The sequence below is a fragment of the Vulpes lagopus genome, chromosome 11 (genome assembly GCF_018345385.1).
Source record: "Vulpes lagopus strain Blue_001 chromosome 11, ASM1834538v1, whole genome shotgun sequence".
Classification (NCBI taxonomy): domain Eukaryota; kingdom Metazoa; phylum Chordata; class Mammalia; order Carnivora; family Canidae; genus Vulpes; species Vulpes lagopus.
The window spans coordinates 58,668,934-58,957,291 of NC_054834.1; the positions used below are offsets into that span (position 1 = coordinate 58,668,934).

The window sequence follows — 288,358 nt, forward strand, 5'->3', positions numbered from 1 at the left end:
CACTGGGTGTTGTATGTAAGTGATGAATCGCTGAATTCTACTCTAGAAACCAATATCACATTGTATGTTAACTAAAATTTAAATTAAAAAATAAAAGGTTTACAATGATTTTTTTTTAAGATTTTATTTATTTGAGATAGTGAGCACAGAAGTAGGGGCAGAGGGAGAGGGAGAAGCAGACTCTCTGCTCAGCAGGGAGCCTGATGCAGGGCTCCATCCCAGGACCCTAGGATCATGACCTGAGCTGAAGGCAGACGCTTAACCGCCTGAGCCACCCAAGCACCCCTACAGTGATCTTTTCTTTTTTTCTCCTACAATGATCTTAAGACCAAAAAGTCTAACATCCTTTGCTACAGAGAAACTGTAGACTTCCTTCATTAGTGTGGTTGATGGTAGCAATATTGTTATTAATATTTGGAAATATTCTCCTTATCTATCTCAAAGATTTTAGCTCCTGGCTCTTGCCTTCTTCCATTTGTACTACTCTTCATTCCTGTTAATTTTAATTTACACCTAGACAAATCGTCCAGCACCCACACTGTTCAATTCCTTGAATTCGCCTCCACTGATCTTATTCTCCAACTTACCTCAGCCTCTCACTTCTTTGGTCATAACCTTGATTTGTCATTATCAGTAAGTACAGATCCTCTGTGATCTCACTTTTCTGCATTCCATTCTCTGATCTCTACCTCCTATCTTTTCAGCTTATTCTAGAGATCCTTTAATGCCATCCATAGGTCCTCAAATCTGGTGATACCCTTTGGTGTCATTTCCCCTCCTTACCCAGTTTTAATTCCATGGTCAGTCATTATAAACACTCCCCTCCATAAAAGTTTGACACTTGTTTCTCCCTTTTGTTTCTTCACATTCATTTGACAAAACCAGACCTCTGGTTAAATGTAGATGTCTTCTCCTAACCCATATATTTATTTGATTTTTTTATGACTGAACTGAAGCTGGAGCAAAACACAACAGCAGACCAGTCTGTTTTATATTCTTGGCCAGACACCTCAACTGGACCCTCTAGATTACTAGACAATCTTATTATACGTCCCTAGTCGTCTCACCCTTCTCACATTATCTTTTCATACCTTCTCCTTTCTTCTGAACCTCCAAATTCTCACTTCTAAAACCTATTCTCAGCCAGTGATCATGCTTCCTACTTCACCAGAAAATGGAAGTAATTACAAGGGAACTTCCAAAGACTCTCACCAACACACCTAACCATGTCTCAGCAACTGCACTCACCTACTCAACTTTTCTATATGTTGAATTATTTATGCTTCTTCTATCTCAAGACAGTCCTTCCTCCATTTATGCACAACATTCAAATTTCCTTCATCTATCCTATTCCGGCAACTCTCCCTTTTATCTCTAATGTTTTACTTGCTACTCTATCGTTCCCACCAGTACACAGTTTTGTTGTTAACTCTCCCACTCTAACAACAGCCACATATTACTCTTGGTATAAACTTTGAGTTGTAAGATAAATCCCGGGGAAGTAATGTACGGCATGGTGACTATAGTTAACAATACTATATTGTTTATTTGAAAGTTGCTAAGAGAGCTGATTTTAAAAGTTCTCATTGCAAGAAAAAAATTGTAATTGTGGGTGGTGATGGATGTTAACTAGACTTGTTGTACTGATCATTTCACAATATATACATGCAGCAATCATTATGTTGTATGCCTAAAATTAATACAATGTAATATGTGAATTATATCTCAGTATATTAAAGAAAAGCATCTGGAAGAAATACACTTGTTGGCAGGACTTTAAAAGAAGAAGAAATGTTTATTAATAGAATGGCAGTGAGAATAAAGAAAATAAGGTAGTCTGGAGGGGGGCAGCCTGATGAGATTGCTGATGGAAATTGATTTTTTTTTTTAAATTCTTATGGGCTCTTGTTCTTCACAAGGCGGACTGTATGAATAAAGCAAGTACAGAGGATGGACCTTTTTTACCTCAGTGAATTATTTTTTAAAAATATTTTATTTATTTATTCATGAGAGACACAGAAAGAGAGAGAGGCAGAGACATAGGCAAGGAAGAAGCAGGCTCATGTGGGGAGCCCGATGTGGGACTCGACCCCAGGACTCCGGGATCATGACCTGAGCCAAAGGCAGATGCTCAACCGCTGAGCCACCCAAGTATCCCTCCCTTGGCAAATTCTGTCTACTTTCTAAAAGCTATCTATAGTAAACAAACAAAACAGAAATTTCTCTCAACTTACTGTTCTAGTAGTTATTGTTTTCCACTCCCTTTTCTTGCTTTATTTTGCAGGAAAATCCCTTCAGAGACTGCTCTCTAATTCCTCTCTTCTCTTTTTTAAACCCACTTCACCAGGTACTTGCCCCCATAACTCCTTCAAAACTGTGGTGGTTAAAGTCATCAATAACTTCTATATTGCTAAGTCCTATGGAGGATTCCCAATTTTCATCTTACTTGACCTAGCAGTTGCCTCATGGTTTCACGGTTGATCACTTCCCTCTTGGCAAACTTTCTTCATGCGGCTTCTAGGACAACCTACTCTCTTGGTTGCAGTTTATAGAAACACAATGAATTTATGAAAGTCTGAATTCCAAAATTATACCCAAAAGAGAAAAGTGCAGGAAAAGTTTATTTGTTCCCATTTGAATCACATATTATTAATTCACTCCCTTACTTAAACTTTGACATTTAGAGAAGAATTAAGTCCTTAGGGATGCCTGGGTGGCTCAGTGGTTGAATGTCTGCCTTTGGCTCAGGTCATGATCCCAGAGTCCTGGGATCGAGTCCTACATTGGTCTCCCTGTGGGGAGCCTGCTTCTCACTCTACCTATGTCTCTGCCTCTCTCTGTCTCTCCTGAATAAATAAATAATTTTTTTAAATTAAGTCTTTAACTTGCTTTCTAATAAACTAACTAGGGCTCAGTTCATAAGGGAAAAATTTTTTTTTAATTTTATTTATTTATAAATAAACGCTATTTATTTATTTATTTATTTATTTATTTATTTATTTATTTATAAACAAAGCGCTAAACTGCTGAGCCACCCAGGCTGCCCCATAAGGGAAAATTCTTCAGAAGAATGCTAGTAAATTAATGTAAAGTCAATCATATAATTAGAAAATGATAATAAAATAACCTCTAACGTAGCAAGTCAAAAATTATCAGTTGGTGTAAGAACTAAGAGGTGAATAATCGATGAAAAACCTAACATGTTTGTGGTTCCAAAGAATTATTTTCTAGTTGCAAGAAAAAATATAGCAGAATTAGACTGTCTCCACCCTAATCCCATATTAAGTTTTATGTTATTTTTTTTAAAGATTTTATTTATTCATTCATGAGAGACACACAGAGAGAGGCAGAGACACAGGCAGAGGGAGAAGCAGGCTCCATGCAGGGAGCCAGACGTGGGGCTCGATCCTGGATCCCCAGGATCACACCCCGGGCCCAAGGCGGCGCTAAACCGCTGAGCCAGCTGGGCTACCCAGTTTTATGTTATTTAATGGAGTGTAACCACACCTACAACAAGAAACTCATGGGAGGACATCATGAGGAAGCAATGAGACAAATCCATAGGTGGAACATGCATTCTAAAACACAACAGACTGGGCATCTGGGTGGCTCAGTCAGTTGAGCATCTAGCTCTTGGTTTCAGCTCAGATCATGATCATAGGGTCCTGGGATCCAGCCTTCCGTGGGGCTCCACACTCAGTGGGGAGTTTGCTTGAAGATTCTTTCTCTTCCTCTCCCTCTGCCCCTCCCCTGGCTCATGCATGCATTCTCTCTCTCTCTCAAATAAATAAATAGATCTTAAACAACAACAACTGGCTTAGTCTCTTCAACAATCAGGGTTGTGGAAAAACGAATTTAGATTAAAAGAAATGTAAGAAACAGAAAAACCGAACACAATGTGTTATCCTGGATTGGCTCTCATTTTAAGTAAACCAAATATGAAGAACATTTTGGGACAACTGGAAAATCTAAGTATGTATTAGGTATTAGATGACATTAAGGAATTATTTAATTAGATGTAATATTATGTTGGCTAGGTAGGAAAATGTTCATAATTCTTGAAAGATGCAAAGCACAGCATTCAGGGGCAAAATGTCACATTGTCACTAATTTATTTAAGACTACTTCATTAAAAATTACTTTTTGAAAATGGAATTTGGGGACGCCTGGGTGGGTCAGCGGTTAAGCATCTGCCTTTGGCTCAGGGCGTGATCCTGGATTCCCTGGGATTGAGTCCTGCATCAGGCTCCTTGCATGGAGCCTGCTCTCCTCCCTCTGCCTGTGTCTCTGCCTTTCTTTCTGTGTCTCTCATGAATAAATAAATAAAATCTTTATTTAAAAAAAGGAAATTGAATTTGTATTTGGGAGAAGATAAAATTGGACTCATGTTGCCTAACATGCATCAGAATAAACTAACGTGATCATAAATCTGAATGTAGTGTTGCCAGTTAAAATGTAGAGTTGTCTACATTTGCTCCTTGGTACATACTTTACAAAAAATTATTTGTTACTTAAGTGAAATCAAAATTTAACTGATTGTGCTGTATTTTTATTTGCCAATTCTAGCAATACTATCTAAATGGAAAAAATGAAACCATAGAAGTACTAAAACCATGAATGAATTTATTACCTGGGAACAGAGAAAGGCCTTCTACCTTAGTCCCCAAATCCAGAGCAACAGGATTGATAAATTCTACTACATAACAATTAAAAAATTGTTTTTACATGAGCAAAAAAACCTCCCATCCAACCTCCTGCCACCCTCACAAAAAAAAAAAAAAATTTTTTTTCAATAAAAGCACAGTTAAAAGAAAAATGAGAAATAAGGGGGAAATATTTGTAACCGATATAACATTCAAAGAGTTAATCTCTATAATACAGAGAGCATTTTTAAAAACCAAGGTAATGGAGACCAAAAATAGAAAAATGGGCAAAAAACATGAATGGGCAGTTCAGAGTAAAAGGAAATGATCCTTATACATATGAAAAGATTATAGTTTCACCTGTAAAAAGAGGAATGTGAATTAAGCAGTACTGAGATACCACCTCTTACCTATCAGATTAGCAAAAGTCCAAATTTGACAACACTGAAGGAGCTACAGACTTGGGGAGTGCAAAATGGCACAATTTCCCTGAAAGGGGGATTGGTGAGATCTAATAAAATTACATGTCTATTTACCCTTTAATTCAGCAATCTCAGTTTAGAAATGAGCCCCAAAGATACATATACATAAATATAAAACAATATATGCTGAAGATTATTTGCTGAAGCCTTATTTGTAGAGCAAAAGATTGGAAACAACATAGATATCCCACAGTAAGGTTGGGTAAAACTTATGGTGTATCCACACAGTGGAGTACTACTCAAATATTAAATAAACAAACGAACAAAAAAAGATGAAAATCTTTACTGATAAAGTAGGGAGTGACCTCCACAATATATTAAGTGAAAAAAGCAAGTGTAGACTAATGGAACTTTTGTGTAAGAAAAAAGGCAAAATATATGCTTGCTTATCTTTGCAAAAAGAAACACTGGAAGGATTTAGCTGGAAACTAATCAAAATGATTACCTATAGAGGATGGGAATGGGGTTGGGTGGGTGGAGAGTCTAGATACTGAAGTGAAATTCCTCTGAGAATAACTATAGAGTTTTGATTCTTGAGCTATGTAATGAGGTTTTTATATTTAAAAATAAAATTACAGCTAAAAAGAGCAAACATTAAAATTGAAACCAAATGGAAACAGTTGAATCCAACTATATATCAAATTGCTCACATAAAAAAAACAAAAACAGAAACAAAAAAAAAAACACACAAATTGCTCAGGTAAACTCAAAGATACAAGAATTACTTCAAGTGACTTTTGTAGAAGGACCTTGACTGAACAATCTTAATATGACACCATCTAAAGACAAAAAGAATTTTATTTTATTTATGATAGTCACAGAGAGAGAGAGAGGCAAAGACACAGGCAGAGGGAGGAGAAGCAGGCTCCATGCACCGGGAGCCTGACGTGGGATTCGATTCCGGGTCTCCAGGATCGCGCCCTGGGCCAAAGGAAGGCGCCAAACCGCTGTGCCACCCAGGGATCCTGACAGAAAGAATTTTAAAGAATTCTTAAGCATCAGTCAGAAAATATATTGATATTGACATTTTAATATTGGTATTTTAATCTAAAAACTTTGTTTTTTAGTGATCAACAATTTTATATATTACTCAGTGCTCATCAAGATAAATGTACTCTTAATCACCTTCACCTATTTTTATCCATCCCACCACCTATCTCCCCTCCTATAACCATATTTTTGTTCTCTATAGTTAAGAATCTGTTTTTTGGGTTGTTCCCTTTTTTCCTCTGTTTTCTTTCTTAAATTCCACATGAGTGAAATCATATGATACTTGTCTTTCTCTACTGGTTTATTTTGCTTAGCATTATATTCTCTAGATCCATCTGTGTTGTTGCAAATGGCCAGATTTTATTCTTTTTTATGGTCGAATACTATTCCAGTGTGTGCGCGCGCGCATGCATGCTTGTGCGCCACATTTTATTCATTCATCTATCAATGAACACTTGGGCTGCTCCCATAATTGGGCTATTGTAAATAATGTTGCAATAAACACAGGGGCGCATATATCCTTTAGAATTAATGTTTTCATAAACAATACCCAATAGTGGAATTACTGGATCATATGGTAATTGTATTTTGAATTTTTTGAGGAACCTTCATACTGTTTTCACAAGTGGCTGCAATAGTTTGGATTCCCACCAACAGTGCATGAGGGTTCCTTTTCTTTCTTTCTTTTTTTTTTTCTTTTTTAAGATTTTATTTATTTATTCACGAGAGACACAGAGAGAGGTAGAGACACAGGCAGAGGGAGAAGCAGGCTCCATGTGGGTAGCCTGATGCAGGACTTGATCCTGGGCCCAGGGGATCACACCCTGAGCCTAAGGCAGGTGGTCAACCGAAGAGCCACCCAGGCATCCTGGTTCCTTTTTCTCTACATTCTCATCAACACTTGTTTCCTGGGTTCTTGAGTTTAGCCATTCTGACAGGTGTGAGGTGATACCTCATTGTGGCTTTGATTTGCATTTCCTTGATGATGAGGGATATTGAGCATCTTTTTACGTGTCTATTGGCCATCTGTCTGTCTTCTTTGGAGAATTGTCTGTTTATGTCTTCTGCCTTTTTTAAAATTGGATTGTTTTTTGGTGTTGAGCTATATAAATTCTGTATGTATTTTGGATATTAACCCTTTATCAGATATGTCATTTGCAAATATCTTTTCCTATTCAGTAGATTGTCTTTCAGTTTTGTTGATAGTTTCCTTTGCTGTGCAAAACCTTTTTATTTAATAACAATGTATTTTGTAAGGACCAAGATTTCTAGAATAAGAGAAATGAGATACAAATGTAGAAATGCTAAAGAAAAAAGACAGTCTGTTAAATTTGAATTGGAAATCAATATATGAACTTGTAATTTAAAAAATACATTTCCTATCTCTGAACACTGAAAAGGCCTAGAAACAATGGTACCCAGTGGCAAAGAGAACATCTATCATCCACATTTTGTTTCTTTTTTTTTTTTTAATTAGTTTTTATTGGTGTTCAATTTACCAACATACAGAAAAACACCCAGTGCTCATCCCGTCAAGTGTCCGCCTCAGTGCCCGTCACCCATTCCCCTCCAACTATTACTATTTCCAAACTGAAGGAAACAAGGTACCTTGGAGAAATGACTGAGTCTAGGTCTGTGACAGAGAGGGTGCAGTTCTGTAAGAGGGAAGATACATAAGTGAGTCTAAGACATTTTGTGCCAGTAAGTTAGGAAGTTTCCCAAAACTAATGGCCTCATGTCAAAAAGATAGGGGACTCAGTATAAAGTGACTTGTACTGGCTCCCAAAGAATAAGGATTACAATTGATTGAAACAACTTGAGTCTTAAAAAAACTCATGAATCTACAATGATACTCAAAAAGAGAAAGCCAGAAAAAAATTCATTTTCTACTACTTCAAGAAGGTATTAAATCAAATCCTTTACTTTAAAAACTTATCATTAAAGGGAAAAAAATTAAAGTTACCCTGCTTTTATAGTATTATTGAAGAAGAGTTCTTTTTCACAGATCTTTCTATTAATGTAGAAAGAATAATAGAATTGAAACATTTTATTTAGAGACCAAGGATTTCACTATTAATTCAGGAAAGATTTATTAATAGACCATGAAATCATGGTGAAAATTTGTTGGAAATTGGCACTGTGCCAAGGCCTCACTCTAATTACCTGCTTGTTAACTACAAAGGGTGAAATATACCTAAAGGAGAGATCTGATAGTCACCATCAAAACAAGTGATCAAATTTAACATCAAATTAGTAGTTTGATGTATCTCTTGAAGTAATGCAAAATGAAGTAAGTACATAGCTATACTCTGACATATTCCTGCCAAAATGTTTAACCTGAATTTTATCACTCCTTTAGAGCACACTCTTGGATATATCCAGATTATGGGGCATTCTTAGAGAAAACCAGTCAGGTCTCTTAAAAAATAAAAAGATGAGAGGACTATTTTTAGAATAAAAGCAACTGAAGAGATATAACTACTAACTGCAATACCTGAAACTTTATTGGATCCTCATTTGTAAAAAACAAAAACAAAACAAAACTCCTATAAAGATATTTTTGGGATACCTGGGAAAATTTGAATATAAACTGAATAGTAAATAATGTTAGGAAATAAGTATTAATTTTCTTAGGTGTGATGATGGTACTATAGTTATGAAGGAGAATGTCCTCATTCTCATAAAACATAAACCAATATATTTTTGGATGAGGCATCATGATGTTTGTTTTTGCTTTCAAATTATTTTGTAAATAGCAAACAGCACATATAAATACATACCTATAAAGGAAACATGCTAAAATATTAGTCACTGGATCAGTGTAATGAGGATATAGACATTCATTGTATTATTCTTCGAACTTTGATCTCTTTGAAGTTTTTCATAAAAATATTAGGAAAAAACAGCATTTGAGTCAAACTTTGGAGAACAGAATGTGAAAGCTATTCTTTTATATGTGTATGAATACTATTCTTAAAGATTTATTTTTGTTTTGTTTTTTTTTAAGATTTTTATTTATTTATTCATGAGATACACAGAGAGAGGCAGAGACACAGGCCGAGGGAGAAGCAGGCTCCATGCGAGGAGCCCAATGTGGGACTCGATCCTGAGATCCCAGGATCATGCCCTGGGCAGAAGGCAGGCACTGAACCACTGAGCCATCCAGGCATCCCCTTAAAGACTTATTCTTACATTAGTCATAGACAAACTCAGAAAACAGATTTAAAAAGTATATGACACACAACCTAGAGACAACTACTTATAATATTTTGATGTAATGTGTGTGTATACACATCTCCTGTATGATGTGCACTATTTTTGTATTCTTTTTCAGCTAACAATATCGTGGATATCTGTCAGTCATTGTACATTAACATGTTTCCTGGCCTCACGACATTCCATTGTAGAGATGTTTCGTAACCTATTTAACGAGGCCTCCATTGTCGGATGGTGCAATAAACATTGACATCTTTGTGTTAATAAACATCTTTCGTTCAAGCGTCTGATTACTTGGAAGGGTAAGAATTCAGGCTGTGGAAAGGGTGGTGTGGAAATAGGAGCAGAGGCACGGAGAGACAAGAATAAGGCGTGCATGATGAAAGCGAAGTTTACTTTCGCATACGTGGGCCTCCATCAGCGAGGAGAAGGAGAGGAGACATCGTAGGATGATCTTTTTTTTTTTTTTTTTTAAGGTTTTATTTATTTATAGACAGAGAGAGAGAAAAAAGAGAGAGAGAGAGAGAGAGGCAAAGACACAGGCAGAGGGAGAAGCATGCCCCATGCAGGGAGCCGGATGCAGGACTCGACCCCAGGTCTCCAGGATCACGCCCTGGGCTGAAGGCAGGTGCTAAACCGCTGAGCCTCCCAGGGATCCCCAGGATGATCTCTAATTGGAAATTAGTTTGAGAAGAGACCTGTTCTCCCCTAATCTTGGGCTACGCCAGAGCGGCTCTGAGCACTTTCACGGGTCCACCTTATTTAAATTGCAGATACTACTGTTGTTACTCGTATCTATAGGCAAGGAAACTGAGGCACAAGTTGCCCAAGGTTACCAATCCAATGAGAGAGGAAGCCTGGGTTTGAAGGAACGGGAGTCTGGCTGTGGGGCCTGAGCGCTATTATCTCCACTTTGCATACGAGGAATCACCACCGTAAGATGCTGAGCTTAATTCCCGGGGCCTTACAGACGTCAAAACTTTAGACAATTGCACATATGTTTGCATATTTGCATGTGTGCAAATATACATATCGAGTAGTGAAGTTTCTTATAATAAACTGTGCTTGGAACTTTGAAATAAATATGAATGAATCCATAAAAAAACAGAACTTTAGACAAAATAGGAGATAGTGACCGTATAAGATGGATGAGAGCATCCCTAACAAGCACAGAAAGCATTAGTTCAGATGGTAGGAAAACCTCGATATGTCCCTTACGTTCAAAATATAGAAGGCAAAAACAAAAACAAACAAAATTGAGAAGGCTTCTAAACTTAGCATCGCTCCCTAAGATGGCCAGTTGGCCTGAACTACACTGATTGGCAGTCAGGCTTCAACAGTGAAAAAAACCCAGGTTCCACAGCGTGGTAATTAAATTCCAAAAGGCGCGCGAGCCTGCAGGGTAAACAGTTTCCCGCCTCCCAGCCGGTTGCAGCCAGCTCAGCAACAGCGCCCGGAGCCCGGCGTCGTGACGTCAGCGCAGGCGCTGCGCCCACCTCGGCGTTCCTCCCCGCATCCGCGCGGCCGAGCAAACCGGCGCGTCGGGATCTTAGCTCCGCCCATCGCCCCGGAAGTTAATGCCGAAGCCACACCCCTCTCCTCGTCCGGCAGGGGCGCAGCCATTTTAATTCATATCTGAGTGGGCGGTGGCGATTCGCGTTGGCTGTCTGGCTCCGCCGGGCCGGGGGTAACTTTACTGGTTTGGGGTGGTTTTTAGTTTAATTTTTCCTTTCTAGCTTCGCATCGCGGGCCAGCTCTCCCTTTCTAGTCAGCTGAGGCCATGTCAGGAGACGGAGCCCCGGAGCAGGTGAGGAAAGAGAGTGGTGGGGCCTCGTGGCGACCTCTTCTCTCCACGTCTGTGTCGGTCCGGGTGCTCCAGCCATGTTCGCCTGAGGAGGGAATTGGGGTCTGAGGAACCCGGAGGACGGGGTTCAGCGGAAATGGTGGGAACGGGGGAGCGAGAGCTGACGGAGACGTGAAATTCTTGTTTTGGCTTCTCTGAGGCGTTAACGCGAACACTTGCTTTAGACAATAGGAAGCTGCTTCGTCCTGTTGAGGTTTATGGGACTACTCCTGGGGGATTCCTTCTTTTAATAACCATTTTTGTTTTGGCATTAGGGTGGTTGAGGATCAACCACTTTGAACGTGTGGCCTCCGTTTTCGAAAAAAACTTGACGGTGTTTCCTCTGCCCCCCCCCCCCTTCCGATATGCCCCCAGAGAGGTGACCAGTTTTGCGAAATAATGTGAGGTGAAACTCGTCTGGAGAAATGGTCTCTTCGCCAGAGCGAATGAAGCCGGAAGCAGTGTAGGAAAAAAAAAGAGCCGTGGTTAATGCTGAGATTTGGGGATTGTGTAGCTTTCTCCTGATACCTTTTTTTTTTCCCTCCCCCTGTCCGCATTTTCATTTTCGTTTTTCAAGCGATCCAAATTGCAGCATTTGATAAATCGGAAAACGAGAGGTCTTTTTTTTTTTTTTTTTTTGGCCCCTTCAAATAAAAACGTCTCCTTTAGTACTGGACGTAAATGATCTACAAGCATTTTTAAAATTCAGGTACTTAGCGAAACGATTGAGGGTGTTTGGCTCTTTATTCAGAATTTTGTAGAGTAGTATTTTTGCCTCTTAGTTTGAAGGAGGAAACTGATACTTCATGAAAGATGTCAGTCAGTTTGCTTTTCGATTTAAGTCCTGGAATGTTTAGGTAAATAGTTTTTTAAAATGGAGGCCCGCTAGCCTGCAGAGTCTCAATTTCCTGAAATTCCCTGTTGCCACGGTAACGAACTACACTTAGGTTTTTGTTTTTTAAGTCCCCAGCTTAGAAGGTAGAGGCTGTTCTTGGAGGTTGACAGAGGCCAAAGTTGCAGTTCCTCTTGAGTAGTCTGGAGACTGTAAATGTCACGTCGGGAGAGCTTGCTAAATTGAATTTTGTGTTTGCTCGTTGACCGAAACCTTGTTAACATTTTACATGGTGTCTAGATGCCCAGGAAAGCAAAATCTCCAGTCTCAAAATCATTATATCACATCTGCTTATGTATGTATACCTATGGTTATTCTGAGATGAAGTCCTATTTTGTCACTTGAAACTTTAGGAGTAACGTCCTAAGGTTTCATTGAAAGTTTCCAGAACTTTTTGTTAGTTCCAAAATTTTTCTGAAATTATAAGGACACTGAAATGAAATGTCATGACTTTGAATATTTCAGAACTCTCGTGTTTTGAATGGAAGGGGATGGTGGTGAAAATTTACATGAAAAAAAAAAAGTTTTACCGTGCAAAGGAAACTTAGTACGTAGAGAAAAGTTAAAAGTGAAATGAATGCCTGCAATACAGTTCTTAACCTATAATCAATAACTGTTAACTGTTTTTCCAAACTTGTTTTATCTCTGCATGCAGATTTATTTGAAAGTAAGTCGAGACATATTTCAGGCCCTTATATTTCATCATTCTTTTATTTAAGGACATTGATGCAGTTATATAACCATACCATTTTCTCACCTAAAAAAATTAATAGTTTAACCTATCATTTCTAAAGCTTGGTTCCTGTTCACATTTCCCCAGTTGTCCCAAGAATATGATTCATAGGGTTTTTCTCTTTTTCTTTTCTCTTATCAGAATCTAATCTGGGTTTACATGCCTCATTAGTTTTGTCTCTTGAATAGTTCTCCTTCCCCCCTTTTCCCAGGGACTTGTCTGCAGAATCCCAAGACAATTTTCTAATAAAACTTCTCATTTTCTGAGTTGATTTGATTTTTGTGTATGTGGTATCATTTAACTCGTCCCTCCATCTTTTGTTATTTCCTGAAAACTTTGTGGTTGGTTAGGTCTAAACTGAGAGAGCTTTGATAATATTTGAGTTCAATATTTTTGGGTGGAATGGTATGATGTTACATGGAAAGGCACTTCATGCTAGGTTGTTCCACTATTAATGATGGTTAAGTTCGATTATTTGGGTAGGGAGATGATTGCTGGGTTTCTTCATTGTGAAGGATTATTTTCTCTGCAGTTAGTAATCTGTGGCTTTGTATTCCTCAATAGCTTTTTTAAACTAGTTATGTGTCAGTTGAATCAGTTATTACTTTGGAGGTGGCAAATGGTGATGTTAAAAATTCTATTCTGTTTTTACTGACTTGCTCATGTTTTTCTGTAAAGAATTTTTTTTCCTTTCTCCATTTTTTTTTCAAATATTCTTTTTGTAAAGATTTTATTTATTCATGAGAGACACAGAGAGGGAGAGAGGCAGAGACACAGGCAGAGGGAGGGAAAAAGGCTCCTTGCAGGGAGCTTGATCGGGGACTCCAGGATCACCCCCTGAGCCGAAGGCGGCGCTAAACCGCTGAGCCACCCAGGGATCCCTCCTTTCTCCTTTTAAAAAATTATTTATTTTCAAACATTTTATTTATTTGAGAGAGAGCACAAGCAGGGAGGAGAGGGAGAAGCAGACTCTGCTAAGCAGGGAAGGTTGACATGAGGCTTGATCTAGGATTCTGAAATCATGACCTGAGTGAAAGGCAGACCATTATTAACTGACGGAGCCACCAGGCACCCCCTTAACCCCCCTATTTTTTTTAAAGATTTTTTTAAATTTAGAGAGCCCATGCAAGTGGGCGGGGTGGGGGGAGCAAAGGGAGGAGGAAAGAATCTCAAGCTGACTCCAGCAGAGTTGGAAGTGAATCTCAGGACCCTGAGATCGTGACCTGAGCAGAAACCAAGAGTCAGATGCTTAACTGAGCCACCCAGGTGCCCCATTTTCCTTTCTCTTTTAAAAGGAGATCACTGTGGATTCATGGGTTTCTCTGTATCTAGTGTTTAAAAAGTAAGCAAGTAAGCGATGGTTATTTTTCTTTTGGATGCTTAACTTGTCTTAACCTTTATGGTGTCTCCTGTATCTTTCCTCCATCAACCTAAAAGACAGTTTTTGATGTCTGATTATCAACAGTGTCATTATCATATAATCTTTTCTTTAATTTTGTAATGATTTCAAACATGTAAAAAACGAAGAAATAGTATAATGTATGTTCTTTTTTTTTTAATGTATGATGTTCTTATCATAGAGCTTTAACTGATAGCTGACCTTGTTTTTTCCCCATACTTTTCACTTGCTCTCCCCATCCTCATTATTTCCCAGCAAATCCCAGATATTGGTTTATTCAACTTTAACTGATAGTAATAGATACACCTTCAATAGTAATTAGATTACACCTTCAAGAGTGACATGGTTAAAAAAATGAATCCACTAGTTTGCCTTGGGGTGGGGTGATGACTGCTAGGTTTCTTCATCATGAAGGATTATTTTTCCTTTTGCAGTTAGTATTCTGTGGGTTGATGGTGGATCCCTCAGTAACCTTTTAGTCATTGAATATTTAGAGGAACAGGGTACCTAAAATGAGCTGAAATGATAGACAAGAAAAAGACTAAATGATACTAAAGAATAGTAAAAGCAAACAAAGAAACCAAAGCCACTCTGAATGGTGGTGCATTCGCTTTGGAAAGATACCAAAGGATGTGATGGACAAAGAATCTGGCAAGATAGGAAGTGTGGATTTCTTTTAGCCTTTTAGCAGTTGAAGCTCAAAGTTTGTTGAATAAACCTGGTTATATCTTAAATTTGTTATTAAAATATATATATGGCTATTGCTTTCTTGGTATTGAAATTTAGATTTGTGCCTTCTAGAAGGGGGAAATGATTTTGAACAAGTAGGATCACTATCTAAGGTTTATTGTTGTGCCCCCCCCCCCCCCCCCCGCCGTTTTAAGCTTTTGTGAGGAAGTTCCATTTTCAATAGAGAGCTATTTAAATTACCTTGCCAGTTTTCAAGGGTATTCTTGATTACTGTTTTTGCCAGTTCAGTGGTGACAAAACTGTGCTTGTAAGTTCCCCTTCACTTCCCTAATGAAAACACATTTAGTTCCTGTGTGGAATTATGGCTATATTTTTGTCATATTTGTGTTTTACTGCTTGGTTCAACTTTTGATCTCATTCTTTTTAAGCTCCATTTTACCTTGTGCAGTACCCCTACAGCATTTAGCTCTTTGGAGTTGCTTCACTAGGGTTTAGACCTGAATTGAAGGGACTGCTGTTTTCCTTGCATCTAGGAATCTTGGAAATTCTGTTTTGACATTTAAAGATGTACAGTAAATGAATGGATGAATTTTGCATTTAGGCTCTATGCCATACATTACAAATTCCCATAGAATTTAATTTTGGAGGACAAAATAAAATATTCTGGGCGTAAGAGTGGAGGGTTTCTAAAGCTTTATTAGATATGAAGAGAGAGAAAAATGTGTTCAGCCAGGCCTGTTCTTAGGAACCTTTAAATCCCTAAAATTCTGTTTCTGCACTCTTTTTTTAAAGGATTTTATTTATTTATGAGAGGCACAGAGAGAGAGGCAGAGACGTAGGCAGAGGGAGAAGCAGGCTCCCCACAAGGAGCCTGATAATGGGATTCGATCCCAGATCCCGGGATCATGCCCTGAGCGGAAGGCAGATGCTCAACCGCTGAGCCACCTAGGCATCCCTCTGCACTCATTAATAAAACAATATAACTTCCCCTAGGATTAGGAAGACCTATAATACAAACAAAATGATCCTCACTTTGGAAAATTCGCATGACTTGAAGAAGCTTAATTACCCGTAGTTCTTAAAGAGAGGAACTTGCAGCCATAAATCATCATTGTCTTTTGGTCAAAAATAAGTTTGGGACGTTATGGAAAATAATGAAAAATGTTCTCTGCTATGTACTTCTTAAGATGAAAGATGAATGAAAGATGAAACACATATGGTGTTGAAACCTGAAACTTGATTTAGGATTTTGTTGGGTAACCATTAGTGCTTACTAGCAGTTAAAAGGTAATGGTAGTGCCAAAAAAATTTTAAAGCCAATATGGATTTTGGGGAGGGGAAGGACCAAGTATTAGACGATGTGTTCTTTGGGCCCAGTTATTTTTTCTGTTTTTAACAATTTTTTTGTAATATTCTTTCCTACTTTTTCTCCTTCTGTTGTGATACTTGGTGTAACAATTTGGGGCAGCCAAAATTGAGTTCATTTTTATCGTTATTTTTTCGACCATGTAGAATACACTAGTTGGCAATAACTGTTCCTAAGAGATTGATCTGTATTTATATGAGTATTGATTTTCTTTAGAAGTACAATAGAAAGGTGCTGTGTTAAGAGAGATTGCATTCCTTTAGTGATAATATAGGAGTTTCAGAGAATACAGTTTACATCCCATGTAGACTTTCCAGAATTGCAAAATACATGTTAAGATGTTTGTACCTATTGGGGATCCCTGGGTGGCTCTGCTGTTTGGCACCTGCCTTTGGCCCAGGGCATGATCCTGGAGTTCTGGGATGAGTCCCGCGTTGGGCTCCCGGCATGGAGCCTGCTTCTCCCTCCTCCTGTGTTTCTGCCTCTCTCTCTCTCTCTTTCTCTCTCTCTCACCCACCACACACACACACACACACACACACAAATAAATAAATAAGTAAATAAATAAATCAATCTTTTAAAAAAGGGGGATGTTTGTACCTATTAAGTGGATAATTGCCAAAAACAGTTCATAGCTTTAAGCTTTTCTGCCATTATCTCTAAATCTTTTCTGTTTAGGCCAGACCTAGGTGTGAATTTGAGTTTTTTTGTTTTACTGAATAGTTGGTAATGCTGTGAGAATTGATGAAAAAAGGATTTAAGTTAGCAAATTTTTAGATTAATGGATAATTCATAATCCATAAATACCGAACGAATAAAGCTAAGGAGGACAACACTGTGTCCAAATTGATGTTTTTCCAGTGTTTTACTTAGTTTATCTAGTGAATTAATACGTTGGCTACTTTTGGTCTAAAGCCACATTTTTTTGAATTCTAAAAGACTTTGGTCTTTATTTGTAGTTTGCATCTATTTGTTTCCTAGCGAATGAATAAACATTTAATAAGCAAATATGATAAGTACCATTATTTGGACCAACAATCTTTAACCTGTTTTTTCTTAAGTTTTGATTGTTTACATGTTTAATAGATTTTTTAGTTTCTAGAAGGGTTGAAGAGATTATATGCAGGATACATACTCAGATTCATTTACAAAAAAAAAAATCTGGTAGAGTTCTTTTGCACTCTAAAGGAATACAGAACTAAGCTGGCATTCAGTCCTAATGTCACCTGTCACATAAACTAAAGGGTTTATTCTCTAGGCATATGAATCGTCTCAGTTACTACTTGCAGATAATCTTGCAAAGTGCTACTCTAGTCTATTTTTAATTTTGAATAAAGGTTATCTACCAAGGGAGACTTAAGACTTCACATAGATAGTATAGTTTATGCAGCTTTATTAATGTTTTAGGGAGGGAAACCTGGGTGGCTCAGCGGTTTAGTGCCTGCCTTCAGCCCAGGGTGTGGTCCTGGAGTACCAGGATCGAGTCCCACATTGAACTCCCTGCATGGAGCCTGCTTCTCTCTCTGCCTATGTCTGCCTCTCTCTGTCTCTCATAAATAAATAAACAAAATCTTAAAAAAAAAAATGTTTTAGGGAAAAAAATGGAATGACTTAGGTCTGTTGCCACTTTATTTTTCATTTTGAAAAATACATTTACAGAACAGTTCGATTAAGTAGTGTTTCTCCAAATGGAGTCCATGGTCTATTGAATCATAATCACTGAGGTGATTTATACAAGTATGTGTGTGTACAACTTAATGTCAGACTCTGAGACTGAGATCTTCATTTGAAACAAGTACCATACGTGATTTTTATGTAAATGAAGCTTGCAAACCATGTAAGAGTTGAAGATACCTGAACCTTAAAAGTTGTTTTTAGGGATCCCTGGGTGGCGCAGCGGTTTGGCGCCTGCCTTTGGCCCAGGGCGCGATCCTGGAGACCCGGGATCGAATCCCACATCAGGCTCCCAGCGCATGGAGCCTGCTTCTCCCTCCGCCTGCGTCTCTGCCTCTCTCTTTCTCTCTGTATGACTATCATAAATAAATTAAAAAAGCTCCCGGCATGGAGCCTGCTTCTCCCTCCTCCTGTGTTTCTGCCTCTCTCTCTTTCTCTCTGTATGACTATCATAAATAAATAAACAAAATCTTAAAAAAAAAATGTTTTAGGGAAAAAAAATGGAATGACTTAGGTCTGTTGCCACTTTATTTTTCATTTTGAAAATACATTTACAGAACAGTTCGATTAAGTAGTGTTTCTCCAAATGGAGTCCATGGTCTATTGAATCATAATCACTGAGGTGATTTATACAAGTATGTGTGTGTACAACTTAATGTCAGACTCTGAGACTGAGATCTTCATTTGAAACAAGTACCATACGTGATTTTTATGTAAATGAAGCTTGCAAACCATGTAAGAGTTGAAGATACCTGAACCTTAAAAGTTGTTTTTAGGGATCCCTGGGTGGCTCTGCTGTTTGGCACCTGCCTTTGGCCCAGGGCGCGATCCTGGAGACCCGGGATCGAATCCCACATCAGGCTCCCAGCGCATGGAGCCTGCTTCTCTCTCTGCCTATGTCTGCCTCTCTCTGTCTCTCATAAATAAATAAACAAAATCTTAAAAAAAAAATGTTTTAGGGAAAAAAAATGGAATGACTTAGGTCTGTTGCCACTTTATTTTTCATTTTGAAAATACATTTACAGAACAGTTCGATTAAGTAGTGTTTCTCCAAATGGAGTCCATGTCTATTGAATCATAATCACTGAGGTGATTTATACAAGTATGTGTGTGTACAACTTAATGTCAGACTCTGAGACTGAGATCTTCATTTGAAACAAGTACCATACGTGATTTTTATGTAAATGAAGCTTGCAAACCATGTAAGAGTTGAAGATACCTGAACCTTAAAAGTTGTTTTTAGGGATCCCTGGGTGGCTCTGCTGTTTGGCACCTGCCTTTGGCCCAGGGCGCGATCCTGGAGACCCGGGATCGAATCCCACATCAGGCTCCCAGCGCATGGAGCCTGCTTCTCTCTCTGCCTATGTCTGCCTCTCTCTCATCAAAACACAAGTGTTAGCAAGGATGTGGAGAAATTGGAACCCTCCTAAAATACCGTTGGTCGGAATATAAAATGGTTCAGTCACTTTAGAAAACAGTCTGACAGTTCTTCAAAACGTTAAAAATAGAATTCCCTTGTGACCTAGCAGTTTACCTGAGGTGTATACATGTATGAAAACACAAAATGATCTCCACTGAGAAACTGGAAACAATCCAAATATCCATCAGTGGATAAACAAAATGTGGGATTATCTATCCATACAATGGAATATTATTTGGCATTGAAGAGAAAAGTACCGAAACATGATGAAACTTGAACCTTGGAAACATGCAAAGTAAAAGCCAGAAACAGCACATATTGTGTGATACAACTGACATTAAATACCTGCACACCCTGGAGACTGAAAGTTTTGGTGGTTCCTCGGGGGTAGGGGATTGGGAAATGGTGATGACTATTAGTATGGTTCTTGTTGGGTGATTACATGTTTTTTAAAAATTTATTGTGAATTGTATACTTGAGATGAGTGATTTGTATATGGTATTTAAAGGCATAAACAAAATCTTAAAAAAAAAATGTTTTAGGGAAAAAAAATGGAATGACTTAGGTCTGTTGCCACTTTATTTTTCATTTTGAAAATACATTTACAGAACAGTTCGATTAAGTAGTGTTTCTCCAAATGGAGTCCATGTCTATTGAATCATAATCACTGAGGTGATTTATACAAGTATGTGTGTGTACAACTTAATGTCAGACTCTGAGACTGAGATCTTCATTTGAAACAAGTACCATACGTGATTTTTATGTAAATGAAGCTTGCAAACCATGTAAGAGTTGAAGATACCTGAACCTTAAAAGTTGTTTTTAGGGATCCCTGGGTGGCTCTGCTGTTTGGCACCTGCCTTTGGCCCAGGGCGCGATCCTGGAGACCCGGGATCGAATCCCACATCAGGCTCCCAGCGCATGGAGCCTGCTTCTCCCTCCGCCTGTGTCTCTGCCTCTCTCTCTTTCTCTGTGTCTCTCATGAATATAAAATAAATAAATAAAAATAAAAATTATTTTTTTAATAAAAAATAAAGTATTTTTTAAAAAATTCCCTAAAGAATGGTAATGGGGAGGCCTCTGCCTTTGGCTCAGGTCATGATGTTCAGGTCCACAGCATCAGGCTTCCTGCTCAGTGGGGAGTCTGCTTCTCTCTCTCCCTCTGCACCCCTTTTTCTGTCTCTTTCTCTCAAATAAAATCTTAAAAAGAATGATAATGGGATTAAAGTTTATTCCAAAGGCAAAAGCTGGATTTTTGATATAATTTCTTCTTGTAATAAGTTTTGGGGATTTATAACCATAGGATAGTTGTTCTTTTGCGATACTAAGCACAGTTTCGACCTCATTCCATTTCAAATGAGCACTGGAAACTTGTCCTAAATTTTCTTAAAGTAACCTATTCCTCTGATCTGGAATAAATTTAGGAAATAGTAATACAGTGCCATTCCTTATGGAGGTCCAGTGTCTTGTGGAATACTAGTAAACTTCAAATTTCCTTTGCCCTATAGAAATATGCCCAGGCAAGAGAACAGAAGTATGCTGTTGGCTACCCGCCTGGTTCATCATGATGAATGACTTTTTATTGTAGGAGTTAAATGTGGCCAATAACTACCAGAGTGTATTCTTGGCCATTCTGGTTAGTTTCCTTGTTAATTAATGCACTCGATTGAGAATTATCTATGTAGATTGTTTCACGAACTTACATCCTTGACAAGAGGAAAATATGTAGGGGTATAACAGATTCTGAAAAGAGCTGAGCCGTGGTTCTGTCAGATTTCTAACTGGACATTGAGAAGATTCATATAATTTAATTATATTTCTTATTATGAAATGGAGTTATTACTTAACAAGGAGTGATTAATGCCTGATCTAGGAGATGCTCAATAGCTGGGTTTTTGTTTTTGTTTTTTTACATCTGTTCTCCATCCTTTGCATGGGTTCTTAGGTGCATTGTAACCCCATCCCTGTGGTGTCTGGTTAGAATTTTAGGGGTTCTATGAAGTTTGATGGGGAAAATAAATTGTGTGTGTGTGTTTTTTTTTTTTTTTTTTTTTTTTTTTTACTAATCTCTAAAATTGAGCTTTTCCTTCTATTATGAATGTAGGCAAGAAACCACACTAGCAGCATTAGCAACAGCTGTAACTGGTTATAAATATTACTACAAATATTGTCCTTATCATTAGACTCATTACTAGATCCTGTTATTTAATGTGTTATGTATTATTGTGTAAAACTTTGTTTAAAAATATTTTAGTGATTACATTTCAATATAATTGGTTTCCTTTGAAGTCTCTCATAGTTTGTGTATTTTGTACACTATCTCATAGTTTGTGTATATTGTGTACAATACATAGTTTGTAATGTATTTAAGAACATTATTCTGGAAAAAAAAAAAAAAGAACATTATTCTGAGAGGGGCTCCAGGCTGGCCCAGTCAATAGAGCATGTGATCTCTTGATCTCGGGGTTGTGAGTTCAGGCTCTACATATGACGTAGAACTTACTTTAAAAAAAAAAATGAAGGGTAAATAAAAACATTATTATTCTGAGAAAGAGCCCATAGGCTTTAGTAGACTTGGTGGGGCACCAAAAAGGGTTAGGAAACCCTTGGAGAGCTAAAGTTTTTGACTGAGGCTGACATTAGAACCATCTGGGGAGTTTTTAAAGCAAATAATGATTAAAAAAAATAAAAGTGGTGATGATTCAGGTCTGTTACTAGAGGTTCTGATTTAATTGATCTATGACTTGGGGCTTGAGCATCTTTTTTAAATCTCTTTTCTCCCAGGTGATTCTAAAGTGCTGTCAGGGTTGAGAATCACTAAAGGAATGCCTTATTTTATGTAGCAAGGAGACATTTATTTATACTTTTTGCTGTGATTTTGTGGTTGAATATTAGATGCTATCTTTTGAGTCTTCTCTGTTCTTTTAGATTATGGTATCTGTTATCTGATGTGGTAGGCTAATACTCAGCAATTGGCTCTTGAGTGAATAGACCTCCCATCCGACTGCTTTGAAACACAACACTAGTTAGCATTGATTAAAGCAATTCAGGTATAGGTTAGCTGTTTTTTAGTTCCTGATTTGAAGTTCCTATATCATTTCTTATCATTAAGATTTCATAGTTGGTATCTTATAAGATCCTAGTTTCATTCAAAAAATTGTTTTTTCAAGAAGTAAACTCTTTGAAAGGAGAAGTCTTTATTTTGTTGTATCCCAAGTGTCCCGTCAGCAATGTGTGGCACTATTAGGCACCGAGCAAATATTTTCTCAGGTGAATAGTAAAAATTCAAACAGTAGAAGAGTTTATATTATAAAGTAAGTGTGTGTTTCTGGGAGTCTCTCTCTGTCTCCCCCAGCTCATGTACAATTTTTTTTACGCCCAAAATTATGGAGATAGTTCCATGTTGCTATCTATAGACTTGCCCTGCTGGTTTTTTTTTTAAGTGACTAAAAATTCCTTTATTTAGTTTTTAGGTGTCATTACTTATTTATTTTTAAAGATTTTATTTATTTCTCATGAGAGACAGAGAGAGACAGAGACACAGGCAGAGCGAAGCAGGCTCCATGCAGGGAGCCAGATGTGGGACTCCATTTCAGGATTCCAGGATCAGGCCCTGGGCCAAAGGCGGTGCTAAACCACTGAGCCACCTGGGCGCCCATGGTGTCATTATTTAAATACTGTTCTTCAGTGCACATCTCTGTGCATGTATGCAGTAGGAGAAGTTGCCAGAAGTGGAATTTACAATCAGACATTCGTATTAAATTTTGATCAAATTACTACTTGCCCCCATAACAATGTGAGAATGTTTTTATTTATCCTCGCTAGTGCAGTGTTGGTTATGAAACAGTTTGAGGGGATCCCTGGGTGGCTCAGTGGTTTGGCGCCTGCTTTTGACTCAGGGCATGGTCCTGGGGTCCCGGGATGGAGTCCCACATCTGGCTCCCTGCATGGAGCCTGCTTCTCCCTCTGCCTGTGTCTCTGCCTCTCTCTCTGTGTCTCTCATGAATAAATAAAATCTTAAAAAAAAAAAAAAACCACTTTGGATCTCTGTTTTATGGTTTACATTTGTATTTCCTTTGAATATATAAAGGTAATTGTTAACTTCCTTTTCTATGAACTCCAGTACTTAGCCCATTTTCTTTTTGAGTTTCTGGTCTTTTATTTACTGTACATTAATAAATTTAGTACTCTGCCAAATATGTTGGATATTTTTTAGGTTTGTCTTCTGATTTTGATTATAATACTTTCATGCACAATTAAAACTGAATTAAGTGTATTTTTTTCAGAGGTTTCTGACAATTTTCTATGCAAAGATCCATTTCAATGTATTTCCCTCTAGATCTTTTTTGTTTGTTTTAGGCCTTTATCCGAAATTTACTTTGCTAGAAAGGGTAAAATAGGAATTCAATTTTATCTTAGCAAAGTTGACTGCAGTTATTCTAACACCATACGTCGAATAAGCCACCATTCTGATTTGAAATAACACCTTCCTTTGTTCATTTTCCGTAGATCATTCTCTTTCTGAACCATCATGAACCATTGATTCATGAACCATTATCAAACCATTTTGCCATGTCATTTTGGGTTTTAATATATGGTTGGGGCCAGCAGTCCTCCTTTAATAAATTTCCCTAGTTTTAGTTTCTTGAGCTAACCTACTTGTAGAGCTCTTAGATTTTAGAGCTTGTGTTTTAGAAAAGTTTCGTACAAAATTACAAAACATACTTTTACCTGTGGTAGATAACAATTTATTCCAAAGAAGAATAGATTTCTCCCGGGTATATTTGTTTTCCTAAACCTATGTCTAAAATATTTTTCCCAGTTGGATTTTTGACATTTTTCTGTGAGATGTTAATTGCCACTGGGGAGGGGGGAGCTGTTAGGGGCAGTGTTTCCTTCTCTTATCTCCTCTTGAATATTGTGTATTGTCAGATTATAGATTTTAAGAAGTCCTGTAAAAAGACGAAACACTTTTATCTGACTTCTTTGAACATTGCTTTCTTTTTGTGGCACACAGTGGTATTCTGAACAATGATTTGAGAAGTAGTACTTGTATTTTTGCCTCAGGTGCTAGCTATTTTAGGCATCACTTTTTTTAAGATTGTATCTTTAATAAAAATAAAACTATCACCCACACATGACCACTAAACATTTTAGTACAGTCTTAGAAATCTCTTACTGTAAATTTGTATTAGTTTTAATGATACTATATATACAATTTGTGATTCATATTTTTAAAACTTTTACATCAAAAAAAACTTTACATATCATTTCATGCTTTTTCTTTTGTGGCTCAGGATGAATGCTCTATAGCAGTGTTTCTCAAAATTGGTCCAGGGACCCGGGAGGTTCCCTAAGACTTTCAGAGGATCTGTGAGTTCATACTGTTTCATAATAAATTTAAGATACTTTTTTTTACCCTTTCATTCTTAATCTCTCAGAGTAGTACAGTGGAATTTTTACATGATATGATATCACAGCAGATTGAATACAGAAGCAGATACAAAAATCCAGCTACATTTTTTGAAAACCAGACACTAAGCAGATTGGCAAATATACAAAATAAGGATCTTCTTCTCACTGAATTTGTAAATTTATTTCTTATAAAAGTTATGTTAACGTGTAAATTTATTTTTATTGTACCTGAAAAATAACATTTTTGTCAGTTTTAATTTGTAATATAGTAAATACTGAAATAATTGCTTAAGCAAAAGCTCTTTGGCATACTCAGTAATTTTTAAGAATATAAAAGAGGTCCTGAGACCACAGAGTTTGAGAATGGCTGCTCTATAATATTTAATATAAAAAGTGGGTTTGTTTAATAATGGCTTTTAAAAGTATGTGATCACTAAATTCTGTTTTTATGCAAGTGACTTAAATGATAACATATACATAGATTGTAGAAAGTGCAGGCCTCTTTTGTAAGAGTACATTTTTATGCTTTGTACTGGGGACTGATAACTTGTGCTTGGATTAAATTAGGCATGAAACTTTTAAAACCGTAACATCAGTTCCTTATTTTTCTTTCCTACAGGCAGCTGAGTATGTCCCAGAGAAGGTGAAGAAAGCCGAAAAGAAATTAGAAGAGAATCCATATGACCTTGACGCTTGGAGCATTCTCATTCGAGAGGCACAGGTTTAGTGATATAGGATTACATTTCCTTCTCTATGGGTCCAATCACACTACTTGGTTCTGCAGTAAATAATATTTCATAATCCTAACATTGTAAATGCTGTTTATTGGTTTTCAATTTTAGAATCAACCTATAGACAAAGCACGGAAGACTTATGAACGCCTTGTTGCCCAGTTCCCCAGTTCTGGCAGATTCTGGAAACTATACATTGAAGCAGAGGTTAATATTTTATTTTATTTTTTCTTATATAGCATCTGATGGGAATTGCAGCATACACTAGAGTGATAGAAAACAAGTTAGGAACATTAGATAGCACAACCAGGACAAGGAGGATTTAAATGTCTCTTGCCTTTATTTTGTAATATAGGTTTGAAGGAGTAATTAAAATGAATTTTTGAAATTTGGGTCTTTACAAGCTGATGATTGTTGCATTTTGGAGTTGCAACAACATTAAAACAGTTTCAATGGTATTGGAGTGCTTTAGCCTTTTATTTACTTGTCATGTGTCAATTTATTGCCTCCTGTGTCATTTATTTAGAACTCATTTTCTTTTTATTCCTACTTACAAACTAATATGGTATTATAAGAAAATACAGAAATGTTAGTTTCATAGGGTATATTGAGTGGTGGAATGAAACATGTTAGATAAAAAATTATTTCAAGTTTTAATTTTGTGAAAATGCATGGTTTGTCAATAAATGTAAGCATTTTGATAATTTAAAGATAAGGTTTTTTAATAGGATAAAGTTTACATTATTCAGGAATAAGCTAACGTGATTCAAATCTGTGTAATCATAATTTACCCAATGATACTTTGATATTTTTTTTTTCTTGCTTTCTAACTTGAAATTTTAAGTTAGGCATGTTTATTTTAAAGAGTAAGGGCCTCATTCTTGTTATGATTAGAAAAAAGGGAAACGTTCATTTTTGACAACTGGAACTAGCAGTCAAGATGATAATAAAGCATTAATGTGTTGATACCAGTGGCACCAGGTAATCATCTTTCAGGTTATGAATTAATGGAAGGGATGAGGTGGGAATAATATCCACATTACAGTGAAAATTCTATCCATTTCTTTTTAACTTATACTACGAAGTATTCTTATTTTGAATGTTAATTTTGTAATATAAATTCTCAACATAAATACACTGCAGCCTCATCATAACATTATCCATAATGACTGGAATTCGATAATATATAGGTCTGTTTTGGACCTCTTCAGAGGGCTTTAGTCATTAGTAGTACTAAACAGACTTCAGCACAACACAGTGTCACCTGTGATGTGTTCCTCATAATGGACCCAACTAACAGCCAGTTTAAATTGAGGCTACAGTGTACTTAACTATATTTGTGCTAGAGTTTACAGTATATTACTTTGGGGGTAGGTGGGAATTACTGGATAATAGCAGGAACATTGTGTGTGTGTGTTAAATCTTTTGTGTGGTTGTGTATGTGGTATGTATGTGTGTATGTGTGAGAGACTGTACCTTACATGGAGTTTGGTTGTGCTTTTGACCCAAGACCATATCCTTAGGGTTTCATCAGTTATCCTTTGGGACCATTTCTTTCCTTAATATATTTAATCATCAGAGTAGACTGGCGTGGAATTCACCAGGTGAGTGAGTAGGCCTGTCTGAAGTATGCTGAACCCAGTGCTGCTTTGTAATACTCATTAAAGCAAGGAACCTGGATCACCTGTACTTGTTCTGCATTCCAGTTTGATTTTGCAAAAACACATTAGCTTATATGCAAACTCATCAGAAATGAACATAATTAATACATAATAGTTTTTGTATAATGAAGTAGTGCTTTAGTTTTAGAAATTTCTCATATTCGGGTATTTATTCATGCATTTTATTAAGCTTAAGTTAAACTGAAATTGGCTTTTAGATACTCCATTCTGTGAGTGTGAACACAATAAGTCTGTTTCTTCCATTTCCTAGCTAAAAATACCAACTGCATTCTAAAAAAGATTTCTAAGACTAGATGTTATTTCAAGGGGCTGAAAATTGTCTAAATAACAGGCTCATTTAATACTTCAGAGCTATTAGCCAGTTGCCTGATATATTTAATTCATAATATTTGCAATTCTTTCTCATGCACACACAAATATGAATGTATGTATAAAACATCTTTTGAGAAGAAATGGTAAAGAATTATTATATGTGTGTTTTGTAAAATTGACATTTTTGGTTTAGGAATTAAAATGTTAAATTGCTGATTCAGAAATGCATATCCTGAACTGTGTTTTTCTCTTTCTTGATTTGCTCTTTATTTTTTTTATTTTCACATTTTGTACTTTGTTTAGCCTGTACAAGGCTAAAGTTTTCTTTGGTCATATCACCCAGTGTGGCCTTTAATATTTCTGGAGGAGACACATAACCTATTTATAATACATTAAAACTGAAGTAATAATAACAATGTCTTTACATGAAAGATAATACTAACAGTGTTTACATAACATTTTGTATGCACTCTCAAGAAAATAAAGTTTTTTTTAATACATTTGTTGTAACTCAGTACTTCATGGTGGGAAAAATATGTTTCATTTGTTTATGGTCACCTAAACCAATGCGTATGAGTCCAAATACATTTAGTTCTTTTCAAGTGAAAATACATACATCATTAATAACATAATTTTGCTTCCCCAGAGAAATTTGTAAATCCTTCTTAAGAACAAAGTAGCAAAAGGTGGGGTTTTTTTGTGGGGTTTTTTTTTTTTGCCTTCAAACTTGAAACATCAACATCAATTGCAAATGAGCATAATAAAATTTTTATTAGATACTAGTCTAATATTTTTATATTTGTCAGTATATCAGCCTATTAGTGGCATTTGCAGTACCTAGTTACTTGTGTAAAATTAAAAGAATAGCTTTATTAAACTTTATTAAACTAGTTCAGAACTAGGTCAGATTACTTTAGTGTTGCATATGTTAATTATATAGATACATCAGAGTTAAGTGGAATACCCAGTCAGAGCCTCAATGCTAATTTTTAAAGAACCACTTTTTAGCGTGGTCAGAAGGGTTGCTAACTATCACAAAATTGAGAACATTTTTATAGTTTTGCCATACTCTTTTTTATGTTCTTTTTTCCCCTTGTGGTTTCTGTAGCTTTTCATGTAGCTAGATAATCAGTGTGACAGCACATAAGCTACAATATCTTACTGTTAGAAGGAATTTGTTTTGAATTGGGCCAAATTCATAAATTTTCCCATGAAAGAATGATTTTTTTATGGGTAGCTGAAGGAGAAAATCATGAAGGTAATGCTGCTGATAATAGCAACAATGTATCTTGCTATCTGTGAAAGCTGTAATTCTTTAATAAAAGTGTGTAGAGAATTGATTGCTTTTTATTTAAAAAAATTTAAAAACATGAATCCTTATAAAAATGAGTTGTAAAGTATACATTTCAGTTTTTCAAAATAACCTTTCTACTTGGGAAAAATGACTCTTAAAAAATACCTTTCTTCTTGGAAAATGGAAGTGAACTCAGGATGGAACATGAGTGACCTAAATTGAAATAAACTTCTCCACTGTTAATACTGTTTTAATTCCTCTTAGTAGCAGTTCAAACTACTGTTGTTATAATGCTTTGTGTATACTGAGCAATGTGATTTTTTAAATGCAGATAAAATTATTGCATTCAGATTATAATTTCTTTCCTATACTTCAGCTTGCAATCTTTTTAAAAAAATCTGTACTCTTTTCTTATAGATCTGCTCTTTTCCTGTTTGTAATAAATGTTGGTCCATGTCTGTGTGATTATTCAGATTGTACTCTAAAACACAACATGATCTTTAACTGTAGTTTCTTAAATGCTTGTATACATGTAGTGTAGGGGTGTAAAAGAACACAGGAATGATTTACAAACACAGAACTGAGTAATCAAATATCCAAAAGTGCTTTGAATGATTACATACTATTTTTAAAACAAAGGAAATATTTGTGTTTACTATTAAAACTAGCAAACTTCTATTTCAATTTTTATTGAAATATCCTGTCCACATATTCCTTTCCATTATTGTAGCATAGGTGGTTAGGTTTTGTCACTAATACTAACTTGATCTATACATTTTTCTCCTTTGAGGCCTTTTCACTCAGGCATTATATAATAAAACTATTTTGCAAAATGACATGGTTAATTTAGATAACCTTTTTTTTTTTTTAGAATCTTATTTTCTATTCTTTGTCTTCCAGATAATTTAGTATTTTATGTGAAATGCAGTGGTGTATTTTCTAGCAAACCTTGTACTGATCAATCTAATAGCTTGTATATTTATAATCTTTGCAAACACTGATAAACATACTGAAAAGGCAATGCTCATCTTTTCCCCTCTGCAAAAGACTCCCAATTTTTAACTCAAATTCTTTATATTCTACTTTACTATGTGTAATAAGATTTATGGTATATTCTGAAAAGGTAGAAAAGGCATTGCTAACCAGATTTTAATAAGTACACATCTAAAATTTGTTATGGAACAAAAAGGGCTATTTGAGCATGCAGTTGAAAGGTTCCCTATGAAAAATGCTCTAGCTTAAGTTTCTTGGGCATTTGTGGAATAACAATACTTACTATATAATACCTAATAGTGTTTTTTGTTTTTAAATTGTGGGGCATTGTAATCAACAAGCTCTTAGGGGACTATTTTGGTATATGACCCACTTCCCCTATTCTAAGAGGTATTAAAGTTATGCTGCAGCATGGCATCCATGAATAAACACACAAGCCCTTCTTAATATTATGGAGTAAAACTTTCATAATTAGAAATACAACTAATCCTAACAGAAAAAGCCTTTTGAGGGTGCTTTGCGGTTTTGGTTCTAGCTTAAGCATAAGGGAACCAGGTGGCAATTGACTTTATCTTAAAAAGAAAGCAATAAGACCTCTTAAAGGCTCAAATATTTTCTAATGGGTTCATTGCTTTTGTTTGGTGTGTACTACCAACTTGCAAACAGCTGTTCATTTTGAATGAGTCTGGTTCGAGGCACTTCCAAGAAATGAAGATGTCTAAAATATACTGCTGATGTCTATTAAAAGCTGTATTTTAAAATGTGGACAAGAATGCACTTATCTGCTTGTAAATAATTTACTTTTTAGACTATAATTTATATAAACAGTTCTCTTAGCAACTTTGGAACAGAAAATGGTTAATATAAAGGTGTAATAAATTGAAGTCTGTATAAATTTTTTCCCCCACATATTCAGAATCCTCAGAAATTTCAACAAAATTGTGAATATTTGGTTTGAATACAACTTGTTGAGAAACAAAACGGCTTTTCTAAGTCTCAGGGAAGCATAACCTGGGGTAAGTTTGCCATTTTGTATGCCAGGAGACCCACCCATGTCCCCAAACCCCACCCACTCACCCAAGGAAAAAATTTCAATTTGGTAATATTAAGTGATAGTTCTAAAAACAAAAATCTAATGTCAAAGACAGGTTTGAAGTATAATTTGGAATAATACTTTGGAATGTAATAAGGCCAATAGATAGTCCCATAGCTCTTTTTAAGCTTTCTAATAGTTTTATTTATGTGATAGAACATGTTCAGTTATGGCCTTTTTTAATGCAAAATTTTAGTTCTAGCATATACCGATACATTATTGTAAGTCTTTACTTATTTCTATATGGGAAGTAGTCTTATTTCTCTTCTAGTTGTGTGGAGATATAACTGACATATACCATTGCATAAGTTCAGGTGTACAACCTAATGATTCAATACATATGTATATTGTAAAACAATACCCACGATGTTTAACCTCTATCACCTCACATAATGATAAAGGAAAAGGTCTGTTATGGTGACATTTTCTGTATTTTTCATGTTGAATTTTAAGAAAAATGGGAGTGTTTACCAGATTGATTTTGATTTTCTCAATTTTTTTTTTTTAATTAAACTGACTATACAGGCATTGTATATTTAAACCAGAAGAGGACATTAATTTAAAACCCAAAATTCAGAGCTGGAAGATAAGATGAATTAGTTTAGTTAACTCCTATGTGAATGAAATAAATCAAGATACTACCCCTTAGAATCAAGGATTACAATCTACAGTGTTACAGGAGTACCTGGGAAGCTTTTAAAACCTGTAAGCTTGCAATTAGTATACCATTGCTGACTTGATCTCCACAGGATGAGCACACAGAAATGTACTATTAGCTATTTCTAGCAACTGGTTTTGAGAATCGAGGCTTAAAAACTCAATAATTCAATCTCATTTTTGTGAGCATATGTCATATCTCACAAACCTGTATTTGGACTATAGAGTGATTAGTCTGGCTTGCTCTTTTGACTACACTGTGATAAATCACTTGATACAGAATCAGTCTAGAAGTAATTGTAGAAGCATCTATTGTGTGCTTGGTGTAGTATTCCTGACAGTGTTAGATCTGAAATCAGGGTTGTGGTTGCGTTATTGAACTTTGACAGTTTTTTAGTTGCTGACTTTATTCCTGGATTTGAAACCCAACTTTCTAGCTCTGTAAACTTGTTTTCTTAATAATATTGATCATTTAAGTGACAAAGTCTAAGAGTCCCATGTGTTTAGGGAGGACCATGTAAGCTTGAGTATGGCTTAAAATTACTGCAGCTTTTTTTTTTAAACCTTAATCCTTGAGAGAGTCTTTAAACATGAATACCACCATATCTTCATATTTTCAGATTATTAGCCAACATCCATTCAGTTAATTAGTACTTGAGTCTTTATAAGTACTAATTCTTTTGGGGGATGGGAAATGGAATGTTCTAACAAAGAACTGGTCATTTCTAGCTATTTATGTAGTCAGGTTTCTGAATTTTTCATGACAGGAGTGCATTGTTTTCCAGGCATTTTTAATGAATATTTTCTTACTTAAAACTTTTTTTCCTCTTAGTGACTTTTGGTAGCTTTTAAATCAAATAGGACTTTTAAAAAATGGTAATTTTATTATTTCTAGTCCCTATCTGACCTTAGGAGAGTTGGCTCTTTCCATCTTCTAATTAAGAGTTGTGGCATCAGTGATATTTATAGAAGAACTGGAATAATATCTAAATTTCATAAAACTTAAATGTCCGCCTCATTATTTTAAGGAAGTATCTCATGAAAGTGTAGACTGTATTGTAGGAGAGAGCTTAAAAGTATTTGGGGAAAGATTGCCAAGAAGAATGTTTCCTGCACGGTCTGTACATTTAATTAATTCTCTACTGTTTTTTTTAAATGAATTTGTCTAACTTGTTTAATAAGTGAATTCTTGGTTTTGTGGTTCTCTTAATTAGGTTATGTTACTAGATGAGAAAATGGGTAAAACATCACGATTTATTGGGAGTGGAAGATTTAAATTGTATGGCAGTTACTGAGGAATTACATGGTTTAAATCTACTTTGTTATGGGTTGAACAGTAAGAGCTTTGCTTTTATCGGTTACAAACCGACATTTTTGCTTTTTAAAGTTTTTTGAAGATATTTTAAACCTACAGTAGAGTTGCAAGAACAGTGCAAGGAACTCTTTTGTATGTTTTGTCTTGATTCGCGAGCTTTTAACATCTGACATATGCTTTGTCAGTTCTGTTTTTCCCTGAACCTTAGGAGATTGGGTTGCATATACATTACAGCCTTTAATACTTTGGTGTATTTTCTTTTCTTTTTCTTTTTTTTTTCTTTTTTGGAGGCAGGGTGGGCAGAGGAAGAGAGAGAATCTCAAGCAGGCCAGGTTCCACGCGGGGCCCATCATAGGCCAGACGTGGGGCTCAATCTCAGGCCCATAAAATCATGACCTGAGCTGAAATCGAGTCTGATTAGTCGATGATTAACTCACTGAGCCACCCAGGTGCCCTATTTCAGTGTTTTTGTTTTTGTTTTTGTTTTTTTAAGATTTTATTTGAGACAGCATAAGCAGGGGGAGTGGCAGGCAGTAAGAGAGTGAGAAGCAGGCTCCCCATCCCCATGAAGCAGGGAGGCTGATGTTGAGACTCCATCCCAGGACCCTGGAATCGTGACCTGAGCCAAAAGCAGACGCTCAACTCACCAAGCCATCCAGGCGCCCTCCAACATCTAATAACACATCTTCTCATAAACACTTAGGAAACTTCACATTAATAAAATTTTAATCTATAGTCCATGTTCTTTTATTGTTCTAGTCATGCCCTTTATAGCAATTTTCTAATAAAATTAGCGTCTATATGTCATTCCTCTTTCGTTTCTTCTGAGGTTGAACTGTTTCAGTGTTAGGTTTGGTATTGCCTCATTAGATTCAAGTGCTATACATTTTAACTGAGAAGCTGCAAGTGATTTTGTGTCCTCACTATTTCATCCAGAGATACATCATTTACACCTTATTGGTAATGTCCATGATGACCATTTTCTCAATGTGTAGTTACTATTTCTCCTTTTGTAATTAATAAAATAATGGTGAGATGCTTTATGATTGTAAAAATCGAATTTCTAACTCAGCAACCACCCACTTCATTTTGAAATTGTTAATTTTGTCAGGAATCATTGATGTTTTTCTTCTGATAAATTAATAATTTTTTGGTATGTTTGAGTGTAAATATGTATTCTATTCATGACTCAAACTTTGAGCTTATTTATATTTGGAAACTATCGGAAAGTATTAGCTTTTCTTGCATCTACATTTTTTCTTTTTAAGTAAAAATTTTTTTGAAGATTTTATTTATTATTTGTGTGAGAGAGAGAACAAGTGGGCAGAGGGAGAAACAGGCTCAGAACCCTGGGATATTGACCTGAGCTGAAGGCAGATCCTTAACTGAGTCACCCAGACACCCCTCCAGATTTTTTCATTTAAACAGCTTAGTGGGGGCAGCCTGGGTGGCTCAGCGCTTTAGCACCGCCTTGAGCCCAGGGCCTGACCCTGGAGACCTGGGATCCAGGCCTTTGTTGTGCTCCCTGCCTGGAGCCTGCTTCTCCTTCTGCCTGTGTCTGCCTCTCTCTCTGTGTGTCTCTCATGAATGAATAAATAAAATCTTTATAAAAATTAAACAGCTTAGTGGTTAGTGTAGTTAGATGATTTACAAGATTTCAATGGTTTGTGATGATAGCAAGTTTTGCAAATCATACACTTTATCATTTATCAGTAATACCTTTAAATTCAGTCATAAATCACTTAGGAAGATCACAATTGCTCTTCAGCTCATTAGGTTTATAGAACCTTAACTAGTTTTATATTTTTATGAGAACCATTGTAAGCCACAGAAAATTATCTTGAGTGATTTGTTAGTTGGCCAAATGGCAAGTTATTTCAAATAAGAATGTATATGTTTTTTAACAACCTTGAGGTCTTTGGCTTTAAAAAAAAGTTACTGTGTTTGCAAATGCTGTATATTTTAAGTATTTAGTTTTTTTGCTGCTTGAGGTACAGATTAGAAAGCTAACACTTTAAAGAAAACCATTTTTCTGTTAGCAATTAAAGATTGCTTAAACCATGGAAGTGGTATTTTCCTAGAACCAGTATGTTTGATTGTAAATTTGAATTTCCTGAGTTCCTAGAATAGTAAGATTTACATTTAAAGGACAGACATTCCAAGTCAAAACTTATTTATATTTAGGTGCCTGATACAATCCTTTAATAGCTGGGGTGGTTATTTGCCATGGATCTCAATTGCAGCAGCAGAATTACCTCTCATCTGTTACTGCAACAATGGCATCAGTTTTTGTTAGTGCAGAAAAGATGTTTAAAGAATTGGTAGTTTCTTGAATTGCAAGAAATTTGCAGATTAAAAAGGGTAGTGTGGAAGAATAGAAATGGTACAGAATTTGAAACTTTGTGACCTAGGATTTTGTACTTTAAGCTCTTCTACTGAATTCCTGTTCTTTTAGGTAAGCCATTTATGTGTGTATATATATATATATTTTAATTTTCTTTATTTTTTTTTTAAATTTTATTTACTTATGATAGACTTACAGAGAGAGAGGCAGAGACACAGGCAGAGGGAGAAGCAGGCTCCATGCACCAGGAGCCCGATGTGGGATTTGATCCTGGGTCTTGAGGATTGCGCCCTGGGCCAAAGGCAGGCTCCAAACCGCTGTGCCACCCAGGGATTCCCTATATATATATATATATATATATATATATATATATATATATTAAGATTTTATTTATCTTTTCATGAGAAACAGAGACAGAGGCAGAGACACAGGCAGAGGGAGAAGCAGGCTCCATGCAGGGAGCCTGATGTGGGACTCAATCCTGGGTCCCCAGGATCACCCCCTGGGCTGAAGGTGGCGCTAAACTGCTGAGCCACCGGGGCTACCCTATTTATTTTTTTAAAGTAGGTTCCATGCCCAATGTGGGACTGGACTTCATGGCACCAAGATCAAAAGAGTTGACTGAACCAGCCAGGCACCTTCCTCCTCTTTCAAATTTGTATTATGAGAATTTTAAAACAAAAGTTGAGAGAATAGCACGAATATTAAATACCTATATACTTTCTACCTTGATGTGTTGTGCCCATACATTATCTTTCTCTGTATAAAGAATATTTTCCTACATAACCACTATACTATCACACTGAACAGGAATACTGGTGTTCTATAATGTAATATGTAGATCATGTTTACATTTTTCACCTGTTCTTGATTCACTTTTTCTAGAATTCCCTGTTTCTATAAAGGATAAGATTATTTGTATATTATGCCTTTAAATGTTCCAATTCTTTTTTTTTTTTTTTTTAAAGGGAGAGTGCTCACAAGCAGGGAGTAGCAGGGACAGAGGGAGAGGGACAGAGTATCTCAAGAAGGCTCCATGCTCATCACAGAGCTCGGGCTCAATCTCATGACATCTCTGAAGGCATGAACTGAGCTGAAATCAAGAGGTGGTGGCTTAACCAACTGAGCCACTCAGGCTCCTCCATAATGGTCCGTTTTCTGCTGTCCCTAGTGTTTAAGTAAAATTTACCACACAGATTTTGTTTCTCACTCTGAACCCTTCCCCATCTGAATAGGAGAAACATTTAATGTGAATTCAAGTATTGTTTCCAGTAATTTGTATAAAAATGAAAAGTCCTATTTATTCTAGACAAGAGTTGTCTATAGAACTGTGGTAATGTTAGGAGTTTCAGTGAGATTTTTTTTTTTAAGGTTTTATTTATTTATTCTTGAGAAAGAGAGAGGCAGAGACACAGGCAGAGGGAGAAGCAGGCTTCATGCAGGGAGCCCGAGGTGGGACTTGATCCCAGGTCCCCAGGATTACACCCTGGGCCGAAGACAGGCACCAAACCGCTGAGCCACCTGGGCTGCCCAGGAATTTTTTATATTTTTACTAAGGCAACTTACTCTAAATATAAATACATTTGCAATAAACTAAAGTTTTTATAGGTCTTAACCTAAAATATGCTTGGAATTGAACTGGAGTTCTTAAACATAGGCATATGTTTTTCGATAATATTTTCATTGTAAATCTCAAAACTTAAACTTTATGGAAACCTATGTGGACATCACATAAAGGAAAAAAGTATATGAGGAAGATATTTTTGAAGGTGAATGATTTTTCTACAGTAGATTCTTAGAAGAGTTCAGGTTACATTTTAAAAATACATTGTTGATTTTCAGTTGTATCTTGCTGACAGTGATTTTACCTTTATTTTCATTACTGGCCTCAACAGTAATAGCTCAAATTTATTAGTCCTTTAATATATTCTGGCACTGTTTAGTACTCTGTATGGGATATGTGATTAATCACAGTTGGCCTTTTGAGGTAGGTATGTATTATACCTCATTTTTTCCAGATGATCAGCTTTTCTGAGATTTAGGTTATTATTATTTTTTATGATAGTCACAGAGAGAGAGAGAGGCAGAGACATAGGCAGAGGGAGAAGCAGGCTCCATGCACCGGGAGCCCGACGTGGGACTCTATCCCGGGTCGCCAGGATCACTCCCCGGGCCAAAGGCAGGCACTAAACCACTGCGCCACCCAGGGATCCCAGATTTAGATTAAACAACTTTGTTAGCATCAAAGTGTTTAAGAAAGTGGGAGGAGCTTATAGACAAGTGTTCTAAATTCTGGGTCTGGGCATGTAGTCCTTTGAAAAAGTAGATTATGTATAACTACTCAAAACCACATACGGTTAAAAATGTTTTAGAAATTGGCATGGTTTAGGAACTTCCATACAGCTTCATATTACAATTTGTAAAATCTTACTTCAAAAATTCTATGTAATTTTACCCTTCACAATTTTAAAGCTACTCAAAACCACATATAGTTCTTACAAGTGTTTTAGAAGTTGGCATGGTATAGGAACTTCCATACAGCCTCATCTTATAGTTTGTAAAATCTTCAAAAATTCTATGTATTTTTACCCTTCACAGTTTCAAAAAAAATTTTAGCTGTGTATATTTTGGTCTAATTTCAAATAACAGGAGTTCTAAACACAAACACAGCAAATCTTACTAATTCTGGACTTTTTAGTTGGTAAGATCTCATTCTTCAAAATTATATTCAACATTAATGTGAGAACAATCCATTTACCTTCTGTTCTTAATAAGCACTCATGAGTTTTATTAGGATGAAATATTCTTAAATCAAGGCCAGATTTTAAGATTTAGTGCCTTTGAGTATCTTATTTAACAGTTACCTTTTCTTTCTATGGAAGTGTGGAAGCCTTGCAAAAATAAGTTTTCTGATAGGATAGACTTATTTATTGTGTGTGTGGGTGTGTGTGTGTGTTTGGGTTTTTTTGGAGGGGAAATCTTTAAAATATTTGAAATTATGAAAAACTTCATGAAAATAAAAATGAAAAATTGTAAAAGGGGCACACAATATTTAGTACTCCTTTTAAAAAGTTGTGAAAGAGGATCTTGGCTCCTATATTTAATAGGAAAGTCTTAGTTATTGAAGCTGGACCAACATTTCAAGTTATTTATAATTTATGGTTTATCAGACTCAGAAGGTTAAGATATTTTTGATACATCTCCAGTCTATGTCACTGAATACTAAAATATCTTTTTATTCAACTTCCTGATACTGCTCAATTGATCCTAAATAAACCATTATGATGAAATGTAAAAATTCAGATTATTTGCCTATAAAATAATTTTGCAATTCTAAATTTCATAATTGAACTGTAGAAACTCACTTCAGTGTATTCAGTGATAATCATTTTTTAATAGGGAGAAAAGTATAATTTAACTTTTATCAGATTCTATGCAGATTAAAATATGCAAAATTTTATTAGCAAATCCTTTTGGCAAGTAATTTTATATATGGAGTCTTTAAAAGTACCTTAAAATAGTGGATGTTTACTAGAATGAAGACTTAATAGATATGTATTGATGTATTTGCCTGCATTGTATTAATTTCCCAAAGTGTTAAACTATTTTTTCTGTACTACAGTTGACTGTTGATAGGTTCTCAAAAAAGTCATCAGATACATTGCTTCAGGTTCTTGCTTTCACTTCATGTGTCAGGAGAAAATAGGGGAATTAACTTTCAAGTATCTACTGAATAAATGCATGCTAGACACCAAGGTGCTATGAACATCTCAGTGAACAAGTTTACATTTCGGTACAGAAAAATTATAAGATGCCTGTTGGGTGCTAGGATAGAGAAAACAATATGTGAGGATTGGTCCAGGAAATCTATGGCAGCAAGACTTATCAACAGGCCTGAAATTTGTGAATCCCTGGCAAAGGGAACCACTAGTTCAGCCTCAATAGAGGCAAGAAAAAAAGAACATTGCTTTATTTGAGCAGTTGAAACTACTTAATAGTTGATAAGCTGAATTTTGCTTCTAGTCCTTCCCACTATTTCAAACAGATGACTTGTGACTATTACATGAAGTATTTCTTAGTTACAAAAACATATGAGCTTGATAGTTAATAATTGCACCCAAACTGTTAGGAAATAGAGCTGGAGAAAAAGCTTGAATATCTGAAACTTTATAATGGGTAAAATAATGTGAATACAATTTTGCTCTAGGAAAATAGCAAGTTGAAAGAACATAATACTGGGCTATTGTTTTAAGTCCATGCCTACATAAATTTAGATGTTAACTGGAAGTTTGTTTTTCACTTTTCAAAGAAAAATACATGTTGGTTAGAAACGGTCTTTTGGTTTCATTTTTACTTGGCATTTCAGTCTTAAGAAACTAATAGAATTAAGAGGCTATAAGACCCTTTATTCCCTGAAATTGCCTTCAGATTGAGGAAAATGTAACAATTGGCCAGACTTCTTTTGGGGAAAAGAAAAACCTTTTCAAAGGTAGAAACTAGTTATTTTTTTATAGGTAGATAAAACCTAAGTGGTTGCTTTAAACAGTTTGATTCCTAGAAAAGTTTTCACCATAAGTAAAACCTGTTTTTATTAAATGCCTCTCCTAGGACACCACATAGCGGTGTCTAGTTTACTCAGTAACATGATTTCCAGATTGGTTAAACAGAGGTTAATGTGCAAGTGTGCACTAAAAGGGACAGTTGTACCAAAAGGACAATTAACCAAGATTTTAAAATGTCCCTTATACTTTTGTTTATTATCAAAGATTGAAACTTCGTTTTGAGGAGAACCCTGGAACTAATAGCCTGATGTCTTATAAATATTTTTGGAATACATAAAGACTGGATAAAAATAAAGCACAAGAGCTGGTTTCCAAACATCTTTTTTTGGTAAATATCTATTCCAGTTTCTAAATTTTCAAATTTTTGTAAAGTATAAAAATCTCTTAAGGGTGGAAATATTGTCTACCCACAGAAACATGTAAATGAGGAAGGAAGTATTAATAAGAATTATTGATGTAATGATAAGTTATATTAGAAAGGTATTACATGAAATAGTGTTTTTATAGCTATAAGAGTAATTGAGAATTATACTGGAACTTTGATCACTGAATTAGTGAATTCTGGTTCTTGACTGGTTTTGGCTACTTTCTGGAATCTTTAACAATCAGGGTTCTCTTCCAAGTGGAAATTGATATACTAATAAAAATTGATACATTTTAACTGAGTTCATATCTGTAAATTTTATGTTTAAGAATTAGTTATTTCTTAGTCAAAATCTGATAGATTGATTAGTTTTTCATTAGGAATAAATACTGGGATGCCAGATTAAGTATAAAATTTTGTATTTGGTAGCTTTATAGTATCTTTACTATTCACATAGTAACATTTCTTCAGTCTCCCTGGCCTCCTTAAATGTTCTGGACATATTCCCACCTCCAAGGTTTTCTTTACAAATTAACTCTTGTCTGCTTTACAAGTATTTATTATCCAGATAGCTGCTTAACTAAGTTCTTCAGTCTTCAAGACCAAAGTGTTGTCTTCTCTGTGAGATCTGCTGTGGCTACTGAATTAAAAATTGCTGCTCAATTCCCATCTTGTCAAAACTTCATCTTTCCTCTATTATTTTCACCTGAAATACTTAATCATCTCCTAATATACTGAACAGTTTACGTATTATGCTTATAATTTGTCTTTTGTACTCTGGTATATTTCAGAAACTGAGAACAAGGCTTGACACATAGTGGCACTCTATATTAATTTGTTGGATGAGGGCAGCCCGGGTGGCTCAGTGGTTTAGCGCTGCCTTCAGCCCAGGGTGTGATCCTGTAGACCTGGCTGGTATTGAGTCCCATGTTGGGCTCCCTGCATGGAGCCTGCTTCTCCCTCTGCCTGTGTTTCTGCCTCTCTGTGTGTCTCTCTCTGTCTCTCATGAATAAATCAATAAAATCTTAAAAAAATATATATATTTGTTGGATGAAATATTGCAGTGGGAAGTAAAATTGAAATTATCAGTTTATAATACCAGAATACAAATTTTTTTAAAAGATTTTATTTGAGAGCACAAGTTGGGGTAGGGACAGAAAGAGGGAGAAGCAGACTACTGAGCAGAGAGCCCAATGCACTCCTGATCCCAGGATTCTGGGATTATGACTTGAGCCTAAGGTAGCTGTTTAACTCACTGAGCCACCCACATACCCCTTGAATTTTAATTTGTAAGGATTAGAATATGGTACCAACTTATGACAATGTATTATTTTTTATAAAATTAAAAGTCCATAGCTTTCCTGTTAACAGGTTAAAAAATATACCTACGAAAAAAATGTACTTACGGTTTTTCTAAAAATACAAAGGTAGTGTTTTTGTTTGATACCCCCAGATATTTAGGTATTGTATAATAAGCTTCAATGACATTTAGAGTTATCTTGATGTATAACACAAAGTGTTCTTTAAAAATTACTCAAAGGGCATTACTAATTTACCTGCCATTTTGAAGTAACTTTAAGAAAAATTGGTTGTGATTTAGTTTCAGATAAAATTTTAAAACTGGTGTAAGATAAGTGCCCCACTAGTTATAATAAAGTTTTAGCAGTATTATGTTGAAGTGAAATTTCTGAGACATTTATATGAAGTTAAAACTTTTATTTTCACATGTTGATTTATCGATTTCAGATAGTTTTGTTGTATTAGTAAAGTGTAGACAATCTATTTCTTTCCCTCCCCCTTTCACAGCTTTCACTAACATTGACAACATTGACACAATCCCAACATCTGATTGATGAGTGGGAATTTTTTGCAAATATTAAAAATATATTAATATTAAAGTATTAAATATTACTAACATATACAAATACTTATTTTAATCCATAAACCTAGCTTTAAATAGATTTGTTTTTAAAAACAAATATAAAAGATGAATTACTCTAGCTTTTGTCTATAAAATATATAAATTCTGCGTTAAATATTATTTATCAAAAAATATTATCATTTTACTTTTTGTTCTTTAATTTTCACCCAAACCTCACTTACTTAGGCATAGCAGACATTAAAGGTAAACTTAAATTGCTGGATTCGTAAAGTGAGGATGAGTGACACTTAACTTGGGAATTGTGTAATAATAGGAAATATATTTTGGTTAGTTTAATTCTGTATTTTTTTTTAACCTTTGGGATTTAGTGTCTCAATGAACATTGGATTTTAAAGTTAAGTTACTTTTCAAGATAGTTTGCTACAAAATTTTTTCCCAAGTTTTTTGAATGCTAGATGTTTAAGAAAAATACGTTGAAGACTTGGATAGTATGGTGAGCTTGGTTACTCTCCATTAGCAACTAAAACTACTGGACTGAATTTGAAAATCATCTTAAAAGCCTTATTGAAGAACTGATAGTATAGTAAGGAATTGCCAGGCCAAAAACATTGGGAAACAAATACAGAAAAACAAAAATAGGAACACTGGGAGATAAGCAAAGTAACTCAGTTGTTTTTACCCTGAGAATCTTTGCACACCAGAAGAATGCAAGCTGCAATTTTGAATGCTTCTAAGCTCCGGCAACAAAAGTCAAAGCCTTGAGCTTTGTGATCCTGAGCAGAGTGGAATGGAGAAGCCCTGATAAGTTATAACACTGAGTTGTTCCTTGCATGGATTTGTGGTTCAAATAAATAAGCACTTGGTGTTTCGTTTTTTTTTTTTTTTCCTTTTTCTTTTTTCTTTCTTTTCTTTTTTTTTTTTTTTTGGATGTTTCAACAACAACAAAAAACCCCGCAAAAATCCATAAAGGTGGACTCAACCTGAATTTAGGCTCTTAAGAAACTGATAAGCTTACTCATACCCTTTCTGGAAGAATGTACCTTCATCATAAGCTGCAAAAGAATCTCCACAAATATTTTTCCAAGGAGAAGGATTTCAGTTGTTAAAAACAGCATGTAAGGAAATCACACATAGCAGAAACAGATCTGCAAAGACTTCGTTTAAGGTTGAATTGAGTTAAAACAGATTAGACACACTAAAGAGAATAGAAGAAATCCAGATTAGAGTTTAAAGAGACCGTGAGATAGAAAATATGAAAGAGGATTAAGAGCCACAAAGCATAGAGTGAAAATGTGTTTAATTGGAAGTTTCAGAAGCACAATTTGAAGATACACATACTAATTTTCCAGAATTAAAGAATTCAACAGATTCAGTATGCTCAATGGATCCCAAGTAGTTAAAAAAGAAAAAAACTTCCCACCTAGTCATATGAAAATGCAGCCATAGAAAACAAGACAAAATTGCAGAAGCCACAATATACAAAAAGTCAAAGGACCAGATGAATGCAGATTGATTGGCAACTTCCCAACAATGGAAGCCAGAAGACATTGGAATTGCCTCGTTAATATTCTGAAAGAAAATAGCTGTCAAAGTTCTACATACAGAAAAATCTTTATGGGGATAAAAAGAATTCTAGACAAGGTTAATAAAACAATGGTATTGTCAAAGATAATAATTTTGGACATTTCCAGTTATATACATTTCCTCAAGCTTAAAAAAAATAGTATCCATCCGGTTACCATAAATATTTGTTTTCTTAAGTTTTCTCCCCTAAATTCACTCCGTTCTAATGAAAGTTCTCATAAGTGAGTGGGCCTTTATTAGAATTGTAATTAATAGTATATTTTTAGTTTCACTTTTTTAAGAAGAAAGCAATTAGGAATTTTATATTTATAAAAGAAATTTGGTAGATCTTATTTCATCACTCTAGTGCTTGAAGTTTATGAAGTTTGTGTTCAACAGTTTAAGTGTTGACTCCTATTTTTACCCATATATAATCATTCCAATAATAAAGTGTTACTCATACCTTATAAAACACTTTAATCTTGAGTTATACCAATGTCTTATTTCTTTAGTTGATACTCATTTTTAGGTTTGAAAATTATCTGAGTTAAATTTGTATGGTAGTACTTTATCAGTTTGAGATAGATTTCTTTTTAAAATGCTTAAATTCTTTTGAGTGTTTTGAAGTTGCAAAAGTCCTGCTTTGAATATATTGTTAATTTAACAGTATTATACATCTGATTTCTCCCTGGCTGCTCAGTTGGTAGAACATCCGACTCTTGTTCTCAGGGTCACGAGTTCACATCTCATGCTGGATATAGAGCTTACTTATTATTTAATTTTAAAAAATCAAAAGTAAATAGGAAGATTGTAATTTCTGTGTGCATAATACACATTCCATGTCTTTTTAGAGTATTTGGAGGGTTGGTTTAGAGTTTTAAAATACATATATATTATTTAAAAATATGGTTCAGAAATCCAAGATACTAAAGGGACCTACAGTGAAATGTTTTTCACCTACCTGTCCGTGATTCATCCGTCCTCTCCTCAGTGACAAATGCTCAGCCTGTATTTTTGTCTTCTGCTTTTTCATGAATAATGGCCTTTTATTGTGCACCTTGCTTTTCTTTCTTTGTTGCTTAACAAAGTGAATTTTTAAAGTTATTATGTTTTACAGAGGGGTGTTTGGCTCTTCCCAGACTTGTTTTAATATGAACATTACTGCATTGAATGTCTTTCTACATGTCATTTCCTATGTGTGAGTATGTTGTAGAGTGTTTCTAGATGAGGAATTGCTGGATCAGAGAGTATGTTGGATTTTTTTGAATTCTCTATATCCACATTCCTTCCCTACAGAATTTGTAAAAATTTAAAATACAATTGATATTCCTTGAAAAAACTCAACTTCCTCAGATCTTAATACAATCTTATTACAGTTTAAAACTTTTGTCAGTAGTAAATAAGCTCTATGGTTTTCATTTGCATTTCTCTTATGAATGAGATTGAGCATGTTTGCATGTTGAAAGACTGGATTTCTTTTTAAGCTCTGATATTTTTACCACATTTTTCTGTTTTGCTTTTTCTTATTTGCAGAAACCTATATATTAGAGAAGTTAAGGGATACCTCACAATTTGCTATTAAAAGTTGAAGTAATTTTGTCATAATCTTTAAATAGTATGCTCTCCTTATTTATGTTCTTCTCGGTGTCAGATTCCAAGAAAAGATAAATATGCCCTATGATGAAAAACCAATATTTCTCTCTCTCTTTTTTTTTTCTTTTTTTAAAAAAAGATTTTATTTATTCACAAGAGACATAGACAGAAAGAGAGGCAGAGACACAGGCAGAGGGAGAAGCAGGCTCCATGCAGGGAGCCGGACATAGGACTTGATCCCGAGTCTCTAGGATCACATCCTGGGCCAAAGGCAGCGGCACTAAACCGCTGAGCCACCTGGGCTTTCCCAAAAACCAATATTTCTCTTTGTTATTTTGGTGTTCTTGACTTACTCTCAATACTTTGCTTTAAAATACATGTTCTGTGCTTAGATTTTCATTTAGTTGATCAAACTTAACGATTTGCCATTTAAATCTTGTGTTCACAAGTTATTTTTCTCACATGTCTTGAGCTTTCTATATTCTTGCAACTCAACGTTAGGAAGACATGAGAAGAAAATGTAATCATAATAGTTTAAGTAGTACTTCAAGTACGTCTTTTGCTAAGTACTTTTTTCCCCTTAAATTGACTTACTATAAAATATTTGTGAAGAAAATCTTGATTCACAGTATAAATTTTCTTGAGCTATTATTATTTTTTAAAAGATTTTATTTATTTATTCATGAGAGATACACAGAGAGAGGCATAGGCAGAGAAAGAAGAAGCAGACTCCATGCAGGAAGCCTGATGTGGGACTCGATCCCGGGACTCCAGGATCACCTCCTGGGCCGGAGGCAGGCGCTCAACTGCTGAGCCACCCAGGTGTCCCTTGAGATATTAACAACAGGCTTCAAAATTATGAGGGCACTTTAAAAAATTACAGAAATCGCTTTGAAGTGAATTTTATATATGGATTAATTTGTTCTACCTAACATGAAACATTTTGTTTATTAACAGTAAACGTTTTTAAACTAGTTTTCCCAATAGTGAGGTAGTTAAACACTTGTAAAATCTGGATTTCCAACATGCATACCCTCCTATCCAACAATGAATCTCAAATGTAGCATTTTGGAAGTCCATCCCTACATTATTTTAGGCCTTGTTTGTGTGGATATTGCTTGATGAGAGGAATGGCGGGGACGGGAGGCAATGGTCTTGTCTCTAGCATCTTTCCTCAGGTTTAGGTAGTGGTTAGAAAAGGGCTGTCAGCTCAGCTTCTTAGAGAAACTGGGCAGTAGGAAACTTATTTTCCTATTACTTTTTACATGTCACAGATTTTGATAATCTGACAGCTACACTAACTTGTAACATAAAGTCTGGACAAAATTAGACCTGTGTATGTTAGAATCCGCTAGAAAGCATGGCCATCTGTTTATTAGATGAGAGAAACCTTCCTCTAGATTTCATATATAAGCTAAAATATTACCTTGATCCAGAGCTTGCTATTCAGCTTTTTTTATATATATATAAACAAACATAAAAATAAATAACAGCATTGTGAGGGTCTGGTTTTTTATAGCAGAAATGTCAGTATAATCCTTCATTCTTGTCTACTGAAACCTAATGGCAGTATTCCATATAGAACTTGAGCTTCATTCTTTATTTTTGGCGATATCACTTTAGAAAATGTCCCCATAAACATATCTTTAGAGGACCTAAAATGTAAAACATAAGCCAAACATTTCAAACTCTATATATCAAATTGCTTACAAAATAGGGCATGCTTTTGTTAAGCCTTATAGGCCTGCTTGGAGAAAGGCACTTAGGAACTTAGGTAGTAAGGAAAAAAGTTTTAAAATTTAAGTACCTGTTAGGTTATTTTATAAATATTCTGGAGATAATAAATAGTTAAAATTTTAAAGTAGGTCTTATTAAAATAGAATCAGAATTTGAATTTTGGAATTGTCCATCACAGAGAAGTTTTAGGTCTTAATATTATTCCTTGATTCTTTATAGAATTTAATATTGTTTTTACCTGAACTATTCCTTTGATTTTCATAAAGATAATTTGTTAGTTATGTCTACTGTTAAAATCTCACTTTCAGAGTCCCAATTTCTCATCTTTCCGGTGGTTATTTGAAGCAGTGCTACATGGGAAATAAAAACTTCATTTAAGAGAATTAAAAAATTAATTTGGGTGTTTGCATGGAATTTAAACCATGTGAAAATCTACTTTCAAAATCCATAATATCATTTTAATCAGTCTTCATTTTATAAAATTGTTATTCTAAATTGACTGACAGTATAATCTTTCTAAGCCATTTTATTGAGGTGGGATTTTTCAGTTAATGTTTCAACAAGAGTTATAGAACTCATAGCTTTTTATAAAAGTTATTCATTTATATTTTTACATTTTCATAGGTATTTGAGTTAGTATAATATTAATTCCACAAGCTAACTTTGAATATGCAATCAATGATAAATATACCCACATTGATAGGGCAACTGTTTATTGACTGTTCTATGTAGGCACTCTGTAGGTGCTGTGAAATAAACTGATGAAAGTCAGTGCCTTTGTGGGATTTTTTTTATGATGTTGACTCATTTGTTTTCAGATAAGCCAATGGAATATTGAAAAATAGTTACAGCAGGCTTTCTTTACACAGTTGTCACTAAAGCTAAATATGTGGGTGAATAAAAGTGTTGATTAAATGGCTGAATTTTAAAAGACAAGCATAATGAAGTGGCATCAAAGGAATGGAAGTTAAGAGAAATGAGAGGAAAAGTGAATTTGTCATTATTTAAAAGGGAAAATAAAACTCCTATTTTTCTTTTATAAAGGAGTAATACAATACAATACCTGTTTATTGCAGAAGAATTTAAGTACAAAGGGGGAAAATCGTATTCCCACTACCTGACACTACTGTTAGCTTCTCAAGATGTAGCTATCTATAAAATCTTAAGAATTTTTGCAACTTAGGTTTTCCACATGGTAGCATATTTTTGTCTGTCTTATACCAAATTGCTTTTAAATAATCAAAGTAATCCATTCTAGATAATGTGCTATTTAACCTGTCCTTTGTTGTTGTACATTATATTGTTTCCAGTTTTTTGCCTTATAAGAAACTTACACATAAAAAAAAAGAAACTTAACAAATAGGATTTTATTTAAATACTTTTACTTGTATAATTTTTTCAGATTAACTCTTTAGAATTGGCATTTCACTATCAAAGGTTGTTGGCATGATCTTTCAAATAAGCCAGGTAAATTGCTTCTGAATTTTAATGAGAATGGCCACTGTATTGTTTGCCCAAGAATAGAGAGGAAAAAGATTAAATAAATGTGGAAATTTGGTGGAAAAGATGATTAAGAGATTATTTGGTGAGCATATTCTTAAATACAACTTGGAATTAGGTCATTTTAATAACAAACTATGTAGGATTGAGAAAACTAAAATTGGGTCATAATACAAATGTTGGTTCTGGTGTTTTGGATAAACACCAAATGTCTGGATATGAAGGGCAGAGTTGCAGAATTTAATTATTTCTGATCTAAAATTAGAATATTTGAATAGAAGCATTGATTAGAAATGTAATATTTTAGTCTGAGGAATACACTAAATTTTGTATAATGAGGAAATGGATTTTTTTTCCACATTCTTGAATTTTGTGTTGATAAGGAAATTGAAAAGTAGGCAAGTTGCTCAAAAAGTAGAGAAATGAAATCTACTAAATTTGTATCCACTTCATTATGGAAGCTTAATCTTGCTTTTCCAGAAGTGATTTTAAGAAAATCCAGATGAAGTATTACCCATGATACTACATACCTTTATCAATGTTATACTCGATTTAGCAATGTAAAAGCATATAATCAATGCCAAGGAAATGAAAAGTTTATGATGCCATTGAAAATTGCAAGCGGAAAAAAAAAAAGAAAAGAAAATTGCAAGCAGAAGCAATTTCTTGGTATTCTCATGAATCTATCAAAATGGGAAAGAAATTGATTAGTGAAACTAGAATGATTCACAGTAGAGGAGTGACTAAAATATGGCTTTTGTCCAATGATAATTCAATTATTAATTTTTTAAAATAGCAATTCTCAATTCATAAAATTGCAAATGTAGTGGAAAATATAGTAAGAAAGAATTGTAAAAAGTTTTCAGTAAATGGTCTTCCACTTCAAAAATTTTCCCCTCCAGGGATGCCTGACTCAGTCGGAAGAGCATGTGAGTTAGTCTTGGGGTCCTGAGTTTGAGCCCCATGTTGAGTGTAGAAATTACTGAATAGAAAAATCCTACTCCATACATTAAAAAATAAAGTTGTATGACTATACCCATGGAAGAGTAACTCAGCAAATGAGAATGGAGTGAGATACTTTCTAAGGTGATACATAAAGTTCTTGTGAAATTACGTTACTGAATAGTATTTTAAGTATGCCTGGAAAGGTTTTCATTTTATTAAGAGGACAATTCGTAAAAGCTGAAAATTAAGGTAGCATAGAAAACAGTATATATATGGATTGAAAAGAAACTGTTAGACCTTTGAGGGAAGTGAATCAATACATCTGCTGAAGCATTACACAGTTGCACAGCATTTTGGATTTGATGCTATTTTTGAGATCAGTAGCTTATAAACTTGGTTTTCTGACATTCCTACTAGCTCAAAGATCTCAAATTATTGTACATATTTCCATATTTCTCATTCTCAATTTTAATGTACTGGATTTTTTGTTTGAGTTTTTTTGCTTTCTTTTAAAACAAGTATGAGTGGGGAGGGGTCCAGGGAGAGGGAGAGAAAATCTTAAGCAGGTGCCACAGCCAGCATGGAGCTTGATACAGGGTTTGCTCAGCCTCACAACTGTGAGATCATGACCTGAACAGAAATCAAGAGTCAGATGCTTAACTGACTGAGCCACCCAGGTGCCCCTACTATACTGTTGAACCACAAAGTAATTTTGAAGGAGTGATGGAGGTGGCAAAATGGAGCTAGAGTAGCAAACCAATTAGCCCATTGATAATTAGTAATTTTTTTTTAAGATTTTATTTATTTATTCATAGAAATGCAGAGAGAGAGAGGCAGAGACACAGGCAGAGGGAGAAGCAGGCTCCATGCAGAGAGCCTGACATGGGACTCGATCCAGGGTCTCCAGGATCATGCCCCAGGCTGCAGGCGGCGCTAAACCGCTGCGCCACCAGGGCTGCCCGATAATTAGTAATTTTTGATACTTAAGACCAAACTACTTTTCTAAAAAACTAAAATATCCTGCTTTTTTTCCTTAGTCAAAATTTAAAGGATATTTTTGAAAAATGTTTGCCATAAGGTTGACAAAATATTTTTACTGGGAGCAAAGAATTTAGACATTAAGTAAAATAGGCTATGCCTATAGATGTCAAGTGGTGGTTTTGGCAGATACCCTGTAAATTGGGGCAAAATCAAAGTTAGGTGAAAATTTTACCTTTGATGGTTTTGATTGAAATCTGTTTTGCATATTTACCTATCAATTATTTAACTTTTTTAACTTTGTGGCCCTGAGAATTTCAGAGCATGTAAAAATGAATCTGAAATGGAGATATTTATAACTAGTGAAAAGATACCAATAAACTACTCAGAACAATTTACTGCCCCAAATCAACTATGATTTTTTTTCTTAAAAAAAAAAAACCCAACTCTTTATTGCAGTAAAATTGTGTTATAGAAAATGTGCTAGGGAAATACGTAACTGAGACAAACCTCAATTTTCCCATTGATAACAGTTTTGGTAACAATTTTGTGTACATTTCTCCTTAATTTATGTCTCTTGCACTCTAGATTGCAGTTGAGGAGGATAGATGGATGGGTAAACATACAAAATGTGTATATATTTTTAAAATTCCACCTATAGTATATTGTAGGTATTTCTATTTAGTATTAAATAAATCTACATCATTATTTTATGTATGTATATCCTATCCCACTGGTTTAGACAAAGCATAATTTAGTCATTCTGCCTTTGGTCATTTACGTTTCCAAATTTCTGTATTAGAAGCAATCTTTCAGTGAACATCCTCATACATATATCTTGCTAAAGAGCAGTATACAGTGTAGTCACTAAGAGCTCAGTTGTGCAATCATGTGCAAGTTACCAAACCTTCCTATGCCTCAGTTTTCTCATCTTTAAGTAACAATACAATAATATTTACTTGACTAGTGTTCTAGGATTAAATGAATTAATATATATATATATATACACACTTTTATTAGAGTAGTGCTTAATTAAGCAATTAAGTAGTGCTTAATTTATTAAGTAAAGATGATGCTAGTATAAGCAGCATTTTGTCATTGATTTCAACTTCTAAGAAATTGAATCCAACTTTTAAACTTAAATTTGTAATAGATAAGCAATAACCTTTTTTTTAAAGATTTTATTTATTTATTCATGAGAGACATAGAGAGGCAGAGGGCCTGATGTGGGACTTGATGCCAGGACCCCAAGGCAGGTGCTAAACCACTGAGCCACCCAGGTGCCCCGTTAAGCAGTAACTTTTACTACCAGTTCTACTGATCTTTTTTACTCCATTCCATCGACCTGTGGCATATCCTTCTGTTCACCAGTTCTCTTATAATGTCCTTTGACTTTGATGTGATTTTGTCCTTTTTTTCTCATCTTATGTATTCTTCAGAGTTCTGTTCTTTTTCTCTGCCAGGTAATGCGTATTTTTTAGAAATTACTCTTTGCTTATGTATATTCTTTGCTTTTAGGGAATATACCTAATGTCTTAGGCATTATATATCCTGGTATGTATATATTCCTTTAAAACAAATGACTAGAATACAGATTCCTTAATCCTCAGTCTGATTTAAAAACAAATACCTTGTCTCTTAATCTTAAATTGTTTGTACTCAGGTACCATTTTATTGTCATCTCATTTTAATCTAATAAAAAGTAAATTTTACAGCAACTTATCAATATTTTTTGTTCTCATGAAAAAAAAAAAACTGGTTTTCTCCTCCTATTTCCCCTCCTTCAAGTTCAGGCTACTGTTACCCCACTTAAGGATGACAGCAACAGCCTCTTAGCAATTATTCTGTCAGCTAGTGCCTGCTTGCTTCATTCCGTAGCACGAAAGCCACCTCAGTCTTCCTCAGCCTGCACCTCCCACCCTACTACCGATGAGCCGTAGTTTCTGTACATTCCTTATTGGGTGACATCCATTTTTTTGTGTGCATCAGATTTAAACTCTACTTAGTTTTTTAGGCCCTTTGTAAAGTGCACCTCTACTACAATTAGCCAAACTGCTTTCCCAGTACATGTTCATTCTTATGTGGATGTATGTCTTGGCAATTCCACAGAAAATTCCAGAAACTCCTGTCACTGATTTACACAAACGTTTTTTTCCTCATTAATGCCCTAGATTCTACCTGCTTAGTGAAACTTCCCTTGGTAACTCCAGTTTGCATGGAACTCATTTTCCACTGAATTTTATAGGAGATGGGACAGATACAAAATAATTGAAAGTTAGTCTTGTGTTCTTTCCAATAATTACTTTTATTTGTCCAAGTAGATTACAAGCTCTTTAATGGAGTTCAGTTTCTTATTCTTGTATCCACTTGGTAAATCCTGTGCACACAGTAAAGATGACTTTAGTTGGTTCAGAAAAGTGGAAGGTCAATTAATACTTAGTCTGGTTAGTATGAAGTATTAACATGAACATAAACTTTTTTTTTTTATTTTTTTTTTTAATTTTTATTTATTTATGATAGTCACAGGGAGATAGAGAGAGAGGCAGAGACACAGGCAGAGGGAGAAGCAGGCTCCATGCACTGGGAGCCCGACGTGGGATTCGATCCCAGGTCTCCAGGATCGCGCCCTGGGCCAAAGGCAGGCGCCAAACCGCTGCGCCACCCAGGGATCCCAACATGAACATAAACTTAATCTAGAACTGAAGATAATCCAATTTTTGCTTAGCACATTTTAATTTCAGTCATAATAAGACTGTAACAGTGGCCTATACCTTCCACTCATTTAATAATATATTATTTCTGTGACACATTTTAGGTGCTTGGAGAACTGAAATTTGTGGGACATGAACAGGTGTATCTAAATCTGTATATGTATATGTAGGCATACATTTATAACTACATGTAGTAGAAAGTTGTAAGTTCTAGATAAAATACCGTGTTGTAGGAAAAATAAGTACAGATGAACAAAAAGTTAAAACTTCCTAGTTTCTTTAGTGACTTACTAAAATAGAACTCCATGAGTTACAAAACTTAGTTTAATTCACCACTCTATCTCCAGTGCTGGAAAAGGACCTACCACACAAGGCACACATTTATTTGTGAAATAAAAATGAATTTATTGCAGACAGTCCCTTGCTGATACTGGGACTGGGTGGTGGAAAGGAGAATGTTCTGCAGCTACTCCAGCAACTTAAAACTTGGTTTATCTTAAAGTGTTTCTTATCTTAAAAGTGTATCTTCAGTGTTTCCCAAATTCCTTAAAAACTACTTATATTCTTTAATCTTAAACATGTATTTTTCAGGATCTGAGATTGGAGAGCAGTGGGGAAAAGTAGATGAATAAAAAATAAATGATGTTTGCTTACAGCTTTTAGGATTGGGGCCAAACTTTTTGGATAATTAAGACAAGCAGAATGAGACCACTTCTGTAGCTCAAACTCAGTTTAAATGGTCTTAAATTCCACAAAAAGTGTGTCTACTTTGCTTTGGTAAAGATGTAGGGAACAAATTAGGAAAGCAGGTTTACAGTTAATTTATTGAGTCATCACATTTATTATAAGCAATTACCATGTAAATTCACTTAAGATGAGGCCTAGCTCTGCCTCTGCTGGGTAGCCCAGTAGTGTCTTAACACACAAGCACTGGGGCACCTCACTGTCTCAGTCAGTGGAGCATGCGACTTCTGGTCTCAGGGTTGTAAGTTTGAGCCTCACGTTGGGTATAGAGACTACTTAAAAATAAAAATCTTAAAAAACAAAACCATAAGCACTGACTTTTCTTAATTGGTTACTATATAAAAAACCTAAACAAAGTATATAGGGATCGTTTTGCATGTTCATAGTTACCGTGTCATTTGGGTTTATTTGTCAAATGCTTTTGAGCTGCTTAAAATTAATTACACAGTTACTAATTATTATAATTGAAAATATTGTAAATAATGTTCTTTTTAAAATTCTGATGTTATGAGATTTGTTTTCTTGTCCCAAAGTTTAAGAAAAAAATTGAATTTGAGGAAATAAGCCAAAATGCTATTGACGTATATAAGTTTATTTGATAAGAAAAATGTTTTATAGGCATTTACACCAAACTTTTAAAGTATTCAGTGAACTATGAAAAATGTTCCAACATTAGCCAGGAAAAACTAATTTAACTTTTAACAGGTAAATATTGGGGCTCCTTTAAATTTCCATATAAAAATGTTCCAGGTAAGGGCATAGTTAAACTGTTAAAAATGGACATTACCACAGTTGGTCAAAGCTTTATTAAACTTTTTTCCTCATCTGACCCAGCTTATATTTTACAAAATTAAATAATCTGCTGTAAGTCATCATTACTTCCAGGACTTACCGGAGGATACTTATAGTTCCAAAAGACAATGTTCAATGAATGTTTGGGAAATAACTGGAAATTAAGAAAGGACTGGAAAAAAAAAAAAAAAAAAAAAAAAAAAAAAAAAAAAGAAAGGACTGGAAATAGGAATTGTTCAAAAGTGTTAGTGATGATTTATGTTTATTCAATGTTATACTTGTTTTACTCTGCCCCAAATAACCAGTAACCCCAATAACCCCCAATAATTTTTATTCTTTTCCCTCCACAACAACTTTTCATGTCATGGTAAAATTCAAATGATTCATTAAAAAAGTAGTGTCGTAATTGTATGACATTCTTAAGGTAAACAGTAGATATATCAGAAAAATACTAAAAAGTATCCTTAATTTTTTCTTATAATTTTTTAGTTATAAAAATAACCACATTAGAAATTTTGAAAGAACAATCATAACATCTCAGTAATACATACATTATTTATATTTTGGCATGTTTCTAACCAGTTTTAAAAGTCTGAATTAAGATAAGTTGGGATTCCTGTTAAAAAACAGGAGTCCAGGGCAGCCTGGGTGGCTCAACGGTTTAGCGGCACCTCCTTCAGGGTGTGATCCTGGAGACCAGGGATTGAGTCCCACGTGGGGCTCCCTGCATGGAGCCTGCTTCTTCCTCAGCCTGTGTCTCTGCCTCTCTCTCTCTCTCTCTCTCTCTCTGTGTCTGTCATGAATAAATAAACAAAATCTTAAAAAAAAAAAACAGGAGTCCACACTTCTAAGGTGATTATTTGTACATTAAAGTTTGAGAGCTGAAGGCGAAAGATAATTTTTTAAAGAGCCCCTGTTATTTTCATTTCAAAATTAAATAACATTGCTTTTATTTATTTTTAAGTAAACTGCCCCCAACATGGGGCTCAAACTCATGATCCCAAGATCAAGAGTCACTCTATCAATTGAGTCAGCCAGGTGCCCCCATAACATTTAATAGGTAAGATACAAGCAAGTTCTAGTAAGCTTTGTTAAAAAGCATGTGTATGTATATAATGGTCTTATTAAATGGAGACACTTTTCATTGGTTAATGGCAGATCCAATAATCTCTAATGTCAAAGTTCAAGGCAGTATCTAGAATTTTACATTAATTTTTAAAGATTTTTTTCATTAATTTATCAAGTAGATTCCTGTACAAGCCTATATTAACTATGATAAATATTAAGAATATTTAACTTCTAAATAAGATGTTTTCAGGTAAATTAGTAAATAACATAGCATAATGTTTAATATTTTTATTTATTTATGATAGAGAGAGAGAGAGAGGCAGAGACACAGGCGGAGGGAGAAGCAGGCTCCATGCACCGGGAGCCCGATGTGGGATTCGATCCCGGGTCTCCAGGATCGCGCCCTGGGCCAAAGGCAGGCGCCAAACCGCTGCGCCACCCAGGGATCCCTAGCATAATGTTTAAAAGAAGAAAAATGGACTAGTAGCGTGACAAAGGGCAGGGTATTCACATGTTCTTATGCTGGTTTTTCACCAAAATGGAATTTGAATATGACCTGCAGCATAACCTTTGCTTTTCTATCAAATTAGGGCCAATTATAATAACAAACCTTGCTCTTTTTGGTTATTTGGTTTATATAGCTCTGTTTAGAGAATATGTAATGAAAAGTTTATACTCCTTGAGTTCATAATTTTATTAATTGGTATGATTTATGCATCTGGAATGCCTAGATGCTTTCTTTTCAATCCTTGGAAACTTTATAGTACATGTCCTTATCATCCCTGTTTTATAAGTGGGAACATGGATTCTGGGAAAAATTCAGTATTTGATACAAGGTGATCAAATTCTTTTTATTTTTATCACACTGCTTTACCAAAGCAGGTTGATATTTTAAAATTTGAATATTTAAAAAGAAATTAGATTACAGCTGCTATATTAATGCCCTCAGTGTAGGCTCTAGTGAGGGGCTATCAAATATTTATTGGTTGAATTAGTGAATGACAATCAGTGACCAGGTATTCAAGACCAGAGAATTCTATAGTTTTTCTACATACATGTATTGGATGTAATACCAATTGAAGCAATAAATAATCCAAGATAGAGGACCAATTCATGTAGAGAAAAAAAGCCAGATTTTTGGTTTACATTTCTTACACAAAAATAGATTTTTTCTATTTAAATACATAAATGAAATCGTATATGTGCAGTCGCTGAAGTATTGTCTCTCTTTTTTTGTCTGTTTTTCCTTTTACCCATAGTAGAACTCTGCTGTAACATTATCAACTTTGTGTGTATACCATATTTTCTCCAGGCTCCTAAAATTGTCTACAAATATAGATATGTACAAACAAGATTTATTTTTTATCATTGTTATATAAAAGTGAATTCTACACATTTTAATATTTTTTCATTCAATAAAATCTTACAGAAATTCTCCCAAGTTATCTGTTATAGCTTTAATTCATTTTATGGGTATATAATATTCTATCATTTTGATGCATCATATTTTATTAAACCATTTCCCTATTGATAGACCTTTACTTTGTTAACTATTTTTGTTGCTGCAAAGTTAGCAGTCAATAACTTTGTACAACACTTTGTATTCTGATGTTTTTGTTTCTGTGGGGTAGATCTGAGAATGGAATTGTTAAGTCAAAAGGTATATATATATATTTTATTGAACAGTTTTTGCCAATGGCTTTCCATAAACGCCATAACAATTCATATTTCCATAAGCAGTGTATGAACTCCCTTTTCCTCAAACCACTTCAGTTAGTGTTAATACCCGTTTTAAACTTTTACCATACTAATTGGTATAAAGTGATATCTATTATTTTGTTTCTCCCGTTTTGGAAGTTTGTATTTGTTTGACACATTATTTTTTAACCATTTGCATCTTCTGGGAATTGCCTATTCATATTCTTGGCCAGTTTCCTCTATGAATATTGGTTTTCTTGGCCAATTGTGAGAACTGTATATAATTTGTCATCTGCATTTGGGAAGCTGGTGACTTGAACTAATTTACTTCACTCCCACTTTCAACTCAACTGTTTACCTCTTCTGAGACAAGAAGGGGAATGCAAGGAAACCTTGGATTTTATGACTGCCTCAAAAGGAGGGCTCGTGGAGAACTTAAGGGAAAGAGTAAGAAACTGACCCATAAAAACACTTGGAACCCCTCAACTGCCTTTCTACTCCCAGAGGAATGTTGACATCAGCGTGGCCTGCAATAAATCAAAAAGCAGAACCAGCAGGCTGAATCCTCCCTACTCCTGAGCAAAGATTTCTTTCTGATTCTATGTCCAAGGACTACTAACCACATATTTGCTGTCTACACCCGCTACATAGCTGTCATAGTAGATCAAGGGTCCGCTACCCTGGTCTGCCAACACTGAGCTTCAGTGAATAGACAGAAAAAACAGCTGCACATAAGGATTCAGCAACAAGAAAGGAGTGCTAACTAAAACTGGACAGGCCCTAACAAAATAGAGGAGAGAGACAATAACTTCAACAAAATAATATGAACACAGTGATGCAGTATTTTTGAAAAATGGGCCAAAATGGTAACATGGAGACCTAAATTATTGGCTTGGAAAATCTAGTGGAAGAAATAGTTTTAAACCTAGAGCAAAAATTCAAACAGTGTAAAAATAACAGATTTTGAGGATAGAACAAGGAGATCTAATGGGTATAATAGTTCTAAAAGAAAAGAAGTGGAACAGATGGAAGAGGAAATGATTTTTTAAAAAGCTCCTGAGCTGAAAAATATCTGTAACTTCAAAGGGCATGCTGAATTCCAGGCAGATAATAGAATAATCGATGGCAATTACTATGTCCTCAGTTTGCCAGGCAGTGTTCAAATGGCTTCACATCAACTCATGGAGTCCTTGTAACAGCCTTACAAAATAGGTACAATAATCCCAATTATTCAGATAAGGAGAAAAGAGGTTAAGTGGATAGTCTGTAAATCCAAGAGGTCTGGTTCCAGAGCCTTGATTTAGCTGCCTGGAAGTGCAAAATTTAGGCATATCGTCTGAAAATGTATGAACTCTGAAGATCAAGAGGAAATCTAACAAGTTCCAGAGAGAGCAAGTTATCAGCAGAAGAAAAAAGTCTGTCAAAATTTTCATCTGTGTCACCTGAAGCCACAAAACAGAAAATTTACATATACTACTGAGAGAAAAGGACCACAAGCCAGGATTTCTCTAACCAATCAAATAATCCACCTACCATCTGATGAAACTACTCCGAGAAAGGGAAGTCTGATAATATTTAGCCTTGGTCTTTGCACATGTTATTCCTCCTGCTTGGAATAACTCCTCCCTTTCTTTACCAGCCTACCACCTCATCCTTAACATCTTCACTTTTTCCAGGAAAGTTTTTGCAAGTCCCCAAGTCTCAGTTGTATGCTCCCCTTAAACGCATGCATAGCACCCTATATTTTCCCCAACTTGGCACTGCTTTTCCCCATAAAATTCTAAGTCCTTTGAGGACCCAGACCCTATACACGTTTTGTTCACCATGGTAGCTGCATTTCGTACTGCAGTGCCTAGAATATAGTAGGTTGACTATATTGTGACTAAAATTTAATTGTAGTCAAAATTAACAAATCATTTTGCTACCATACTCAGATTGTTCAGTGACTAAAATTTAATTGTAGTCAAAATTAACAAATCATTTTGCTACCATACTCAGATTGTTCTAGTAGTAGCTACTCAGGGAAAATAAAGTGTTAAGTCTCCAGTAGATAAAGCTTTATTCAAGTATGCCTTGTATAGATTTCTGTATCTACATTGTGACTATTTTACAAAATTTAAAATTTATAAAATCTCAATCTAAATAATTGTATGAAAGCTACATGTGTTGAATCAGTTTATATAAGGCATATTTACAATGCATAATTATGCATGTCATGCTCAAAATTCTATTTATTTTTGTAAGGCAGAAATAGTCAAAAGTGTAGGGAGGAATTTGTAAGATTAGTCAAACTCTGGCATGGTGTTTCAATACTCTAAAAACAACAATATTAATTCTATATTTTTTCTCTATTTTTCTTCAGATAAAAGCTAAAAATTATGACAAGGTTGAAAAGGTGAGTCTTCAGAAACATACTTTGAATTTTATGCTGAAGTTTAACTTGGGACTTAACACATATAGACTAATTTAGTAAAATGGTAACAATTGTTGAATCTGGGTAGTGATTATATAGGGATTCATTGTACTTATTCAACTTTTTTGTATGCTTGAAGATGTTCATTAAAAAATTTTGGAAAAGGAGATATTTATACTCTACTGACCAAAATCATCAGAATGATTATCTAAACTGAAAATAGGAAGGATTTGTTAAATTGCCATTTATCTATATGAAGATAAATTCTTGAAAAGAGCGGATTTGTTTTTTTAATGTTCCATTTCTCCCATGTCTGTGAAATTTATTTAACTGGATTCTGATAGTAATTTCTTGTATTTATAGCTATTTCAGAGATGCCTTATGAAGGTTTTGCACATTGATTTATGGAAGTGTTACCTTTCATATGTTCGAGAAACCAAGGGTAAACTGCCAAGTTACAAGTAAGTTAAAACAAGATCTTAAGAATGCAAGTCATCTCCAGGCATAGTCAATCCCACATAAACTCACACCTTCTCTTAACTCTGGGGAGAAGAGGTTTAAGAATTCAGAAAGTAGGGTTCTCTGAGACGTCCGTAAAACTTGTAACAAGTGCTTCAAAGAAAGTCCTATTCTGGAGAATTGAATCACCTAAGCCTTTCTATGTTTGAAACACTGTACATTTGGTTTTTTTGTTTGTTTTGTTTTGTTTTTAAAGATTTTATTTATTTATCATGAGAGACACACAGAGAGAGAAACAGGCAGAGACACAGGCAGAGGCAGAAGCAGGCTCCATGGGATCCCTGGGTGGCGTAGCGGTTTGGCGCCTGCCTTTGGCCCAGGGCGCGATCCTGGAGACCCGGGATCGAATCCCACGTCGGGCTCCCAGTGCATGGAGCCTGCTTCTCCCTCTGCCTGTGTCTCTGCCTCTCTCTATCTCTCTGTGACTATCATAAATAAATAAAAATTAAAAAAAAAAAAAGAAAAAAAAGAAGCAGGCTCCATGCAGGGAGCCTGATGTGGGACTCGATCCTGAGACTCCAGGATCACACCCTGGGCCAAAGGCAGGCGCTAAACCGCTGAGCCACCCAGGGATCCCAACACTGTACATTTGTAACACCAAATCATTTTGTTGGCAGGCTTGTTGTGAAACTTAATTAAAAAAAAGTATCTTATTACTTGTCAGAGCACCACTCTTACTTTTGGCAGGTTACAATGCAATGTGCTGCCTACGTACTCAAAGCCATCTTTGATAGTTCTCTTATGTAATGTAACTCCCCACTATGACTTAACACCCACCTATCCTTCTTCATGGAAACTCAGTAATGGACTCTCAAATGCTATTTTTGCATATAACAAACAGGCCAAGTTATTTCTATAACTAGAATTCTATCTTTGTTTTCTTTTCCTCATCTTTTGTTATCTTGTATTGAAGAGGAAGTTCTTCCTGCCTAAATTTTACTTAGGAGCTAATACATCTTCAGACATAACTTACCTCCTTAGTCAAAGAACCAGATATTTCCACATTTGAATCTGCTACATGTAAGATTAAGGCAGTTTAAAGGATATAAGAATAAGTGAAACGGGCTTTATCTTTGATAAGCTCACAAACAGTAGGTAAAAGAAAGTATGTAAATTAACGACATTGACAAACACATGAGAACTACTTTCCTTATGTAATTGCAAATATCTTTACATTTTTGTTTATACAAAGTTTCAAATGCCATTTTGATCATATGATCAGAAGTTATGTTTTTATTTTTTAAAGATTTCATTTTTAAGTGATCTCTACATCCAGCATGGAGCTTAAACAACTCCAAGACCAAGAGTTGCATGCTCTACTGACTGAGCCAGCCAGGCACCCCATATGTTTTAGTTGTAGATATGTTTTAATAACAAATACGTGTTTTAAAAACACATGTCTTTTGGGTCTCTTGGCTGGTTCAGTCAATAGAGCACATGACTCTTGATCTTGGGGTTATAAGTTCGAACCCCACAATGGGTGTAGTTATTACTTAAAAATAAAATTTTAAAGAGGATGGCTGGCTGGTTCATTTGGTAGACCATGTGATTTTTGATCTTGGAGTTGTGAGTTCAAGCCCCACGTTGGGTGTATAGATTTCTTAAAAATAAAATCTTAAAAAAATAATAAAATCTTAAAAATAAATAAACAAAGATGTCTTTCACGTTTATTTCAGAGAAAAAATGGCTCAAGCATATGACTTTGCACTAGATAAAATTGGAATGGAAATTATGTCTTATCAGGTAGAGTTAAATTTTTTCCATATACACACTTAATAAACTTGAAATTATCAAGAAAGATACTGACATTTTATTTTATTTCTTAGATTTGGGTGGATTACATCAATTTCTTAAAAGGCGTGTAAGTATTTTTATAGTTTTTTTTTCCCATGTGAATAGTTGCTTTAGCTATAATATAATCGATGGCATTTTTTTTTTTATCAAATGCCAGGGAAGCTGTTGGATCTTATGCAGAAAATCAGAGAATAACAGCTGTCCGAAGAGTTTATCAACGAGGTTGTGTTAATCCAATGATCAACATTGAACAGCTCTGGAGAGACTATAACAAGTATGAAGAGGTAAATTAGGCCATAGTAGTTCATTATTATTATAAGTAAGCCATTTTAAATTTTGTTTTAATTTTTATGCATTGTGGATTTGTGGATTGTAGCCTCTCTCATATAAGATACCTGGATATTAGCGCTACGTAGGTCTGTTTTTACATTGATTGTAATCAAAGAACCACTCCTAATGTGTTTGTAAGGTTTTGAGAGTCTCCTACTATTATTGAGTTATTTTTTAGAGAATACCCTGGGAGATACTATAATTCTTACACAACTGCTTATATCAATGATACACCATACCCATGCAGTCATACATACATACATACACATTACCATTCATCTCTTATGAAATGGGACCTTGTTAGATCTAATTGTTTCCAGTAATAATGATCAGTTGCGTTGCATATTTTTCACATAGTTAGAGTGCTGTGATTTATTGGCTTGCAGTGGGGCTGTAGTCCAAGCTTTTTGTTTCACTGGTGTATTTTTTTTTTAAAGATTTATTTATTGATTGATTTATGATACACATAGAGAGAAAGAGAGGCAGAGATACAGGAGGAGGGAGAAGCAGGCTCCATGCCAGGAGCCTGAAGCGGGACTCGATCCCGGAACTCCAGGTCGCGCCCTGGGCCAAAGGCAGGCGCCAAACCGCTGAGCCACCCAGGGATCCCAACACTGGTGTATTTTTTAACCAACTGAGCTAATTGGCTCATAAATGTAAACATACATGCCAAATAAGCTGTATTGTTAAAAGAAAGTTTCTCGTATGTCCATTGTGATGGGGAAGAACTATGTAGGATGTTGAAACTGTTCCCTCGTAGGCATGAGAAATGGTTCTCAAGTTTTTGGCCTTTAGATTTTAAGAACTGTTAAAATCTACAAAGAACTTTTAATGTGTGTGTGTTTTTTTAAGAACTTTTAATGTTAATATGGCTTTTATCTATCAGTATTTAGCATATTGAGATTAAAACTGAGAAAATTTCAAGATTTTTTTTTTAAAGATTTTATTTATTTATTCATGAGAGACACAGAGAAAGAGAGAGGCAGAGACACAGGCAGAGGAAGAAGCAGGCTCCATGCGGGGAGCCTGACGTGAGACTTGATCCTGGGTCTCCAGGATCACACCCTGGGCTGCAGGCGGCGCTAAACCACTCCACCACCAGGGTTGCCCAAGATATTTATTAATTCACTTGAATTTCACAATAATAAACTCCTTACATTTTAACATAATAACATTAAAACAAACTGTATTTTCTAAAACAAGAAAAACTTTAGTGGGAAGAGTGACCTTGTTTTATATTTTTGCAAATCTCAACGTAGTCTAATAGATTTTTATATCTGCTTCTAAATTCAACATGTTATGATACTAAACATCACGTAGCCTCTGAGAAACTCCTTTGGGCCCTGTGAAGGGGTCCTGGTTAGCAGGAATCCTTGGACTACTGTTTGAGAACTGCTAAATGTGAAAGACAATGTTTATATCTCCATGCTACTTCTGCATTTGTTTTTAAAGTTACATGGAACTAGTTAGAAAATGGCTTTTAAGGCAAAGTGCTGGCTATTCACCCTGATGAATCTGTATAGCATTTTTTATTAATAGAATTTTACATGAAATAATTGACCCTTTCCAAATCATTCCTTATCTTTAGAAATTCCTGATACCTGGAGATTTACTACCAGCTCCTAACAGATATAAGCAGATTCTCCTTGATCCCTGAAGCATGTAATGTGATTGACCTTGATTTTATTTAAAAAATCTTTTAAAATATAGAATTTAAAATGATTTAGTAAATGAACAAATTAACTGTGTTGTGCTAATATAGTATGCTTAATTTTAAAATAGTACACATTTCCCTTTGTTTTTCCTAGGGTATCAATATTCATTTAGCTAAAAAAATGATTGAGGATCGGAGTCGAGATTACATGAATGCTAGGCGTGTAGCAAAGGTATGGAATTCAACAGGTCACTTATTTTAATGATGAGTATGTTGTTTATACAAGAGTTTTCTTTGTTTGGTGTTCCTCTTGGCATTTTCAATTACTAGCAGTCTTTTTTTTTTAAGATTTTATTTATTTGAGAGAGAGCGAGAAAGAGAGCATGAACAGGGGAGGGGCAGAGAGAGAGGAAGAAGCAGACTCCTCGCTGAGTAGGAAGCCCAATGTGGGACTCAATCCCTGAGCCCTGGGATCATGACCTGAGCTGAAGGCAGACTCTGAACCAGCTGAGCCATCTATGTGCCCCAGTTATTAGCAGTCTTAGCCAATGACAATTAATTTCATTGTCTGAGCAGATATATTTGAAATGAAACACCTCTTTATACACATGTTAAAGGACAAAAATAAAATAAATCAAGTTTGGAAGAAATGTTTTTAAGACACATGAATAGGACATGGAGACAAAGTTCTACCTACAAAAGATGGAGTAGTTCTTATGTTTCCCTTCTATCTGTTCATATATATTTGAATACTGTACTGCTTTGTGGTCTCATAGCTGTCAGGGGCAGATTTTTGTCTTATGTGCATACCTTTCCATTCATTGATACTGTTAGAAGTAGGAAAGATAGCTTAGTAATACAAGCTATTGAAATTTTAAAAGACAGACAGTTTCTCCAAAGCTAGCAGTAATGATGCCAGCAGATCATCAGTCATGTTGATCTGTCAACACCTGTGTCCTGGAGAGTGACCTCCTAGATCACCTGCAGAGAGGGCCCAGGGGTGTTCTATTCACTCAGGCCTGGGGACCTGTTCTTGGGTAAGTAATCCTCTGTTATCTTTCTCCCTGCTCGTCAATAGTTTTTAGATTGTATTAACAAAGTGGTATTTGGGAAAAATAGGTATTTTGAACAACATATTCCAACCTGATCGACTCCATTTATCTGAATTGTTACTAGGCTCACCACAGAATTCTCAATGCTTGTTGTCTAGGAATATGAGACAGTAATGAAAGGTTTGGACCGCAATGCTCCATCAGTGCCTCCTCAGAATACTCCCCAAGAAGCCCAGCAGGTGGATATGTGGAAGAAATACATACAGTGGGAAAAGAGCAACCCTCTTCGTACAGAAGATCAGACTCTTATCACAAAAAGAGGTAACACAATTAACCCTCCTGGGACTCCAATTATATATATGTTCAATCACTTGATATTATCCCATAGGCTATTTTTTACCTCCAGTCTTTCTTTCCTCTTATGTTCTTCAAATTCAATAAATTCTATATAGATCTGTCTCCATCCATGTTCACTGACCTTTGTTTTATCATATCTGCTGTTAAACCCATCCAGTGAATTCTTCATATCAGATATTGTACTTTTCAGTTGCCTAAATTTCCATTCTAGATATTTTAGGGAGCACCTGGGTGGCTCAGTAGGTTGAATGTCCATCTTGATCTCAGCTGAGGTCTTGATCTCAGGGTGGTAAGTTCAAGCCCCGCATTGGGCTCCACACTGGGCATGGAGCCTACTTAGAAAAATGGTGGGGCAAGGGCGGGACGTGTGTGTGCATCTGGGTGTTCAGTTGGTTAAAAGCATCCAGGTATTGATCTCAGGATGGAGCCTACTTTAAAAAAATGTATTTTTTATAGTTCCTCTTTTATAGTTTCCATTTCTCTGTTAATATTCTGTGTGTCTATTACCATCTTTTCCTTTATATCCTTGTAACAGTAGTTCCAAATCCTCATCTGCTAATTCCAGCATGTGGGCCATCATGGAGTTGGTTCCTTTTTTTCTTGAGTGTGGGTTGCATTTTCCTGTTTGGACATAGTCTAGACATTTAAAACTTTATTTTGAACATGATACAGATGTACAAATGATACATTGTAAAGACTGGATTCTGTCATCTTCCTCTGAAAAATGCGGAATTTTATTTTGGCAGGGAGTTAAATTACTGACAGATCACCTGGACCTTGTTAGAACGGATGTCTTTTAGTTTTGTCCTTAATCTCACGGTAAATCTCTTTGTCCTGGAACAAAATCTCCTAAAACAGAATGGAAAGTTCAGGGTGTTTATCCAGACCCTCTAACTTGATGAGACTCAAATTCTAAACTTGGTCTCCATTCCAGTGGGCCGCTGCTGGGAAACCTCTTCAGCATTTTCAGCCTTCCAGCTTTGCTTTCCACTTGAGCTCTTTGTATTCTTCCCTGGGTATGTATATTTTAGAGGCCAGGTAAAGATTTGAGGGCATTTATGCTTAAGTATTCAGGCTCCACCCTCTGTGGCTCTCTCTGCAAGGGGGATTTTCTCCCTTAATTTTCTAGCTATTCTTGCGCCCAGGATGCCATGTTACTTACCTCAAGCCAGTAAGCTTCAGGATTTGACTTGAGAGTTAGCTATCCCAGAAGTGTACACAAAAGGATGTGTCCCTGAGGGGAAAAGCCATATTAAATATGGATCTTACCCTGTGTGGTTCTGATTTTTTAAGGACTCAATTTTCTATGGTTTCTGTTTTAGCCATTGGTTTCTTTTGATCCGTCTTCAGTGCCTTTAAATAGTTGTTTTTTGTATTTTTTGGTTTATGATTTTTATTTTCAGGAGAGTTAGTTTAATAGAAACAACTCTGCTACTGTCAGAACTAGAATTTGGAACTTTAAACAATTTCTCAATCTTTTCTTACTCTTACCTATAAGCCTTTGCAGATAGTTTCCTTTGCCTACACCATGTTCCCTATTCCTTGCTGAGCTCTATTTACTCTCTCATCTAACCAGATTCTGTCCCTTCTTCAGGTTTTGCTTTAGAAATCAGTTCCTTAGTGAAGCCTTTCTTGAGTCCCTAAACTATGCTAAGTCCTGCTGCTGCAAGTTCAGGAGTACACTGTATTTTCCTCATCATAATAGTTATTATTTTATAATTGCCTTCGTAATATCAATCTTCCCAACACAGTGCAGACTCCTTGAATATAGGAAGTCTTAGTCACTGATAGAATCAGTGTCTCTTACATTCTCTAGCATATAGTTTGTTTTCAATAAATGCTAATTTGATAAATGATGGATGGATGGATGGATGGATGGATGGATGGGGCGTGGTGGATAATGGTGCCAGAAATCACTACCGCTTTTATTTCTAATTATCATTCATTATCAAGGGGCCTGTTTTAGCTTACAGAGTTAGTTGTGTTGCTTGTACTGATAGTTTCATAAATAATGTTTCTTTTAATTGAATGTGGTGACTGTCTTCCCTAGTTATGTTTGCTTATGAACAGTGCCTGCTTGTATTGGGCCATCACCCTGATATTTGGTATGAAGCTGCCCAGTATCTTGAGCAGTCAAGTAAACTGCTTGCGGAAAAAGGGGTAAGTATTCCTCTCTTCTCCTTTGGCCTTTTCATGGTTTTAATAGAGCAATAGTTTGCTAAAAATATAACATTGAATTTTGGTAATGAAGTATGAGTGTTGAAAATTTTAATCTCATGTCAATATAAAGCTTAGTGACACTCTGACTCCCTTAGTCATAATTAAAATATAGGGGCTGCTTTTTAATGTATTAAAATGATGGACCATTTAGATTACTTGTATGTTACTTAACATACAGAAGAAGTCTTTGGAATTTTTTTAGAATCCAGAAATGCATATGTGTCCATATGTATACATGTGAGTGTCTATTCATTCATTCTCTTTCAATTGTATGAAAATTATTAAAGAGTGAATTTTTTTCTCCTAGGATATGAATAATGCCAAACTATTTAGTGATGAAGCTGCTAATATATATGAAAGAGCCATAAGCACTTTATTAAAGAAGAATATGCTTCTTTATTTTGCATATGCAGATTATGAAGAGGTCAGTAACAATATTTAAAACTTTGTTATAATTGGATTTTTTTTCCTGCAGGACTAAATTTTTTTTTTTCTGATTGCTTCTTTGCCAAGCATGTTGCTTTTAGTAGAGATGATGCAAGATGAACAGTTACTAGTCCTCATCTCATTATATATTTATGCTCAAAGCAGGTGCCATTGTGGGGTGCAGCCTCTGGATTCCTCAGAGCTCAAATCCTGCTTGTTTATGAATGTATATTTATATCCACTTCTTCTCTACCACCTTAGAGTCGCATGAAGTATGAGAAAGTTCACAGTATATATAACAGACTTCTGGCAATTGAGGATATTGACCCTACCTTGGTGAGTAACATTATAAATCCCTTTACCACCTTTGCAGTCAGCTTTAACAAAAATTTTTAATTTACATATGTTAAAATTCACTGATTTTTTTTGGGGGGGGGGGGTATAATTCAGTGAATCTTGACCAATAACACTGAGTCCTGGGGCCACCGTCACAATTAAAATACACTTCAGTCACCTCGCAAAAATTCCCTTATGTGACCCCTTCATAGCCAATTACTGATCTGTTCTTTCTTTCTTTTCTCTCATTCCTTTCTTTTCTTACTATTTTATTTATTTTACGTAGTCTGCACACCTGATGTGGGGCTTGAACTCATGACCCTGAGATCAAGAGTTGCATGCTCTACCAACTGATCTAGCCCCTCAATTTTTTTTTTCTTTTTTTTTTAAAAACGCACCAGTATGAAGCAGTGGTGCTTTCTCTAAAACCTTCCTCATGATCATGGTTTAAAGCTATTCATGCTGAGGCACCTGAGTGGCTCAGTCAGTTATGCATCTGCTTTTGGCAGGGGTTCTGGGATCAAGCCTTGCATTGGGCTCACTACTCATCAGGGAGCCTGCTTCTCCCTCTCCTCCCCGCTTGTGCTCTTTCTTAATATCTCTGTCGCTATCTTTTGTCTCTCTCTCCCAACTCTATTATAACTCTATAAATAAAACCATTTATGCCATGTAATTGTGCCTAATATTTCTTTTTAAATAAATCAAAACAATAGAAACCAATATTCTGGGATGACTTTTGACTCCTCTCGCTCTATGAACAGGAACTCACTTTATCTTGAATTCTCCACAGTAGTGGTTATCAAAGCCCCAAGTTTCTGTAAAAATGCAATGAAGCTCTTTCATCCAGCGGGGGAAGGGATAGGCCAACGCATGTGGCTCTAGACATTCTGCCTCAAGTCAAATCTCTACTGCTTTTTTGTTTGTATTAGGATTCCACTGTTCTAATTGCTTGCATTTATTTATGATTTTAAAATTCACTTAGCAAATTGTTCTGTGCACCAGAAGTATGCTAGATTCCAGAAGTATGATGACAAATTAGAGAAAATCTCATTCCTCAAGGAACTCATTTCATTCATGCATTCATCCATCTATCCATCAAAACTGGGTAACATAATTTGACATCATCAAAACTGGGCAAATCAGGACTCTACTCTTAGTCCAAAAACATTTGTTCATTGAACAAATATTATTTATTTATATATTGGGCACCCTGTGGTGCTGAGTATAAAATGGCTCATAATTGTTTATCAGTAAAGTTATATTATATGGTCTTTGGAAAAATAGAGTAGGGGGCTTTTAAAGCAGTAAACCAAGAAAAAGTAATGTTAAGTATATATTACTAAACATGCTTGTAGTAGATTAAATCTCAAGTTTTCTAGGTGTTGGCATTTATTAATGGAGTGTTTTCTAGTAGTTTTACTTCTGTTCCCTCCTTAAAATTTAATTGCATATTCTGGAATTAGATAGTAGTGATGATTGTACAACCATGTGCATATACTAAAAACTATTGAATTGTATACTTTAAAGGGTGAGTTTTGTGATATGTGAATTATTTATCAATTTTTAAAAATTTATTTGCATTAAAAATTAATTGGCATGCATCTTTAATACCAGAAAAAAATTTGCTTGTGGGCTTCAATAGAGCAGTATCTATAAGCTTACTTTCTGATATCTTGGGTATTCAAGATTGCTGTCTTCTACAGGAAACATACTAGTATAGGAATAAGGTGAGACTGTTTTGGATGCTGCAGGGATCACATTTTACCTAATCTGTAGAAAAGAAATGCTTTTTTTTTTTTTTGCATAGGTATATATCCAATATATGAAATTTGCAAGAAGAGCAGAAGGTATCAAATCTGGAAGAATGATATTTAAAAAAGCGAGAGAAGATACCAGAACCCGCCACCATGTCTATGTTACTGCAGCACTCATGGAGTATTATTGTAGTAAGGTAAGTGCTGAAATAAAATATAAAGATAAAATAATTTCTTTTATCTGAGATAAATTGATTAAAAGAAAGTCCTACTTTCTATCATTAAGTTTTAATTGCTCCATATCATAAAGGAAGTCTAAGTGTATCTGTATAAAATTATTTGGAGGGGATCCCTGGGTGGCTCAGCGGTTTAGCGCCTGCCTTCGGCCCAGGGCACGATCCTGGAGTCCCGGGATCGAGTCCTGCGTCGGGCTCCTGGCATGGAGCCTGCTTCTCCCTCTGCCTGTGTCTCTGCCTCTCTCTCTATGTCTATCATGAATAAATAAATAAAATCTTTAAAAAAAATTATTTTGGAGCATCACCCAAGTTCCCACTGCCTGCTAATTTATGCCTTATTAAATCCTTTGGTTTTTAACTCAGCAGTTTTTACTTAATATGATTTTAATTAACATTTTAATACTTAATGTAACTTGTTTAGGTGTTGTAGTTTTAATATTCTTTTGAGTATCTTGTCTGACATTTCATGGAGATCAGTATATTCTTCTTTACTTATAGGACAAATCGGTTGCCTTTAAGATTTTTGAGCTGGGTCTAAAGAAATATGGAGACATTCCAGAATATGTCCTGGCCTATATTGACTATCTTTCTCACCTCAATGGTAAGCCAATTCTAGATCTATAATGGTTATGTAATTATTACTAAACCATCAATATCATTCTCGGAAAATATGTTGCTGAGTTTCTTTTTTTCTCAACTGTATTATGATTCTGTCATCACACCAGAACCAGGTACTTAAATAGGCACTCAAGAAGTATTTGGCCTATCAACCATGAATTTTTATTTGAATATTGGTAGATGACTTTTGACTCTGAAGAATGGTCTTTAATGCCTCATCAGTGAAGTCTAATCAGTAGTAAGATAAAACTACAAATTCAGACTTGGGAAACACAGTTGTTTATGCTCATCTGTGACAACTCCGGGCAAATCATCTCTTGTTTCCTGGGTTGGGGTGGAGAAACAGACAACAAATATCTAGCTACCAAAAGTCAAAGATGCCCAAGTAGTAAAGTGAAATGCTTGGAGGCTGCTGGGGAAGAGATTTCAAAAAGAAACATTATGTTTATTACCACCTTTATTTCTCTATCCTGTTTTTTTTTTTTTTTTTTTTTTTAAGATTTTATTTATTTATTTATGAGAGACACAGAGAGAGAAAGAGAGAGAGAGGCAGAGACACAGGCAGAAGGGGAAGCAGGCTCCATGCAGGGAGCCCGATGTGGGACTTGATCCCGGGACTTCAGGATCACGCCCTGGGCCGAAGGCAGGCGCGAAACCACTGAGCCACCCAGGCATCCCCTCTATTCTGTTTTAATAATAATGTCCATCCTTTGCTAAGGTCTGAGTTAGGACCTTATACCAGGCACTGAGCTAGGGGATTTATATATATGTATATATATGTCTACATATATTTATATATGTAGACATATATATGTCTCATTTAGTCTAGTTACCCACAGTCCAGTACGTGTAATTTCTTGACTAGAAATGATCTAGTATAAAAATTGGTTTAAGAAAGAAATATACAATTACGTGCCATGTAAATGAGTTAGATATCACAGGTATATATCAATGCTTTGAATGATATTTTAGAAAAATAAGGTATTCTTTATACCTATATAGTAGAAAATAATAAAACTTAAATATGGGGATGCCTGGGTGGCTCAGTGGTTGAGCATCTGCCTTCAGCTCAGGTCGTGATCCTGGGTCAGGGGATTGAGTCCCATATTGGGCTCCCTGAGAGGAGCCTGCTTCTCCCTCTGCCTATGTCTCTGCCTCTCTCTGTCATCAATCAATAAATAAAATCTTCAAAAAAAAAAAAACAAACCCAAATATAATTTGGTATTTTAGCTTAGTGATTCTATACTCTGGAAGAGGACTTAACTCCAAAAAAATGAGACAGTGGAGCATTTAATTAAAAAGAAATTTTCTGGGCAGCCCAGGTAGCTCAGCGGTTTAACGCCGCCTTCAGTCCAGGGCCTGATCCTGGGGACCGAGGATCGAGTCCTGCATCAGGCTCCCTGCATGGACCCTGCTTCTCCCTCTGCCTGTGTCTCTGCATCTGTGTGTGTGTCTCATGAATAAATGAATGAAATCCTAAAAAATTTTTACAGAATTAATGTTTCTCAAAAAAAAAAAAAAGTAATGTTCCTCACCAATTGCAAATTATTTTGCTTTGTTATTTTTAAAATGCAGATGATATCTGATATCAGCATTATTGTCTTCCAAAATCAGTGTTTTACATAGTTCGTTCATTTGTTCATCTATCTATCCATCTATTCATCATTTATTCAGTACCTTCTGATTACTTGCCTGGGAATATGAAGGTGAATAGGACTCCATTCCTATTCTCAGAGCATTCTCATGGGGAATCATGTGTAAACATAACTGCATCATCATTTGGTTCTCAGTTGTAGCATGACTTCTGGGGTTAGGTGTATAATCTTGTTTCCAGTTTCTCATCTGTAGAACAGTCATAATAAAAGTGCCTCTCATGGGATTGTTGAGAAGATTAGAATGAGTTTTTACATGTGTCTCACTTATATAGAATGTGGTATGCATATTGTAAATGTTAACTACTTATGATGATGGTGGCAATCATGAAAAAAATGTCCTACTATAATAGAGCCCTGAATGAAGTACTCTGAAAGCACAGAGAAGAGAGTACAATTTAAGTTCTAGAGTTGTGCTGTGCAGTTATGGTAGCCACTAGACCACTAAGTACTGGGTACTTGAAATGTGGCTAGGCCAAAATGAGATGTGGTATAAGTGTAAAATATATACCAGATATCAAAGAGTCACTACCCAAAAATATATATATATAAATCATTTTCATATTAATTACATGTCAAAATAATTTAGACATATTGCATAAAAGAATATATATCAAAATTAGGGGGATCCCTGGGTGGCTCAGTGGCTTAGCGCCTGCCTTTGGCCCAGGATGCGATCCTGGAGTCCCGGGATCGAGTCCCACGTCGGGCTCCTGGCATGGAGCCTGCTTCTCCCTCCTCCTGTGTCTCTGCCTCTCTCTCTGTCTATCATGAATAAATAAATAAATCTTTAAAAAAAATAAATTTCACCTGTTTTTACCCTTTTCAACATGGCTCGCCGAAAATTTAAATTATAAATATATAACTTGCATTGTATTTCTGTTGGGCAGTGTGGTTTTAGAGGAAACATGAGATGGGTCTTAAAGGATGAAGAGTAGTTAGCCAGGAAAAGATATAGAAAAATGTATTATTCCAGGTAGAGAACACAGCATATAAAGCAATGGGAAAGTTATGTGGAATGGTAGAAAGTGTGTCTGGATTAAAGCAAAAATAATAAAATACAAGATTTACTTATTTCTTGAAGTACAGTATATTAAGTTTTAGATGAACGTCATGAATATGGTGCCATCTTCTTTGGTTCAATACATTTAATCTCTTGGTTTTACTTTGCACATGGACATGTAGTAGTAAATACAATAACTATCCTGAGGCAATAAAACCCAACACTGCTGGATTTTTTAACACAACTTTATTGAGATATGATTTACATACCATAAATGTATCCATTTTAAATATACAGTTCAGTGATTGTTAGTAATTGCTAAATTTTAATAGTTCCCTTAAGAAGAAGTGTTATTTCCCACTTCCAGCTATAGAGGACCTACCAAGATTTCAACTTTAATTGTACCTATATGAGAATTTATTTATTTATTTATTTTTAAGATTTTATTTATTTTTATTCATAGACACACACACACACACACACACACACAGAGGCAGAGACACAGGCAGAGGGAGAAGAGGCTCCATGCAGGGAGCCCGACGTGGGACTCGATCCCGGGTCTCCAGGATCACACCCCAGGCTGCAGGCGGCGCCAAACTGCTGAGCCACCGGGGCTGCCCCCCTATATGAGAATTTAAAGTAGTTATTTAGAGAGTAGTTCTGGTGCTGCAAAGTAAGAAAATCAGTTATATATAAATCTGAGCTTGCTATCCATCACATTCCATATATTTAAAATATATCGATCATCTGACCCAATGTCAGCAGATATATTATTTTTTAAAGGCCAGTGGGGTGCCTTGCTCAGGTATCACACTGTTGGAAATGGTCTGACATTATAACTGCAGTACACAGAAGGCAGGCTGAACTACAGGTAAGAAGACCTGGCTTCTAGTTCCAGCTGTTAATAACAGTGAGCCAGATCATCTCAATTGTTTTGAACCTGTTGTTTTATAGGTTAACTCCTCTATAAAAATTGGGGAAATAGTGACCTTTTTGCATAGGATTTTTGTCAGAATTAGAGATGCCTGTGTAAATACACTGTTGATAGTAAAACCTAATTTTTCAATATTTAAAATCTTTTTAATATCCTAGAGGACAATAATACCCGAGTTTTGTTTGAACGAGTCTTAACCTCTGGAAGCCTTCCTCCTGAGAAGTCTGGGTAAGCTGTTGAGAAAACTTGTTGGCTGGGTTCTGATAGCAGCTTTAATACTTGAATTGTGATCTGTAGATGAACATTTGAGTAGAAGTTTCAGGAGAAATTTCCCTTTTCTCTTGAAGTTTAATTTAACAAATGCCTGCCTGTAACATTTTTATACTTGTTTTAAGATTTTTTAAAAAATATTTGTATACTGGTTAGAATTGTTTTGAGATGTGTTGGCAATTTATTATTAAATATTTTAATATATCTTCCTAGGTTACTATGCCCTAGAAATTGCTGTGAACAATTAAAAATTTTGAAAATTTTACCTTAACTCCAGGCAAAGACTCTTAGATATTGAAAGTTTGTTTGACATATTACATCCCTGGTTTATGCTTCTGGCTGTCAGTTTTACCAAACAGAGGAACATAGCATAGTGGTACAGTGGGAATAAGGTGGCTTTGGAGTCTTGGCTTCAAATTGCAGCTCAGCCAGTTATCCCTTGGGTACCTTTCATGACCTTTCCAAGCCTGGTCTCATCCAGTGATAGAAGGTCTGCCAATATAGGCTTTTTGTGATAGTGCCATGCCTGGTATGTAGTGGGCATTCAGTGTGTCATTTTAGTACAAAGGTGTTTACTGACATTTAAGTAGAGTCTCAGAGAATTAATTTTGGCAGTTACAACAGCACTGAGGTACAAATATGTCCCAAATAATCCATGTTAATGAGAAAAAAAACAGCAATCATATAACATATTTTAGAATATATTTTTATTCATACATTGAATGAAGAAGGTATTCCACCTACCTCATGCCACTAGACAAAATGGGGAAGCCACATTATTCAGGACAAACTGGAAGTCTGTATATTCCTTTTTCAGCTCTTCTACTTAGAGTTTACCCCTCTTTAAGGTAAATGTGTCTGTTGCCACAATCTGATAGGAAGATGTGCTAACTAAAATATCAAAAATGGCTTAAATACACAAGTGTGCAGGGTGAAGGATTATATCTATAATGTTTTCAAATCTTAAGCAAAAGCAAGATGAGGCAAATATGGCAAAATACATGGACGATGATTACATCTAGGTAATGATGACGATGATCTCTAAATATTTGTTATACTGTCCTGCAATTTGGAAATCTTCATTTCTAAAAAAAAAGAGAGAGAGCTTTTTATAATTAAATAAAGGGAGGAGGGAACTTGAGGTTTTTGGAAATGGACTTCCTGTTCCAAACCTAGAATAATTAAGTACTGATTATATTTATTACAGAGAAATCTGGGCTCGATTTCTAGCTTTCGAAAGTAATATTGGTGATCTAGCTAGCATACTCAAAGTGGAAAAAAGACGGTTTACAGCATTCAAAGAAGAGTATGAAGGCAAAGAAACAGCTTTACTGGTGGACAGATACAAGTTCATGGACTTATATCCTTGCTCTGCAAGTGAACTAAAAGCGCTTGGTTATAAGGTATGTACTTAGGATCAAGATGTGTGTAGTGTTCCTCCTCTTATGTTTTAGAATAGTTCAAGGATACACATCCCTCTAAAGCAAATTCTGAAATAGAAATTAGTTTTAGAATAGATTTTCAGAAAACAGGAAAAGTTCAGGAATTTTTTGAGTTCATGAAACATTGCATATCAAAAGTACTGAACAAAATGAGAATTAGAGTGAGAGTTAAACACTTTCAGCCTTTCCCTGAAATCGTTGGTGTCCTGTATCTTCTATCTGGTGGGCATGTGAAGGTATTGTGGAAGGAAGAAAAATTGTCATTTTAGGTATTTTGTTTTTGCTAATAGTTCTTAAAACTATTAAACGTGTTTTGATAGGTCTTAAGCCAAATGTAGCTCCTGGAGAGGTTTGTATCTTAAAGCAGTACTGCGGGGGCTCTTGAGGAAATTAGCTTATCTAGCAACAGAACTCCTTTATATAGACAACTGAGTCTTAAGAAATCTGAGCCCTGAACCTGTTCAGGCTAGGGGTAAATTATTCTTTTGTTTTGTTTTCCTGTGTCATGAAAACAATGAAAATCTGAAGGGAAGCTATATCCACAAAATCCCAGATTGGTCCCTTTAAGCCAATCAACATTAGGATGCTTTGGCCATCATTCTCTTCACCAGCCTCTTCTGGCCTGGGTCTCCCTTGTCTGGCATGTGAACTAGATTTAAATGTTTGAGGAAAATTCCCATAATTGAGCTTCAGACCTATTCATTAATGGAAGTCCCAGTCTGTAACTAGGGGTAACTGCTCAGGGTTCATTAAGTTCAGCTTGTAGTTTACTTCTCAATGAAAAGCAAAAGACCTTTAAGTGAAGTTACTAGCAAGGACTATTTCAACCTCACCAAGATGAAATGGAAATTAATAGAGCTCTTACTATTTCCAAGTAGAACTGTTTTTAAATATTCATATTTCATCTATTTTTGAGAAAGAATTATATATACTCCTGTGTGTATATAATGTGAGAGGGGAAGAGAAAAAAGGCCATTCTCCATGGGCCTGCTCATTTAGATCTGCCACCCACTGCATACGAGCAAATTTTGAGGACGTGAAATGCACTTGTACCTCTCAATGATGGCAAAAGGGGCTCTTTTGGTTCTGGGCAGGTAGACTGACACCAGCGCCTGTAGCAGAGGAACTTTTCTGGGATAGGGGCTCTGTTTATCAACATAGGTGGCCACACTGTCTCTTTCGACCTGTCCTGGAGAACTGTTCTCAGCCCTGGTGGGGCACTGCTGATAAACTAAAAAGAGGATGGTGAATGGGTTTGTGGTCAGAGGCCCGTGCTCCCAGTCCTCTCTGCCTTTTAGTTCTGTGACCTTGGAAATATCAGAACTCTGAGCTTCAGTCCCTCCTAGAAAATGGAGAGGTTACTATTTGCCTCATCGAAGAAGGAATAAATGGCTAAAAAATGTCTGGACAAACAGTGGCTGCTCATTCTATATCCCTATTTCCTGTAACAATATGTTGGGAATAATTTAGTTAACAGAATCATATTAACTAGTATAAGTGATTAGTTTAGCTTTCATGAAGAGGGACTTCACCTAACTCGGCTTCACTTAAACCGATATTGTTCACTTCTAGTGGAAGGGAAGTGTCAGAAAAAAATGTCTACAATTATAAAGTTTTTCAAATGGCCCCAGTGTCTATCAGGTGCCCAATCTTAGATATTTACTCAAAAAAGCTGGTCTCTATCCTACAACTGTCCTACCTACCCGGTAGCACGGGGTCTGACCATTCTTGAGCAGGGCTAGGGTAAGGGTTTGGGATTCCACATCTCTAGAGCCTTGCAGCTTTCCTTGTCGAATGGTTAACGGTCTGTACCATCACGTTCTTACTTACCCTCTCGGTTCTCTTTCTGTGGTTTTAACCCAGTTATTCACAGTGTATCCTCAAGATTATAGAACTGCACAATTATATTCAAGCCCCTTTTTCAGGTTTAGGATTCTTCTGTTCTGCATTTTCAGGATGTCTCCCGTGCTAAGCTAGCAGCTATAATTCCAGACCCAGTTGTAGCTCCTTCTATAGTGCCTGTTCTGAAAGATGAAGTGGATAGAAAACCAGAATACCCTAAACCAGACACTCAGCAGATGATTCCATTTCAGCCACGACATTTAGCACGTAAGCCATGACTTTAGATCCAGTACTGAGACCTCTGTTTGTTGATTTAAATCCAGAGGTGGGGGGGGAGTGATGTGACCTTTCCATTGCAGGTTAATTATTAGACTCTGGGTCACTACAAGTGACTTAGCTGTAATCTATGAAGCAAGATGAGTTAAGAATGTCTTTAAAAAAATGAAAAAACCCTCAGTGATGCGGATTCCAGTAACGCGCTTTGGCAGTGACACTAGGCAGTCTTCAGAAATGCTGCTACATACAAATTACCTGTACGACTGGCAACATACCTTGGTGATGCTGTTTGGTATTATTTACACTTACTAACGGGTAGTAGCCCCTCCAGATCCTATTTGAACGAGGCCCTTATGGTTAAACATGCTGTTGAATAACCGACCTTAAAACAGGATTGCTGAACACATGATTTAGGCGGCTTAGAAATGGTCTCTGACAGAAACGGACTGAAGTTCAGCCCCTGGCTGTCTTCCCCAAAGGCCCTTGTTTACTTTCTGCTTCCCAGGGGCCACAGGGGTGAGATGGCTCTGTCTCATCTACTTTAGTTGGTCAAACATGCAAAGCACTAAGAGCAATTTAAAATGTCAAGAAAGCAACAGATCTGGAACTCTAGACAGAAATTACTTCTGACTTATTTTACCTCTGTAGAGAGTCTTCCATCCTGATTCCTCCCCTCCTTGTGTCACAGCGCCAGGCCTACACCCGGTTCCCGGGGGCGTGTTCCCAGTGCCACCTGCAGCCGTCGTCTTAATGAAACTTCTCCCGCCTCCCATCTGTTTCCAGGTTTGTTCACTGTTATATACTTGCTCTGTGGCTTATAGTAATTATGTGCTTTTTCTCATCTCATGGAAAATGTCAAGTAGTGTGGTTTTAACTCGTCAGATTATTAGGGATTTTTATTTGTCTCAAAATAGGGTCCTTTTGTGCAAGTGGATGAACTGATGGAAATTTTCCGAAGATGCAAGATACCAAATAGTAAGTCACGAAAGCTCTGCTTCAGGGCCAAATTCACATGGTCTGTTATTCTTTGCCACTGAAGTTTCGAGATCCAGCTATCTTGCAGGAGTACAGTGAGGCCACAGGGCAATCAAACCCTCCTTAGTCCAGAGAGGCTTGTTCACATTCTAATGCCACTGAGTAACCACCACAAAAGCCCATCATTTCTATGCGTGTGAAGGCTCCTAGGGACTTGGCTTCTGAGAGTAGTAAGAGCAGCTTGCATCTTTTCCTTTAATTCTGTAGCATCACTACTGCCCTCCCTTGCTCTGCCAGTCGTAGGCTCTGAAAGCAAGTGTCCCCGATAGTGCGTGCAGCCAGCCTCCCCCAGCAGTCCTTTCTGTGTGGTTTGCACAGCTGTGGAGGAGGCTGTGAGGATCATTACGGGCGGCGCCCCGGAGCTGGCCGTGGAGGGGAACGGCCCGGTGGAGAGCAACGCGGTACTCACCAAGGCGGTCAAGAGGCCCAATGAGGACTCAGATGAAGATGAAGAAAAGGGAGCTGTCGTCCCCCCTGTTCACGACATCTACAGAGCGCGGCAGCAGAAGCGGATTCGGTGAGGCGGGCTCCCCGGCTGCCTCCGGAAGAGAACTTCTCCAGGGTTCCCCTTTTGCCTCTTAAGTCGTATGTTTAAAAGAGACAATGCTTTGTTACAAGGTTCTTGGAAACAAAGTTGTATTGTCATTGGTGCCTCTATCATATGGTTCTTGAGAAAAAACAAACCAACCTGTGTGAATTTTAGAAAATGGAACAGACCTATGCTCTAAGCAAAACTAGGTTTTCAAAAATGTGAGAACAGCACAAAATGGCAGAACCACCTTTGTTCCCTCTTCAAGGGTGTCTTGTATGTGCCGCTTGAAGATTTGTGAGTTTTCAACAGTTTTATTTTAAAAACTGGATGGCTTATGATTGTAAAGCATTTTATCACATTTTCTGAAAACAGTTCTCAGTTTGCCTATGTAGAGTCCTGCCTTATTGTTTGTTTTTATTTATGGCAGAATGTATGGAATCGGTTTTGTAGTTTAAAATTTTAAAACAGTCCTTTAAAAAAAATAAAAGGATCTCAAAAATGTCACGCCTCCTGCTGCTGCTTCCATTCAGAATTTATTTAAAATAGCTACTTACTTATTTTAGGTCATTTAGCCAATACCATTTTAAAAAATAAATGCCAATACAAAGAAAAGTCCTCTTGTATTTACTGTACGTACACTTACCTGCATGTCCCCTCCTGGGCTCAGAACCTACTGAAAACATGAGGGATCTAATTTAAGAGTCAAATTAAACATTTTAGAAATCTTCAAATATGAATGTACTTTCCCCCAATTAATCTGAGGCAGATCTATTACCTTTCATGTCTCTTAAAAGCCATGTGTGGGAATTCCTTTTACCACCCACTGTCTTGTTCTCACAAACATTTCAGAGGGTGCTCAGTGCTCAAGAACATGTCCCTCAGGAGCTATGCACACATGGCATTAACTTCTAAGTCCAAAGAATTAGGTTTGTTGTTTAATCTAATTCTTTGTTAGCAACGAATATTCTAACCTAAACTTTGTTAGCAACATTACCTCCTCTTTAGCCATTTTTCTAGAAATGAGTTGCCAGAAAACAGGTTGAACGTAAGGGTTGTGATTCAGAATAAAAGCTAAAGGGAAGGGGGAAAAAAAGTATTACAGTAACATATGGGTACACATTTAGAATTTGAATTCAAAAGGATGAAATACATTTTTAAGCTGGCTTCAAATATTTCTATAAAACTCTTGCTTATAACGGAAAAAAGGTTATCTTGAATCCTTTTCTTACATAAGCTTATATTGCCTTAGCCAGGTAATATTTACTAAGGTATTCACAAGCCTGTGTCTCTTGTTTCTTCTCATTAATGCTAAAACAGCCTCAAAACAAGGTCAGCTGCTTCTAATTCAGATTTTGTAATCCTCTCAAGTATCATCTTTAAGCTGTGTAGTTGTCTTCCTTTATAATGTTTCAAAGCAGTGTGAAAGGCACAAGTAGTACCAAATAGCATCACAGGCTTTAATATACAAGGTACAGAATCTCTCTCGAAGTGCTGCCATCTTTGGGAAGGGCTTTTTTTTGGGGGGGGGGGGGTTAAAGACAAAAAAGGGCTTCCATCTGTGAGGATGTCTGCATGAACGACAACACAAAGCTAATGAATGCATGAAAAATGATTTTTTTTTTTTTAGCATTGTAATAAAGAGAAAACCCACACATGCCTAACTTGATGAAAAGTGCCACTAAGCAGCCATTGGTGTGTTATAGCTGTTCTTGCTGCATTTATTTCTAGGCTGTTTCTCCCCTATTATTTGATCTAAACACAAAAAGGATTATCTGTTAGAAGAAACTATTTTCTGATGCTCTGGTATAAATATATATGAATTTTTAGATTTTAACATGTTTGTGAGTATTTGATCATTCCTTTCGTAGACAGAGTTGATCAAGTAGCATGATGTTAGAAATTTGAACTTACTTTTAGAACCGTAATGTGGAAAAAAAAAAAAATAACCGTAATGTGAAGGTGCTCATACAGCCAGTCCCACATGTCCAGGAACCATCCTCTATCCATAAGTACTAGATCCAGAAGAAAGTTCCAAAAGATATCCATGTTTCCCTTATTATAAGAGCAATGACATTTTCTAGAGAATCCTAGGACCAGGTAAGATAGAAGGACTCTAAGTCCTTAAAAATCAAACTCTAGGCTTTAGCACTGAATTTCAATATGCTGCCGCACCTCGTAAAGTAAGAGGCTGTAGCTCCCTAGTAAATGTAAAACTGAACCAAATTTGTACCATTAGGAAAGAACAAAAAAATATACTTTTGTCAGTATATTAACCTTGGTCAGTAATTATGAATTCTTCTGGTAATTTTATAAACCCTCTACTGGCCTGTGCTTAGCATGTAAAACCAAGAGTTCACTTACACGACAGTAAAGGCATAAATAGCATGTTCATAAATTTTTTTTTACATTTCAGTTCCCAAAGCAAACTTCATTAATGTCAGCAGTCCTCTTACCTGCCATTCAGCAAGTGAAGTTCTATATTTTTTTTTTAAGATTTTATTTATTCATAGAGAGAGAGAGAGAGAGAGAGAGAGAGATTGGCAGAGACACAGGCAGAGGGAGAAGCAGGCTCCATGCAGGGAGCCCGACACGGGACCCGATCCAGGGTCTCCAGGATCAAGCCCCGGGCTGCAGGCGGTGCTAAACCGCGACGCCACCGGGGCTGCCCATATTTTTTCTTTTTTTTTTCTTTTTTTTTTTTTTTAAATTTTTTTTTAATTTTTCATTTATTTAATGATAGTCACAGAGAGAGAGAGAGGCAGAGACACAGGCGGAGGGAGAAGCAGGCTCCATGCACCGGGAGCCCGACGTGGGATTCGATCCCGGGTCTCCAGGATCGCGCCCTGGGCCAAAGGCAGGCGCCAAACCGCTGCGCCACCCAGGGATCCCCTCTTTTTTTTTTTAAGTGAAGTTCTATTTGAGATTTCAGTCCTGACATCATTTAGACGAAGTAACAATACTCAGGTACCATGTTCCTGATCTAAGTAAAATCTTACATATTCAACAAAAGGTCAGCTTACTAAGCTTTGGGAATAAAAGACAAGAAAAACAATTCCTCCATTTTCTAAATTTTCTTCCCTAGGCCCTATCCAGAGTTATGCTTTGAGCACGAGAAAGACGGCACTTGGGAAAGCAGAGGTGGAATGAATGAAAATGAAGTGAGGGAGCTTCTTCAGTTCTAGGGTTGCCTTTTTTTTTTTTTTTTTTAAGATTTTATTTATTCATTCATGAGAGACACACAGAGACACAGGCAGAGGGAGAAGCAGGCTCTATACAGCAGGGACAGCAGGGAGCCTGATGTGGGACTCGATCCCAGGTCTCCAGGATCACACCCTGGGCTGAAGGCAGCGCTAAACCTCTAAGCCACCCAGGGATCCCCCTCTAGGGTTGCTTTTAAGTCAGAACCATTTCAGAGTAAATCCATCCATCCACCCAGCCATTTACTCTTAAAATGGTTCTGTTTAGTTCAGATACAATGTAAAAGTGGTGAAAAATGTGACTCGTGCTACTGACTCTAGACACATCTGATTTCAAACCTAAACCAAGCCTACACATCAGTCCTGGTTCTTTGGTTCTGCAGGCAATATAAACAAGCCCACACTAGGGCCAGGTGTAACTCAGTTCTGCCCTTTCAGGTTTCTGACACTTTCTATTCTAGGGCTCTAGCTATTTCAGACAGGATCAGTGAGCATTTGACAGATTAATAGAGCTTATTGAGCTTACAGTGCTCCTCCATCCCACAAAGTTGTTTTGAGCACTATGAACAAAACAGTTAAAGAATTCAAAATCCAATATAAATACGCAATTGCAAACATCAATGTGGTTCTTTATTTAGATTACGTTTTCAATTTAAATAGGAATTTCATAGCCCATCATCTGCCATCCTTCATTTGTTCACTCACATTCATTTAGTTCAAATACTGAGGCGAGGGTGGGGAGGAGTTGGTGGGTGGCGGTGGAAGTAGGGAGAGGAGGAAAAGGAGGAGTGCAGCTTTTATACAGAAGAAAGTACAAGTCGTGGGACAGGGGAACCTTCCCTCCGGCCTGTAGAACGCGCCGACTGAAGGGAGGCTGGGCACAGACACGTGTACAGACGCATGTACACCTACAGGTAGAGGGTTACATGCTCTCCTTGGTGGTTCACCAGGCGATTTATAGTCCTTTCCCATATACAGAGCATTCTAATACCCAGTATCCAATTTAATCCTCACAAGACGTATGAGTTAGTCATTTTCCCATTTTACAGATGAAAATGCTGAAGCCCGAGGGACAATGACTGGCTCAGTATCACATAACCAGTAAGAAGGCAACAGAGAGAAGACTCCAACCCACACCGTCCTCTCAATCAGGAGCTCTGTGCACAATCCTACCGCAGGATGCTTAGCTCACTCAAATGAGACACATCACAGAATGTGAGGACTTGAACGCAATTTCAAGATCAAGTCTAGTCCTTTGACTTTAAACGTGCTGGAGGTCGGTCCTGATTTGCCCCAGTTAGTACGTAACAGAAATGGGGTCGTAACTCCAGTTTCCAGACAGCTCCTAGCCTTTTCCACTCTACCACCCTGCCTCAAAAATGAAAAGAAATACAGTGTTCTCCATAAAAACCAGAGCGTGCCAGAAGCCACTGGAAATCAAGAAGCAAACACCTATTCCCTTCATAACTCATCAGGAAAGGTGGTGGCAGCAAGCCCTTTATTCCCAGGAACCCTAAGGTTTTGGAGAAATGAACATAAGCACCTCCACAAAAACAGAACTGCTAAGTAATCCATTAGTCGTCAGCCTGCACGTGCACAGTATACGCCTGCTGTGTCAGGCTTCTTAATAACTTCGAGAAAAAAAGCTTTTATGTACCTGCCTACTGCACTCAATCAGCAAGACATCCTTACTGGAAGTGTATTTACAGTCGGGTTATACGGTCACATAAACAGTCCCACTGTACAGCTTGCTTTAAATGTAATGAGACTTTGAAAAAACATCTATGCTGAAAATCCATCCATCCATCCCCCCACCCAGGAGCTGACAAAGTAGCAGTTCCTGCCTAGACATTCATCCATGAGACCATCAGATAAATCGAACAAACTAGCTATGATGGACCGAGCTCAAGGCGTTCAGTTCTATTCACAGTAAAGTACTACCGCTAAATAAACCTCGCACTTTCCTAAAAGATGCTTGTTTCCACAAACCTGTTAGGAAATCCTGTCGAATCCAACCAGAATGCATGACACAGAACCAGTTCAATTCTGAAGGATCGTTGATACGTATCTTGGAGGGAGCACTGTAAGAGGGGGCGAGGGGAGATGTTCAACAAACATTTCCTGAGTGGCTAAATGAACTAAATGAATTTTCCTGGCCCTTAGTGATAATCCTATGAGATTCCAGGAAGAAAGTAGCTCCCCTACTCCAGAGAACAACAACACAATTCAATATGAATATTGTGATTCCGAACTTTGCCTTCTTCATTCTTGGCTTTGCCACTTGGAGAACTCCACCAGTGGACACTGAGGTAGTGGGGGCGCATGAGGGTCTGTGCAGGTCCGCTGTAATATATACATCAAGATTTCCAATGGTCCAAACTTAATGTTGTCGATTTAGGAATTCATGAGGGGGGAATAAAACAAACCTTGTAAAAAGTCAATCCTTATAAAAGAAGGCAAAAAGAAGGCTTTTTAAGATTTAGAAAGAATGACTACAGAAGCCCTAACTCCCCCACCCCCCACCCAGCTACGTACTTGGAGGTAAAGCTCCTCTCCTTCATTGTTGGCAGAGGAAGGCCAAAACCACAAACACCGAGGTGGAGGCGGGCAAGTGTGCAGGATGGGGGGGGGTGGGGAGGCCCTGGCGGTTCAGTCGGCAGAGCATGCGACTTGTGACCTCAGGGTCATGAGTTCAAGCCCCACAGAGGGCACAGAGCCTCTCTGCCTGGGAGGACACCATATGACCAACAAGCACAGCTGCCACAGAGCAATGAACTCCGGAAACACTTCCAAAAGCGACCTCACTTGAAGACGCTATTAAAGATGTGATTTTGTTCTTTAAAAGCTCTACTTACTGAACTTTTATTCCCTTCCAATGAAACCAGGGAAGATTTGTCCTTGAGTAAAAACTTTAACAATAGGATTTCTGACCACATAACACAGCACGTATTTCTGACTGCAAGTAAAAAACACCATTAGAACACAGTTTGTAGCACGTATTTGGAACAATCACATCCCCCCGCCATAACCGTTCCTGCTCCTGAAGCTTGGTACCCCTCGCCGTGAGTCTACTCAGTGAATGTTCCTCTCGCGGAGGCTGCCAAGCTGACCTGCCCCTCCGCAACCCCTCACCAGCTTTAAGGGATTCCTTGCATTATCTTGCCTTTTGCTGTTCCAGCACTTGGAGTTCATGCTCGACTTCATGGCTCTGCTTCTAATATAATGTCCCTGTCTAAAACACACATCCACGCACACACACACACACCCATGCACACACACGCACACCTTTTACTTATATTTTTTACCATAGAGGGTCATCCATCTGACCTCGACTACCCTTTCAGTCACAGGATATGTCAGGAATTCCTATCACTGAAGTTTCTCAAAAAATAGTGCTTCACAACCGGGGATTTTCTATGACTTCCTTATCCAAGTGAGCTTACACTCTTACTGTTATATCTGAAAACACTGAAATCTATTTCTCAAATTCAAATCCAATCAATACATCTGTGTATTGTATCAGAGCGAATTTCTCAGTAAAAACTTCAGACATCTGTCTTTTAAATTACACCAACATATATATAGTTTAAAAAAATATTTCCTCCTTAACTTTCAAAGCTTAAAAGTCAAAGAATCTCCTTTCTTCTAGATCCCAGAAGTCATAACTGCTGTCATCCAGGCTCAGGAATAATTCTGTATAAAAGAATAAGCTTTTTAAAATCAATTAAATCTCCTCTAGAGCAAAAGGGCTCCAGAGCTCTGGCTAGGCCAGGCAGGGGGATAAAGCCCTATATGGGGGCAGCCTGGGGGGCGGGGGACAGTAAGACTATGCATAGCCCTTCTAACACAAAATAGCTGGAGGGGACAGTGGGGGGTGTGCCAGAGAGGGGCAAGAGTCTCAACACCGTCATGGCTCGGTCTCTCATTCTCGGGTGTCCTAAAGAGAAAGGACCCAGGGGGCAGGAGAGAGGAGGCCCCAGCCCCCTGGGAAAGACAAGACAGCTAGAATCAGGACAGCGTCGGGCGCAGACCACGGCGGTAGCAGAGCTACCTCAAACTCAGGATAACAGGAAGCTTCTTGATTTGTAAACTTGCACTCATCAATACAAACCTTCGAAACAGAATTCAGTGCGCTTTTCAACAACTCTTTTCAACAGTTATACATGATAATCTTCCTTTTGGAATCAGGGCTGTTACACAGAGATGTACTAAATAGCCATTTTCCAAAGCAACATTATGGTGGAGAACAGGTACTGGACCAGGAGGCTAGTACTGCGGCGGCGGCTACGGAGCGCGGATGCGCTAGGGTGGGACGAGGACCTTACTGAGGATGACATCGTAGTAGGGACTGAAGACCAGCTTGTTGTAGTTGACCAGGCGCACAAATTTAATAGCAACCTCCTCCAGCTCTCTCTGAACCGGGCCCAATCCCCCGGGTACCGTGGGCAATGGCTTCTGATGACCTGTGGCAAGGTAGCTCTCTAAGAAGATCAGGATTCGGGAATCTGTGATCCAAAAGAAAGCAGTCAGTTGTTGCTTGTTCAGGATGACTCTGCAAACCTCTGATGCTGCTTGGTTTTTAGCTTCGACATCCCCTTTCCATCACCCTTCTGGGAGAGTTCTTCCCTGCCCACCCCCTAGCCCGCGGACCCACAGCACTGAGTGCTTCTGAGCATTCACCCTGTTTATGACGTTTCCTCTCGCACTCACGAGGCCTGGCCCCAGTAAGAGCTCAGAATACATTTGTGAAGGAAGGACAAATGCGTTAATCAATAAAAGGAGACTAGAGGGGCACCTAGGTGGTGCAGTCAGTTAAGCCCTCAGCTCAGATCACCATCTCTGGGTCCTGGGATCGAGCCCCACATCGGACTCCCTGCTTCATCTCCCTCTGCCCCTACCCCCTGCTTGTGCACGGTCTCTCTCTCAAATAAATTAAATCTTTAAAAAAATTATTTTAAAAAAAGGAGACTGCAGTTTCAGTAGATTCTGCTGAGGAGAAAGACATACGGAGACCACCATGAGCCACTGCCGAAGAGCACATAAAAAATGGGGGGGTGGGGGGTGGAAGTAAAGCAGGAATTATAAATTCAAAAATGAGAAGAGAAAAAAGAAGATTCCAGCATTGTCGGTTTGTGAGCCTTTCCCACCAAACTGACATGTAAGAAGCATGAACTTCCTTCTTTCATGCCCACAGCAGGAAGCCATGGAGCTGTGGCCATTTGCAAGCTTATACTTCTTGGGAATAACTTCAGTTGGTGCTTTTTAAGTCATTGCTCTCTCTGATGCTTTTGCACTGTCCTCGTCAACCAAAAAGAGTATGCAAGCCACGCTTCTCACAAATTTTATTAGAAAAGCAATAGGGGCATTTATATAATTGGGTTCTTTCAAACTGCACCTGCCCTGTGGGACCCTCTCAGGTGCAAATGACCTATGCCCTTCGGACCCCAAGATATACTGACAGAGCAACTGCTGACCCAATGGGTCCATCACCTGTTTCAAAGTTACTTTGGTTTTCTGAGGTTCTCAGAGCTGGAAGCCTCACCTAGAACTAGAGATCCTCCTATCATTCCTACCCCAGGGCTGGTTTTTATCCCCAGGACAGTAACCAGTGGTCACTAAGCACCCAACATGGTGGGACACGGAGCAGCTTTTAGCCATCCGTCTGTTTACCGCATTTTTCTGCATCTCTACCAAGGTCAGTCATATTAATTTTGATGATCCTTATGTCGAGCAACAGGCTCCCCCTGAGTGACCCACAGATGACATTGTGACCGAGCCAGGGATGGGATGAAGTAATTTAATTTTTAAAAAGTCTTCAATCTGGGATCCCTGGGTGGCGCAGCGGTTTAGCGCCTGCCTTTGGCCCAGGGCGCGATCCTGGAGACCCGGGATCGAATCCCACGTCGGGCTCCCGGTGCATGGAGCCTGCTTCTCCCTCTGCCTATGTCTCTGCCTCTCTCTCTCTCTCTGTGTGACTATCATAAATAAATTAAAAAAAAAATTAAAAAAAAAATAAAAATAAAAAAAATAAAAAGTTTAAGTAGGGATCCCTGGGTGGTGCAGCGGTTTGGCGCCTGCCTTTGGCCCAGGGCGCGATCGTGGAGACCCGGGATCGAATCCCACGTCGGGCTCCTGGTGCATGGAGCCTGCTTCCCCCTCTGCCTGTGTCTCTGCCTCTCTCTCTCTCTCTCTATCATAAATAAATAAAAATTTAAAAAAAATTTTTTTTAAAGTTTTTTTATTTTATTTTATTTTATTTATGATAGTCATACAGAGAGAAAGAGAGAGAGGCAGAGACACAGGCAGAGGGAGAAGCAGGCTCCATGCACCGGGAGCCTGATGTGGGATTCGATCCCAGGTCTCCAGGATCGCGCCCTGGGCCAAAGGCAGGCGCCAAACCGCTGCGCCACCCAGGGATCCCCCAAAATTAAAAAAAATTTTTAAAAAAAGTTTAAGTAATCTCTATACCCAACGTAGGGCTCAAACTCATAACCTGAGATCAAGAGTCACGTGCTCTACCGACTGAGCCAGCCGGGCACCACAAAATTAGATGATCACTGTATTCCTCGATCAACCAATGAACAGAATTTTCCATAGTGCTACAGCTGTGACGATGAAGAGTAACAGCTAACACAGTAATCTTTTTAATAATGGCTCCTCTCCAGTGAGTACCTGCGATGCGCTGCGGGCACTCTGATAAGCACTCTATACATCTCCCGCCTTGTGGTCCTCCAGCAACCGTGCAGGATTGTCCCTATTATTCCCCGTAGAGATGAGGAACCTCAAGCATCTGGTCACCTGCTCAAGCCACGCAGCAGGTGCTTGTGGAGAAAACCCCTGCTCCTCCTTCACTCTCACCCCACATCCCAAACACTCCAGCCCCAGATGTGGGCGAGGGCAGGGGCTCCCCACACCCAGTGATTCTCTGCTACACCAGTGGGGTGTCCTACAATTGTACCACATCCCACACGTCGGGCTCAGTCCCGCGAGGCTGACCCCCTGCAACCTTCAGATGCCAACTGCGAGTAGCAGGTCCCCAGGACACACACAGCTCCTGCTGATTTGGCTACAAAGTGGAGGTTCCCATGATCCTCTCCCTTGGATTTTGATTATTGGCTAGAACAGCTCACAGAACTCAGGGAAACACGTATGTTTACTAGCTTATTAGATAATAAAGAATTTGGATACAAATGAAAACCAGAACAAGATAGGGTGAGGTCTGGGAAAGTCGAGGGCAGGAGCTTTTGTGCAGTTGGATACATCACCCTCCCATTACATGGATATGTTCCCCAAACCCCGTACTCCTGGGTTATTTATAGAGGTTTCATCATAGGCATTTCCAGCCCCTATCCCCCCTCTTGGAGCACAGAGGGAGTGCGACTGAAAAAGCGGAGCTTCTAATCATGGCTTGGTCTTTCAGAGCCCACCCAGAGTCCTCTCATTAAAACAAAAGGCACTCTTATCACCCAGGAAATTCCAAAGGATCCCCTGTGTCAGGATCCAGGTCAAAGACCAATCTTAGAACAAAAGATACTTCTAGTGCTCTTATCACTTAGGAAATTACAAGAATTTTAGGAGCTCTGTGCTAGGAACGGGGGCGGGGGTGGGGTGGGGGGGTGGGGGGGGAGTGACCACTACATATATTTTCTATTACGTCATAGTGCTGAAGCAGGGTTGTGAACAAAGCCTGTGATTCCTAAGTCAGAGCTCCCAGAACAATGACAGCTTCCTGGTCACTTGTCCAAACCTCTGGGTCGCTCTCATTGCTGGGAATTACTCATTCTCCTCACTCATCAGCACTCACAACCTATCAAAACCTTCCAAATTTCTTCAGAGGGGCCAGTCTGCCAGCCCCTCCAAGGGCACATCCCTGCCGCCCATCTTCCCCCCAGTCATACCCATGATCCTGCGGATGGGGTCGTCGGGATTGGCCACAGCCTGGATCTGGCCCTTGAGCACGGCCTCCTTTTCCGCGGTGAAGGGAGTGAGCCCACACAGGGCAAGGCAGCTGCTCACCTCCAGGCAGACCTTCTCCCCGATGGTAGTCAGGGCATCCTTCAGATGGAAGGAGCTTGAGAAGGGAGAGGAGAAGGCAGGGAAGAAAGAGCCAATAAACAAAGTGCACGTCTCCCCCCACTCAAGCCAAATAAGAGCCCAAGCCCTGAGAAGAGTCACCATCACCCATTTCATTTACAGAATGACATGTTCAAAGACAAAATCTGGGGCTCTCTTCTCTGCCCCCGCCCTTTCAGGCTGTGCACACTGGACTCAGGGGACTCCTGCTCTCTCTGCTGGAAAGGACACCGGGAAGGGGAGGACTCAGGCTCTCCCAGCACTAACAACCCCAAACCCAACTGCTGGCTAGCATCTGCGTGCTGCAAGAAGCCTGAACCCAGAATTTGGGAGCTGTGGGACAGGAGCAGGAGAGGAAGTTTTCATTGGAAACCCTTCTGTCCCTTTTTGATTTTTGAAACACGGGAATGTATGAACTAGTTTAAAAGAATAAATAAAATTGAAATCCCAAAGTTAAGAAAATTAGCACCTTGATTTCCCAGAGTCCTAGGGCTCTCCTAGGGTATCTATGGGGAGCCCTCCTGCTGGTGGGTTTTCTCTAAGGCCTTTGTCCTGGACCTGGACCCTTTGTACAGTAGAAGCAGTGAGAGCAAATGTGAGAGCCCTGGGACTCACTGCTGGTACCAACTCTGCCGACCCAAGTGCCAGGGTGGACCCAACAGTGCAGGCCTGGACTCGTAAGGAAGTGCCAGACAGGCCCCCTTATCAGTAGCTTTAGGCAGTGGACAACCAGGTCTGCTGGGGGTAGGGGGACCTCGGTGACAGCCCAGGGATGCCCCGTGCAAGGGCCTCAGATCAGCAGCCCCCTCCTAGCCTAACACCACATGTGCACACACACCTCATCACACTGGGCATGTGCATGTCTTGTGCGAACTTGGCAAGAAAATTCCTGTTTGGGGGACGCCCGGGTGGCTCAGTGGTTGAGCGTCTGCTTTGGCTCAGGGCATGATCCTGAGGTCCTGGGATCGAGCCCTGCATCAGGCTCCCTGCAGGGACCCTGCTTCTCCCTCTGCCTGTGTCTCTGCCTCTCTGGGTCTCTCATGAATAAATAAATAAAATCTTAAAAAAAGAGAAAGAAAAGAAAGAAAAGAAAGAAAAGAAAGAAAGGAAAGAAAGGAAAGAAAGGAAGAAAGGAAGAAAGAAAGAAAAGAAAGGAAAGAAAGAAAGAAAGAAAGAAAGAAAGAGAGAAAAGAAAAAAAAGAAAAGAAAAGAAAAGAAAGAAAGAAAGGAAAGAAAAGAAAGAAAGAAAGAAAGAAAAGAATTCCCGTTTGGTGACAATGAGAGTGTCTGGGGACATTCTCGAGGAATCTTCTGATCTGGACCTTGGCAGATATGGTGTTTACTTATAACCATTAAAAAACATTCTAGGGATCCCTGGGTGGCGCAGTGGTTTGGCGCCTGCCTTTGGCCCAGGGCGCGATCCTGGAGACCCGGGATCGAATCCCACATCGGGCTCCCGGTGCATGGAGCCTGCTTCTCCCTCCGCCTGTGTCTCTGCCTCTCTCTCTCTCTCTCTCTGTGACTATCATAAATAAATAAAAAATTAAAAAAAAAAAAAAAAACATTCTACATGCTGTGAACCCATGAACCACCTGACCAGATGTCTCTGCAGGAGCAGACCAGCAGCTGCCCCTGCACAGGTGTGGGTCCATGCTGCTGGATCAATCTGATCTACTTCTACACAACACAGAATGGTCACAAGGAATGTGCAGAGGGCAGGAAACTGTCCACAGCTTGGGGACTGAGGGGGAAGGCCACCTGCTTCTTATAGGACCTTTCCCTAGGGCTGTGTGGTCCAAGCTGTTAGCAGGTTGTGAGAACAATTCAGTGAGTAGCAACTGGTATTTTTTTTTTTAAAGTTCTAAGAATCTGTACTAAGCATAGAGTAAGTTTCACTTTGTGAAGTTTCTATTTCAGGCATGTGTGTCTTTGAAGTGTGTAGCAGGTCACAACGGAAAAGGAATTTCCTCCTGTGAGTCCTGGTCCTAAACACGTGAAAGCCACTCTCCTAGAGCCTTGCCAATCCTAGCATCGACTGTAACGCCATTCGTATGAAACTGAATAAATTCTGCTGGGACGAGAAAACCAGGGAGCAAAGGCTTCTCTCAGTTCCTGGAGAGCAGCCCCGGAGTCTCCCCACATCGGGAGACCTCATCCTAGTCTGCGTTCTGCTACTGCTGCCTCCCACCTCCCCCCATCCCTCCCAGCCCCACCCCACCCCCGCAGCTTGCGGCCACTTACGGCAGATGCATATCTGTTAGCAGAATCTTCACGATCATCTTGAGTTTCTCAGCAAAGTCAGCCTGGCTGGAAATTCCTGGGGCTGCCATGCTGAAAGAGACCAGCAACACGGCCCCCAGGATGGTCAGCTGCTCCAGTTGGAGCTGGAGTTCTTGGAAGCGAGCCTGGTCCATCAACACGGTCTGTAATGGATACACAGAAATGGTCCTTGAGCTGGAGGCACAGGCTGGCCAACAGAGGGCGGTGAGGCCACAGCTCCCACACGTGCCTCCTCAGAATCCCTCAGCATTTTCTAGTCATTTCAGCTTAAGGGAGTCTGCGTGAACCACCCTTCCACCTCAGAGCCCCTTTTTCCTTCAGACTTCCATAGAGCACATTAAGGACAGGAGGCCCACCCTCACTGAAGTCTCTGCTTGTGCAAATTTCTTCAACCCTCTGAGCCCTCTACGAAGTGAGGACTCCTGCTTCACAGGGCGCTGTCCTTGGGATGGAAGACCAGGGATAGAAAGTGGGCTAGCAGAGCCAATACTCGATAACTAGGAGTTGTATTATTAGACAGGAAAGAGTAATGAGGTAGGAAGGGAGCCGAGAGACCAACTCATCCCAGTTGGTCCAGGGCTGTGCTGGCTTTAAAACTGGAACTCCCGAGTCCTGCAACACTTCCACCAAGGCCTGGGCAAAGCAGCCAGCCAGTCACCCCAGCCAGAGCACCCGGAGGGAAGGAGGGGAGAAGCTGCTTGAAGGGAGAGCCTAAGTTATTCACCTTGGTGTCCCCCTCAGTATCTAGCACAAAGGAGGCCCTAAGAAGCGGTAAGTAAATAAAGAACATGAAAAAGAAATGGTAAGTAGGAAAAGGAGGAATGACAGATAACAAGCCAAAGCCTCCCAGAAAGCAGGGAGTGAACTTCCACGACTGCATCCCCGGTGCTAGACACCTGTGGGTCCCACCAGGCCAAAGCACCCCCATAGGTGGCGGGTGGAGGGGCGGTGGGGTGGGATTAGGGAAAGAGCACTAGAAAAGCTGAGGAGTTATGCCTTCTGATCAGAATTTTTACAGGTGAACCAAATAAATGTTAAGGACCAGTCTTGCTCTAAGAGACTGACACACCAAAGCAAGACATTAACAATTCAGGGTCTTAGCCCAGAATTCTTCTCCAGGAGTAAAAACTACCTTTGAAGATTCAGGATCCTCTATTGTTCAACAGAGATGCTGCGGCAGACTGAGCCTCTCCCTTGACTCCGCTCTGTTACCCAGCAGCATCCCAGCTTTGCTCAAGACTGGAGTTTAGGATACACAAGATTTCCAACGATCAATCCTGAGGGTAGATGTCCGTGTCCAAGGAAAACACCATCTCCCCCACAGCTGTATTTTAAGAGACGTCAGTCTGCAAACTGCCCTCCAGGAGAGAACATGCCACTCTTCAAAAAGGAATCCTCCCTCCCCCACCAACCCTCAACACAACACCCTCTTTAAAGCCTCCTTTGGCACAAAACGGGGAATTCAGGGGCAAGAGGGAAGCCTTAGGCTTATAGTGTCTTGAAAGGAAAAATCAGGAACTTAGATGAGAAAGATTCAGAGAAGTAGCAGGTTCTGAGGCTAGAGATAAAAAGCCTGAGTGCCCTCAAAACTGAGGCGATGGTTTACACACCAAGCCAGCACGCTGCAGACAAGATGACCGCAATCCCTTGTTAGTCATCTGCTTAACGGACCACTGCAGTCAGAGGTACTTATTGTGAAGAAGTTTTACTTTTTTTTTTTAATGCTCTATGCGGAATGGGAAACTATTATTTAGATAAAACTGAAAAGCAACATCACTGTCATGGTTTTAATCGAGATGTGTAAAACAGGCCAGCAGCTCAGCAGCACAAACCGGAAGCCCCACACGCTGCTGGGGGATGGGAATGGGATGGGGCCACTGGGGGAGACCGCCTGGCAGCCCTTCCAGGTATTACACTTAGAGCCACCACATGACCCCGTAATTCTCATCCTCGGGATTTACCCAGGAGAACTGAAGACACATGCCCCCACAAACACCTGCACACATATGCTCAGAGCAGCACAATTCACAACAGCCACAACGTGGAAACCAAAACGTCCATCAACTGAAGAATGAATCAACAAGATGTGGTACAGCCATACTCTGGAATATCGCTCGGCCTTAAAATGAAAACGCTGACACACACAACATGGATGAGCCTTGAAGACAATCTGCTGAGTGATGTAACCCAGACACAAAAGGACAAATGCTGTAGGATTCCAGCCTCTGAGGCACCCAGAGCAGTGAGATCCAGAGACACAAAGTAGAATGCTGGTTGCGAGGGGCTGTGGGGGAAGGAGGAATGAGGTGTGTTTAAAGGCGTTAAGTATTTAAAGATTTTGAATTTGTGAAGATGGAAAAGTTCTGGAGAAGGATAGTGGTGATGGTGGCACAATCATGAGAACATCCTTAATGCCACTGAACTGTACATTTAAAGATGGTAAATTTGGGGTCACCCGGCTGGCTCAGCTGGTGGAGCATGTGACTCTTGATCTCGGGGTTGTGAGTATGAGCCCCTCGCTAGGTGTAGAGCCTACTTTTAAAAAATTAAAAAAAAAAAAAAAAAAGGATGGTAAATTTTGTATTATGTGTATTTCACGGTAAAAAAAAAAAAAAAAAAAAAACAACTAAAAAAATGAAGTCGAGCAGCCCAGGTGGCTCAGCGGTTTAGCGCCACCTTCAGGCCAGGGTGTGATCCTGGAGACTCAGGATTGAGTCCCACATCGGGCTCCCAGCATGGAGCCTGCTTCTCCCTCTGCCTGTGTCTCTGCCTCCCTCTCTCTTTCTTTTTAAAAATTTTTTTTTTTATTTTGATTTATTTATGATAGTCACAGAGAGAGAGAGAGAGAGGCAGAGACACAGGCAGAGGGAGAAGCAGGCTCCATGCACCGGGAGCCCGACGTGGGATTCGATCCCGGGTCTCCAGGATCGCACCCTGGGCCAAAGGCAGGCGCTAAACCGCTGCGCCACCCAGGGATCCCAAATTTTTTTTTTTTATTTTTATTTATTTATGATAGTCACAGAGAGATAGAGAGAGAGGCAGAGACACAGACAGAGGGAGAAGCAGGCTCCATGCACCGGGAGCCCGACGTGGGATTCGATCCCGGGTCTCCAGGATTGCGCCCTGGGCCAAAGGCAGGCGCCAAACTGCTGCGCCACCCAGGGATCCCTTCCCTCTCTCTTTCTCTCTCTGTGTGTCTCTCATGAGTAAATAAAATCTTTTAATAAAAAAAAAATAAAAATGAAAATAAATGAAGTATTGATACATACTACAACATGGATGAACATGATGCTTAGTCAAAGAAGCCAGACACAAAAGGTCAATATTGTAGGCTCCCATTTATAGGAAACATCCAGAGTAGGCAAATCCACGGAGACAGGAAGCAGATTAGTGGTTGCCAAGGGGGAAGGGAGGGAGGAAAGAGTAGTGACTGCTAATGGGCACAGGGTTTCTTTTTGGTGTGATGAAAATGTTTTGAAATTAAATTGTGGTAATGGCTCTGTAACTGTAAATAGACTAAAACCCACTGAATTGTTCAATTTAAAAGGGGAGATTTTCTGGTAAGAGAGCTGTATAGTAACAAAAGTATTATTTTTTTAAAGTTCTGCAGCACAAAAAGAAATGAGTGGTTAGACTGCTCTGGAGCACCTACTTCGGGGAAAGGTTTCTGCAGGTGGTCCCATTTCAGAAGCTTCAGGTAGGCATAATTCTGGACAGCCACAGGATTTGGCATGGGACTGTCCTCAGAGCTAGTGGCCCCTCCCCCAGCTGGCAGAGCATTTTTATACTTCTGATTCATAAGGTCATCTGCGGCTTCTTCCAGCCATTGGGTGACAAAGTCCAGGGAATCTGTGAAAAACAAGGCTGTGAACATTACTATGACACTCTGGAGGGAGGTTTCTCGGAATGACTTTAAGGAAGATCATCCTGAAGGTGTGGTATATATAAATATATATTTATATATATATATATATATATATATAGCGTATGGACTTTGGAATCAAATAAAACTCAGTTTAAATCACAGTATTGCCAATTACTAGCTAAGGATTATCAGATTCCTAACAAAGAGGTGTACAATACCACCTCACTGGCAGTTCTGGGGATTAAACAAGATAGTGAATACAAAGCACGTAGCCAGGCCTTGCCCTCTCCTGATGGTTCAACAGACCACCCTCTTCACTCCCACCCGGACCACCGCAGGAGACAAAGCTGGGAGCTCTGAGGACTCCAGCTCAGTGAGACGCAGAAATTCTTGCCCAGAGACAGATGGGATGAGACACTGGTGACAGTTTCCCAGTGTAAAATATCCTCCACACTGAAAAGGAGGCCCTTCCCTTGTCTGGATCTTAGCCTCCCAGCAAGCTGGTTTGCTTTCAGCCTCATGGGGGTGAGCTCTGGCACCCATACGACGTGTCTTCGGAGGCATCTGGAGCACTGTCAATGGGAGCTCAAGTGTCTTTCATCTGCCCTCATGCTCTCCCTCCTTTTCTAAGCTGAGAAACACACCATGGATTCTGAGGAGCATAAGAGAAAGATGAGGTTTTTTATCCACATTATGGGAGGTCTCAGAACTGGTCCCTCTGACAGGTCCCAGAATGTGCTGCAGCTCTGCTGGCGAAGGCCACCTTCCAACCAAGTGGGCAGCCAATGGCATGGCGGGTGTCCACTTTTCACCGCTGCAGGACGCACCTCCGCCTGCACACTGCACACTGGTGGCACAGACGTCCTGCTGGGCAGCTGTACCGGCCCTTTAGCCTTCTGTACGCAGCACACTCCGCAGTCCACCTGCTTTTACACATGAGGAGGAAGTCTGAGAGCAACCGGCTTGGGGAGTGCAGCAGTCCTCTGCTGCACCCGGGCTGCTGGCACCTGATTCTCCCATTGAGGCTCTTCCATCGCAAGCCTGAAGGCCTCCTCAGAGGCAGGACAACACCGGTTGAGAAAGTGCACGCAGTGGTCAATCAGTTCTGGTCAAAATTTTCTCAAGATCAATTTCCACATCTGTAAAATGGGGTTAAAATGATAGGGTCTCCCTCGTAGGCTTCCAGTGAGAGGTTACATATGATAATGCACATGTAGCCCTGGCACATGCCTCGTGTGCAGCATCAGCCCGTCTTCTCCTGGTACTGTTTCTTCTATTCCGCTCTTTCCTGACCCCTCCTGGACCACTTTGGCTTTCTCTGTCTGCGGCTGCATGAACACCTGCTCTGGGTGCAGCATTAACAGCTATTCTGGTCAGGCAACAGGATCTAAAAAGAGATTGCCATTTTCATCTTGGAGTTGCCAAAGTTAGAGTCTAAGTGGAACTCGTAATAAATTGTAATCAGAGACTGTAATTTACCCAGAACATCAGCTGTCAATGCAGAACCCCCCTAAAAACACCCTAGAAATGCAACCCAGGTTTGGATTCTATGATTCTGTTTTCCTGAAGCTGAGAGGCTTACAAAAATGAGACTTCTGGGTATAAAACCAGAAGGATTTTCTGCAATATAAAATGGAGGCAAAGTAAAATTCCTCATTTACCTCAGAGAGAGGGGCAAGTGAATTAAACAGTCACAAGAAGTCTGTCATGTTTTTTTTTTTTTTTTGAAGTCTGTCATGTTTTAAAAAATCAAGGTCAAGCATACAATTTACCCCAAACTGGGGTTTTCATCAAAAACCCATTTAAGACCTCTTTGTTCTTTTAAATTTCTATTCTTATATTCTACTTGTTTCTCTTGCTTGTCCATTGTCAAGTCCAAAGTCTTGTGCTTTTTGGTCTTGAAATTAGAACACTCTCAAACAGAATTTTAGCTTTGTTTTGAGAACGGTATAGTTGTGCAACAAACTACAGCCCTGAAATGGAAAAACAGAGTGCAGGACACCACAAAGCATTAGACGTACTTGGCTGCTTCTCCAAAAGCTGCTGAAACTTCTTCCTTTCATATTCAACTGATTGCTGCATGAGATGCGGCCTAATGCTAGTGACAGCAAAGTTGGCCATGTCCACTTTCATTAGGTCCAACACAGAAAAAATTGCCCTGCGAGAAAGGGGAGAAAAGCATTTAGAACTGGGCACTTGTAAAGGAAGTGCTGTTTTGAGGAATGAGGGGAACAGATTTAGAAAGGCTTTCCATCTCAGAGAGGGCAGCAAATTGGAAAATTCTAAGAAAAACAAATTTAGAGGGGTAGCTGGCTGGATCAGCCGGTAGAGCATGCAACTCTTGACCCTGGGGTCATTGATTATGAGCCCCACACTGGGCATAAAGATTACCTAACAAAAAATAAATACCAAATAACTTTTTTTTAAAAAAAGAAAAATTTAGAAAACACAAAAATTTAAATAATGGATTAAAAAGACTGCAAATTTTTAAGCTGCCTTCTGTCCCCACTCCTCCACACCATACCTCCAAGAAAACACAGCTCCCTCACTGCCTGTCTAGGCTGGAACTCATTCCTCGGCACTGGGTCAGCGCTCCTGGAAGCCACAAAGAAGGACAACCAGGACCCTGGGCCGAGGACAGAGAGCTGGCCACCCAGTCTCTACTCTCATACAGCTTAATTCACTCTCCTAGGAAAGAAAGAATATGAACTCTCTTTTCTCATCTCCTCCTCTCCCAGGCTCTGTTTCAGGGCATGTTTTCTGTTCTAGTTATGTGGCAGTGAACTACAAGTCCACACTCTGAATGTACCCAATGGGCAGACCTGACTCGATACTAAGGATCCCTTCAGTCCTGCCCATCACGTACCATAACCACTCTCTCCAGGGGCTGGGAGCTGCTAAGTGACCTACTTGCAGGAGGTGATTGAGAACCCAAGGTACAGGCTTGGGTGTGGCCCCACACTGAAGGAAGAACAGGGTCAAATGTCCTCTGAGTCTCCTGACACCCTCTGGGACTGACCAAACAACGTATGATGCAATGACCATACGTGTGAGTGAGTTTATTACGGAAAAGATACACAGTCTGAGGAACAATTCATGGCCTCTCCCCTGCCATCCTGTCCACGTCACCAATACATGGGACAGCCCACTTCTCCAGGGGACATTCTGCATCTTCTCTCTGAACGTTCCTTAGCAGTTCCCCAAATCCACCTACTGCAGACCAGAGACTGTTGGACACTGCCAACTGGCAGCCGAGGACTGGAGTAGCCCACAAACACATTTGTGCTCACAAAGTGTTTTTAAAAACCTCCATTTTCAGCCTTTCCTGAAAAATCAAAAGATCTGACAACAGGGGCCCACATTCCATCATGACCACAATCAGCTGCATCCCTTTCAACAGTGGGTGGACTCCCACTTTGCCAGGCTCCCAATCCTTTCTCTTCCTAGTAGGAATTTGATTTAGGTTGAGTTTGTGGCAAGTCATCTCCCTAGGGGACTCACTTCCTAGGAACTCCTCACGTGTCCTTATTAGAAGCTCTTACTATTTCTAACATCCAGCACCATGCCTAGCACATAACAGATGCTCGGTAAGAGTTTGTTGAATAAATAAATCAATTTTTAGGAGTTGTTTGCTTTGTGTTTTTTTTTTTTTAAGATTTTATTTTTAAGTAATCTTCATACTCGACAGGGGGCTTGAACTCCTGACTCTGAGATTAAGAGTCACACACTATGGACTGAGCCAGCCAGGTGCCCCTTTTTGGGAGATCTTTTCAAAGCTTTCTAAACCCTGAGGTAACTTCACAATGCAGAGCATTTTTGATGTACCAAATCCTTATATAATATCAAGAAAGCTGAACCTGAAAGGAACTTTTGGGAAAGCAATTTGGCAACATGCAAGGAGAGTCTTAAAACTGTTCCTATCCTCTGACACAGTAATACTATTTAAGAACTTATAGTTATGAAACAACCTAAAATATAGAAAAAAGTTGGGGATCCCTGGGTGGCTCAGCGGTTTCGCGCCTGCCTTTGGCCCAGGGCATGATCCTGGAGTCCCGGGATCGAGTCCTGCATCAGGCTCCTGGCATGGAGCCTATTTCTCCCTCTGCCTGTGTCTCTGCCTTTCTGTCTATCATAAATAAATAAAAATAAATCTTTCAAAAAAAAAAAGAAAAAAGAAAAAAGTTTTGTGCACAAAGATGTTCATGGCAGGATTAAATGGAAAATAATTATAAGTCCTCTATCCATCTTTTTTTTTTTTTTTAATTTTTATTTATTTATGTATGATAGTCACAGAGAGAGAAAGAGGCAGAGAGACACAGGCAGAGGGAGAAGCAGGCTCCATGCACTGGGAGCCTGATGTGGGACTCGATCCCAGGTCTCCAGGATTGCACCCTGGGCCAAAGGCAGGCGCTAAACCGCTGCGCCACCCAGGGATCCCTTTTTTTTTTTTTTTTTTTTAATTTTTATTATCCATCTTAATAGAGTAATAGTCAACTATATCTATGCAAATTTATATTTTGCAGCCATTGCAAATGCTTATGGGGAGTTTTAAAAAATAAGTTGGGGGCAGCCCCAGTGGCTCAGCGGTTTAGCGCCGCCTGCAGCCCAGGGCGTGATCCTGGAGACCCTGGATCGAGTCCCACGTCAGGCTCCCTGCATGGAGCCTGCTTCTCTCTCTGCCTGTGTCTCCGCCTCTCTCTGTCTCTGAATAAACAAATAAAATCTTTAAAAATAAATAAATAAATAAATAAATAAATAAATAAATAAATAAATAAATAAATAGTTGGTTATAAAAAGGATCCTGTGGTGCTGGAACTGTCCACTATCTTGAATACAGTAATGAATACACAAACTTACACAAGGGATGAAGTTATATAAAAATTCATATACATGCACACAAATGCATACAAGTGAAACTGGAAATCTAAGTGAGATCACTGGATTGTATCAAGGTCAATATTCTAGTTGTGATACACTATAGTTTTGCAAAATGTTAGTTTTAGGGGATACTGGATAAAGTGTACTGTATTATTTCTCAAAACTTCACATGAATGTACAATTATCTCAATGACACTTTCAATTAGAAAAAAAGTGAAATGATTAGGGTATAATGTTTATAGAAAAAGGCCTATCATGCCCACCAGGAGGTCTTCTTAGATTCAACTGAACATTTGGGCTCTCGAGACTACCATAAGCCACAGTCTGGCATCATCTATTCACACAGATGGCCAACAAGGCAGCATCAAGCATACCTCTTCAGCATGTTACAATATCAGCCAAGAGCAGACAGATATGTGGGAGACACCTGGCTTACAAGCCTCATATGCTAATAGGTTTTGTAATAATTCTATGGCATGGCTTCTAGTATCTCCACTAGGGCCATGACCGGTTATAAAAGCTACTACCCTAAAGGATATCCAAGTATGGTGTCTTATCCAGTATTTATAGTTCATTATCATTTCTTTTAGACCAGATGCAATTTATCAATCAGAGATCACTTTCCCAATAAGCAATGTTGTATGGTAGCATTTTGATACATAACACCTTTATCTGTTTATAGAAAAACAGAGCTAAGCAGTTATCCAAAAGTCAAATTCTTAGACAGTGTTGTGTCAATCCTTCGTCAATAATACTAACATAAAAATTATACAAATTTGGGGCACCTGGCTGGCTCAGTCTGTAAAGCACACAACTCTTTTTTTTTAAGATTTTATTTATTTGAGTGGGTGGGGGATGGGGTAACTGGGTAACAGGCATTAAGGAGGGCACTTGATGGGATGAACACTAGGTGTTACACCATATGTTGGCAAACTGAATTTAAATTAAAAAAAAAAAAAAAGATGTGAGGGAAGCCCAGGTGGCTCAGCGGTTTAGTGCCACCTTCAGCCCAGGGCGTGATCCTGGACACCTGGGATTGAGCCACGTCGGGCTCCCTGCATGGAGCCTGCTTCTCCCTCTGCCTGTATCTCTGCCTCTCAGTGTCTTTCATGAATAAAAAAAAAAATTAAAAAAAAAAAAAAAAGGTGGGATGCTTGGGTGGCTCAGCAGTTGGGCATCTGCCTTCAGCTCAGGGCCTAATCCTGGAGTCCCAGGATCGAGTCCCACATCAGGCTCCCTGCATGGAGCCTCCTTCTCCCTAGCCTGGGTCTCTGTCTCTCTCTGTCTCTCATGAATAAATAAATTAAAAATCTTTAATTAAATAAATAAAAATAAATTTTTAAAAAGGCAAAAAAAAAAAGATTCATTTGACAGAGAGAGAGAGAGCACACACAAGCAAGGAGAGCAGGAGAAGGAGAAGCAGGTTCCCCACTAAGCAGAGAGCCAGATGCGGGTCTCAATCCCAGGACCTGGGCTGAAGGCAGATGCCCAACCAACTGAGCCACCCAGATGCAGAACATGCAACTCTTGATCTCAGGGTCCCATGTTAAGTGTGGAGCCTACTTTTTAAAAAATCATATAAGTTTGATCATGATTATTTATGTTTAAAAATAAACAGCTAAAAGACAGAAGGAAGTTAATATGAATTATACATTAATAGGATTATATTCATGTTAAATTTCTTCAATGTCTTGATTTTTTTGTTTTTGTTTTGTTTCACTTACAATTTTATTTTTAAGTGATCTTTACATACAATGTGGGCCTGGAACTCACCACCAAGATCAAGAATCACACACTCTAGGGGGATCCCTGGGTGGCTCAGTGGTTTAGCATCTGCCTTCAGCCCAGGACATGATCCTGGAGTCCCGGGATCGAATCCCACATCGGGCTCCCTGCATGGAGCCTGCTTCTCCCTCTGCCTGTGTCTCTGCCTCTCTCTCCCTCTCTCTGTGTATCTCATGAATAAATAAAATCTTAAAAAAAAAAAAAAAGGATCACACACTCTAGTAACTGAATCAGTCAGGTGCCCCCGTTTTTTGATTACATGGAAGAATGTCACATTCTTGAGAGATACCTGCTCATGTAAGGTTAAAATGTCACAATGTCTGGAGGCATTAGTTGGTTGGCATCTGGGTGGCATTGCTGGTTGGGCATCCGACTCTTAATTTTAGCTTAGGTCACGATCTCAGGGTCATGAGATTGAGTCCTGTGTTGGGCTCTGCGCTAAGTGTGGAGCCTGCTTGAGATTGTCTCGCTCCCCCTCTTATCCCTCCTCCACCATGCTCTCTCTCTCTCTCAAATAAATAAAGCCTTAAAACAAAGAATATATGAGTGTAAAGGATACATATCTGTGTAAAGGATATATGAGTATTAACTGCACTGTTTTTTACAACTTTTCTGTAAGTTTGGTATTTTTCTAAATAAGTTGCTGAGGGGGGCCTTTCTGCCCCTGGATGCCACCGAGTAAGCATCATTAAAATCTCCCCTCCCATCACCATCATGTCTAAGTCAGAGTCTCCCAAAGAGCCTGAGCAGTTGCGGAAGCTCTTCACCGGAGGTTTGAGCTTTGAAACAACTGATGAAAGTCTGAGGAGCCATTCTGAGCAATGGGGGATGCTTAGGGACTATGTGGTAATGAGAGATCCAAACACCAAGCGCTCCAGAGGCTCTGGGTTTGTCATGAATGCCACCGTGAAGGAGGTGGAAACAGCCATGAATACAAGGCCACACAATGTGGATGGAGAGTGTGGAACCAAAGAGGGCTGTCTCAATAGAAGATTCTCAAAGACCTGGTGCCCACTTAACTGTGAAAAAGATTTTTGTTGGTGGCATTAAAGAAGACACTGAAGAACATCATCTAAGAGATTATTTTGAACAGTATGGGAAAACTGAAGTGATTGAGATCATGACTGACCAAGGCAGCGGCAAAAAGAGAGGTTTTGCTTTTGTGACATTTGATGACCATGACTCAGTAGACAAGATTGTCATTCAAAAATACCATACTGTGAATGGCCACAGCTGTGAAGTAAGGAAAGCCCTATCAGGGGGATCCCTGGGTGGCTCAGCGGTTTGGCTCCTGCCTTTGGTCCAGGGTGTGAACCTGGAGACTGTGGGATTGAGTCTCACATTGGGCTCCTTGCATGGAGCCTGCTTCTCCCTCTGCCTGTGTCTCTGCCTCTCTCTCTCTCTCTGTCTTTCATGAATAAATAAATAAAATATTTTTTTTAAAAAAAGGAAAGCTCTATCAAAGCAAGAGATGGCTAGTGCATCATCCAGCCAAAGAGGCTGAAGTGGTTCTGGAAACTTTGGTAGTGGTCGTGGAGGTGGTTTTGGTGGGAATGATAACTTTGGTCGTGGAGGGAACTTCAGTGGTTGAGGTGGTTTCGGTGGCAGTCGAGGTGGTGGTGGATACGGTGGCAGTGGGGATGGCTATAACAGATTTGGTAATGATGGAAGCAACTTTGGAGGTGGCGGAAGCTATAACGATTTTGGCAATTCTAACAATCAATCCTCAAATTTTGGACCCATGAGATAAGAAAATTTTGGAGGCAGAAGCTCTAGCCTCTATGGTGGTGGAGGCCAATGCTTTGTCAAACTACGAAACCAAGGTGGCTATGGTGGTTCCAGCAGCAGCAGCAGCTATGGCAGTGGCAGAAGGTTTTAATTACTGCCAAGAAGCAAAGTTTAGCAGGAGAGGAGAACCAGAGAAGTGACAGGGAAGCTACAGGTTACAACAGAGTTGTGAACTCAGCCAAGCACAGTGGTGGCAAGGCCTAGCTGCTACAAAGAAGGCATGTTTTAGACAATACTCATGTGTATGGGCAAAAAACTCGAGGACTGTATTTGTGACTAATTGTATAACAGGTCATTTTAGTTTCTGCTTTGTGGAAAGTGTAAAGCATTCCAACAAGGGTTTTAATATAGGTTTTTTTTTTTTTTTTTGCACCCATGCTGTTGATTGCTAAATGCAATAGTCTGATCATGACGCTGAATAAATGTGTCTTAAAAAAAAAAAAGTTAAAAAAAAAAAAGTTGAGGGGGGAAAGCATAACAAAATCAACATGATTAACAGTGATTTTGCCTTTAGATGGTAAACTTATGGGTGATTTTTTTCCTTCTTTTGACTTTTCTATATTTTACAAAGTGTTTGCTTTTTTATTTTTTTAATTCATGTATATCTATACTTGAAGAAGTCTAAATTTGAAAACAGGCTCTGATTGAGCCCTGCATACGTGCTCAGTGGGGAGTCTGCTTGAGATTCTCTCTCTCTCTCTCTCTCTCTCTCCCCCCCTCTACTAAGATGAATAAGTAAATCTAAAAAAAAAAAAAAAAAAGAAAAGAGGCTCTGTATTTTAAGCACACTAAAGGTGATTAACACAATTCCCATACCTGAAAAGGGGCACAATTTCCTTAATGTCCTTTAGTTTCTTGACTTCCTCATCTCGAGCAGGTGCACACAGGGTCCCCATCATGCCAATAATGAATTCTGCCAGCTTTGAAATGTCTAAGGCCCCATTCTCTGCTTCTTGCTTTATCAGATCCAGATCCAAGACCTCTGTTATCTGGTTTCTTAGTCTAGTGTGACCAGGCAGCAAGAAAGATAAGAGTGTCTACAAGAGAGCATAATCAAGTTTAATCAAAGTTTCTTAGACATCACTTTTGATTATATGCAAAGAAATTGACAATTACCCAAATAAGAGCTTATCAATTGTTACTGTAACACAATTGTTACTGTGATACATATTTTAACTTCTAACTTAACAAATCTACAGAAAATATGTTCACAAATCATTTCTTTATTTTTAAAGTAGACTCTACACCCAACATGGGGCTCGAACTCACAACTCTGAGATGAAGAATCACATGCTCTATTGACTGAGCCATGGACACATTTCTTCTTTGATACTACTGCTAAAGATATTTGCAAAAAGAATCTTAACTTCCACTTAATGCCTTCTCTGTCCCACAGACCGAAATCACTTTTTGGCCATTATATACTGAATATATCCACACCTATTAAAATTTAAAAAATCACCAATACTGTAAAGTAATTTTTTTTCTTTAAATAATTCTGTCTTAAAAAATACAAGCCTCCAGCAGTGCCTGGATGGCATCTGACTCTTGGTTTTTGGCTGGTCATGAATTCAGGGTCATGAGACTAAGCCCCATGTTCGGCTCCATGCTCAGTACAGAGTCTACTTGAGATTCTCCTCCCCGTCTCCTTCTGACCCTGCCCCTGTGCATGTGTGTGCACACTCTCTCTCAAAATAAATAAATTTTTTTAAAGATAAATTTTATTAGAGAGAGAGAAAGAGAGCATGCACATAAAAGCAAGCATGAACAGGGAGAGGGGCAGAGGGAAAAGCAGACTCTACACTGAGCATGGAGCCAGACGTGGGGTTTGATCCCAGGACTGACTGAGTCACCAAGGCACCTCTAAATAAATCTATATAAATACACACACATGTACATACATACCTTCATTTACAAAGTAAAGCCTTCACATTATCATAGGTTATTTCAAATTTTAATAAGGGCATAGAGGCAAAAATAGTTATTAATCCACATTTCAGGAAGAACTTTAACTTCTCAATCCTTCGATTTCTTTCAAGTCTTTGGCACGATAACACAGAGAGTTTGAATACTCATAACACACTAGAAAAGCACCACAATTTGCTCTTTGCCTCACCTCTTTGATTTCTCCAACAAGTTTGATGGCATGGTCATATGTTGGGGGGTCTTCACTTAGCTGGACACTCAAGCAATCCCAAAAAGCTTTATGTACAATCTCCTTTACTCTCTTCTCCAAGCTGGAAACAAATGAAAAAAGAAAAAACAAAATATTTAAGCCTCAAATCACCTTTAAAAGCACAAATTCTATGGGTTTAGGGTGAGAAATTTTTAAAATAATTTGGATGAACATCAGAAAGATTTCCCAAATATACTTGTCAATCACATATCTTATTTGTAGTTTAGTGCTTTATTTCAATAAATACTTCACAATTTAAGTGAGGTATTTAAAATAAAAAACAATTTATTTCAAAAAAAAAACAAATTAATTTTCAACTAATTTGACATAAGACATTGGGCCAATTAATAGTATATAACAGTGCCATATGATAAAAAGCATATCGAATAGTTCAGAACTATTTTCTTAATTTTCCGTGATACCAGCAGGTTTAACATATTTATGATTAGGTAGTTTAAGATAACAATTCAGCACAAAAACCAAAGGACTTGAAATAAAAGAAAATATAGAAATACAGAAAATATCCTATTCCTATGTGATACATGAGGGAATTGTTCAATTAGGTACCAAACTGTAATAGCTAATATATAGCATCTCATTAAAACCAATCTTTAAGGGTGCTTGGCTGGCTCAGGTGGTAGAGCATGATGTCAAACTTAAGAGTTTGAGCCCCATGTTGGATATAGTGATTACTTAAAAATAAAATCTTAAAAAAAAAACCCTTTTATAAAAACCTATAAAAGTCTTTATATTGTAAAAGCAAAACAAGGAATTCTTCATTATTAAGGTGAAAAAGTACTATCTTTACAGAACATATAAAAATTGTCTGTAGGGCAGCCTGGGTGGCTCAGCGGTTTAGCGCCACCTTCAGTCCAGAGCGTGATCTTGGAGACCCAGGATAGAGTCCCACGTTGGGTTCCCTGCAGGGAGCCTCCTTCTCCCTCTGCCTGTGTCTCTGCCTCTCTCTCTGTCTCTCATGTATAAATAAAATCTTTCAAAAAATATTTGTAAAGTTATAGAAGATTCATGTTGGCAACACTACAGCTTGGCAACCTAGCAGCCATTCCTCCTCCTTGGTTAACAGACTCCCAATATTTATATGGGACTTTTACAATTATAACAGGCAATGACTTTTCTTTCTTATGACAATACATTTTAAAAGATACACCTTACAATCAAGAGTTTTAGATTCAATATGATATGTGCTAGGTGCTATGGACCTAGAGAATAATGCATAGTCCTTGTCTTTGTAAAGTTTACAATCTGGTGAAGAACACTAGTAAACCAACACTTATAGTACGATGTGATAGTTACAAGCAATGAATGAAACAATACAATGAAAACACAAGATAGGACAGCTAAGTCTTAAGCAGTAGGGAGAAGCTGACATGAAAGCTGTCCACAGATTTCCTAGACCTTTTACTTATGATCAGTGGTCCTGAGATCCATTTCCAAAAACTAGTAATTCCAAGTACAGATGTATTGTTGGGTGGGGTTTTCTTGGTTGTTTTGTTTTAGCAACATACAAAAGGAAAAAATACACCTAAATATACTGACACCAAGTGAGGAAGACCTTTCCATAACTGGAAAATGGTAGAGTTCCACTAAACAAGGTAACTCAGTAACCGCCTTACCTGTCTTCTGGTAATTCAACCGGTTTAATCCGAAAGTCTCCATTTACTACAATTTCATGGGCTAAAGCCATGTTAGTGACTCCTTTCGCTGTCTCTAGTAGTTCTTCTACTGTCACAAATCGAGGAGGACTAGCTGTAACAAAACCCAGTGTAAGAGATTTGCTTCTCTAGATTAAAATTTCTATTAAAGTAAGGAGTAGGCAGTGGTTCTAGTACCAGCTAATAATTTTGGTTATGCCTCTATTTATGAAAATACTCTGGCCATTTCAAACAACAGAATTTCACCTATTTCATTATTTTTTTTAACCTAGAATCCTAAAAACGGAGACCACTTCCAACATTCAAATTATCTGTTTTTTAAATTAAGATTGGTCAGTGGAGGGCAGCCCCGGTGGCGCAGCGGGTTTAGCGCCGCCTGCAGCCCGGGGGGTGATCCTGGAGACCCGGGATCGAGTCCCACATCAGGCTTGCTGCATGGAGCCTGCTTCTCCCTCTGCCTGTGTCTCTGCCTCTCTCTCTCTCTCTCTCTCTCTCTCTGTGTGTGTGTGTCTCTATGAATAAATAAATAAAATTTTTAAAAATAAAAAAAATAAAAAAATAAAAAAAGACTGGTCAGTGGAAAATGATTAAAGGAAACAGAGACTTAAGCAAACTTTTTAAGGCACAGACTATTACATTTTCCAATATGTGGAGGGTTGTTTTCCAATCTCTTTCCTACATGTCTATCTTAAATTTAGGAAAGGAAAGCCAGATTTAGGACTTCCTCAATTGCTCCCATCAGCAGTTTACATTTTGCACCACCACTAATACCATGCCAGGAACGAATCTCCCCAAATTAAAATTTTGTCAAGTAATTTAGGGTGCCAGGTACTATTCAAAAAATGCTAAAGCCACTCACTACCCTGTATAGGATGTTAAGAATGTTTTGAAACAATAATTTGAGAGGCACTGACCTGGAGGATAACTGTATTACTTTTAAGTGAGGATGATAAGATCTAGGCTTAAAATGAGATAAATAATGTCACTGGTTTGTATGGGGTTTAATAGTTTTAAAGACCAAAAATGGGATCCGTGGGTGGCTCAGCGGTTTAGCATCTGCCTTCAGCCAGGGCGTGATCCTGGAGTCCCCGGGATCGAGTCCCACATAGGGCTCCCTTGCTTCTCCCTCTGCCTGTGCCTCTGCCTCTCTCTCTCTCTCTCTCTCAGGAATAAATAAAATACATTTTAAAAAAAAAATCTTTATTCAGGAACGTAAGGAGAAGCTGGGAATACTTGACAAAAATTCTTCCCAGTGTTTCTACAATTAGTAAAAACACTATATAAATAAATAAATAAAATTTGCTTCATGGATATTGGTAAATTAAAATGAATATCCAAAAGTCAAAGCCCAGATAGAAATTCTCATTAAGATGTCAATTTCTGCCAAATGATCTGCTGATAAAATGTAATCCCAGTAAAAATCCCAGCAAGATTTTTGTTGAAAATGCCAAAATCATCCTAAAATTTACATGGAAATGCACAGGACCTAGGGAAATGAAAACTATTATGATAAAGATAAAGTTAGAGGACTTACACTAATTTTAAGAGTTACTATAAAGCTACAACAATCAAAACAGTGTTTTTGGCATGAAGATAGATCTATATAGAGATCAAGTGAACAGAACAGAGGACCCAGAAATAGACTGATACACATACATACATATACATGTGGTCAATGAGGCAAGATTAGTTTAACTAAACAATGCTTGAACAATTGGCTATCTGTACATAAAAGAATGATCCACAATCTTTCCCTCACATGTTAAGTGCAAAGGAACTCAAAATAGACCACAGGTCTAAATATAAGAACTAAAACTAGAAAACTCCTAGGAGAAAAAGATGAAATCTTTATCTTGAGTTAGGCAAAATTTCTTAGAGTAAGACACAAAAAACTCAACATATAAGAGAAAAAAAATTGTGCTTTACCAAAATTCCTATCATGAAAATGAAAAAGCATGACAGACAGGAGAAAAGATATGTAAGACACACGTGATAAAGGACTTGTATCCAGAACACAGAAAGAACTCTTATAACGCAAAAATAGACGACCACCAGTAAAATATGGGCAAAAGATCTGAACAGACCTTTCTCCAAAGTAAATATACAAGTGGCCAGTAGGCCATGAACAGCTACTGAATATCATTAATCATCAGTGTGAGATAATAGAAAAATATATATATTGGTCTCTGCCCCTGGTTGCTGGCACAGAACTCCTAAAACCCCTCTAATTTCCTAAGTGATAAGAACGCTGGGAGCATCTTGTTTTAATATTTGGTTTTTGATCCCTTCCTTGACATCGGGCTCCTAAAATCCATGTTAAATCCTAGGTGATAAGCACAAGCAGCATGTTTTGTTCTGTTGAGGTAACTCTGAATGAGAGCTCCTGGGTGGCTTCTGGATGGGGACCAATAAAGACCAACCCATGATTAGAAATCTGGAATTTTCAGCCCTATCCTCTAGAGAGGGTAGCAGGGCTGAACATGGAATTAATAATTGATCATGCCTACACGAGGAAGCCTCCATAAAGTCTCAATAGCAGGGGGTTCAGAGAACTTCCAGGTTGCCAACACATCCATACTGGGAGGGTGATACACCCCAACTTCATAGTGACAGAAGCTCCTACACTTAGGACCCTCCCAAACCTCACCCTATGTAGCTCTTCATCTAGCTGTTCATCTGTATTTATCTTTAATAAACTAGGAACCCTGAGTTCAGTGAGCCACTCTAGCAAATTAATAGAATCCATGGAGGGGCTGTTGGAATCTACAATCTATAGTTAATTGGTCTTCTGACCTAGATTTGTGACTACTGTCCAAAGCAGAAGGATGAGGAAGGGGTATTCTTATAGGACTAAAGCCTTTACCTGAGAGATCCAATGTTATCTCTGGGTAAATAGTGTCAGAATTTAGTTGAAGTGTAGGCCACCTAGCCGTGTCACAGAAAATTGCTTGGTGGGAGGGAAAACAACCCACACATTTGGTACTAGAAGTTATACATTTTGCATGAGTAGTAAAAGATACCCAGGAGGAAGCACTGGGTTTTGCTCCACACAGGTGGAAAACCATAGGTTTTTCCTTTTAGAATCAGGGAAATGCAAATTAAGACCACAATGAGATACCACTGCACACCTACTAGAATGGCCAAAATTAAAGAGGCTAATCATACCAAGTCCTGACATAGAATGGAGCATCTGGAACTCTCATCCCTAAATAATGGCCATGAAAAATGGGTACCACCACTTTGGAAAACTGGTTCTTGGTTTCTTATAAAGTAAAACATACACTTACCACATGACCTAGCAACCCCACTCCTAGGTCTTTACCCAAGGAAACTGAAAACATATGGCCACATGAAGAACTGTACTCAAGTGTTAATAGCAGCATCCTTAATAACAGTCAAAACCTAGAACTAATCCAAATGTTAATCAACTGCAGAATAAACAAATTGTAGTATAACCACACGACAGAATGCTACCCAGCAATAACAAAGGAATAAACTGGTACATGCAAAGACATAGGTGAATCTTAAAAGCACTATCCCAAGTTAAAGAGTCAGATACAAAAGACTACATACAGTATGATTCTATTTATTTGAAATCCTAAGGAGGGCAAAATTAGAGGACAGAAAGCAAGGAAGTGGTTGCGAAAGGCCAGAACTCATTATAGGAGGTCAGCATTAGGGCAGCCCTGGTGGCGCAGCGGTTTAGCGCCACCTGCAACCCAGGGTGTGATCCTGGAGACCTGGGATCGAGTCCCACATCAGGCCCCTTGCATGGAGCCTGCTTCTCCCTCTGCCTGTCTCTCTCTCGCATGAGCTCTCTCTCTCTCACTCTCCTCATAAATAAAATCTTTTTTTTTTTTTTAAAGAGAGATTCAGGATAGTCACCAGGGCTTCCAAGCTTTGTTTTAACCCTGGTTTTGCAAAAATCTTCAAATGTCTAATCATCTTAAATGTATGAAATTAACAGAAACACACCAAGTTTTCACAGTAAATTTACCATTTTTCAATAATTTGGGGCATCTGGGTAATGACAAACATTGTTTGCATGTCACTTAGTCATGAAACAATGGACAGAGCAAGTCAGGAAGAAGTCCAGCTCCTTCTAGACTCTTCATGTGACCTTGAACGAGAATCATTTAAATCTTCCAGGGCCAGGGGCACCTGGGTAGCTCAGAAAGTTAAGTGTCTGTCTCTCGGTTTTGGGTCCGGTTGTGATCTCAGGGCTATGGCATCAAAACCTGCTCTCAGCATTGAGTCAGCTTGGGATTCTCTCTCCATCTCCCTTTGCCCCTAAGTCTTTAAATCTTCCAGAGCCATTATTTCCTAATATGCAAAAAGAAGACAACTGAAGAAACATTCTATGAAAGAGGAGAATCTTCCAAATTATACACAAGTGTGTTCTCAGGGTTTTGTGCATACTTGAGACAAAACAGTTTGTAACAAGTGCTGAGAACTGGACAGAACATCAGACACCAGTTTACAGGAGCTGTCCAACTTAGCGACTACTTAAAATCAAACTCATTAATGAAGGATACCTGATCCAAAAAGATAAAAGCTACAATTCTAAAATATGATCAAGATATGTTACAAATCTACACACACAGGAACTGTTCACTGCATACTAATTACAGGGTTGTAAGTGGGATTATTTTGTGTTTGAGAATTCTCAAATGGCAAATGTCATCCCAAACTACTATAGAGTGAGTATAGTGCAGCAAGGGTAAAGTTTATCCACAGAACTTACTGCACTGTGTAGCAACTGCTTGTTATTTTGTCTTCCTCACTAGACCACAAGCTCCAGAAGCAAAGAGATCACTGTGGGCCTGGCTCCCTGTTAGATTCCTGACACACAATATGCACTTAATAAATACTGACTGATTGAATTATGGTGTCTCTGTTCAGTCAAAGTTTAGTCATGACCTTTACAAATGTAAGAACTTGGGGGGCGCCTGGCTGGCTTAGTCATAACAGTGTTATGACTCTTGTTCTCGGGGTTGTGAGTTCCCATGATAGATTTGGAGATTACTTAAATAAATAAATAAGCTTAAAAAAATGTAAGAATTTAGTGTTACCATTTATCTAAGGATGTCTGGGATCTACTAATTAAATTCACAGGGGCGCCTGGCTGGCTAAGTCAGTACAGCATGCAATGCTTATCTTAGGGTTAAATTTGAGCCCCATGTTGGATGTAGGGATTACTTAAAAATAAAGGGGCACCTGGGTGGCACAGTCGGTTGAGCACCTGACTCTTGGTTTTGGCTCAGGTTGTGATCTCTGGGTCGTGAGACTGAGTCCCGAGCTGGGCTCTGTGCTGAGCATGGAGTCTGCTTGATACCCTCTCTCCCTCTGCCTCTGCTCCCATCTCTCCTGCCACACATGGGTATACTCTTTCTAAAATAAGCAAATTAAAAAAATAAAATAAAATCTTTAAAAAAAATGTAAGAACTCAGTGTCATCCATTTATCTAAGGATGACCAAGATCTACTAATTAAACTCACAAAGACCTGATTTAATAAACCAAAATGCTAAATGGAAGATATTAACTGGAAAACAGTCGATTTTTTTCATCAAAATACAGCATCCTTTACTGGTCAACAGGTGATTAGACACCAGAACAGAAGGTGCTTTGTGAGCAGAGAAGCATATAGAAGTAGAGAATCTCAGAGGAGACAATTAAGTTACAGTTGATTGATCCTTACCCTGAGGATCTCAATGTTTAAAGAACAGATCATCTTTTGGAATTAAATCACCACCACAGATTAGTGTCAACCAGTTCTCACAAGGCAGCCATTTTTTTCTTTTTCAATATTTTGTATCACTTACTAAAGGTTCTGCCCCCAAATTGCAATGTGTATTTGGTGGGGGGCAAGGTGAGGTGTTTTTCGTCTCACACCACCACGCAGTTGTCAGACAGCAGTTGAGTCTAATTCCATTTTGACACTATCTACCTGCAGGCAATGTCAGATTCCATAGGTTAGGAGATAGTGGGGTACTTGCCCCCACTGCAAGTCCACATGGTCACCTGTGTTATAGATCTGAGGTTGCAATGACTCCCTCCTCAGGTTCTGTTAATTTACTATAGCAGCTCACAGAACTCAGAGATCTAACACTGACTTAACCACATTCATGGTTCAGTATAAAAGGAAATAAACTCAGGAGCAGCCAGATTAAGAGATGTGTAGGGCAAGGTATGGGGAAAGGGCATGTAGCTTTCATGTTCTGAGCATGCCACCCTCCCAGCACCACCACGTGTTCAACAACCCAGAAGCTCTCCCAACACAGTCCTTTTGGGTTTTTATGGAGGCTTCATTATATAGGCACGATTGATTAAATCACTGGCCATTGGCTGTCTCAGTTGGTTAAGCAGCCAAATCTTGATTTCAGCTCAGGTCATGATCTCAGGGTCTTGGGATCAAGTTCCATGGTTCCTGGGGAGTCTGCTTAAGGATTCTCTCTTTGCCTCTCCCCACTGTGTGCCTCTGCATGTGCTTGTGTTCATGTGCTTGCATGTACGTGCTCCCATGCTCTCATTCTCTCTCTGGCTCTCAAATTAATCTTAAAAAAAAAAAAGTCACTGGCCACGGGCAATTGATTCATCTTCCAGCCCCCTCTCACCACTCTGGAGGTTGGAGGATGAGAGTCTGATCACATGACTTGGTCCCCAGGCAACCAGTCCCCCCTCCTTAGGTTACCTGGGTGCTCTCCAAAAGTCACTCGTTAACATAACAAAAGACTCCTTTCTAGAGCTCATCATTTAGGAGATTCCAAAGGAGCTCTTCGCCAGAAACTGGACAAACACTAAATATATTTATTTTATAAATCCCATTATCATAGTTGCCAATAGCAATTCTATCCTTAAAATATTACTCTATTATAATTTTCAAGACTAAAGTTATCTTTTTGCTCATTACATTTTAATTCATAGAATTCCAGAAGTGATTTTAGAGTTACTATAAACTCAAATGTCCACAGTTTCATATTTTATAAATTCTTAATTTATGCTCTATGTGATCAGTGATGCTTCCTGATGTGGTCTCCAGACTATGGGGTCTGAGCTTTACCACAGAGGCCCAAGCCCTATGCCTACCTATTATGATAAGGAGAAAGATCAGGAAGCCAGAGGAATATTTTAGGGCACTGATTTTATATCTTGTTTTGGTATAGGCTTCTGTGAGAATTTAATGACATCCTCCATGATCTTTTTCCTAAAAAATGCATATGCACACAAATTTTGATATACTTTTCTGGCTGTTCCTATGACCCCCTATCAACTCGATCACGGTCCCAGGATAAGTACTCTTGCTTAAAGGCATAACTGTATACAATCTCAGATAATGTAGCCTAGTGTTGGCTTGACATTAATTTGGAGTCATGCCATTAGACGGACAGGATGCCAAAGGCAAAGCCATCAATCAAAGAATGACTAAAGATCTAAACCAAAGGTCCTCCTTTATCAGAAACTGTAAAGGATAAACCCATTACTATACATCCAAATTACAGCAATCAGTCCTGGTATCTTTAAATGCAACAGATGACAAGCCAGTAGTACTAACAACTAATATTTATCAAGCATTTATTAGGTGCCAAGCACTATTCTAAATGCTTCACATGAATTCATTTAATCTTTATAATCATCCTAAGAGATAAGTATATTTTCCTCATTTAAAAAATAAGAAAACAGGGCACCTGGCTGGCTCAATCATTAGAATATGTGACTCTTAATCTCATAGTTGTAAGTTCGAGTCCCATGTTGGGTATAGCGATGAGGTAAAAATAAAATCTTAAGAAATAAAAAGTAAAAAATAAATAAATAAAAATGAGACAGCAGAAGCTTTCTAGCTATACATATTGGAGACCAATATGACCAAGGTCATATTTGCTTACAGTGAGGTCTTTGTACACTTTGCTTGCTGGGAGAGCCTGCCTTTTTTCTCCAAAAATAATTTTTTTCTGTAAGGCCTAACACATGCATGATAGACTGTTATTAACAGCATGTTTCCCTGAACCTACTGGTATATCTATCAAAATCTATGTGATACTAAACCATTATAAGATGGGGTCCATGTTTGCTGTAAGAGTACTATGTTGAGGGGCGCCTGGGTGGCTCAGTCAGTTCAGTGTCTGCCTTTGGCTCAGGTCATGATCTTATGGTCCTGGGATTGAGCCCTATGTTGGGCTCCCTGCTCAGTGGGCAGTCTGCTTCTCCCTCTCCTTCTACCCATCCCCCAGCTCATGCTCTCTCTCTTTCTCTCTCAAATAAATAAAATCTTTTTTTTAAAGATTTTATCTGTTTATTCATGAGAGACGCAGAGAGAGAGACAGAGACAGAGAGAAGCAGAGACACAGGCAGAGGGAGAAGCAGGCTCCATGCAGGGAGTCCGACGTGGGACTCGACCCCGAGTCTCCAGGACCATACCCTGGGCTGAAGGTGGCGCTAAACCGCTGAGCCACCAGGGCTGCCCTCAAATAAATAAAATCTTAAACAAACAATCAAAAAAGAATACTATGTTGAGGGGTGCCTGGCTGGCTCAGTCAGTAAAGCATGCAACTCTTGCTCTCAGAGTCGTGAGTTCAAGCCCCACATTGGGTGTAAAACTTCCTTCATTGAAAAAAGAAAAGAATACTGTGCGGACTAATAAGTTACCTGGGAAGGGCTTTAATCATTTTAAAAGAAACATACCTCAAACCCAAAAATGTTCATGCTTCTTTCAAATATGAAGAACTACTGATCATCTACACTTTAAAGAGATAACATCAGCACTGACATTCTTAGACTATGACACTTCCTCTTAAAAACTTTCATTTTTGGACTCACTTCAAAAAGCTTAAGTATTGTTTTGTTTTTTTTTTTTTAAAAGCTTAAGTATTCTTAATAAAAGACATGAGTTGGGGCGACTGCTGGGAATACTTGCGGAAATTACCACCCTTTCATCCGCGAGCCTGCTCCCTGCCAGGGATCTGAAATGACTTCACCACACACTCAGCAAGCTGAATCCCCTCAACCTCGTGGGAACTAAGCCCCCAGGCACTGAAGTTAGGGTGTGGTGACCTCACTCACATTCAAAACCTATTTCTTTTTTAACCTGCACAAGCACAGTCCTGGCTGGAACCTGCCTCAGACTTTTCAGATGCTTTTTAAATTAAAGCTACAATTTGCACTCCACCCTCTTTCTCAGAGCACCTCAGAGAAAGTGGAATATTATGGAGACTGCAGGAAGACAGGAATATTCTGGACATTATCCTGAAATTTTAATTTCTCAAGCAATTGAAAACCCACAAATGACTAGGCTGCCAGCGGAGAAACTTGCTATTCTTAAATGCCAGTTATTGGCAATGCTATCACAGTATTAGAACCCAGCTCAGGGCCACAAGGAAGCCTAATCAAAACATCATCTGAAAACAGTAATATTGCTTCTTCTTCTTCTTTTTTTTTTTTTTTTTTAGTAATATTGCTTCTAACCAAAGTCAAATCTGCTTACAGTGAGGTCTTTGCACTCTTCGGGTGCTGGGAGAGCCCGACTTTGTTTTCTGTAAAGCTTCATCAGAACCTTCCACAGCATCTTCAAGTTCTTGCTCAGAACCATTCGATTTTGATTTTCCTGCTTCATTTATATTGGGCTTGTCAGGGTTTTCAGACATTCTCAATTAAGTTTATTCACTTTCCTAGGAAAGAAAGACAAAGTGAACCACACGTTCTAGCTCTGTTACTAACTAGCAGTGTGACTCTAGGCAAATAAGAAACTCTTTGGGTTTCAATTTTCTCACCTGTAAAAATGAATCCGCTTGCAGAGACCTTATCCAGCTATCATACTCTACCTCAGTGATTTAACAGATTATTTGTAAAATGATGCTTGTAATGTATCAAATCTATGGACCTGTACTTCAGATACAGAGTAACAAGTTTGAGTATTTTTGTCTCACTTCTAAGTACCACGTCAAAAGAAAACAGGACCTTACATTGTTGGAAGATAATACTATCAACTGCCTGCTTCTATTTTAATCAAAGAGTGATTCTTCAATTTTTTACTTTCATTCCTGAGAGCTGATAGGCAAAGTCTCTGAAAATCATGCTTTTAACTTGGGCTTCCAATTGAATACACTGGGCTGAGGAGCTAGTTCTCTGATTCTGTTGTGCGGATAAGAAATCGAGGGATGACACAAGGCGGAATCTTACAAAGCACGTAAGAATGTGTGGGGCAAATATTTTTATTAACTTCTTGCCAGTCAGCAGGAAAAGATGGTAAGGAGGAAGCTGCAGACAACCACAATGTACGGGTTAGGGTGGGGTTTTAATTTTTTTAAGTTGCTGGTTAGAACAAGAATAATACTTAATACATCCGTTTGGGCCAGTTAAAAAAGGCCTGAAATAGTATCCTCTTTTTACTGTAAAAGTTTTTGTCAAGTTTTCCTCACCCTCCCCCCCAGTTCTTTCCTAGAGTTCTCTCTTCCTAAGGTATTTCTAATTAAGAGAGAAGCTAGACACGTTTCTGCATTCATAATTCTGCAAATAATTAGCATTTGTACCATCAGCACTTGGAGATCACAAACCATTTTCATAAACACTAATTAGCCTTTATTATACACCTGGAGGGCAATGCAGGGATCAAAAGAAATGTTGACTGCTTTCAAAAGGTCTGGCAGGCTCTCCTGCACATTAGAGAAGAATCACTTGATTTAATTATCTGAAATTTCAGATCCCTCCATTAAATAGAATGAAGTTACTGGAATTGACATTTTCAGGCCTGTATTTTTTTTTCCAGGCCTGTATTATTAATATGAGGGTTGCTTTATTGCAGTTCCCCCTTACCTTCCAATATCCCACTCCAGACACCCATCTCCTCTGTCCTAAATCCTATTAGGCTCTGGATATGCTCCAAGATCCAAAAGATAACACTGCCAGCATATTCTATGAGAAAGGACAAACACACACACACACACACACACACACACACAGACACACACTTCTAATTTTATCTTCTTCACATGCTGAGAATGAGCTCAGAAAGGATGAAGTAACTCTTATTGCACAGTGAGGAGGAAGGCATGCTTTCCTGGTCTCTAACACTCAGTTTAGTAAACTAACCCCATCCTTTTAAGGTGCAGCTCAGGTCCTATTCCTCCCAGGACACCTTCCCCACAGGGTATGCACCTTTCTCTGAACTCTCGTAGGTCCAGTTACTGCACATCTGGCATGCATCATTGCCTTAGATCTGATTCAATATATATGCTTATTTAAGTAGGTTTGGAGAGGGATGCTTGGGTGGCTCAGTCAGTTAAGTGTCTGTCTTGGGTTCAGGTCATGATCTCAGGGTCGTGGGACCCAGCCACACCCAGGGCTCCCTGCTCAGTGGGGAGTCTGCTTCTCCCTCTGCCCTTCCCCCTGCTCATGGTCTCTCTCGCGCGTGCGCGCTCTCTCTCTCTCTCTCTCTCTCTCTCTCATAAATAAATAACCTTTAAAAAAAATAGGTGAACAGTGAAACTTAAGCCTTGGTGACATGATAAAACCAGTAAGGGAGCACAGCACAGGGAGAAGTGAATGAATGTGGAAGGAGGTTGGGATAAGCTTTCCAGAAAAGGTGACATTTGAGCAGTTCTTTTAAAATGAGCAGGATTTATGGGACACCTGGGTGGCTCAGCGGTTGAGCATCTGCTTTGGGCTCAGGGCGTGATCCGGGGACCCGGGATCCAGTCCCACGTCAAGCTCCCTGAATGCAGCCTGCTTCTCCCCCTGCCTACGTCTCTCACAAATAAATCTTTAAAAACAAAAAAATAAAAATAGCAGGATTTCACCCAATTAAAAAGTGTCTAGAGTGAAAGAGGAGGTGAGAAGGGGGACATTGGGACGCCTGGGTGGCTCAGCGGCTTGGTGCCTGCCTTCGGCCCAGGGTGTGATCCTGGAGACCCCGGATTGAGTCCCACGTTGGGCTCCCTGCACGGGGCCTGCTTCTCCCTCTGCCTGTGTCTCCCATTAATAAATAAAATCTTAAAAACAAAGAAAAGAAAAGGGGAGCATTTTACTCAGAGGGCACACATGAAGGCACAGGAAGATGAGAACAAGTGGCCCACGCTGAAGAGGGAAAGATGGGTTGGGGCGAGCCTGTGAAACGGCTAGTTTTATTTAAAAAACAAAAACCGAAAAAAGGAAAACTGTGTGGAGGTTCCTCAAAGAGTTAAAAATAGACCTGCCCTACGACCCAGCAATTGCACTGCTGGGGATTTACCCCAAAGATACAGATGTAGTGAAACGCCGGGACACCTGCACCCCGATGTTTCTAGCAGCAATGTCCACAATAGCCAAACTGTGGAAGGAGCCTCGGTGTCCATCGAAAGATGAATGGATAAAGAAGCTGTGGTCTATATATACAATGCAATATTCCTCAGCCATTAGAAACGACAAATACCCACCATTTGCTTTGACGTGGATGGAACTGGAGGGTATTATGCTGAGTGAAATAAGTCAATTGGAGAAGGGCAACATTATACGTTCTCATTCATTTGGGGAATATAAATAATAGTGAAAGGGAATAAAGGGGAAAGGAGAAAAAAATGAGTGGGAAATATCAGAAAGGGAGACAGAACATGAGAGACTCCTAACTCTGGGAAAGGAACAAGGGGAGGTGGGCGGTGGGCGGTGGGCGGGGGAGGGGTGGGGGTGACTGGGTGACGGGCACGGAGCGGGGCGCTTGATGGGATGAGCACTGGGTGTTATGCTACATGTTGGCAAATTGAACTCCAATAAAAAAAGAAGAAGAAAACGAAAAAAAACCCACACAACTCTTCACCTAGATTTTTGACTGCTCCGTTCCCACCAACCGTATTTCCCACACATGCTGCGTCCGTGGTAAGCGCGCCTTCCAGACGCCCACTGAGCATCTGTTGACAGCTGTGTCCTCCCCGCGAGGTCGGCGCGTGTGGAGGGAAGCATGGGCGTTGGCCTCAGGCGGACCCGGGTTCCAATTCGGACCCTTCCCTCGCTGTGGAACTTCAGTTTCCTCATCTGCCAAACGCAGCGACCTACTCCTTGGATGGGGGGGGGGGGGGGGTCGGGACGACGGGCGCGCACCGCGGCGGCCGGCCCTCTACGGGCTTTCCGCGCACCGCAGCTGCCGGGACAGGGCTGCCGGGGGCGCGGCTCTCAGCTGCTCCTTCATTCCAGCAGCTCCTGCTCCGCCGGACAAGGGGCCCGAGGGGAGGAGGTCGTCGCGCGCGCCGCCGCCACAGACTCCTCACAGGAAACGTCTGTCAGCAAAGGCAAGGCGCTCGGTCCGCCGACGCCGGGCCCGCTCCCTCCCGCAGCCCGCGCCCCTCGCCCCCGGGCTCCGATGTAAACAACCGTGCGGGCGGCGGCGAGGCGGCCCCGAGGGGAGGGACAAAGGCCGCCCTACGCCGCCACCCGCCGCGGCCCCTGCCTCTCCCTCCTCCACCCGACCGCGCGGGACCCGACCTGCCCGGAGGAGCCGAAGAAATGCCTGTGACTTGCACCTGGCGCCTCCCGTGCGGGCCCCGCGGGGCTGCCGGCCTCCGTGCGCGTCCCTCACCTGCCGCGGAGTCGGCGTTCTCCCTCCTGCCGCTCGGGCCGGGAACGCGGCAGGCGCCGGCGGAGCGCGGAGCGCGGAGCGACGCGCGGCGAGCACGGGATGCTTCAGCCTCTACCCTGCCGAGGCCGCATCCCCCGGCGCGCTGCGGGCCGTCCTCCCAGCCCGGCTCCGGTGGGCAGCGGCCAGCGCGGCCGCCCCTCCAGCGTCGGCGAGGAGGAGGCAGCCCTTTAGCCCGGAGGCCCCCGCCCCTCGTAGGGCGGCGCCATGTTTCCGTACGGAAAGGCGGGGGGTTGGGGGGGCGCGGCTCCGTGCGGGCCGAGGGCGCTCAGCGGGCGGGGGCTCGAGCCGGGAGACGCCATGTTTCCGTACGGAGACTCCGAGTCGGCCGGCGGGGCTCAGGGGGCGGGTGGCTCCGAGCCGGGAGGCGCCCGCCCCGCGCTGGGCGGCGCCATGTTTCCGTACGGAAGCGTGGGCGCCGCTGGAGTGTGAGGCGGGAGCGGAGCACGTGGTAGAGGCTGCGCGGACTCCGTCAAGGGAAAGAAGACCGGCCGCGAATCCGTGAGCTCGTTCGGAGCCTCCCCCGCCCGGGTCTTCAGGCTTCGGTAGTACCGTCGTCGGGTTTCCGTAGCTGCACGTTGTTTACTATTCCCTCAGTTTGGAAAAAAAACAGGTAGCCGAGCCTCCCTTCAGTGGCACAGAGTCACTGTCGGGGGGCGGGGCGGGGGGGTCATCGCTTCTAAGTGGCTGCCACACTTTGTCGACAGAAAGAGCGAGACTTCAGCCCCGCAGAGACGCGGGGCGAGGGGACGAAGGGCTCCGGTGACGGTCCAGCCTGGTGTCGGTAAGGCGTGCGCGCTTGCAGGCATTTTAGGACCTGGGAGCTCTGGAAGGGAAGCCGCCGTGCCGAGCCAGGCCTGTTCCGGAGCCTCGTCTCCCTCCGTCACAGGCACTGGGGGGCCGCGATTATCTCGGCGCTGGACTGGAGGCTGCTCCAAAAAAACAAAAAACAAAAAAAAGGGCTTTTCTCACCTTTTTTTAGCAGTTCGATCGCGAACTGCGTGAATAGGAATAGTTTTTGTACCTAAGCTTTTTTTTTTTTTTTAAGATTTTATTTATTTATTCATGAAAGACACAGGCAGAGGGAGAAGCAGGCCCCATGCAGGGAGCCCGACGTGGGACTCAATCCCGGGACTCCAGGATCACACCCTGGGCCAAATGCAGGCACTAAACCACTGAGCCACCCAGGGATCCCTATAGCTAAACTTAAAAAAAAAAGTTATGTGGGTTTTTTTTTTTTTTGTCATTTGTAAAAATTCTTACTTTTATATGATTTTTAGTGGTTTGATATGCCAACATATAGTATAACCCCCAGTGCTCATCTCAAGTGCCCCCCCCCCGTCACCCCAACCCCCCCCCCACCTTCCTTCCACTACCCCTTGTTCGCTTCCCAGAGTTAGGAGTCTCTCATGTTCTGTCACCCTCACTGATCTTTTCTTTTCTTTTTAAGATTTTTTTTTTTTAATTTGAGCTTTATTTAATTTTTTTTTTTTAATTTATTTATGATAGTCACAGAGAGAGAGAGAGAGAGAGGCAGAGACACAGGCGGAGGGAGAAGCAGGCTCCATGCACCGGGAGCCCGACGTGGGACTCGATCTCGGGTCTCCAGGATCGCGCCCTGAGCCAAAGGCAAGGCGCCAAACCGCTGCGCCACCCAGGGATCCCCCTTTTTAAGATTTTCTTTATTCATGAGAGACACAGAAGAGAGGCAGAGACACAGGCAGAGGGAGAAGCGGGCTCCATGCAGGAATCCGACGTGGGACTCGATCTGGGGTCTCCAGGATCAAGCCCTGGGCCGAATGTGGCGCTAAACCGCTCAGCCACCCGGCCTGCCCCTCACTGATGTTTTCCACTCATTTTCTCTCCTTTCCCCTTTATTCCCTTTCACAATTTCTTATACTCCCCGAATTAATGAACATGTAATGTTTGTCCTTCTCCAATTGACTGACTTCACTCAGCATAACACCCTCCAGTTCCATCCACCTCGAAGCAAATGGTGGGTATCTGTCGTTTCTAATGGTTGAAAGCTTGTGATTCTTAACTGTTCAATTGTAAAAATGCTGCAAGACTGAGCATAAGTCACGTATGCCTTAATTAAGCAAAATGATGGTAATAAGTCTCCTACCCGTAGCCTATAAAACTTGTTAAATTTAAATAACTAGAAAAGCAAGATGAAGTGAAATTAGTGCTCTCAGAACACTGCTGAATAGATCACACGTGGACAGGTACTCCTGGAGTCTTGAAAGCTGAGTGCAATACTACGCCCTCCAACCTTTCATCAACTGCCACATGAGGTTGTTTTTTTTTTTTTTTTTCTTACACACGCACATGAAAGTCCTCAGATGAGGATTCACTTTAGGAGAAGGGGAAAAAAAAAAGCCAAAAGCCTTAAGATACTCAACTGGAATAAAGATTCACCAAAGAAAATACTCAGTTTTCACTTCTGAGTCTGGACTCTGACTATACCCTAAAATCATCTGGGGGTAGGGGAGCATTCTAAAACGATTATCTGAAACTCTGGGGGTGATGCCAGGGAAAAACTAAGCTTTCTAGGTGATTCCAACGTGCAGCCAGTTAAGAACCACGTCCCTAGAGAGATCCACTCTTCCCCCTCACCCCATCCCTACTGAGAGTCCACTACCTTCTTGTAGGGAATAATATAAAGTTTTCACTTCTGGAGGTGACATTGCTACACTATCAAAACCACTGGTTTCACTTATAATGGTTTCTTATCTTCTGATAGATCTGGAACTGTTTCCTTTAAATATTAAGAACATATTTACACAATTTTTTTGGCTGCAAGTACCGGAAACTCAAATTACCTCAAAATAGAGTTCACTGCGAGGCTAGGTAGGGTTGGGAAGGAGAAAGCTGGCAGCTAGCTGTTCTAGAGATCAGTACTGTTGTCATCTCCCCAAGACACACAGGATGGTTCTCATCACATCTCTGCTCCTTGCTGCGATCTCCTGCACTCCTCTGAATCACAGGCTGGTTTCTCTATTTTCTTAGTTGTTGCTCCCTTCTATTTTGGATTTTTTCTATATAGAATTTCCTTGGCAAAGCTGACTTTGGTGCAAAATCAGTCCTATGCCTATAGAGCAGTTGTCCTTGGATCAGTGCTCAGCCCTGGTCTACTCAGCTAAGGTGGTGGCAAGGCTCACGGTCACCGAGGCACGAGGTGTATAAGTGGGGATGGGTTCCCAGGGGATATGGATGAGTGAATGAGGGCACACAGCAAGCAGCTGACAGTCGAGGGATACGGGATGGTTGCCCCCAGCATTCAGGGTAGCACACGACCTACACCTTAAAACTCTGACCATGCTCACAGTAAATAGAGCCAATTTTTCTTAAAACTTTATTCTTGTAGGACGCCTGGGTGGCTTGGTCAGTTGGGTGTCTGCCTTCGGCTCAGGTCATGATCTTAGGGTCTTGGAATCAAGCCCTGTATTGGGCTCACTGCTTAGCAGGAAGTTTGCTTCTCCCTTTTCCTCTGCCCCCTCCCTTGCTTGTTTTCACTCAAAAACAAAAACTATTCTTTATTAGGAAGTTTGAGGTAAACTGGTCTTGCTAGGTTTTCTGTGAAATTATAATTCTATTAGAATGATACTGCTTCTAGGGACATGAATGTAATAACTAGGCGGTTAGTTCTGGCTTCCCCTGAAGAAGTGGTGTTAGTTTTGTTTGCCAAATAATCATTCAATTATGTGCAAAGTAAAGGTTGCAAGTCAGATAGTACACACAGTTGCTCTGCACTCATGTACAGTTGCTAGATCGATTAGTCATTCTCAACCCTGATTACACCTGAGAATCTCCTAGGGGGCAGGAGTTCTAAAATGATCATCTGAGACTCCAGGGGTGATGTGAGGGAAGAACTGTTAAATTTCACAGGTGATCTGAGTGTTCAGCCAGGCAAGAACCACCTCCACACCCCGAATGTGGTCTCATCACATTTTCAGTAGTTTCTGAAAACTTCCTAAACACTTAAGTCACGAACCATCTTCTCTTTTTCACATAGTAAAGACAACTGCCTTCCCTTACCAATGAAAACCAAAACCAAGAAACCTGACAAAGTTATTCCCTGCTTTATTAGGAGAACAGGAGTCACAGATATTGAGTCCTCAACCTATTCAAAGACTAGTTGGTATCAGATGTTAGAAAATAAGATTGACATACTAGCATATTGGCGCATGATTTGAATTCTCCCTGCCGCTCTTTTAAGATTTTTTCTTTTTAAGTAATCTCTATTCCCAGCGTAGGGTTCAAAAGCACAACCCAGAGGTCAAGTCACACACATCAAATGACTAAACCAGCCTAGTGCCCTTCCTGCCTCTCTTTAAAAGTCAAAGTAGGGATGCCTGGATGGCTCAGTGGTTGTGTGTGCCTTCAGCTCAGGTACTAATCCAGGATCAAGTCCCACATTGGGCTCCTTGCAGGAAGCCTGCTTCTTCCTCTGCCTATATCTCTGCCTCTCTCTTGCTCTGTATCTCTCATGGATAAATAAATAAAATCTTTAAAAAAAAGGTCGAAGTAGAAAAATTGTTTCCTTTTAATCTTTTAATTATTGAATGGATGAAGTTTCAAATTGTAATTGTAGTATATTGCTGGTCTATTTACCAAATATATCTTGATAGTGCAGTTCCAAAATAATCATAACCTTGGATGAAAAGTTGAAGATCTTAGTGCAAATGACTAGTTCAAAGAAATACAGGATACGAGAGGAACATAAGAGATTGTGCTTGCAATCAGCACAATCCATATTGTGGGAAACTAAAGAACTGACTGGGTTAGGTTTATTTGATGACAGAGAGGGAAGGAGGACCAGTGAAAAGAACATCCTATAGGTTAAGAGACTTACAAAGTGCGTTAACCAACTGCAATTTATGAGCCTTAATGGGACCCTATTTGAATAAACTGTCATGGGGATCCCTAGGGTGGCGCAGCGGTTTGGCGCCTGCCTTTGGCCCAGGGCGCGATCCTGGAGACCTGGGATCGAGTCCCACATCGGGCTCCCGGTGCATGAAGCCTGCTTCTCCCTCTGCCTGTGTCTCTGCCCCTCTCTCTCTCTCTCTCTCTCTCTCTCTGTGACTATCATAAATAAATAATAAAAAAAAAATTTTTTTAAAAATGAATAAACTGTCAAAGTCATTTGAGAGCAGAAAATGTGATTATTGACTGCATATTTGATGGTATTAAAGAATTGTGGGTTTCTGTGGATGTAATGATGATATTGTGGGGGTTTTTTTTAATGTCATTTTTTTAGCCATGCATTCTGAAATTTCATAGATGAAGTGATAGGATGTCTGAAGTTTGTTGGGGTGGGAGCAAGGAACACATGGGGGTATAGGTAATGAGATTGTCCATAAGTTGCCAATTGCTGAAACTGGATAGCGAGTACATGGAAGTTACTCTATTATTCTATTCTTTCCCATTTTTACATATGTTTGAATAAATAATAAGCTTTAAAGGACGTTGAAGTTTTCAAAATCAATAAGACAGTTCAATTTCTGACTTGTCTACTGTTTATGGTAATTAGCAAATTCACTTTATCATAGCCTGAGTTTCTATCTTGTATCTTTAAGGAGTACCTCTCAAGGTAAAAACCACACTCCTGTTAACTTGTAATTACAGACTTTCTTACTATTTAATACCTTGTTATGTAAATACTGCCATGTCATAACATTAAATTTCTATGATGTTCTATAAAGTATTGGGCACAGGAATTCTAAATCAGCTCACCCTAAAGAGGTCAATACTTAACCGCAGTACACCATCTAATACTCAGTTTCAGACACGGAACTTTATACAAAAAAACTTTTATTAAGTACAATTTCATATTTAGAATTCTAAGGTTACAAATGTGATTAGATACTTAGGATACATAATTTATTCTTAAAATACATAAATTATATACAGACAGTAAAAAAATTAGTCTCCAAAATACTCAATAAAGATGTCTGGATGACACTTATAGAACTGACCTAGCAATTTTTTCTTCTCTTTGGCAGACAGTTTTGAATCTTCATCAATAGTCTTTAGTAAATTCATTAGTTCATCCTTGGTTGTCTTCTGTGTATGGTCAGAATAATCACTTTGATCAATTCTCTGGCAATATATATATCCTTTAAGTTTAAAAGTAAAAAGTTAATAATAAATAAATAAATAAATAAATAAATAAATAAATAAATAAATAAATAAAAGTAAAAAGTTCGGTTAATGAATCTATTCCTCAGATTTAACTTAAAAAAAAAAAGCAATTATTTTTATTTTTTCAATTTGTAAAATGCATTGAAGATGCTAAGCACTGCTGACTTTCTAACCTTGGTCAGGTTACTTTTTGACAGAAGGAGGCTCTCTACTAAGTCTGGATAACTCTCAGTTTAAAGTTTAGTTGAAATTAAAGGGCAACTACTTAAAGCAAAACACTTTCAAATAAACACTAGGAATTTATCTTTGGTAGATCATGAAAATAGTATTTCTCTGATTACCTGTGTCTCTATTTGGATCTCTTCCTTTCTGAATGGCCATGAGCTTAACACTAACAATTTTATGCAGAGTTCCTGGAATCTTTAAAAAAAGAAGGAAAAAAAAAAAAGAGAGACAGGACATTATTCAAGTGCATTTTAATCTAATGATCTATTACATAAGCTCAACTTAACTACCTTCAGAATTTTACCTTAAAAACATCTTTTTGATGATCCATTAAAAAGAGTACCAGAAGATCAGTTTTGCCTTTGGATAAATTTTTATTGTCAACAATAGCTTTTGAGAATATCCTTTTCACAACCATTCGGTTGTCACTCTATAAAAACAAAACAAAACACACCCAATAGTGTATATTTAAAAGAATGAGTTTTAAAAAAAGGCAATATTGAATATTAATAGCCATTATTCATTTCAGCATACCTTTGCCCATGTAAGATAATCTGACATGTGGGTCCTGTAAGTATTAAGGCTACTGAATACAATTAACATTTAGACAAAAGACTTACTTCTTTCTGTAATTTAAATTCAGAAGGATGTGCTGCAACAGCCATGAAATACAGTAGTCTTCTAAACTCTTCTCTATTTTGGGAATCCAAAAGCTTTAAAAAGAGCTGAGTGGCTTCTAATGCTATTTCAGTCTTCCCGTTCACTTCAGCCAAAAGAAAAAACTGCTTTTAATTTTGACCAAATACGACTCTCAAAAGGAACAAAATTCAAGGTAAAACCTAAGCTAAACACTCAACTTACTCAAAACTATTATCTATTTATTTATTTGAGAGAGAGAACACGAGCGGTGAAGAGGGCCAGAGAGAAGCAGACTTCCCACTGAGCAGAGAGCTGAACATGGGCCTCGATCCCAGGACCCCGAGACCACGACCTAAGCTAAAAATAGAGACTTAACCAACTGAGCCACCCAGGTGCCCCTCAAAACCATTTTCAAAAGCAAAATAGAACAAAAAGACTAGTAATTACAATAAATGATCGATAGCAACCATCAAGGCAGCCTATTCTCAAATTGGCAACTAATACCCTAAATCTTTGTCATAATTAACTTAGGATTTTTTTTTTTTTCTATTTCTAACTTAGGATGTTAAATCAAACTCTTGGCTTCGTAAATGAATTCCCAGCCTGCTTTTCATTAATTCAACACATTTCGGTGGTACAATATGTGTAAAGTACTGATGTATCCACCTCTACCTGAGAGAAGTAGAAAGAATTCTCTGAAACCCCCAATTTGTTTTCAACAAACCATGTGGAACAGTCTGGCTCATTGGTAGAGGGACAGAGTGTCTACCATTTTGAAGACAATGAAGGGGGAAGAATGGTAGTGCTTTCTAAAAAAGAGAACTGCCACACTATACTTATTGAACTTCCAGTGAATGAGGGCAGCATTTTCCTGTGCCAACCAGAAGTCCCTGCATAACTTTAGAGGTTACTAAAGCCTCTTTTCAAATGAGCCCTAGAAGTTTTGAAGTAAACATACTTTCCAGGGATTAATCCAGATCCATTTCAAGCTTGAAGCAGTGCCATTTGGTTAATTCTGAGGATAATTAACTTTTTCCTGTTTCCTCCAAAAGACAAATTCCAGTATTTAGTAAGATCTTACTTACCTAAGAGTTCTGCAATGCCATTATGAACATCAGATAAATGATTTAACAGAGGTTCTCTGCTACTGTAATATTTGCCAATGGCATCAAACAGAAGTTCTTTCACTAAGTCTATCCTATCTGGTTGCTCAGGAAAGTTTCTGCTTATGTCCACCACCATCTGGTCTGGAAGGTATTCTAAGCAGTCAGTTGCTGCAGAGAGCCATTCATCTTCCCTATGGGGGAAAAAAGAACTATTTTTTAAAAGATATTTTAATTATTTTATAAAGCAAAGAATAGCATATATACACACAGTACCTAATTTACTACCTATTTCAAGTTTGCCATGAGGGTAAATTTTTATACTTAGAGATAGATATATGTAATTCTTTTTAACATATAGCTAGATCGTGTATCTATCACAGATAAAAAGTTTGGCTTCATATGTCTTTTTTTTTTTTTTTTGAAGTGAAAACAGAAGCTATCCACTACAACAGAAACTGAAAAAAACAATCAAAATCCAGTCTATACTCTTAAATTTACAACAGAGGCCCAGAAACTCTTAAATTAAGTTCCTTGCTCAAGGTCCCAGGCAGGACTAGATCCCAGATCTGACCCCTAGGCCAGTAATTTTCTAACATGATGTTGTATACTTCAGAGCTTTATGTATGATAGATCTATCATCTCTCACTTTGGCTAGGAGAGAAAAGAGAACCATAAGGTAGGGTTTCAAACATAACATATTAATTTCCAACATAATGCAACCCGGTAACTTCAGAAAAAATGCTACATTTCAATAAACAGAATGAATAACTTTATTTATTTATTTTTAAGATTTTATTTATTTATTCATGAGAGACACAAAGAGAGAGGCAGAGGCAGAGGCAGAGGGAGAAGCAGGCTCCATGCAGGGAGTCTGTTGCGGAACTCAATCCCAGGTCTCCAGGATCACGCCTTGGGCTGAAAGTGGCGCTAAACTGCTGAGCCACCCCGGTTGCCCAGAATGAGTAACTTTTAATTTTCAACTTGTTAATATATGCATTTTATATAAAGTTTTAAAAAAACAATCAGGGCAGCCCCAGTGGCGCAGCGGTTTGGCACCGCCTGCAGCCTGGGGTGTGATCCTGGAGACCTGGGATCAAGTCCCGCATCGGGCTCCCTGCATGGAGCCTGCTTCTCCCTCTGCCTCTCTCTCTCTCTCTCTCTCTCTCTCTCTCTCTCTCTCTCTCTCTCTGTCTCTATGAATAAATAAATAAAATCTTTTGGAAAAAATAAATAAATAAAAATTAAAAAACAATCATGTTGCTCTACTGCTATGAACCCAGGCGAACTAACTCTGCTGCCACCCAGATGCATTATATCAGGCAGGTCATGTCACCTTTCTGCACATCAGTTTTATCAAGTTCATAGGAAGATGCAGCTAGATGATATTTTAAGGTCACTTCTAGCACAGTTTCTCACTCTGTATTTAAAATGTAAGGTAAACTGTGGAAATATGGGGCGCCAGGCTGGCTCAGTCGGTGAAGAATACAATTCTTGATCTTGGGGTTGTAAGTTTCAGCCTTGTGATAGGTATAGAGATTATTTAAAAATAAACTCTTAGAAGGGCATCTGGCTGGCTCAGCTGGTTAAGCATCTGCCTTTGGCTTGGGTCATGGTCCTAGAGTCCTGAGGCCCTGGGATTGAGCCCCACGTCAGGCTCCCCGCTCAGTGCGGAGTCTGCTTCTCCCTCTCCCTGCTCTTGTGCTCTCTCTCTCAAATAAATAAAATAAGTCTTAAAAAAATAAACTTAGAAAAAAAACTAGATGACAGAAATATGCTTTAAATTCTTAAAATATATATATAGAGAGATGTGTAGAGCACCTGGGAGACTCAGGTAAGCATCCTGATTTTAGCTCAGGTCACAATCTCAGGGTCATGAGATCTAGCCCTACCTTGGGCTGTGTGCTGGGGGTGGAACCTGCTTAAGATTCTCTCTAGCCCTCTGCCACTTCCCCCTCTTCAATAAAAAAAAAAAGGAGATTATAGGTGTGATTTATTCAATTTTATTTTTTTATAAACTCAGTGCTCATCATAATGATTTAAATTCTTGTTGAATAATAAGCTGAAAAATTTAAGTTCCATTCCTTTTAAACATTCCCATCTCCCTAACTACTGAACACTATCTGCTGAGGCGAAATAATTAAAAATTAAATAAGCTAGAAAATACAAGATTTTAACCTTTAATAATTCTACTTAGAAGAGTTTCAAAGTTGCAAGGAATATAGAACACTTCCTCTTAACGGAAAAAAATCATACTTCCCTTAGCACCTGAAATTAAGCCTTTACACCTTAAGATTTATTTTCCTCCCCATCTTAAGATTTATATTCAGAAAAATTATAGTCAAATATGAGAGCAAGAGTTACTTTCATTTCCTTAATAAAACTAGTTAAATAAAAAATACATATTCAAGATATTCTGCAGAAGCATAAAAGTATAGGTAATCAAATGAGTCTAAGAATTTGACAAATTGGTGGGATGCCTTGGGTGGCTCAGCAGTTGAGTGTCTGCCTTTGGCTCAGGGCGTGATTCCAGGATCTGGGATTGAGTCCCACATTAGGGTCCTTGCAGAGCCTGCTTCTTCCTCTGCCTGTGTCTCTACCTCTCTGTGTCTCTTATAAATAAATAAAATCTTAAAAAAAAAAAAAATTGCCAAATCTCTTCATTTTGTAGCAGGTCCTTTTGAAGACCAGAGAGCCCTACATTTTAACAAAGATAAGAAGATGGACTATAAACCATTTTCTTCACTTGATGTATAAATTATGATAATTACCAAAACCTGGTAATTATCAACCAACTAACGCGTATCTGATCCTGTGGACAGAAGAATTCAAAAGATTATCTTAAAACCATGACCTATGATCTTCCTACAAACACACTCAAATTATTAGATAAATGTATTTCCACATACTGGGAGTCACTGTAAGCCTTGAGAATCCCTCGATCCAGATAGTTACTGCTGTTGACCAAGTCAGGTTGCCTCTTAGGCTGAGGAACTGTGGATACCTCTCGTTGTTGGAGCAAGGAGTCAAGAAGCGGAAGGTCTACCAGCTGCAGGAGACGTCTAATTGTTTCCTCTTGCCATATGTCATTAATAACTACACAGGAAAAATGACAAGGTAAAAAGTAACAGTATTTACTAAAAGCTCACCACAATACTTGTCTAGGCAAGTCTTAGGTACAAATTTGTGGCCAAAAAAAGGAAAGAAAAAGAAAAGAAGGAGGGGGAAAAAGGCAACCTTATGAAGTGGGTTCTTATGACAAAGTAAAACAATTCAAGATTTGTTTAAAGTGTAGGAGAACAGACTTTGGACGACAGGAATTCTTGTCATTCTTTTTACTGTAAAAGCAATATGGCAGAGATAAGAGATCAAGTCATATAACATGTTAATAAGGACTTTGGAAGAAAGAATGATTCATTATTCAATCTGAAAACTGGTTTGAAACTATTGGCTGCAGATTATTCCACTCCGGGTTTCCATAACTGGGGTGGGGGAGGGAAGGTAGAAATTGGTCATTAATCCACATTCCATTGCCACAAAGAAGAACATAAGTTTTGTAATGTCTGAATATAATTTTCAAAAATTTCCTTAACCTAATAAAATGTTAGAGAAAGTATCTGAGGGCATATTTTAAATAAATAAAAATCTACAAGCAAAAAACACTGCAGATTTGAACCTCCGCCAGCTGATAGGACAAAAGTCAGTGTTCAAGAATTCCAACACTGATCTATTTGTTAAAGATAATAGACCTCTGTTAAAACTTAATATAAACAGCTTTAATACACAGTGTGCTCTTTCTTTGTGCTTTGAATATTTAAATTCTAATAAAGGTTAAGATTGAAAAGTTTTAAATAATTTTATCTGAAATTAGTCTTCTATTTCTCACTTGTATCTTTACTTACCTTGTGGAGACAAGGTTGCAGAGATATTTACATGAGGGGAGTTAGTGGGCTTTAAACTCAGATTTTCCCACAGGTCCTCTAAACTTGCTGATTTGATATCAGAGGACTTAAATAATGCATCTGAATACCTAAAATGAATTTAATTTTTAAATTAATGTTTATTAATAAGCCCAGAGAAATACTTTACTATCAGAGAGCTAAGAGTTTCTACAAAGTTTATGTATTTCAGAGCAAAAACACAACAAATGCAAATTATAAGAGTAGAATACAAAAACATCCACCTTCTTTCTCAAGCCTAAATATACTCTAAATTTTCCCTTGAATATTTAGATTTAAGTAATTCAATGACTAAAATTTTGATCTCTAATTTTAAAACATAATCAAACTTCATTATGCTTACTGTCTTTATCAGTTATCTCTATTGCTGGGGCATTCTTTGGTGGATAGTGCTCATCATTTTCCAAATATAGACCTATAATCCTTTATCCACAATTCTGTAACCCAAAAAGCTGTGAGAAATCTAAAATTCATTCAAAACTCATACGGTGGGACGCCTGGATGGCTCAGTGGCTGAGCATCTGCCTTTGGCTCTGGGCATGATCCTGGGATCCAGGATCAAGTCCTGCATCGTGCTCCCTGAGAGGAGCCTACTTCCCCCTCTATGTCTCTGCCTCTCTGTGTCTCTAATTAATAAATAAAATCTTAAAAAAAAAACTCATATTGTGACAAAATTGGTCCCGAGACTTAGTCTTTACTTATCCCAGTTGGTAGAAGTATTTTGTTTAAAATACTAATGTAGAAATACTAATGCATTTGGTTCCCAGATGCTCTCCCAGGCTCCTCTAGGAGTGTTATCTAATAGATGGTCTAGGTACAAAATTATCTTTTTAAAAACCCCAACATTCCAAATTTCTAAATGCATGTGGCCCCAAAGTTTCAGATAAAGCATGTAGACCTGCATCTGGAAAGCACTGATTTGGCCCTGCCTTACCCTCATATTTCCTCCCTATATAGAAAGGTAAATTTTATCATCTTTTTGAAAGTTACTACATTAAAAAAAGAAAGTTATTACATTAAGATAATTGATACATTAAAAATACACAATATTTGATATACAATACATTAAAAATAACTGAAAGTAACACTAAAACTCTTTGGGTTAATCTGAATTATAAGAGCTTCAGTTACATGGTCACTGCTACAACAGTTTAGCTGAAGAAAATAAAAGGGAAACGTTTTATTGCATGACAAATAACCAATTATGCACTTATCACATACATCCATTTCAAGCACTGGGTTCTACAATTTTTTTTTTAAGATTTTATTTATTTATTCACGAGACACACAGAGAGTGGCAGAAACATAGGCAGAGGGAGAAGAAGCAGTCTCCATGCAGGGAGCCCGAAGTGGGACTTGATCCTAGAACTCCGGGATCACACCCTGAGCCAAAGGCAGATGTTCAACCGCTGAGCCACCCAGGCACCCCAGAGTTCTACAATTCTGTCCCCCAGTCTCCCTTTAAATGATTCCTTCTTCATTACAGTTGCTTAATTCACCCTCATCTGTAGAATGCACTATTGCAAGAGATTCCTACCTAGCTCTCCCTGTTAGGCTGTCTGCATGGCTGCCAGGATGACCTTTCTAAGAAACAAGGTCATTTTCTGTGGCCTCCCCAACATCTATATGTCGGATTGCAAACTCTTATGTCATAGGAAACCCTCTGCGTTCTGGGCCCCATATGTCTTTCATACTTCACATCCACTATTTCCTGGATTCTAGTGATAACCTACCTGCCTACCTCTACCTTTTCTGTTTTCATACCACTTTATGTATAAATATTTTACACTGTAATTGTAAATTGAAGTAGAAAAATCAGTTTGTTGAATATTTCTGTCAAATATAAAATATGACTAAGAATTCCAGGAGACACCAAATAAACAGAAGTTCACTGTGTTTTATCAAATTTACCCATGGACCCAGAATTTAGCCTAATTGACAATTTCTAAAACAACATAAAGCCAGTCAGTCTCTCACTGAAAGGTAGATGAAATCCTGCCAATATCCTCAGGATAATCTTTTTTTCTTTTAGATATTTATTTATTTATTCATGAGAGACACAGAGAAAGAGAGAAAGGCAGAGACATAGGCAGAGGGAGAAGCAGGCTCTTCGCAGGAGCCCGAAGTGGGACTTGATCCCGGATCCCGGGATCACCACCTAAGCCAAAATGCAGGCGCTCAACCGCTGAGCCACGTAGGAGTCCCAACCCCAAGATAATCTAACATTATATACTGACCTGGAAGATGAATATAGGTTATTCTCTTTGCCTAATTGACTGTCTTGGTTAGGGATGGTTGTGAATCTATAAAGGCTGCAACTACTATCTTCAAATGTAGGTTTCTTGTCTTTTCCAAAGACTTTGGTTGGAACTGCTTCAAATACTTTGTAGTCCATAAGTGCTTGACACACTCTCACCACTTTGGCCCGAGGAATATCTATATCCCCAAAATATTTATTCTGAATTAGGTGAGAAAAAATGACATCCACAGCTTCTGAACCAACAAAGCAGTCATTGTGTCTTTTTAAGTGGTGTCTTCGCTTTTTCACCTCCACCTGCGTTTGAAGAGTGTTTATAATGCTGCTCCACACGTATGTGGCTCCAAATGGTTTCTGGGCCACACTGAAACCTGGAATGGAAAAAACGCAGAGTAACCTTGTTCATTTATAATCAGGTCTAAGCAATCCTTAAGCAAAAAGCGGCAATTTCTAAAGTTATTAATAAGGAACTATTATGAAGTCAGCTTGCTATTGAACTTTTAATTAGTAGCAACTCATTTAAAATGTAGTACCTACTATATGCTGAACATTGTTCTATGTGCTAAGATACAACTGTGAGCAAAATACAGTCCCTGTTCTCATGGACTTATACTTTATGGGAAGATACGGGCAATATGTATGTGTTAGATGAATGTCAAGAAAAAAAATAAAGCCTGATGAGGAGGAGAATGCTATTCAGATGAGATGTCAGGAAAGGTCTGACAAGGTGATATCTAAGCAGAAGCCTGAGTAAAACTGGGAAGCAAGCTGTGCAGATATTTGAGGAAAGGGCAGAGAGAACAGAAAGAGCAAAGGCCCGAGAAGTAACAGTGCTTGGCCAGGAGAGGAGGAACAAAGCCAGCATGGCCTGAGTGGGTGACCAGGGAAAGAACATTAGGAAGTGAGATGAAAAGGGAGTGGGAAATGGTCTTCGGGATGGGAGAGTACAGATCAAGCAGGACCTTGTGGCAGTTGCAAATTATGTGCTAGAACTCTAAGTGCCTTACAGAAAGAGTATTGGGTCATTAGCAACCCTATGAGATAGACATAATCTCTATTTGAGAGATGGAAAATAGATTCACAGGGGTTAAGTGTAATTTCCAGACATTCTATTATAAGAGGTGGTACTGGCCTTTGGCTCATGGTCTATATGATTTTAAAGCATTTATCAGTAAATAGATAGATGTATAGTTATACACACACACAATTCGTTGGAATAAACTAGTATTTTTAAAGCTTCCTATTCTGCAGGCTTCTGAGTTAAGTATTTTGTAACAGGGAAAACTGGTTCCTGCCCAATAGGAGCTTACAGGCTACCACAGAGATAGGAAAAGCACAGAAATTGGGCAAGATTTTAGCAAAACAGAAAAGAAAGAAAACATGCTTTCAAACATTTATCACATTTTCCCTCGTTATGATAAACTGGTATTTGGCAAAACTACAAAGAAAAGGAGAAACAAAAGGAAAAAAAATGGACCTTAGGTTTTAATAAACTGATGGAACAGAGTCTAGCTAATCATCAGCTTGTTGGCTGGCTGGCTCCCTTTTTACATAAATACAAAGTATGTCTTTTTAGGTGTTACACTTTTCAACGATCCTCTGAATATTCAGTGGTTCTAATTTTTTTTTCCCCAGTGGTTCTAATTTTTAAGCCCCCATTTTTGTTAAGTGTATTACTTTAATTTTAGGATACTCTGTAGAGAAGTTGAAAACCTTACTTCCTTAAGGTCATGTAAAAAGGAAAACTATGTATCAGTACAACTGTAAGGAATAAGAAGAGCTATCATTAAAGAAACTGCTACCTGAAATTATCTTCCTGCCTTTTTAGATAAAACAGAAAGTACAAGATGAAAGCAAAGATAAGTTCCTGAAGGACATTAAAATTCCACTTAATGTACTTGGGTCATAAATTTTAAGTGGGTCATTTGGAATTCATCTTTTGTATTATAATAAATAAATCATAGTGAACCATTACACGTATTCACTTACAGTGTCATTTTGTAGTTACTAGAAATTTTAACATCTTCACCATGAAAATTACTAACACACACAAGCCCTTTGTTTATTTGTATACTTCCCATACCAAACGTAGATGGGTAACTTAACTATCAATTATAATGTTAGTTTAGAATAATAAGCAAGACGGTCTTTATATTTTAAAATTCAAGATACTTCATAATCCAGTACTAAACAGAGAAGGTAGTAATTGATGCCAGCTATCCACATATCATGTGAGCAGTTTTAAGGACTGAATTATGGAGAATCAACTAGATAAACCAAGCTGGAACTAGATTTACTACTGGCTTAGTACTTAATATCTACTGAATAGAGCTGGAATGGAGCATTTAATGAAATCTCAAAATATGTCCAGGTCATTCCTGATGTCTAGAACTCTGTATTATTTCCTGCCATAATAACTAAAAAAAAGAAGTATTCACAGTTAATATTAACTTAAAATACTAGATATTATAGCTGAAATTTAAATGAATTTAATGTCTGCTCTCTAGTTTCTTTTCAAATCTTCATCATATTGTTATTAATAAGAGCTAATATTTGAGTACTTAAATAGGACAAGCTCTGCCTTCTGTTGTTTAATCCTGATAAACTTCTTTGAAATACTTACTAATAATCTTATTTTGAAGAAATCGAGGCTCATGAGTTAAACAAACTTGCTCCCAGTTTCACAGGTAGTAAATTATACTTTCTCTAGTACTCAAATGTAAATATATTAAAAAGTAAGTCACCAGTTTCGGCATCAACCTTTCCTGGAAGATTTGGATTAAGTGAAAGAGCTTTAAGCGAGCCAATAAGATTAGAAGAAACAAAACAACTTTAAGATTTGTGAGCCCTGGGCAGCCCGGGTGGCTCAGCAGTCTAGCGCCGCCTTCCACCCAGGGCATGATCCTAGAGACCAGGGATCAAGTCCCACATCAGGCTCCCTGCATGGAGCCTGCTTCTCCCTCTGCCTGTGTCTCTGCCTCTGTGTGTGTGTGTGTGTGTGTGTGTGTGTCTCTCATGAATAAATAAATAAAAATCTTAAAAAAAAAAAAAAAAAGATTTGTGAGCCCTAAAAAAAAAAAAAAAAAAGAAGAAGAAAAGGAAAAAATATTTGTCAACCCTTAACAAAGCTATTTAAAAAACAGCAGTCATTAAATAAACAAAAAGTCATTATTCCTAAAATATAGTAAGATATCATAAATTCTATACTATATACTAGCCATAGTACACAGGATTAGGACAGGAGAGGAAAATAAGATCCAAACTTGTAGAGATCAGAGAGCCTTTTAAGTAGGAGTGAAACAGACTTCTGGGCTGGTAATGATATTAAATTTGAAACAAACACATCAGTCATAACAGTTAAACTACAAGTAGGTAAGTATAGAAATCCTAAAAATCAAGGCTGAGTCACTTCCTAGTTGGAGATCAATAAGACAACAGAAGGGAGTGGGAGGGAAAGCATACACAGCTTCAGTGACATGGAAAAGGCTAATGTTCAGAGGGGAAGTAAGAAGAATAAATTTCCCTGTATTAACTTGCTACTTAAATATGGGAAATCAGGAAGTTTTGCAGGTTGGATAACACAGTATAAAAGATTAAAGAACAGGTTAGAGCAGGATAGTAGGCACCTGTGAGCCACACAGTGTTTCCAAAGTCCTCCAGGCATGATACAATTCAGCCCTTTCAGGTCCCCTCTGTTCTCACTGACCATTAATTCCCAACATTGCATCCTGGGATATTTCCCCTCAAGCATCACCACCCACAGACCCAAACTAGCTCATGTTCATACAGATACTTTACTACATAATATACCCTGCACTTGACAAGTACATGTGCCAAAACCCACGCCAGGATAACCTGTTTTTTTTAATGCTGACTTCACCAGCTGAACACAGATCCCACATGCTGGTTTGAAACTTATTTATCATCATCTAAGAGCTGAGATGAATATGAATATAGCAGACCATGGCCCAGTAAGACAAATTACTGTGACTTCTAAACAGGATTCAAGAACCAGTAGTAGACAATGAGTGCTTTGTAAGTCCAGCATCAGAATTTCAGCTTCGGCTTGTCCCCAACCCTCACTTGCATATGAGCTAGACATTTCTTACAATTCATCACTATCTGGGGTGCCTGGGTAGCTCACTGGGTTAAGTATCCCACTCTTGATTTTATTTCATTTTTGAAGATTTTATTTATTTATTCATGAGACACACAGAGAGGCAGAGACACAGGCAGAGGGAGAAGCAGGTTCCCTTCAGGGAGCCCGATGTGGGACTCGATCCCGGGACCCTGGGATCACCCCCTGAGCCCAAGGCAGACACTGAGCCACCCAGGTATCTGCCCACCCCACCTCCCTCTTGATTTTAGCTCAGGTCATGATCTCAGGATTGTGAGATCAAGCCACATGTTGGGCTCTGTGCTGGGCCTCTGGAGCCTGCTTGAGATTCACTCTCCCCCTCTCCCTCTGCTCCTGCCCCTACCCCCTCTCTCCATTCTCTAAAATAAATAAAGAGGGGTGCCTGGGTCTCTCGGTCGGTTAAGCATCTGCCTTCCATTTGGGTTATGGTCCCACGGTCCTGGGATTGAGCCTCAACTTAGCAGGGAGCCTGCTTCTCCCTCTCCATCTGTTATTCCCCCCTGCTTGTGCTCTCTCTCCATGTGTCAAATAAATGAATAAAACCTTTTTAGAAATACATATAATAAGAGACGCCTAGATGGCTCAGCAGTTAAGCATCTCCCTTTGGCTCAGCGTGTGATCCTGGAGTCCCGGGACTGAGTCCCACATCAGGCTCCCTGCATGGAGCCTGTTTCTCCCTCTGCCTGTATCTCTGCCTCTCTCTGTGTGTCTCTCATGAATTAATAAATAAATAAAATCTTGAAAGAAAGAAAGGAAGGAAATAAAGGGAAGGAAAGGAAGGAAGGAAGGAAGGAAGGAAGGAAGGAAGGAAGGAAGGAAGGAAGGAAAGGAAAGAAAAGAAAAAAGAAAAGAAAAGAAAAGAAAGAAAAGAAAAAAGAAAGAAAAGAAAGAAAATTCATTACTATCTGTATCCTGATGCTTCCTTATTTACTTTTGGTCAAGAATGTTCTAAAAGCATGACGGAAGGATCAAAGAGTCTAGAGATCAGCTGTGATAACCCTGGATAAGAGAATTAATCTCTACAGGTTGGTTTCTTCACTTACTGATACAAGAGCTGAACACTGTGTTTAAGGTTGGTTTCAGGTCTAAACTGCTGATTATAGGATTTTAGAGACTGAAATTCTACCCATGTCCACTTAGATATGGACATTGAACACCACATAAAATATAGTAAGAAATGAGGCTTAGGAACAAATATGACCTTATCAGATAAAACGATTTTTGGAAGATGGCCTAGAAAATTGTTTTAAACTAGATCTATAACATACTATACATGCTTGTAAGCACTATATAAATTTAGGCTGGTTAACATTCATTTTTCTTTTCTTTTTTTAAGTTTTTATTTACTCATGAGAGACAGGGAGAGAGAGAGAGGCAGGCAGAGACACAGGCAGAGAGAGAAGCAGGCTCCATGCTGGGAGACTGATGTGGGACCTGATCCCAGGACTCCAGGATCATGCCCTGGGCCAAAGGCAGATGCTAAACCGCTGAGCCACCCAGGCATCCCAACATTCATTTTTCAAGCAGACTCATCTTTTTTTGTTTTCCAGTAGCATGTACTTGAAATTTACCCAAAAGAGTTTACCAACAATAAAAAAAAGGTAAATTTCTAAAAATTGAACTCTGATACATGTGTAATACTAAGTTATCTTTCCTTCTATAAATACCCATTAAATAATCGAGTTATTACAATAATTCCCTAAAAATCAAGTCATAAGGCAGACATGCCAACAAATTACACTTATTCAAAGTTACAAATAAAAAACAAAGTTACAAAGGGATAATCAGCTTGAACCATGATCTGCATAACACATCAACTGTGGCCCTGCTGGTGAAACTTATTTAGGGTCAAAAACAATTCTAGAATTACTTCAAATTAGGATTATTCACCTCCTTAGATCAATATACACATTATAAAAGTGGATCCCAATGCAAGGTAAACACACACAGAACTATGAAAAAAAAAAGCTACTTCTAAATGAACATGTAACAATCTCCTTTTCATTCTTGAGCATTAGATTGCCCCCTCCCCAGCAGAAAAAAAAAGAATTCAGATAGCTCATTAGGCAATTTTCCACAAAACTTGAACAGTTAGCTAGTACCTTCCTTTTTCCAAATATCTTTACAGTTTTCAAAAGTTCAACTTATTTAACTGCCTTATAGACTGCCTCACATAATATATTTGGTTATTTAATACTTGTTAGTTGTAGATGAAAATTTACATTACTTTAAAATTTTTTTACAGGAGGGCTAATGCCGGGGTTCTTAGTGGATGATTTTACTCCCAACTAAATATCTGGCAATGTCTGGAGATGTTCTTGGCTGTCACAAGCTGAGAAGGGGGAAGTGCTGCTGGCATTTAGTGAGTAGAGGGGCTAGGGTCGCTGCTAAATACAGGCCAGTCCCCACAACAAAGAATTTGTGAGCAGTGCCCGAAGTTCAAAAACTGGGTTGACTGAATACTATTTAGACACAAAAACTTGTGTTAGTGCAGCAAGGTACCGTGCTGGTTTCTATGGATACACACAGACAGAAGCACGAGATACCTGGGTTCTATTCTCAGTTCTATCGTTTACTAATGATGCAATCTTGGGCAAGCAGCATAACTTTTGTGCTGAAAATAGAGCTAATTCCAGGTCTCTCGGTCACTGTGAGGATCACAGGAGATCATATATGTCAGGAGGCCAGCATCAGTACTCTGCAACGATCAGATGTGTAACTCAAAACAAAGTGGGAAACTGTCACAATCTAGAAGAGCCTAAGGACTCGATTTAATATAATATCCTGCATGGGATCCTGGAACAGAAAAAGAACATTAGGCAAAAATTAAGGAAATCTGGAATAAAGTATGGGCTTCAGTTAATAATTATGTGCTAAGATTGGTTCATTAATTGTGACAAAGGTACTATACTAACGTAAGATGTTAATGGTAAGGGAAAATCAGTGAAAGGCATATAGGACTCTACCAACTTCATGACTTTTTTGTAAATCTAAATCTATTCTAAAAGTCTAAAAATGTATTTAAAAAGTAAAAAGAACTAAACCATTCATAAAAGACCCTTCTTCTGGGTCTGGATTTGGTACATAGCAGGGCAGCTCTCTCGCTGTGACCTATTGAAAGTCAGCCCTTGACACAAGTGTCTGAAAAAGAATAAAAAAGAAACTTTTAATAAAAATGGTTTAAAAAAGTAAAACGAGAAGGTATCTTTCTTCTTCTTCCTTCTTCTGAACTAAGGGGATAGAGTCCCTACCCTCAAAGAGTTTATCCTTTAACTATTCATACCACCTGATGATGTCAAACTTTAAACAGTATTCAATAAAGACTGCTAGCAGATAAGACAGATGTGTCACATACCAGAGGATTTTTTAAAATTAATTTTTTTTTAAGATTTTATTTGAGAGAGAGAGCACAAGCAGGAGGGAGGAGTAGAGGGAGAAGCAGACTCCCCGCTGAGCAGAGAGCCCAACTCAGGACTCTTGATCCTAGGACCCTGGGATCATGACCTGAGCCAAAGGTCATGATCTTAACCGAATGAACCACCCAGGTGCCCCATACCAGACGATAAAACTCTTCATCAGAAAATCATATGTAAAGCCTAAGTCATTTAGGATTAAAGAAAGTTTCAGGAATTTTTTTTTTCTAAGAGGTTTTAAAACATTACTCACAGAATTGTCAAGACAAATGAAAAGAACATCTATTGGACATTAACCAAAACCTTATGAAAATAGATATAGAGAATTGAGTTTTGGGTATTCACATAAACAGCTGTGATTGAGTGGGGAAAACTTGCTATACACTGATACCAAGATGCAATGCTTTTATTGCAGACTGGTTTTGATAGTCCAAAGTTTGTTTTCCCCTTACATTTATTAGAGATGTCAGGCTAAAGACAGACTGCCTCTAAAAAGAAGGCCGCAAGTAGGTAAAGTATGTAAAAGAAATATCTTCTAATAACATTTTTAAAATAGGTTCAGAGAACTACCCACCTAAGTAGGCACTGGCCCCTACTTTAATTCATAGAGATTAATGAGATAGCATATGGGAAGTACTTTGAGCTCCTTGGAAAAGTGATACCAGGTGAATTCAAAGAATTAGGTTACAGTATAAAGGGATAGCAGGAGAACGTACCACTTTCTTGTTTGTATTAAAAGGCAAATATCTTCAAAATAACATGCTGAAGGTTAGCTTACAGCATTCATTTCTTCTACATAAATGAGGTCCCTGGTTGTTACAGGTGTAGAAGAGTAACTAATAGGCAGAAAAGGAAGAAGACAAAGCTGCTCGCCAGAGCACACAGAGAGCGAATAGCAAGGGACCAAGAAGCAGCACAGGCTCCTATTACTGTGCTCCATGGGACTGTGACAGAGCCACTAAAGGGTGGAAGAGGGATTAACAAATGCAAACAGGTAGGGTTCCAACTCTTAACAAGCAAAACAGATGAAAAAAGGCAGTGGGCCCTCCTCTGCCTCCTGCACCTGCAGTGCAGGAAACTGGTCTTTTCCTTGGGTTCAAATCTGCTAAACCAGCATTTTGGCTCTTCCCTCTGAGAGTCGTCTATTTAATTTTGAATACATATTCCCTTATGCTGTCTCAGAACTTGTTCACAAATGCCCAAAGCTCAGAACTGGTATCTCAGCTGTCAGAGAAGACAGGGTGCTATGTTTCTAATCATGGAAAAGCTGGCAATTTCTTTCACTCAGAAAGTAAGCCTAAAGATTTCCCAAGCCTGTTTCCAATTTTGAATTCTCAAGTGATGACTGAATCCCTTCTCTTCAGCATGTAAAACAAAAAGAAATTCTGAATGTAGTCCTCATATGCTTATCTGAATTCTTTAAATTGGAGCAGAATAAGATCAATATTACAAACCTTCCTAGGCACGTAGTTCTCCATCACCATTTATCATTAGTATTCTGAAGATTAAAAGGAGCATTAGTAATTATAAATCAAACACAAGACTGGAGCCATTGAGATGCACCCAACTGGCCTAAGTCAATTCACTGACTACTGTCATCTTGAGGAAGGAGTCAGTTTCACTGGTTGGTATTTTCCAAAGGAAAAGATTTTGTCAGGGAACCTGTTAACACCCCCACACAGCAGATACAGAAAGGAAGAAAGGTTGTAACTTCTCTAGAAAGGTGGGGGGGGGGGGGCGGAGAGACAAGTGTTATCTGAATATCTTTATTTACTGAGTTGTACATGTGCTAGGATCAGAATTTTAGAACCGTTCATTTGCTTGGACGTTCAAAGAAGGATGCAAAAAAAAAAAAAAAAAAAAAAAAAGGCCAAGCAAACTGTCCCCAAAGAGAGGGTCAGGCTGGCGGCAGAGTTCACCCAGACCTCTCCCCGAATGTCACAGGACCATTTTTTAAAAGTTCAAACTTCTATTCACTGAAATGCTGCTCGTCCAGAAAATTATAACGAATTTTTTTTTTTTTTTTAATGCCAAGTCGAACAGAAACAGCCCGTCACTCCCAGGGAGTCTGGAGGGCAGAGCGGGCGAGAGGGGCGCGCGGTGGAGCGCAGCCTGGAGTGACCCGGGCGGGGGCAGCGGAGGCGGGGAGCCGGCCACGGCCAGGGCGGCTGGCTCCGGGGACCGGGCAGCCGGCAAAGGGCGGCGACGTTCGAGCTGGGGAACGAAGCAAGAGCTGGGCGGGCGGGGGTGGCGCCCCGCGGGAGGAGGACCCAGCTCGCCGACAGACGGGCCCCGCGCGAGCGGCTGCGGGGCGCGGGGCGCGGGGCGCGGGGCGCAGCCTGAGCCCGCCCCCCACCCCGCCCGGCCCGGGGTCCTCAGCACCTACCGGGAGGCCTCTGCGCCGGGCTGCGGAGAGCCGACAGGTTCAGCGCCGCCGCCTTCTCCCGCACCGTCGCCATCGCCCCGGCGCCCGACCGCCGCTCCGCCGAGTGGGCGCCCGCGCCTCCGCCGCCCGGTAACTGGCCCGGGACGGGGCGGGGCCTGCCCGGGGCGGGGCCTGCCCGGAGCCCCGCCCCCGCCCCGCCCCGCCCGGGTCACGTGCCTGCCCGGGCGGCTGGTCACCCGCAGCCCCGCGGGCGCGGAAGAGGTGCGCTCCCGGGCTGCGCTGTGCGCGGGGCAGCGCGCGGCGGCCAAGTGGGGAGCAGGTCAGCCCGGGCCGGGGGGCCGCGCCGCCGCCTGCTTCCCGCCGCTGCTCGGCGTCTCCCGAGCGCCGGCTGCAGTGAGCGCCCCGCCCGCCCGGCTCACCTGGGCGCAGGCCGTGCCCGCCGACCCGGCTCACCTGGGCTCAGACCGTGCCCGCCGGCTTAGCTCACCTGGGCGCCGACCGTGCCCGCCTGCTCGGCTCACCTGGGCGCAGGCCATGCCCGCCGGCCCGGCTCACCTGGGCTCAGACCCTGCCCGCCAGCTTAGCTCACCCGGGCGCAGACCGTGCCCGCCTGCTCGGCTCACCTGGGCGCAGGCCATGCCCGCCGGCTTAGGTCACCTGGGCGCAGGCCATGCCCGCCAGCCCAGCTCACCTGGGCTCAGACCCTGCCCGCCGGCTTAGCTCACCCGGGCGCAGACCGTGCCCGCCTGCTCGGCTCACCTGGGCTCAGGCCGTGCCCGCCGGCTTAGCTCACCTGGGCGCCGACCGTGCCCGCCAGCCCAGCTCACCTGGGCTCAGGCCGTGCCCGCCGGCTTAGCTCACCTGGGCGCAGGCCATGCCCGCCAGCCCAGCTCACCTGGGCTCAGGCCGTGCCCGCCGGCTTAGCTCACCTGGGCGCCGACCGTGCCCGCCAGCCCAGCTCACCTGGGCTCAGGCCGTGCCCGCCGGCTTAGCTCACCTGGGCGCCGACCGTGCCCGCCTGCTCGGCTCACCTGGGCGCAGGCCATGCCCGCCGGCCCGGCTCACCTGGGCGCAGGCCATGCCCGCCGGCTTAGCTCACCTGGGCGCAGGCCATGCCCGCCAGCCCAGCTCACCTGGGCTCAGGCCGTGCCCGCCGGCTTAGCTCACCTGGGCGCCGACCGTGCCCGCCTGCTCGGCTCACCTGGGCGCAGGCCATGCCCGCCGGCCCGGCTCACCTGGGCTCAGACCGTGCCCGCCGGCTTAGCTCACCCGGGCGCAGACCGTGCCCGCCTGCTCGGCTCACCTGGGCGCAGGCCATGCCCGCCGGCTTAGGTCACCTGGGCGCAGGCCATGCCCGGCAGCCCGGCTCACCTGGGCTCAGGCCGTGCCCGCCGGCTTAGCTCACCTGGGCGGCGACCGTACCCGCCAGCCCGGCTCACCTGGGCTCAGGCCGTGCCCGCCGGCTCGGCTCACCTGGGCGGCGACCGTACCCGCCAGCCCGGCTCACCTGGGCGCAGGCCATGACCGCCGGCTCGGCTCACCTGGGCGCTGACCATGCCCGCCGGCTTAGCTCACGTGGGCGCCGACCGTGCCCGCAGGCTCAGTTCGTTTATCAGGGTGCCTACCGTGCGCCACCGTTGTTTAGCTCCGGGACTCCGCAAGTGGCTTAACTGCTCTGTGTCTCAGTGCCCTCACCTGTGGGGTGGAGGGTTTTTTTGTTTTTTGTTTTTTGTTTTTGTTTTTAAGTAGATCCCACGCCCAGCATGGAGCCCAAGAGCGCTGAGGTCCAGAGGCCAAGACCTGAGCTGAGATTGAATCTGAAGCTTAATGCCTGAGCCACCTAGAAGCTCCTGGTGTGGTGGAGTTTTGTTTGCTTCTAAGATTTTATGTATTTGTTGGAGAGAGAGGAACAGGGAAATAAATAATGTCTAGCAGATTCTGGGTTAGGTGCAGAGCTAATTCCAGACGCCAAAATTAAGACCTGAGCAGAAACCTAGAATCTGAAACAACCACCTGAGCCCCCGGGGTGTCCCCGGCGAAGTTCTTTCATGAAGCTATTTCATTAGATAAGCTAAGTCATGTTCAGAATATTAGTAGTTGGTTCTGAAACATTAGTGCTTTAAATTATGTCATGATGACATAATGCACGGAGTTTTTCAAGCATCCCTCCCTGTAAAAAAACAAACAAATCTTTATCTGGCCCAGGAGAGCAATGTCTAGAGGTCATGGTTAGGAGGGCAGCTGGCTGGCCATGGGGCTAGCTGCCAAGGAGATTGGTGCCACCTCCAAAGTTACTCCCGGTCAGAAGGTTAGGGACAGGGTTTGCTATGCAAAGGGAGTGAAGGTTAGGAGAGAAGAGGAGGGAGGGTTGTTAACGGGAATTTGAAGGTGGAGAATCCGGAGGTTCACTGCTGTGGGTGCTTCTGAAAGGATGAATGATGTAAGGGACTAGTAATTCAATTGCCAGATACTTGCCCATTTTTTCCAAATTTAGGAATTTTGTAATCATTTTAAACCTCTGGAACATATGTCTGGTTAGAAGGAGGGTGCCTAAAAAAAAAAAAAAAAAAAAAAAAAAAGGAGGATGCCTGGGTGATCAGGTTGGTTTTTTTTGGTTTTTGGTTTTTGGTTTTTTTTGGGGGGTGATTAGGTTGTAAGTTAGGATGACGTTAGGTGGAAGTTCATTGGTTAGCTTGTTGGAAGAAGGTCCTACGAGTGGTTCAAAGAATACAATACTGAAAATAAATGTGGTTGTTTCAAAGACTACAAACTTAAGACACTGTGACCCTAGAACCACAGTTTAGTTAGTGCCTCGGATCCAGATACCTGCTGTTCTGAAGATTTAGAAAACGATGCCAACTGGTTAGTCCTTTTTTATATGCTCTCTCCCCCTGGTGGTAGTAAAACGTGGCCCCACTTCTGTTCAAGGAATTTCCTCTGTGATTTCTCAGTTGGTTCCTGCTTACAGAGATAAGATACAGCTTAGGACCAATTTCAGGCATTCAACAGACCAGTTAGGTTTAGTCTGTCCCAGGCTGCATAATTAAATAAAAACACATGTTCATTCTCACTGCCTGAGACAGAAAAAAAAAATTCATACCAAACTCTGAAAACAAGCCTTGACAAACACTAGTATTGGGTTTTTGAAAAAGGTGACTTTACTGATCATTTGGACAATTTATGTAACATCTTAAATAATTTTTGCCAGTTTCTGCTATATTTATCTCCCCTGAAGTGCTCTATTTCCTCTTCTCTGCCTAACCACATTCTAGGCACCCTGGAGGCCTAACTCAAATCCCACCTTCTTCACTGGATAGCCTGTGATCTGACGTATTCCCTCTCTGACCACCAGTGGCACTTACCAAGTATATTACTATTTAGTGTGCCCTCCCCCAGTTTGTACAGATATTACCTAATTATTTCAGCACACACATGTGGATTGCTTAACAAAACTGGAAGACTGTCCAGGGCAGAGAGCATATTTTAACCATTCAGATTCTTTTAGTATCTAGTGTTAGGCATATAATAGATTTATTAATTATCCTTCTATCAAAATACAGAGTTTTAAAAAAATAACAGCTTTACAACCTAAGTGTCTCTCAATAGATCAATGGATAAATAGGAAGTGGTATAATGGAATATTACTCAGCCATAAAAAAAGAATGAGATCTTGTCATTCATGACGACATAGGTGGAACTAGAGGATATTACGCTAAGTGCAAGAAGTCAGAAAGTCAGACAGGGAAAGATAAATACCATATGATTTCACTTATTGGTAGAATTTGAAAAACAATAAATAGACATACAAATAAAATGTTTATTCATGTAGGCTATTACAAAGTCTTCTAAAGCTTAAAGAGTTAATATACACCTGAAAATACCCTCTTCTGTTACTTAGGAAGATTTTGCTCACAGGTATTTTGCATTGCTTGGTATAGATTGTCAGTTCGAATGAGTTCATTTAAACAAATTTGAATCCATCCACTCATAATTTAGAAGAAAAAAATTTAGATTTGCATATCCTTAAAATGGTCTTTTGGGGAGGGGATTTTTTTTTTAAGATGTAATTTATTTATTCATGAGAGACACAGAGATACAGAGACATAGGCAGACAGAGAAGCAGACTCCTCAAGGGGAGCCTGATGCAGGACTCGATCCCAGGGCCCCAAGATCATGACCTGAGTCAAAGGCAGACACCCAACCACTGAGCCACTCAGGCATCCATAAAATGGCCTTTTTAAGGAGACCAAAGACTTTGGGTCTATGAGGACTTTAAAGATACTCTAGGTCCTAGGGGGTCCTGAGTGGCTCAGTCAGTTAAGGGTCAGATTCCTGATTTTGGCTCAGGTTGTTATCTGGGGATTGTGAAATCTAGCGCCTGCCTTTGGCCCAGGGCGCGATCCTGGAGACCCGGGATCGAGTCCCACGCCGGGCTCCCGGTGCGTGGAGCCTGCTTCTCCCTCCGCCTGTGTCTCTGCCTCTCTCTCTCTCTCTGTGACTATCATAAATAAATAAAAAATTTAAAAAAAAAAAAAGATATAGAGAATTGAGTTTTGGGTATTCACATAAACAGCTGTGATTGAGTGGGGAAAACTTGCTATACACTGATACCAAGATGCAATGCTTTTATTGCAGACTGGTTTTGATAGTCCAAAGTTTGTTTTCCCCTTACATTTATTAGAGATGTCAGGCTAAAGACAGACTGCCTCTAAAAAGAAGGCCGCAAGTAGGTAAAGTATGTAAAAGAAATATCTTCTAATAACATTTTTAAAATAGGTTCAGAGAACTACCCACCTAAGTAGGCACTGGCCCCTACTTTAATTCATAGAGATTAATGAGATAGCATATGGGAAGTACTTTGAGCTCCTTGGAAAAGTGATACCAGGTGAATTCAAAGAATTAGGTTACAGTATAAAGGGATAGCAGGAGAACGTACCACTTTCTTGTTTGTATTAAAAGGCAAATATCTTCAAAATAACATGCTGAAGGTTAGCTTACAGCATTCATTTCTTCTACATAAATGAGGTCCCTGGTTGTTACAGGTGTAGAAGAGTAACTAATAGGCAGAAAAGGAAGAAGACAAAGCTGCTCGCCAGAGCACACAGAGAGCGAATAGCAAGGGACCAAGAAGCAGCACAGGCTCCTATTACTGTGCTCCATGGGACTGTGACAGAGCCACTAAAGGGTGGAAGAGGGATTAACAAATGCAAACAGGTAGGGTTCCAACTCTTAACAAGCAAAACAGATGAAAAAAGGCAGTGGGCCCTCCTCTGCCTCCTGCACCTGCAGTGCAGGAAACTGGTCTTTTCCTTGGGTTCAAATCTGCTAAACCAGCATTTTGGCTCTTCCCTCTGAGAGTCGTCTATTTAATTTTGAATACATATTCCCTTATGCTGTCTCAGAACTTGTTCACAAATGCCCAAAGCTCAGAACTGGTATCTCAGCTGTCAGAGAAGACAGGGTGCTATGTTTCTAATCATGGAAAAGCTGGCAATTTCTTTCACTCAGAAAGTAAGCCTAAAGATTTCCCAAGCCTGTTTCCAATTTTGAATTCTCAAGTGATGACTGAATCCCTTCTCTTCAGCATGTAAAACAAAAAGAAATTCTGAATGTAGTCCTCATATGCTTATCTGAATTCTTTAAATTGGAGCAGAATAAGATCAATATTACAAACCTTCCTAGGCACGTAGTTCTCCATCACCATTTATCATTAGTATTCTGAAGATTAAAAGGAGCATTAGTAATTATAAATCAAACACAAGACTGGAGCCATTGAGATGCACCCAACTGGCCTAAGTCAATTCACTGACTACTGTCATCTTGAGGAAGGAGTCAGTTTCACTGGTTGGTATTTTCCAAAGGAAAAGTTTTTGTCAGGGAACCTGTTAACACCCCCACACAGCAGATACAGAAAGGAAGAAAGGTTGTAACTTCTCTAGAAAGGGGGGGGGGGGGCGGAGAGACAAGTGTTATCTGAATATCTTTATTTACTGAGTTGTACATGTGCTAGGATCAGAATTTTAGAACCGTTCATTTGCTTGGACGTTCAAAGAAGGATGCAAAAAAAAAAAAAAAAAAGGCCAAGCAAACTGTCCCCAAAGAGAGGGTCAGGCTGGCGGCAGAGTTCACCCAGACCTCTCCCCGAATGTCACAGGACCATTTTTTAAAAGTTCAAACTTCTATTCACTGAAATGCTGCTCGTCCAGAAAATTATAACGAATTTTTTTTTTTTTTTTTAATGCCAAGTCGAACAGAAACAGCCCGTCACTCCCAGGGAGTCTGGAGGGCAGAGCGGGCGAGAGGGGCGCGCGGTGGAGCGCAGCCTGGAGTGACCCGGGCGGGGGCAGCGGAGGCGGGGAGCCGGCCACGGCCAGGGCGGCTGGCTCCGGGGACCGGGCAGCCGGCAAAGGGCGGCGACGTTCGAGCTGGGGAACGAAGCAAGAGCTGGGCGGGCGGGGGTGGCGCCCCGCGGGAGGAGGACCCAGCTCGCCGACAGACGGGCCCCGCGCGAGCGGCTGCGGGGCGCGGGGCGCGGGGCGCGGGGCGCAGCCTGAGCCCGCCCCCCACCCCGCCCGGCCCGGGGTCCTCAGCACCTACCGGGAGGCCTCTGCGCCGGGCTGCGGAGAGCCGACAGGTTCAGCGCCGCCGCCTTCTCCCGCACCGTCGCCATCGCCCCGGCGCCCGACCGCCGCTCCGCCGAGTGGGCGCCCGCGCCTCCGCCGCCCGGTAACTGGCCCGGGACGGGGCGGGGCCTGCCCGGGGCGGGGCCTGCCCGGAGCCCCGCCCCCGCCCCGCCCCGCCCGGGTCACGTGCCTGCCCGGGCGGCTGGTCACCCGCAGCCCCGCGGGCGCGGAAGAGGTGCGCTCCCGGGCTGCGCTGTGCGCGGGGCAGCGCGCGGCGGCCAAGTGGGGAGCAGGTCAGCCCGGGCCGGGGGGCCGCGCCGCCGCCTGCTTCCCGCCGCTGCTCGGCGTCTCCCGAGCGCCGGCTGCAGTGAGCGCCCCGCCCGCCCGGCTCACCTGGGCGCAGGCCGTGCCCGCCGACCCGGCTCACCTGGGCTCAGACCGTGCCCGCCGGCTTAGCTCACCTGGGCGCCGACCGTGCCCGCCTGCTCGGCTCACCTGGGCGCAGGCCATGCCCGCCGGCCCGGCTCACCTGGGCTCAGACCCTGCCCGCCAGCTTAGCTCACCCGGGCGCAGACCGTGCCCGCCTGCTCGGCTCACCTGGGCGCAGGCCATGCCCGCCGGCTTAGGTCACCTGGGCGCAGGCCATGCCCGCCAGCCCAGCTCACCTGGGCTCAGACCCTGCCCGCCGGCTTAGCTCACCCGGGCGCAGACCGTGCCCGCCTGCTCGGCTCACCTGGGCTCAGGCCGTGCCCGCCGGCTTAGCTCACCTGGGCGCCGACCGTGCCCGCCAGCCCAGCTCACCTGGGCTCAGGCCGTGCCCGCCGGCTTAGCTCACCTGGGCGCAGGCCATGCCCGCCAGCCCAGCTCACCTGGGCTCAGGCCGTGCCCGCCGGCTTAGCTCACCTGGGCGCCGACCGTGCCCGCCAGCCCAGCTCACCTGGGCTCAGGCCGTGCCCGCCGGCTTAGCTCACCTGGGCGCCGACCGTGCCCGCCTGCTCGGCTCACCTGGGCGCAGGCCATGCCCGCCGGCCCGGCTCACCTGGGCGCAGGCCATGCCCGCCGGCTTAGCTCACCTGGGCGCAGGCCATGCCCGCCAGCCCAGCTCACCTGGGCTCAGGCCGTGCCCGCCGGCTTAGCTCACCTGGGCGCCGACCGTGCCCGCCTGCTCGGCTCACCTGGGCGCAGGCCATGCCCGCCGGCCCGGCTCACCTGGGCTCAGACCGTGCCCGCCGGCTTAGCTCACCCGGGCGCAGACCGTGCCCGCCTGCTCGGCTCACCTGGGCGCAGGCCATGCCCGCCGGCTTAGGTCACCTGGGCGCAGGCCATGCCCGGCAGCCCGGCTCACCTGGGCTCAGGCCGTGCCCGCCGGCTTAGCTCACCTGGGCGGCGACCGTACCCGCCAGCCCGGCTCACCTGGGCTCAGGCCGTGCCCGCCGGCTCGGCTCACCTGGGCGGCGACCGTACCCGCCAGCCCGGCTCACCTGGGCGCAGGCCATGACCGCCGGCTCGGCTCACCTGGGCGCTGACCATGCCCGCCGGCTTAGCTCACGTGGGCGCCGACCGTGCCCGCAGGCTCAGTTCGTTTATCAGGGTGCCTACCGTGCGCCACCGTTGTTTAGCTCCGGGACTCCGCAAGTGGCTTAACTGCTCTGTGTCTCAGTGCCCTCACCTGTGGGGTGGAGGGTTTTTTTGTTTTTTGTTTTTTGTTTTTGTTTTTAAGTAGATCCCACGCCCAGCATGGAGCCCAAGAGCGCTGAGGTCCAGAGGCCAAGACCTGAGCTGAGATTGAATCTGAAGCTTAATGCCTGAGCCACCTAGAAGCTCCTGGTGTGGTGGAGTTTTGTTTGCTTCTAAGATTTTATGTATTTGTTGGAGAGAGAGGAACAGGGAAATAAATAATGTCTAGCAGATTCTGGGTTAGGTGCAGAGCTAATTCCAGACGCCAAAATTAAGACCTGAGCAGAAACCTAGAATCTGAAACAACCACCTGAGCCCCCGGGGTGTCCCCGGCGAAGTTCTTTCATGAAGCTATTTCATTAGATAAGCTAAGTCATGTTCAGAATATTAGTAGTTGGTTCTGAAACATTAGTGCTTTAAATTATGTCATGATGACATAATGCACGGAGTTTTTCAAGCATCCCTCCCTGTAAAAAAACAAACAAATCTTTATCTGGCCCAGGAGAGCAATGTCTAGAGGTCATGGTTAGGAGGGCAGCTGGCTGGCCATGGGGCTAGCTGCCAAGGAGATTGGTGCCACCTCCAAAGTTACTCCCGGTCAGAAGGTTAGGGACAGGGTTTGCTATGCAAAGGGAGTGAAGGTTAGGAGAGAAGAGGAGGGAGGGTTGTTAACGGGAATTTGAAGGTGGAGAATCCGGAGGTTCACTGCTGTGGGTGCTTCTGAAAGGATGAATGATGTAAGGGACTAGTAATTCAATTGCCAGATACTTGCCCATTTTTTCCAAATTTAGGAATTTTGTAATCATTTTAAACCTCTGGAACATATGTCTGGTTAGAAGGAGGGTGCCTAAAAAAAAAAAAAAAAAAAAAAAAAAAGGAGGATGCCTGGGTGATCAGGTTGGTTTTTTTTGGTTTTTGGTTTTTGGTTTTTTTTGGGGGGTGATTAGGTTGTAAGTTAGGATGACGTTAGGTGGAAGTTCATTGGTTAGCTTGTTGGAAGAAGGTCCTACGAGTGGTTCAAAGAATACAATACTGAAAATAAATGTGGTTGTTTCAAAGACTACAAACTTAAGACACTGTGACCCTAGAACCACAGTTTAGTTAGTGCCTCGGATCCAGATACCTGCTGTTCTGAAGATTTAGAAAACGATGCCAACTGGTTAGTCCTTTTTTATATGCTCTCTCCCCCTGGTGGTAGTAAAACGTGGCCCCACTTCTGTTCAAGGAATTTCCTCTGTGATTTCTCAGTTGGTTCCTGCTTACAGAGATAAGATACAGCTTAGGACCAATTTCAGGCATTCAACAGACCAGTTAGGTTTAGTCTGTCCCAGGCTGCATAATTAAATAAAAACACATGTTCATTCTCACTGCCTGAGACAGAAAAAAAAAATTCATACCAAACTCTGAAAACAAGCCTTGACAAACACTAGTATTGGGTTTTTGAAAAAGGTGACTTTACTGATCATTTGGACAATTTATGTAACATCTTAAATAATTTTTGCCAGTTTCTGCTATATTTATCTCCCCTGAAGTGCTCTATTTCCTCTTCTCTGCCTAACCACATTCTAGGCACCCTGGAGGCCTAACTCAAATCCCACCTTCTTCACTGGATAGCCTGTGATCTGACGTATTCCCTCTCTGACCACCAGTGGCACTTACCAAGTATATTACTATTTAGTGTGCCCTCCCCCAGTTTGTACAGATATTACCTAATTATTTCAGCACACACATGTGGATTGCTTAACAAAACTGGAAGACTGTCCAGGGCAGAGAGCATATTTTAACCATTCAGATTCTTTTAGTATCTAGTGTTAGGCATATAATAGATTTATTAATTATCCTTCTATCAAAATACAGAGTTTTAAAAAAATAACAGCTTTACAACCTAAGTGTCTCTCAATAGATCAATGGATAAATAGGAAGTGGTATAATGGAATATTACTCAGCCATAAAAAAAGAATGAGATCTTGTCATTCATGACGACATAGGTGGAACTAGAGGATATTACGCTAAGTGCAAGAAGTCAGAAAGTCAGACAGGGAAAGATAAATACCATATGATTTCACTTATTGGTAGAATTTGAAAAACAATAAATAGACATACAAATAAAATGTTTATTCATGTAGGCTATTACAAAGTCTTCTAAAGCTTAAAGAGTTAATATACACCTGAAAATACCCTCTTCTGTTACTTAGGAAGATTTTGCTCACAGGTATTTTGCATTGCTTGGTATAGATTGTCAGTTCGAATGAGTTCATTTAAACAAATTTGAATCCATCCACTCATAATTTAGAAGAAAAAAATTTAGATTTGCATATCCTTAAAATGGTCTTTTGGGGAGGGGATTTTTTTTTTAAGATGTAATTTATTTATTCATGAGAGACACAGAGATACAGAGACATAGGCAGACAGAGAAGCAGACTCCTCAAGGGGAGCCTGATGCAGGACTCGATCCCAGGGCCCCAAGATCATGACCTGAGTCAAAGGCAGACACCCAACCACTGAGCCACTCAGGCATCCATAAAATGGCCTTTTTAAGGAGACCAAAGACTTTGGGTCTATGAGGACTTTAAAGATACTCTAGGTCCTAGGGGGTCCTGAGTGGCTCAGTCAGTTAAGGGTCAGATTCCTGATTTTGGCTCAGGTTGTTATCTGGGGATTGTGAAATCTAGCCCTGAGTTGGACTCTGCACCCAGCAGGAAGTTTGCTTCTCTCTCTCCTCTCTCCCTCTCCCTCTATGCCCTCTCCTCCTCCCCTAATTGTGCATGCTCTCTCTAAAATAAGTGAATAACTTTTTTAAAAAGATACTCTAGGGCAGCCCCGGTGGCCCAGCGTTTTAGCACCGCCTGCAGCCCAGGGTGTGATCTTAGAGACCCGGGATCGAGTCCCATGTCGGGCTCCCTGCATGGAGCCTGCTTCTCCCTCTGCCTGTGTCTCTGCCTCTCTCTCTCTGTGTGTGTCTCACATGAATACATAAATAAAATCTTAAAAAAAAAAAAAAGATACTCTAGATCCTGAAACCAATATTACACAATACATTAACTAGAACTAGAATTTAAATAAAAAATTTTGGGGAAAAAGATATTCTAGGGATGCCTGGCTGGCTCAGTCAGAAGAGCATGTGACTCTTGATCTCAAGGTTATAAGTTTGTGCTTCACATTAGGTGTAGAGATTGCTTAATTAAATAAATAAGATAAAAATATTCTAAAAATCATAGTCTAGGGGCACCTGGCTGGCTCAGTCTGTAAGAACATGCAACTCTTTCTTTCTTTCTTTCTTTTTTTTTTTTTTAACATGCAACTCTTGATCTTGGGGTTGTGAGTTCAAAGCCCATGTTGAGCAGAGAGCTTACTTAAAAAAGAGAGAAAATAAATATCACAGTCTAAAATTAAATTTTCTACTGATAATGGTTTCTACCATTATACACTTTTTTAAAATGCAGATTCCTGCCCCCATCTCACTTTTTGATTTCCTGCTTCTGGGGTGGTGTCACTGAAAATCTCCATTATTTTTTTTAGATTATGGTAAAAATACACAAATCTTCACATTAACATTCACAACTGATACTTACAAAGCAGGATGTCAGTGAACCACATCTTGAGCAGTACTTCTCTAAAATCTCGAAGTTTCCTTTTTCCTGACAGGACCTTTTTCATAGAATGTGAGTTCCAAGACTGCAGAAATTTTTGTCTTTTCACTGCTGTATCCTCAGCACTTAGTTCAGAAGGTAGTTTGTACTTAGCTCTCAACAATTTTTTTGTGAATGCCTGAAAAACTATCTCAGATGTAGTATCAAGCAAAAAATCCATTCCAAGTGTATAATTTTCTGTATACAAAGTATGCTTGATATCATGGTGTATCCTAAGTTTTTAAATTTTTTATTTATTTTTGTCATTATTTTTTAAGGATTTTATTTTTAAGTACTCTCTACGCCCAACATGGGGCTTGAACTCACAAACCTGAAATCAGGCATCACACACTCCACTGACTGAGCCAACCAGGTGACCCTTAAGCCTTTTTTTTTTTTTAAATAAACATAAAATTTTAATATAAACTTCTGTACAATTTTACTTGGATATTTAAATTTAGAAGATTGAGGAATCAACTAGTATTAATAATGAATTACCCCTCATGTGATTTCAAATACAGGACTTTTAAAGTTTTCTTATTAGTTGAAAGCTGTGGATGCTATGAAAGAATTAGAATAAACTATGTTTACCATAAGTATTTTGTAGAAATATTCCAGTTATCTACAATCCACCCCCTTTGTTCTTTATATAGACCATAAAATTCAACAATGACCCTTCTCATGGAACAGTGAATTACATTAAACAGTTGTTTTAATTTTTGTTCTCTACAAGTTTCAATGAAGTAAAATCTAACGTATATCATGACTACTACTTACGGTACAGTAATGTCTGTAGCAAAGTCGTGTGACTACTTTGGGCTGGCAAACTAATACATAGAGATAAACTATGACCATCATTGTCATAACTTTATTAAGACAGAATTTGGCTTAGATCAACCATTTTCTCTTTCACAAATGGTGCTTCTTTTCTCCCTCCACAAAATGTGTATAGCTTTATTTTTCTTCTGAAGCAGTATGTGCAAAGTCTAAAAAACTACCACTGGATATTTAAAGCTACAAAACTTGTTAGATTCATAAACCTTGGGATGCCTGGGTGGTTCATAGGTTGAGCATCTGCCTTTGGCCCAGGGTGTGATCCCAGGATGCTGGATCAAGTCCCACATCCGGAGCCCTTGTGGGGAGCCTGCTTCTCCCTCTCCCTATGTCTCTCCCTCTCTCTCTCTCTCTCTGTCTCTCAAGAATAAATAAATAAAATCTTTTAAAAAAAGATTCATAGAGATCCCTGGGTGGCTCAGTGGTTTAGTGTCTGTCTTCAGCCCAGGGCGTGATCCTGGAGTCCCAGGATCAAGTCCCACATCAGGCTCCCTACATGGAGCCTGCTTCTCCCTCTGCCTGTGTCTTTGCCTCTCTCTCTCTCTCTCTCTTTCTCTTTCTCTCTCTGTGTCTCTCATAAATAAATAAATAAATAAATAAATAAATAAATAAATAAAATATTTTTTAAAAGATTCATAAACCTTTAATTTCTCTGATTAAAAAAGAATTCAAGATACCATTCATATATTACCCAAGAGTCAACGTCAGTTAAAAATAGCCTTTGCATCTCAAACTTCTCTTCAAATGATCTTTATTTTATTATTTTTTAAAGATTTTTTTTATTTATTCATAGAGACAGACAGAGGGGCAGAGACACAGGCAGAGGGAGAAGCAGGCTTCCGCAGGGAGCCCCATTCGGGACTCGATCCCAGGAGCTGAAGGCAGATGCTCAACCACTGAGCTACCCAGGTGCCCCTCAGATGATCTTAGAAATTCAAAAACTAAAATGGTGAGAATGGCCTTTGCCGAGAGCCATAAAACACAAAGCTGAGTACTCTGAATATTCCTCCTGTCTCACTGGTTATTATTCATATTCTGTATTTCTTCTTCTCCCTGCCTACTAAGGGTCAAGTGTCCCAGGGCTCAGTCCTTTGTCCTCTTCTCCGTTACTCCCTTATCTAGTCTTATGTTTTTTAAAAACTTGTTGAAGACTTCCAAAATTATTTCTCTAAGCATTTCATTAAAACTCCAGCCTCATATCTGCTGCTGGCTCTAGTTCTCCACTTGCTTGTCCAGCAGACATCCCAAACTTATGTGCATGACCAACTCCTGATCTTTCCCCCTCTACATCTGTTCCGCACCAACTTTCTCCCGCTCAGTTAATGACAGTGCCAACCAACTCTCTAGTTGCTTAGGTCAAAAATCTTGAAATCCTCCTCGATTTCTCTCTTTCTCTCACCCACTACACCCAATTCATGAGAAAACCTGTTGGTTCCATTTTCCAAATATACCCAGAATCTGACCACCTCCCACTCCCTCCCTTCCTACTACTCTGGCCTGAGTCTCTGTTGTCTCTTACCTGGACTGCTTCAGCGGCTTCCTGATTGACCTTGCTTTTCTCTTTGCCCCCACCCTTCTCAGTGTTTTAACAAGGCTGCTAGAGTAGTCCTTGAACCATAAGTCTGAAGATGCCATGGATTAAACCTCTGCACACTCTACCTTTCCATCTTGCCATTCCAGCCACAATAGCTTTTCATCTGTTCCATGGACACATCAGGCGCATTCCTGCCTCAGGACTCCTGCACAGCTGCTGAGTGTGCCTGCTGTGTTCTTTCCCCAAATAAACACACGGTTGTTTCTCTCCTGTTCTTCAAGTTTTGGCTTAAATGTCACCTTCACAACAAGGACTTCCTTGACCATTCTATTTAAATACTGTCACAACCTCCTCTTCCACAACGTGGCTCTACACTCCACATCTTTCTTTTTTTTTTTTTTTTTAAATGTATTTTTTTTTAACATTTATTTTTATTTTTATTTATTTATGATAGTCATCAGAGAGAGAGAGGCAGAGACACAGGCAGAGGGAGAAGCAGGCTCCATGCACCGGGAGCCCGACGTGGGATTCGATCCCGGGTCTCCAGGATCGCGCCCTGGGCCAAAGGCAGGCGCTAAACCGCTGCGCCACCCAGGGTTCCCTCCACATCTTTCTTTTTTTTTTTTTTTTTTTTTTTTTTTTTTAATTTTTTTTATTTATTTATGATAGTCACATAGAGAGAGAGAGAGGCAGAGACACAGGCAGAGGGAGAAGCAGGCTCCATGCACCGGGAGCCTGACGTGGGATTCGATCCCGGGTCTCCAGGATCGCGCCCTGGGCCAAAGGCAGGCGCCAAACCGCTGCGCCACCCAGGGATCCCCCTCCACATCTTTCTTAATGTGATCTTTGTCTCTTTTCCAAATTCCTTATCTCTTTCTAATACACACACTGACTTTTAAAAAAATCTGTTGTTTATTGCCTGTTTCCTCCCCCTCCCTCAATGTGATCTCCATGTAGGCAAAATTCGTTGACTTATACTGGGCACCCAGAAGAGTGCCTGGCACCCAGTAGGCATTCAGTGAATATCTGGTGAATTGAGGATTGAAAAATAGACTCTTGGGATGCCTGGGTAGCTCAGCAGTTGAGCAGCTGCCTTTGGCTCAGGGTGTGATACCGGGATCCGGGATCGAGTCCCATATTGGGCTCCTTGAGGGAAGCCTGCTTCTCCCTCTGCCTGTGTCTCTGCCTTTCTCTCTCTCTCTGTGTGTGTCTCTCATGAATAAATTAATAAAATCTTAAAAAAAAAAAAAAAGAAAGAAAAACAGACTCTTTCCTCCATGCTATTAGGTTCTTTTATTTACATTGCAGAATTGTCCCATAAGCTCCATTTCAAGTTTTTTTTTTAAGATATTATTTATTTATTTATGAGAGAGAGAGAGAGAGAGAGAGAGATAACATGCACACGAGCCAGGGGAGGGACAGAAAGGGAGAGAGAGGAAGAGGGAAAGAATCACTCTGCTGGAGCCTGTCAGGGGACTCCATCCCATGACCCTGAGATCATGACCTGAGCCAAAACCAAGCGTCAGTAGTCCAACTGACTAAGCCCCCTAGGTACACCCATTTCAAGGTTTTTCAGTTTTGTTTTGTTTTGTTTTGTTTTGTTTTGTTTCATTCTTAGAAGAGGAGAGGTCTGTTCAAGCCTAACATTTGCTTTAACACAGGGAAAAGAGATCCTTCTTGGATCTCCACATTATACACTGTTGTGTTGTTAAGTACGTTCTCTCCAATCTTTAGACAGAGAGCTCATGGGTGTAAATGTACATGGCCAGGTCTATAATGCAACATCCTAAGAGCTTCTTTTTTGTGTTTGATGAAATCTCTATAGGAGGACCAGCCTTCTAACTTAATGTCTGGGCAAGTTCTCACTCCATCTACATGGTGTGACTATATTTACTGTCTTTCCTATTGCAACTTCCTCTTAGTGGGGAAATACCACACCACCTGCCTATGTTTACCGAGGAGGTGCTTGCCCTAAGGCTTTCCAACTCCTGCGGCTTTGGAAGGCCTTTTAAATGTGGGGAGAGTGTTTTGATTGAACTACCTCACTTAAGTCTTGTGACTTATCCTTTCTGCCACTCTTTCTTTATTCCTTTGAATTAGAGGTTGATAGTTGGAGTCTGCCAAGATCTCCATTTACTCGCTGTATCAACATCCTGTTTTGTTTGGAAGAACAGTTGAATGTCATCTCTGGTGTTTTTCTGCAATCTCGTCCCATTCAATACTCTGCTTAGCAGAATTTTTCTAAATTTGGAGCGCTGGGATTATATCAACTTGTTGATGCAGATTTTCTCCTTGTTTTTAAGTTCCTATGGCTTTTTCAGTTGCAGTTTGCCAGGAGCCAATTATAAATTGCTGCTTGGAAGTCCAAAGAGTATATAATTTAATAATTACCAGCAGGGTGTGTACAAAAATGTTCCATCTCTTTTGCACTTGGAAATAAGCTTCCTAAATGATTTCAGGATGCAGCGAGATTTAGGGACTGCTAGAATAGATGATCCATGAGGCTTCTATTTAGGATTTATTTATTTATTATTATTATTTTTTTAAATGTCCATATTACTCAAGTGGATCTACAAAGTATTCTTTTTCTTTTCTTTTCTTTTTTTTTTTTTTTTTACTTATTTATTCATGAGAGACACAGAAAGAGGCAGAGACACAGGCAGAGGGAGAAGCAGGCTCCATGCAGGGTGCCCAATGTGGGACTCGATCCTGGGACTCCAGGATCACGCCCTGGGCTGAAGGCGGCGCTAAACTGCTGACCCACCCAGGCTGCCCTCTATTTAAGATTTAGATGAAAGGTAAAATCTTGTGCTGCTTATACAAGTTATACAAGTTATACAAGAGCCTTTAAGCAGCAATTGGTCACCACTTAGCTGCTTTGTTTCAGTTCACTTTTTTTCAAAACCAAAAGGCATTCCCCAGAATATTAAGATACTGAAGATATCCAGTTTGCATCACTGCTTGAAGGGTGTTTCCAATTAGATTTGTTTTTCTTTTTTTTTTTTTTTTTTTTTTAAGATTTGTTTTTCTTGTAATTTTCCAATATTTCAATGGCACCGTTCTTTGTAGGATTCAATGTCAAGTACCATATTTTCATTAGATCTTCTTTTTTAAGTCACAAGATTCAACTGTACTTTGTTTTTTAAAATACTTATTATTTACTCATGAGAGACATGGAGAGAGAGGCAGAGACATAGGCAAAGGGAGAAGCAGGCTCCCTGTAGGGAGCCCGATGTGGGACTGGATCCCAGGACTCCAGGATCATTCCCTGAGCTGAAGGCAGATGCTCAACCACTGAACCACCCAGGCATCCAAATTTCATTAGGTCTTAACTATGGGATCAAATCATTTATCCATTTAAAAAAAATATTTTATTGGGCAGCCCTGGTAGCTCAGCGGTTTAACGCCACCTTCAGCCCAGAGTGTGATCCTGGAGATCCTGGAGATCCTGGGATCAAGTCCCACATTGGGTTCCCTGCATGGGGCCCGTTTCTCCCTCTGCCTGTGTCTCTGCCTCTTTCTCTGTCTTTGTGTCTCTCATGAATAAATACATAAAGATCTTTAAAAAAATAAAATTAAAAAAATTATTGATTTCTTGTCATGTGCCAATAACTGAGGTGGATCCAGTTTCTGTGAGGTCTGAAACTTACTGCAAATCTGTGGGCCCACTTTAAAAACAAAAGGAGAAGGAAGAGAATGAGGAGAAGGAGTGGGAATGGTAGGAGGATAATATTATAAAATTATAAATTCAAAATTAGGTACAGATTCCAGGAAGATAGACTAGAAGTACATTTTCCCATTCCTTCTGGTAAGTACACCCCCAAACCCTAGATACTAACAAGAAGACCCTGAAGGATGTAGAAAAGAAGTCAGACTGGTTAGGGGCCTTGGAACCCAAGAATGACATGGTGATGAGTTTTCTTTTTGCCTCAGATATTCCAGACTTAGAGATGAAGAAGCCAGGAACCTGGATATGCCAATGAACACAGACAAAAAAGCCCCTGCAAAAGTCTGCTCCCTCTAGAGAAGTATGAAGTGTGAAGACTTGAAGGTTTCTAGTCATGGATCTGCCATTAACACAATGTCTTGGTAAACACTCTTGGCTCTCCATTGTCAGTCAATAGCTAAGTCCAGTATTTTGATTCCAAGTTGGAAGAGGAAAGACTTGTGTTTCAAGCAAAGTTTACCTTTCACGGCATAGGATAGAAGTAATTGCACACTGTAGAACATTTGCAGCTTAAGAAATATATTTTAAAAAATCTCACCAGGGATCCCTGGGTGGCGCAGCGGTTTGGCGCCTGCCTTTGGCCCAGGGCGCGATCCTGGAGACCCAGGATCAAATCCCATGTCGGGCTCCCTGCATGGAGCCTGCGTCTCCCTCTGCCTGTGTCTCTGCTTCTCTCTCCTCTCTGTGTATTCTCATGAATAAATAAATAAAATTTAAAAAATAAAAAATAAAAAATCTCACCATCTAGAAGCAATCACTGTTAACATTTGAGGCATTTAAAAAAACATTTAGCAACATATATTTTATGTATTTGATATTTTACTGTGTATAAAATTTTGTATTTGCATATTTTGCTTAATAAGACCTTAAGAATCTTTCATAAACATTTTTATAGACCACATACTCTTTTATTACATAAATATACCAAAATTCACTTCACCATTTTATTATGAAACTTATAACTCTTTTTTAGATTTTAATTATTTATTTGAGAGAGAGAGAGAGAGCACAAGCAGGGGGAACTGCAGAGCTGAGCAGGGAGCCCAATTCGAGGCTTGATCCCAGAATTCTGGGATCATGACCTGAGCTGAGGGCAGATCCTTAACCAACTGAGCTACCCTACCACCCCTCATAATTTTTTTCTAATTAAAATTAGTTTTTAAAATCTATATCTTGGGGGCAGCCCCGGTGGCCCAGCGGTTTAGCGCCGCCTTCAGCCCAGGGTGTGATCCTGGAGACCTGGGATCGAGTCCCATGTCGGGCTCCCAGCATGGGACCTGCTTCTCCCTCTGCCTCTCTCTCTCTCTGTCTGTCATGAATAAATAAATAAAATATTTTTTTTTTTAAAAATCTTTATCTTGGGCACCTGGGTGGCTCAGTCAGTTGAGTGTCTGACTCTTAGTTTCATCTCAGGTCACGATCTCATGGGTTGTGAGATGAAGCCCTGAGTCAGGCCCTGAACTCAGAGGGTCTACTTGTGATTCTGTCTCTCTCTTTGCCTCTGCCCCTCCCTTTCTTGTGTGCATGCACACACTCTCTCTCAAACAAATGAATAAATGTTAAAAAAAAATTTTAAGTAGAAATAAAATCTTTATCTTATATTTAGTCTTTGTGGCATTTAGATGCATGTTGCTTTTAGTTTGCATTTGTCTGGAATATCGACTGAAATATTTGATTAAGGTTGATATTCCAGACAAAAAGTTAAGAGCCGGGGTGCCTGGCTGACTCAGTGGGAAGAGTGTGTGACTCTTGATCTCCGGGTTGTGAATTCAAGCCCTATGTTGGGTGTAGGGCTTACTTTAAAAAAAGAAAGAAAGAAATTGACCCTGAGGACATCCAGTGTTTTCAATTTACTAGACAAAAACTTAAAATCAGCTATTATAAATACGATCAAAGAACTAAAATAAAACACGTTTAGAGAATTAAAGGACTGTATGGTAACAATGTCTTATCAAATACAGAATATCTGGTGTGACTCAGTGGTTGAGCATTGCCTTCGGCTCTGGTTGTGATCCTGGGGTCCTGGGATCAAGTCCCGCATCGGGCTCCCTGCAGGGAGCCTGCTTCTCCCTCTGCCTGTGTCTCTGCTCCTCTCTCGAATAAATAAATAAAATCTTAAAAAAAAAAAAAACCAAATACACAGTATCAATAAACAGACAAATTACAAAATGGAGTTGAAAAGTATAACTTAAGTGAAAAATTCACTGGAGGAGCTCAACAGCATATTCAAGCTGGAAGAAGAGAGAATCGGAACACTTCAAGATAGCTTAATTGAAATTATTCCGTGTCATAAAGAGAAAGAAAAAGAAGTGAAGAAAATGAGCACCTTAGAGACCTGTGGTACACCATCCAAGCATATGAACGTACCCATAATGGGATTGCCAGAAAGAGAGTAGAGGTAGAAAGGGCTAGAAAGAATATTTGAAGGACTAATGACCAAAATACTTCCTAAATTTGGCAAAAATCTGAATCAACACAGTCAAAAAGCTTAACAAATTCTAAGTAGGATAAAATCAAGGAAATCTAAGCCTAGACATGTTTGTCAAACTGTCAAAAGACAAAGAATCTTAAAAACAGAAAGAGAGGGGCCCCTGGGTGGCTCAGTCAGTTAAGCATCTGCCTTCAGCTCAGGTCATGATCTCAGGATCCTGTGTAGGGCTCACTGCTCAGCAGGGAGCTTGCTTCTCCCTCTGCTCTCTGCCTGCTGCTCCCCTGCTTGTGGTCTCTCTCTCTCTGTCAAATAAATAAATAAAATCTTAAACACACACACACACACACAACACACATACACAAAACTGAAAGTGAGGGGCTCCTGGGTGGCTCAGCTGGTTAAGCAGCTGACTCTTGGTTTCAGCTCAGGTCATGACCTCAGGGTCTTGGGATGGAGCCCACCTTGGGCTCTAGCTTAGTGGAGAGTCTACTTGTGGAGTCTCTCTTTCTGCCCCTCCCTCTGCTCATACTCTCTTTCTCTTAAATAAAGAAGTAAGTAAATAAGTAAATCTTAAAAACAAGAACAAAAAAGAGAAAACTGACTCACTGCATACTCTTGATCTCAGGGTTGTGAATTTGAGCTCCACATTGGGTGTAGAGATTACTTTTTAAAAAAATCTATAAAAATAAGGAATAAAAAAATAAAAAGACCCAGAATGTATGGCCCAAGTATCCAGAAGAAATAATTTCTATTTTCACTAGTAGTTAATAAATCTTAGTTTATCTTCATCTTAATTTTTTATTGCTGTGTAAATCTCAAAAGCAAAACACTTCATACAGAATGGATGCTTAATAAACTAGGTAATGAATTATAAATATTGTTTTCCAGTTAGCCAAAAAAAATATCTTTTACGATGAATGGGATTTGAGAGCTAATGTTTTTACAGGCAGTGAATTAATAGTAAATTACACCCACTGAGTTAATCATCTGCTTTTTAAATAAAATACATAGGGAATCCCTGGGTGGCTCAGCGGTTTAGCGCCTGGCTTTGGCCCAGGGTATGATTCTGGAGTCCTGGGATCGAGTCCCACGTCAGGCTCCCAGCATGGAGCCTGCTTCTCCCTCCTCCTGTCTCTCTCTCTCTCTCTCTCTCTCTCTCTCTCTCTCTCTCTCTCATAAATAAATAAATCTTTAAATAAGATTAGAGCACTTAGGGCATGGACCTAATAGCATACATAGCAAGATAAACAATGAGTGGGATGTCAGGTTGTGCCTTCAAAGTTCAGTATGAGAAGTTCTAAATCCAATGACAAAACCTTTCTTTTAAAGAACTGGATACAGGGATGCCTGGGTGGCTCAGCGGTTGAGCATCTGCCTTAGGCTCACAGCATGATCCTGGAGTCCTGGGATCAAGTCCCACATCAGGCTGCCTTGAGGAGCCTGCTTATCCCTCTGCCTGTAACTCTGACTCTCTGTGTCTCTCATGAATAAATAAAATCTTTTAAAAAAAATTCAGGTTATGGTGAAAGGCAGTTGGGAGGAGATCTATGACACAAGCTAAACTATAGACTGGTATTTGGAAGATAACTAAAAATGACAGCTGAGGTCAGAATGAATATCAGACACTAAACTCAGAAACTCTTCCTTCAAGTGAGCCTTGATTGGAGTAATTTGTAGGCCAATTTAGGCCCAGGCATAAACTGTTAAAAATAGAGCAATCAGCTAGAAATTAGTGAAGTTTAACAGCTGGATGTGGTTAAGGAAGAGAGGAAGACAGCCCTACCCAAACCACTGTCATCTCAGTGTGATTGTGGGCATACCCCAAACTACACTTTTTCTGAGGAGCAACACCAGAGGCTCGACTACCATGCAAGGGGGTAGTAAGGAGGGGAGACTTCACTGAGGTAATCCAGTCAGTCCCTAAATAAATAAGCACATAACAAGTCCTGGAAAGGGGTGGGGACCAATACTCAAGAGTTACTACAAGCTACAATATATTGTCTGAAACATCCAGTTTCCAACAAAAACTATAACAAATGCGAAGAAACAGAACAGTATGACCAAACCCCAAGAAAAAGCAGGCAACAGAACTTGTCTAAGGGATATCAGATTTAAAAAAATTTTTTTTTAATTATTATTTATGATAGTCACACACACAGAGAGAGAGAGAGAGAGAGGCAGAGAGATAGGCAGAGGGAGAAGCAGGCTCCATGCACCGGGAGCCCGACGTGGGATTCTATCTTGGGTCTCCAGGATCACACCCTGGGCCAAAGGCAGGTGCCAAACTGCTGCGCCACCCAGGGATCCCAGGGATATCAGATTTATCAGAAAAAGACTTCAAAGAGGCTATTATGAACATGTTCACAGAAATAAAGGAAGCCATAATTAACAAAATAAAAGTGTATATAATGACAATGGTACTTCAAATAGCAATAAAAATACAGAAATCGTAAAAAACAAGTGAAAACTATGGAGTTGAGTAAAATGATGGGCACCTGGGTGGCTCAGTGGTTGCATGTCTGCCTTTGGCTCAGGTCATGATCCCGGGGTCCTGGGGTCGAGTTCCTCATCGGGCTCCCAGTGAGGAGCCTGCTTCTCCCTCTGCCTGTGTCTCTGCCTCTCTCTCTCTCTCTCTCTCTCTCTCTCTCTCTGTGTGTGTGTGTGTTTCTCATGAGTAAATAAATAAATAAAATCTTAAAAAACAGTAAAATGAATGAAATTTTAAAACTCATGAGAGGGGCTCAATAGTATATTTGAACGGGCAGAAGAAGGAGTAAGTGAACTTTGAGATAGGTCAATAGAGATGATGCAGGGTGCCTGGGTGGCTCAGTTGGTTAAGCGTCTGCCTTCAGCTCAGGTCATGATCCCAGGGTCCTGGGATCCAGCCCCACGTCAGGCTCCCTGCTTGGTGGGGAGCTGCTTCTCCCTCTCCCTCCCCCTGCTTGTGTGCACCCTCTCTCTGTGAAATAAATTAAATCTTCAAAAAGGAAAATATTTTATTATTTTTAAGATTTTATTTATTTATTCAGATAGAGAGAGGCAGAGACACAGGAAGAGGGAGAAGCAGGCTCCATGCAGGGAGCCCGACATGGGACTCGATCCCAGGTCTCCAGGATCTCACCCTGGGCTGTAGGTGGCACTAAACCGCTGAGCCACTGGGGCTGCCCCAAAAGGAAAATATTTTAAATAAAAAAAAAATAGAGATGATGCAAACTGAGGAACAAAGAGAACAAAAAGTGAGGAGAAATGAGTCTCAGAGAAATTGGGACCATTAACACACCAACATACATGTTGGGAGTACCAGAAGAAAGGAGAGAGAGAAAAGAGCAGAAAAAAAATACTTGAAGAAATAGGGACGCCTAGGTGGCTCAGCAGTTGAGCTTCTGCCTTCGGCTCATAGCATGATCCTAGGGTGCAGGGATCGAGTCCTGCATTGGACTCCCTGCTGGGAGCCTGCTTCTGCCTTTGCCTATGTCTCTGTCTCTCTTTATGTCTCTCATGAATAAATAAATAAAATCTTAAAAAAAAACTTGAAGAAATAATGGACAAAATTCTCAAATTTACTGAAAAACAATAACAAAGCTAGACAAAGAACAAGAAAAAACATACTGCAGACTAATGTCTCTCAGGAATACAGATGCAGGGATCCCTAGGTGGCGCAGCAGTTTGGCGCCTGCCTTTGGCCCAGGGCTTGATCCTGGAGATCCGGGATTGAATCCCATATCAGGGTCCCGGTGCATGGAGCCTGCTTCTCCCTCTGCCTGTGTCTCTGCCTCTCTCTCTCTCTCTGTGTGTGACTATCATAAATAAATAAAAATTAAAAAAAAAGGAATACAGATGCAAAATATCTTTAACAAGGTCCATAAAAAACTGAATCCAGTAACCTAAACAAAGACTTACAGGGGCATCTGGGTGGTTGAGTGTTTGATTTTTGATCTTGGTGAGGTCTTTTTTTTTTTTTTTTTTTGGTCAGGTCTTGATCTCAGGGTGGTGAGTTCAAGCCTGGCATCAGTTTCCATGCTCAGTGTGGAGACTACTTTAAAAAAAAGAGAGAGAGAAGAGGAAGAAGAAGAAGAAGAAGAAGAAGAAGAAGAAGAAGAAGAAGAAGGAGGAGGAGGAGGAAGGAGGAAGAAGGAGGAGGAGGAGGAGGAGGAAGATGTAGGAAGGAGGAGGAGGAGGAGGAGGAGGAAGAAGAAGAAGAAGAAGAAGAAGAAGAAGAAGAAGAAGAAGAAGAAGAAGAAGAAGAAGAAGAAGAAGAAGAAGAAGAAGAAGAAGAAGAAGAAGAAGAAGAAGAAGAAGAAGAAGAAGAAGAAGAAGAAGAAGAAGAAGAAGAAGAAGAAGAAGAAGAAGAAAGAAGAAGAAGAAGAAGAAGAAGAAGAAGAAGAAGAAGAAGAAAGAAGAAGAAGAAAAAGAGAGAAGAAGAAGAAGAAGGAGGAGGAGGAGGAGGAAGATGTAGGAAGGAGGAGGAGGAGGAAGAAGAAGAAGAAGAAGAAGAAGAAGAAGAAGAAGAAGAAGAAGAAAGAAGGAGAAGAAGAAGAAGAAGAAGAAGAAGAAGAAGAAGAAGAAGAAAGAAGAAGAAGAAAGAAGAAGAAGAAGAAGAAGAAGAAAGAAGAAGAAGAAGAAAGAAGAAGAAGAAAAAGAGAGAAGAAGAAGAAGGAGGAGGAGGAGGAGGAGGAAGATGTAGGAAGGAGGAGGAGGAGGAAGAAGAAGAAGAAGAAGAAGAAGAAGAAGAAGAAGAAGAAGAAGAAGAAGAAGAAGAAGAAGAAGAAGAAGAAGAAGAAGAAGAAGAAGAAGAAGAAGAAGAAGAAGAAGAAGAAGAAGAAGAAGAAGAAGAAGAAGAAGAAAAGAAGAAGAAAGAAGAAGAAGAAGAAAGAAGAAGAAGAAGAAGAAGAAGAAGAAGAAGAAGAAGAAGAAGAAGAAGAAGAAGAAGAAGAAGAAGAAGAAGAAGAAGAAGAAGAAGAAGAAGAAGAAGAAGAAGAAAGAAGAAGAAGAAGAAGAAGAAGAAGAAGAAGAAGAAGAAGAAGAAGAAGAGAAGAAGAAGAAGAAGAAGAAGAAGAAGAAGAAGAAGAAGAAGAAGAAGAAGAAGAAGAAGAAGAAGAAGAAGAAGAAGAAGAAGAAGAAGAAGAGAAGAAGAAGAAGAAGAAGAAGAAGAAGAAGAAGAAGAAGAAGAAGAAGAAGAAGAAGAAAGAAGAAGAAGAAGAAGAAGAAGAAGAAGAAGAGAAGAAGAAGAAGAAGAAGAAGAAGAAGAAGAAGAAGAAGAAGAAGAAGAAGAAGAAGAAGAAGAAGAAGAAGAAGAAGAAGAAGAAGAAGAAGAAGAAGAAGAAGAAGAAGAAGAAGAAGAAGAAGAAGAAGAAGAAGAAGAAGAAGAAGAAGAAGAAGAAGAAAGAAGAAGAAGAAGAAGAAGAAAGAAGAAGAAGAAGAAGAAGAAGAAGAAGAAGAAGAAGAAGAAGAAGAAGAAGAAGAAGAAGGAGGAGGAGGAGGAGGAAGAGGAGGAAGAGGAGGAGGAGGAGGAAGAGGAGGAGGAGGAGGAGGAGGAGGAGGAGGAGGAGGGCAGCCCAGGTGGTTCAGCCCAGGGTGTGATCCTGGAGACCTGGGATCAAGTCCCACATCAGCCTCCCTGCATGGAGCCTGCTTCTCCCTCTGCAGAGGTGTCTCTGCCTCTCTCTCTCTCTTTCTGTGTCTCTCGTGAATAAATAAATAAAATCTTAAAAAAAAAAAGAATTATGCACCATGACCAAGATTTACTTGAGAAATGCAAGGTTGGTTTAACATATGAAAACCAATTAATGTAAAAAACATAACAACAGAGTATAAAACAAAAATCAAATGATCAATCTCAATATATGCAGAAAAAAAATCACTTGGTAATACAGCACATTCATGATGAAAACCCCTCAACACGCTAGGAAAAGAAAGGACTTTTCCAACCCAATAAAGTACGTCTGCAGAAAACCCACAGCTAACATCATACTAAATGGTGAAAAATTGGATGCTCTCCCCTAAGATCAAAAACAAGACAAGGAACTCTGCTTCTTTCCGACCTTGTGTTAGGTGTCCTAATCAGAGCAACTAGGCAACAAAATGGAATAAAAGCATCTAGATGGTAAAGGAGGAAGCAAAACGATCTCCATCTGTGCATGACATGATCTTGTATATAGAAAATCTCAAGGAATCCATTAAAAATAAAGCTGGTAGAACTAATAAGAAAGTTCAGCAAGGTCATTCTAGTCCTGTTTTTACTCTTAGGGCACCTGGCTAGCTCAGTTGGAAGAGCATATGACTCTTGATTTTGGGGACACGAATTCAAGCCCCACATTGGGCAAAGAGCTTATTTTTTAAAATTTGGGAGGAGGTACCTGGGTGGCTCAGTCAGTTAAGTGTCTGCCTTCCTCTCAGATCATGATCCTGGGATCCTGGGATGGAGTCTTGCATCAGACTCCCTGCTCAGCAGGGAATCTGTCTCTCTCCCCCAGCCCCGTTTGTGCGTGTGCTCTCTCTCTCTCTGAAAATAAGTAAAGTCTTTTTAAAGATTTTATTTATTTATTCATGAGAGACACACAGAGAGAGAGGCAGAGACATAGGCAGAGGGAGAAGCTCCATGCAGGGAGTCCAAGAAGGGACCCGATTCTGGGCCCCTGGGATCAGGACCTGAGCCAAAGGCAGATGCCCAACTGCTGAGCCACCCAGATGTGCCTGGAAGTATCTCTTAATCCTCTTCACCTATTTCGCCCTCTTCACCTATTTCACCCATCCTCTTACCCACCTCCTCTCTGGCAACTACTAGTTTATTCTCTGTACTTATAATTATGTTTCTATTTGTCATTGTTTGCTCTTTTACTTTGTTTTTTAGATTCCACTAAGTGAAATCATATGTTTTTTGTTTTTTTCTGTCTGATTTATATCACTTAGCATAATATCTTCTAGATCCATCCATGCTGTCACAAACGGAAAGATTTCATTTTTTTTAATGGCAGAGTAATATTTTATTGCATATACATAGCACATGTTCTTTATCCATTCATCTATTGATGAATAGTTAGGTTACTTTTATATCTTGGCTTATTGTAAATAACGCTGCAATAAACTTAAGGGTACGTGTATCTTTTCAAATGAGTGTTTTTGTTTTCTTTGGGTAGATACCCAGAAGAATTACTAGCTCATATAGTACCTCTATTTTTAGGGTTTTTTTTTTTTTTTTAAGATTGATTGATTGATTGATTGATTGATTGATATTTGACAGAGAGAACACAAGCAGGGGGAGCTACCAGCAGAGGGAGAGGGAGAAGCAGACTCCCTGCTGAACAAGGAGCCCAATGCAGGGCTTGATCCCAGGACTCTGGGATCATGTCCTGAGGCAAAGGCAGATGCTTAACTGAGGTACCCAGTCACCCCTATTTTAAGCTTTTTAAGGAACCTCTGTATTTTTCAGAATGGCTGTACCAATTTACATTGTTATCAACAGTGCACAAGGATTCTGTTTTCTAAAAATCTTCACCAGGGCAGCCCAGGTGGCGCAGCGGTTTAGCGCTGCCTGCAGCCCAGGGTGTGATCCTGGGGACCCGGGATCGAGTCCCGCATCAGGCTCCCTGCATGGAGTCCGCTTCTCCCTCTGCCTGTGTCTCTGCCTCTCTCTTCGCTCTCTCTGAATGAATAAATAAATAAATCTTTAAAAAAATAAAATAAAATAAAAAAATAAAAATCTTCACCAGAGTTGTATTTTCTTGGGATGCCTACGGCTCAGGGCATGATCCTGGAGTTCTAGGATGGAGCCCACACCGGTCCCCCTGCATGGAGCCTGCTTCTCCCTCTGCCTGTGTCTCTGCCTCTCTCTCCGTGTCTCTCATGAATAAAAATACAAAATCTTTATTTTTTTAAAAATATTTTATTTATTTATTCATGAGAAACACGGAGAGAGAGGCAGAGACACAGACAGAGGGAGAAGCAGGCTCCACACAAGAAGCCCGACGTGGGACCTGATCCCAGGTCTCCAGGATCACGCCCTGGGCCAAAGGCAGTGCTAAACCGCTGAGCCTCTCGGGCTGCCTTTTTTTTTTTTTTTTTAAAGATCTTTTTTTTAAATACAAAATCTTAAAAAAAAAAAAAGTTGTATTTTCTTGCTTTTTGCAGTACTAGTTATTTTTGATTTGGCAACAGTGTGGATTTTACATTGTTGGGTGTTGGATTTTTTTAAAAAATTCCTTTCTTTATTTTTGGGCTTTGTTCTGGGATGCAATTAAATTAATTGGAAACAATTTGATCTTTCTCAAGTTAGCTTTTAAGCTTTGTTATACTGGTGCAGAACAGCCATTAATCTAGGTTCAATTCTGTTGCACTAGTGAGATAGTAATCTTCTGAGGACTCTACTGATGTCTTGTGTTAGAAAGTCTTTCCTTTTTTTTTTTTTTAATATTTTATTTATTCATGAGAGACACAGGCAGAGGGAGAAGCAGGCTCCCTGCAAGGAGCCCAATGTGGGACTCAATCCCGGGACCCTGGGATCACATCCTGAGCTGAAGGCAGATGCTCAACCACTGAGCCACCCAGGCATCCCTAAGAAATCTTTCCAATCTCACTGGTGGGGACATGAAGCCTGCTAGTCCCTGTCTGAGCTCAGATTGTTCTACTCAACTTTCTGGTGGTCCTTTTTTGGCCTTGGAAAATTTCCTCCTACCTGAAAGCTGGTCAGTACTTAGTTGGAATCTTGAGAGCAACCCTCTGCAAATCTTCAGAATTCAATCTTCGTCAAGTCTCTTCTCCCAGGTCTTCTTCTCTGCAAATTCCAGCTGCCTAGGCCTCCCCAAAGACTGAAGTTTGCCTCCTTAATTTAAGAAGACCCTACAGGCTCTTTTTGGATTCACTCATCCTGTACTGTGGCCTTAGAACTCTCTCCAGGCAGTGGCTAGGACAATTGTGGGGCTCATCTCCCTGCTTTCAGGATTAATGTCTTGGGCTGCCTGTTGTTTAATGTTTGAAAGTCATTTTCACAATTTTGTCCTCCTTTTTGAGGCAGAAAGTTTTATCTAGCTCCTGTTACTTTACCATGTCTGAAAGAGGAAGTTGCCATTTTGGCCTTTATTCTTTTTTTTTTTTTTAAGCTCCAGTATAATTAATGTACAGTTGTTATATTAGTTTCAGGTGTAAATTTTGGTCTTTATTTTAAGAGCAATAGAAGGGTTTCTAATGGAGAGGCACATGATCAGTTATTTTTTTTAAAGATTTTATTTATTTATCCATGAGAGGCACAGAGAGAGGCAGAGACACTGGCAGAGGGAGAAGCAGGCTCCATGCAGGGAACCTGATGTGGGACTCGATCCTGGGTCCCCAAGGATCACGCCCTGGAACAAAGGCGGTGCTAAACTGCTGGGCCATCCAGGCTGCCCTGATCAGTTGTTTAAAATCACGGACTGCCTAGAGGAACATGGATGGAAGGCAAGCCAGGCAGGAAGTGGGGGAGACAGCAATTCATAGGTTACCATATCCTGACAGTTGATGGTGTTCTGGGACCAAGAAAATGACAGGGGAAGAGAGAAGTTGGGAAAGGTAAGGTTTATTTAGGAACTGACGGTATATTGTTGCCTGTGTGAAGTTCTAAGTGGCAAGTCTTTGACCTCTATGCTAAGGGAGTTTCATTGTGACCCTCTGCAAATCCTAGTAGAAGAGAGGGATTGTATATAAACTATGTTCTTGCTTCTGGATAGACCAGGGATAATTTTAAGTCAATCAATTAGTGATGGCTATTTGCAGGGCAGGCTTTCAACTTTTCTGTCATAGTGGACACCTCAGTGATTGTTATGCCTTTTGTCCTGTGCCTCCAATTCATGTGTTGAAGCCCTACTCCAGTGTGGTGGTATTTGGAGATGAAGCTGTTGAAAGGTAATTAGGGTTAAATGAGCATCAACTGACTTCTGGACCTTGATCTGGGACTTATCCAGAACTGTGGGAAATAAGTCTCTGTTGTTTAAGGTACCTAAGTCTGTGGGATTTTGTGATAACAGCCCAAGAAAGCTACCACAGGGGCACTCGACTACCTGTTAGTGATGACCTGGTGTTTCTTATTTGGATGGCCCAGTGTTTGTTCATGAGCATGGGCATTCTTTTAAAACAGCGAATTTTTGCTTTGCAATGCTTTGTGAATAGTGCTTTAATACATAATCTTTTTGATAGTGAATTGTTTGCAAACTCCTGTGATAACATTAATGCATTTGCATTAGCATCACCTGTAAAAAACCTTAACTTCCTGAGTTCTACTTAAGTCAAATAACGTTATCTTCTAATAAGCTCAATGGAGAACTGGCATTGAAAAGACCTTCTCCTGATTGGCCCATTAGCAGTTTTTAAGTCATTGATAAAAGAGTAGGTAAACAAGGCTAATTTAAAAAATTCATTCTGAAGCCTGGTTCTTTCAGTTAAGCCGTTGCTAGTGTTTTGAATTCTCTTGCTTCACTGCTTAAAGATAGCTGCTCTCCGATGATAGCCCATTCACTTCCATAGTTTAAATGGAAATTAAATATAAGAATTAAGAGAATGGACTTTGGTCTGTTGAGAAGCAAGCACAGTAAGAACGAAGAACATGACATGCAAAAGGATGGGTATAATGAGAGATGGGTGTTTTCTTTTTTAAGCTTTTATTCATTTATTTGAGAGACTGAGCACAAACGGGGGAGGAGCAGAGGGAGAGGGAGAAGCAGACTTCTTGCTGAGATGCAGCGCTCCATCCCAGGACCCCAAGATCATGACCTGAGCCAAAGGCAGACACTTAATTGCTTAATGGACTGAGCCACCCAGGTGCCCTGAACCTTTTTTTTTTTTTTTTTTTTTTTTAAGTAATCTCTACATTCGATGTAGGCTCAAACTCACAACCCTGAGATCTAGGGTTGCATACTCTTTCAACTGAGCCAGCCAGGCAACTGAGAGAGGTTTTCTTTTGAAGAGAAAGCAGGGAATGGATCACTGACAATAATGGCATTTTGAACTATAGGTTAGCTTGAAACAACTGATAGGCCAGCTTGAAAACACTTTAAACTGATTCCAAATGAACACTCACATATATGTCACTTATCTGTTCAACACACACCTGTTAAGTGCCTAATTGTGTAAAAGACTTTGTGCTATTGGAGCTAGAACGATGAAGACAATGTAGATAGGACCTTGAGTACTTCACAATTGGTGGTGGCAGACATAGTTCTAATTAATCCTGTACTATCACAAGATAAACTAGGTGCTGCCAGGGGGTGTGTGTATATACGTTACCTGCTTAATGCTTTTGATCCAAGTCTTTGAAGTTAGTAAAAGCTTGGAAGTAACATACCAACATCATTCTTTCCATTCTGCTATACCTCTCTTTTGGTGCTGCCACTGAACAACTTTGCTTTTCTGTCAACATTCCAGTCTTTCTGGAATCCGAGAACATTAATAGCCTTAGAAGACTTTGTTTCTTACCTCTCCTTCAGGATGAGAAAATAGATCTAGGTTAGGATTCACATGACATGCTTGGGGTCAGAACTAGTTTAGTGGCAAGGAGAAACCATTTTCCTGACTGCTGAATATTATGCCTTCTTCTTCGACCAGCTTTGTGTAAAATTCTTCCCAACCTTTGAGACGTGGCTTAATCATTACTACTCCCATGAAGCCCTGCCTGACACTCTCCAAACAGATAAACTCTATAAGAGTATTTTGTTCACAATGAGTACTTCTAACAGAAACATTCATTTACTTTTACTGGGACTTTGTTCCCTACTTATTTCAGCTGGAGCCTCAAGCCCAGGCAGAGGAATGTGAAATCATGGTTCCTGGGCTCTCCCTGCAGATGAGGACAAAATGTGAAAAATCGGCCACATTTCACCTTTTCATAAAGTACCAATACTTTTTCTATTGTACAAACTCTTGGTATCGTCACTTTCTTCCGACGTTGCAATTACTTATTGCTCACTAAGGTCATTAATGCCTTTATTGTAAAATCCAAGGGATACTGTCGTGTTTTTACCTTTTTAATGTTCCCTGTGACTTTTCTTTCATAATCCAGTTATTCACTAAATATTTAATGAGATCAGATATTGCACTAGATGCTGGGAATGCAATGGTGAGCAAAACACACATAGGTGCCATCACAGGATAGCCCTAGATAGGCCGCCAATCAAGCAAACTTAACAAGGCATAGTAAATGCTACATTAGAGCAATCACAGGGCACACAATCTGGTTCAGGGGGTTAAAAACTAGTTTCATCCAACAGAAGTGAAAGTGAAAAGCGAAATCTGGAGAATAAAGAGATGAAAGAAGACCAATCCAGCAGAGGGAATGTGAAGGACCAGAGGCAAGAAAAAAAACACACGTTGGAGGAATTTAAAGATGTTCCTTAAGACTGGGTCACAAATGGGGAAAAAAGGGCAGGAGAGGTAAGGAGGGACCATTTCATCTCATAAAGTGCTTTTAAACTGTGATAAGAGTCTGGGTTAAGGCAATGAAAAGCTAGGAAAGATTGTGAAGAGCAGAAGGACAAGAGAAAGGTCATTCTCGCTGCAATTTAGGAATCACATTTCTACCATTATTTTTTATTCTAGGTTTTAAGTGATTTTCACTGTTGCCTTACTCTAAATACTGTAAAAGGAGCTAAATTAAAGGAAAACCTTTATTTGATTTCGGTGAAAACACTTCTCCATGCATCACTGGTAAATTACACGTAAAACATAAGTTACTCTTGCAAAGCAATTTCTTGACTCCTGATTAACATCACAAAATAGATAAGGTTTAACAATAGACTAATAGGTAATTGTATCTTCCTTTTATTTGAAACCAGTCAGCTCTAAATTATTCATGCTAACTGAAGAACTGATATATATGCATAACCTAAAATGGTCAATAATCCAAATAGTTTCTATTTCACTTTGGAAAGTGCCTTTTAATTTTCATTTAAACACAAGAATCTCTGAAATCTAGTAATTTACTTAAAGCCACACCACAGATTGCTGGAGCGGATGGGGTAACTGTGTGGTGGGCATTAAGAAGGGTGCCTGATGCAATGAGCACTGGGTGTTAAATGCAACTGAATAACTGAACTCTACCTCTGAAACTAATGATACACTATATGTTAACTGATTTAATTTAAATAAAATAAAATTAAAAAGAAAGCCACAACCCAAGGCCAATTCATAATACCATAATGATTTTGTGATCCATCCCAAATTGGGAATTGAAACCATGTTCTAAGCTGATGTCAAGACTTTTTTTTTTTTTAAGATTTTATTTATTTATTCATGAGAGACACAGAGAGAGAGAGAGAGAGACACAGGCAGAGGGAGAAGCAGGCTCCATGCAGGGAGCCTGACGTGAGACTCGATCCCAGGACTCCAGGATCATGCCCTGGGCTGAAGGCAGGCTCTAAACCGCTGAGCCACCCAGGCATCCCTGATGTCAAGACTTGAGAGAGTAGTTTATGCCTTTTTCTTTACACTTTCATATTCTCTGAATTTCTTTTTCCCCCCAAACAGTAAGTATGTAGCTTTATTATTTTTCTGGTAATAAAAACAATTCCATATGGAAAACAAAGAGAAGTATCCTCTTTCACATCTTCCTTGAGAAGGTCAGGTTAAATATTTGAGAGCTTTCTCTGAGATACAAAATTCATTTTAAAAAACACTAATAGGGGCAGCCCAGGTGGCTCAGAGGTTTAGCACTGCCTTCAGCCCAGGGTGTGATCCTGGAGACCCCAGATGGAGTCCCATGTCAGGCCCCCTGCATGGAGCCTGCTTCTCTCTCTGCCTCTCTCTCTATATATGTCTCTCATGAATAAATAAATAAAATCTTTTAAAAAACAAAGAGAAAACTAACAAAAAGTACTAGAAAGTAACAGGACATTAACAAAGCAGTGTAGAAGTGCTATCTTTTAGGTTTGCAACATGGATGATTTTAATAATGACTATTTTCTAAGATATCGGAATTACTATTTTCTAAAATGAACACGATTTTAGCAACCAATGGAGAATAAAACAGGGATGTTACGGAATTTTAAAAACCTTTTTTTAAAAAAATTTTTATTTACTTATGATAGTCACAGAGAGAGAGAGAGAGGCAGAGACACAGGCAGAGGGAGAAGCAGGCTCCATGCACCAGGAGCCCGACGTGGGATTCGATCCCGGGTCTCCAGGATCACGCCCTGGGCCAAAGGCAGGCGCCAAACTGCTGCGCCACCCAGGGATCCCTTAAAAACTTTTTTGATAGAGATCATTCGTCAGATTTAGTTTTGAACAAACTAAAAATAAAATACTCCAGGAGTATTTACTCCATTCCCTGGAGTAAAATACTCCAGGGAATGAAAAGTGCTTTTACAATCAAAACTAATTGGGATGGACGCTTGGGTGGCTCAGCGGTTGAGTGTCTGCCTTTGACTCAGGGCGTGATCCCGGCCTGGGATAGAGTCCTGCATCGGGCTTCCTGCAAGGAACCTGCTTGTCTCTGCCTGTCTCTGCCTCTCTCTCTCTCTCAGGAGTAAATAAATAAAATCTTTAAAAAACAAAAACCAAATTGGGGCATCTGGTTGGCTCAGTCCGTGGAGTGTGCAACCCTTGATCTTGGGTTGTGAGTTTGAGCCCTATGCTGGGTGTAGAGATTACTCTAAAAAAAAAAACTAATTAAAACACTGCAAATATGCTGAGTATTTATTTATTTGAAATACTACTGTTTTTAAACAGTAAGGTAAAGGCAGGATCTTGTTATTCTGAAAATTAAGGAATCAGGATAGACTTGTTTTTACCTATTCAATCGTTTATATAGATTTGTTCCTAATAACTTTGTTTAGGACCTTACAACATATGTGTTGTGTGAAGAATCAGTAACATGATGATGCTTTTGGATAACAGAATACCTGTTTTCAGTTCTTAAAAAAAAAAAAACCTCATAACATTCTGATTTTGTTGTTTAAAAAATTGTTTTCATTTTAATGATCTGAGTTAGTAACAAACAAATATACAAAATTGTCTTTCACATTTCCATACATTGTATTATGGACCACTTGAAACTCTGGGCTACAAATGCAGGTTTCTTTGTATCCTTAACTTCAATTATTGTCACTTATAAATAAAGGTGATTTTCGAAAACATGCATTTGTGAACATAGATGCCAAAAGTTGTACATGTAAGTTAATGCACAACCAATGGTGTACATTGTTTTTTTGTGCAGTTATGTGTCAAGTGCAATTGACACACATAGAAGCAGTAAGCAGTTATCCTGGGACAGTTTAATCTATTTGAAAAGCATTTTTGAGAAGCAGATGGAACTACAGTTTAGAACAAAAACTGTATTCTACAAATACAATAAAATTCACAACTTGCACATCTGAAGCAACTTTTGGGACCCAAAGCTGATTCAATAACCTTGCTGCTATATTGGTTTTATGGGTATATCCCGAAAATCATAGATTGGAAAACAGCTGTTTCAACAAAAATAAATATATATATTAAAAGTGAGACTTTCAAAATTGTGAGGAAAGCTCTGAAAATAGTAATAAGGTATGAAACACCTATAATTTTCAGTTTTAAGTTTTAGAAATTTAAAGAAATCTAGAAACTGAAAGGTAATCTGAACATTTTCTAAGTGGTTTTAAATTAGGATTTTTCCATTTCACCAATGTTTTCTATTTGATAGTATAATAGAAAAATGGACGGTTTCTATTGTTTACTTCCCATGATAATTCCTAAGTCATAATAAATTTGTGACTTCATTAGCGGATCAAATAGGTAGAAACTGGGTTATCATGAAAATGGGAACAAGGAAGCCCCTTCTACGATCACTAATCTGAACTACAAATAAACCACACCAACACAAAATGATTTTTTATATTAAATTATTTCCAGGTGTATCTGTAGGGAGGAAAATCCAATCTTTCTTAAAAATGTTTTCCTGGTTGGTGGCAATATGTGCTTTACCTCTTTAACTCTATCTACAATCTAAAATTATTTCTATATTATAAATTTCAAACTCCCTGGCAAGGAATGCGAAGGCTAGGTATTTATTCAATGTCATACAAAGAAAGGACTCATGAATAGATGTCATAAGGCCCAAGTTTATGTCCTTGCCTATGATATATGATCAAATGAGAGAAGACGGTGCAAAACAACTGGGTTTCCTTCAGGCAATTATCAAAGACGTGGCCTCTGATATTATGAAAACACTTGTTTTACTAAAATGAATACAACTGCCAACATTTTGAGAGCAACTGCAGTTGAAAGGAAATGGGTTATTTTCTATAGGAAACCTAAGATCAACTTTAATGAAATGTCCCTGTTTTCCATGGGCCTCATGAAGATGTGGCTAGTGATTTCAAACATGTACTTCAAATGTTATCTAAATGCACGATGGCTTTTAAAAATGTTTAACCATCAATGATTCAGGAAAGTAGGCTGGGGGAATGAAGACATGTACTTATAACACTAATTAGGAGATGTAATTATCTACTCTGCACTTTGGAAATGAAAGAAACCAATTCTGTCCAGAGTCAGTATCAGAAGGAAATATGGCTGCTTCCTACTCTTCTCCACTTTGCAAAATCAATTTTATGATGCTCTCACTGCTGATAAGTCTCATTTGAGTTAGGCAAAATGAATCTAATAGGTTACTTTTGTTTTCAAAATAAACTGTTTAAACGGGTCTTTTTAAAGACTTTAAGAAACAGAACATTTAACCATTGAGAGACACTTCCATTATTACCTTGTCTAATGGCAGGTAACAAAGACTGTTAGATTAAGAATTATTGCTTTTAATAAGATAACCATCAGAAATAAATATGTAAGCTTAACTCAAATACTCATTTTCTACCCAATGCTACAATATGTTTTATTCTCAAATCAAGTCACGTGTTATCTTTAATTCTTTGCCAGTTTACCAAGGTTTTAAGTTTAAAAGAAGTTGGCCTGTTAACTCAAAATCAAGACGATAGCAATGTCCACATAAGCACGTCTTATTTGGGCATTGAGCAGGAACACTGCTTTCTTGATAGGACTTAAGGCACTAAATGGTGGTAAAATAAACAAAAAGTATGATGATTAACAACTTCTTTAGAATCCTAAAAAGGAGATCGTTTAGAAGGACACTAGTAAATCTTTTTCTCAAACAAATAAGGCATCCTGTTGGCAAACACAAATAAAAACAAAAGGTCATGTTGAACCTAATACATTCACTGTCTCAGCTAAACTACTTGAAACACTAGCTATCAAACTAAAGAAAGCTACAACAGCATGTATAAAGGTTGGAAAGGCACCAAGAGGAGAGTTCTACTACTTCCAGTTCTAAGAGTTAGGTGAGCTGTGTCTAACACTGCACGTAGCCTAATTAGAAATTTCATTCTTCCAAACGTATAATGTGGTTAATTTTGATTTTGACATATCGATTAATCAAGCACTAGTTTAGTCAGGAATTTATTTTCATGAACTAGAAAATTATTGCAGTGTCTAACACAACTCCACTTATAAAGCTACACTAATTCTAGTACTGAATGCATATTCTGGATAACACTGGAGCAAAACCATATAGACAAAAATGGTTACCTCAAGATAGAATTCACAATAGAAATTCAATATATAACTAAATAAGATTTACTGAAAATAATGAAAAGTGTAGTACAGATACATCAAACATAATTATAACCACAACATTTTCCTTGTGAAAAATACAACTATTAGTGAAATAAAATGTACAATTGAAAATTTTTCCAAAGGAAAAACAGTATAAAGGAAAATACTTTTCTTTGAGATAGGGAAAATAGTATGTCATTGTTTTTTTTTTTTCATTACAATATAATTTGACACAAAAAGCAGTCCTAGAATTGCACCAATTCCACATCCAGTTTCCTGAACATGATAAGAGTAAAAGGAGTTCGTAAAGCAGAATGCAGTTTCTGAATTTCATATTTTAAATTGAGGATATTCTCATACAAAATGTCACATCACACCAGATCTGTTTACATAATGTACAATACTTTGTTTTGTGGCCAGACACGAATATAAACATATGCATTTTGTGCCACCTCTCTTTTGTTCTGGTGTTTAGTCAGTCAGGAAAAAATAATCAAGTTACTTAAGTGTTATCTCTCTAGCAATAAAGAAAAATTATATTTAGTGCATGCTTCATCATTTGTCAAAAAACATTTCTGAAAATAAAACTCAGTTACCCAATGGTTTACAAAATAGAAAAATCATTCATTAGGATAAAAATGTGGTGGGATTTTAGGTCCATTTCCAAAGGACTGACTTCCTTGGCAGCACCACTGTCCTTCAGCAGAGGTTATGATGCAAGTTCTATGATCAAAGCAGGTATGCCCACAGACCACTGCTTGACATTCAATTATATGAGGCCTTACACCCCCTTTGACCACCCTTCTCTGCTAGTTCATTAGTGCTATAAAATAGACGGAACTTTTGTGGAAATGTTAGGAACATTTCTGCTGTACATGATTTAGAAGTTCTCCAAATTTTTCAAATAGGTCTTCCACCCATTTTACATTTTTCATACAAAGTTGAACAATTTCTTCCTGTCCTAAGTCTTCATTTCTTTTCTGCACAGAAGAAATCTAAAATAAAGAGGATTATCACATTAGCTCATACTTGACACTTTATTAACTCTTTATAAGGGTTTATTGTTGCTGTATCTTGAACGAAAAGGATTTTATGGATATACCTACAAATATTGATTTAAAAAAAATTCCATCCATGGAGGATAATTATTTCATATAAATTTGAGTGAAGTCTAATCCTATAATTTTTAGCTCCATTAGGGCAAAGAGGAAGGCTAGAAAAAAATGGTTCAAACTTTCTGAATTCCTTCCAATCGCGTTAAAAACTAAGTGACAGGGCAGCCCCAGTGGCTCAGCGGTTTACTGCCACCTTCAGCCTGGGGCGTGATCCTGGAGACCCGGGATAGAGTCCCACATGGGATCGAGTCCCACATTGGGCTCCCTACATGGAGCGGGCTTCTCCCTCTGCCTCTGTCTCTGCTTCTCTCTCTCTGTCTCTCATGAATATAAATAAAATCTTAAAAAAAAAAAAAACAACCTAAATGACAAATTTTGGGTTTAATTCTGCATTTCAGAGCAGAGCATTGTAAAAATAATCACCACATTTTGCATGACCATCTTTATTTTCTCCTTTGCTAGAGGTTAGATTTATGAACATCTTTCCACTGATTATCACCAAATACATCAAGTATAGGCTTGATCCAACTTAATTCTTAAATAAAAAACTAGTAGTGCTGATCAGAAGATACTACAGTCTACAAGCATTTAATCATTGAGGAAATTGATCTTTACATCCCCCCCCCCCAAAGTGGTATTTTTGTCATATATAATTTCTGAGCAACTTAAATTATGGTACTTAAAAGTTACAATTAAATTTTAACTATCATTTCTTTCTTTTCTTCTTTTTTTTTTTTTTTTTTAGATTAACTATCATTTCTTTCTGCCAAGGCACAAAAACCCCTTTTTCAGCAATTACGCGGGATAAGGCCATTCTAGTGATAGGGAAGACAGCAGGATATCAAAGCAGTGACTGAAGTGAATTAAAGCAGGATCATTATGTATTATGAGTAAAGAAAATGAAATAAAGTACCACTTATTATGGCGATATAAAGCACGCGTAACAGCTTAAAAACATTACCACTTACAGTTTCTGTAAGAGCCTCAGTTTAATATAAGCACAACACATAATAAAGAGACTCAGAATATTATTTACATAATAATAGACATGTATTTTTTAAAACAATTCACTTTAAAACATTAAAAAAATACCACAGCTTAGAGAGTCTCCTTAAAGTTCAGAAAAACAGATTTAAGTAAATGAAAAAAAAATTACCTCATCTTTACATATCAGATAAACATGATATTTATAATGATGGAGTGAATGATACAAAGAATACAGCTGTATTTTCTCTGGATCAACAGCAAACTCCTATAAAAATAAAAGAATTCACAAGTATATTTATTTCATGGAACTTTCAAGTCTTAATGGAAATCTTAAAAATAAATGACTAATATGGCTAGATACAAGCTTAAATATGGGCAAGAGGCGTATTCAAAATAAGAATTTAAATTGTATTTTAAAGTCTTCACTCTTGGGTGGCCCCGGTGGCGCAGCAGCCTAGCGCCGCCTGCAGCCTGAGGCGTGATCCTGGAGACCTGGGATTGAGTCCCATATCGGGCTCCCTGCATAGAGCCTGCTTCTCCCTCTGCCTGTGTCTCTGCCTCTCCCTCTCTCTGTATCTCTCATGAATGAATAAATAAATAAAATCTTAAAAAAAAAAAAGAAGAACCCAGGAGTTCTGTTTAAAAAAAATAATAAAAAAATAAAATCTTCACTCTTTTTCATGAATATAAATATATTTATATTTTGTAAATATAAATATTTATAAAAATATTAAAAAAATATAAACAGTAAACAGGTAACATGACTTATAAAGAATCCTATAAACTCTTGTTTCAGAGTTAAACAAGGTTAAAAGCATGGTATAGGTTCTTCCTGTGTATAACATGTATTAATGACACTAATTTTGTAATGGGAATGAAATCCTACTATACATATTGTTCTGCAATTTTATTTTTCTTTTTTTTAAATAAATTAATTTTTATTGGTGTTCAATTTACCAACATACAGAAAAACACCCAGTGCTCATCCCGTCAAGTGTCCCCCTCAGTGCCCGTCACCCATTCTGCAATTTTATTTTTCATAACTTGTTTTTAACCCAACTAAAACTGGCATATCCTTCTATTTATTACATATACCCACCTACTGCTATAAATTATACGAGGGCAGGGAATTTTGACCATTTTTCACAGTTCTATTCCCACAACTTAGGACTGTATTTGGCACATGACAGGCACTCAAAATGTAATTGAAAGAATGAATGAGTATCTTTTTAAAAAGTGCATAGTGTTACATTATCTGGATGGCTCTACTTATCCAGTCTACCAGTGATACATAACTAGATTGCTCCTACAAAGAACTGTGCAATAAGTAAAGGTATATATTTTATGCATGTTTCTACAGAATTTATTTTTGATGTAAAATTGATGTTTCCTGATTTCTAAAAAGGTGATTGATAATTGGGGCTCCTGGGTGGCTTAACTGATTAAACGTCTGCCTTTGGCTTGGGTCATGATCCCAGGGACCTGGGACAGAGCCCTGCATCCCATTGGGTCCCCTGCTTGTGCTCTTTCACACTCCCTGAAATAAATAAAAATAAAATCCTTAAAATAATAAAATAAAAAGGCAATAATTTACACTATGTTTGAAAATGAGTGAATTCCAATTCAATAACTATACAAATCTGGAATACTGAATCTTATGGGTATGTGCACCCTCAGATATGCATTTGTACCTAATGACAAAAAATATACTGAAAATATAAATAGAGGCATCAGGTAATTCCTTGCCTATTCATCTATTTTAAAAATCTGCAAGCACTAACTACCTGTAGATACTATACTACACAATGTAGAAAAACAAAATAAGACCGAGTCTCTGTTCCCTTGAGCTGGAGCTGTTCACTTCCAACTGAAAACACTTCACATTTAATAACAGTAGAGTTAAATATTTATTTCAATATTTTAAAGAGGAATTATATTAACTGAAAAAGGTATAATTATATCACTCCATAAACACTTACTTGTGCAGATTTGGTGGTTGTTTTAGAAGTCCTTAGAGTTTTCTTATTATAAGCTTTGCCGTTCATTTTGATTTTAGAAATAGTAGAACCCCCACTTTTTGCTTTAGAGTCTCGAGTAATTATTGTTAGCTCGGGAAAACTTTCCAAAGCAGTCTTTAAAATAAAGCAAAAATAACTGACATCAGAAGAAAACTAATCCAAACTACTTCCAACTATTCAAAACTTATTTTAAAAAATACAGATATGTATATACATTTACATGTAGTACAAACACATATACAGATGGAGTATGAAAAATATATACAACTTAGAAATATACAGGAGTATTAAACAGAGCCACAAATTCTTTGTAGCTCCTCCATCAAGGTGTGGAATCCGTGAATTGGGGTGAACCTTAGCACCTGCTTTGCAGGGACTCCTCAGAGAGCCAGGGAGTTCTAGAAAGGCCTCTCTGTGGCTTCAAAGTAGGAGAAAGAGGGACATAGGTTTCTTCAAAGCCCCACCAATTCAACCACTGTCAATACCCTGACACTTGGCCCAGTCTTGCTATTAAGAATTCACCTGCTCCCAGATGAGGATGAGTGAAAACAAGCAGCATTACAATACTTATCTGGCTTCACCACTTCCCTGCTTCTTTTGACCTCAATTGTATGAAGAGTCCAAAACAGACCTCAATACATTCTCTGGCCACCATGACACAGTAGTTACTCACTGATAACTCAGTGGTCATGTGACCAAACCAATTCTAGCCCACTCTTTAACAGTCATTGGTGTATTTATGCTCTTACCTATTTGGCAAATCATTTGGACATGAAAAGCTACTAACAATAACTGAATGATATTTGTAGGTAAATTTAACTAGTTTAAGTATTGTTTTAAGGGGCACCTGGCTGGCTCAGTCAGGCACAGAATTTACTTCAAAAAAGTTGTTTTAAAAGATTAAACTGAGTAACCACTATCATTTACTATTTTGACATTAAAAGGGTTCAACTGCTCCCATTATATTTATTATTCAGAATGAAGTTCCCATTTGATAAGCTACACTGTTTTATAAACAGTTACAACCTTTAGGGCCACTTTATTCCAGCCTCTGCGTTCCCAAGACCTTTTGTGACAAGATGCTAAAGATGATTGGAAGCACATGGATTTCAGAGGAAAACAGAACATGATTAACTTCAAAAGGCTTTAGGATTCCTAAAATTACTGAGATCATCATGGTTAATGGTGTCAGTTATTTCTAAAGAATAGAAAATCTTTTATAATCTACTATTTGTAATATTTTACTATTTTAAAAACATACTGTAATACTGTGCATATATTTTGTCTTTGAAACGCAAATTGCTGTAAGTGAAAATAATCAAAGTTAGTAACTAATTTTAAAATTAAAAATTTTGTGTTTTCTTTGAAAATAAAAACATGGAAATTAATTTTTCAGTTGTTCATCATAACTATTGTATAAGTTTTAAACATCTAGTGCATCTATTAAATTTCAAGCGGTGGTTTTATTTTAATACAAATTATTACAGAACTGGTTTAATATTTCTAAAGGGTTGGCCAATGGGTGCTTGGTTGGCTTAGTCAGTGGAGCATGCAATTCTTTGATCAGGGGGTTGTAAATCTGAACCCCACATTGGGTATAGATATTACTTAAAAAATAAAAATCTTAAAAAAAAAAATAAAACAAGTAGCCAAATTGGTCATTTTAAAGGTTTAGTAAATTTTTAGAAAACACACATATTATAGCATTCCCTTCTCTGCACAAAATATGGCATTTTTTCAGATTTCATTTGATGACAGCAATTAAGCAGAAAATACTGGATTTAGGAGTTGGTAGACCAGATTCTTAATACTGCCTTCATACTACCTTTTGACTGTTTTTTCTCTGCAAGTACACGCCAGTGAAGAATAAGAATAGGACTATTAGTAGTTTGGTGTTGTTTATCTCTGATCTTTTTTTAAAAGCAAACTCTATGCCCAGTGTGGGGCCCAAACTCATGATCCCAAGATCAAGAGTCACATGCTCTGTTGACTGAGCCAGCCAGGCACCTCTGTGTCATTTAATTTTGAACACAGTCTCAGAGCACTAATTTTCTCCTAGATAAAATGAAGTCAGTTTTCACTTTTATGTGGAGTTCAGATAAAACAGGCATGTGAAAAAGCTATACAAATCACCCATATGAATTGAAAACTTACATCCACACAAAAACCTGCACACAAATGTTTATATAGTAGTTTTATTGATAATTGCCAGGATCAGGAAGTGACCAGGATGTCCTTCAGTACATAAGTAGATAAAATGTGATATATTCAGAGAACAGAGTATTATTCCCCGGTAAAAAGAAATGAACTATCAAGCCATAAAGAGACATGGCAGAAAAAAATTCTTTCTTTTTTAAACAAGTTATTTTGTAGATCTTGATTTTTTGTTTTTTAAAGTAAGTTCTATGCCCAATGTGGGGCCTGAACTCACGACCCTTAGATCAAGAGTCATAGGCTCTATTGATGAGAGTCTGCTAGGTGCCTTAGAACATTAAATTCTTATTAGTATGTGAACGAAGCCAATCTGCAAAGGCTACATATGGGATGGTTTTCAACTATAGGACATTCTGGGAAAGGTAAAACTACAGAGAAAAAGATCAGTGGTTGCCAGAGGTTAGGTGGGGAAGGAGGGAGGGCTGCATAGAATATGGAGGATTTTCCGGGCAGTGAAACTACTCTGTGTGACACTTTCATAGTAGGTAACATTTCATTATACTTTTCTCCAAACTGACAGGATGTATACCATCATGAGTGAGCCAGCAGACTGAGAACTTCTGGTTAGAAGGATGTGTCAATGTAGGTTCGTCAATTATGACAAATGTACCACTCTGTTGGGACATGCTGATAATGGGGGAGGTTGTTCCTATGTGGTAAGATGGGCACTCTCTGTACTTTGTCCTCAATTTTGCTGTGAACTTAAGACTGCCATAAAAATAAAGTCTCTTTATAAAAATAAAAAGCCACACAAATGTATAAACAACTTCTCCCAAAGGAAACATGATCAAATGATTCTAAATGTTTTATGTTATACTTTCAATAAAGAAAAGCTAGAAATTTCTGGATTATGAAGTAGCTTCTATGATAAGTTTTTTTGTGTGTAGATTAGCTTTTTGTTGTTCTATATTTCTGGTAACACTAAAACCAATTTAGAGTTCCAAGATACATTAACAGATATAACAATATATATCTACCATTATGTTAAGATCAGTTTTTCCTCAGAAACTGAGGAAATCAGGCATGAAAAAGGAGTTTTGATAAGGAAACGCCAATTCTAATTATAGATGAAATGCAAAAATTTGAAAAAGTTTAGAAGAAAAACAAGATTGGAATTTGGTAGTTTAAAGGCAGTACTTTTGAAAGCATTTGGAAATTATTATGTAGAAGCTTTCGAGATGAATATAGAAGCCTTAAAAATAAATTTAAGCAGAGAAAGTAAATGACTAACACTAAGGATGGGCTTAATAAACTAAAAAGACAAGCAGACTCATAATGAATAAAAATCAAATTTTCATTGGGTGAAAAAATTTTATAAAACTGAGAATGGCTTACATAAATCTCCTGCCTATTACACTTAAGACTATGAATGCCAACAAGTCTGCTAATAAATCATCTGAAGGAAATACCTTGAATGACTGATCCAAATGAAGATTCAAAAGAAGTCTCTTTCGGTTATCATTCAGCATGCTATCAATTTTTTTCATATGAGGCAGAAGTAGCTCATCTAAAACAAGATAAAAATTTATTGTAACAGGATAAACTGCCAACACAAAAACTTGTTAAAAATCCAACTTTCCTCAAAGTTAAGACATTAAATTCATTGGTGTATACAAATATTACTTTTAAAATATTGGACACAGCTTTCTGAACAAAAGCTAACTTGAAAAATAGGTCTGCCAATAGCCACATAAGAAAGCAACAGCATAGTAGGACGAAAGGATCAGAAGTCCTGGGTTTTAACCCTTTCTGCCACTAGATTGATGACAGCTAATGACCAGTGAGCAAAATGCCTAATTTCTCTAGACTTCTTTATCATCTAAACAATAATCATGGACAGCCCGGGTGGCTCAGCAGTTTAGCGCTGCCTTCAGCCCAGGGTGTGATCCTGGAGAACTGGGATCGAGTCCCACGTCAGGCTCCCTGCAAGGAGCCTGCTTCTCCCTCTGCCTGTGTCTCTGCCTCTCTCTCTGTGTCTCTCATGAATAAATAAATAAAATCTTAAAACAAAACAAAACTCCGCTGTAGAAATCAAACTTCCCAGGGAGTTTACTGGAAAAACAAAAACAAAAACAATAATCATGTTACAAAATATAGAATTATCTGGTATTTTTTTTTAAAAAAAGATTTTATCCATTTATTCATGAGAGACAGAGAGAGAGAGAGAGAGAGAGAAAGAGGCAGAGACACAGGCAGAGGGAGAAGCAGGCTCCATGCAAGGAGCCCGATGTGGGACTCGATCCCGGGTCTCCAAGGTCACGCCCTGAGCAGAAGGTGGTGCTAAACCGCTGAGCCACGCAGGTGTCCCTGAAAAAACATTTAAAGGCAAAAACGCCGACGTGGGGAATTAACCATTGGGTTTTAACTGTGGTTATTCTACCATTAACTTGTTCTATAACTCTATGAAACACATTTAATCTCTTTGAACCTTAATCTACAAAATGAATGTTTTAGAGTAGATAATCTCTAACGTCTCTTCCAGCTCTAAATGATTCTAAAATGACTGACTTTATGGGGGTCTCTGAGTGTCTCAGTGGTTGAACCATCTTGCCTTCAGCTCAGGTTGTGACCCCGGGGTCCCAGGATCGAGTCCCTCATCAGGATCCCTGCAGGGAGCCTGATTCTCCCTCTGCCTATGTCTCTGCCTCTCTCTCTGTATCTCTCATGAATAAATAAATAAAATCTTTTAAAAAAATAAGACTGACTTACAGATTACAGTCTCTGATTATATGGTCAAAAATAGGATGGACCAGAAATTAGACCTTGGATTTGAATCCTTTCTCGGCTACTTGTAAATTGTAGGCTCTTAAGCAAGTCACTTATCTTCTATGAGCCTCAGGGTCTTCATCTACAAAATGGCTATCTGAATTGTTTTGGGATTAAAACAGAATAATGTATATCCAAGTATGTAGAAATAAAATATGTACTATGAGGCACTGCTGTTGAAGAGTATTGTTAGTGATTTTTCTTTGTTACTATCTTTTGTTCATACATGCATACAATTCATTGATAGAAGGGTAATGGAAACTGCTCATTAATCCTTTTATTCCTTTATTTTAGGTGTCCTTGGTGAATGCCATAATAGCTGAGCGGTAAACATTAGTGAGCAACACTAAATACATGAATCACCAATTTATTTCATATATTAATTTCATCTATTTTACTATAAGAAAAAAGTTACTAAAGGAAGAGAATAAAGGAATAATATTAATTTTGTTAATATTAATAACAATACATGAATTATTTTACTATTAGTTGATTAGAAAATAATTATGTATCTTTTACTAGACACAAATGTATGATTTTAATCTTTATACCATTATTATCTGGTTCATCTTTCCAATTACTAGAAAGCAGAATATACTGACATCTGGACCTTGCATGTAATTTAGTGAAGACTTGTGGGTAGTTACAGAATTTTTCCATGAGTAGAAATCAATAAAAATAATTCAATATAGAGTTGTTCAAGTATAGACAATTCACGAAATGACAGGACTACTTTATAGAATCAAAGCATGAATTTGTGAATTGACAATGTACAGATATCACAAAACTCATATATTAACCATGTAACCAACAAACAAGAATCAAGAAGATCCATAAAGTACTACCAAGAAAGTACTATTTAGTGGACTGTACCATTGCTCTTCTCTAAGGCTTGCATCGTGTCAGGGTCCAAAGCAATGCTAACAAGCAATTCCATGTAGCTCTTAAAGGTTTCCTTCATCGCTCTTGTGTTCAAAAAACGAGTGACAAAGGGAGCTGGAGGATCAAATTCTGGGAGAGTAAAAAAAAAACATAAATATCCTTTCTGGTAACTTTTAAAAACTTTTGTTTATAACAAGAGCCTACAAGCAGATAAATGGTTGTACACAGAATTTCTTCAAATTCAAGTTTTGCCCATTCGGTTTTTAAAAACACCCCAGGTTAGAGATTCTCAAAGCTGGTTTGTACCTCACAATTACTAGAGAGCTTTTTAATTTTTTTTTTAAGATTTTATTTACTCATTCATAGAGACACACACAGAGAGAGAAAGAGAGAGAGAGAGAGGCAGAGACACAGGCAGAGGGAGAAGCAGGCTTCTCCTTTGGAATTCCCCTCTACCTGCTAGATGGGATACGACTGATCCATGAATCAAATAATAAAGCCAATTACGTCTTTAAAATTTGCTTGGTTGCATTTTTTTATTAACAAACTATTATCATAGTCTTTATTTTTTTAAAAAAGACTTATTTATTTATTTATTTATTTATTTATTTATTTATTCATGAGAGACACACAGAGAGACACAGAGACACAGGCAGAGGGAGAAGCAGGCTCCACACAGGGAGCCCGATGTGGGACTCGATCCCAGGACTCCAGGATTACGTCCTGGGCCAAAGGCAGGCGCCAAACTGTGGAGCCACCAGGCTTCCCCCTATCATAGTCTGTAATAGCAGTTCTTAAAGTATGGTCCAAGGATCTTTTGGGGTTTCCCTAAAATCCTTTTACTGATTTCAAAATTATTTTCATAAAAGTATTAAATGTTATGTATCTTTTTTACTCTGTTCACCTTTATTTTTTTTTAATTTAATTTTATTTTATTTTATTTATGATAGTCACACAGAGAGAGAGAGAGAGGCAGAGACACAGGCAGAGGGAGAAGCAGGCTCCATGCACCGGGAGCCCGACGTGGGATTCGATCCCCGGTCCACAGGATCGTGCCCTGGGCCAAAGGCAGGTGCTAAACCGCTGCGCCACCCAGGGATCCCCCTCTGTTCACCTTTATAAAAATGATGGGTAAAATTGCTGGTACCTTAGCATCAATCAAGGCCATGAAACCAAATCATACTAGTAGTCATATACTTTGCCATCACACTGCCACGTATTTTAAGGGGGAAAAAAAGCCAGTTTCACTTAAGGATAGTCCTTGGGACACCTGGCTGGCTCATTTGGTGGAACAGGCAACTTTTGAGGTTGAGGCTTTGAGTTTGAGCTCCATGTCGGGTAGTGGTTACTTAAAAAAATCAAAAAGTTAAAAACAAAAAAGAATTGTTTGATAAAGCAGTAAAAATTGTTAACTATTAAATCTTTACTACTGAGTAAATGTCTTAATATTCTGTGTGATGAGAGATATACATAAAGCACTTCTATTATGAAGGTATGATGGTTATCTCTAAAAAGAACATCCATGCAATTTTTTGAATTACAAGATGAACTAGCTATTCTCCCCATGGGACATCATTTTCATTTAAAAGTACGATTGACACACACACTATGCCTACGCAGACTTGGTATTCTTAAAAAAATTAATGAAGTAAACCTGTCATTCATAAAAACAAATGACAGCATTTGCTGCCAATGATAAATTTGAGGTTTCAAATGAAAATGAGAATTCAGAAAAACATGTATCAACCACTATAAGCCTGACAACATCCCAAAACTTAAGGAGTTCACTGATGAAATTGGTGGTAGCATTAATAAGTGTTATTTTTTGATGCTATAAAAATGTGTGTCCTAAATATAAGAGCTAAAATCATGAAACTTGGGCAGCCTGGGTGGCTCAGGAGTTTAGCGCTGCCTTCAGCCCAGGGCCTGAACCTGGAGACCGGGGATCGAGTCCTGCATCGGGCTCCCTGGATGGAGCCTGCTTCTCCCTCTGCCTATGTCTCTGCCTCTCTCTATCTCTCTGTGTGTGTCTCTCATGAATAAATAAAATCTTAAAAAATAAAATAAAATCATGAAACTCTTAGAAGAAAATATAGGGGTAAATCTTCATGACCTTGTATTTGGCAATGAATTCTAAATATAACACCAAAAGTCTAAGCAATAGGGCAGCCCCGGTGGCATAGCAGTTTAGAGCCGCCTGCAGCCTGGGATGTGATCCTGGAGACCTGGGATCGAGTTCCATGCCAGGCTCCCTGCATGGAGCCTGCTTCTCCTTCTGCCTATGACTCTGCCTCTCTCTCTCTCTCTCTCTGAATAAATAAAATCTTTAAAAAAAAATCTAAGCAATAGAAGAAAAAATAGATAAATTTGGCTTCATTAGAATTTCAAATTTTTGGGTCGCCTGGATGGCTCAGTGGTTGAGTGTCTGCCTTCGGCTCAGGGCATGATTCCAGGGTCTGGGATTGAGTCACACATCGGGCTCCTTGCAATGAGCCTGCTTATCCCTCTGCCTACATCTCTGCCTCTCTCTGTGTGTCTCTCATGAATAAATAAAATACTAAAAAAAGAATTTCAACTTTTTGTGCCATCAATGGACATTATCAAAAGTGAAATATCAACCTACAGAACAGAATAAAATATTTCCAAATCATGTATCTGATAAGGGTTTAATATCTAGTTTATACAAAGAACTCCCAAGAACAAAAGGAAAAATGATCCAATTAAAAAAATGGGCAAAAGATTTGAATAGACATTTCTCCAAAGAAGATAAGGAAATGGCCAATAAGCACTTGAAAAGATGTTCAACATCATTATTTGTTAGGAAAATACAAATCAAAACTTCAATGAGATACCACTTTATACCCATTAGGGTGGCTACAATAAAGAACAACAACACACCAAAACCAAAAAATAACAAGTGTTGGTGAGGATGTGAAGAAATTGGAACCCCATGCATTGCTGGTGGGAATATAAAATGGTGCAACCACTGTAGAAAAAGCCTGGTAGAGCCTCAAAAAGCTAAACATATAATTATCATGATATGGCAATTCTACTCCTAGGTATATACCCAAAGAACTGAAAAAAGGATGCAGGCAGATATTTGTATGCCAATGTTCATTGATGTTCACTGCAGCATTATTTACAATAACCAAAAGGTGGAATCAATTCGTGTCCATCAATAGATGAAAAGATAAACAAAGTGAACATGCAATGGATATACTTATAATGGAATAGCATTCAGCCATAAAAAGCAATAAATGTGAAAACATGCTGTAACATGAATGAACCTTGAAAACATCATGTTAAGTGAAATAAGACAGGCACATTTATATGAGATATTTAGAGTAGGCAATATCATGGAAACAGTTGCGTTGAGATTACAAGCAACTGGGGGAAAGAGAATGGGAATTATTGCTTAATGGTTACAAAGTTTCTGTTTGGTATGATGCAAATGTTTGCAAATCAATAGTTGTGATAGTTGCACAACAGTGTGAATTCTATAATACTGAATTCTAACTCAAAAATTGTTGTAACAGCAAATTTTATGTTCTATGTATTTTACCACAATTGCTTTAAATGTGGAAAAAAGCGAAATCAAATATGTACATGAATGAACTAACAGATATTTTCACATGACTAATGGATAATGTTATAAAATCATTCATGAATTAAAGACACATTCAAGGGATAAAACAAACCAATAGGTTTTAACGTAACAAGCATGAAAAGATGAAGAAACTACCACTTGTCAAGTTTATAAAATAAAAACTTAGTATCAAATAAAAATATCCATAATTGCTTGAAAATTAAAATATTCTTCCCTTTCCCAACTACAAATCTTTCTAAGGCTGGGTTTTCTTCTTTCTTTAAACAAAACAAAACAAAACAAAAAACAAACCACTTTATTTATTTGAGAGAGAGAATGAGAAAGCATGGGATGGGGGAGGGGACACAGAGAAAGAAGCAGATCCCCCACTGTGCAGGGAGCCTGCCACAGGGCTGGATCCCAGAACCCCCAGGGATCAGACACTTAACTGACTGAGCCACCCAGGCGCCCCAAGGCTGGGTTTCCTTTTATATTTTAGCTGAAATAATACATGTAGAAGCAAATATGAAAATGCTACTCTTCTAACTACTGTGAATTTAGGAAAATACAATTATTGTTTAAGAAATACTAACATGGGGATCCCTGGGTGGCACAGCGGTTTGGCGCCTGCCTTTGGCCCAGGGCGCGATCCTGGAGACCCGGGATCGAGTCCCACGTCGGGCTCCCGGTGCATGGAGCCTGCTTCTCCCTCTGCCTATGTCTCTGCCTCTCTATCTCTGTGTGACTATCATAAATAAATAAAAAATAAAAAAAAGAAAAAAAGAAATACTAACATGTAATGGGTTTATTTTCAATAAATATTTTTAAAAATTTATTTTAATTGATATTCGGTAAATATCAATAGGTAAAGCCCACAAAAACACAAGTGCTTTGGAATTCTCAATAAATCTGAAGATTATAAAGAAGTCTCTTAAAATAGTTTTGAAAACCACCAGCCTATAAATCTATGTTTATTAATATTTGACTTTTTAAAAACTAAAAATGCTTACCTACTAGTGACACCTAGTGGCAACTCAAAATACCAATAAAGAAAAATTTTATCTTGAACGTCCTTTGAAGAAGCGGTATAATTGTGTGCAAATTCAGATTCCAAACTACTCCATTCTAAGCAGTAGGCAAGAATGCTAACTGCAGAGATTACTTATATTGCCTTCCACACATACTCAAAGCACTAATTTCTCTATAGATTCTGATTTGCATACTTTCTAAGTAGCTTTTAAAAACAGGGCAGCCCCGGTGGCTCAGAGGTGGCTCAGAGGTTTAGCGCTGCCTTCGGCTTGGGGTGTCATCCTGGAGACCTGGTATTGGGTCTCATGTCAAGCTCCCTGCATGGAGCCTGCTTCTCCCTCTGCCTCTGTCTGTCATGAATAAATAAATAAAATCTTAAAAAATAAAAAGATTTATTTATTTATTTATTTAGAAAGATTTTATTTATTTATTCATGAGAGACACAGAGACACTGTGAAGCTCAATCCTAGGACCCTGAAATCATGACCTGAGCGCAAGGCAGACACTTAACTACTTGAGCCACCCAGGTGCCCCCAGGCTTTTAGCTTTAACTTGGCACACATGGCCGTCCATCATCCTTTCATCTTTTTCGGTCTTCCTTTAACTTTATGCTCTAGAAGTTGAGTCACCAAACCTTTTCTGAAAAGGGCCAGGTAGCATATATTCAAGGCTTTAATGGTCATATGCTCTCTGTCGCAACGACTCAAAAATCTGCCACTGTGGTAGAACAGCAACTATTTGAAAATATGTAAATGAATCTGTGTTCCAGTTAAAACCTTATTTATAAGAATAGGCTGCCACTGCTGATCAGGTTGGGCTCACTGGCCACAGTTTGCAAACCTTTGCCCTAGATTGAACTGTTTGATGTTTCTTGCATGTGTTACACAACACGCCTGATGTCTAATGGATTGTATGTGGGTGTATTCTATTCTTATGTTTCACAACTATCTCAGGTTTAGTTTCTAATAAAGTAAATACGTCTATACCTACATCTACATCTATATCTACATCCAGCCTACAAAAATGCTCTTTGGTGTCTTCAACAGTTTTAAGAGTAATAAAAAAGTGTTCTGAGGTCAAAAAGTTTGATAACTGCTGGTATATTTCAACCTTTTCATTTTATAAGAGAAAACAGGGGCACCTGGGCGGCTCAGTGGTGGAGCGTCTGCCTTGGCTCACATCATGATCCCAGGGTTCAGGGATCGAGTCCCATATCAGGCTTCCCCGCAGGGAGCCTGCTTTTATCTCTGCCTCTCTGTGTTTCTCACAAATAAATAAATAAAATCTTAAAAAAAAAAAAAAAAAAAAAAAAGAAAACCAAGGCACAGAGAAGTGTTCCTAGTGTGCCTACATAGTCAAGGACAGCTGGTTGGCTAATGGCAGATACACAGCAGTATGCGATATATTATAATTAATAAACATATTCCATATACACAGAAGTATACAGTATATTATTATTAACTAGTTTCAGAGTTGCTGCTTCCTAGGCTCATTTTACTCTTTTCTTCTAGCATAAGCATGGACTTGGAAGTTTAGAACAACAGGATTCTTTCTTTTTTTAAAATGGTATATATTTATTCATGAGAGACAGAGAGAGAGAGAGAGACAGGGACATAGGCAGAGAGAGAAGCAGGCTCCATGCAGGGAACTCAATCCTGGGACTCCAAGGGCTCAACCGCTGAGCCACTCAGGTGTCCCCAACAGGATTCTTACTATAAGTCATCTGATCTAATCCCCCATCCTACCCAAAGAGATGAGCTAACTGGCATTACTATGATTAGAACTCCCAACTGTCGGGGATCCCTGGGTGGCTCAGTGGTTTGGCGCCTGCCTTTGGCCCAGGGCGCTGTCCTGGAGTCCCAGGATCGAGTCCCGCGTCGGGCTCCCGGCATGGAGCCTGCTTCTCCCTCGTCCTGTGTTGTCTCTGCCTCTCTCTCTCTCTATGTCTATCATAAATAAATAAATAATTCTTTAAGGAAAAAAAAAAAGAACTCCCAACTGTCTTCTTTGAGTTCCCTGCTTTTTCTGTTTTACAAGACTGTATGTGTGGGCAAACTGTGCTTTCTATTAGTGGTCAGGGAATGTGACTTTGTGTTTGTTATGTATGTATTTATTTTTATGTATAAAACAATTTTGAATTGTGAGCATCATTGCTTCTCTCTGTTCATGTAGATAATCCAAAGTTATCAAGGAAGTCATTTCATGGAGAACTTACCCTCATCATCACTACTACTAGAATGGATCTCAGGAGAGGAGTCAGATTGGGAGGATGAAAACTCTTCTTTCCATTTCTTCCGTTTCTTTGGTGGTGGCTCAGCCTTTACTTTCAGCTGTTTAACTTTGGGTTTCACGGAAGGGGCTTTTGTTGTTGTAGTTTTTGGTGCTGGAGGATCAGAAGTTTTACTGCTACTACTTGGCTTGGCCTGAACAGTTCTGCAATGTTACAAACAACCTCATTAACACACTGATATCTTGTCAAATTAAAATAAATTAGACCAAAAACAAGTACCAGTAGTGAAGAAAAGTGTATTTAATTACATCACCAATGCCTCAAAAATAAAGTCCAAGTCTTATATATCTTCAATGATGAGTCCTCTCCCAAATACTCTTCATATACACTTTAACCACTGACATTCAATATTCAGCTATTAAAGGACTATTAATCTAATCTCTATTTCTCTCTTCTCACTCCTTCTCCCCCTTTATGAACTCATTTTCCTACAGATGAGGCTGTACAACCAGTGATCAAAGGCTTTGGGAAATAATGCATAATATATTCTTGAGAGCCACATCTAGCTCTGACCATCTGAAACCCTCATAGGCTCTGGTGGAACCAGGTTCTGATGTGGAGACCAAACTGTCTGTCCCAGAGCCCCTCAAGATTTGCTGTGTTAGTTCTGGAGATATGAGTGGATAAGATTTCCTCATAAGAAAAAAAGGTGCACTGCTTCTGGTAAGTTGGAATCTTAACCAAACTAGACCTTGCTAGCACTAGACTGAGAATATCTAGGGTCATACCTCTTTCCCCATACAGATCACAGGATTGTGGCTAGGTCAGCTGTCTTCCAGGTTTGTGTTCCAGACAATCCAGAATTACATTAATTAACATGATAATTCTATTGTACACCTGCTTAGTAATAGAGGTCTTACAATTTTTTCTCAAAATTTATTTCATTTAAAAATTTGATGTTTTGGGATCCCTGGGTGGCTCAGCGGTTTGGTGCCTGCCTTTGGCCCAGGGCACAATCCTGGAGTCCCAGAATCGAGTGCCACATCAGGCTCCCGGCATGAAACCTGCTTCTCCCTCTGCCTATGTTTCTGCCTCTCTCTTTCTCTCTCTCTCTCTGTGTGTGTGTGTCTATCATAAATAAATAAACTCATCCACCCCCCCCCACTATATTAGGGTGACACCAAAAGGACTCTGGGAAGGAAAAGAGTATCCATCCCACCACAGATAATCATGGGCTGTAATTTATAGCTCTTATCTCATTACTTCAAAAGGAATCACTTATTAAAGGCATGAATTTTCAGACTTACATATATGAAAAATAATCAGGCTCTTCAATTGACCTCATTCTTTTTTTTTTTTAAGATTCAATTTATTTATTCATGAGAGACACACACACAGAGAGAGAGAGAGGCAGAGACACAGGGAGAGGGAGAAGCAGGCTCCATGCAGGGAGGCCAACATGGGACTTGATCCTGGGTCTCCAGGATCACGCCCTGGGCTGAAGGTGGCGCTAAACTGCTGAGCCACCCGGGCTGCCCTGATCTCATTCTTTATATAAAACATAGCCTGTGTACCTGGCTGGTTCAGAAGGAGGAATGTATGACTCCTGATCTGGGGTCATGGGTTTGACCCTCACATTGGGTATAGGGATTACTAAAAAAAAAAATAAACTTTAAAAAAAAAATCACATTGCCAAAAACAAGTCTTCCAATAAATGCTATTTAAATGTATTACACACAAAAGTAAATACCTGATAGTTTGTGAAGGCTTACTTCTCGGCTTTTTGGAACACACTCTGACATACTCCTTTTTGTTTGTGTTTTCAATGAACTTTACATATATCTTTTTGTATTTACTCTTTGCATCTCCAAAATACCCAAGGTACTAAGGAAGGAAACACTCTGAATTATATACTTATACATTCTATACATAAAATATTTGTTGGCTTGACTATTACACATTGCATCCTTTAGGTTTTTCAAATGCAACTCTGGCCAGGCTACTTTTTACCCTCAATAAAAATGACCTCAGGCTTCTTCTTAACTGCAAGCCCACACATAGAAGCAATCTTAATCAGCTAATCACCAAATGCTTACTTACTCAATGCTATTAAGTAACTATATAAGTACAAAAGAATCATTTCTATAAGTTTTTTGGTAAATCAAAATGTTTGACAGAATGATCAATACAATATAACCTGTAAGCCCATATGAACTTTTCATAGTCTAATAACAATTCTTTAAAAAAAAAAAACTAGTAGAAAGTGTCTTAATTTTAAGAAGCTGGTATTTATATACTGATTGTAACAAAATCAGACGAGTATCATATATCAAATATTATGCTATTTTATATTAGAAACATAAATTACATTTAAATGATTCTGTATTTTCCCCAGGATCATTATTTTGAAAAAAAAAAGAAAGAAAGAAAAAGAAAGGAAGACTAATGTAAAGAAGATTTTACTTACACTATTGGTAGCAGCAAATTCTCTTTGTCCATCTCGAATTTCAGGAACAAACTTCTGTAATAAAGCTTTTTGTACTTTCCAAATAGCCGGGGGTTCCTTTCCTGTTTTTAAAGCCTCCTGTAATATATAGAATTAATTACATTTATAAAAAACTGACAACAAATTCTGGATTTATAGAATCATAGAGCTGAAAGGAAAATTAAAGACTTATCTGGCTAAACTTTTGTTTTTCACCTAGCTGAACTTTTGCAACAATTCTTATAAGCTGGCTATTAAGTCACTGCTAAAATTCTTCCAGAAATAGGGAGGACACCAACATGCATTATCCTTTTGTGTAACTATTGTAAAGTTTCCTCTAATGATATTGTCATACATTATTGATATAATTTACAAGGGCACTTATATATTCAAAAAGACCAGAAGCAAATATGCTAAAATATTAATAGTCATAATTATGAATGGAAGGTTGGGCAGCCCTGGTGGCCCAGCGGTTTAGCACCGCCTTCAGCCTAGGGTATGATCCTGGAGACCTGGGATCAAGTCCTGCATTGGGCTCCCTGCATGGAGTCTGCTTCTCCCTCTGCCTGTGTTTCTACATCTCTCTCTCTCTGTGCCTCTCATGAATAAATAAAATAAAATCTTAAAAAAGAATTATGAATGGAAGGCATAAAGGTAATTTGAGGTTACGTACTTTCAATGCCATTTCTCTCTGCCCCAGTTACAAAAATCAAAAGCAAGGAAACAAATCTGCCCCCCAAACCTATTTTTTTAAACAGCTAAAATTTCTTAGTATAAAATTTGACATTCTACCTGTAGTTCCACAACTTGCAATTATGAAAATAAGTCAATTTTATATTTACATCATATTCTTGTTTTCTTTAAACATTTACATTTATTTATTTATTTATTTATTATTTTTAAAAGATTTTATTTATTTATTCATGATAGTCACACACACACACACACACAGAGAGAGAGAGAGAGAGGCAGAGACATAGGCAGAGGGAGAAGCAGGCTCCATGCAGGGAGCCCAACGTGGGATTCGATCCCGGGTCTCCAGGATCACACCCTGGGCCAAAGGCAGGCGCTAAACTGCTGCGCCACCCAGGGATCCCAAACATTTAAATTTAAAAATCATTTTTAAATTTAATTTAGTTGGGAGCCTTGAAAAAAATGAACATTTTAAAACTACTCAATTACTAGTACCTAAATGCAGCATATTGACTAATCAGAAACATGTAAATCTCAGATATAAGTCAAAACTATTTTAAGCTGTTTTCTTTTTCAAAATATCTGATATCTGCTAGTTTGATTTTATTATTTAACAATTATGACTTATAATAATCATCAAAATATACTTTTTGCAATTCAAGTTAGATCATACTATTAAAGTCATTATGAAGGCTTATTATAGGGCATGCCCACTCAACTATGACCTTTAAAACTTGTGAACATTCAAATCACCTTAAAAGTCTCTATGTCTTCTATCTTTACCACAAATTCATCACGCTCTCTGTATTGGCCTTCTCCTCCACTTTCTGTGTTTTCCTCGTCTGTAAAACCTTCTATGGCAACAGTGTCCTGTCCTTTTGCAAACTGGTCTGAAGGAAGACCATCAAGTTCACAGGGTTTTGAGGGTTCTGTAGGATTTACATTTTCCAGGATATTTACTGCAGATGAAGTAGAGTAGGGAGGTTCTTGTTTAACTGCACCCACAGTGGTAGAGGAAGTAGTAACAGTACCAGTAGTATTGGCAGTTGGGCTAGTAGTTGTCATCCGTAGGGCTTCTGAAACTATATCAAGCAAATGCAAATCAGTAATACAAATAAATATTTGTTCTGAGTAAAGTCTGAACAGTTTAAAAAGAAAGACTTGATTATTTTTACCATCAAATTGTTTGAAACAATGAATACTACAATAAGAAATTAAAGAATGTTAATTTCCAAGAATTAAAGCGATGGAATTACATCTGGATGACGATCAGACTGAGAACCTCCATCAACCTACACTTACCCCTAAGTCCATTAAGTAGCACAAAGATATTTTAAGTAGAGACACAGAAGTGATGCAAGATAACAAAGGGTCAGCTGACAAAAGTTGTGAAGAAGCCCTAAAAAAAAGCCAACTGGATGCAAGAAGGGAAAACAACACACCAAAATAATTTGAAAAAGCCCCAAGAGCTAAAGAAATAAAGGGAATAATGAGGTAATATGAAAAATTGTATGCTAACAAGATGAAATGGACAAATTCCTAGAAAGATGAAAACTACGGAAAAGGACTCAAGAAGTAATAGAACATCTGAATAGACCAACGAGTACAGAGAATTAAAGAAATTAAAAAGCATCCCACAAAGATAAGCACAGGCCCAAATTGTTCACAAGTAGATTCTACCAATAGTTAAATAAGAATTAATACCAATCCAAATAAACTTAATAAAATAGGAAGAAGCACTCATTTTATTGGGCCAATAGTATTCCAATACCTAAAACAGACAAAAACACCATGTAAAAACCATAGGACCAATATCACTCATTAATATAAACACAAAAATCTTCAAAAATATGAGTATATCAAAAGCATTTAGCAAAATTCAGTATCATGAATTTAAACACTTTTGATAAAAAAGGACTCAACAAGCTAAAAAATAGAAGGGAACTACTGCAATCTGATAAAGGGCATCTACGAAAAAATCTGACATACTTAAGGGTAAAAAAATAGATGCTTTCCCCTAGGAAAGATGTTTGAAGAAGTAAAACAATCTCTATGTGCAGATGACATGATCTTATAGACAAAAAATCCTAAGGAATCTCCTAAAAAACTATTAGAATTAATAAGTGAATTCAGTAAGTTTTCAGGGTATAAGATCAGTATATAAAAATCAATTGCTTTTTTTTTTTTTTTTAAGTAAGCTCTACATCCGACCTGGGGCTTGAAATCAAACCCTAAGATCAAGAGTCACATGCTCTATCTACTGAGCCAGCCAGGTGCCTCCACTTGCATTTCTATATACTTTCAATGAACTATCCAAAAATTAATTTAGGAACACAATTCCATTTATAATTGCATCAGAAAGAAGAAAATGTTAGAAAATAAGTGCAAAGCTTATATTCTGAAAACTATAAACATTGTTGAAAGAGTTCTGTTCTCTGTGTTCAGAAGTCTTATTATCCAGGAGGAAAAAAGATTATTAACAGATTTTGAGACACTGAAAATACTGTAATTCCTATTATAAGCAGGAAAAGAACAGAAATACTTCATCAAAGTAATCAAGGGGGGAATCCCTGGGTGGCTCAGTGGTTTAGCGCTGCCTTCAGCCCAGGGCGTGATCCTGGGGTCCCGGGATCAAGTCCCACATCAGGCTCCCTGCATGGAGCCTGCTTCTCCCTCTGCCTGTGTCTCTGCCTCTCTCTGTGTCTCTCATGAATAAATAAATAAATATTTTTTAAAAAGATAAGGGTTGGGAGAGTAGGTAAAGATATGAATGAAACAACACTGACCAAGATCAATGAGGATTAAAACTGAGTGATATAGGGATCCCTGGATGGCGCAGCGGTTTGGTGCCTGCCTTTGGCCCAGGGCGCGATCCTGGAGACCCGGGATCGAATCCCACGTCGGGCTCCCGGTGCATGGAGCCTGCTTCTCCCTGTGCCTGTGTCTCTGCCTCTCTCTCTCTCTCTCTCTCTCTCTGTGACTATCATAAATATATTAAAAAAAAACAAAAACAAAAAACAGAGTGATATATAAATTGGTTTAATTATACCAATCTTTTTGTTTACATTTGAAAATTTCCATAATAAAAAACTAAGCAAATATATTATTTAAATTAAAAAAAATTTTTTTAAAATTTATGATAGTCACACACACAGAGAGAGAGAGAGAAAGAGAGAGAGAGGCAGAGACATAGGCAGAGGGAGAAGCAGGCTCCATGCACCGGGAGCCCGACGTGGGATTCGATCCCAGGTCTCCAGGATCACGCCCTGGGCCAAAGGCAGGCGCTAAACCACTGCGCCACCCAGGGATCCCAGGAAATATATTTTTAAAAATGAATGTATAACTTTCAAATCAGTAGAGGAAGAAAATGTATCAATACTATAGAATGCCCTTTTTATGAAGTTTAAAACAAGCCAAACAAAAGTATAGTGGTCAGGTATAATACAGCGTAGTATAGTACTGACAAAGGGGTTAAGAGGTACAAATTCCAGTAATAAAATAAATAACAGAAATGAAAAGTACAGGAGAGGGAATACTGTCAATAATATTGCACCAATGTCCTATGGTGAAAGATTAATATATATATGGAGTTACTGAATCAATAAGTTGTACCCTGGAAACTAATATAAAATTGTATGTCAACTATACTTCAAAAAAAAAAAAAGGATAGTGCTTAGGGATGTATATACACACACAGGTGGTAAAATTATAAAAGAAAAGCAAAGAAGTGATTACTATCCCCAATGTAGATAGTGGTCAGTTCTAGAAGTTATAAATTGGGTTTAATTTAATACTCAATTTATTTTTGTACTTTCTTGTTCTCTAACACTATAAATCTTCTTTGTTCTACACTTTTGGCACATCCCATCAGTTTTGAAATATAATGTTCCACTGTCCTTTCTAAGTGGTTTATCATTTCAGTTTTGGTTTCCTTTCAAAGCCATGAGTTATTTAGGAGAAGTTATTTAGAAGTTATAAAAATAGAAGCTTATTATTATTTCTTTGTCTTTTTTCCAACTATTATTTTATAAAATGACTGCACCATGGTCAAAGAATATGGCTTAAGTAATGTCTGCGTTTTTAAATTTATAGAAATTTTATGTTTTTCTTACATGTTTTATGTTTCCATATGTGAGTTTTATTTCACAAGAAAAAATACTCTGAAAGAAAGAAAACAGATATGGAAAAATATACCAAAATAATAGCAACAAAATTAGTATGGTAATATTAAAAACAGATATGGGAAATTAAACTTAGTAAAATTTTATGTACCCAGTCACATGGGTTCAAAACATATCAAGTAAACAGTATTAGAAAAACAAACATAGTTGGAAACTTTAACACACCTTTTTCAGGAATCAACAGATCAAGCAATCTAAAAACAAATAAGGATAGGGAGGATTTAAAAAACTGTTTATTATTAATAATTTCAAACATACATAAAAGTAGAGAATACAAATCCTCAAATACCATGACGCAGCTATAACCACCATGAACATTTTGGTATACTTCTTTCATATGTTCATCAACCCCTTCTATATTTGCTAGGATGGCTTAAGGCACATTCTAGACCTGTCATTTACCTCCTCCACCATATACATATACATTTTCTTATGTGATCTAATGTCACTGATTACATTAAACAAAACACAAAAAGATACAAAGGATTTGAACAGCATTACCAAATACAATCTACTAGCAACTGGTATTCATGGAATATTTATAAAAATTGACCACTGACCAAACTACTAACAAAATTTTCATAAATTTCCAAAAGTAGGCATTATTTAAGCATTCTCTTGACCAAAATACAATAGGGTCATAAATTAGTAATAAAGGAATACCACTACCACCACCACTAAAAACAGAAACCTACTAGGAAACAGGCAAAACCCCATTTTTTCTTACAGACTCTGGGGTTAAAAAGGAAATCAAAACTGAAATGATAAACCATTTAAAAAGGATGGTGAGAGCATTACAAATTAAACCAGAGGCATAAATAAAGCCAGGTATAATGAAAACTTACACTTTAATGCTATTCATTAAAAAGCAAGGATATACAAAAATCAATTAAGTATTAAACTCAAGAAGCCAGAGTGAGAACAGTAAGTGGAACCCAGGGAAAATAGGGAAAAAGAACTGATTAAAGAAAAATTTAAAAACTGAGTAAAAAAAGTGAAAACAAGAGTAAAAAAAGAAAAGCACACTGGTTCTGTGAAAACAACTACTAAATAGGCAAACTTTTCACAGAATGGTAAGAAAAAGATTCAAACACATTCAGAGCAAGAAAGAACAAAAAAAGATTAAGACAAAAAACACTATAAGCAATAATCTCATTTGTGAGTTTAGGTGTAAAAATCCCAAATAAAACAGTAGAAACTTATATCTTGCAATGGATTAAAATAATTAATCATGACAAAGCAGAGTTCATGGTAGAGTTATCTTAAAAAGGTTCAGCATTAAGAAATCAAGTAATTGATTGGGGTGCCTGGGTGTCTCAGTTGGTTAAGACAGACTCTTGGTTTTGGCTCAGGACCTGATCTCAGGGTTAAGTTGGGATCTGCACTCAACATGGAGTCTGCTTGAGAGTCTCTCTCTCTCTCTCTCTCCTTTTGCCCCTCCCCCTGCTTGCATACATGCTCTCTCTCTCTAAAATAAATAGGTAAATCTTAAAAAAAATCAAATAATAGATTAATGTGTGAAAAAATTTATCAGAAGCTCAAAAAAGCATCTGACAAAATTTAATATCCATTGTTAATTTAAAAATATTTTTTAAGAACCTCAAAACAAATTCAAAATTAGGAAATCAAGTAACAGGTTAATGTGGGGAAAAAAGGAGATTAGAGGTTCAAAAAGGCATCTGACAAAATTTAATACCCACTGTTAATTTAAAAAAAAAAAACAAGAATCTCAGAATAGAAGGAAATTTTCAGAGTGTACAGTACTAGAAACTGACAACAAATATATTTCATGGTCAAACATGGTATTCTATTTAATACCAAGGAGGAGGTCCGCATGATTGCTATCACTGCTACTATTAAACAGAGGCTGAGCCAGTAAATTAAATTACAAAAAAAAAAAAAAAAAAAAAAAGAGAAAGAGAAAGGTAAAACTTCTATTATTTTTACAAGACATAACTATCGAAAAATGCAAGAAATTGAGAATAAAAATTCAATAAAAATGCAAAAACCAAAATGGAGATATAAAAGTAATTGTCATATACCATCAGTACCAATAAGAAAACAATGTGGGGAAATTTATAGTTAAAAATTGCAGAAACGATAGTATCTGTGTAGAAAAAAATTATATGATATGAAAATACATAAGATCTGAACAGATAAATAATATATTCCAAAAGTGCATGAGAAAACTGTAAAGATAAATTTTCCCTTAAAATCAATTTATGAATTCAATGTAATCACAATAAAAATACCAAAACATTGAAGGAACTCCTACTTGCCGATTATAGGATAAGTTGAGCATCAGAAATCATGACTATAAATTAATAAAACAATGAATTTTAAAAATTTTATGGCTTCTTGTGCTAAGCAACATGAAGTAGGCCCACTAGAGCCTATTATCACCTCCCCCCCTCCATATTACAAATAAACACTTTGAACAAAATATAAAGGGTAGCGGGCAGCCCTGGTGGCTCAGCGGTTTAGCACCACCTTCAGCCCAGGGCGTGATCCTGGAGACCCGGGATCAAGTTCCACGTCGGGCTCCGGCCATGGAGCCTGCTTCTCTGCCTCTCTCTCTCTCTCTCTGTATCTCTCATTAAAATAAATAAATAAATAAACAAACAAACAAACAAACAAATAAATAAATAAACATATATATATATATTTATAAAGGGTAACTACCTGAAGACTTTGAGAAGTTAATAAAGCAGGCAGACTGGAGAGGTAAGGGCAAATTTAAATAACAATAAACGGAAATGTTTCTTACTTCTTTCCTCTCATCTCACCTAGCACTGACCAGAGGTAACGCCCCCATGCAGAACTGCAAGGGCACAGACAACAAAAACTCCAAGAAAATCTGTCTTTCTAGACAGAAGAGTAAAAGAGAGGAGCCTCGTGCAAGGTGAAGAATGTGGGGGGCAAATGCCATTTCTTTTTTTTCTTTTCTCTCTCCCAGACCTGCCCTGAGGGCAACCCAAGTCACAAAGCTGCAATGCAAGGGACGCCTGGGTGGTTCAGCGGTTGGGTGGCTGCCTTTGGCTCAGGTCATGATCCCAGGATCTGGAATTAAGTCCTGCATTGGGCTCCTGTGAAGAGCCTGCTTCTCCCTCTGCTTGTGTCTCTCCTTCTCTCTGTGTGTCTCTCATAAATAAATAAATAAATCTTTAAAAAAACAAAAACAAACAAAATAACAAAGCTGCAATGCTATGGTGGTGAACCAGACATCTTAAACCCTGACAGAATGCCTGTCTTTTTGGCATTCTAGAGGAAACTGGAAACAGGGCCACTATGGCATGAAGAATGTAGGGAATGTTTCAGGACATATATAATTATATATATATACTTATATAGTCAATTATATTTCAATAAAGCTGAGGGAGGAAGCCTAGGGGAATTCCCTATTTTTGGTCTTGTTGTATCACCTTAACCCCCACATGCAGATAACTGTGTCAACGCATCAGCAGCTAAAGCTCCAAGAAAAATTCCAGCTTTCTACACAAATGCCTAAGGAAAAGGAACGCAGGGAGCTGGGTAGTATGGGAAATTCCCAGAGAGGAAACAGCTGCAGAATGGTATCCGCTAATTCTACATATGAACACATACAATCCGTTTCACGCTAAATTGCACTTATGCAGAGTAGATTCAAACTAGCATAATGAAGGCTTTGAGATATAAACTATAACAAAGTCTACTCATCACCCAAGTTCTGGATTAACCACTGAGATCCAAAGCAGTAGAGCAAAGGCTTTGTAAAACTGAACCAACACTGGAACCACCACTCAAAGATGAGATGGAATTTTGTAGTCTGACTGCCTGCTAAAACAACACAAATCAATATTCTCCAGAGAATTTTAATAGAACCCAGAGTCTTACAGTATAGTACTCAAAATGTCCAGGATAAAATCTAAAATTGCTCAATATACAAAGAACTAGAAAAAAGTGACCATTCTCAAAGGGAAATTAGATGCCACTTTTAACATGACTTAGATGTTGGAATTATCAAAGTCTTGAAGGCAGCTGTTATACCATGCTCCAGGAAGTAAGGTAGCATACTTTTAAAATGAATAGAAGTATGTAAATTCTCAGTAGAAAAAGAGAAACAGGAAACAAGAATCAAAGACAAATTTTATAATTTAAAAATATCTGAAATAAAAAATTCACTGGATGGGATCAGGAACAGAATTGAGAAGGCTGAAAAATCAATAAAATTTAAGATGGGCCAATAAAAATTATACAATTTGAAGAACGGGGTGGGGGGGGGGGGGAAAGGATTGAAAAAAATGAACAGAGGGGATCCCTGGGTGGCTCAGCGGTTTAGAGCCTGCCTTTGGCCCAGGGCGCGATCCTGGAGTCCTGGGATTGAGTCCCAGGTTGGGCTTCTGGCATGGAGCCTGCTTCTCCCTCTGCCTGTGTCTCTGCCTCTCTCTTTCTCTATGTCTATCATGAATAAATAAATAAAAACTTAAAAAAAAAAAGAAAAGAAGCTCAGAAACAGTATCAAAAAGTTATACATTTGTGTCACCAGAATCCCATAAGTAGAGAAAGAGATTGGTGCAGAAAAAAAATGTCTCCAAATTTCTCAAATTTGGTTAAAAACATAATTTACAGATTCAAGAAGCTTAGTGAACTCCAAATAGGATAAACCCTACCCGGATAAACAATTAGACTGCTGAAAACCAAAGAAAAAGAAAAAGTCCTGGAAAAGGAAAAGTTCTTTGGGCTGATGGGAAATGATACCAGAGAGAAACCTGGAATATCAGGAATAAAGCAACTGCAATAGAAAATATGTATGTCTAGGTAAAGACAATAGGCTTTTTTTCCTCCTCTTAAATAATTTAAAATATATTGGACTTGAAAGCAAAAATTATTCCTTTATTATGGTTTTCAATATATGTAGATAGATGTAATATATAGGACAAATATGTGAACATACGGGCGCAAAGGTAAAGGGACTTGTATGGTTGTTAGGCTTCAACATTTTACTTGAAATCATAAACATATTAATTTTAAATGGATGCTAATCACTAGGTCAACCATTAGAAGAATATAAAAAGATAACTGCTGGAAAAAACAGAAATAAATTTAAAAATAAAATACCAAAAGTTCAAATAATGTGTTTTTAAAAGCTAGGAAAGAGGAAACAAAAAAGGGGGAAACCAGAAAACAATAAAATGGAAGATCTAGCTATATCAACAATTAAATTAAATGTAAACTGTCTAAACATACCAATTCAAAGACAGAGATTATGAGATTAAAGCTTAAATAAAAGACAAAACTAAAATATATACTATCTACAAAATACCCACATTAAATATAATGTCACAGATCAGACAAAGTAGACTTCAACTAAGATTATACCAATATTAAAGATGCACATTATACAATGATAAGGTCAATTCACAAGAACTTAACAATCTTAAAGGTGCATGCATCTAAAACAGAACTCAAAATACACAGAGCAATAATTGACTGACAGAAATGAAAGGAGAAATAGAAAAATCTACAGAAATACTTTGAGACTTCAAAACTTCACTCTCAGTAATGGCAGAACAAGGAACAAATAATCAGCAAGGACCTAGAAAACCTAAATAACACTAACAACCAAGTTGACCTAATCAACATTTACAGAACAATCCAACAACACCAGCAGAATATACATTACTTGAAAGTACACATGGAACATTAATCAAGATCAAGCACATTTTGGGATGCCTGGGTGCCTCAGCAGTTGAGCGTCTGCCTTCAGCTCGGGACATGATCCCAGAGTGCCAGGATTGAGTCTCACATCGGGCTCCTCACAGGGAGCCTGCTTCTTCCTCTGCCTGTGTCTCTGTGTCTCTTATGAATAAATAAAATCTTAAAAAAAAAAAAAAGACCAAGCATATTTTGGGCCATAAAGCAAACCTTAACAAATTTAAGAGAACTAAAATTATACAAAGTAGAAATCAATAAAGAAAAGGTGTCTGGAAAACACTCAAATATTTGAAAATTAAATAACTCATGTATCAAAGAAGAAGCATTAAAGAGTGCTGAAAGAAAATAAAAATAATAAAAATAAAATTGTGGGATACAGCTAAAGCAGGGGGCAGTGAGAGGTTTGTAATATTAAATGCTTATAGTAGAAAAAACGAGGGGTCTCAAATGAACAATTAAGGCTTCTACCATAAGAAATCAGAAAAATAGAAAATAAATCTAAGTCAAGCAGGAAAAAGGAAATAATGAGAACACCAAAAAATCAATGAAATTGCCAACAAAGGAGAAAAAGAGTCAATAAAACCAGTAAACTTCTATCCAGACTGACCACAACAAAGAAGATACAAATTACCAATATGAAGAAATGCTACCAACAACTTTATACCCATAAATTTGACAACTCAGATAAAAATAGGTCATTTCCTTCAAAGATACAAACTATCAAAACACAGTCAGGAAGAAACAGACAAGGTGAATTAGTTCCATATCAAAGAAACTGAATTCACAGCAAAAAACTTTCTGACAAAACCAAAACAAAACAAAACAAAAAAACCAAAAAGAACCCCTTTCTGACAAAAAGAACTCCAGGTCCAGATGGTTGCACTAACAAATTCGAACAACCATTTGTGGAAGAAACAGTACTACTCCATTTCTTTTTTTTTTTTTTTTAAACAATTTATTTATTTATGATAGTCACAGAGAGAGGCGCAGAGACATAGGCAGAGGGAGAAGCAGGCTCCATGCACTGGGAGCCCGATGTGAGATTCGATCCGGGTCTCTAGGATCGTGCCCTGGGGCAAAGGCAGGCGCCAAACCGCTGCACCACCCAGGGATCCCCTACTACTCCATTTCTTGCAGAAAAAAGAAAAGAAGGGGATAGTCCCAAATTCATTTATATGGTCAGCAATAACCAGATACCAAAACCTGACAAAAGCATTACAAAAGGAAAACTACAGACCAATATCCACTGCAAACATGGATGCAAAAAAATTAGAAAACTGAACTCATCAATGTATTAAAAAAAAAAACCAATACTTCACAGTTGTTGGAGTTTATCCTAGGAATGAATGCAAGGCCATGAATATATTTGAAAATTAGTCAGTGTAGTTCACCACACTGAAAGACTGCGTAAGAAAACCACATGGGACGCCTGGGTGGCTCAGTGTTTGAGTGTCTGCCTTTGGCTCAGGTCATGATCCCGGGGTCCTGGGACCGAGTCCTGCATTGGACTCCCTGCAAGAAGCCTGCTTCTCCCTCTGCCTGTGTCTCTGCATCTCTTTCTGTGTCTCTCATGAATAGACAAAATCTTTAAAAAGGGGGGACGGGGGTCATAGACCTAAAAGGTAAAATGCAAAAGTTAAAAACTTCTAGAAGAAAACAGAACATGTTTGCAATGATTTCTTAGGACACAAGCACAAATCATAAAAGGAAAGAAACGGGTAAATTAGACCTCATTGCAATTTAAATTTAAATTTGCCCTTCAGAAATACTTGAAAGCTGTGTGAATTTAGAAGATATGAGCATGAATTCTCCCTGGAGTAACTTCCACAAAGTGACTTTGAAGATGGTCTTCAGAGACGACAAAATGTCTGCTGGGCTGAAAACTTCAAAGAGGGCAATTCTGGTTAGAGAAAAACCTGTTCAAAGACAATTGTGAAAGTGCGGCTTATGGGTCTCAGGAACAATGAGAAGTTCGGCTGTTATAGAAGAGGATAAATGGAAAGAATGGAACCAGAAAGTAAAATATGGGAAGGAAGAGTTTTTACATATTATTTTAATGTTTTCCCCTAGAAGCACTGAGAAGTATCTTACTGGTGTGAAGGATTCTACCAAGAAGCAAGAGATGAGCTCTTGCACAGGAGGAAGCAGTGGGGATGGCATGGAGAGAACTTCGAATACCTAACAGGAAGAACTGGGTTGGTGATGAGGATTTCAACTACAAATGAGGCAATAATACCTGTCTGGAAGAAACCAGTCTTAGATTCCTATTTTAGAACAGAAATTACAAAAGCTTTGTTTTATGAATGGAAGAGGGAATATAAAAGTAATTGCAAAGCAGTCTGAATTTGGGAGTCTAAAACGTTACTACGATTAGATTAGCCACGTCCATAACGTCTTTGATTCTAACATTGACTTTCCATTATACTAATTTCCCTGTATAACAAAGTGAGAATTCTTTAGAAAATGTGTTAGCAGATGTTTATGCTAACAGATTATTTGGGATACCAGTTGTTCCAGATCACTCCAGTAGTTAAAGGTAGTCTTGAGTTCAGAGAGAAGCTAAGAGTACATCACACAACAGAGTTTAAACTTTTAAAGCACCATTTTACTTATACAAAAGAGCTAGGCAGGAATACAGGCTCTACAACCAAACAAACCTGAGTGCAGACTCCGGCTCTGTCAGTTACTAGTTGTATGGACCCACACAATTCATTTACTCTTGGTTATACCATCTATATATTGGAGGTAACAATGCATATCTCATAACATTGCTACTAGTTCCCAGCACAGAGGTGATGGCTATTATTGTTACATATATTCTCCCTTAGCATGTTCCTTAAATAGTTGACATGAGGCAGTGCTTCTTAAAACAGTTCCTCTAAATGTTCCCTTAACTACAGAGTAAAGTGAAACACATACCCAAAGACTTGGCGACACAGTCTGGAGCCAACACAAATTTTTTAAATGTTATCTTAATTATATTCGTGTACATAATACACGTAACTATATTTAACACTAAAACGTTAATCTTCAGGTAAAAACTGACATACCAAGAAAATATGACAGTTTATACTAGAACTGTACAGCACAATGCCTCATACCTGTAAACCACCTCAAGATGTCTCAGATTAGAGAAGTCTGGATACATACCATGTAAGTCACGTGTCACGTGGGAGAAAGTAAAAAAACCCACCAAGTTCTCAACCTAAAACCCAAAACTTTCCTACAGGGAAGGAGCATATGCAAAAGAGTAAGTACGTAAAATACCCACCAATGCATTTTGCCCTGAAAATTTATTTACAGACCTGCTTCAAGCTAAAAAAGCTTAAAGCCCAGCCTATCACCATACAAATAATAGTGGAAAGCCATAATTATGAATCTAAAATTTAAAACTTTACCTGTTTTCTTCTTTTTATCAGAAGTAGCATCTGAAGTAGTTAAGGTAATAGAGGCGCTTTTATAAATATCATGACTGCATACTCCAGGATCTTCTTCATCAGAAGAAAATGAAGATAAATGGTCCAAGTTTTTAAGTTCATTATCAACTTTTTCTGATGGACTGTTACCCCCAGTTTCAGACACTAAAGGTGCGGGTGTCGTAGAAGTTGTCTTTGGAAGTGGCGGGGGACAAAATGTACGAACAGTCTGGGTCCCTGGTCGTCTAGTCCTGTTGGGCATTCGGACGGCAAGAGTAGAAAACTGCTGCTTGGGCCCCGATTTCAGAAAATCTAAGAAAGAGGCAATAAATCCTGTCTTGACTTCTGGCTGTTTTTCCTCCACTTCTTTGATCTTCTGTCTCATTTTTTCTTGATGCTGATAACCATCATGGCAGCTTTCTGAGGAAGGAGGAGTGTATGGCAAATACACATCTGTTCCCCTTGAATTCTGGCGTTTGCCCTGGGCAGGTCTTTTTGGCTGTTTCTGATTACTGTTGTCTTCCTCTTTCATTTGCCCCTTCCCAGATTTTTTCTTCTGAAGGTTAAAATGCATTAAATCTTGATTTTCTTCTTCAATTTTGACACCAGTGGCCTCCCCGGGCTGGGCCATGGCCAGCAGTGCAAGTGCACTTCTAGTTGGGTTCACCGACACACTGTTGTCATCACCCCCCAAGGTGAGCTCACTCTCTGATGCAGCATTCTCTCCACTTACACTTCTACTAGAAACAAACTCTTGGTTTCTGCTGTTATTTAATGTATTATCGATAGGAACTTCACTATCCTCTTCAGACTCATGATTGGTAGCAGACTGTTTCTTGAATGAGCCAGAACTCTGCTCCTGGGCTTCATGACTTGGTCCAACCACTGGTGAAATTACTTTAGGTGCTTTATTTTGACCATTTTCAATATGCTGTTGATCGAGAGTCATTTTTGACTGGAGGTTAGGTACAGGTGAAAGGTTTACAGCAACTTGATTTCCATTTAAGGAAATGTCATTTATATTCTGGGGCTTTCCTACTGCAGCTGTTATGGAGTTAAAATCAGAAGTCACATGAGCAACATCTAATGACTGTTGAAAATGAGATTTAGAATCACCATCTTCAACCGCTGGAATGGTTTCATTTGAAGTTGACTTGGAAAAGTCAGAAGGAGTAACCCCACAGGCTGCTGCTGTAGCTGCTAAGATATCATCTACATTTGATAAAATATTTCTCTCATCACTGAGAAGCATTGCCTCTGGGAAACATATTGATCCAAGAGAAACAAAATGATTCTTTGAATCATGCTGATTTGTTTCGCTAAAATGGCCCTTTGTTGTTAGATGTTGTTGTAATGGTTTTGAAGACTCAGAGAGGTCCATTTTCATAATTTCAGAAGTTTGAGGATGGAGTTGCTGCTGAGAATGATCACCATTGCTCTGAATAATATGGCCATCCATTTGAAGGAAAGGATGTACTATTTGTTGAGGACTCTGAACACGCTGTACTTGTAAAGATGCCTTTACTGGTCCTAAACCTGCCTGCAGTATTGACTGCTGAAGAATCTGTAGGTCACATGCAGAATCTAAAAGAACCTGTGTATTAGGAAGAGATGCCTGATGGCCATGCCCTAAAGAATGATTTGGAATTTGAATCTGAGATGAGGCATTAATTATTTGATCATGTTGCTCCTGGACCTTGGCTTCATGTACCTTGTGTATAAGAGCATGCTGCTGGTTGAGGTCTTTAGTATTCAATCTTATCTGTGGGGTTGGCATTAAATTAGTTGCCTTCTTAATATCAAGGGTTGCTGCACTGACTTGGCCAATTTGTTGGGTAAGTTGTGTCACTGAACCAACCATGCTTTCTTCTTTTTTTGACCCTGGTAGAGCAATCCCAACAACCTGATCCTCAAGACGAGAATTACTTCTGATCACACTCTGAGAATATCTGTCCTCTGCTTTTGACACCTTATAAGCTGATTCTTGAACATTAATTTCTCCATCAGATAGCCTTTGGGTCGATGACTCAAGAGATACTTGTGGCTGTAATACCTGTAACTCTTGCATTGGAAAATCCTCCTCTTGCTTTGAAGATGTATACACATTTGAGTCAAGTTTTCTTTCAGCATAAGACTTTGGATCAGGGGAAGGTATGCTGTTCTGTAACGTCTGACAGTGAGTAGAGGATGCAAAAGATGATGACTGGACAGCAGGCAAAAACTTCTGGGACTGGGGAGAGGATGACCCTTGAGTCTGAGCATTTTGGGAAGAATGCATAGAAATATAATTCTGGGTTGGGCTAGAATCTGACAAATTCTGAGCCCGAGAGGCAGAAGAATAGGAAAGAGAAGGGGCTGTCAATGTCAGGGACTGCCCTGAAGCATAGCTTTCTGAAGGACTGACTGCAGACAATACTTGTGACTGAGATGAATAACTAACCTGTGTCTGGCTAACTGGTGATAAACCCTGAGAATGACTAGATGAATAACTTTGAGACTGACTAACTGAAGATAGATCTCTTGTTTGAGCAGGGTAGTTCTCATTTGTAACTGAAGATAACACTTCTTGTTGATTAGGAGAATAATTAAGTGTCTGATTTTCAGAAGTTAGAGTCTGAGATGATCCAGAAAAAGTCAATGTTTTATATAAGGATGGTAACTTCTCAACTTTGTTGGATCTATAAACCTGTGAATGAACAATAGATGGCACGTTATGTGGCTGTACTAAGCCATAATTTTGGGACTGGCTAACAGATAAAAGGCTTGGTAGCTGCGCTGTAGAATAAATTTGTGCTTGGCCTGATATTACAGAACTCTGATTATGTAAAGGTTTAGAATAGCTTAATGTTTGCACAGGAGGAATTATACTTTGAGGTTTGGGGGTCTTAGTTGACGTTAGTGATTGTTTCGTAGAACAGCTTTTTACTTTTGTAGTAGGAGGAAACCCTGATGATGGAATTGCAGATGAGTAAGACTGAGCAAGTTCCACTGACACCTGGGAGGTCTTCTGTTGTAATCCTCCATTGCTCACCTGAGTAGAATCTCCAATTGGGCTACAGGATAAAGATGACTGCCTGCTTGTTTCCTGAAAATTAACTACACTTGCATTTGATAGATAGCTATGTAAGGAATGCTGTGAACCAGTCAGTTGTGCCTGAATAGACTGGGTACCTGAAGGCCGCTGATGGTGTTTAATAACACTACATTCTCGAAGAAGAGCTCTTTCAATGGAAGCAGTAGAACTAGTAAAGAGAGTTGAACTGTAGGCTTGAGGAGTTTGCTGGGCTCCCCCAAGTGCTGAAGGCAACAAACTAAACTGAGGTTGTAAAAGATGGGGTGCAGACTCTTGAGCTGAGCGATATGTTGAAGACTGAGGTGGTATGCTGTTACTTAACGCAGAAGTGCCCAGGCGCTCAAATGCCAAAGCAGTTGGAACAGTTCCCTGGGAAGTTTTGATTTGTAGCAAAGGGTCATGAGGATTTAAAATTCCATTTGATGTAGTGTTAAAAGATGAATCCTGAAGCACCAAAGGTGAGGTGGTAGCAAAGTTTCTATTGCTGAAGGTGGTGGGATGCTGATAAGCAGAGAGGGCAGAGGGTGGAAGAGTTCCAGTGGTTGGCAAAGGTCCAGTAACGAACAGCTCAGTTGCTGCTGAGGAATGCATACCTAGGAAGAGAAAACATAAAAAACTTAAAACAATTCAGCATAAATACTATTATACACACACACACAGACACACACACGTCTTCACAGTAGAGACTTACACAATCTCTAATCCATTAAAATCTCTGTAAGACTGAAAATGCCGGGGATCCCTGGGTGGCGCAGCGGTTTGGCGCCTGCCTTTGGCCCAGGGTGGATCCTGGAGACCCGGGATCGAATCCCACATCGGGCTCCCGGTGCATGGAGCCTGCTTCTCCCTCTGCCTGTGTCTCTGCCTCTCTCTCTCTCTCTCTCTGTGTGACTATCATAAATAAATAAAAATTAAAAAAAAAAAGACTGAAAATGCCTGACAAATTATTTCTGCATGTAAATTGAAAATTACGTTTCAAAACCAGCTAGTTTTCTCTTTTCTAAGTCTTTAAAGTGTGAGCGCCAATGAAGAGGGGCAGAGGGTGAGAATCTTTTTTCAAGATTTATTTAATTTTATATATAAATATATATATATATTTAATTTATTCATTAGAGACAGAGAGAGAGAGAGAGAGAGAAGCAGAGACACAGGCAGAGGGAGAAGCAGGCTCCACATAGGGAGCCTGACACGGGACTCGATTCCATGTCTCCAGGATCGTGCCCCGAGGTGAAGGCAGACGGTCAACCGCTGAGCCACCCAGGCATCCCAGCTACCCAGGCGTACCCTACTTATTTATTTTAGAGGCATGTGTACGCACACACAGGGGAGAGGTGTAGATGGAGAGGAAGAGAAAGTCCCAAGAAGACAGAGTGCTAAGCATGGAGCACAATGTGGCACTCGATCTCATGATCCTGAGATTACAGCCTGAGCTGAAATCAAGGGTCGGTCACTTAACTGACTGAGCCACCCAGGCACCTCAAAACAGCTAGCTTTCTTAAAGCAAAAACAAAGTTACAAAGGTATTTGTAATTCCTATTTATAATTGTTATATAAATGAGTTTATATATGTTCGATAAGGTCATCTGAAAATTAAGAAAGCAATAAAAATATATGTAATCTCCAGTGATTAATTTATCCTGAAATCTCAATGCAATTGCGACAGGATATAATATCCATAACATTAAAATTAAACCCAAACTGCCTATGTTTAATATGATAAATGAATCTAAAAATATACAATGAGATTAACACTGCAAAGTTTCTTTTATCAAAATATATACATTTTGGGGGCATCTAAGTGGCTCACTCTATTAGGTGTCCGACTTTTGATTTGGGCTCAGGTCATGATTTCAGGGTCATGGGATCAAGATCCAAATCAGCTCCTCACTCGGGAAAGTCTGCTGGAGGTTCTCTCTCTCCCTCTCCCTCTGCCTCCCCTGCCACCCTGTGCACCCCTCTCTAATAAATAAAACTTAAGAAAAAAATATATATATACACATTTTAAAATGTTTTGGCTTCCTATGAACAAATTCCAATGATAATAGGTGCATGCTTATCATAAAAGGCTGACCAGAAATTAATAAAGTATTGTCAAGAAGAGATTATTCACATTTCAGGAAAGCATTCTAGCTAAAAGTTACCGTATATCTTTATGACCCAAAAGTTCTACTTCTAGAAATTTATTCTGTGGAAATAAGTGGACACAAAGATATTTGTACAAGAAACTTCTTATAGTTATTGTGTGTGCTAATAAGTAGGAACCACACATATGTCCATCATCATAGGACTGATCAAATAATTATGGAATATCCTATTAATACTATTGCTATAAACACTGAGTAAGTAGATATATATGTTTTGATATACAAAGATATTTACTGATACTTACTCTACCAAAGAAGAGTAAATATAAGACTTAACTCTTCTCTACCAAAGTGGGACTGTAGTAAGGAACTATCCCCTTCCCTTTTGTAGACCTTTTTGTTGTTTATTGTTTACATGTTTTTTAGTGACTGCCATTAACATTTTTTTTTTGTTGATTTAGAAAAATAGAAGAAAAAAGAAAAAAAAGGAAAAAAGATTCTCTGGCCCTTTCAAAAAACCTTCTTCTTACTGTTAAATGTCAAAAAGTATTATTACTATGAAGACAAAAAATATAGTTACACTTGAAAAAAATAACATTTAAAATTTGTTTAAAATAGTATATATAAATAGGGGAAATACAATAATATCAGCCTATAATTACTAAATAGTGACATAATCTGTTCAATTCTGGATAACTTTACATTCTAATGATGAAATCAGTCCCAAGACTGTATTTTACTATACTACCTACTCAGCCTGAAGTCACTAAGATAAATGAATTTAATTGTTCACCAAAAAAGCCAAAAATGATAAATATGGCAGGTGATGGACGTGTTAATTAACCAGACTTGGGGTGGGGGATACTCTTAAAATCACAAAGCACATTTCAAACATCTAACAATTTTATAGCAATTATACCTCAATAAAGCTGAAATGGAAAAATAAAAGAAACTGAATGTTTGCTTCTATTAAGTAGACAAGTAACTACTTAAATTGTTAGGTAAGAACTTTGTATCTAAGGTTTATTTTTTAATAATTATCTTCTTCAACTTATTCGTTTTAATCAGAGTGACTTCTGATGTAAAATTGTGAAAAATTCCAGGTTTTAAAGTTCACTGGGAAGTCAATAATTACTCTCAGCCACAATACAGAGTGACAAGGCCATGAAAAGTTTCTTTTTTATCAGTATTTTTTCTGGACTTAAAATTTCTGAAAACAAAGAATCAATCACCTGTCTGCCAGGATGGAGCCCTGAATTGTGGTAAAAGAGTAGTTCCTGAAGAAGCAGCCTGAGCAGTTCGGGATTCAACAGCAGAGAGAAAGTTCATCACTGAAGATTCTTTAGTGTTAGTGCTGGCACTGTTCACACTAGTATCAAATATTCCAGAAAGACCTACATTTGAAGATATAGGATATATCACAAGGTAAATATTTATGAGTATAAAATTATATTTCTGTTCTTATTTTTAAAAGGAATCTCTGAAATCTGAGGCCAAAAGATCTACAACCCTCAACGATTTTATTCTGAAACAGCAAACAAATATTAATTTGACCAAGTGTAGTTAGAATTTAAAATCCACAAAGATCTATGAAAAAAGATCTCCCAACTAATTACATAGGTATTCTCTATCAGTGAAAGACAAAGCTTTTGATTTCATTTTCACTTTTCCCAAGGCTCCATTTTGTCCTGTCCCCATGCATAACCCAATATGTGAAAACTGATTTTTCTTCTCGTTCACTACATGTAGCCAGATTCATTCTAGAAGAGCATTTTTACCAGTTGGCTGAGGTGTGGTAGCATATCCAGGAAGCTGATGAGAGGCTGCAAAGGTCTGTCTCTGAAGGAGATCGGTTTCAGAATGTGAGGGATGTCCTTCTTCATAGCTCAAACTAAAGAATAATAAAAAAAGAAGTGACCAAAAACACAGAGCTCAAATCATAGTACCAAAACATTTCTAGGAGAACAATTATCAAAAGTAGCAGAAACCTCCAATTCCTGACCTACACACCAATAGATCAAACACAGTCTCACAACACTGTCAAAATGGGGTAAGTATTTTGAAGATACCCCATGAAGAAAAATGATGCATAGTATTTTCCTTAATTTAACTTTACTTTCTTTTACCGGGAGAGAAGAGACATGGTATGGTGGGGAGAGCAAGAGCCTGGAAAACAGGACAGCTGAGGTTCACTGTCCAAGCTCTACTGCTGGCTTACATTTCAATAAGGATTTCAATAAGGAACTTAATGAATCTCAGACTAAATTCCTCATCCGTATGAATAAAGGACTAGACAAGATAATCTCTAAAGTCCCTCTAATTCTAACTTTCTATGGAATATCAGATAATTCGAATAAACTGATAATTAAAATAATACCTAGAAAATTTCAAACTTGTATATTTTGAGGGCAACACAGAACAAGAGATTTTTCTCCCCTTTTTACTTTGAATATTTTAAACTCATTGAAAAATTGAACTAGTCCAATGAAAAACTTACATCCGTTCCTTAAAATTCATCAACTTTTCGTTACCTTCATTTTTCTTTATGCAGATATAAACACACATACACTTTAAACTATTTGAATATAACTTGCAGACATGATGCTGCATCTTTAAATATTTCAGTTGCATCTCCTAGAAATTGAGCATTCTTTTATATAGTCAATTAACATTATTAGACTTGAAGAAATTTAACATTGTCAATAGTGGTATGTAATAACAGAGATCATATTCCAATTTCCCAATTGTTGCCAAAATGTTTGGGATTTTAAAGCTCTATGTAGAATCCAATCAAAATTTAAGAACTGTATTTGATTATGTCTCTTTGAATTGATAACAGTGCCTTTATCCTGCCTCTGATCCCAGATCCCTTTTGTTTTGATTTCATGACACACTTGTTGTTGTTGAGTAATCCAAGTCAGTTGAATGGAGACTATCCCAAATTCTGGCTCTGTCTAATCAATTCCTCCTGAGAAGTACATAAATGATATACTCTGTACTTCTTATTGTATCAGATGAAGATGCACGCCAGCCTGCCTCACTACTGGTGATGCTAAACTTGAAGTGGTTATGTACACCTGTCAGATCTCTCCCTGTAGTTGTTTTTTCTCCTTTGAAATGCGGTTGTGTAGGACGCCTGGGTGGCTCAGCGGCTGAGCATCTGCCTTTGGCTTAGAGTGTGATCCTGGAGTTCCGGGATCGAGTCCCAGCTCGGGTTTCCTGAGAGGAGCCAGCTTCTCTCTCTGCCTGTGTCTCTGCCTTTCTCTCTGTGTCTCCCATGAGTAAATAAAATACATATATTAAAAAAAAAAGAGGATCCCTGGGTGGCGCAGCGGTTTGGCGCCTGCCTTTGGCCCAGGGCGCGATCCTGGAGACCCGGGATCGAATCCCACATCAGGCTCCCAGTGCATGGAGCCTGCTTCTCCCTCCGCCTGTGTCTCTGCCTCTCTCTCTCTCTCTGTGACTATCATAAATAAATAAAAAATTTAAAAAAAAATTAAAAAAAAAAATGCAACTGTGAGGTGTTACAGACAGTGTAAAAATCTTATGCCCAACAGCCAAAGGTTTCAGACACCATCCACTAATGACTTTTAATTCAATTATCACACTGGAGATTGGAAATGGTAGTTTTCTAATTACATCATTCTTTTAGGCAGTATTTACAAAATAAAAATGAGCCCTTTTTCCCTCTCATGTACATGACACATATATATATACATATATACACACACACACGCACTTATGTTTAATGTTTTTCTAAAATGCACATATCTTACACTTAAAAAATATCACTGTAGACTTTTAAAAATTTAAGTACAGTTGACATATATTAGTTTCAGGTGTACAAGACAATGATTCAACAATTACACACATTATGAAATGCTTACCATGACACATGTAGTTACCATCTGTCACCATACAACATTATTACAATATTATTGACCATATTCCCTGCTAGGAACATTTGTATACAAGTCTTTCATGGACATACGTTTTCATTTCTCTTAAATATCTAGGAGTGGAATTACAGGGTCATAAAATAGGTGCATTTTACATTACCATCAGTAACGAATCAACATTCCACTTTTACTTTACATCCTTGTCATGACATGATGTTTTCAGTCTTCCTTTTTTAAAAAGATTTAGAGAGTGAGAGAGAGGGTGAGAGACAGCACGAGTGGGAGGGGCAGAGAGAGGGAGACTCTCAAGCAGACTGTGATCAGGCTGGAGCCCAACACAGTGCTTGATCCCACAACCCTGAGACCACGACCTGAGCGGAAACTAAGAGTCAGCCACTTTATTTTTTTAAGATATTATTTATTTATTCATAGAGATGCAGAGAGAGAGAGAGAGAGGCAGAGACACAGGCAGAGGGAGAAGCAGGCTCCACGCAGGGAGCCCGACATGGGACTCGATCCTGGGTCTCTAGGATCAGGCCCTGAGCTGAAGGCGGCACTAAACCGCTGAGCCACCTGGGCTGCCCATGGCCTGTGTTTTTATTATAATAGTCATATTTGTAGGTGTGAAATAGTATCTCATTGTAGCTTTGATTTGCATTTACCTAATGATGTTGAACATCTTTTATTTTAAAAATTATTTATTTATTTGAGAGAGAGATAGAGTGTGTCACTTGAATGATAGCAGAAGAGAATCCTCAAGCAGACCCCTGCTGAGTGGGGAGCCCAACTTGGAGCTGATCCCACAACCCTGAGATCACAACCTGAGCTGAAATCAACAGTCAGATAGTTAATCCAATGAGCCACCCAGACACCCCCATTTTGAATTAATTTTTGTACATAGTGTTAGGTAGTAATCTAACTTTATTCTTTTGTTACTCATTCTGAATATAATTTGAAATTCTTTAATAATAAAATACCAAATACCAGCTGTTATTTTCAAAATATTCCTACCATTTTATCTGCTTTTCAGATTATCATAGCAATCATGCTTTATATTAAAACAATCTAGGAGGCGCCTAGGTGGCTCAGTTGGTTAAGCTTCTGCCTTCAACTCAGGTCAGGATCTTGAGGTCCTGGGATCCAGCCAGTCCTGTGTCGGGTTCCCTGCTCCGTGGGGAGTCCGCTTCTCCCTCTCTCTATCTGAAATAAATAAGTAAAAATTTTTAGGAAATTAAAAAAATAAAACAGTCTACACATATACATTTCCTTGTTCTGTCAGGTGACAGAGCCTACAAATGAAGACTCCTCATGGCAGGCTGTGTCTCAGAGGCTGGGAGTCCACTTGATTCTCTCCCTCTGCTCCTCTCCTCACTCATGCTCGAACTATCTCTCTCTAAAAAACGAATAAATAAATCTTAAAAAAAAGAAAGAGTCACATGTTCTTCCAACTGAGTCAGACAGGCACCATGGCATTGTTTATTTTTTTAAACAAAAGCCAGATTTTTAAAGTTTTTAAAAATTTTTTTTTAAGATTTTTATTTTTAAGTAATCTCTATGCCCAATGTGGGGCTCCAATTCATGACTCCAAGATCAAGAGTCACAAGGTCTGCTGATTCAGCCAGCCAGGAGCCCCAAAAGACAAATTAAAAAAAATTATCCTGGAAAAAAAATATCTCATAACATGGTCAACGAATTCACATATTTGAACCCATGTAAGATCTCTTTGAATAAATATACATTATTTAATATAGAACCTGCTCTAATATAGATAGTTCTTCCTAGCTCCCAAGGCCTGAATGGGTAGTAGGGAGAAAGAGAACTTAAACTATCCCCATATATACTCCAAAATTACAGGAGATAAGACCTAGAGAAGAATAAGGAGAATATTAATCTTCATATTCCCAGCCTAGCATAAAACTTCAATCTTCCATCCCCTCTCCACCCACTCAAAATAAGGTAGATTCAATGTTGAAGATAAGAAGAACCAGAATTTTGCAGGGGGAAGTATCATCTTCCTTCAGTTGCTGTCATTTAAATGACAAACTAAAAAATTGACATTTTGCTACAAAATAAAACCAAAAGATTAATTATTCAGTTACTACCCACTATTTTAAGTCTGAACATTCTTTCCCTAACCTTAATTTTTTTTTTTTTTTTTTTGAGATGAGGAGAAAGGGAGAACTAGAGAGAGGGAGGGGAAAGAAGGGAGAAAGGAATAGGAGAGAATCCCAAACAGGCTCCATACAAGGCACCAAGCCCCATGCAGGCCTCCATCTCACAATCCTGAGCTGATGACCTGAGCCAAATTCAAGGGTCAGATGCTTAACTGACTGAGCCACCCAGATGTCCCAAACTTCTTAATTTTAATCTAATATGTTCAGCAAAGAAAATTAAGTTTTAAGGCAGATAAGAAACCACAGGAAAAAAATCTCATCTAAATGATAATTCATGTAGTGATGGTATATAATCATATGAAAAAAATGTTTTAAAACATACTACCGAGAATAAGCTATCTTACAGTTTCTATCCAGTTCGTAAGAACATACAAATCTACCCCTTGGGTAACATACTCTTATGTCCACAGTAGTTAAGAAATAAACACATTCCAAGTTTTAAAATCAATTAGCAAAAAATAAAAAAATAAAAGTAAATAAATAAAATCAATTAGCAAAAGTTCTATGAAATATGTTAAATCCCAGGGAAACAAGCCAGTACTTGCACACAAGTAAAAGTTACTTAAGCACTGAATGAATGATTTTGCCTTATGTAGACCTATTTTTTATTTTTATTTTTATTTTTTTTAAGATTTTATTTATTTATTCATGAGAGACACACAGAGAGAGAGAGGGAGAAACAGGCTCCATGCAGGGAGCCCGACGTGGGACTCGATCCCGGGTCTCCAGGATCAGGCCCTGGGCTGAAGGCAGCGCTAAACCGCTGAGCCCCCCGGGCAGCCCTAAACCTATCTATTTTTTAAAGATTTATTTATTTTAAAGAAAGTGTGGCAGAAAGGAGCAGAGCAAGAAGGGGAGAGAGTCAAGCAAAACCTGCACTGAGTGGGGTGCCCAACACAGTGCTCAATCCCATGACCCTGAGATTATGACCTGAGCCAAATCAGGAGTCAGACATTCAATGGACTACACCACCCAGGCACCCCACCTTAAGTAGCCCTATTACTTTCTTCTCTGTGTTAAAGAAATTGGCCACCGAAAATACAGATATTCTGGTATAATAAAAACAAAATTCTCTTTAAGCTTTGAAAATATGATTTTAGTCTTAGATATATCAACTTTTCATAGCCAAGAAAAAAAAAAAGACCCTGGATTAGAAGGAGCCCCAGATTCCAGTCCTGATTCTTCAAATAACATGCTAGAAGACGGGATCCCTGGGTGGCGCAGCGGTTTGGCGCCTGCCTTTGGCCCAGGGCGCGATCCTGGAGACCCGGGATCGAATCCCACATCAGGCTCCCAGTGCATGGAGCCTGCTTGTCCCTCCGCCTGTGTCTCTGCCTCTCTCTCTCTCTCTCTGTGACTATCATAAAAAAAAAACATGCTAGAAGACTTTCAGCAAAACGTAATCTTGTAGAGCCTTCATTTTCCTATTTATAAAGCCTAATGCTCTTTGTATTAACTCATATTCTGAGTCAAGCTAGATATTTTTACTTCATCTATCATACAGTATTTAGTACAAAATCTGTCTTCACAATTGAGTACAGAGATAAATTACATGGAATTCATGTAATTAACTTTGTGTGTGGAATTCTAATGTGTCTGTCCCACTCACACTTAAATGTCAAGTTATTTTATAAATACTTTATTTTATTTTAGCTAATCATACTCTGAGAATTAGTAACAAAAACCTGAAGTATAAGAATAATCAGCCTTGGGATGCCTGGGTGGCTCAGCAGTTGAGCATCTGCCTTTGGCTAAGGGCATGATCCTGGAGTGCTGGGATCAAGTCCCGTATCAGGCTCCCTGCATGGAGCCTGCTTCTCCCTCTGCTTGTGTCTCTGCCTCTGTGTGTGTGTGTGTGTGTGTGTGTGTGTGTGTGTGTGTGTGTGTCATGAATAAATAAATAAAATCTTTAAAAAAAAGAAAAAGAATAATCAACCCCAACCCCTTGGTGGCTCAGACGGTTAGGCATTCAACTCAATCTCAGCTCAGGTCTTTTTTTCTTTGAAAAGAAAGAAACATATGTGTACATGGTGGGGGGCAGGGGGGGACAAGGATGTGGAAAAACTAGAACCCTTATACATTGCTAGTGGGAAAATAAAATGCTGCAGCTACTTTGGAAAATAATCTAGCAGTTCTTCATAATGTTAAACACAGAATTACCATAAAACCCCAACAATTCCACTACTAGGTATCTACCCAAGGAAAACGAAACATATGTTCAAATACTTTTATGCAAATATTCACAAGAGCATTATTTGTAAAGCCAAACAGTGAAAACAACCAAATATACATCAACTAGTGAACGCATAAACAAAATAAGCTACATCTATGCAACAGAATATTATTCTGCTAAAAGTACTTACAGTACTATGCTAACCACATGGATGAATTTCTAAAACATTATGCTTAGTCAAGGAATACAAACACAAAAGAACATGTATTTTATTATTCCATTTATATGAAATGCCCAGAAAAGGCAAATCTAAAGAGACAGAAAATGGATAAATGGTCGCCTAGAATTAGGGGTGAGAATGAGGAATGATTATAAATGGGCACAAAGTTTCTTTTTAGGGGTAATGAAAAGGTTTGAAGATTAGATTGTGATGACACTGTGGTGATATAAATACACTAAAAATCACAGTATACTTAATATAGGAGGATTTTACGGTGTGATAAATTAAATCTCAATAAAACTTAATTTTAAAAAATTGATTTCTTTGAAAGAACCAAATGGCTGCTTCTTTGGGCCTTCAATTTCTCATCTGAAGACTACATCAGAGCACAAGTAACTCCTATTCACTCACTCTATCACCCAGACTCTTTAGGGGCCATTAGAAGTGGGTTTTGCAAAACATTAGAAGGCAGAAAAGAAGAACCTAAATATTATTCGTCCGTTGTCTCCACCACAACCATGTTTTCAGCCAAGCCACATCCCTCTACAACTATAGCTCCTTTTGGGCTCCAATAACTTGTTACCTGGCTCCACTGGCCTAGAAATGGCTTCACACTGCTACAACTCATTCAAAGTCCCATCCTTTTTTGGTTCCCTTAACCTTGCCTCCTCAACTATAAGACTGAGCCCCTCATTAACACAAATCAAATGAATCAAAGGAATGAAATTATGTTTCAGGTAGCATCCTTAACTGATAATTAGTGTAAAGGAAGGGCAATTGGTACTTTGTACCAACAAATTATTAAAACAAGTATGATTTCTTGAGATAAGTAAATTCGCTTTAACAGTTACATACATCTTTATTGATCTTTACCAAAACAATTATATTTCATTTTATATAAATGATACACTAAATGGGTTAAACAGATGTTTTCCTTTTTGCTAAGAAGGTGAAATAAAGACTAGTATGGTATTTCCTGCCTAGTGGTGTGGTAGGGCATATTAAAAAAATCAGTCTATCAGTTCCAAACATTATCCACACAAAGAGAGACAGATTTTGGCATTTGTAACAGATGCCCAAGAAAAACGATGCCAAAGTCAAGGCTATGAGGAGTTTCCGTCTGTTGTTCTGTCAGGAAATAAATGAAATGTGATGGTGATGTGGCATATGCTTGGCTATATTCATAATAAGAGACACCAAGGCTTGGGTTGGGTTGGACACAATTCCAAAATTCCATTTCATCATCTTCCTTTTTTATTTGTCATCACCTGTATTACTGACCTTTCCTTTGAACAAAGACAAAATTTTCAGATCCAACTTTTCTCATCTCCAATATTTTCTGGAACACTTTTCTTTTAGGAGAAATACATCTGTACAGCTACATGCAAAAGAATGAAACTGGACCACTTTCTTTGGCTATACATAAAAATAAATCAAATATATTAAAGATCTAAATATTAAGATGTGAAACCATAGAACTCCTGCAAGAAAACATAGGCAGTAAATTTCTGGACATCAACCTTAGCAGTATATTTCTGGATCTATATCCTCAGAACAGGGAAACAAAACCAAAAATAAACAACTGGAACTATATCAAACTAGTAAGCTTTTGCATAGCAAAGAAAACCATCAATAAAACAAAAGGGCAACCTACTGACTAGAAGATATCTGCAAATGATATATCCAATATGGGGTTAATACCCGAAATATATAAAGAACTCATACAACTCACCCAAAACACAAATAATCCAGTTAAAGCAAAACACAAATAATCCAGTTAAAAAATGAACAGAGGACCGGAAAAGACATTTTCCTAAAGAAAACATATAAATGGTCACAGACCCATGAAAAGATGCTCAATATCACTAATCACCAGGGAAATGCATACCAAAATCACAATGAGATTATCACTTCACACATATCAGAATGGCTAAAAAAGGACAAGAAATAAGCAATGTTGGCAAGCATGTGGAGAAAAGGGAACCCTCATGCACAATTGGTAGGAATGTAAACTGGTACAGCGACTATGGAAAACAGTAGGGAGGTTCCTCAAGAAATTAAAAATATCATACAACCTAATAATGACAATTGCTAGTCTAGTCTAATAATGATAATGACAAGAAATATCATACAATATGGTAATTTTACTTCTCGATATTTACCCAAAGAAAACTAAAACACGAATTCAAAATATATTCACCCCTATGTTTACTGCAGCATTATTTACAAAAGCCAAGATACAGAAGTAACCAAAATGTCCACCCATAGATGAATGGAAAAAGATGTGGTGTATATATACACAATAAAATATTCAGCCATAAAAATGAAATTTCCCCATTTGCAACAACATGGATGGACCAAGAAGATATTATGCTAAGTGAAATAACTCAGAGAAAGACAAATATATTTTACTTATATGCGGCATCTAAAAACAAAAAACAGAAATAGGCTCATAAATACAGAGAACTGGTAGCTGCCAAAGGGGAGGGGATTGGAGAAAGGGCAAAACAGGTGAACAGGATTAAGAAGTACAAACTTCCAGGGGCACCTCGGTGGCTCAGTTGGTTAGGTATTGGACTCTTGATTTTGGCTCAGGTCATGGTCTCAGGTTCTTTGCATTGAGCCCCAGACAGGTTCTGTGTTGGGTGTGGAGCTTGCTTGGGATTTTCTCTCCCGCTACTACAGCTCTGCCCGTCCACCCCCACACCCTCACTGGCACTCTCTCTCAAAAACAAAAAAAACAAATTTCCAGTTATAAATACTTATAAATAAATAAGTCACAGGGTACTTAGGTGGCTCAGTCAGTTGAGCGTCTGATTCTTGATTTTAGCCCAGTCATGAGATCAAGGCTCAAGTTGGGCTCTGTGCTGGGCATGGAGCCTGTTTGAGATTCTTTCTCTCCCTCTGCTTCCCCCCACCTCCACTCTCACTCTCTCTCTCAAAAAAAAGTATATATACACACACACACACACACACACACATATATATATATATATATATATATATATATATATATATATATATATATATATAAAATAAATAAGTCACAGGGATGACCAGAACAGCATAGGGAATATAGTCAATATAGAATATAATGCAAAATAGAATATATACTGCAATAACTTTGTACAGGGACAGATGGTAACTACACTTATCACAGTAAGCATTTCATAATGTATTTAATTGTCAGATCACTATCTTGCAGGTCTGAAACTCATATAATATTGTATGTCAACTATACTTCAATTTAAAAATGTTTAAAAAGAAAACCGGGGGGCACCTGGGTGGCTCAGTTAAGCATCTGCCTTCAGTTCAGGTCATGATCCCAGAATCCTGGGATTGAGCCCCACATTGGGCTCCTTGCTCGGCAGGATGGGGGTCTGCTTCTCCAACACCATCTGCCCCTCTTCCTACTGGTGCACGCATGCCTCTCTCACAAATAAATGGAATCTTTAAAAAAAAAGAAAAAGAAAACCAGGGGGAAAGAAACCCCAAATACATCTATCAAAGCAAATTACATTGTGATTCAAACTGTTGCAATGTATTAACTCCTGTAAGGTCAACATTAACATATTCATTTAAGAAGTAGACAAAAATGGGCAGCCCAGAGGGGCTCAGCAGTTTAGCGCCACCTTCAGCCCAGGGCCTGATCCTGGAGACCCAGGATGGAGTTCCACATCCGGCTCCCGGCATGGAGCCTGCTTCTCCCTTCGCCTCTGTCTCTGTCTCTCTCTGTGTCTCTCATGAATAAATAAATAAAATCTTAAAAAAAAAAAAAAAAAAGAAGTAGACAAAGATGGTCATGTGAGCCCTGGATGGTTGTCTATCATTTTAGGCTCTGAAGGAATTATTAAAAATGAACTAATATACAACTGGTTATTTCTCACAACACATAACATAGTTCAAATTTCCAGGATTCAGGGACACCTGGGTGGCTCAGTGGTTGAGCATCTGCCTTTGGCTCAGTTTGTGATCTTGGGGTCCTGGGATTGAGTCCTGCATGAGGCTTCCTGCATGGAGCCTTTCTCCCTCTGTCTGTGTCTCTGCCTCTCTTTCTGTGTCTCTCATGAAGAAATAAATAAAATCTTAAAAAAAAAAAAAAACTCCCAGGATTCAAATGTATAGGTATCACAAAATGTTTTTTATTTTAGCTTCTTCATTTTATCTTATTGTTTGTGGCCTAGTTCCCTTAACAAACTGAATTTCTTCCTCTTATGAGAAACTATTACAGCTGAATTTTTACTGTATCACAATTTTGTTCACTATTAACATGGTCTAGGATTTCTAGGCATTAGGTAAGTCAAGTATGTCTAAAGATACACGTTTATCACAATTCACATTTATGTGCTGATATCTAGACATTTATATGCCTTTGATTTAATATAAGAACCTAATAACATTTTAGAGTAGAGAAAAAGATTTTCAGGTAAATCAAAACCCAAAGTTATAATATTCTGTATATTTGATACTCAATGTGCTGTTTTTTCCTTCTCCACAAATTTTAATAAACATTAATCAAAAATTTCCTATAAGCTCAAAAGGTTTGCTACTTGTTTTCTTAAGGATGTTTCCAGAAATTTGTAAGTCCATTAAAAAAAAAAAGATTTTATTTATTTATTCATGACAGACACAGAGACACAGGCAGAGGGAGAAGCAGGCTCCCTGCGGGGAGAGCTCACTGTGGGACTCAATCCCAGGACCCTGGGATCATGACCTGAGCCAAAGGCAGATACTCAGCCACTGAACCATTCAGGTGCTCCAACTTGTAAGCCCATTAACCAAAGACATAAAACCACTATTATTACATTGTAATTGAATTACATTATTTATACCATCACAAAACTGACTTATATACCAAAGCAGGTAGACTGCCTTAAAATATTCTACATATTATAGTTATGTTAAAAAATGTTTTAAGTCTGTTTTCAACCTCATACTATGGTTGAAAAAGATCCATAAGTAGCCTTAAATTTGCTTTGAAATAATACAAAATAAATACAAAGTAGGGAAATTAGTGGAGGTATATATATGAATAAGACTGATAACGTGTTGAAGTTTTTTCCTTTGTTTTTGTGAGTGCTGAAGTTTTTAAAGCTGACTAATGAATAAGTAGGGGTTCATTGTAGCATTCTCTCTAAATGTGTTTGGAAATTTTCCTTAATAAAAATGTTATTGTCTGTAATAGAGAAAATAAAGCTCCAAGTGGCTGGATTTCTGGTTCACAACAATTATTAATGCAAATGAAAAAATTATAATGAACATTAAAAGAAAGGTATACACAATAGTTTGAAACAATAGGTAAAAACAATTTTATAACTTACAAGCTTACTATCTTAGTTTTTTATAAACATGCCTGTTAAGTATGAATAACATTCATACTCACTCCAAAGTACACTTTATGAGGATGATGTTAAGATAAGCATAATAAGGTGTACAATAGATCAGGGTTAATTAGCTGATATACCAGATTAGGTTTTAATAGCAAGTCTGAAACCATCATGTCCTATGCTATATCAAAACAATTTGTAAGTTTTAGAAGCAACTAACATTAGCGTGTTAGGAAGGATCAGATTGAAACCAAACTTGTTCTTGTTTAAAAAAACACAGGGATTCCTGGGTGGCTCAGTGGTTTAGCGCCTGCCTTCGGCCCAGGGCATGATCCTGGAGTCCCTGGATCGAGTCCCACATTGGGCTTCCTGCATGGAGCCTGCCTCTCTCTCTCTCTCTCTCTGTCTCATGAATAAATAAAATATTTTTTTAAAAAAACCCACAAAGATATTAACCAATGACAAAACACCATTGCTGGTTTTGTTTTTTGTATAGCCACAGTTTTTTTTTTTTAAGATTTTATTTATTTATTCATGATAGACAGAGAGAGAGAGAGAGGCAGAGACACAGACTGAGGGAGAAGCAGGCTCCATGCAGGGAGCCCGATGCAGAACTCGATCCCGAGACTCCAGGATCATGCCCTGGGCCTAAAGCAGGCGCTAAACCGCTGAGCCACCCAGGGATCCCCTATAGCCACAGTTCTACTTAAATCCTATCCTTCCAAATCATTCACACTTTTATTTTGGGATTATTCCACTAGACTCTTTGTGGCTCTGGGCAAATCAAACTTTGACTTAGTCTAATGTCTGTAAAAGTGAGAATACCATCAGTAATACTCATTTTCCAGTTTGCTCAATATGAGAGATGTTTTAAAATGTTAAGCCATCTAATTTAAGCAGACCCAAGCAAAAGTATTTTAGGCTTATCTACATTTTTGTATTTGTCATGCTTCACTGGGTCAGACAAATCTGGTCTCAAGTTATTTAAATAGGATCAGTGATCACATAGTGATGAGAATGATGAAGTCATATGAAAATTTCATTATTTTATGCTTAGTTATACCCCATAAGGGCCTACAGGCCTACCAACATAGGACAAGCTACATGGTCAGGATCCCTAAGGGACCTTAAACTTATGGAGGCCAAATTTAAATTCTGAAGAGGAGCTAACAAGTCAAAGCAAAATAGATGTCAGCATTAATTATATTTGTTTTAAAAAAGATTTATTGATTTTAGAGGGAGAGTGTGTGTGTGCACAAGTGGGAGGAGGAGCAGAGGGAGGGAGAGACTCTTCAAGCAGTCTCCCTACTGAACACAGAGCCCTACATAGGGCTGGATCTCAGGACCTGAGCTGAAAACCAAGAGTTGGAAAGTTAACTAACTAAGCCATTCAGGTGCCCCAGAGTCAAATATTCTTTAGAAAATCATTATTTATTGAAGTTATTATATGATCGGTACATGGCAGAAAAAAAATCCACCTGCTCAAGGTAGACTGTCAAGAAACAGCCAAGTTAATGAAGATGGACCAACAATAAACAAGAACAGAGAAATGTTTATTTTTTTTAAAGATTCTTATTTTTTTTAAATTTTTATTTATTTATGATAGGCACACAGTGAGAGAGAGAGGCAGAGACACACGCAGAGGGAGAAGCAGGCTCCATGCACCGGGAGCCCGACGTGGGATTCGGTCCCGGGTCTCCAGGATCGCGCCCTGGGCCAAAGGCAGGCGCCAAACCGCTGCGCCACCCAGGGATCCCCCAGAGAAATGTTTAATATCAAGTATGGATAAGTGCTATGAAGAAACCTCAAGAAGAGCATTAGGCAGGGCAGCCCGGGTGGCCCAGCGGTTTAGGGCCTGCCTTCCGCCCGGGGCCTGATCCTGGAGACCTGGGATGGAGTCTCATGTCAGGCTCCCTGCAGGGAGCCTGCTTCTCCCTCTGCCTGCCTCTGCCTGTGTCTCTGCCTCTCCCTCTGTCTCTGTCTCTCATGAATGAATAAATAAAATCTTTAAAAAAAAAAAAAAAAGAAGAGCATTAGGCTACACAGTGATGGGGGAGGTGCATACTCCATTAAGGATAGTAAGGAAGGACCTCTCTAACAATGCAACATTTTAAACTGAATTAAGTGACAGAGAAAGCCATGCAGAGGGAAGAGTGGTCCCTAGCAGAGGAAATAGCCCAAAGACCCCAAGATAATAGCATTCCTTCGGTGGCTGTTCAAGGAACAATGAAAAATGTGTGTGTCATTCAGAGATAAAAGAGACTGAGGCCAAGGGAGAATCTGTGGTCATGATCTACAAAAAAAAATGAAAGGAAAACAAGCCGTGTCCTCCCATTTACTCTTCATATTATGCAATATGTCCACACATATTAGCATAGAGCTAGCACATCGACTAATGCTTACTATTGCCCAAACGAAAAGAGAATTGATTGCAATTGCCAAGGCCTGGACTGGAAAGGCCTAGCTAGACAGGCCTGAGTAAAAATTAGGAAACTGACCATAGCAGCCCCTAAAGCAGTCATCTAGCATGGTGCTAAAATTGAAAACAGCAGAAGTAACAACAAAGGATAAACATGTAACAAAGAAATAAGATTTTTTGGTAAGCAAATTTAGCAAAGTAGGTAATTCTTTAAGAACAAAATCTGTAGTCTCATTTGAGTTAGTGGCCGAAAAACAAAACAAAACAAAAACTCTTTTATTGGAGTACCTGTTTCTCACTGTGAAATATTTCTTCTTTTCAAAAGATAACCGCCTTCAAGTCTTTGTTCACATATCACTATTTTGATTAGCCTGCCTAGTCCAAATTATTTAATCTGCACTATCCCCCAATCCACCTTCCATTCCTCCTTACCCTGTTTTCTTTTTCTCCTATCACCTCCAAATATACTAGATAATTTAGTTATGTTTATGATTTGTTATATGTCCCATTCCACATACCTCAGCACAAATTACAGGACAGGGATTTTGGTTTTGTTCACTGATGTATCCCAAGCTCCCAAATATTTAATATATGAGAAGTGCTTGGTAAACATCTCTGAAATTCCCATACCTATGGCAACCATCCAATCTGATATAAACTCATATATCCAAATTTCTTCAAAAACTTTTCATGAGGGACACCTGGGTGGGTCAGTAGTTGAGAGTCTGCCTTTGGCTCAGGGCATGATCCTGGAGGTCTGGGATCAAGTTCCACATCAGGCTCCCTATGGGGAGCCTGCTTCTCCCTCTGCCTGTGTCTCTTTCTCTGAATTAAGAAAAAAAAAAAAGACTGGTGAGAATTTAGAGGCCCAGGGTCCCCAGCTTCATCTATCTTCCCACACCTCCTCATCCCAATTTACAGGATCTCAATGCCTTCACTTTAGCAGTAGACACCGTGAGGCAGAGTGTTCAGCTTGCGTTATAATTCAGCCAGTCATAGGATGAGGTTCTGCACTGATTTTCAGCAGTTTCAGCCCAGTGGCTACAGGAGGTAAGGCTCTCCTTCGGGACTACCTAGAAGCTCTGAGATCATTTACTCTGCCCTAGACCTGGGAATTCAAATCCCTGAGCTCATCCCTTTTTTTCACCACTTTGTCCAGCAACATTAGGAACAACCAACGTCATAATACTCATTAGTTTTCCAAAAATGTTTGAAAGTATCGCATATAGTCATTTAGCTTTTTGCTGCTTATAAGGGGATGACAAGGAGTATCCAGTGCAGATGTTTTGCATACCTCTATAAGTTCACGCCATGGACTATCAGTGCTCTCTTTATTTCTGGAGTCATCACATATTTAAATCTAATCAAATTACAGAACCAGTTGCAGAAACCCCAGGACCATTTCAGAAAACTCATCCTTAAAATTCTGCTCCTATGGAACCACTCTTGATACCAAAATTTGTATTGGTCAGTGTTCTCCAGAGAAATGGAACCATCTGTCTTCCGTATATGTGCATGTATACAAACACACATATAAATGGAATTTTAGATATATATAATGGAAGTTTATCGTGAGGAATTTGTTCGTGCAGTTATGGAGGCTGAGAAGCCTTATGATCTGCTGTTTGCAGTCTGAAGAGCCAGGAAAACTGGTGGTATAATTCAGTCTGAGTCATGAGGCCTGGGAACCAGGGGAGCCCATGGTGTAAATCTCACTTCAGGGGCAGGAGGAAATGAATGTCCCAGCTCAAGCAGGTGAGGTAGGGAAATAGGCACAAATTCCTCCTTCTCTCACCTTTTATTGTATTTAGGCTCTCGATGGATTAGATGATGCCCATTCACATTGGGAAGGGCCAACTACTTTACTGAGTCCACTGATTCAAAAGCAGATCTCACCCAAAAATAGTCTTTTTTTTTTTTTTTTAAGATTTTATTTATTTATGAGAGACATATGAGAGACTCCCCTATGGGGAGCCTGATGCGGGGCTTGATCCCAGGACCCCCCAGGACCCCGGGATTATGCCCTGAGCCAAAGGCAGACACTGAACTGCTGAGCTACCCAGTCTTCTTTACTAATGGAAGAGGTTTCCCCACCCCCAGTGGAAGCATCCCTTCTACCTCCATATGAAATAATTAGCCCTGCAATGCCTGATGAAAGAGTGATGGCTTCCCTCTGAGGCACAAGCTATGTAAAGACAATGCTGATTTTCGCTAGGACCCACTTATATCTTCTAGACCTATCACTAGGCTCAAGTCCCAGCAGCCCCTAAAGGTGAGGTACAAGGTGTTAGGTCTATGACAAAGCGTGTTACAGTCAAAAAGAACTACCTGAATTTCTATTTTATACAGACATAAATCTGAGGACCATGAATGTGGGAATGGGTGTGTGTGTGTGTATCTGATGGTGGTTTGATCAGGCCAAATTTATTGACATGGGCTCGCTAAGCAGAGGTTCTGCATTTATTTAATGCTGCAATTTAGGAGGTTAGAAAAGGCTCTGGCAGTTTGGTTGGCTAGTTGAAAAATGGACTAAGGGATGCCTGGGTGGCTCAGTGGTTGAGTGTGTCTGCCGTTGGCCCAGGGCGTGATCCTGGAGACCCGGGATCGAGTCCCACATCGGGCTCCCTGCAGGGAGCCTGCGTCTCCCTTTGCCTGTGTCTCTGCCTCTCTCTCTGTGTGTCTCTCATGAATAAATAAATAAAATCTTTAAAAAAAAAAAAAGAAAAGAAAAATGGACTAAAAAGTGGCCACCATAAGCGAACTGGAAATGCCAGTATGCCTTGGTTTAATGCAGAGGAAGGGCTTCAAAGGCTTATGGAGATTAGAATGTTCCAGTAGATTTGTCAAGATGTACTGCTGGGAAGGTCCAGAACACATGCCTTTCACCAATACTGTGAGGAATAAATAAATTTGTGAAGGGAGTCCTATTATCTTTGAAGAGCTCTATGACCACCCTTCTCTGAGGACCAAATCTCATCACAAAAACTGCACCAATTAATTGGGAAACCTAAATACATGAGAATAATTAGATTCCAGGATGGCTGGGGCCAAAAGTTACTCAATCACCAAAGGCAAGGTAGACATGGTTACTGTAATGGAAAGCAGAGTCAAAGCAGAAATCAGAACAGTCTGAATCCTGTAGACCTATATTTTTGATTACGGTGTTCTTGAAAGTGAGATAGAAAGACTACCAAATTCTTAATCTGTAGAAGTACAAAATTTCTAGGTCAAGTGAACAAAAGCCTAATTCAAATAATAAAAACAGCCCTTAAGTCAATTCCCAGACATGGGTCAGACTGCAAACTCAGTACCCTTTGAACAAAGGGGAGGCCAGATCTCCTTGAGGGAGAACCACAGTACATTACTGAAAATGTACACTGTTATTCCTTCTCCCCACGTTCCCCAAAGGGACCTATGTATATGGCCCTTTACCAAGGTAACTGTACATCACAGAAAAGGAAATAACGTCAGACCTTTCAGGAACTCCTGGATGTGGGCTATAATCTGACACTAATTTCAGGAGATCCAAAAGATCACTGTAGCCCACTAGTCAAGAGTAGGGGCTTATGGAGGTTAGGCTCAAGTCCATCTCATGGTGGACCCAGCAGGTCCTTGAACCTATTTTATGGTTATCTCCCTAGTTTGAGAAGGCATAATTGGAATGACAAAAATAGCAGCTCAGAGAATCCCTATGCTAATTCCCTGACCTGTGGAGTGAGGGTTTTTGTGGAAGGTAAGCCCAAGTGGACATCATTAGAACTTCCTCTACCTCAAAATATATTAAGCCCAAAGCAATACCAAATCCCTAGAGGGACTGCAGAGATTGGTCCTTGCCACTCATCTCTATTTGGCTTATGCAGAAGATGGAAGGGTCTTGGAAAATGACCGCAGATTACTGAATATTTAACCAGGTGGCGAATCCAACTGTAGCTTCTATAGCAGATGTGGCTTCACTGCTTGAACAAATTATAACACATTCCCTAGTACCTGGTATGTAGCTATAGCTATAGATCTGGCAAATTCCTTTTTCTCCATACCTGCCCATAAATACTTTGCTTTCAGCAGGCAACGCCAGCGATACACCTTACTGTCTTACCTCAGGGTTGTGTTAACTCTCTACCCCTATGTCATAATTGAGTTCAGAGATCTTGATCACCCTTCTCTTCCACAGGGTATCACACTGGCCTATTACACCGATTATATTAATGCTGCTTGGACATAATGAGCAAGAAGTAGTACCTACTCCAGACTTACTGGTAGGACATTTGCATATCACAGCATGGGAAATAAATCAGACTAAAATTAAGGGACATTCTACTTCACTGAAATTCTAGGGGTCCAGTGGTATACAATATGTTAGGATATCCTTACTAAAGTGAGGGATAGGTAGATTGTTATCTCTGGCCTTCATACAATCAAGAAAGATGCATAAGACGCATCTTTTGGAGTCTGGAGGCAACATATTCTCTACTTGGGTGTATTACTCTGGCCCATTTACTGAGTGACCCAAAACTGTTAGTTTTGAGTGACAATAAAGGCTGTAGCCCCACATCAGGCTCCCTGCCCTATGGGGAGCCTGCTTCTCCTTCTCCCTTTGCCTGCCTTGCCTCCTGCTTGTGCTTGTTCTTTCTCTGTCAAATAAATAAATAAAATCTTTTAAAAATTAAATTAAAAACAAAACAACAACAACAAAAAAAAACAAAGGCTGTATAACAGGTCCAGCTGCTGTGCCAGTTATTCTGCCATTTGGCCATAATGATCCAACAGACCCATCGGTCATTAAGGTGTCAGTAACAGGGGTGCCTGGGTGGCTCGGTGGTTGAGCACCTGCCTTTGGTTCAGGCTGTGATCCTGGGGTCCTGGGATTCAGTCTCTCATCAGGCTGCTTCTGCTAGACAAGGGACACACAGGGAACCTGCTTCTCTCTCTGCCTGCGTCTCTGCCTCTGTGTGTCTCTCATGAATGAATAAATACAATCTTAAAAAAAAATTGTCAGTAACAGATAGGGATGCTGTTCAGAGCTTTTGGCTGGCCTCTGTAGGTGAACTACAATCACAGACCTTTAGGATTTGGAGCAAGACCCTGCTATCATCTACAGATAACTACACTCTTTTTGAAAAACCACTCTTGACCTGTTACTAGGCCTCATTGAAACCGAACGTTTAACCATGGGCCCCGCCCCCAAGTAATCACAGGACCCAAGATACCCATCATGAACTGGGTATTCTCTGATCCACCAAGCCATGCTGGGCATGCACAGCAAACTCCGTCATCAAATGGAAGTGGCATATACATGACTGGACCCAAGGGGGCCTCGAAGGCACAAGTTACATTAAGAAATGGCCCAGGGGTGCCTGGCTAGGTCAGTGTGTAAACCATGCTACTCTTGATCTCAGGGTTGTAGGTTCAAACCCCACGTTGTGTGTAGAGATTACTTAAAAATAAAACCTTGGGCAGCCTGGGTGGCTCAGCAGTTTAGCACCGCCTTCAGCCCAGGGTGTGATCCTGGAGACCTGGGATCAAGTCCCACGTCGGGCTCCCTGCATGGAGCCTGCTTCTCCCTCTGCCTGTGTCTCTGCCTCTCTGTCTCATGAATAAATAAAATCTTTAAAAAATAAAATAAAATAAAATAAAATCTTTTTAAAAAGTGTCCTATATGCCCACGGTCCCCATTCCTGCCCTACGGCCTTCTTTCTCCCAGGCTGTACCTTTGTTAAGTACCCTTACAATCAGTTGACAGAGGAAGAAAAGTCTGTCACTTATAAACTGGGCCCAGTTTTAAGTAATCCAAGATATTTAAGCACCACCTAAGGTAGACAGCTACAGTAGTTACAGTCCCTCTCTGGGATATCTCTGAAGAACAGTGGTAATGGGAAATCCTCCCCATGGGCAGAAAACGACATACCTGGATATCCATTTTGCTTGAAAAGAGAAATGGCCAGATGAGCAATTATATACTGATTCATGTGCTGTGGCCAATGGTGTGGCTGGATGGCCAGGGGCTTGGAAAGAACATAATTGGAAAATGGGTGACAAAGAATGCTATATGGATATATGCCTGAATGGGCAAAAAAAAACTGAAGGTATTTGTTTTCTATGTGAATGCTTACCAAAGGGTGACCTCAGCAGAGGAGAATTTTAATCAAGTGGATAGAATGACCTGGTCTGTGGATACCAGAGAGCCTCCTTTCCCAGCTACCCCTAATGAACAAAGTGGCCATGGTGGCAGGGATGGATGTCATGCAGAGGCTCCAAGGCTGATGTGGTTATGGCCACTTCTAAGTACCCAAACTGCCAGCAAAAGATACCAACACGGAGCCCCTGGGATGGCACCATTTTCCAGGGTGATCAGACAACTACCTGGTAATAGACTGACTACACTGAACAACTTCCATCATGGAAGGAGCAACACTTTGTTCCTACTTGAATAGATACTCTGGATATGGATTTTCTTTTCTGTTTTCAGTGATTCTGCCAAAACTATTATCTGCGGACTTAGGGAATGCCAATACCTGATCCACCATTATGGTATTCCTACCACAGCATTGCTTCTGATTAAGAAATTCACTTCACAGCAAAAGTAGTGCAACAGTGAGCCCATTCTTATGAAGTTCACTGGTCTTACCATGTTCCCCATCAACTGAAGCAGCTGGCTTCACAGAATGGTGGAATAGCCCTTTGAAGACTTCTTTAGTACCAGCTAGGTGGCAATACCTTAAGAACTGGGGCAAGGTTCTCCAGAAGGCTGTATATGCTCTGAATCAGCATCCTGTTGCCTAGTACTCTTTCTCTGATACCTAGGATTCATGGGCACAGGAGTCAAGGGGTAGACTGGGAGTGTCACCACTCATTAACATCCCTAGTGAACCACTAGCCAAATTTTTACTTCCTGTTTCAGTGACTTTATGCTCTGCTGGCCTAGAGGTCTGATGTCTAGCAGGAGGAAGGCTTCATCAGAAGATCCAATAATGATTCTATTGGACGGTAAGTTAAGATTTCCATTTGGCCACTGTGAGCTGCTCATGGTACTGAACCAACAGGTAAAGAAAGGAGTTACAGTGTTGGATGGGGTGAATGATCCTATCAAGAGGAAACTGAAATACTCCACAATGGAAATAATGATGAGTATGTCTAAAATACAGGAGGTCCCTTAAGGAGACGCTCCAGTATTACCATGCCCTATCATTAAAGTCAATGGAAAACCACAACTAAATCCAAGCAGGACTAGTAATGGTACAGACCTTTAGAAGTGAAGGATGGATGGGTCATCCCACCAGATAAAGAACCACAACCAGCTGAGATACTTACTGAAGACAGAGAGAATGGGTAGTGGAAGAGGCTGTTTTAATACCAGCTATGAGCATGTAACCAGTTAAAGAAACAAGGACTGCAACTGTCATGAGTATTTCCTCCTTATTTTTCTTATGTTTTTGTGCATCTGTGTGTGTATATCTTTCCTCTGATTTCCTTATCATATAAGGTGTAACTAATTTTCTATTATAATATAGTATAGCATCTCTAATTTTACATCATAGTATCTAAGTTATGGAAATTAGGAAGAGTAAACATCATCCAAGGCCTTAATCTGCTCTCCCGGGGAAGGGATTAGCATGTTTTCAGTTGTATACAGATAGTTATATCATGTTAGAAGAAATTATGATCCTGTTATCTTTATTTAGAGATTAAGTACAGTTTAAAGTGATTCCCATAGGTATAAGGGCACCTAGGTGGTATAGTCAGTTGAGAACCAACATTTGGTTTTGGCTCAGGTCATGATATTAGGGTTGTGAGATAGAACTCAGCATGGGGCTCCATGCTCAGCAGAGTCTGCTTAAGGCTCTCTCTCCCTCTGCCCTTCCCTCCACCATCTCCCTAAAATAAATACTTTTTTTTTTTTAAATAAAGAGATGCCTACAGGTATAAAGTTAATAAAGGGTGGATGTGTCTGATGGTTCATTTTATTTGTCACTTTCACTGGCCACAGGATACCCAGATTAAGCACTGTTCTGACTCCTTTTCCCCAGAAGGAATCTGCCCTGTTTCCTGCCTTACTGTTTGAGCTGGGACACCTCATCTCATTTTTCTCCTGCCCTCAGATTTGTATCATAGATTCCCCTGGTTCTCAGGCCTTAGGAAAATAATCTTATTATAACACATTTTTGCTCATAATCATTATCATCATTATCTTTCCCCAAAGCCTTTCAAAGCTTCCTATTCAGATGTAGAGGCTATATCCAAAGGCCTGTCATCAAAGTCCTCTAAAACCTAGCATGAACACACTGTGGTAGAGTGTTACCCTGGTGACCTCCCCAATGAAACACACCTTTGTACGGTCTCTCCCCCATAACTCTGCACTGGTCTCAGGACTACTTTGACCAGTAGTAGCCTGTGGCAGAAGAGAGGCCATGCCAGTTCAAAGATCAGCCCTTAACTGGCCTAGCAGGGGTCACTCCCTCCCTCCTTGTAACACTTGCTCTTGGAAGGCCCTCTTCATGCTAATCCTCTATTCCACTCATGCAGTGTGAACAATAATTCAGATCAGTTGTATGCAATACATCTGACAAAGGCTTCCATGATCTCCTTGAACTTTACCTAATTTTTCCTTCTAAGTCTTCCAAGTATTTTTGTAACTCTTAAAAAGAAACAAATATTCTCCCTAGTAGTACCATCATTTAATTCATTTGCTGAATAATTAAACAGGTACTTACAATGTGCCAGACATTGCTCTAAGTGTGACAATAAGGCTAATATTCTATATGCTATTCTATATACTACAGACGTGGATATCATTCTAAACACTTTTCTGGTTACCTCATTTAATTCTCAAGAACTCTAAAAAGTATCCTCATTTAATACAAGGAACCTCAGGCACAAAATGAATAAGAAACATTTTTAACATCATACTGCAAGTGGAGTCAAAATATAACCCCCCAAATTCCGACTTCAAAGTTTATGCTATCAACCACTACTCTAGACTGCCTTCTACACATGTGAACAAGACAGACAAGATTTCTGTTCTCATGGAACATGCATTCTATTCATGGTAGTGGGAAGAGGAAAGAGTAGTTATAAAGGGTATGTATAAATCTACAAAATTACCTCAGAGAGTGATAATGCTACGAAGAAAATAATGCTCTATGATATGATGCAGTGATGAGAAGTTACTTTAGTTACTTTAGATGGGGGAGCCAGAGAAGGCCTTTGTGAGGTGGTAACACCCAGGAGAAGACGTGGATGTCCAGAAGAAGTGGCAGAGCAAGACTTGTGAAGAGAATACCAAATAAAGAGAACAGCCCATGCAAAATTCCTAGGATACAAATCATTTTAATCTTAGCATGTTTCAGGAACAGACATAATAAAGTCAGTGCAGCTGAAGGATGGTAGGTAGAGGAAGTAGAATGATGAGGCTGAGAATTAGCTGAGGTTCAGATCACATAGTGCTTTGTAGGCCATGATACAGACTTTGGATTTCCCTGAGTAACATCAGAAGGTTTTTTTGGTTTGCTTTTGTTTTTAAAATGTTATTTATTTATTTATTCATGAGAGATACAGAGAGAAGCAGAGACACAGGCAGAGGGAGAAGCAGGCTTCCTGTGGAGAGACTGATAAGGGATTTGATCCCAGGACCCCAGGATCGATCACGACCTAAGCCAGAGGCAGATGATCAACCACTGAGCCACCCAAGAGCCCAACACTGGAAAGTTTTAAGCTGGGTAACAACATTACCTGATTTATATTTTGCAATGTTACCTGGCTGTTAACAATTAATAAACTCTAGAAGGGCTAAGATGGAAGCAAGGGAACCAACAGGAAGCAAATGCCATAGTCCATGTGGGAAATTATGGATATGGAGATCAAACTACCAGGATTTACTGAGGCAATGAATATGGGAGGAAAGAAACGAATCACAGATGGCTCCAATCTTTTGGGTCTGCACTACTAAGCAAATAGTGGTATTATTAACTGAAGTCAGGAAAGGTTAAAGGTGGACCAGGTTGAAGGGTTAATGTGAAAATCATGTTTGGGACATAATATGTTTGAAATATCTACTCAATACCCAAGTGGAGATGATAGGGAGGCAGCTAGCTAGATATGATTATAGAGATATCAATTTGAAAATTGTTTGATATACACAGCAAATTCATCTAGAATGAGGAGAGAAGGAAAAAGGATGGAACTCCAAGCCCTTGGGCACTTCAACATTTAGAAGCCAAGTAGAAGGACGCTTGGGTGGCTCAGCAGTTGAGTGTCTGCCTTCGGCTCAGGGGGTGGTCCTGGGGTCGAATCCCAAGTCAGGCTCCCTGCATGAAGCCTGCTTCTCCCTCTGCCTATGTCTCTGCCTGTGTGTGTGTCTCTAATGAATAAATAAAATCTTTAAGAAAAAAAACAAAAAAAAGCCAAGTAAAGAGGCACCAAGTCACCCCTCTGGATCACAAGTTCTTTGAAACACAAGATTGTGTCTTTTTCATTTTTTGGTGCCCCACAGAAAAGTTAGCTCACTAACAGAAACTCAAAGATGCTCAGTATATTCTAATGAATAAATGTCATTTGATTTCTCAAGCTTTCACTGCAGAAATATAATACCTGAGGATAAAGGCAACAGCATCTCATATATTGTGGGCACTCAAGTATTTGTTTAATGAATGAAAAAATTAGACTAGGTTTTGCTAGATACATTTTAGTATTCATCGTTCCAAAGAGCACAGCAAGGAAAGGGAGAAAGCAAGCAGCAGCCTCCATCTTCACACTTCTAACCAATCATAATCACAAATAATCCCTAAACCCTTCATCTTGGTTCCCATTACAGATTAGAGGGGGGAGATGGAGGAAATGGCAGTAAAGGCTGCGGCATCAAGAAAAGGGATTCCAATTCCCACACTAACTCAAGAGTTCAGGCCTTCATGTCAAAAATATGTATTAAGCACCAACTGTATGTCAGGTATCAGAGTAAGTACCAGGTATACAGCAGTAAGCAAAACAATGTCCCTCAAAGCACTTATCCTAAGAGAAAGGTATATATTATATAAATAGCACATAGGTATAAAATTGAATTTAAAAAGTACAGTAAAATGTACCATGAAAACATCCATACCATTGCACAAAACAACATGGGACAGAGCTTGAAAGGCAGTAGGTTTCTGACATGAGATCCTTACAAGTCAGGTTAAGAGGTGGGAAAAGGGGGAGTTATCTAGGTGGAGGTAACAGCATGTATCAGAGTTTTAAGGAAGGAAGGAAAGGAATTTAGAATGGCCCAAAGAATTTAAAATGGGCGAGTAAATGCAGGGCCATGTACGTCATATCACAAATTTTAAAAAACTTGACCCTAAGATGCAGAAGTAGCCACACTAAGCAAAGGAGCAACATGATCAAACTAGTAAATTTATGTTTAAAAAAAAAATCAGTCTGAATTCTATGAGATGTTTCTCATAGAAAAACTGAGGGAAGGAAAGAAAAGGTTCATGATTATTTAGTTTGGAGGCTACTGCAGTTATTGTAAAAAAAAAAAAAAAAATGGTGGCTTGGATCAGAGTAGAACAGTGGAAGCAAAAGAAGTAGACAACTGCAAGATACATTTAAGAAAGAAAAATGCCAATAGGGCTTGGTGACTGAGCACACATAACCCCCAGGTCCTGACCTGAGCAACAAGATGTACAAAGGTGTGACTTACAGGCCTCCCTAGAGAAGTAGAGGTGGAGTAGTAGGTGCAGAGAGCATGAGCTCATCACTAAATGGCTGTCATATACCCAAGTAAAGGCTCAGAGAGGTAGATAGCTAGTTATGTAATTAGGTGATGAGAACAGTTTGGACCTTAGACATATACGTAGGCACCACCAGAGATGATATTTAAAGTCACAGGCATGGATGTAATTATCCTCAAGAGGAAGCACAAGAAATTCTATCAAACCAAAGCACTGAAAAAATAACAATGTGTAGATATCAGAAGAGTAAGAATTAGTGGACAACAGGGAAAAGCAGTGGGTCAGAAAGGTACAAGGAAACCAGCAAAGCACAATCCTATGGAAGTGAAAGAAAGCACATTTCCATCAGGACAAAAATAGTAAATTGTGACATGAACACTGAAATAAAGACACTAATGATACTCAGTCAACCATAAAAGCTCATTCAATCCATAAGGTAGTCAGACTGCATTGTTAGACTATCTTACTATGAAGCAGTGCAGCATAATTTAACATGCAGGCTCCAGATCCACAAGGTCTAGGTTTAAATCCTAGCTCCCCTACTTAACTAGCTAAGCAGCTGTAAGTATATTATACTTAATTCCACTTTCACTTAGTATATATTTAATGTCTCTGTGCCTTAGTTTCCTCATTCACAAAAGGAAGGTAAAAATAATACCCATCTAAAAGAACTGTTAACACTAAGTGTGTGTATGTATATGTATATGCTCATCACTTAAAATAGTGGCAGTACAAATCAGTTCAGTAAATGATAGCTATTATTACTCACAACATCGTTCCTATGGGAAAATACTTTCCGAACAAAAGAAGTTTGTTTGAAATAACCTTTCACTAATTTGGGACTGTCCCTGCTCCCCATAAATTGTGATCTTACAAGGTCTTTTTCCAAAAGCCTTGAGGGGAACTCTAGATTTAAAATTTACTCAAAATGTCCTTAATATGGTAGCTGACCAGGGGTTTTCTGGGTTGTTTTGTTTTGTTTTAGAGAGAGAAAGCAAGTGTGGGGTGGGGTGGGATGGGGAGGGCAGAGGGAGATAGGCTCTTAAGCAGGACTGATGTCCAGCATGGAGCCCAACTAAGAGTGCCATCTCACGACCCCAAGGATCATGACCTGAGGTGAAATTAAGAGTGGGATGCCTAACTGACTGAGCCACCCGGGTGCCCCAGCAGCTGACCAGTTTTAGAGAAGCTAATCATTTTGTTTCGTTTTGGTTTTTGGAGGGGTACCTATCCCCCTCATTACACATTCATGCTGTGATGAGAAAGAACTTATATATTTGGACATTTAAAAAACTAATAGCAAAAAAAACCAGGCTGTTTCAAATAACAAAGTTACAAAAAAAAAGTCTATTTCAAACAAAGTGTCTTTATTTCGTCACTTTCTAGTGCATATTTGAATACAAGCATATTTATCATTAAATAATGAAACAGCCTCTAGATGTTCTGTGCAAGATACACATTCACAGGTAGAGAAACGGAAGCAGATCTGCAGCTTCCAGAGGATCATCTTATTATCAAAAATATGCAAAGGTATTACTAGGCTCTAAGCTCCACAAAAAGTATTTCCAACTGCATCACGATAGGCAAAGGTATGCTCATTTGGTCCCTAAAACTAAGAACACAAATAAATGGAGACTTGTGAGACCAATTTTTATCCTCAAATTTCCCAGTGACTTAGCAAGTACTAGTTCAGAAATATTTGGAAAACTCTCTGTACGCCCTAAGGTAAAATGTTGGGGTTTCCCTGTAGCAGTTTGTTTTTTAATTGTTAAAACAACAGAAATACCTAATACGTGTTGGAGCTGTTATACAAAAAAAAGTATTATTTCAGGGTAATAAGAAATTGTTTACCATGTTCTTTCCCCATGAACTAGTGAAAACACTCCATTTCAGGATCAAGCAAAGACACAAAGTAGGGACACGTCAGTAACAACTGAATGTCATTACCATCTGTTAGCTTCTGAATAGGTTACTGGAAACAAGGTGACAGACAAGCTAATTCTTTATGGATAAGTATCCATATCACATCATCACAACTAGTACTCATTTGCACCTTCAAGAAGAAACTGCCACAAAGGGGAACAAAAACATTCAACTGATATATGAATTATGAAAAAGCTTTTTAAAATATTATAAAAAATATGAATAAGCTTCTGAAAATGCAGAATAATACTTAAAGACAGGCCATATTTCAGATTCAGTATTTTCTATATAACTGAAATGAAAGAGGACATCGCACAATTTGAAGAATAAAATGAGGTACAATTAAGAAGTGTGTAGTCCTGTACAGATGGCCTGATCCTAACACAAGATGTTAACAAAGCAAGTTGGTGGGGGAGGGGGAAAGCCTGCATTTTCTATGCTAAAATTTGGCTGACTCCACCCCTAAATACATATTTTTTTTTAGGGGGGGCTTAGCATTTAAGAATCAATAACTTCCAAAAACAGAAAATAAATCTCTTTTAGAGTATGTGTTCCAAATGAATCTACTTACTGTTTTCAAATGTGTTTGGGAAGTCATTCTTTGTTACTTTGATAAATAACATTTGGAAAATATGACAAGTAGATTTTAGTTTCTTGCCTCAGAAGTATTCTGCTAAAAGAAATAACAGAAATAACTAAGTAGAATTTGTTCCATTTACCTAATAAAACACTTTTCATTTATAACATAAAAAATGCTGCACAAATACCTATCATTATTGTTCACGGAAGAGAAAGTAGTTTTAAATTGTAAATCATCACACTCAATGCAAAAGCTACTTGAAAAACAACAGTCGAATTAGCATCAAAAAAAATTTTTTTCTTAGCACCAAAAAAAAAAAAAAAAGGAAAAGTGCCAAGCATCTTTCATAAAACTCCTTCAAATGTCTTAATTGCATATAATACAAAGTTATGACTATATCTGAAAAGTTTCAGCAATTATTTAGCTCCAGATTGGCACATCACACTATTATTCTTTTTTAAAACCCAGCTCTTTTTAAACAAAGGACCTAAAATTTTCTGAGAAAGCTTGTTTCCCTTTTCTTGAATCAAATTTTTCTCCTCCTCTCTCAATCATCCCACGGTACTATTTAAGACAAAGACCAGCTACTCTTCACACATGGTTTTCCAAATCGCGAAGGTGGAACTTTGATAAAAACAAAGGAGATAACCTAGAACACCATAATATATAAAGCAAAAAAAAAAAAAAAAAGTTCACTTGTGTCGTGACAATAGTGAAGAAATCTGATGAGATCATAAAGCCACGGAGCTTCCTGTTGGTAGCTGAGGATGAAGTCATTAGCAACCCAGGATTCCCTGGTCCTTGTAATCAGAGGCTGCACCTACCAGATTCTGCATTGTTTGGCAGAGGTGGCTTTAAAACACCCCGCTCCCGAATCGTCCAAAGCAGACCACGCCTTCCAGTGATCATTCGAATGGACCATTTCACAGTGTGCCACTACTACCCATTTCCCGAGAGCTTAAATATCTAGTAAGAGTCAACATTTTAGATTCCCTTGGTCATGATGGAGCAAAGATGAACTCTTGAACCCCGCGCTACGTTCAGAAGCCCAGATGGAGAAGCCTGCATGCTTCGGTTCTTCAAAACCTTTATGGCCTTCACTGACCACCCCCCACCCCCACGCCCCGGTCCAATTTCTTCCCAACTCTCAGTCACCCCAAGACACGAGGCAAAAAAAAAAAAAAAAAAAGACTCCTTACTTCCTGCTGTTGCTAAAAGGGGAGGAAACCCAAGAGTAACTTTGAACGCGTGGAAGAGAAATAGCTTAATCTTGGCCACCACTGCAAACATATGTCACCCAGCCCCATCGCAGCTTGCGAGCCCCCCCGGGCCCCCCGCCCCAGGGCTCTCCCGCAGCCCAGGCCCCCGGGCCCCCCCACTCCGGGCCCCCCGCCCCGGGGCTCTCCCGCAGCCCAGGCCCCCGGGCCCCCCCACTCCGGGCCCCCCGCCCCGGGGCTCTCCCGCAGCCCAGGCCCCCGGGCCCCCCGCCCCGGGGCTCTCCCGCAGCCCAGCCCCCCCCCGGGCCCCCCCACTCCGGGCCCCCCGCCCCGGGGCTCTCCCGCAGCCCAGCCCCCCCCGGGCCCCCCCACTCCGGGCCCCCCGCCCCGGGGCTCTCCCGCAGCCCAGCCCCCCCCGGGCCCCCCCACTCCGGGCCCCCCGCCCCGGGGCTCTCCCGCAGCCCAGCCCAGCCCTCCCGGGTCCCCCCGTGTCAGGGACGCAGCCTGGCGCCTCTTCCTCCCGCGCCTCCCCCACCCGCACACCGCCGGGGTCCCCGACACCACATTGTCCGCTCCGATACAATGGAATGTCACTGCCCGGGTCTCCTCGGGGCGCCCCGCGGCCCCCCCGCGGCGGCCCCGGCTCTCCCAGCTCGCCGAGTTGCGGCACCAACCCGAACTTCACCATGTGAGAGCGCCCGGGACCCGCGAGGTGACGGGACCCGCGGCTCCCGCCCAGCCCGGGTCCCGCTCACTCCCAGCCCGCCCCCGCCCTGGGCGCGGATCCTGCCCCGGGCGCCCCCCCAGCCCCACGGCCCCCCCGAGCCGTCGGCCGCCTCTCCCGGCGCGGGCAGGGGCGGCGAGAGGAGCGCGGGGCTGCCCGCCCGGCCCGGCCCCCCGGCGGCGCGGCACCGCGGACGCAGGCCCCGACGCATCCCCGGCCTTTCCTGGCCCGCGACGACCCCGCCGCCCACCCTCCCTACCTGGCCTTGAGGCTGGGGCTGCTGCCGCTGCTGCAGCTGCTGGCGGCCGCGGCCGCGGCTCGGGGTTCGTAGGCCCAGGCGGGGGCGGGGGGGGGCGCGGCGGCGCCGGCGCTGGCGGGGGCGGCGGGGGGCGCGGGCGGCGGCGGCGGCGGGTCGGCGAAGCCGGAGGTCGCGTAGTTCCTGTCCATCGCGGGGGCGGCGGCGGGCGGGCGGCGGGCGGGCGGCAGCGGGGGCTCCTGCAGGGCCCCGCGTACGGGGGGCGGGAGGGGCGGGAGGGGCGGGGGAGGAAGAGGAGGAGGCGGCGGCGGCGGAGGGAGCTGCCCCCTCACATGGCCCCGGCGGGCGCGCGGCGGAGGGCGCGCGGGCCGGGGGGCCGGGGGGCCGGGGGCAGCGGGCCGCGGCGAGGCCCCAGGGGCGCGTCAGGGCAGCGGCGGCGGCGGCGTCCGCGGCCGGGACTCGCGACGGCGGCGGCGGCGGCGGCGGCGGCAGCGGCGGCGGCCGCTTCGCCCCATGTTGGTGGATTTCCCAGGATGCACCTCCCGCCCCCTCCGCCCCGCGGCCTCGCCCCGCCTCCCCTCGGCGCCCCGCGCTCGCGGCTCGCGGGCCCCGCGGCCTCCGCCGCCCCGGCCGCCTGGCTGGGGCCTGCGGCTGCGGCTGGCTCCGGGGCCCCGGGGCGCCGCGGGCTCTCCGCCGCCGGCTGCTGCGAGGGGAGCCAGCCGCGCCGCGCGGGGGAGGGGGCCGCGCCTGCAGCTCGCCCTGCCGGGGGGAGGGGGGAACCCGCCTGCAGCTCGCCCTGCCGAGAGAGGGGGGCCGCCTGCAGCTCGCCCTGCGCTTGGGGGGGCCGCCTGCAGCTCGCCCTGCCGGAGGGGGGTACCCGCCTGCAGCTCGCCCTGCCCACGGGGGGGCCGCCTGCAGCTCGCCCTGCCAAGGGGGGGCCGCCCCTGCAGCTCGCCCTGCCAAGGGGGGGGGCCGCCCCTGCAGCTCGCCTTGCCGAGGGGGGGAGCCGCCCCTGCAGCTCGCCCTGCGCGTGGGGGGGGCCCGCCTGCAGCTCGCCCCGCTGTGGGGGGAATCGCGCCTGCAGCTCGCCCTGCGCGTTGGGGGGGGCCTGCCTCCAGCTCACCCTGCCGGGTGGTGGGGGTTGGGAGTCCGCCTGCAGCTCGCCCTGCGCGGGGCGGGGGAGGGGGGGCGCGCCTGCAGCTCGCCCCGCGGGGGTGGGGGGTGCAGAAGCCCGGGTCGCTGCCGCCGCAGAGGCGCAGGCTTGCCAGCGTTGCCGGGAGGTGGTGACTTGACCCCTCGAGTAACCCCTGAGTGTCTCCCGTACTCGGCTCCCACATCGCGATTTCTTTCCCTCTCGGAGCCGGGTCCCGAACCCGAGAGCGCGGAGCGGGCTGGTTCACAGTTCCCTTTACTCCCTGCACAAAGCTTGCTGGGCTCCAGGACCCTCTTCCTGCTGTTAGGGGAGATTTATATTCAAAGAGATTCAAATTCAAACGTATTATTTTCCAATCCTCGTTGAAAGGACCTTTCCCAGGGGCTCTTATTAGCTGTCCCCACCCCCACCTTGGGGATTTTTCTTTCTGGATTTCGGAATCTTCTCTCCCAAGGTAAATACTGCCTCTTCATTGATTAATCCAACTGCCATCTGGATGACTTTAATTACATTTAAAGTCACTGTGCTCACTTTTTTTGTTTCAGACTTGAGACTTCAGCAGGACTCGACCCAAACATTTTCCTGTGTGACCTCCATGCTGTTTGACGGGGGTTGATTTAATGGTTATTTTGGGTTATCTTCTGTTGTAAATCAGAGCCGTGTTTCTTTTTCTTTTTTTTTTTTTTTTTTAAGATTTTATTTATTTATTTATTCATGAGACACACACAGAGGCAGAGACACAGGCAGTGGGAGAAGCAGGCTCCAGGCAGGGAGCCCGATGTGGGACTCCATCCTGGATCCCCAGGATCAGGCCCCTGGACTGAAGGCGGTGCTAAGCCGCTGAGCCACCCGGGCTGCCCCAGAGCTGTTTCTTCTATGATTATGAGTAGTGAAACTTGGGGCTCATGGAAATCATCGTTTGGTCCTTAAGGCATAAAGTAAAAGACCGTAAAGTTTATGCTTATTGACCATCACCCTTAAAAAAATCAATACTGGTTTAACACCTCTTACTGCTCAGCACAGAAATCTGCCCTTCAAGATAAGCCTAAAGGTTTAAACAAACCAGACAAGCATAGCAGAAGACCTAATAAATTTGATACACTATCACTGATCACCATTTTATTTTTTTTTTTTTATTTATTTTTTTTTTTTCTGATCACCATTTTAAAAGCCAGTTTAAATTTCGGTAATACCTGATACTGAATTTGCTATTCCTTCTGAGGTTATTTTTGTTCTTGGGAGATTCTGTTTTCCTCCTGGCGCCAACATCCTTTTGTTCCTATTCCTTTTTGTAAGTCTTTTCGGCACCTGTGATGCTTAAGAGTCTGATCCTGGGGTGGGGAGGCAAGGAAGTGAGTAGTGGTTATTTACAAATGAATTCAAACAGGTAGACACAAGTGAATCCTGCCAATTTTATGCTAATTTCAGTATGCATTTACCCAGGATATCTTTGAAAAGAAGTTTTCCTTGGGGAAGGAATTTGCCAGATAATTTGAGATCCTGCAGAGAAGTAACATAAATCTTCCTTACCACATTTATTTTTCTTACTGTAGACTGGAGACCTGTAATCTAAATAAAGGGGGAAAGTTCTCACTACTAGCTGTTACACTTCTAAGTATTTTTGTGAGCACTGAAGTTTTGTCTTTACGGAAAGTGTAGGAAGTGGACTGGTAGGCTATAAATGTTTTATGGCACTTAGTTTGAGATACCCACAACTGGTACTCAGAGTGAGTTATGCAGGCAATAGCAAACAAGTGGCAATAAAACCTTTATAGTCCCTCACACTGTAATGGAGTTTATTTAGGTCACCTAAATCAGGAAAGATATTAAGGGAAATTTTGGGTGAGTGTTTAAAAAATAATACTACTCTGTCACCATATATGATGTTCCTTTGCCCACCCTTTCTATCTCAATTCTAACATTGGGGGACAAGTTTTGAAAACTAGTGACATCATAGGCAGTTTGGTTGCAAGATGAATTGAAATCTTACACTTAAGAAGAAGTCTTTCCTCATCCCCACCTCCATCTTCACTTCCTTCTGAGTTTATTGTCTAGGAGTTAGTAATGCCTGAGACTATATCTACGAACAGTATCCTCTGATTTCCCGGCTTTCCTGCCATCCCATTAGAAAATCACCCAAGTATTTCAACTGGTAGGAAGCTTGGAAGTTAGACTGAGTAGTTAAACACAATACTTTGTTGAGAAAACGGAGGCCCAGCGTTTGGCAACTTGCTTTAAGTTGATGGAGGCAATCAGCTGGAGGAGGGAACAGTGAAACCCTGTCTCCACTGAGGCAGCTTTGTTTATTAGTTTGTTTGGACTTGCCCGACTAGAAACGTAGTCACTAAGTTCATAGATTCTGGTGTTATAAATAGACTACCTATTAATTGGAAAGATCCAAGAAAGTCAAGTTTGTGGTTTTTACCGAGAATATCAGGAGTATTTTTGTGGGAAGTAGGTTCATGAGGGGAAGGGGCTTAGTTTTCCATTTTCCCTTTCTCTTCTGGCATTGAGGAAAACTATAAGCCCTGATTTCTGCCCTTAGGTCAGCATCAGAAATTAAAACACAGTAAGTCCCACTATCATTTTCTTTGCCTCAGGAGCTTGACCCTAACACTTTGCTCCCTATTGCCTGTCATACCCCCCCAGGGAGACAGCAATAGAATCTGAAGAGCCTGCTTCTTTGGAAGCCACAGCCTCACTCAGAGGTGTCACCAAAAGACAATGATGAGGCATATTCCTCCCAGTGAGCAGAACTTCAAGAAGCATATTGATCATCAATTTTGTATGTATAGGAAGTGGTCTGAGCTATGGATTTGGATGGACTCAGGCTCCGGTGAATGGCTTAGCAGATCAGGGTTCTGAAAGGGTTCTGGAATGAAGGTTGAATGACTGGAGACCAGGAGGTCTGGGGATGAAGAAACAGTGGTGTGGCCTGATCATGAAGTCTTCCATTGAGTGTATCTTTTATCTCCTTGAATAGATTACAGAAAATTTAAACCCCATTCTGTAGATGATAGCTATTCTCATCAGAATAATCAATAAATAGGGGCACCTGCCTGGCTGATTTGGTAGAGCATATTACTCTTGATCTCGGAGTTGTGCACTTGAGCCCCACATTGGATAGAAAAAAAAAGATATTAGAAAAAAAAAAGATATAATGAACTGATGGGGGTGCCTGGCTGGCTCAGTCAGTGGAGCATGCCACTCTTGATCTGAGGGTTGTGAATTTGAGCCCCATGTTGGGTGTAGAGATTACTTGAAAATAAAATCTTAGGGGTGGGTGGGTGGCTGAGTTGGTTAAGCGGCTGCCTTTGGCTCAGATCATGATCTCAGGGTCCTGGCATCAAGCCCTACATTTGGCTCCTTGCTCAACAGGGAGTCTGCTTCTCTTTCTCTCTTTCTCTCCACCCCCCCCCCCCCCGCCATGCCCCCCGCCCTCCCCCCTGCTGATGCCCTCTCTCTCTCTCAAATAAATATTTTAAAAAACGTTTCTTTTTAAATAATATCTTTAAAAAAATAACCCACAAATAAAGAATATATACGTGCTAGGTTCTGTGCTTTGGGCTTTACATGGATGGCCTCATTTAATCCTCTCAAAATATCCTTAAGATGTGGGCGTGGGTTTTTATTTTTTCCATTTTACAGGAAATTGAGGTGTAATGAAGTTAAGTAAGTCTCCAAACCATGCAAGCTCACATAAATTGATGATGGTGCAAGTGAAGGCCAGCTATGTTTGGCTCTAAAACTCAATAAGCTTGGTTAAAGAGCTCCTGCCACGTTTCTCCACTGAAGAGTTAACCATATTTTCCTTTATAATTAATGCATATTTTGTGGGTACTTTATGTAAATTCCTGAAGCATCATTCTTTCACCACTGGTTTTAGCATCTGTATTAGTTTCCTGTGGCTGCTGCAACAAATTATCACAAACTAAGTGGCCTAAAACAACAAATTTATTCCCTCTAAATTCTGAAGTCTGAAATCAAGATGTCTACAGGGTCATGTGCTCTCTGTGAAAGCTCTAGGGGAGAGTCCTTCCCTTCTTTTTCCAGCTGCTGGTGGCGTTCCTTGATTTGTGGCCACAGCACTCAAATCTCTGCCTCAGCCTTTATAAGACTTCTCCTCTGTACATCTGTCTTCTTTTATGTTTTTGGGTTTTGTTTTTGTCTTTTTATTAATCTCTACATCCACTATGGGGCTCAAACTCATGACTCAGAGATCAAGAGTCTCAGGCTCTTCTGACTGAGCCAACCAGGCACCACTTCTCTTATGTCTTTTATAAAAACATTTGTCATTGGTTTGGGGGCCCACTTGGGTAATCCAGGATGATCTCATTTCAAGATCCTTAATTTAATTACATATGTAAAGACCCTTTTACCAAATAAGATCACGTTCACATGTTCTGAGGATTAGGACATGGACACATCTTATGGGGGCCCACCAGTCAACTCACTGCAGCATCCATTAATGATTTTTGTTTTAAATAACTCTTATTGGGGTGCCTGGGTGGCTCAGTCAGTTAAGTGCCTTGGGCTCAGCTAAGTCCTGGGATTGAGCCATGGGTCTGGTTCCCTGCTCAGCAGGGAATCTGCTTCTCCCTCTCCCTCTGCTTCTCCCCACCACTCGTGCTCTTTCTCTTTCGCTTTCTCTCTCTCTCAAATCGATAAATTCTAAAAGAGAAAAAAGAAACAACTATTATTATGGCTACCAAATAGTTATTTTTCTAACTCCATCATTCATCCTCTAATCATTAGTTACCACTCTTCTACAGGAAGGACTTTTCTTTATCCATCCACCTATCCATCCACCCATCCACCCACCGATCCCTCTATTTATTTCAGTACAGACTCATGGATTCTTATTTTATTCAGTGGATTTGTGCAGTAAAGGATTAACTAAGCAGGTCCAGGTTGTCCAAATTCTGTCCATTGCAAAGTAAGATTGGGCCCTTGCCAAGCTCCAGAGCAGTAACTTCTAAGCACTTGAATATCCTGCCAGTTAAGAGTATCTTCGTTTACCTGAGGCCTTGGACCATACCAGATATGCTAATGATGTGACTTATGGTGGGGTCTTTGGGCCACACAGTATCAGCTTGGCCTCTGGAAGGACTGGGAAATTAAGGTCAGCCACCAGGGCAATCAGCCATGTCTGTGTAACCTATTCTCAATAAACACCCCTCACACCAAGGCTCAGATGAGCTTCCCCAGTTAGCAATAAATACTTCAGTGATTAATGCTCACAGGACTCTACTGGGCAGGACACTGCAAGCTTGCACTGGTCTCCCTTATACTCTGCACAGATTAAAATCTGTATCCTTTCACTTTAATAGGCTCTAACCATCAGTACAACTTCTCTGATTTTTGATTTCTTGAACTCCATAAATCATTAAACATGAGGGCATTCTTGGGGAGGTCATAGTCTATTCTGATATTTATTTATTTTAAACACAGGATTTATAATCTCTTACCATACTTATTTTGCATGCAAGTGTGGTCTTGGGGGTCTTTGAACACAGGATTAGAATCCATGACCATATTTATTTTTAGGTTCAAATAATCCCATATTTGGCCCTATACCCAAACATTTAATTACTTTAGTATATTTCCTCACATTAGGAGCAATGAGAACCTTTTAAGCTGGTAATGACATGATTAAAACCATGGAAAATACTTCCTTGCCATTCCTAACATCCCACTCTAGTCAACATCTTCAGGCTAGATGGAACATTGGCATACCAATACAAGAAGCAAAGTCCCTTCATAGATTCACATGCATTCACATACGACCATTCCCACCACCAACGAGAAGAAAAGAAAAAATATTTCATTACTTAGGATAGTCCCACTATATTCCTGTTGTCCTAGTTGTTTGCAAATACAGCGTAAGCATTAGACACTAAAGCACACTCTGTCTGAGCAGAAAGCCATCTGCAAAGCTGCTTTATACCCTCTCCCTTCTCTTGTTACTTCTCTGTTCCCTTTGTCCCAAAGCCCTAAATATGGTGATGGTAAAGGAAGTTTATTGGGAGTGGTCTATACTTCACCTAATTATCATGTTAGTATATAAGATACTACTAAAATCTCATTACTTGGTATCAGATTTAATTTGGAATGTCTCACATGGAATGTCTCAGTTACTTAAAATTCAGATATAGTAGGCTCAAATATCTTGTGGAAATCCAAAGCCTCTCCCAAATTTCTGCAAATTCTGGAAACTTGAGTCTCTTGCTTAACATGCCCTCCAAGTTTCTCTTGCTTCCATTGAGTGATTGTTCTGTTCAAGGTAGAAACTGAAATACCGTCTCTTCATAGAGTTACATAAGCATGTATGTGCAAGTGCATGTGCATACATATGCACACACACATGCAAATCCACTCATAGAGAACGTTTATGAAAGTAACAAAGTAAGTGCTGGATTATTCATTATACCAGTTTTATATTTATGTGTGTGTACTCATTTTTCTGCTTCTCATGTAATATGGCTGCTTGCTTACAACTTTAAAAACTCAGAGGAAGCATTGCTCATGACATGTTGTAGCAGACCCCTCTGGTGCCCTCGTCCCATCCCCTGGCTCACCTCTGAGACAGTTCTGACTTACCTCACTCTCACAGCATCCTATCCTAAGACCCTGTCATCTGTCTTTCTATATTCTTTTTATGACAACACTGGAGCTCTCTGGAGTGTAGGGAGGTTTGTATCTCCACAACAGGAGAAAACCTCAATCAATGGAGAATGGAAGTCAATGGATGAGTCAGCGACCCGGCTTCTGGATGGGCTGCAATGGGAGGCATTTTGTGCCCTTCCCAGTGGTCCTCATGGAAGGGAGCTCTTGTTGCTAACAACAACTTTGATAGTAATGCACTTTGGCTTATCCTCTTGCCCAGTGTCTCTCCCTGCTCTGTCATTCCTGATGCCTCCCAATTAACTACTTGCGTTCAAATCATTGTTTCAGGTTCTGCTTTTGGGGAAACATGTTTTATCCTATTATTTGATATGACTACTTAATTTTAGTGCTTTAAATTTTTATGTATGTCTTTTCATAAGTGTCCGTCCCCAACTCAAAGTAATTATTGAAATTTCTCCTGTCAGATATGGATTGGCTTAGGGGACAAAGTAGAGTGAAGGAGTGTTGCTAAAAGTGCTAAAAGCTGCATTCTAAAAATATCTTCAAGACGTCAGAACTGGGACAAACAATCTGAAGTTATCAATATAAAGTGTGGAACAATTGAACTTAAGTCTTTGAAGTTTTTATTTTTATTTTTTTTCTTTTAAGTTTTTAAAACTTAAACATTTTTAAAAAACCAAACCAAACCAAACCAAACCAAACACTGTAGGGTTTCCAAACAAAAGCTTACATGCCCTCTTGGTATGATAAAAGTGGAATCCTGAATCTTGCTGGCTCTCTCCTTAGCTCCCCATGCTCAACACACCTTATAAAACTCCATGACCTTTATGAAGATGATTTCAAAACTATGGTGCTGGACAAGTAGCTAGAGCCCAGGCAGAAAGCAAAAACAGGACCCAAAAATAAGAGTTGCTGATATTCAGGAAATGGAAAGGTGGCTGTTTAATTCTTGGTGCTAAAATGTTATCTATAATAGTGTTCTAATTTTGTTAAAATTCTGATAGCTATATCATAGCTGCTGTTAGATCTCAGCCACTGCCGTTTTTGCCTCTCCTGTCTCCCACTGCCCTATTTTCTGCCCCAGCCCCAGGAGACCCTGCCTTGCACATTTGTTTCCCTCTTTACTAAATTTGGAAATTCAAATTGTCCTGACAAGTTTTCTTCTTCACATGGGTAAGGGAGAGCTTTCTAAGCCAGTCTTCTCCCCAGTGGTCTCTGGAATCCTTTTGTGTTTGAGTCTTGACTTGAGGGGATTCATTTCTTTGAGTAGCATGTTAGGAGATGTGAACTCAGAAATGTCCTGTGGGATAGTGTCATAGTACTAAGTGGCACGTGGCTGATAGAATATGGTTGTTCTCATTGTTAATCATTTTGTATCTTGCCATGGTTGTCTAATAAACCTCTTGTATACTTCTTGTGAAAAAAAAACATATCATATTGGAATGCCATAATTCAATTAACTCTTCATCTGTTGTTGGACATTCATTTCCAGTTTTTTAGTTTTTACACTTCAATGAGCAACTTTCCAAAAATATGTAATTCCTTTGATTCTTTAAGATACATTCCTAGAAGTGGCCTTTCTTTGTCATGGAACACAAGTGCTCCTCAGTGCTCTTTGATGTCCTTGATCCATACTATTAAATTATTTTCCAGAAAAGGTGCATCAATTTGTCTTCCCCCGTACCATGTTGAGTGTACCCACGTCAGCATGAATGCATGGATACTTTTAGACTTACCTTGTTGAGGATCCCTGGGTGGCGCAGCCGTTTAGTGCCTGCCTTTGGCCCAGGGCGTGATCCTGGAGACCCGGGATCGAATCCCACATCAGGCTCCCGGTGCATGGAGCCTGCTTCTCCCTCTACCTCTCTCTACCTCTCTCTCTCTCTGTGTGTGACTATCATAAATAAATAAAAAATTAAAAAAAAATTAGACTTACCTTGTTGAAAACAAGGTCACAGCAGCCACACTTGTGCTATTTCCTTTATAGTATTGGGTAGTTTAGAATCACAACTGGTCCCTTTTCTCTTTACAGTTAGTGTTAGACCTAAGTCCCTTTTCCCCAAGTCCTGTCTGAGCCATCCTTGTGACCTGAGTGTCCTTATCTTCTGTGCCACCTTGATTAAAGCGACAGCTGCTTACCAATTTTTTTCAGACACTTACCTACCAAAGTCAGTAAAGTCCAGTGGTTCTTCTCCAGCTGTTCCAATTTATAATGAATGAACAAACAAAATGAAAACCTTAGGTAAAGAGATATTCCAGTTGAGAAACTTAGCCTAATAGAAAGGACATAAGAGGGGATGACATTATGATAGTACCTATGACTATCCTTAGAAACAAAAGCTAAAGATGTTTGCTTTGGAGAGAAAGAATAGCATAGAGATTAAGAGCATAGACTCTGGAGTCAGGCTGCTTTGATGAAAATACTGCTTCAGTTTCTTACTTGTGTGACCTTGGATAAGCTACTTAATCTTTCTGTTTCTCAGTTTCCTCTTTTGCAAAACTGAGTATTAATAACTGCTTCACAGAAGTGTTGAGAGGATAAAATAATTTCATCTATGTTTAGAACAGTGCTTGGCACATAATTTGGGGGTTTTGTTTTCTTCAAATTTTTATTTTGACATAAAGAAGGTCAAAGAATGGTACAGAGAATAACTTTATATTGTTCATTAACATTTCATAAATGTCAATATTTGCCACATTTTCTTCCAATCTCTCTTGCTTTTGTATACCATTTTATTTTACATTGCACTAGAGGTTTAGTCAGTGCAATGAGGTGAGGAACATATAAATAAAAAAGTAAAATTCTCTTTGGAAATGTCATGATATTGTCATAGAGAATCCTAGGGTTTTTCCTGTAAAAAGTAGAGCTCATAATTGAATTTAGCAAGATGACAGGATGCAAGGTCAGTAAGTTGACCCCGTTGAGCAGGGAGCCTGATGCAGGAGTCAATCCCAGGCTCATGACCTGAGCTGAAGGCTCAAGCACCCCAAAAAGATAACCTTTTAAGTAAATCTTGCTAAATAACTGCATGGTTCAATGAAGATGGAAAAAGAATCTTGATCCTAACTTCATATACACACAAAAATTAGACTTACATGTAAAAGCTAAAACTATAAAATGTCTAGAAGAAAACATAGAAGGACATCTTTACAACCATGGGGCACATGATAACTTCTTGGCAAGATGCACAAAAAAACCAATGAACATTAAAAAAAAAGCTGATCATTGGACTCTTCTGGTCTTTGAAAGACACTTAAGAAAATGAGGGGATCCCTAGGTGGCTCAGCAGTTTAGCGCCTGCCTTCAACCCAGGGTGTGACCCTGGAGTCCCCAGATCAAGTCCCACATCGGGCTCCCTGAAGGGAGTCACCCTTCTCCCTCTGCCTATGTCTCTGCCTCTGTGTGTGTGTCTCTCATGAATAAATGAGTAAGATTAAAAAAAAAAGTGAAAATGAAAAAGTGGGGCTCCTGAGTGGTTCAGTAGGTTAAGCATCTGCCTTCAACTCAGGTCATGGTCCCAGAGTCCTAGGGCCAAGCCCCATGTTGGGCTCCCTGCTAAATGGGGAGCCTGCTTTCCCTCTCCCCATGCTCTTTCTCTCTTTCTCCAATAAATAAATAAAATCTAAAAATGAAAGAAAGAAAGAAAGAAAGAAGAAAGAAAGAAAAAGAAAGAAAGAAAGAAAGAAAGAAAGAAAGAAAGAAAGAAAGAAAGAAAGAAAGAAAGAAAATGAAACGGCAAGGCATGACCTAGGAGGAAATGTTTGCTAAGCACATACCTGATAAAGGACTTATATCCGGAATATTACAAAGAACCCTTTAACTCAAAAGTAAGATAAACAAGCTAATTTAAAAAATGACCACAGAATCCAATTTTCAACTATTAGGAATCACACCAAAAATGGAAGAAATAAGTAGAAGAAAGTTGCCAAAAATTATACTTGAAACATTTCTAGATTTGGATTAGAGCCTACCCTAATCCAATATGACTAGTGTCCTTCTAAGAAGAGGAGATTAGGACCCAGACATACACCAAGGGAGAGCCATATAAATACATAGAGAGAAGAGGGCCATCTACAAGCCAAGTAGAGAGGGCTCAGAAGAAGTCAACCTTGCTGATCTTGTTCTCAAGGCTTCTAGCTTCCAGACTTGTAAGAAAATAAATTTTCATTGTGTAAGGGGAAAAAGAAGGTTCTATTGGAAATAAAAGGTCATATGTAAAATAATTCAATCAGAATGCTATTAGAATTCTCTTTCTTTCTTCTTTCTTTCTTTCTTTCTTTCTTTCTTTCTTTCTTTCTTTCTTTCTTATTTCTTTCTTTCTCTCTTTCTTTTGTTTTACTTTTAAGTAATCTCTGTACCCAACATGGGGCTCAAACTTAAAACCCTGAGATCAAGAGTTGCATGTTCCACTAACTGAGCTAGTCAGACACCCCAAGAATGCTATTAGAATTCTTAATGGCAATTACATGCTAGAAGGTATTAGAGCAATATCTGCAATATGCTAAGGAAAATGATTTTTATTTAACCTAGAACACTGCACACAGCCTAATTATAAATAAAATATGAGAGTAAAGAAGACATTCAGAGGCATGCAAGGACTAGGGTTTGACCCACTCTTTTCTACTTCCTTTTCTTTTGGGTGTGCCTTGGCTAGCTAAGGAATAGGATCAATTTCCCAAAATTGTTCTCAATATTATTATTATTACTTTTAAAGATTTATTTATTTATTTATTCATGACAGACAAAGAGAGAGAGAGAGGTAGAGACATAGAGGGAGAAGCAGGCTCCATGCAGGGAGCCCGAGCCCGATGTGGCCCTTGATCCCAGGACCCCGGGATCATGACCTGAGCCCAAGGCAGATGCTCAACCACTGAGACACCCAGGTGCCCTAGCCTTTTTTTTTTTTTTTTTTTTTCTTGACCATCCTCTTGATTCTGGACTGTTTAGCCCCTGCTCAACCTTATCTGGGTTGGTACAAGAAGTTCTGATTGGTCTTGCCACTTCTCTTAGGATGATTTTCAATGTCTGAAGTAGAGAGCTGCTGGTTTTTCTGCTCAACATTTTTGGCCCTGATTTAGTAATAACATCAACTTATTTTGGGGAACTGTCTCTCCCCAACTTCCAGGAATAACATGCTACATTCTGGATATGAGATGGGCACACGAACCAGGCCTCCTCACAAAGTGGACCAGGTAAGGTCCTATGACCTGCACTTGGCCAGTTAGAATCTTGGTTTTATTATTTAATTTTTTTTTAAATTTAAATTCAATTTGGTGGGACACCTAGGTGGCTCAGTGGTTGAGAATCTGTCTTTGGCTCAGGTCGTGATCCTGGGGTCCCAGGGTTGAGTCCCACATTGGGCTTCTCCCTCTGCCTATGTCTCTACCTCTCTCTGTGCCATAAATATATAAATAAAATATTTTAAAAATAATAAATAAATAAATTCAATTTGCCAACATATAATACTCAGTGAATCTTGGTTTTATTTATTTATTTAATTTGTTTATTTATTGAATTTTTTTTTTTTTTAGATTTTATTTATTTATTCATGAGAGACACACAGAAAGAGAGAGGCAGAGACACAGGCGGAGGGAGAAGCAGGCTCCATGCAGGGAGCCCAATGTGGGACTTAATCCTGGAACTCGATCCCGGGACTCCAGGATCACTCCGGGCAGAAGGCAGGCACTAAACCGCTGAGCCACCCAGGGATCCCCTTGAATATTGGTTTTAATATGTTGGCTTTGGGTCAGAGAAAACTCTCTCCTCTGCAGTCACTAAGCAAGTATGGTGTAAGCCTGTGGCCATACCCCCCTCCCTCGACATGGAGAAAGTCTGTGTGCAATAGGAAAGGGTTAACACAAACAAGCCCAGTTTGGAAGAACTTGAGATATCAAGTCCCTGAGAATTTCCAGTGTGGGACTTCTCAGTTTTGTAGGCCAGTTTGAATCAAGTTTTTGTGACTTTCTTTTCCCTTTTTTTTTTTTAAGTAAACTCTGCACCCAACATGGGGCTTGAACTCACAACCTCAAGATCCAGCGTCACATGCTCTACTGACTAAGCCAGCCAGGCACCCCAAGTTTCTGTGACTTTCTACTAGAGTTCAGGTTTCTAGCTTTTAAAGATTGCATTTATTTATTTGAGAAAGAGGGAGAGAGCATGAGAGTACATGAGTGGAGGAGGGACAGAGGGAGAGGGAGAAGCAGCCTCCCCGTTGAACAGGATGCCCAACACAGGGCTCTATCCCAGGACCCTGGGATCCTGACTTCAGGCAAAGTCAGACACTTAATGGACTGAGCCACCCAGGCGCTCCCAGGCTTCAATCTTTCAGACCTGCCTCCTAACCAATTTAACAGTGACTCTTACATCATTTCTTCCAGGCCCTGAGTGAGAAAAATATACTTAGAGTCAGCAGTGGATTCTAGATAATACTGCACTAACTTTGTCAGGGTGTTTCTAATCAACCCTACCTCCTAAATCTTTATGAATTTAGTCCCCAGTGTTCTCTGTCTTCTCCTGTCTTCTCCAAATTGATGTTGGAAACATATTCACTGAACTGTAAGACAGGTTCTTCCTTTAGATGATGTGGCTATTCCAAGTAGTTTTTAAAAGTTTGTATCTGTGTTTCTTTTATAATCTTTTCACAGTAATCAAGATCTAGGATATATATATATATATATATATATATATATATATCCTTGAAATTTTACTTATAGACTTTCCCTAGTAAAATTACACAAAATAAATTACTAAACCAATTCATTCTTTTTTTCTTAATCTTAAATAGCATATAAATAAATATTTTTTTTAAATCTTGTAATTGAAAGAAAATCTTGTAATTGGCCCTAAGAAAACTTTTTGTCTTAAAATCACTTCTTTCTATTAATAAACTTTACTTTTTAGAGTAGTTTTAGGTTCAGAGCAAAATTGATTAGAAAGTAGAGAGAGTTCCCAATACCCTTTGTCCTCCTCCCACGAATGACATCCCCCACTATCAACATCCCATACCACAGTAGTACGTTTGTTTTAATAGATGAACCTACATGGACACATCATTATCATCCAAAGTCCATAGTTTACATTACAGCTCACTCTCGGTGTTGTGCAATTTATGGATTTGGACAAACATGTAATGAAATATATTCACCATTATAGTATCCTATAGAGTAATTTCACTGACTTAAAAAAATCCTCTCTGCTACAAATAATCACCCCCCCATCCCTGACAACCACTGATCTTTTTACTATTCCCATAGTTTTGCCTTTCCAGAATGCCGTATAATTGGAATCATACAGTATATAGACTTTTCAGATTGGCTTCTTTCACTTAGTAACATGCAGGTGAGGTTCCATCATGTCTTTTTATGGCTTGATAGCTCTTTTTTTTTTTTTTTTTTTTAGCATTGAATAATATTCTATTATCTTAATGTACCATGGTTTCTTCACCTACTGAAGGACATCTTTGCTGCTTCCAAGTTTTGGCAATTATAAGTAAAGCTACTATAAACATCTATGTGCAGGCTTTTGTGTGAATATAAATTTTCAACTCTTAAAAAAAAAAAAAAAAAAAATTTTCAACTCTTTTGGGTAAATACCAAGGAGCATGATTGCTGGATCAAATGGTAATATTTAGTTTAGTAAGAAAATGCCACACTATCATTGAAAGTGTACCTTTTTTTATTTTTATTTTTTAAAGATTTTCTTTATTTATTTGACAGAGCACAAACAGGGGAAGTGGCAGGCAGAGCAAGGGGGAGAAGCAGGCTGCCTGCTGAGCAGAGAGCCCAATGTGGGGGTCAATCCCGGGACACCGGGGTCATGACCTGAGCCAGAGGCAGATGCTTAACCAACTGAGCCACCCAGGCACCCCTGAAAGTGTACCTTTTTTTTTTTTTGTAGGGCCAGGGAGAGCACCATGATAGAAAACTGGTGGAAGGGACTATTTTTTATTATTATTATTTTTTTAAAGATTTATTTATTTATTGAGAGAGACACAGGCAGAGGGAGAAGCAGGCTCCATGCAGGGAGCCCGACGTGGGACTCGATCCCGGGTCTCCAGGATCACACCTCAGGCTGCAGGCGGTGCTAAACTGCTGTGCCACCGGGGCTGCCCAGAAAATGTACCATTTTGTACTTCAACCAGCAATAAATAAGAGTTCCTGCTGCTCTACATCCACGACAACATTTGGTGTTTGTTATACATTTTGACCATTGTAATAGATGTGTAGTGGTAACTGTTAATTTCATTTGCAATTCTCTAATGACATACGATGTTGACCTCTTTACTGATCATCCATACATCTTCTTCGGTGAGGTGTGTGTTCAGGTCTTTTGTGCATTTTTGAAATCTGTCAGTTTTCTTGTTGTTGAATTTTGAGAATTCTTTGTGTAATTTGGACAATATCTTTTTTTTTTTTAAAGAATTTATTTGTTTGTTTATTTGAGAGAGAGAAAGGGGAGGGAGGAGCAGAGGGAGAAAGACAAGCAGACTCTGCTCTGAGCATGGAGCCTGAGGAGGGGCTTGATCCCATGACTTTGAGATCATGACTTGAGTCAAAATCAAGAGTCAGACACTTAACTGACTGAGCCACCCAGAGGCTCCTGGACAACAGTCCTTTATCAGATGTGTGAGGGTTTTTTTTAAGGTTTTATTTATTTTGGGAGAGAGAAAGAGCATGGAGAGATAGAGATCAGGAGCAGAGGAGGGGGTAGAGGGAGAAGTAGGGTACCTGCTGAGCAGGGAGGCCAATGTGGGACTCAATTCAGGGACCCTGGGATCATGATCAGAGCTGAAGGCAGACCCTTAACTGACTGAGCCCCTCAGGAGCCCCCAGATGTGTCTTTTGCAAGTATTTTCTCCTAGTAAATAGCTTGTCTTCTCATTCCTCTGATTAAAGTAATTTTAAGGAGTATAAATATTAACATTTGTGTAAAACTCAATTGAATTAAAAAAATTAAGGTGGTTTAAATGTTTAGCATGAAGTAATATTTAATAATAACCATAGTTTAGGGACGCCTGGGGGCTCAGCAATTTGAGCATCTGCTTTTGGCCCAGGATGTGATCCCGGGTCTGGGGATCCGAGTCCCACATTGGACTCCCTGCAAGGGGCCTGCTTCTCCCTGTGTCTGTGCCTCTGCCTCTCTCCTCTCTGTGTCTCTCATGAATGAATAAATAAAATCTTAAAAAAACAAAAACAAAAACACAGGATCCCTGGGTGGCTCAGCGGTTTGGTGCCTGCCTTTGGCCCAGGGTGTGATCCTGGAGTCCTGGGATCGAGTCCCGTGTCGGGCTCCCAGCATGGAGCCTGCTTCTCCCTCTGCCTGTGTCTCTGCCTCTCTCTCTCTCTCATGAATAAATAAATAAGTCTTAAAAAAAACAGAGTTTATTTATGCATGTGATACTTAGTATTACTTTTTTTTTTTTTTTTTAAGATTTTATTTATTCATCAGAGACACACAGAAAGAGAGAGGCAGAGACACAGGCAGAGGGAGAAGCAGGCTCCATGCAGGGAGCCCAATGTGGGACTGGATCCTGGGTCTCCAGGATCCGGCCTTGGGGGCGCTAACCCGCCGAGCCACCCTGGCTGCCCCAGTATTACTTTCTTTAAAAAATATTTTATTTTTAACTAATCTCTACACCTAAAGTGGGGCTTCAGCTCAGGACCTTAAGATCAAGAGTGGGATGCTCTACCAACTGAGCCAGCCAGATGCCCCAATACTTAGTATTACTTAATGTGTCTCTCTTAAGCTGGAAGTACTATTATTCCTATAATTTAGTATAACATCACTATTTTCTTCTGATTTTAAATTATGTATAGATATGGGACACAGAAATAAATTCGGTCTTAAAGAGTAATATGTTATAAATTTGCTTTGAACAATATATTATTATTATTTTTAAAAGATTTTATTAATTTATTCATGAGAGAGAGAGAGAGGCAGAGACACAGGCAGAGGGAGAAGCAGGCTCCCTGCAGAGAGCCCGATGTGGGACTCAATCCAGGGTCTCCAGGATCATGCCCTGGGCTGAAAGTGGCACTAAACCGCTGAGCCACCCCGGGATCCCTGAACAATATATTAAATATTAAAACTGTGTTAAAGAAAATAGCGCTTTCACGAGTGCAACTAAATTGTTTAAATAGAAAGTTAGGGCAGCCCCAGTGGCGCAGCGGTTTTATCGCCGCCTGCAGCCCGGGGTGTGATCCTGGAGACCCTGCCTGGATCGAGTCCCACGTCAGGCTCCCTGCATGGAGCCTGCTTCTCCCTCTGCCTGTGTCTCTGCCTCTCTCTCTCACTCTATGTCTATCATGGATAAATAAATAAATCTTTTTAAAAAATAAATAAATAGAAAGCTAGTCCCACTTAAATAGAAGATATACTCAGCAACACCATGCTGTGAACATTGTTTTGAAAACATGCAATGTACTGTTTGCATTTAATTCATATAATTATATGTCATTATGTAGGAAGAATGTTTAATTGAAACAAGCAACAGATAGTTATTTAGTATAAAGTTTATTTGTATGTATAAAAGTGCCTGTAATAGGAAATCCATTAAACCAAAATTTAATCAAGGGTGTTGGAAAAATGTGCATTCAAAAAAAAAAGGTTGCTTTTTCCAGATAATGAAAATACTGGCATATTTGTATTGGATTGCCTTAAATTCTTAAACTGTTAGGTAAACATTTTTAAACAACAAAAAAAGTCAGAGGAAACACACAGTACAGAAGATTGAAGGCATCAATGTATGTTATATATGTTCTTAAATCCCACATAGGCATATCTACAAAAGACTCTAGTTTTAAAAAAGTACAGAAATTCCAGACACTCCTCTAAGAGAATAAATGCTATACATAGTATTTCAAGGAAATTAACAACTAATAAAAATGTAATTCACATTCAAATAGAACAAAACCAATTTGAATAATATGAAATTGAATTTTTGAGTAGCACTAACAAAATTTTTTTATCAAAAAATTTTCTTCTACATAATGGAAAAGTATACACACACATAAATTATCTGAGAAGTAGAAAAAATTGGTTAGAATTTTACAGGTCAGGGAGAAACTGAAGATACAGAAGACACTGTTGCTCTAGTTTTTAATGGTTCCAAGAATTTTTACCCCACTCTATACTCACTCAGAGGGCACATTATTAACAGATGCAAAACTTTGACACAGTTTATGCTTTTTTTTTTGTTTTGAAAAAGAGAATATTCTGTGTAGAATTATATAAGGTATAACCTTATAAATATGTATTTGTCTTTTTTCCTAGTTTGATTCCCTATTTATACCCATATTCTATTCCTTCCTGATTGTAATGGAGGGACTGTAACAATCTAATTAAATACAAGTTTATGTCAAAATAGATTTAATGGTTAAACACTAATCAGTTGCTTGGGGAAGAAGCACAAGCAAAACAGATCAAACAAAGAAAATACACTACCAAAAGTACAATAGGAATATAAAATGGTGAATGAGACTGAAATATATGTCAATAATTTTATATTAAGATATTTTCCTTTCAGTCATTATAAGCATTTACCAGGTATGAAATTAGCATACAGTGTTATATTATTTTCAAGTGTATAACGTTGATTCAACAATTATATATATTCCTCAGTGCATCTCTCACCAAAGAACGTTACTATGTATTATTAACTGTATTTCCTTTATTGTACTTTTCATCCTGTGACTTGTTTTATAACTAAAAGTTTATCCATTTGAATCTTTTTTATTTATTTCACCCATACCCCCCACCCACCTCCCCTCTGATAACCATCAATTTGTTTTCTGCATTTAAGAGTCTTTTTTTTTTTTTTAGATTCTGCTCATAAGTAAAATCTTTTTTTTTTTTTGAGATTTACTCATTTATTTATGAGAGACACAGAAAGAGAGGCAGAGATACAGGCAGAGGGAGGAGAAGCAGGCTCCATGCAGGAGCCCGATATGGGACTCGATCCCAGGAATCCAGGATGAGGTCCTGAGCCAAAGGCAAACACCCAACCGCTGAGCGACCCCTGCGTCCCTGCCTGTCAGTAAAATCTTATGGTCTTTGTCTTTCTCTGTCTCACTTATTTCACTAAGCATAATACTTTGTAGGTCCATCCATATTGTCAAAAATGGCAAGATCTCATTATTTTCAATGGATGAGTGATATTCCGTTATATATATGCCACGTCTTCTTTATCCATCTGTCAATGGACACTTACATTGCTTCTATGTCTTGGCTATTAAAAATAATGCTGCAATAAATACAGGGGTGCATGTATTTTTTTAAATTAGTGTTTTCCTTCTCTTTGGGTAAATAGTAATGGAATTACTGGATCATCTGGCTTTTCTATTTTTAATTTTTTGAGGAATCTCCATACTCTTTTCCATAGTAGCTGCACTAATTTACATTCCCCATCATTTACATTCCCCATCAACAGTGGACAAGGTTCCTATTACTCCACATCCTTGCTAACACTTGTTATTTCTTATCTTTCTGATACTAGTCATTATGACAAATATAAGGTGGTATCTTATTGTGTTTTGACTTGCATTTCCCTGATGATTAGTGATACTGAGCATCTTTTCATGTGTCTGTTGGCCATCTGGATGTCCTTTGGGAAAATGTCTATTCAACTCCTCTGCCCATTTTTAAATTCGATTGTTCAGTGTTGCATTGTGTAAGCTGTTTACATATTTTGGATATTGACTCCTTATTGGTTATAGCATTTGCAAACATTTCCCTTTCAGTAGGTTGTCTTTTCATGTTGTTGATGGTTTCCTTTGCTGTGTAGCAGCTTATTTTGGTGTAATCCCATCAGGCTTCCTGCATGGAGCCTGCTTCTCCCTCTGCCTATGTCTCTGCCTCTCTGCATCTCTTATGAATGAATAAATAAAATCTTAAAAAAATATATTTTGGTGTAATCCTGTATCACATTTTACTTTATATAAAGTATTATGATCTCAACATTGGATGTTTTACAAATACCAGTGATTTCACAATCTTAATGATGAATTCTAGAAAAATTCGAGTGAAAGCAACAGTTTTACACTAAATGATGGCATATAACAAATCTAGGCTATTGCTGGGAGAAAGGGGTAGTCACAGTTCTGAAGTGAGTTTTGCAATTAGATTCTTATGAGTCAGTGGTAGTAAACAAGTTCGAGGAATATTTCAAATAATTATTCAATAAGAGATACATTTTGTCTTATATTTCTTTTTTTCCCTTTTTAAAAAAAGTGTATTTAGGTAATCTGTACACCCAATGTGGGCTTGAATTTATGACCCTGAGATCAAATAGTATATTCCTCCAACTGAGCTGGCCAGGTGCTCCTGTTTTATATTTCTATTTATCTTAAGAAATATACGTGTGTGAGAATACATATACATATATGTAATATATGAACCTATATATATTTATGTATGTATGTTAGATGGACATAACTTTCTCATACAGAGCTAGAATTAAGTAATAAGATCCTTGTTCTTTATAATTTGAATTAGCATAATTCTGTGGGTAAGAGATGGGCTTAGAAAGGTGTGTCTGGGCAGCTCTTACTGCCATAGGTCCTGACCCTGTGCTTTTATAAAACCACCAAAAAAAAAAAAAAAAGAAAAGAAAGGTGTGTTTGCTCCCCCCCCTTTTTTTTTATTAATCCATGAGAGACACACAGAGAAAGGCAGAGACATGGGCAGAGGGAGAAGCAGGCTCCCTACGGGGAGCCTGATGCAGGACTCGATCCCAGGACCCTGGGATCACAACCTGAGCTGAAGGCAGATGCTCAACCACTGAGCCACCGAGGTGCTCGTGTTTGCTCCTTCTATACCTAGCTCTCACCAATATGTTAGATTTAGGGCAAATTATCCTTCTATGCCTTAGTTTGATTGCTACAAAGTGAACAAAGTAGGGTTTGCCTCTGACCTTTTGGAGAGAATGAAAATAAGGGCAAAGTGCAAAGTTATATGAGAAAATAGTCCTTATGTAAAATCAAGGTATGACTAATGGTAAATTTTTTTTAAGTAATCTCTACACCCAAAGCGGGGCTTGAACTCATGGCCTCAAGATCAAGAGTTGTATACGCTACCTACTGAGCCAGCCCCATAGTGGTAAAATTTTTATAGGTCCTATAGGTGGCTTTAAAAAGCCTACTTTTGCTAGGATGCCTGGCTGGCTCAGTCAGTGGAATGTGTGACTCTTGATCCCGGGTTGTGAGTTCAAGCTTCATGTTTAAAAAATCTTTAAAAAAATAAAATAATAAAATTAAAAGACCACTTTCCCTAATTATATCTAAATGTTGCTAGATAATTTCTTTGTGACAAGCAACTGAAGAGACCCCAAAATCTAGAAGGATAAAGTGTTTGGCAGTCTGTAATGAGTAAGGTCTTGCTTATATCTGCCTTAAGATCATGTTGTCTTAAGAGACAGAAACACACATGTAATGATTATGCTTTCTAAACATTTAATTGGAAAGAATTACCAAATATGTGTGGGTTTTAGTCTCACTTCCATAAAAATTATAAAAGAAAATACAATTTTACAAATGGTCTTAAATAATAGGAAAATATAATGCCTAGCAAAACAAAAAGAACAGAATTTTCTCTTATTTCTCAGGCATATGTTATTTCTTGAGTTCCTGCAAAGAGAAAACAAATCCACATCTACATCCACACCCATTCACATAAATGTGTGCAAACATACTCACTTCAGAGGTTTATAGCTTATATTCTATTACATTGTTAAGGAAGACTGGTCATATGTACAATTAGAAGAAGAGACAAAGTATAAGTTAAAATTATTACTTATGGTGTTTTGTGTCCAGATGCTAACAGGTACAAGGGGTTGCTGATAACTTTAGTTAGTATTATTTTAATAGCAGAAAAGTAAACTAATTTTTTCTAGGTTCTTGAACTATTATTTATAAACATCAACAGAGTTTCAAGATAAAGAATTACATGTAGTTATATATAGATAATTTAGCAATGAAAAGGATGTGTCTACTCATCAGTAGCATGGGCAACTTTATCAAGTTCTAGTCACTCCTAGATTTGAAGACTATGTATTTGATAGTATAACAACCCTTGCAAATCCTTGCCATTGCAACTCTGTACCTTCTGAAGACCTAACTCTGCATCAAGTGATTTTTAAAAATTACTTACTCCACTCCATAACAAAACATGAGTGATAGAAATTGTTAACAACTAAAACCTACAAAACGTGGTGAATGCTATGCAATAATTTAAAATGTAAAACCAAGTGATTATATTAAGGCCACCAGTTTATATTGAAATGTCCTATTTTGTGAAGTATTTCCAACCAAAAAGAAATAAAGAGTGGGTCCACTATCCTGACTTTGGATAATCTGATGATCAGAAATTCTTTTTTTATATCCAACACGAGAAATCTGCAACCTTTATTTGTACAAAAGATAGTGCACCAGTTCTATCTACGGCATCTGTAACACAGATTTTCTGCACCATTAAAATAAACAAAAAAGTGCTCTCTTCTTTACTGCAAGGGTAAAGTTTCTTATCAAGCTGATAATGATCAAGTTCAGGTCCAAGATACCAACAGAACTGCTGTGGTGTTTATTCTTTCTTCACTCCTTGCAGTTTGTCATTAAGGGCTGAAATGACATGTCTCTGTGGTTCATGGATAAATGAACCATTCAAATAACATGAATCTCCCATACCACCATGGCAGGCCTAGTGAGATGGGAGTGACATAGACTTTTTAAACACCCTAAACTCTTTTGCTGGCCCAGGGTATGGTGGTGGCGGGGAAACATTGTGTTTTCTGGTGAGTGCCATTGCCTGTTCATAGGAAGGTAATCCCGTGTCCTCCACTGAAAGTGGTGATGGATTCAAGGCAGCCTCCTCAGGTCTTCTGAAAATGATGGAGGGAGTGTGCCTTCTTACATAGGTAGCTGAAGAACTAAATGGAGACACAGCATTTAGGTCTAGAAAGGCAGCATTTTAAGGCTAAAATGGCAATATTAAAAAAAAAACCCAGCTGACTTTTGATAAAAGTTGAACCCAGTTTATTAATATAACAACATTTTTATTTTACCCATAGACTCTGAAAAAGTCTTAGTATGGTGGAAAGGTCAAGAGCTTGGGGGTCAGACATGGATATGAAACTGGATCTTCTTGTTCCATAGCTGTGTGGCCAAAGGCAAGTTATTTGTTTCCTTTACAGTAAAATGACGTCAATAATAGCTACCTCAAAAGAGTTGTTTTGTGTGTAGCAGAAAGATTTTGTATGTCAAGTACCTAAGCAGTGTCTGGAACACTATGACAAATACTCAGAACATGCTAATTCCCTTTTTCTCCCACTTCTGAATGAGAACTTTCTCAAAATATGGTGTGAAACCAAATCCTTTCTTGTCAAAAGGTAGCGTTACTCCAAGCCAAGGAGACTGATGTCACAGAGATAATCACGAAGCTGTAGGCTTCAGCTCAGGTCATGATATTGAGGTGTGTCTCTCATCTCTGTTTCCCCTGCAGTCCTGCTGCCTGGGCCTTCTCTTCTAAATAGCACCTCTATCATGTCCCTCGTCTCTGCAAAAGTCTAACCTGCAGCCTACTTTCCACTAAGTCAACTCCCATATCTCCTTTTAAAAGCCTCCCTTATTCTGGCCTCTCCTTATTTTTCACAGCTCTCTGGTCTTGCAAGGTAGCCTCCCTACACTTCTCTATATGTGCAAGGAATTCTGTGTCCTGCCTCTGTGCTTTCACTGCTGTTGTTTGCTTTCTCAGATTATTGGCTTTTCCCCACTCCATTGACCTAAGGCCAATAATTAAAAAAATATATGGCCTAGTTCAAGTTCCACCATTTTCACAAAACTCTGTCAGCTATATTAGCCAATGAAAATTGAAATGCAACATTGGGTCTGGTGTTTTGAGCCTGTGTTTTCCCTTCTCATTATTGAATTATGAATTATAATTTAAACATTAGTAAATTGATCTGTTTGGACTCTAAAGTTGGCTGTCTATGAAGCACTTATGCATAAGTTAAGCTCCTAGAACTATGGCTAATAAGGTAATTAAAATTCATAAGTAATCTCCAACTTCTCGTCAATATTTACAATATTCTTCCCGACAAGAGACAGGCAGACTCAAAATACTGTAAACTTTTCCAAACTAAGGCAGTCACTTTGCACCTTAGTACACCTTTTCCTTGGAGGCAATCATGAGATATGAAACTGGAGGAAAGGAAAGAGGATGACTGCAGAGAGAAGTGAAGATCTGTGTAAATCTAGGAACTGGACAGTCAGCCCTTCAATAGCTGAGGGGTGATGGAGAGCATCCATCACAAGTTTACTTAGAGGACTCAACACAATTCCTCCTCTGTCAGAAATCTGGAGTGGGTTTCTGGTAGGCTAATCACTTGCCACGTTCATTAGTTTATGATGAAAAGTTCTGTTTGTTTGTTTATAGAGAACAGGAGAGACAGATGTTTTATTTGAACAAATAAACTTTTCCGTGTTGACTTCCAAATTTCAGATCAGAAACAATATTATAATTGCATTAAAGTTATTAAATAATCTACATGGTGATTTCTTACATACATCTTAAATGATTGATATCAGAAAGTAGGCACCAAAAACAACTCAAATAAACTAACATCATACTATGCCTATTTTCTTCCATAAAATATAGGAACCAAGAAATGAAAAGATCTTGTTTCCCATTTCTTGGCTTGTTTTGACAGAGGAATGAGACAGAAAATGATCTTATTTTTTACTCTTTTCTTTCTCAAATATTTCCTCACCCTTCCCCCATTTTCAGACGTGCAAAATGTAGAAAGCGGACAAATAACTCTGCTAGAAGAATTTCTTGGGATAATAGATGAAAAGTACTCTAGTATTTGTTTAAAAGTTAATCCCAAAATAAGAGAATGTCTTATAAACCTAGTGTTCAATGTTCTCTAAAATCAAAGAATGTCTTATAAACCTAGTGTTCAACGTTCTCTAAAATCAAAGGGTTGCTCTGAGGATCAAAGTTAGATGATGGATGTAAAAATGATCTGTGATCTGTACAGTATTATACTGTACTGACATTAAGTAAGTATCACTAATCTTGCTTTTAAAATAAGAGATATTCATGGATGCCTGGGTGGCTCAGGAGGTTAAGCAGCCCACTGTAGGCTTCAGCTCAGGTCATGATATTGAGGTTGTGAGATCAACCCCACAGGTAGGCTCTGCACTCAGCCTGGAGTCTGCTTAGGATTCTCTCTCTCCCTCTCCTTCTACCCCTCCCCCTGCTCTCTTCTCTCTCCAAAATAAATAAATAAAATCTTAGAATAAAATAAGAGAAATCCAGAGTTTTAAAATTTTACAGTAACATACACAGAAAATATATGTAATAAAACTATTTTGCTCCCTGTACCTTTGAATTCTGCTTCTAACCTTTAGCAGGAAAGAAGCTAGAAGTTTTCAGACAAAAAAGGCCTAAGGTAAGGAGATGTAGTGGTGCAGAAAAGTAGAAAAATGCAGAAAAATGAAGAGAAGAGAGAAGAAAATACCATGCAGGAGGACACTGAATAATGGCTGTGGTATCACAGACCTTGAGCACAATTATTATTTATTTATTTATTTATTAAATATATATATTTAAGATTTTATTGATTTATTAATGAGAGACACACAGAGAGAGGCAGAGACACAGGCAGAGGGAGAAGCAGGCTCCCTGCAGGGAGCCTGATGCAGGACTCGATCCTAGGACCCCAGGATCATGACCTGAGCCAAAGGCAGATGCTCAACCACTGAGCCAACCAGGTGTCACTTGAGTACAATTCTTAAACATGAGAGTATACATGAACTTTTTTGGGAAGACATTATAAATGGGGAGGAAAAGAAAGATAAAAGGCAAGAAGAGTCTCCAAAGACAAATTTTGCCTAGATTTTCATTAGTCTGGGAGTTTCCAGGACTTCTTTCCCTACTTGTAGAGAAAGCCACACTGAATAAAATTTTAGTCAAAAGTCCTAGAAAAAAAAGTCCTAGAAAAATAGAAAGACCTTGCTCATTTCCTATCTGTTCAATAAGGGAAGTTGTTTTTATTTTTTATTTTTTTCAATAAGGGAAGTTAATAAAAGTGTCTCAGCTTAAAAGATGGTGGCTTATGAAAAATTAAGCAAGTTCTTCCTTACTTTCTCTCATTTCTCAGATTTTTCTTTTAAAAAGACTTTATTTATTTATTCGTGATAGACACAGAGAGAGAGAGAGGGGCAGAGATAGAAGCAGGCTCCATACAGGGAGCCCGATGTGGGACTCGATCCGGGGACTCCAGGATCATGCCTGGACCGAAGGCAGGCGCCAAACTGCTGAGCCACCCAGGGATCCCCATCATTTCTCAGATTTTTGCAGGATTTACAGAGGTCTCTGACAAACTCCTTTGTCTATGCCCACAGGTCATGTTAATGCCTCAGGAAGCTGTTCAGGAATTCTAGGTTGGGTATAGAATTACAATTTATGTTGCCCCTGTCCTCTGCCCTCTTTCTGGCATGTCTTCTTTCTGCACCTTGCTGTGGGTACCCTTTAATACTCTGTCCTTTTCCATCTGTCCTTACATCACCCTCAGAGAACTTGCCTACTCTCATGGCTTCATGGTACCCATGGATTTAGTTTTATCCTCCAATAGATGAATCCTAATTCCACATCTGTTGCCCTAAACTCTCAACTTACAATAAAGAAAAATTCTGTAGTGGTAAAATACATATAACATAAAATTTGCCATTTTAACTATTTTTAAGTATATGACTCAGTGGTATTAATTCTATTCACAATGTTGTGCAATCATCACCACTATTTCCATAATCCTTTTGTCACTTGGTCACCATCATGAGCTTTTCTCATGATTGATTTGAAAGTGTGAATAGAGATATGTAAGCATCAATTTCGAATACTGTTTAGCACCTGGCACTTTTTTTGAATAAGGTTACTTTTACACTTACTCATCTGCACTTACTGAGAAGATAATAGAGATAATAGAGAATAACTTTTTGTTTTAATGAGGATGTTGAGGTTCTATTGTCCAAATAATATGGCTTTTATGAATCTTAATCAAGCTTTATTAATGTGCTATTATCTTTAAGTGGCAACCATTTTTATTTCATTCATTTTATTTAATTTAAAGTACCAATAAAAATGGTTGAATTTATTTCATTTTTTTAAAACTGTCTTTTTTTAAGATTTTATTTATTTATTCATTCATTCATGAAAGACACAGAGAGAGAGAGAGAGGCAGAAAAATGAAGAGAAGAGAGAAGAAAATACCATGCAGGAGGACACTGAATAATGGCTGTGCTATCACAGACCTTGAACACAATTATTATTTATTTATTTATTTATTTATTAAATATATATTTAAGATTTTATTGATTTATTAATGAGAGACACACAGAGAGAGGCAGAGACACAGGCAGAGGGAGAAGCAGGCCCCGTGCCTGAAGCCCGATGTGGGACTTGATCCCAGGACTCCAGGATCATGCCCTGGGCCAAAGGCAGGTGCTAAACCACTGAGCCACCCAGGGATCCCAAAATAGTTGAATTTAAAAGCCAGTTACATTGTTTCTATTTGGGTAGCTACATGGCTGGATCTGCTAAGACTGTGACTCAGAGTAAATGATGGGACTTTCTGCCTCTGGAAACAAAGTAGGGACACTGGCATCTACTCTCTGCTTAGAAAGGAGTATTAAAAAAATCAAGCTGACGCTTGTGAATCCTCTTGTATTCTTTTGAAGGATTTTAGGAATTGCATCATTTTGTTGTTTATGTGTTAAATCGGGCAATCAAACAACTGTCACAGACCAGCAGAGCCTGGAGAGACAATGACAACTAAATGCCATGTGGTATCTTAAGTGGGTCCTGGAGCAGAAGAAAGACACGAATGGCAAAATTGGTGAAATCTTAATGGTTTAGTTAATAGTAACGTACCAAAAAAAAAAAAAAAGTAACGTGCCAGTGTTAGTTGGTTTGTTTTACGAATGTACTATGATATATGAGATATTAACAAGGAGAGAAAAATGGGTGAAGGATGGGAACTCTCTATGTGATCTTTGTACCTTCCTGTATATCCAAAATTATTTCAAAATAAAATATTTATTTTTAAAAATAGGCAGTCATTTTTATCCATTTAAATATAACAATATAGAATGTACAATAGTAAAATAAATATTTTTACTTGGTACTTACCTGGGATATTGTTGCCTGTTACACTTGGTGATACAAAGATAGTAACCAAGTAATCCAAAAATAACCAAAAATACTCCGGCAGCAATTAATCCAGTCAGAAGGCCCATGACATCAATTTTCTCTCTGTTGGCATCTTCAGAGAAATCAACAAAATAACGTAACTATATCAACTGAAAAGCACTGCCTATGATTTAAATAGATTTATTTATTTAAAGATTTTATTTATTTTATTTGAGAGAGAAGGAATACAGGAACTGGGAGAGGCACAGAGGGAGAAGGAGACTCCCCACTGGGCAGGAACCTGACGTGGGGATTGATCCCAGGATCCCAGGATCATGACCTGAGCCAAAGGCAGACGCTCAACTAACTGAGCCACCTCGATGCCTCTGATTTCAATAAATTTAACACTTGATCTAAGCATACTATTAAAAATATAATAATATTGATTTTTAAAAATATATTTATTTATTTTATTATTTTTTTTCTTTATTTATTTATGATAGTCACAGAGAGAGAGAGAGAGAGAGAGAGAGGCAGAGACACAGGCAGAGGGAGAAGCAGGCTCCATGCACCGGGAGCCCGATGTGGGATTCAATCCCGGGTCTCCAGGATCACGCCCTGGGCCAAAGGCAGGCACCAAACCACTGCGCTACCCAGGGATCCCTATTTATTTATTTTTTGATAGACATAGAGAGAGAGAGAGAGAGAGAGAGAGAGAGAGAGAGAGAGACAGGAGGAGGGAGAAGCAGGCTCCATGCCAGGAGCCCAACGTGGGACTCGATCCTGGGACTCCAGGATCGCACCCCCGGCCAAAGGCAGGCGCCAAACCGTGAGCCACCCAGGGATCCCCTAATATTGATTTCTTTACAAAGTCTTTCTGCTAGCAGCCAAAATTTGTAAATAACACTTTCTAAAAGCTCTGGTTATGGTTTTATTTACTCTAAATAGGTCATATTAAATGGATAGCATTCAAGACTAAACATATTCTGGGGTCCTGGTTGGCTTAGTCAGAAAGGCACACAATTCTGACCTCAGGATCATGAGTTTGAGCCCCATGTTGGGTGTAGAGATACTAAAAAAAAAAAAAAAAGACTATACATATTCTTTGTTCAACTAGGCACATTTGGTATTAAACACACAGATAAACATACTAAGCAACACTAGCATAGCAAGGTGATAAAGTCTCCTCTAGCTGGGGCTGTATCTGAGGGGAATGAAGGAAGAGCTGGCAAAAAAGATCTGACTGAAAAAGCAGCTAGAGATGATAATACAGATAATATAAAGGTTCTGCCCTCTATAGAACGTATCTAATTCTAACACTCTTCATTTACTTAGTAGCAGAAGTATTCCATTTACTGGTAATGGTAAAAAAAAAATTAAAATACCTTACTACTTGGAACCAAAGGAGTCCTACTTTTATTCTGTGCAAGTCTTGACTTAGCTGAGTTGTTTAAAACACCTTTAAGCCTATTATCTCATTTCCCTAGTATCTCACCAAACTTGATTTTCAGTGTATAAAGATGAATGTGGCTTCCTCTGTCTTAGATAGCCCAGTGTATAATTGAGAAATCATCCCTGGATTTACAAGGCATGTATGTTGAGCAATAGCCAAACTCAAATAATAAAACTAAAATGTATTATAATAGAGAGAGAGGGCAGGAAAAACATTCAATTTCATCAATTCTTGCCTTACCTGATTTTGTGGTTGGTCCTTTGATGGAATATTTCTGCCAGAATGCCATCTAAGAGAAAGGTACATTTTTCAAGTTTATTTCATTGTTTTGAAAGATTTTATTTATTTATCCATGAGAGACAAAGAGGCAGAGACACAGGTAGAGGGAGAAGCAGGCTCCCTGTGGGGAGCCCAATGCGGGACTTGATCCCAGGACTCTGGGATCACTTCCTGAGCCAAAGGCAGATGTTCAACCATTGAGCCACCCAGGCATCCCTATTTCACTGTTTTATCATCATTTGATCCCAATGACCCGGACTGGGATGGTAAATTCTTGGCATGTGCCACAGGTAGTATACTAGTTTATTCAAGCTGGAGGACTTGACTCACTCTAATTAAAGCATTACCACCCATCACTGTTTCTCAGGAACTGGTCAGGGGATTATTGCCAGCTCCAGCTCTCTGCTACTGTACGCTGCCATTCTCTTCACCTGCTCAGGGTATCTGCTCAGGTATCAGACGAGACTCTTGCATTAGAGAGTCAGTGACAGCACCAAAGGTGCGGAAGCAGTAGACCCATTACCAAGTTTGAAAAGGAGCCTGAATTTTTCTACGCAAAGTGTACCCTCGGTTTGCTAGAAGATTTTATTGAAAGGGATTGATCTGGGGAAAAGACATCCCTAAGACTCTTCAAGTTCAGTGTTACTTGAGAGAATGAAGCAGATGGGAAGGAACTACAATACAATTATATAAAGGGTTTGCAAAAAACAGGATAAGATTTCAACAGGCACAACTACAAATCTAGACTTTGTTTTCCTTCTCTAGCCAATGTGACAGCTGTCAGCAGGGAATGAGAGGCTGGGCACAATTTGGGGAGAAAAAAAACTAAGCCCATTAATACCTGCACTTGAAGGATACCTAGAGTTCCCTGTTCTTATTGATCAAAGAGTAAAGTGGAACACCTAAGAAAGAGAAAAAAGGAGCTCTGCTAATTTAGTTTACAAAAGTAAAGAAGTTGGGTCACTTAACATTCTCTAAGAATATGCTAGAC

At 39.4% G+C, this 288,358-nt stretch overlaps 5 protein-coding genes and 1 pseudogene across 9 annotated transcripts in view; 2 read left to right on the top strand and 4 right to left on the bottom strand.

Moving 5' to 3' along the window:
- The first annotated feature begins 10,933 nt into the window (after positions 1-10,933).
- Positions 10,934-82,570, top strand: CSTF3 (cleavage stimulation factor subunit 3). The gene is made up of 21 exons (XM_041774302.1): positions 10,934-11,138; positions 25,383-25,484; positions 25,606-25,701; positions 59,684-59,716; positions 60,098-60,195; positions 61,930-61,996; positions 62,080-62,114; positions 62,205-62,331; positions 64,186-64,263; positions 65,242-65,404; positions 67,491-67,600; positions 67,968-68,084; positions 68,348-68,422; positions 70,230-70,373; positions 70,911-71,013; positions 74,778-74,847; positions 76,097-76,292; positions 78,287-78,440; positions 79,138-79,232; positions 79,364-79,424; positions 79,803-82,570. The coding sequence occupies exons 1-21, from the start codon at positions 11,112-11,114 to the stop codon at positions 80,003-80,005; spliced, it is 2,154 nt and encodes a 717-aa protein (XP_041630236.1). The 5' UTR covers positions 10,934-11,111; the 3' UTR covers positions 80,006-82,570.
- Positions 82,571-83,821: 1,251 nt separating this feature from the next.
- TCP11L1 (t-complex 11 like 1) lies at positions 83,822-123,542 on the bottom strand. 2 transcript variants are annotated; one of them, XM_041722262.1, is made up of 10 exons: positions 123,270-123,542; positions 119,211-119,394; positions 109,693-109,825; positions 107,999-108,119; positions 106,699-106,919; positions 99,453-99,589; positions 97,219-97,415; positions 93,528-93,709; positions 91,112-91,284; positions 83,822-87,718 (listed from the first exon to the last, which is right to left on the bottom strand). In XM_041722262.1, the coding sequence occupies exons 2-10, from the start codon at positions 119,368-119,370 to the stop codon at positions 87,516-87,518; spliced, it is 1,527 nt and encodes a 508-aa protein (XP_041578196.1). In that variant the 5' UTR covers positions 119,371-119,394; positions 123,270-123,542; the 3' UTR covers positions 83,822-87,515. The 2 variants fall into 2 exon arrangements, with proteins under 2 accessions (XP_041578196.1, XP_041578197.1); XM_041722263.1 differs by lacking the exon at positions 123,270-123,542 and having other exon boundaries at positions 109,693-109,821; positions 119,211-119,344.
- On the top strand, positions 104,597-105,973 carry LOC121471462 (annotated as a pseudogene).
- A 5,581-nt stretch (positions 123,543-129,123) lies between the features above and the next one.
- Positions 129,124-147,718, bottom strand: DEPDC7 (DEP domain containing 7). Its single transcript, XM_041723207.1, has 9 exons — positions 147,591-147,718; positions 137,634-138,024; positions 135,340-135,467; positions 134,347-134,533; positions 131,420-131,631; positions 130,316-130,458; positions 130,000-130,125; positions 129,812-129,890; positions 129,124-129,445 (listed from the first exon to the last, which is right to left on the bottom strand). Exons 1-9 carry the CDS (start codon positions 147,661-147,663, stop codon positions 129,252-129,254), a joined length of 1,533 nt encoding a protein of 510 aa, XP_041579141.1. The 5' UTR covers positions 147,664-147,718; the 3' UTR covers positions 129,124-129,251.
- A 35,229-nt stretch (positions 147,719-182,947) lies between these two features.
- On the bottom strand, positions 182,948-256,992 carry QSER1 (glutamine and serine rich 1). 3 transcript variants are annotated; one of them, XM_041774322.1, is made up of 13 exons: positions 256,678-256,992; positions 225,839-225,951; positions 225,293-225,454; positions 218,886-222,569; positions 206,366-206,694; positions 204,902-205,018; positions 204,185-204,318; positions 202,420-202,637; positions 195,581-195,718; positions 193,351-193,448; positions 189,689-189,841; positions 187,879-187,974; positions 182,948-186,602 (listed from the first exon to the last, which is right to left on the bottom strand). In XM_041774322.1, the coding sequence occupies exons 1-13, from the start codon at positions 256,863-256,865 to the stop codon at positions 186,462-186,464; spliced, it is 5,571 nt and encodes a 1,856-aa protein (XP_041630256.1). In that variant the 5' UTR covers positions 256,866-256,992; the 3' UTR covers positions 182,948-186,461. The 3 variants fall into 3 exon arrangements, with proteins under 3 accessions (XP_041630256.1, XP_041577571.1, XP_041577570.1); XM_041721637.1 differs by lacking the exon at positions 256,678-256,992 and adding an exon at positions 254,469-254,546; XM_041721636.1 differs by lacking the exon at positions 256,678-256,992 and adding an exon at positions 228,971-229,326.
- A 21,893-nt stretch (positions 256,993-278,885) lies between these two features.
- The window catches only part of PRRG4 (proline rich and Gla domain 4), a 17,380-nt gene continuing 7,907 nt past the window's right edge, over positions 278,886-288,358 (bottom strand). For both annotated transcript variants that reach the window (XM_041773527.1, XM_041773526.1), the window contains exons 4-6: positions 287,329-287,377; positions 285,636-285,768; positions 278,886-280,374 (exon numbers count right to left, since the gene is read on the bottom strand). In XM_041773527.1, the coding sequence (XP_041629461.1) occupies positions 280,146-280,374; positions 285,636-285,768; positions 287,329-287,377 (411 nt within the window). In that variant the 3' untranslated portion in view covers positions 278,886-280,145. The remainder of the gene's footprint in view (positions 280,375-285,635; positions 285,769-287,328; positions 287,378-288,358) is intronic.

What these genes read in the sequence shown, in the direction of transcription:
- QSER1 (XM_041774322.1), bottom strand. Translation starts at nt 256,865, where the DNA reads ATGGACAGGAACTACGCGACCTCCGGCTTCGCCGACCCGCCGCCGCCG. An exon ending in AGCCCCAGCCTCAAGGCCAG is followed by an intron (nt 225,952 to 256,677) that starts GTAGGGAGGGTG and finishes ATTATTCTTTAG; the next exon opens with TTTGAGCTATGAAGAAGGAC. An exon ending in TGATAAAAAGAAGAAAACAG is followed by an intron (nt 206,695 to 218,885) that starts GTAAAGTTTTAA and finishes TGCTTGATATAG; the next exon opens with TTTCAGAAGCCCTACGGATG.
- CSTF3 (XM_041774302.1), top strand. Translation starts at nt 11,112, where the DNA reads ATGTCAGGAGACGGAGCCCCGGAGCAG. An exon ending in ACTATAACAAGTATGAAGAG is followed by an intron (nt 62,332 to 64,185) that starts GTAAATTAGGCC and finishes TGTTTTTCCTAG; the next exon opens with GGTATCAATATTCATTTAGC. An exon ending in AGGATATTGACCCTACCTTG is followed by an intron (nt 68,423 to 70,229) that starts GTGAGTAACATT and finishes TTTTTTGCATAG; the next exon opens with GTATATATCCAATATATGAA.
- TCP11L1 (XM_041722262.1), bottom strand. Translation starts at nt 119,370, where the DNA reads ATGTCTGAAAACCCTGACAAGCCCAATATAAATGAAGCAGGAAAATCA. An exon ending in GAAATTGTGCCCCTTTTCAG is followed by an intron (nt 99,590 to 106,698) that starts GTATGGGAATTG and finishes CCTTTCTCGCAG; the next exon opens with GGCAATTTTTTCTGTGTTGG. An exon ending in TGCAGAAACCTTTCCCCGAA is followed by an intron (nt 93,710 to 97,218) that starts GTAGGTGCTCCA and finishes TATCCATTACAG; the next exon opens with ACCGTGTTGATGGACCAGGC.
- DEPDC7 (XM_041723207.1), bottom strand. Translation starts at nt 147,663, where the DNA reads ATGGCGACGGTGCGGGAGAAGGCGGCGGCGCTGAACCTGTCGGCTCTC. An exon ending in AAGGCTTACAGTGACTCCCA is followed by an intron (nt 131,632 to 134,346) that starts GTATGTGGAAAT and finishes TTTCCCCCATAG; the next exon opens with GGAAGATGAATGGCTCTCTG. An exon ending in AGATCCAAATAGAGACACAG is followed by an intron (nt 129,446 to 129,811) that starts GTAATCAGAGAA and finishes TTAAACTTAAAG; the next exon opens with GATATATATATTGCCAGAGA.